We start from the raw sequence: 288,358 nt of genomic DNA on the forward strand, positions 1-288,358 counted from the left end.
CAAAAACATGTTGTGGGTTATGGTTTTGGATCTAAAGTATTGGAATGAATGTTCCTTGGGATAAAGAGGATTCAGCAATTTTTCATTATCTTTAATCTCCCCAAAGCTTTTCTAAGAGAAGAATAACAGCCAGTAGCTAATTAGACATCTGCTTTAAAAAACAATGTTCTTTTTTTTTCTTTCTATAGTATTAATACATGTGAGACGTGCCAGACAGCAGGGCCTGGAGATGGAAGGTTTCTATTTGCAGAACAAATGCAGTCCCATTTACATCTGAGCCAGACTAGGACCGTTGTTTAACCTTCCTTCAGCATGGTCCACGCCATAAGAAACTGAATTCATTTTAGGATGTGGAAGGTTATTCTCCCAGAGATAAAGTGTGGTCTAACAATCCTTTTCAGCAGAGCACCCACAACTCGAGATAGCATATTTGTGTACCCCTGCCTTTATATGCACACACAGAATTCACTTATCAGTGACGTGAGTCTACTATTTCCTGAGCCAGCTAGTCCCTATGCACATTATTTTCTCCTAAACTGTTCCTTTTAAAGAAACTAGCTCTCCTCCTTCCCAGATGAATGCTTTATTTCATGGGCTTGTGGTTATGGAATTGGAAGATTTTGGACCAAAAACTCTGAAATCTCAAAAAGTCTTGCAGATCAATGCACACACCACCAAATTTTAACTGCAGATGCTGCAGAGTCAATATTGCTTCATGGACCAAGCGGTGGATGTCTCATTCAGCACGGCCACCACTGCTGGGAACCTATGGAGCACCAGAAGAATTGATCCTAGATTCAAACCATCCAGGCCTCTGCATTCACAGGCAATATTATATACACCACATTTTTTGAGAATAAACATTGGAGGCCACGCCACCCTAACTCTGCCTATGCTACACATCAAAAGCTTTAAGTGTCTCCAGTCAACCAAACACACACGTATAACTGTTATTGTAAAAGCAAAAAGCCTTACTCTTATTCCTCTCTTTCATCCAAACGTAAGCAGAAATTGGAACATCTTTGTAAATGGCTTTGTCTACTCTATAACAACAGTACAGCTGCTGCCTGCCCCAAGGAGTTTACTATCTAAGGGTGAAATTTGTAATCTAAGGGTGATAGCTACACATCTACATAAGTAATATGTTTTATTTGGGCTCTGCTACAACATAAGAATCTGACTGTAAAAATATGCATGTGCATGTGTGTATATAAGATATACATGTATTTATATAATTAAATTGGGAAATGTGTCTGAAAAACAATTTTATTATTTGCTTGGGTATGGAGAGTGCCACATAACTTCAGGTTCATTAGTATCTCAAAAAAATCATTTGTACCACCTCCAATAAATTGTGAGGTATTCATATTTCTACATGTCAAAGTATTTGATGACTCTATTTCAAGAAGCTGCAATGAAAAAAAGTTAGAGGAATTACTTATGAGACCAAAACTTGAAATAGAAGCTTTAGACCCAGGAGGTGAGACTAATCAAAGCCTGATAATTACCAGCTTGATTCTGCAAAGTCTTAATTGTCCTCAAGTCCATCTGCGGGATCTGCTCAGTATCCTGCAGAACTGTAATCCTCTGGACAACGTGATTACCCAGGAACAGATTTCGCAATCCTTGTTGCTGATTCTGGTGGCACTATTTGTCTAGTAAGGTGGTGGTGTGAATGAACTATTTATCCCTGCTTGTTTTAGATAAGAGAACATCTGAAAGAGACTCAGGCATAATTGCACGTTAAGGTTGTTTGCATGTACCATGGAAACTGCTCTAAAGATCATCTCAAATAGGCAAGCTCATCTTTACAGAAACTGCTCGAAGGTATCTCTCTGCAATTCACATTGTAATTTTCTTTGATCTTTATTTCCTTTTCCTTAGAACGGATTACAAAAGATAGGTATACCTATTTAAATATGCTAAGAAAGATATGACTTGAATGAGAACACTTATCTCTCTAAATGCAACGATTGTGGGACAACACACGGATAACTACTGATTGTGCTATTTTCTCAGTTCTTCAGAATGACTAAAAGTCTGGTCAATGACAAACTATTGAGCTTGACCTTAAAATTTGCCAGATGAAAATGAGAAATTCCCTTACAAATCTTGTTCCACAATATTCTTCAAGTAATGAGAGGCACAGTTTTGTGACAGGAAGGATAAATACAGTTGGATCATTTGCTGTCCTGGGGTCACACATAAGATGAAGTTTGTTTTTAAAATCCTTGCACCAGCTATCTTTAGCTATAAATCTTGAAATTAAAAAAAAAAAAAGAAAAAAGAAAAAAGTAAATCCAGCATTGTATCATAAATTTAGTGGCTGCAAAAGCCTTTCACCAATGACAACCAGTCTTGTTTGTGGAAGTTTCTTTCCAGTATGAATTTTCTTGGCATCAGTTCCCAGCCACTTGGCTGCCCCTGGCAAAGCAGGATTAAATTCTTGTGGCTGATGCTGTGGAGAAAAGCCACCTTTCAAGGGAAAGACTGCGGCAAAATCCTTCCCAGGGCGGCAGTATGGTCACTCCAGCAGAGAAGACGGAGAAGCCACCCATGTTTAGGATTTCTTCAAAGTGGACAACAAAACTGATCAGGATGGAGGAGGGAGAGAGTTAAGTGCTTCTCTGGTCCCTCAAGAGCCAGGAGGGTGAGTGTGGTTACAGCCACTGCCACAACATCTTGAGAGGGTCAGTGGTGTCCAAGAGCAAGCATTGGTTGGTGGTGGTGCCAGCGTGAAAGCTCCATGTTGCATTTCTGTTCTGTTTGAATTTTGTTTAGCAGTTTGTCTGTAAAATGACCTGTGAGGTGAAGGCACAAAGTACTGGCAAATGTGTCTCCAAACCAACATGGAATGAGAGTAAACCTCACTCAAGTCACTGAGATCTATTAGGCCTTACTTAAAGTCCACCGATTTCAATCAGTACCTTGGGACTAATTTCTCCTCTGATCTCCAGCACACCTGAGCTGCCTTGCTGGTTATCAGCCCTCTCTCCCTTGATCATAATTCTCCTGGCTTGTGGGCCAGAGGGAACATTAAGTACCTGAATTTCCAAATTTAATTATAGTGTTTAAATAATGATACAGAGCATTGATTCCCTTTACTTACAGTGGAACAAACCAGCTTTAAGTGTTTAACGCCTCGGGCACTTCCTGTCTCGCTGTTCTTTATTTAATCACCTTCTGTCAATTATAAAATCCCTGAGAGGCTGGTCTGCTTTATACCATTAGTGAAACTGGATACCCCCGGCATTACAGCAGCTTTTATTTAATGTTTTATGTCCTGAAGAGACAGATTTGATTGAAACAAAGTAGATTGCATATTTGAATCTTTATACTTCACAACCACAACTCAGTCAGAAGCTGCTTGGGTACTAGTTTGGCCTGAATTGCCCAGTATGGTTATTACCTCTTTCTGCTGGTCTGGCTCCACAAAAGGACTCCAAGGTGGGGACCCCTGGGTCCTGCTGAGGCCATGGAAACGCTGAGTCCTGGGCTGCTGAACTCACAGATCAGCTAGCCCAGGGCAGACTGAGATCTGCCCACTCTGGGTCGGACTGTGCTTTCCAAGGATCTTCAGTAGACTAAAGCAAAAAACAATCCAGCACTGAATACAACAGCAACATCACAGCACATGGATGCTGTAAAGCTAGGGACCTTCTGGTTTAATGAGGCTAAGCAGGATGTTTGCTACTGCATTCACGTTTTCTCCTAATGCTCTGGTCAGCTGGAATCCACAGGTCCTCATAACATTTCTTCACAGCAACAGCAAATCCACCTCTCCCTCTCTATTCCAAGACCATAGCATTCAACGGCGGGCCACCGGTTAGCTTCTCCTCCCTGTCCCTGCCTTATCCTTGTGTATATTCACTCCTGCTGGTATTCCAATCTTTTTCTGCAGTACCTTTCCCATCATCTCTGTTGGCATCTTGCTGTCTCTCTGACAAGCTCAAACTCCTTTGGCAAATTTACCATCAGGACGAATAATCACTCAAATGCAGGGAGCTAGGGTTGTTGTCCATGTGATCTGAACACAGTCTGGGCCTAATGTCTTCACTTGTTCTTAGCACTGGGTTTTCTTCCTCCCAACAAAATGAAGTCTAAACATTCCTGGTTAGACTGATATATGTTAAAGTGAGAAGGCATTGTTTAGTATTTTTATAAAGATTATGCTTTATTATTTATTTCCATCTTTTCTGGGCTCTCTCAACATTAGACAGATTACAGAAAATACTTAATGGAGTTGTGTTTTTTTCTGTCATATTGTGATGGTAGACTTGGTCCAAGGCCCAGTGGCTCGCTTTGCATAGCTTGTCAACACTACTGCATCTGGGGATATCCAGGGACCCTGCATCATATTTTGCTATGTGAATAGGACACAGCAAATCTTGGCTTGACCCTTCTGCCCCCAAAGTTCAAGGCAAAAGTCTAATTAAAACTGACACAGGAGGATTGTATCTTCTATTTGTATTTACTCTGTGTGCCAGTGCTGCCACTGGAAATTGGGAGGAAAGGGAAGGGTAGGGAGTAGACAGAGGAGGCAGACACATATTTATTTAAGTTTGTTGCCTTCCCTTCTTTGGAGTTAAATTGCAAGGGTTTCTAACCCAAGTTTCCCATAGTGACTTGACCAAATAACTCCCTCCTCATTCTCTGCATCAATTTGTTCAGCTGCTCTCCTGGGGGAGGCTAATTTGGAGCTTCCTTGAACTGATTAAGAACAGCTTTACATTAATAACAGTATCCTCTTGGCAGTTCTTAACACTGATTCACAATGCTGCCGCAGCAGCGGTCCCAGCACCCCATCCGGCACTCACGAGTGGCAGAGCTGCAGGTTCCTACTGCCGAGTGCCGCCAAGAAACGTCCCTTTCCCCGGCGCCCTGGCCTGTCCCACCAGCCCTGCCAGAAGGCAGGTCTCTTCCCTCATCCTTTGCGGTGGCTAAAATGCCAGAGCCAGGCTTACAGAGCCCTGACAGCTCTGTGCAGGGCTTGTTGCACCCATCCTGAGACCTTCTGCCTCATCCTTAATATTCCATCTGCCACCTGTGAGCTTCAGCTGCCATAGAGCTTCACAACCAACCTGATTTGTTCATCCGCTTCCCAGGGAAAGCTTCAGAGAGATTAACTTACTGAAAACATCTCTCCTTTCTGTCCTTACTTCCTCCAAGACCCATTAGCATATTTTCCAGCTCTCTGTGACTAGCAGTGCCTCCCATCACTCAGAGAATACACCATTAAGTTGCAAATTGCCCAAGTTCTTGTTTAGCTTTCCATGCACCTGCCTTCATCATTTTATTTAATCTTTCAGACCTCCGGAAGTTTGCTCTTAGCTGTGATGGTTCTTAATGATTTCCTCTACGCTGCAAGTGCTCTGTGTTCCCCTTGACTCTGCAGGAGGAACCGAGGAACGGCTTGGATGGATTTGTGCCCTCTTTTTTTTACAGAATCACGGAATTGCTGAGATTTGAGGACACCTGTGAGGATTGTCCAGTCCAAACCCACAGCTCAAAGAGGGTCAGAAAGCGCAGATGTTTGCTTTAGCTCTTTTGCTAAACTTTTCTCTCCCCACATTAGGGCAAGGAAATTCCAATCAGATCTAATTGCTCATTTTTTTCTGTTGCAAATGCTTTAGCAGACCCTCTCTGAAATATGTATAGTTATGCCAGTTTGATAGGTCATTTAGCTGCCTGTATCCATTTACCTGAGTTTCTATGTCTATTCATCTAAGCCAACACGTTATTGTAATTACAGCTTATCATCCTAAATCTGGCTTTTTTTGGCCATCACATCTTCATCACAGCTTTGGAATCAGCAATGGGTGTGTAAGTGCTAAAGCCATGTCTAAATTTCATATATGATATTACATTTTATGTGTTAAAAATACTTTCCTATCAATGCAGTATTTTTTTTCCTATTAACCTGAAATCCCATCCTCCTGTTTATTAGATAGTTGCTGGCTTTCACAAGAAAGATTTGGATGCAGTAAAGTGGCTTAAGAGGTGATTTTCTTTATGTAAGTATATTTATTTGCAAAGAGATTTTTAATTCACAAAAATAAGTATTAGTAGAAAGGTGGGGAAAGCCATAATCTCAGCTCATTTTGTAGCCTTATTCACCTCTTCTCTAAGAATCACAACTCTATTTTTTTCTTTTTCAACTATAGCTTCATACTAAGGCAGCAGTTCCTTTTATGTAGTTACTCAGAGAATAAAGTAGGTGTAAAATGTTCCGTTTTCACTTGAGGGCATTTTATATTCACTTACCTCTCAGATGTGAATGGCCATAGCTGGAGCACCATCTGGAGAATCGCCCACGAATGCCCACTCCTGGCACTTCACAGGGCAACCTTCACACGGGAACCGGTGGAGCAGTGCCACGGAGATCCCGAGCTGTGAACAGGCCCGACATCTCCGTGGAACCTTGAATCTTAAGATTAATGAAAGTGGAGTAAAAAAAACAGTTTCCCAAATGGCTTAGGCATGCTCACACCATTTGTAAATGCAATTACTGTAATGGTATGCGCCACTTGGGATATTGTAATTTGCATGAGCAAGTGGTCTATATATAGTTGAAAGAGAGACTGTTTATCATGTGTAATATGAGGCTCAAACTTTACAGCCAAAGACCACAGACCACAGCTAAAAGTTGTAATTATCCTTTTTCTCTGGGTGCATTTGACATCTCTGCCTCACACAGAGCATTTTCTGTTTGGGCAAATGAAAAAATCACAGGGCTGATTTCAAGGGGCAGCCCACAGCGTGTGAGTTAAAGCTGCATACTGCAATTTTTCACAATGTTTTTGCTGGAAATGTCCTCCAAAATACAAAATAATAGAACAACACCAGCCTCATCTATTAGCTTTGAAAAACAGAAGGCAGAGACACAACGACTCAAGACTGGAACATGTTCATACGTGCAATGCCTCTAGAGGAAAATGCACAGAGGACTGTGGGGAATAAAATGAGGTTCAGAAAGATCTGATAGAAGTGGTGGTGGTTGGGAGGAGGGGATAGAGAAATGTTTTGAGGGAACATGCCTTTCCCGCTGGGAAAACTGATTTTTACACCTTCTTCTCATCTCTTTCTTCCCACCTCCGTGCACATCCATACACCCTGGTCTGTTAGATTATATGCCAAGTAAGAATCAGCGTAACAAGTCATTTCCCAGCTCTTTTATCTTGCTTTGTTCCCCTTACATTCAAGGGGTGCTATTAGACAGAGCAGAAGCTTGTACGTGTGGTCACCATACAAACAGAGCTCTCCTTGGCTGGGGGAATTCACTCCTTTGGCTGGTTACACGCAGGGCGAGCAACTGAGAAGCCAGAATGCAAAAGTGGGATTTTATTTTTCATTTTTAAGATCACTTTTTTTTTTTTTTTAACATTACAAAAAGGACGAACTGATTTGTTTCCGAATGCATGATGTTTTTTATTACTGTCGTAATTCAAGTTCATTTTGTGGAGGTTCACAAATTTCACATGCGAATATTTTTATGGCCGGATAGAGCCTCTGGGTTTTGGAGTGTAAATGATGACACGGCTAGCTGGAGTAACAGGCATGGCAACATGAAAACCCAGAATAAAAACAAAAGGCTATGGAGGCTGCATTCATAAAACAAAATGAGACGCTAAACCAAAAGGAAGCATTCTTAGAAGGTGGTTATTTCATTTCTAATGGCATCAGCTCCCACAAAACAGCCAAAAATATAGACAGATATAATCTTTTGCTACATAAGGCTTGTCAAATAATAAATATAAGTACTGCCACCTTCTATGGAATTGTCAGCTTTATTTTAAGGACCTGGAAAGAAAATGTGCTTCTTGGGAAATATTTAAAACAGAAGTAATTTGCTATTGTAGAGAAGCTAGTAATAATTGCTTTTTTTTCTCAATTCTTCAGAGCACCCTGGTGATTCTAGTGAATTTTACTGTAATTCAGTAATAAAAAAATCCCTCAGCTCTGAGAGTTAAAAACCTGAGACAGTCCTTCCAGAGAGGAAAGGGGTTCTGCTGTATGATTTTGACCTGGGTCATTGCAGTATGTCTAAACATAAATTTCAAAAGTAGATCCCAGCTTTTAATTGATCATTTGGTGATGATATAAACCATAATTAATATCTGAATCTAGATCTAATGCTCCTCAAATCCTGAAATGTTCAAAACAGTAGCTGAACAATATCCCATTCGTGCTGCTGTAAATTGTACAGCACAATCAAAAGTATGAACCCCCTTTTTGAACTGCTTTCTTCAATGTCTGTTAGACTGACAAGATTGAAGATGGACATTTGCAGCGACCCCACAGTATTCTGCTATGTTTTTTTCATTTATTATGCTCAGGCCACAGAAAAAGAAACCCTGTAGAGATATTATTGCATTTATCATGAAAAAAAAGGTATCCTTTAGGTTCATTTATGTTCTGCATTAACCCAGATTGTTTGGAATAGATAGGTCTCAGAGAGTGGCCTGCAGATACACAGACACTATGTCTGTTGGATGAAAAGATGCAGTCAGTAGCAGGATCACAGGCCGCTACCTGGGGCTGCAGAGTCACTAGGCTTTGCCTGCTTAACCAGGGAAATTGTCCAACTCATGAAGAGAGAAGAGGGTCTCCCAGGTTGCCAGGGCTGGGCGAAAGCTTTTCCGGTTTAATCCATTAACAGCAAAACTTTGAATTCCTAATAGAATTCTGGTTTTGTTCTGCTCTGCAGAGGTATTTTATTCTGCCCATATCACCATAGCGTCTGAGCACCTTCTAGCAGCGCACTGATGTGACTCGTGTTTGTCACATGTGGCTCACTTTCTCTCTCGCTTTCCAGAGAAGGTCAGCGTGAGAAGCTGTGTTTTGCTTGCATGTTTTTAATGTCTGTTGTGCTTATAAAAAAATATGCAAACTGAAGGAGTCCCCTTTTACGCCTTTATTTGCAAGGCATAGTACACCTCACCATGCACTGGTAGCTGCCTCTGCTATTGTCTTCTACTCATCATCTGGTGATCCCTTGCATAAAGCACACAGTGTCACATTCTGAAAGGTTGAATATTTGGATTATTTTGTCTGCAAAGAGCATCTGAGGCATGGCTATATTTGAATTCCCTGACGATATGGACGTAGAGGATTTGACTGTAAAGGATTTAGCAAGGACAACTGCCAAAGGGTAGCTCTATCAGTGCAAGCCCCTGGTTTAGACTAGCAAAGCCATCACATGTTCCAGGGGAAAATCTGCATTGTCACTAAAAACAAAGACGTGCTTAGTAGGTCACTGAAGTTCATAACTGCTGAACTGAGAGTTCAGATGTCACCAATAATCAAAACATCTTCTTGATCTATTCTGATTATAAGAAATGTCTTTTTCTAATTAAAGTTACTGTCACCTGGTGCTAGCAAAAGTTGTTTTGATAGTGTATTGTCATCTAGGAGTGTCCATGCACTTATTCCACAACTGCAAGCCATCCAGATTCTCATGTCAACAGGTCAAACTTAAAAAGACAGCAGGGCCATCTTGTTCCTAAACTGCAAATACCTACCACTAAAACTGAATGGATAATTAACAGGGTAAAACTTATGTATTTCATATTTAATACAGTAAATAGTTATGATATACGTGCAAGTTAGTTAGCACATACAATATTGTAATAGGAGGAGGAGCTGAATGGGAGGTCTCTACCATCTTTACCTTGCAGCCCCTCTGACATAAACAATTAAAATTGTTAGGCAATTTACATTTAATATTAGGTCTAGATGAACACAAGTCTACCTGAGTTTTAACATCAGATAAGCTGTCCCCTGTGGTTTGTGCCATGTTAGCTGCCCAGCATTGTCCCCAAAGTAGACATCCTGCAAGTAGTCATCCAACTACCACCCTTATTCAAAGTTATTACTTTACATACCAGAGAGTAATAAAGGAATTGTGAAGTGTAGCTGTAATCAACAATAGCGAGACAGATTCCAAGAAGGCTTTTCCCCAGATGTCACACTCCATTTCCATTTCATTTCCCCTCACTTAGTTTGATTGATGCTCCAAGCTAAGGAAAAAAAGCCTTGGTTTTGCTGAGCAGATTTTCTTTCTCAAGCTTAAACATGAAAGGATGCGTAGATTAGGTGGCACAGAGAGCCAACAGGGCTAAATCCAGATGAAGGCTATCAGTATTTAGTGAGAATGAGAAAAACACAAATATCTCCAAATGTGACCATCCATACCACAGTGTATGCAGTCAAAAATATGCAGGAAGCTGGGCTATGTGTGACACCGCTGTAACATGTTGCGGGTATAAATGCTGTATTTTGGGCTCCCTCCTGATCAGGATTTGTGGTACAGCAGTGCTCAGATCCAGAGTTAATCCTGAGAAACCACCCTGCAAACATGGAGAGAGGTGGTTGCCTTGGCGTCGAACCCAAAAGAAGAGGAGGGTGGTAGCAACCACCAAGCATTAACATTTCTCTTCAGACTAGGGACTTAGGTGCCCAAGTCCATCTATCCTAAGGTGCCATTAACTCCATTTGCACTGGACCTCACGTGAAAATAAAACAGCCTATGCTTGTGAAGGTCTTCTCCTCCACTTTCCTGCTGCAGCTTCTTCACTTGAGTTTTCAAGGTGACATCTCCATCTCTTTCTTGATGCACAGCTCCAGCCACTCATCTGATGTGGCCTTTTTTGTCAAATATCCTTCAGGCTTTTAAATCATGGCTGGAGGAGGCAGCAGACCTGCTGCTAACCAAGTGATTAGTGCAAACCTCCAGGGACTGGAAACCTGGGTTCAAGCCTCTCCCTAGCTGAGAAGATTCACTCCCACATTCCTCAAGCTCCTATCATCGCTCCACCACAGTCTCCACACAGCCCTGGCTTGGGTCTAGCTCCAGATGTTTAACACAGGATTGCAGTGCTGCTCAGTGACGTGGCCATCTAGAAGAAGAAAGGGTAGAGCCGAGCCCCGGTGTCTCTTGTGGAGCCCGTTGCATGAGGCTATTGGTGTGATAACAGTGCCAGACACAACTACCCCTTGAAAACAGTGATTCTCCCTTAATGACAGACCTGGCATAGGTACAACAGCTAAATAATGCAGAATAGAGTTGTAATACTGGCTAATTAGGAAAAAAAAACATTAACATACAGGAATCCAATTTACCTTATGTCTTATCTGGTGACTGAAGGGCAAGAAAAGGGTAAATGTGCATTAGATCATAAAAATGATGATAGTTTTCCCTAATAAAATGCATTACTGTCATCAGAACCACTTGATATATTTACAACCAGGGCTCCAACATCCCTTTGCATCTGCTGTGATTTAATTATGGTGGTAGCACCGGTTTTTAATATTGTTTTGAGCTGGTTTAATTTGCCTTCTGTAATTTAGGCAAATTACAGTAGGTGAGAAGAGCTGAAAAAGTAACTTTATTAGCAGAGAGACCTTCTTTAGGTGCAAACTGAATGAAGGTTAAAGAAAAAAATGACAACAACAACAACAACAACAAAAGCTAAATTGTTCAGGAGGAAACTCCTTTCAAATAGCTGCTTTTAAGAGAAAAAGTTAATTTGTTTGACCCTGTGTTAGAATCAATATTTTTATTAGGGCTTTTTTTCTTTTTTCAGTCTCTAGTTCAGTATTTTGTTGACACTATAGTAAATGGACCTTGTTCAATAAATGTTATTTGTGTTTATGGTAATTTAGATCATCCTTCCACAAAGCAAAAAGCTCCTGTTTCTGAAAACTACTATATCCAAGTTGCAGCTCTTCCCCTGATTTAAAAGGAGGCAGTGTCTGTGGAAGATGTTTCTTGTCTCTCTCTCTCTCACTGGTGTAAATGCAAAGTGATTTCATAAAAATATATGAAATTACCCTGGCATAAAATTAATATAAGAGGAGATTTGGGCACATGTTTTTTACGTGGGATCATAGATCCTAAAATATCAAAACTGCCTCTGTTATATTAAGAGCTGCATTCATGTAACTTGGACAAGGACTGGGTCTAATGCACTCTGATTATTCCTTTATCATATTTTCACTGGCAGCACTAGTCTATACTATTGAATAAGTTATTATGCTTTCATTGATTTTTCTTTCTTCAGACATGCCTTTTATACTTGAGAAAATTCCTGTAAGAGAAAGAAAAGTGATGCCATAAAACATGAACCCCAACTTTTTAAAGCAAAAAGTTGTCTGGTAATTCCCATGGAAGGAAAACTTGCAGTGATTTGTTCTTCTACATTTGACACTTAAATAAAGACTGGTGGATATTTTTCAGTAGAGGGTTGCATTTTTTTTTCAGACTGTCATTGTTTTCTCTGCCCTCCTCACAGCAGGAATTGATGATGGCAGCTCTCAGGAGAGACAGATTCAAAACACACTGAAGTCTGTGAAATTTTTTCCATTGACCTCCAAGAGTTTTGGATTACACCAGGCTGAGGCTTGCTTGTACTGCTGGCTTTGCTTTTAGATTTCAACTTGAGGTAGCCCAGTGTGGTTAAAAATGAATAATTCTTCCTTTCACAATGGATATGTTTACTGGGGGACAGAAAACTGAATATGAGCATTATTACTCAAAACCAAGATTAATTTTTTTTTAACTGCATACTACAGCTTGTGTTCTGACAGTCCTTCAGTGACATCCCACACTTCTTTAGACTTGAATGTTCTGAACTTTCTCCTTCTCTCTGTCTTATCTCTGATTTCAGTAGGGTAACATTTACCAGCACCATCCCCTATAAAGAATTGACTTGTTTGGACTAGCAAAATGAAGCGTTGGAGGACTCAGCTCACCCACAAGAAGGTGAGCACCAGGAAGGAAAGGGAGGTGAAGAGCAATACTGCCATAAAAATGAATGGATCGAAAAAAAACAAAAACAAAAAAAATGGTGAAAAACGGCCCCAAAAGAAAGCAATGATGACAACTGTTTTTTTTGTTGCTATAGCTGTGGAGGAACCCAAAGTACAGAGAGGCCAAGCATTCCAGGTTATAGAAGACAGTGCTATAATGTGGTGCAGCTCTGGTGCGAGTGAATGATAGAAGGTACTAAAACAGAGTTTAAAAAAAATCATCAAAATATCTGTGAACATCTATAAGACAATTAAGTGGCAGGTAACTATGGACTTGTATTTGTCATATCACATCAAACCAATCCAATACTCTCCTGTGAATAGCCAAGAGTTCTCGTGGCTGGGAAAGAAGCAGTAAATACCACCTATCCAGACTTTACACAGCTTTTTTTATGCTGTCCTGCACGGCATCCTCAAAAGCTAGGTAGGGAAGCACAGTCCTGAATGAGCCCTTCCAGGGTGGACCACAGAAGAGCTACCCAAACCACATCAAAGCGCAGCTCACTGCTTAACTGGGAGAAAGTATTATGTACTATTACCTGGCTCAGGAGTAGGCTGAACATTACTATTCCCTCCTCTGCACTGTCCTAGAAGAGATTTATGACTCTTCCCACTATTGAGCATTCAAGGTATGCCTCCTTCTCTGCTCCAGAACCCCCTGATCCTGTTGTTCTCTTTGCTTCTGCATTTGCTCCTTTTTCCATGCCCAGGTGCTAAGAGATATTATAAGGCATTTGAGGATAGATTCAAGTGCTTTGGGAGTCACACTCTGGAACTATATTCCCAGATCTTCATTTCAGGGGAACAGGGGAGAATGTCTTCGGGTGTGTCCTGGTTTCCTCATGTCTCAACTGGAACTGTCAATATTTCCTTTGGCAAGGCTGAGGGGGTATTTCTGGTTAGTAAAAGAGGGCTTTTGTCTATACAGATACAGAAAGTAATAGACTTACCTCATCTTTTGCCTCTTCTGTGCATAATATGTGCAGCTCTGGGAGCTCAGATTTACTACAGGACATGACGGAAAGTGGTCAGACCTAATATGCATGGGAAATGGGACTTTGGCCATCTAAGGATACTTTCCCTTCAGTCCCAGCAATAATCCAGGGGTGAATCGCTTTATCCCCTGGATTTTTAACTGCTCCCTTTTCTTCAGTTTGCTTAGTTCTATTGCACTAGAAACCTTTGCTTAGCTGAGGAAAAAAAAATATCTCTGGTCCACTATCAATACCGCTTGCACTGCATGAAATATTATCTCTCTCTCTCTGACCTGGCTTTCTGTCACTCAGAGTATTCATCAGACCCTACAAAATTTCCAGTCACCAGATCGTAGTCAAAGACTCAACCTCATTCATTCCCAGATATTAACAAGCAAACAGAAACTTCAGGCAGTTACAGTTCAGAGCCTCGATCAATTTGGAGACAAAATTCCAAGAATGTTTCAAATCTATCAAAAAAACACAGTATTATTGTTGAAGTTAATATTACAGATAAAGATGTTAATATGTGGATAAGGATAAGCTTTCTGAATTCTGCCCTTCATGCGGTCCATGTAAAAATCTTTGAGACTGGTAGGCTAGAATAGATTAGATATCTTTATTTTTTTCATTCTGCTTTGCTGACATCATGTCATGGTACTCACATCAAAGTTTATATTGTGGAAATAAGTGGATAAGTCTTCCTCAGTTTTATTTTTCAAGTTCTTACTCTGTTTCAGAATGATATTTCACTATAAGATTGTAGAGTCGATTTATTTGCAGGGGGGACTTGAATATAGCTGTTCATAATGGACACACATTATTTACTTTAAACCAGAAAGGCAAACACAGATATGCTATATTTATTCATGAATAAGTCTTTTTTTTAATGATTCAGTGCCTAACCTGAATAAATAATCTTGCATATGTCTTTTGCCTTAAGATAGATGAGCTACTGCACCAATATTAAAGATAGTTAAGAATTACCCTCCACAGTATAAATCATTCAGTTGCTGTGAGGGATGTCACCTTGTATGACAAAAAGGGGAGTGCAGAAAATTAGAAAGGAGATTAATGTCATGTTCTGATGCTCTTGCCCTTAATTCTTTATATAGTTTGCATCTCTACTGCTTGATCTTTCCATACTGAAGGTAAATTGGTTTTATGAAGCATCCAGATGCATGTAATGAAAGATTAGATACAGTAAACATTTAAATTAATCTGTCTACCAAGTGTGTCCAGAATCAATACCAGGATGTAGATTTTTAGCATCTTCAGCCAAATTTCTCACTAATCAGAGGCTTATTTTTTCATTTAATGGAACTGTTCTGAAAGGCAAGTGTCTGCCATCTCATCTGATCACAGCAAATGACCTTCCTCTTTGAAGTTAATTCGAGCTTATTGGGTTTAAATTCGAAATCCTCTCATAACAAAGATCACCGATAAGCACTGAAGTTGCCTGGAAGAGGAGACTGTGGTGTGGCAGGCAGGGACTCACCTTGGCATGTATCAGGATGTGTTCATATGCTCTGCCCATGCTTTGGGTTGGCCAAAACCCCATGACCACATTAGGGTGGCACCAGGCAGAAGGAGGTCGGGTCCAGGCCCACCTTGATGCAGTCACTCAGCTTTTGCTTGAGGACTGGCTCGTATCTCAGACAGGAGCAAGCCATGGACATCAGCAGCCCCAAATGCAGTGCAGCCTTCAGACATGCTCATGTCACTGCTCTGTTCACTTGGCTGGTGTTTGGGAACCCCAGGTGCATATTCTTTTCACAGAATTAAGCAAAATCAAATAGGGTACATTTTCTAATAAGGGTGTAAATTTACACTGAAATAAAAAATGTGAATTAAAGCTCCTCTCATCGAGGCATGTTTATGTGCAGCCTAGATCCCCATGGACTTCTCTCCTTTTGAGATCTCCTGACGTATTGGGAGCAATACACTCCCATTTGTATTGCCACAAAAATTATGGCAAAGAGAAACTTTTTATAGGGCAAACTGTATAGCAATATAGAAGTCCATTATGTGATTGTAACTAATTTCATTAAATTTAACAGGTGGTCTTTAATAATGGGGCTGTAGGGTATTGACTGATCAGCACTCCATAGACTAGGAAGCTCTTCCGTGTGAAGGGCAACCACTGATGGACAGGGACATGCACCCGTGGTGTTCATTACTCCGAGATAGCCACAGTCATGTAAGCTTGGTCGTTTTCTGAATGAAACATAAAACTATGTGTCTATGATTCCCTATCTCAATTGCCAAAGCCAAGGAGGGCCAAGAAGTCTGGATGGTGTTCGGGACTAAAATGCTGTGTCAAAAGAAAACATCTTCTAAGTTTCACCTTTGTAATTACGGATTACCATCTGCCAGATACTGCCCTTGGGAGAGAGCAAGAATCTGTAACATATAGTAAACAGTCCATTTTCCATAATAATTTTGCTTTTTAGTCCTTAGATACATTTAAATTAAAAGAAATTCAGCAAAGTTCATAAGAAACCTATTGAGAAATGAAAGTTTGCAAGTTCCTTCTCAGTTCCTTCATGTTGACCTGGTCTGGTCTGCTGACTAAGTCTGCTTGTAATGGGACATGGTCTGATGTGGCAGCTATTGCCTTGAAAGCTGCTATAAATTGGGAGCTTTTTCAAAATTAGGATACTGTGGCCTTGTCTAACTCAGATCTGCTTGGATCTGTAGTTAAAAATAAATTGGGTCATTAGAATCTGTAGTATGGCTAATGCTAATGAGCTGGTTGTTTAATTACTTAATAAAATAGCTCTAATTACCGGGGGGGGGGGGTTATTATTTTTAAGCAGGATCAGTGAGGCTGCTAATGTTCTCTGTGCTGAATGTCTTCTCATAGTAGGTTTACTAATTATATCATGTCTGGTGACACAACCTTCAAAGTGTTAAAGAGAAGAAAATAAAACCACACTGAAAAGCTATGCCTGATGCTGATTTTCTGAATAGAGACATGTTTTCTACTTTTCTTCCTTATCAGATGGTAAGTAACACCTGAAGACTTTCCAAGCTCAGAAAAGTCATGGAGATGCAAAACAACACATCTGGTCTACTTTTAAATGAGGAGAATGATAAATATCACCTATGAGGGTGAAATATACTTAAAACTGCAGGTCTAAGCCATTAGCTTGTGTCCTTCGAGTTATGACTTACTACCATATCATTTTTTAGAAAAGCAAATAAGTAGAAAAGATGACCATGTTAAAAGACATTAAGAATTACTGATCCCCGAAAGACACCTTTGCAGCTGCCTGGTATCTTTCCAATGAGGTTCACCAATGAGTAAGTAAATCTTCACTACACAGGACAAAGTTTGCAGGCAGAGCCAAGACTGATGAATTATGAGACATGATGAGCCAGACCACTCGCACAGAGTCACCTAGTCCACTTGATAAGTTGGGCCCATGCAGGCACATATATGGAAGCACCTAACACAAACCACACCTTGGGAATAGACTGGGAGACAGCAAGTCACCATGAGCCCCGGTACAATTCTGAGTCAAAAACAACGGACGTTGCACATGGGTGGGTGGGAGATGACTAGTGAATGTTAGCAGAGAGTTAATCTCACCAGCAAACAAGAAATCATCACTAGGAAGTTGGATCTAATACTGGTGTTCACTGCACTGTTATGCCAGAAATCAAATTATTTAATCTAATACTCTAATTTTCCTCTAAAAGTCTATGAATCTGTTAAAATACCTTAGCAAAAGTAATAGAGGGGGGATGAGCTCCTGTGGCTGCAGCTGTGGTATGGGGGGTTGGAGCAGAGAACCTCCTGCTTCTCTTCCGGGAGACTGCCGCAACCCATGATAGCCAGCTCCAGCTTGTGGAGTCCATCCTAGCACGTATGGGCCAGGACACCGGTGCTGAACACACAGAGCCGTGGTTACGATGACAGAACAGAGGTTCTCCAAGGATTATGTTAAAATTTTTGACAAGTTCAGCCCTAACCACTTCTCTACTTTGCTGGTCTCATCTCTAAATGTAGCATCGTTACAGTTGTTAAATGCTCCAGACTTCACAAGCTAAAAATGTGAAGTATAATTAGTGTGTGTCATGCAGAATATTAATGGTTTTACTTATGCCGTATGAGAAGTGTTGGCCACATGTGCCCCATAATGTTTTCAGCCAGAAGGGCACTAGGTGAATGCTAAATATCTCAAGAGCAGAGAGAATGTTAAACATTGACCCTCATTTATGTTTATTAGACCATATGCTTTGCTGTCAGGGAGCACGAAACTTGCATACTCTAGAGCTGAGAGCAACAGTCCCAGCTGCTAACACAGCTCTACAGTGACTCACATGTTATTTTGATGTGGACCAGGTACCAAATGTCAACAAGATCTCCAATACCTTATCAGTGAATTTAACAACTGAACTGTTAGTGAGAGTCTCATTGTTTTCCAAAATGTAGAGTTTGATCCAGAGTGTTTTTTATGTTTATATTAAAAAAAAAATGAAGAGTGGACCAGCTCTTGTTGTAGATCAAGATGCATAATAGAGAATAGCTGCAATATTTTTGTAGTGGTTTTTTTAATACTTTGGAGGCAAGAATGAGAGTTAGGATCAGATCACTGAAGGAATTACACATTTTGAAAAATGCTTTCTGTTCATCACATTTTCTGCATGCAGGATGGATGGATATATATTTTCATTGAAATACAATGTGCAGTGATATATTTCTTCATTTCAGTCAAATGTAGATGTCTAGCCTGACATTATACGTGATTAGATAGCTATTTTTACTGCTCTGGACATACTCTTAATAACACCATTGCTTTCAACCTGTTTCTTAAGCTCTAGAAGGGAAATTGGTATTGTGTTTAATTATTTTCATCAATTCTGAATGAAATAAAACTGCACACACTGGAATTATGTGCATGTTTATTCATAGAAACATACATCCCACTGCTATAGAACAATTGGCGTTTTTTGAAAAATGAAAAACCTTCCTGTTCTGTCCATTATTCATAAATAATAGGCATATCTTTGATGGATGGGGTACACAATAATGTCTTAGTTTTCACAGCAACAGCTTCACTCACTTATCTTTACAGCACAGCTTTTGCTAACAGGAAAGGAAGGGACACCTACTTCCCCCCATGGCCGTTTGCAAGTAACAGCCTCATACTACTTGTCATTTCCATTGCAGTGTGGTTAGCAGATGAACAGATACCGATGGACTACTTCTGGCTTGACACTTGACCATGAAACTTCCCAATTTGCAGGCGTAGCACTTGCAGTATGCAACAGACAGGGCAGAGACTTTTGACTGTTTTTTTCTCCTGCCAGTGGCCTTCAATTATTAAAGTTTGTGACCTGGGAACCTATTGAGTGGGCATATTTGATGGGCAGTGGCCAAGTGCCTATGACCTTTCAATGACCACGAGGCATTTGGCACTTCTGTCCCTGGCGTGACTGAACAACGGCAGCACACTGTGCTAGTGCTGGGTACCCACCTCGAAACCTGAGCTGGAAAGCAGTGCGGATGCAGTCCTCACCATGCGTGGTTCACCTCACCCCCTTCCTTTGCCATATTTGCCTCATACGAACCCTCTGCAAGGGGAGCTGGTCTTTGCATCACCCAGGAGGCTATGTCCAAAGAGAGCTGAATCAGTTGAAGTCAGCCTTAATCATCTTGTTCTTTGGTTGGGTCTTGGAAGTCTCCGAGTCAGATTCTCCTTATCTTGTTACAGAAGTCCCAGAGATGAGCACCAAAATCGACTTCTTCTGGAACAGGATATAACATTTTTATTTCCCTCTGCTAACGCTGACCCCTGTACATGGGTGCCACACACATTGGTCCCTGTCTATCCACTAAGACTAACTGCTAAAGGGGCTTGGTAAAGTGTATCCTATGCTCCTAAGCTTGTTCTACTTGTAGCTCCTTGGTGCCTCCTAGATAACTCTGCTAGGGAGTACCAAAGTCCCTAATTTGTTACACTGATATGTAAGGGGAAAAAAAAGAAAAAAGAAAAAACAGGAAAAAAACCAAAACTAGAGAACAAGACCTTTTCTTTTATTTGAATGTGAAGCTTTTCTGTTAACCAAGTAAAGCTTGTGAACGGACAGGTCCCAAAAATGGAACTCTATGGCCTGGATCCATTTTTTTGACTTTAGGTACCTCATATTTAACTGATTTGTCTCAGGCTAGTTTTGGGGCTCTGTAATCAAAGGTGTTACCTCTCCTAAGACAGCTACCCCTGAAGGGCAGTTTGTCCCCCTAATCATTTTACACTGAAGGTAGCTGACTAGATGCCAATTTTTCAGAGTAAAAGACAGATGAAATGGATTCCACCTTTGGGGCCTGACCCATTGTAAAGCAATCAGAAATGGGCAAATCAATACTATTAAAATTCTTTGAATTTCCAGCCTTAATAAATCTTGGAGGTGAGAGAGGGGAGCTGCATAAGCTTAGAAAGAACATTTCTACCTGAAATTACAACGATTCAAAAATGATGTATTTCATGTAAGCCACCTGTTCTCATGGAGTGGCTTGTTTCCTGCATATTCCTAACAAAAATATTCCAAGTTCCTTGCTCTCCTCAGCACTAAATGCTAAGCTTGATAATGGGTATACTGTTATTCATTTAAAAAGCCTTAAAATAATTCTGATTAACAACTTGCTGTAAGATGAAAGCATATGCGCATTACTTACTCCTAGTCAAGAAATGCAGGGTATATAATTTACAGAAAGGTATATAATTTACAGAAAGAGAGCAACATCTGGCAAGATCCTTGCTGCTGGGAATAGTGGAAACTGCACAAGGTATCCCCATTATCCTATCAGCCTAACTTTGCTAAGCTCGTTTTAATGGAGCACGGAAATGTGACTGCCTATTCAGCCTCTCATTCTGGGAACATATTGTAATTAACTGCCTGAGCAGCTGTATGGTGCTAGGAGAAGGCTTTAAATGATGTGATTCTGTTGATATTACTTGTGCTAAAATGATTTTGAAGATTGGAAAGGAAGAACTGATTGCCTTTTATGGCAGCGTCTAAAGCCTAAATGAGTTCTGACACCCGAAGGAAGAAGAAAAAACCTGCAGTCTTAATATCAGCAGTCTGGGAAATGCATCAGGAAGCCTGATCACCATGACATAACCTTTGCAATTATTTCAGCCCCTCCAGTTATCCTCACATATTTGATCCTCAAATGTTGTTTAATTGATAATGTTAGCACAAACTCGATGTCAAAGGAACAGCTACTCACTGTGTAAGCCAATATCTTCATTATCATGAGGAACAGAGATGCCCCCAATGACTTTTCTCATGAGTAAACAGCAATGGTTCATTGACAACCTGGAAAAGAAGGGCTTGGAGAAACTAGCTTTATTAGATGGGAGAAAACGGAGTTAGTCTGGCAGACAACTAGAGGCTGTAATGCAAGGATGGAGCAACACTTGACTAATAACACATTCAAGGTATTAACAACACAGTTTAAAAGGAGTATGTTCTGTAGGAGGACATTGTAGTTCTTTACAAACCTGATTGCTATCATTGTTTCTAAAAAGCAGACTGAGAGATTAAGACAAATTATGGTATAGAGTCCATCATGGTGAGCAGTGATTACTCTAGCTGTAAGCCAAAAGGCTATTAAAGACATCTGCAGCGTCCTGTTTAAGTCACTTATGTCAGTAAAAGAGGATTTGAACAGAGGAAGCCATCCAGGTTATGCTCTAACCAATAGACTCTCCATCGTGATGGAAATTTCAGGGAAAAGCACTAACAGCAGATCACCCCACAGAAAGGATACTTAGCAAGAAAATATATCTTTGATTTTGCAACATCTTTCTGTCCTCAAAGGCCATCTTTAGCAGTCTGCGCAACTCTCTTCTACCAAAGTCTTCAGGAACACTTTTTAAGTTTTCAAAGTGAGGTTGAATTTAGTTTCGTGAAAAACCTGCATGTGGCCAGGCTTAGGCATACCCTAGGAGGGATGAAGCATGTCCTCCTCATGCTACAGGACGCCTGTCCTCTGCCTGCCCCTTTGGTCTAGTGGAGGCAGGGAGTGTGCGATGGAGATGTCACAGATGCCCTTCCAAATGTGTGACCAAGGGAACTTCAAGAAAGAGAAGAGCAAACTGGTTAAACATTTCATCTGCCTTCAAGGACTTCTGAAGATGGAAGCCTACATCTGTTCTGGTGGGTCTGATGCAAGCTGGAGGTGTCAAGAGGACATGCAGCTCTAAATGTTTCTTCTTTCCAAATGCAGAGCAGGAGTAAACTAAGCTGCTGCTCAGCAGGGCCTATGATATCACAAGCATTTTTGTTTGTTTCTGTCTGTTAAAAAGGACATTCTTGCACCTTACATTTATAGGTAGCCTTCATAACTATGTATCTTAATTAACTTTAGTTTCCCTCCTCAAATGCTTGTTTGCAAAAGTCACTTGACACATCTTGTTTAAGAACATAAGGTCCCTTGTGTAAGGGTATGTGGAACCTGAGAGCACCTGCTTCATTAAGGTAATCTGATCAAAGACCTTTTCAGTGCAAAAGGGATAATTAGTAAAGGGGGAAGCGATAAGCAAAGCACACAGGCACAAACCTGATAGACAAGGGATAACAGAAACAATAGCCAAGACCAAAAGTCTCCAGTCACCTATTGATGGAACCTACAGCAATAACTTTGGAGAGGGCCAACCTGGACTTTGTAACTTATAAGAAGGGGGAAACAAGCCAGAAGGATTTTGGAAATTCAAGGGGTGCCTGTAGGACTATGCAAAATTTACTAAAGAATGTTTGGGGAATGGCACCTGGGGAAACAAAGAGAGGATTAGAGAGGAGGGGGTATGAAAAGGACTGTTTGTATGCAAGCAGTAACTGGTCAGCACATCCAGTCTGACCAAACCCTGCATATGATTGCTGTAGTCTATCCTATCTTCTAATTAAATCCTTTCTTAACTGTCTTTCTGTGTAATCTCACTCTCTGTCCCAGGCGTGAGTGTGGTCAGGTCTAGGGCACAACAACTGGAGAGGCATGGGTGAGTGAATATGGACCAGCAACTGGTCAGGGCCAGGTAGGAGGGTTCCCCATGTCCTGGAGCCCACCAGAGGTTGCAGCCCTTATATCTCTTTTAACACCTTGTGCATACACCATTTCTCACAAGAGAGCTGTGTATTGTTCAAGCCAGAAGACTCTAGGTCTTATTAGCATTATTATTTGCATTTTGGAGAGCACCACTGAGAGCTGAAAACAGTTGTTCTTTTGCTGAAAGAATGGGTTTCCCATGAAGGGTTTCTTCAGAGAAGCTGAGATTGAGAGTGGAAATATGACAGCAGAAAACAAAGGGATATTCTGACATGATTATGGGGGAATATGTATTAAAGCTGTATTAGTACTAAGAACTTAATATCAATGTAAATGTTTGTCTATTCCAGCTGTAGATTTTAAAACAGATTTAGACATATAAATGTCAAATAGTTACAAAGCATTTGTTCTAAGAATATGGATTTTCATTTTTGTACTGTTATGATCAGTATTAATTCTTCATTTGAAGTACATTTGTCTTCATCATTCAGAGTATCCCTTTTCATTAGCACCAGGAATTTAGTCAGAAACATGCTGTATTCATTCCACTGATTATGATCTAAACTACCCTCCTGGGTAAGAAATGCAAAATGTATTTATTCTGCTTTAATTAGACCTCTAGCAAATCCTTAGCAAATAGCAATTTTGAGCAGAAGAGGAGACTGCTATTTCCTTTAGTTTTTCCCTACCACAACAGCAGGATGACAGAAGGAACTAGGATTTAATAGGAAACATTAACCAAAATTTGCCCTTGTAGCATCTAACAGTTCAGCTGCTGTTTCATATTTCTTCCGTGACATCACACACACTTCCAGACTTTAGTATTTGTCCTTGGCCTTCAGGCAGTATACACCATGGTAATGAGACAGACTGTTTTTAAAATATTGTGCTAATACCATCAGGGCTGACACAGCATTGATGTCAGTGGAGGTTAAGGAAAGTGCTGAACTCCTCACCTCCCTTCCTATCACAGGGAGGATGAAAAACACACGCACCCTGATGCTGCCTGGCTGTCGCAAGCTGTTTCCAGCTGCCCACAACCAGCAAGAAGGCTTAAATGGTGGGGAGCACCAGGGCCCCACATCCACAGGGCTCAGGTTTTGAGTGCCGTGATGGATGATTAGAAATGGGGTCTACTGGGTGGAGGGAGTGGGAGTTGGTGAAATCTCCCCCTTGCTGTTTCCCAGGAAACCTAGACCTGGCTATCAAATTAAAAATGCTAATTTTTTTTTCTCCAGGGATACAGGCATATTGCAATATTATTAAGCTGCAACGGACCATCCCACTGGTACTTTAACCTCAGAAGCACAGGTTGACCTCTTGCATGGCTGGCTGGCTGGCCATGGACAGGTTAGAAGAACACCTAGCTTCTCAGCTGTGGTACTCGTCCTAAAAAAAGGACATTATCTGAGGGCTATAGCAGTGACTAAAGCACAAATGAGAGATAAATTCCTTCCCAGGCCTGCCCTTTGCCTGTCCTGGGACTTGTGATGAGTCATTGACCATTATTCTCTTTCTCTTAGATGTTTCATCTATTCAGCACAAGTCTTTCAGGACAGGAGCAGCTTCTTAAATGGATTTGTCTAGCACCAAAAATGACCGAGTTCCCCAAGTGCCACTGCAGTGTGTAAATAGTAACAATGAGGCCAGCTGACTGAAGCATGTGAAAAGCTTGTGCTCTGCATTGTTTGGCCTTTCCAAACTGTGCAAACTTACAAACATCAAAATGAAAGAATCCAAAGGCAAAGAAGGAGGGCATGAGGAGGAGGAGGAAGAGAGGGAAATCACATATGAAAGGCTTATGATAAATCACTTGGCAATTTGTCATCTGGGTTCTTTGAGATAAAAAGCCAATATAAGGAAATCAAGAGCAATTATGTCCCAGCTTATGAAATGTCTTGGGCTATGCTTAAGCCTTCACTTTTGATTCTACATATTTTGCATTTTGTGTGCTTTGTCTCTTCTGTGAATAATGGTTTCTACCATCATTATTAGTTATTATCCTCACTATGGTATTTATTATATTCTTGAAGGTACAAGATATGGCTGAAAAGTGAATGGACTGCAGTTGCAGAAAATATCTGATTTTAAGGAGTTCTTTCATGTGCCTGATGAAGATATAATTGGGATCAGAGGGCTTAAAGCTGAAACTTAAAAATCCAGGCCAGAATGTTTTTTTTTAAAAAAAACAACAGCTGCAGAAATTTCTCACTGAAGCCAAGTGAAATGGCCAAAAACACTCTCTCTGGACTCTTTAGACCAAACTGAGCATGTTTCCCCACAGCCCAATGTCCTTGATGATATTCAAAATAGCAGACTGGAATATTGCTGTCTTGGTGTGGGTTGCACCAAAGGTCAGGCTAACTCATTATAAGGATCCATTTTGGACTTAAAATAAAACACAGGAAAACAAACTCCAAGCCTGGAGAACCTGGGGTCTAAGAAAGCTGTTGGACAAAGTAGGCCTCTTGTAGGAGCTGGGGTGAGGAAAAGTACCTTCCATAGAGTGATGGGGAGGTTGTTCTGTGCATAGGGGTGAGCATGAAACGTTAACATTGAGACAGAAGAAAAGGGGTCCTCCCTGAACAAGAGGAGCACCTGGCTGCCTCTCAGGTATTACTTTACTGTGATAGTACCTGTCCTAGTCCTCTTTGTGGAGCTAAACACTCTGCAAAGAGAGTGGAGGGGAGCTCCCTGCCATATGGAGCTTGCGGGGTAAACGTAAGATGAGAGGCGACAGGCAGATGAGGAAAATACAAAGAAGCCAGCACACACTTGAGCAAGGTGATAGGCCACTAATTTCAGGAGAACAAGGGCCTACACACTGCTCCAACAAAAAACAGGGATTTTAGGGAGGGATTTACAGAAATGATAACAGAATAGTTTCAGAACTGTTTGCAGCATATTCCTGCCTAATGCAAGGGACAGCTTCAATGAAGGCATGGAGGAGCTGATGCTGAGGCCCAACTGTGGACAGGAGGATACAGAAAGTGAGGAAGAAGAGGGCAAAAAATGTAGACTCTGAAAGATTTTTGAGAGAAAACAAGTTGTTTGTGCCGGATATACTGTGAGCCAGTGAACAGCATAAAGACTGGCAAGGGATAATTAATGCTGTGGGCAGCAGTGTTTTGAATGGGTAGGACAGGGGCAAGGTAGCATTTTTCAAGGCCAAAGTATAGCAGTGTTCAGCCAACAGAAATTGAGGCTGACAAGAACCAGTGACAAGGTTTCATTGCAGCCCAGACACAAAGACCTACGAGAAGACGGCCAAGCTATGATGAAGAAGGCCAGTGATATCACCATTATGACCAGGTCGAAAGATGGGGCAGACAAGGGCAGATTTAGGTTCAGATTCAGGCCATAGTGAGACTAACCATCCACAAAAAGGATACAAGAGAAGGGGAAAGATGTTAGCTTGATTTATTGTGGTACAGTCTCCATTTACTGCCCAGCACAGGATTTATTCCCAGAAGAACAGGAAGGGCAGATCTGTTGTTAGCATCTCTTTTTTTGATGGTTTCTAACAGGTACTTCTGGAGTCCTGCAGCCAGCCAGCTGATCCAGCCTCTGCTGGCACTAGGTAAGGCTCATCATAGCAAGCAAGTGCAGTGTTATTGATTTAAAGATGTATGAGTCTCCTGCTAGAAAATCATTGTATTCAATGGCTTCTTCCTTGCATTTAATCATGGGAGTAGGTTTTCCATTATATTCAAACGACATTTTTTTCCTTTTCTAGGAGACAGATGGAAAAGCATGTAACAACTGCATGCAGAGAGGCATTTTTAAGCTAGTTTTCACAATGGAAGCAACCTCTAGCGACAAGAAAGGTCAGCCTGGGCAGGTCCTTTTCATACACGGGTGTGTAGTGCAAAACTTTACAAGCTGCTGAACTCTTATTTCATTATTGGACATGAAAAAATGAGCAAATTTTTGCTCTCTCTTTCTGCAAGGTATATTAGCCTATGCAGAAACCCAGGCTGCCTTCCTCTGACCAGAATCAGATTGTCTTTTCTCTGTTCTTCTAGTCTTGCAAATCTTGAACTCCTAGCTGTTCCCCCAGAGTGGTGGAGTCTGTGTCCTTGGAGCATGATGGCTGGGGATGGGAGAGACGGAGACTCAAAACCGCTCACATCAAGAAAAGTTAGACTCTTGCTTTCTGGGTACTTTGGAGACAGTTCTTGCTCACTGTCATGAGTTTGACTGTCTGAAGTCTGTCAGCACTATAGATACGTTTATGGTAGAGGGTTCCTAGAAGTATAGTACTGCTGACGATGGCTCAGCAGGCTCTGGGATGGAATTGGGTGCCAGTGCCCATATCTGAATGACAAGGGATCTTGAAGGGGACACGGGCACCAACTTGATCTGACTGGGTGGCAGCACAGATGTACAGTGCTTCAATTTATAATGAATAGGGAATTTGGGGGTTGATCAAAGAGACATCTAGATGATGGACAATAAGGCAGTGTTTTGAAACACTGTTCTGGGCTGTTGGTACCCAGATTACACATCAGTGTAAATCCAGTCTTAATTTAGGTGTCTTGAATCTTTCCTTCACTGCAATTAAATGGAAATGAATTGTGTCCTGCAATCCTATAGTAAGGGCTTCAGGGATGCTTTCAACTTAGGACAATATCAAAATACATTTATCATCCACCTGTATTTTCACTGATTTTGTGACTGTGCCTTCCTAACCTGCTACACTGTTTCTGTTAGTCCTGACAGAGAAACATCTGACCTGACAGAAGGGCCCTTGCCTACCTTCTTCGATATTTAGTTTTACTTTTCCAGATTTTGTACTTATTCTAAGTTTGGAAGATAATTTTTTGAATCAGCTCTTTCCCAGGCCATTGTTGTTATTCTCTTGTTTAGGTCTCACTGTAATTTCACCAAAGAACTGCAGACTTGATCAAATCTGTCTGCTCTCCACACTCTGATCCCCCCAAACAGTAATTGGATTGTTGTATAAGTCTAGTGAAAATAGCATTTTCCATTTTCAAGCATCAAAGGTCTTCACAAGTGTTTATTGATTGCAGTCTCTTATGAATCCCCTTTGAAGTGGTAAGGTCTGTTACATCTGTTTGACAATGGATAAACAGCCTTGGGTTCCTGTTTGGTCCCTCATAGAGCTTGAGTGACATGCTAGCATCGATATTTTTATTAAATTCCTTCTTTTGGATGAAAATCTGCTAGGAAACTTCATCCCTCCCTCTGAAGCCAGGATGTGGACTCTATGGTTCACGAGTTTTACACCCCTCAGTGTTCAACGCATTGCAGCTGAGCACAAAGACCCCACAGAACCTGAGACAAAAGTCTGTGGCCTTCCTTCCTTCTGCTCCCCTGTCATGAAGGTGCCAGCAAACTGCTAGGGTGAAGGTTTCCTGGCCCCTGCTGACTCTTGAGCTGTGTCTGGAGATAGTCTGCAGAAGTTGTCAAAGGCCAAAAAATGTACAGGAATGCCTTCTACCAAAGTAAGTCTGGGCGGTCACATCCCTCTGCACTCCTGTGCAGTGGCAGACCATGGAGCTGAGTTCCCACCTTTCCATCTGATCTCCCTCCCCTCTTCTAAATTCATAATTTTGATGTGTCAGATGCCTCTTCAGGAACTTTTGAGTCCAAATGAAACATTTTGGCCTTTATGCAGCTTGAATAATTTGCCAGAATGACTTGAAATGCTTTATTTTGAGTCTTTTCAGCACCAAATCAGGCATGCAGGGCTGAAGGGGACATGCCACTCTCTTCCACCAAGAAGCAGACTCCCTGAATAGAGGTACACACATATCACAGGTGCATTCTGGCATCATTTTTTAATGTGAAATAAACCAAGCTGTTCTAGTTTCCTTCAATAAAATGAACTGCCTGGTTATCCTTCTCTCTACCAGCTTCAGTTTGAGTTACTTTTTCTTAGGCATGGGAAACCAGAATTCCCATGCTATTCCAGATGAAGTCTCAAGACTGTCTTGTATTTCTTTATCTTCTTTAAAAGCACCTTGCCTGGTAATCCTAACCCTGGAAATACATTTGAATAGATAGCCAAGTCTGTCTACTCTATTTTCAGATGAGGAATTCCCAGTCTGCAGCAAAAATTCCTATCATCAAGTCTGTATGACTTGTGTTTCAATCTGAAACACTTCAGCACACTTCCATTGCTGTGGTCAACTAACTCTTCCTGGGTGACATTCCTAGGTTCCTCAGAACTGAAAATGCTTCCTGATTTTTCTCATAAGCAATTTTCTTAAGCATAGCCCTACTTTTTCTGCAGAGGTAGTAAATGCATACTTTTAAATATTAGTTTCCCAAACCAAAGACCTCTTTTCCACTGTGATAATTTAACCCTCATCACAGCCTATTGTATATTTTCTTTTAATTTCATCCCTGTTCACTTCACGGTTCCTTACTAATATTTAGTTTATTCATCTTAAGTAACAATTTCTCACACGAAGAAAAAAATGCATTGTTGATTTATTTAGAGACTGTCATATCTAATCAAAGAAGACTTTCAGATTATCCTGGGGAACTTGTCTTTGACAAAGTCTTGTGGCATGTTAATTTATTTCTCTGTAGCCTATGCTTTCCTTAAAAATTTGTTCTGAAGTATAACTGGAGTCAAACTAATTGGGTTTTAATTGGCCAATTCTTCTTTTTTTCTCCTTCACATGCTTAGATGATTCTACTCCAATCATTTGATTCAACAGTGGGATCAAGAGATATGCAGAGAAACTATGTGGAGGAAAAATACTTACCACAATATCACAGGTCAGTTATTTTTTTATTAGTCCATTGAAATCCACAGGGCTGATGAACATGAGCTTGGGAATTCAGAGTCAGATACTACAGTGCTGTCCTTAAAGGCATGTTTTTCAAAAGATTTGGCAGTTCAGGCTAGGATGATTCAGGAGCCTGTCATCCCCAAACGTCCCTGCCAGGTTACTGATTTGGTGTTGTGCCGATTTCACTGTTCCCAGCAAGTGTAAACCACTATCAATCTCAGTTTACATTAAAACATCAAACTGTAAACTGTGCAGGCTGATGACTCAGATTCACAGTCATCTCTGATTTAGCTGCAACAAATGCAGAGTTTATCTTCTAGGCTGGTAACCTCTCCAGCCACTGCAGCTAAACCCAACGCAAATCAGAGTCTGAATTTCCCTTGGTTTCCCGATTGTCCAGCTATCAAAACTCAGAGTCATGAGAGTCATGCTGCAGACCTCCGCCCTCCACTCCAGAGGTATAAATCTTACGAGGAAAGATGTGATTCAAAACAGTGTGAGTAGATTCCAGCTATTCCAGTTGTCTCATCAAGCAGTCACAATATACTGTTATTAATATTAATGAGGATTTTTATAAGATTATTGTGTTCCAAGGCCTATGAAAGAAATGCATCAAGGAATAGGTTTGTACTGTTCATACTCTCAGGGAAAAAAATGACTATTTATTGTTGCAGGTTTTTTTTTTTTTTTGGTAGCTGTATCAACGACAGACTGAGAGATGCAAGAGTTGTCACGCTAGAATTAGACCGTGGCTCTGGAATGCACCTCTGTAGGAGCAGGGAGCTTCACGCCTGCTGCTGAGTGATGAGATTAGCCCACAGCTGAGCACAGAGGCGAACTGGACATGCAGAGTTTTGAAAATGGTTTGGATTCAGAACGAATAAGGGTCTACTGCAATAGCTGAGGCAGGTGCCACACAACACCTGAGAGGCACAGAGAAAAGGACATGGTGGGACACGCTGGCTGCTTTTGCTGACAAATGAAATGTCCCCAGGAATGTCCCCGCACTGAGATCAGCTGGCACAAATCAGGCTGCCTCCACGCCAGTAACCTGCAATAGTCCCCAAAACAAGGTGGCTGCACACAAACTACCTTTGGGGAATGGTGCCGGGGGCATTCCCGCCCTCAGATTGCACCCAGGCACCATCATGGAGGGCATATGTTGGAACAGGACAAATTCATGTCTGGGAACGGTCTAGTGAAATACCAATGCATGGAGGCACATTATTTTGCGGAGGAATATGCTGGAAATCACTTAGAGAGAAGCAGCCTCAGTATACAGATGGATGGAGATCTGGTACTGAACTGCTGGGGTGGTCGGGCTTTTTAGCATCCAGCCCACAAGACTTAGTTAAAGGAGTTGCCACAAACTGACTGTTCTTCACACAAACGCACACACACACACAGAGCTTACAGAGCATCTGGTCCAGCATGTAAAGGAGGAATCACAGCACCGAGAAGACTAGAAAGCATGGGCTGGTGATGTCTTTGCTCCCTCCTCAGTGCTGCGACATCCAGGCTGGATGGGGCAGCCCCACAACTCCCAGTGCTGGGGGAGGGCACCTGCTGGTGCTGACCGACTTCAAAGGCCAGACAAACTCCCTCCCCCTGAGCCTGAGGCCTGCAAAGCACATCCTGGATGGGTCTATACATCCAGGTCCAAATACCCCGCTGGGCTGGAGCAAAGGCTTTGGAGTGCATGTCCCAAACTCATCTTAGGGCAGCGTATGAAGCCTGCCTGCAGTAGGAAGCCTTCCTGCATCACCATGGCCGTGACATGGACACGCTCACCCTTCCACGCACCAGAACACCAGCACCTGCTATTCCCACCATCTCAACCCACTGACCCAGGGACCCCTCCATAGATGACTACTAGCCTTTCTTATCCCTGGCCTAGCCATAAGAAGTTGCCCAGACTCACATAAGCAGACGGAAGTATTGAGGGGTTTTGGAAACAGAAGTATTAGCACTTGTTCAGAGTATCTTGAGGAATTTTCCATATTCATAAAGAGCAGCGTGGGAGAGAGCCCAGGGGGAGAAGAAGTGGAAAGAAGCAAGACAGGTAGTGAAAATGGATGCAGCAACACTGTGACAACACTGTGATGTCGAAAGATCAGCTTAATAAAGGGAGGCTGTTTTAGGAAGCCTTAAAATATAGATAAGAAACTTGTAGTGGATGCAGATCTGAGTGGTCATATTAAAGCTGTTCTTCCTTCTCCTTCTGGGAAATATCTAGCATATTTTGACTGAATTTCACTCAAAACATGTTGTTTATCCATGGAGCTTCCTTGCATTTGCATTTGTTTGGTCCATTTAATAAATTCCATTTCCCCTGAGAAAAACAAGAGGTAATTGTACATGTGCCATATATGACTCTCCCAAATGGCCTTGCAGGCAGAGATTCCATAATTTCACCTGGTTAAATAAGCCTTTAAATAAGACTTAGCAGGACCTCTGCCATGCACTGTCCTTGTATAAGCCATATACCCAAGAGCAACTTTTATTCAAGGTAACAGGAGAAAGGGAAGATCACTTGGAGTAATTCTCCAGTGCAGGTAGATTTTTAGCAAGAGGCCAAGATATGTATATTTATAGATGCAAGAAACGTATACATGCAGATACATGGTAAATATTTTTTTTGGCTGACAGCAAAAATAAACAATTTCATCTTTCAAGTGACAAATGACTTCTTATTTGGCAGAGTTGATTAAATTTGTTTTGTGGCTGGAAAAAAAAAGTCTTGCACTGCAGTTCACTGATACAGAAACAATTAAAATAGATTGGTTTTGCTGATGCAATTCCAGATATGACATAATTATCCCTTTACAAAATAACATTTGTAAAAGGATAATTGATTTGATTGAGCACAATATTTTGCAGAAACACAAGTGAGTACAACACCTATTTTACCTCTACAGTATTTTCTTAGTCTTTAAAAGTTTAATGCTTAATAGTGACTGTTCTTTCATTTGCTTGGGTTTTTTTTTGTTTTTTGTTTTTTTAATATGTATACCTCTCTCTATGTCTGTGCGTGTGCGTGTGTATATGTATATGTATCCCTCATGGATATATATTTGTATATGAAAATGTCGGGCTTCAGAAAAATACCATATTAACCTGGAGCACTGGGGAGAAAACAATTTGCTTAAATGATACAATGATGGTTTTTTTCAATCTTCTGTTAGCTTTCTTTGCTTCTACAGACTGGCCCAAGGAGTTCATACAACATAAAGCAATTCTCTGATACTTGGATATTAAGTCAAGTAGTAGCAAAGTCCACCGTTCCTTCTGCCTGACGGATGACTAAAGAATAGGACTCTGCACAGTGGCACATTTCCTGTTGACCTTTGCAAGTGCTTTGTCACGCAGAAACGGGATGTAGGTTGGTATTCAAAAGAGTGAGAGATTAAGTGGAATAGTCACAGATAAGGGCCCCAGGTCCAACACAAGAATTTCGAGGTGTGACACAAGAAAAACAGTCAAATTAATTTATGTCATACAGTGTAGAGAACAACCATCTGACAGATAAGGCGATAAACAAGAGTTAGAGATCATGTTAAAATAATGACAGTAAGAGAGGAGATGTAAGTACGTCATTTGGAACAGATCAGTGACATTTAGTTGTCAGGTCAATTAGCTGAAAGAATAATTGATAGAGGGTAGTAACAACTTGGAAAAACTGAGGAGAAGGGCTGGTTTGTGCTTGTCAGTCACTGGGTGATGGAGAGTCATCACCCCCCATGCTGAGCTGTAAGGAAGGCAAAGGTGTTCTTAGGACCTAGGAGATTAGATTTTTCCAGTATACATTTTGAAATACAAATGTCACTGTATCTCAGTGAGTGAAGATGTGGGTACCTGCAATAGAAGGTGGGAGTTTGATGATCCTTCCGGTCTGGTATTCCAGGTAAAGTAAAACAGCACAGCCTGATCCTCCAAAGTACCAAAGCACAGAGACCCATGACTCAGGAAATTGTCCTTATTTGTGACTGACCTGAAAAATATAGAGGAATTAAGCACCTATTTAATTACTGCACTGAATTAGAGTTTTAACAATCATTGTGGCAAATTTAAGGCTAATGTATTTAATTAACAAGAACTAATTTCTGTGATGCAGCATTCTGTTGCTAATAGGAAAAAAAATCACCACAAAGAAAACTGAAAATACAGCATACAATAAATTGAATTTTAAAAGAAAATAATAGCATAAATGCTGCAGTTCTGATTGTATTGTTAAAAGCAGAAAGGTTTTGGTGACTTCACTTTACTAATAAAAACCAGGTTTTTCATTAATCAAATGTGAAACTTAAAGATGGGCAGAGTATATCAGGTTCTGTGTATTTGGTTATTATTCTGGTTTTGAGTTGTATTTATTTTGGGCTATTCCCTGCGTTTAGGCCTGTATTATTAAAATGCATGCCATTTCCGTACTGCTGTGCCGTAGAAAGCCAGTCGCTTCCTAAACATAGAAGAAGGAAGCCTGTTGAGAAGGTGTCAGTCCTCTCGCGGGATCAGAAGTGAATGCAATGCAGGAAGACAGATCTACTTTGATGAGGAGCTGCCCTACTTAAAACTACGCATCCTGGAAATTAAGACAAAAAAAAAAAACAAATTTATTGCCATATTATTGAAGGGCCTGTTCTGGTTGCCTTCTCCTCTCCCTAATACAGCATATAGCCCTCTGCAAGAACTGACTGCAATTTTCTAGTTAGACTGGAACACACTAGCAAAGAAATAGCTCTGACTGGTACCTTAGCACCAGCTTTTTAAAGGTCTGTAAATATCTAGCTGCCATGGAGCTAGACTCATTAGTGCCTTCTGTCATGAGCAACTTACCAAACCAGCAACAAAAAGAAAAAGAAGAGGGAAGAGTTTGGGTGTAATTAAATTAAAGAGGAAGATCATTGTTTCCATTCTCAAAGCACAGATTCTGGTAACCTAAAGAGTTATTAATGGAGCCAGCATGACGATGATCAAAAGAGGAGCTTGAAAGAAGTAAAGATTTTCAATACCGTGCTGTTTTTCATGTCCACGGGCCTAGAGCCAACATAGTTATTTCTTATGAGTAAGTGAAAAGCCAGTTTAAAGCAATGAATCTTTTATGGAGAATATGCTTTCAATTTTGCAGATATAATGAAAACCAGTTTTCATTCAACACTACTTAACAGGTGGGAGCAGAGAACTTGGTTCGGTTTAATTATTGGAACTACTTAGATATTTTTTCATAATGAAGTCATTTAAGTCAGTTCTAACCAGCTATGTGCCAGTAATCTTCAACACTTCATTTCCAGGACTTACTTGAAAAGTTTGATCTATAATTTCCCCGCAGCACTGTGCTCTCTACCAGCTGTACTGGATTGGAGATACACATCCCCTTAATGCTGCCATTTTTCAGTAAAGAAGCCCTAGGAGAGACTAGATAGAGATGGAAAGAAGTGCCAAAAATGTTGTATTTTGATTTAAGTAAATGAAAGGAGTGATGGGAACCTTCTGACTTCCAAGACATGGATACATACTCTCAGAAGAGCAGCTTCCTATGATATTCAATGCAGTCTCAGATCCAGAATAGATCTCCATATATGCAGACTCACTCCAGAAACACCTTTGACATTCAGTCTTGCACAAATCTCAGAGACTCAACAAGTAGTATTTCATAGGAGGCAAGAGAAAAAGAGCTAAGGATGATTGGCAGCTCCTCAGGAAAACTATACTCCTAGAGAAAGTACAGACTACACCTGCGCAGAAGAAAGGTAGGAAGTGTTGTGAGAGTGATCCCTCCACAGAGGAACTGCAGGAGCAGCAAGAAGAAACAAGGTCTATTTTAGTGGTGAAAGGAAGGCCATGGACATTGTCGGTCAGCTTCTCACTGGAGAGGGTGAGAAAATCAAAAGATGGTGAGAAAGTCAAAAGATGGACTTGCCTTTCTTGATAAACACTCTGAGCAATTAACACCAATGAGAAAGAACAGAAGGGAAGGTACGTATAGATGGCCTGCGATTCTACTGCTTAAGCATAGGTAGCTGATGTTATTTCAGATGCCCACCTCACCTCCAGCTGCTGATACAGAAAGATGCAGTACTGACCTCATGCCATGGAAGGCACTCGGATATGCTCTAGCATCCCAAATGGCACTGCATGCCTATGGTTATACAACTCGTTTGAGCCTTTGATATTCTCAATACAGTTGGGTCTTATGACATAAATCTGAGGGTCCTTAAAGAACTACCTGAGTAGTCTCAGAACTGTTGATGGTTAACCGTGAGAACTTGCAAATGCTGGGTGAACTACCAGAAAACTGTGAAAGGTCAAAAGTATTCCCAGTCCTGAGAAGGCGAAGAGGACCTGGGGAAGGTACAGACCATTCATGTTGGCTTAAATCCACAGAGTAGTTCTAGAACAAATCATCAGACCTATCACATGTACGAATCTGGAAAATAGCAAGGAGTTGAATAACAAATACAGATGTACCAAGAATCAAATCATGACCAAACCTTTTTTCATGAGCAAACTTAATTTTCTTCCATAGTTAGATAAAAGTTCATGCAGCAGCAAAGATGCTTTGGATTTCACACGGTTTATTTGGCAAATCCACTGGCACTGAACCTAGATCACTGCATGGACAACACACAGGTACCAGCAAAAGACGGCAACAGCCACAAACATAAATGTAATCTTGCCTCTTCGTGAAGCCCTTGCTCAGCTGGACACCTAGCTGGGCACTTCAGGAAAGACACAGACAAACTGGGGAATGGACAGAGAGTACTGGACTTTTAATTTCAGCACAAACAGTTCAGGGCAGAAATTCTACCTGTAAGATAGCTAAAGATGGGACAGATTGTCTGGAGATCTTCACAAGCAGGTTAGCTCATCGTCTGCCAGGACAGCTTGGCTAATCATGTCTTTGGTGAATCAAATTCACTAAATAGCATGAGACTCTCAGTCACTGACAGATTGCAGTGGACAAAGATGGCAATTAACTGTAACAGCTTCCATAGAAAATGATGATACAAAAATAATCAGGTGAAAGAGCCAGGACAGACGACTCCTGATGGGAAACATTCCTAATTAGGTCTGGTTACAGACCTCCACTGCTTCATGAGGCAGATTGCTTCCCTTGCCAAAAGCATTTGAGAACTACAGTAAATTAAAGCAGAAGTCTCCAAAGTTTAAACCTGGCAATTTACAAAACCATATTTCATATATATCAAGCAATTTTCAAAATCAATGACAACCATCTAAAGCAGAAGAGAGATCATTCTAAAACTTAGTAACAACTGCAATGGATTTATTGGCTCAAAAGCACACTGATACAGAAATAATGTTTGATGTGGGGTAATATATTCTACCATTTTCATTTCTAAGGAAATATATTACTTAAGCTCCAATATCCAAACATGAAAGGACCAAATATGTGATAATTAATGTGGCCCAGAAAAAGCATATATTGAGGCAAATATAGCATTTTGTCTAAGACTGGAAGGGCATATCAGAAGATGCAGTAAATTCTAGGGAAGCAGCTATTAATCCCAACAAATAATAATCCTTTTCTTAAAGAGTATTTTCCACTTTTAAGAAACAGAGACCTACTTCTTTTTCCTTTTTTAAGCTTATATATCAGGAGGAGAAAACATTCAGTATCAACCTCAAGCGAAGTTACAGACACAGCTCTAGAGACTTATTAGTATTAGCAATACTTATTAGTATTAATAAAATAGCATTACTAGGGTAGGCAACATGAAGGCTGTTTTTTACATACTACGTTCATAACTTTCCTCTTGCGATGCAATTACAAACTGACCAGACACTGAATTGTGAAGAGGACCCTCTAGCCCTGCATAAAAATGCAAAGGTTGTAGAGGTCACAAGGACCATTAAAGGCTGTCAAGGGGTAGCCTCAGCAATCTGCCCTTTAGCTGAATGCCATAACGACCATGCCACAGGCCTGCTCTTCGCTCTCTGGTATGGCTCAGCAGCTTTCACTGCGTGGCAAGCAACTTATGCAGAATATCCCACATCCAGGTGGTGAGGATGCAGGTTTGAGTCCTCTCGGTCTGGGAAAGGAATTGAATGGAGGTCTCCTAGGTCGTAGACATGTTATGCAAAAGGTGGTCAGCATCATGCCTACTTAGGTATTATCTCCACGAGAAGACTGGATGTTCTGACCACAGAGCAGACCAACAAGCATAACATGCAACACTGAATCAAGCGCTTATATTCCCTTTGGCTGCCTCCAGGCTGCTCCCACTCAATGTGAAAAAATACTTCATCACCTTGCTTTGCTCCCTGGGGAGGGAGCTGCCCTCTGAGGCTGTATTTTGTGGGCTGTACCAGAGAGCGACCCTGTCGCCAGGCCAATACGCACACGCTACCTCGTGTGCACGCAGCTGGGAGCCACCACTCTCAAGGAGGGCCAGGCCAGTCCCCATCGCACACCGCTTGGCCTGGCTCTGCAGCTGGCTCCACGTGGCTTCCCTGCAGCCCTGAGACAATCATGATTATGCTGCGATTTTTCAGTCAAATGTACATCAAGCGATGGGAGGGCAGTTCTGTGGCTAGCCAGTGTGGTGGTGTCCAGCACGGCATCGAGACATCACCTCCCCCAGTGCACAGCATGAGGGTGTTTGAAGGCGCAAGGCCAGTGGGGGAACAGTTGAGTCCAAACTGGTATAGCAGCTGTACTGACCATCTCAACGGACCTCAAGCAAACTATTCTGAAGGTAACTAATAACTGCAGATGAGAGCAAACTACAGGCAGGTCACGCGGCTAGGAAGGGACCAGAAACCTGGAGTGAAAGCAGAGGCACACCAGATCAGCGATACAGGCACATCCTGAATTGCCCTTCGGAGAAACCTGCTCTGGAATCAGGGACTCCACAACCATGCAACCACATGTGTTTTTTACCCGAGGGACTTGCCCAAGGCAATGTAGGGAGTGCGCAGCAGAGCAGGGACCAGCGCAGTGGAGCACAGACCCTCTGAATTCTCCTTCCAAAATTCCTGTTAAACAAGGCCCTTCCCAATTTTGCTCACGAGTTACTTTCATGTTAATATTCTGCTGCAGCCAGGGGAGGCCAGACAGGACACACAGGGTACTGAGCTGTAGGAGGCAAACCTTTTTAGAAATGCCTGGCAGCAAGTTAGGATAAATCAAAGTTCATTCTCTGTTCTCACCCTCCCAGCAGAGAACGGTGGTGAACACACCAAACAAGACACATAAGACCTTCGAAGTGAAATTTTTAAAACATCACTACACTTTTAGCAGTCCCTGGTGTTATTAATAGCATCAGTACAGATGTCTACTTGCCCAACACTAAAACTGGAGTTTTAATCCCCTATTGATTTAAGCTGAAGTGCAGGACATGCGGCAATTTACGTGATTGATTCTTGTACCTTCAGGGAATCAAGTCATCTGTAAACCAGATTTTTTCTTCCCTTGGCGGTCCCTGCTAGATAAATGTCTCTGTAAGCAAAATATCTTCTTTAAATTAAGGGCAAGAGGTCAAATATACTGCTAGCCAAAGCAGGCTGAAGTCCAAGTGTAAAATCTGACCTGACAAAAACATTTCCTTAAGTTATGAAACTTGATTGAAGAAAAATAATTTTTTTTTTTTTTTTTTAGATCGAGAAATTGTATGATTCTGTACAGAGCTTATGCTTGGGAGCACCCAGACAGTGATATCTATTTATACCTATTGAGAATGTACTTTTTTGCAAAAAAGCATGTTATTGCAAGAGTCCAATTTAGTGTCCAATTCAAATAGCCTGGATGTGGCCTGATTTTCAGGATGTGACATGCATCTGCTCTACTAAAACTACTAGTCTTCACTCAGGTGTAAAATGAAAAGCACGAATATCCCAGTTACTTCACAAAAGGATGACTGGTGACCCGTTTAAAAACCACACACAAATCACCTTAAGAACAAAGGCAGAAGGAGGAGAAAGCTCAGGACGTCTCAGCTGCATGTGCTCATGACAGACGTCTCCTTAAGCATTCTCTTTAAAAGCTTCATGTCAAAGTTTCTCCACTCTGCTTGACAAACAGAGTTTTTGCTACATTCAGCCCAGCAGGGGAAAGTGTGGTAACTTAGAGGAGCGAAACTCCAAAGTATTTCTGGTCCATTTGAAATACCAGCAACCATGACTAGATAATAGAAAACAACGCTCTTTCAGATATTGTCATTACTGTGAATCTAAATGATGCTGTCTCAGGCAGGAACAAAAACATTTGTTTTTTTTCTACATGTGTCTCGCAGGAGCTAAGTGCCTTGGGGGAGGAAAAGAAAGAGGGAGCAATTTGACAAACGCACGTAATTCATATATATGTATGTATTTATTTATATGCTGAATGACATGGCTAAGGAGTTGGGGATATACTCCAGGTAAGCGTTCTGACCTACAGCACTCAAAGTCAAGAGCTAAGTAATTCTTTAATGTATAGCTTTGAATCAGTTTGTGTAAAAATCTAATTTATATTTCCTGTTTTCTTTATTTTGTGGTGACATGCAGGCTGGACACCGCATAGCACGGTGGGAGGGAGTGACCGTGGCTGACACACGTTTCCCTTCATCCTGGGCTGAACAAGGAGGGCCTGGAAGCAATGCTTCTTGTGCATCATGGGTTGAAATAGTTCAGGAGAGCTCATGTTAAGCAGCCTGCTGCCTAAGTGCTACAGAAAGCCTGGGAGCAAAAAGATGGGATATGGACAGAGTCGAATGTGCTGCCACGAGCCGATGGCAGGGATGTCCTAACGTTGCTTAGCACATCTTCACCTGTTCCATCCTTAGCTCATAAAACATGCATTTTTTTTTTAATAGCTTGCTCCTTGCCTCAGATGAGCCACATGATCAGAGACAGGAAGGCAGGTTGGGAAGAGTCATCCTGGAGAATGCTTTCCCTGCTCTGGACCATCTCACAACGCACACGGCTGCTGAATCACAGATTTTCTTTAAAGACATCTGCGGGATAAATAAGTAAAAATACAGCACTTTTGACCTCCTTTTCCCACTGCTGTAAGCCTGCCCGCCTTATACACAGCAACCTTAGCAGCTCTTCAGCCAACACGCCGTTGGCACTCAGGTCCCTGGAGTAGGTCTGAGCGGGTCATTGCTGCCGGCCCTGGGAGGGGAGGGCAGTCTGCCCGCAGCTACGCGACTTTCCGATTCCCAAGGCTGCTATGTTACTGTCCTGCTACCAACATACATCTCAAATTGATGAAGCATGAAGTATTATAGAGGCGCATCTTTGCAAGCTGCATGTGAAGGCTGTTGTGAGGTAAGAGATTTGTTATTATGAGCTTTCTTCCCCTGTCTTTTTTTTATGTATTATTAATGGCAAAGGTAAGATATCCAAGACACCCCTGCGCACAGTATTCTCCCAATAGAGTAAGTTGTAAGGAAATTATTTTTGGAAGACGCTTCTGTAAAACAAGGTAAATGAATTGCCTCTTCACCTTCCTCACAGAGAATGACTTTTACTTATTACACTGTTACAAAGCCCTCTCGTTAAATTTAGCTCATTGGCAAAACTATGGAGAGCAAGAGCTGAGGTCCCCGTCACCAGGTTAGAGAGTGGAGGTGGGTGAACCAGCATTTGGAAACTCCGTGCATTCCCAAAACCACAACGAGTCCTTGGAACGAGCCTGGATATTTAGCTAACTTCCCTTTTTGTCATCTTCCTAAAGAAGTTTTCATTTCCATGCATCTCCATGCAGTCGCATCTCAGCTGGGTCTAATAGTGCCAACATTTTGAAAGGAAAATTGCTTTCAGTTTCTCCCGGTATTTCATGTATAAAGCATCCCTTACAACTTGATGAAGCAGGATTTTTTACCGAGGCCACAGGAAACAGACGGGCCTGCTCTGGCATCATGGACAACAGAGGAGGTGTCTGGTTTTCCTGCCTCCAAACAGGAACCATCCATGATACTTAGCATCACGACCCAGGGACCCCAGACCACACTGGCACAGGACAGTCCTGAGGAAAAGCACTGTGGTATTTCCAGCCTACTTTTGCAGACTGAAAAGGAATGAGATAATTTTAAAATTATTTGAGAAAACAAATGATATCTGGAAGTTTAGCACAGTGAAAACAGTAATGTCTGAGGTTTTTTCCCACAACTGGCTGCAGTGCATGTACGCTACTGCTTGCTTGCCAGTCACAGGTATGTTAAGAAAGGTTTATTATCTACTACCAGGAATAGTTTATAGCATTTATTTAAACAGCTATGAAAGAGCTGTTGGAGGAGCCTGGAGCTCTATTTATGTTATAGGCAGAATCTCAGTAGCTGGAGGATATATTTCCATTCAGTTGTTGGGGAAGATGAAGCTTTTATTTTTCCTTTTAAAATGTGTTTGTACATAATGCTGTTGGAACGTGCCAGACAGGCAATGCCATAAACAAAATTCCTCTAATCATCTGTTCATGGGAGTAGTCTCCAGAGTATTAATAGACCCCCAGTCCTGAAGGACTTCTCCACCCTGGCTTCAAGCACTGGGGGCTGGCAGCAGGAGGGCCACATGGCATCAGCCTGTGCAGCGCGAAGAGGCTTGATGACACTAGGCTGCATAAATCCTCATCACATCTCCCTTTCAGAAATCACCTAATTGGGGCAATTAAGTTCTGAGAGTTGAACGCCTGTTACAGTCTGCTGCAAGAATGGATAGGATTTGAGCGAAGATTAATCTCAGGCTGAGCGCGAGCTGCATGCAAAGACAGCGCAGATGTCTTCTGCTGGGCTCTGGAAGTAACGTGGGTCTCTACATAGTACCCCCAGGGATACAGCCACTGCCACGTGGTCTTTTGTTAACACAGATACTTATATCGCATTCAACCTCACCCAGATTCCTCACAGTCCTTCCTTCAACCAGCGTGAAGTTGATGCCTGCTATGTCGAAGGGAAAGAATTCAGAACCAAATGAATCAACTCCTCCGAATGACTATGTGAATACAAACCTAATCCCAAAGTGTCACATCAAATGATCCATTACAGTCTCTGACGGCGCTGACAAGGCCCATTTTCTCCTCACATTTTGTTACGCTTCTGATGGGCTCAGCTGCCCTGCTGCTGCTATACAATACAACGCAGTAGTTATGTGGAGATGGAAAAAGTAAATTATTTTGTGTGCTGCCGACCAGATAGGACCAGAAACACACTATCAAGGACCAGAAACAAAAGAATGTTCAACAGAAAACCAGGACGCGGTGGAACGCACCCAGTACATCTCCCTCAACCTGCCAGAGGACCAAAACATTCATACCACAAAAAGGCATCCACTACACTACGTCCTAGGAAGCGTATTTATGGAAAGGATAGTTCAGAACATCCATTGTAATGTGCTTTGCCGGTAGCGTGGTTATGAGTCATCTCCACCATTAAAAGTGCACCTCAGACATAAAGGGGGTGGGAAAAAGGACTAGTATTAACCCATCAAGAACGTTTTCAGGCTGTCAAACCAAAGCTGAATGTCTTTGTGAGGGGGAAATAGAAAGAAGGGACTTAAGAGCACTCAAGAAAAACTAAAGGCCAGCAGAAGCGCATCACTAATTCAAAGAAATCCTGCAGTCAGGCTTTGGAAGAGCAGTGGTACAAAGAAATAGGTTATAAATCCTTGATTCCCTTAAAAACACTAACTCCAATCATATCAGTTTGTTATTTACTGCCTACCTACATAGCTGCCTTTTAGTTTGAGCACTCAAGGAGAAATTTCTCTGGACAACAGACCAACAGTGATTAAGCTTTAAAATACAATTCATGACTTCGACCTCGCAATTTCCTATATTTTGTGAGCAGAAAATAGGCATTTCACCTAACATTTAACAAGAGCGCAGACCCAATCTTGCCAGTTTACAGAAGGTGACAAACTTTTCTGCTTTTCAGCAGAAAAAGAGGACTCGTATTGGTAGGGAGAGGGTGGTGGAGATAAATTTTGCCAATATCATTCAAGATTTTATTTATAGGGCTTTGTAGAGGGAGAAAGAAAGACCCAAAGCATTTGCTGGGGGGGGGGGGGGGGAAATACACAGAATCTGTTCAGAGTCCACTAGGTATCAACTCCCACCCTGCAGCTTATTAAACAGAAATAGAAGCAACCAAAACAAGAATGCTCCATCTTCTGCTTGGAAAGAGAAAGGAGAGGGGAGGGAATTGTTATCGCTGTGTTTGCAGCACAGCACTCTGCCGCTGCTTTTTTATACATACTTCCACAAGTGCCCCATCAATAATTCATGCCGCTTCTGAACGACAGGGCAGCCGATGCGTCTTTGTCACATCTCACAACGGCTGAGTGACAGCGGGGCTCTGCCTCCATCGCCGGGCGTCTGCCTGAGAGACGCGCTGCCGTCCTTGCGCTGCCATTCAGTCTCTGACAGCGCGGTGACAAATGCTGACATGCCCCGTCGTTCCCTTCGCCCTCGGATAACAGACAGCCGCCGCGTTTCAGCGCGCGGGCTGGGCTCGTGTCCCCCCAAAGGAAAAAAGCTGTATGTTAATGCTTCGTGCTGATGTATGGGGCTGCTTCTGCCGGTTGTTTTTCCTCTGGTTACATATCTGGATTGACCACGCTTCAAAAAGAGCAGCCTTTAAGTGCTGCTTTGGGACCAGGATCTGGCTTAAGCTGGTACGATAATGGTCTCTCCAGGGGGACGAGGAAAAAGGCTCCCCTCTTCAGCTAAAGAAATGGAGATGACTCCAGATTTTAGGACGGATAATGAAAGACCACAGATGGAAAGAACAGTAACTGCTTCCTCTGTTGTGACAGGGAGGTTTGGGGTCTGCTGAGGGTTCCTGCTGCCCGCGCAGGATAACGCGCGCAGGGTAGGTGAGCACCCTGCTTCTGCGCTGGAGCACCGCAAACTGCTTCGCAGAGGTCTGTGAAAGAAAGCAACCCTGCTTCCCCCCCCAAAAAGGTTTGGAAATGGGTGGATTCGTTCCTGCAGGGCTCAGGGGCTCCCTTCGCATCCTGGCAGCAACCTGCAGCCCTCCCCGCCCACCTGCAGCAGGGGAGCAGGTGCTGGATGCACCCAGAGACAGGCACTCCTTGCCCTTCCCGTGCAATTCCCCTCACCGCCCGGGTCCAAGAAGGGGCTGGCAGCCTTAATGACTTCACCGTTATCCAGCACTTTGATCTCAGATAAATGGATGCAGGTAAGTGCAAAACAAGGATTAAGTCATCGTGGTCAGAGATGCCAATACCGGTCTATCGAATGCACCATGCCCTAGGAGCAGGCTGCAGTGCCCTGACGGGGCATATCCAGCATTCAACCATCACGCACCGGGCAAACGTTCGCTACACGTTGCTATTATCGACACAGGGGACGAAGCCATTACAAGGGCATTTTTTTTCCCCACAGAGACATTCAGCACCACTTCCTTTATCCTTAGCTACGGCAGCATTGTCACCAATTACAATAACTAAAGGAGAACAGCTGGCACTTGTTCGAACAGAGCGTCCTAGCCCAAGTCCCCTGAAGCTGATGGAAAAAGGATCTCCTCTCTTTCGTCAGATTTTGGATCAGGCTTCAAGAGACCTAGTGGTTTAGAAAGAAGGTTTTTTCATTCCTTTGTCACCGCTCCATCTCATGTTTGTGACTAGAAAACATTTTTTCCAAGCTATCCATCCACTGACAGGAGGTTGGGGCAACTCCCACCATTTTTATAAAATGAGAGATGTTAATTAAAAAGCTGCACAGCAGGGCTGGAAGTATTAGAAACTAAAAAAAAAAAGAGAAAGAATAAGGCAGAACAGCAAACAGGAGCAGACTTTTGATGCCCATTGCACATGTTTCTTTTTTCCCCCTATTACAATGCTTTCCTGGCTGCTCCATGCACTTCTCAAAGCTCAATTCGTCTCGCGCACAGACTTCACTGAAAGGTAATAAGCAAACTCCTAGTAAGAGAGTCAATTAACAAGTAATCTTTGACATTTTGAAGCAGCAGCAGCTGCCAAATGGGTTTCTCCTTTACATGGAGTATTCAATGAAACCTATTGCTTGTGTGTTCAAGAATGTGTGTTTACATTACATTTTCCATATTTGTTTCTATATGTCTAGACTGCTCGGTTTTTCAGTCCCGTGGTGGGAAAGTGCTCTGAGTTTGTCCAACTCTTTTGATACTGAAGTTATCAACAAAACTCTGGTTGACCTCAGGGAGTGTCAGACTGATCCAACACTGAGTGAGTCCGAAGATCTGTAATTTGACTTCTGCATCTTATTCATTTGGGGCCCAATTTTCATTTTCATACTTGCAATGCTTTGCCTTATGAACAGCAATATCATGCCTAGATGGCTGCAGCATCTGCTGACGCTACCACCCATCCATTAAGGGTTCCTTCTCTTGCTGCAGGAACAGCTCAGCTGCTCCTGAAGCAAGTGCTGAACCTGGCACACAAAGGATTGGAGATTACCTTGAATTATCAGGATACAAAAGAGAGGTTCAGTAGATGCTTCACACGGCAAGAACCCTGAGGAGAGAGTAGGCAGCTGAGGATTACAAACTCCACAACCTTCCCAAGTTGCCAAAAGCCTAGCTACTGTTCACTAACAGTTTGAGTTATTTTGGTAGAAAATGTCACAGGTGAAGTACTTTACTGGACAATGCAAATACATCAGAATTCAACTTGCAGGTTGGTTGTACGGGGACTATATTTTCTCCGGTGTGTAGAAAGCATCTACTATGAAGGAACCCAAGTTTCAACTGCTACAGCAATATTAAATAGTGGTAAACAAATGATGGTCATTCTCTGTAATTTTATTATCTATCACAAAACAGTATCTATTAATAACATGCATATATCTGAACATAGTAAGCTGCAATAAGCTCCATCTTTTTGTTGCTCACCTCTTCTGCAATCACGTTGAATCCCCACTAGTGACATAATGGCTGAGATTTCATGTTAGCTCACACAGTTATTATCTGCCTTCGAAAGGTTAACAAGGAAGCAGTATTACATGAAGTAAAAATAATGTAAGAAGTAATATAAAAAAAATTAAAGGTGGGCTAGTCTCTAAATCATCTGTAAAGGCTAAAATGTTGTGAATTTGTCCTCTCTACAAAGCTGTGTATTTTCTCTCTCTTGTTTAGCTACATGGAATGAAAGAAAAACTGTCACTGGTACTCAGAAGAAAAGCTACAGGAATGCTGTAATTCTAACTTCTTCTTACTAGAAACAGCCCCACGAGAAACACTTCGGAGAAACAGTCCCAGCTCTGCAAATTGTTCAGTTCATCTGAATGCCATGCAAATATATACATTTGATATGAAGGTTTCGCTCTCTTATCTGTTCTGAGAACCAGGCAGGATAATAGTAATACTCTTGTAAAAGAGGAATTATCATCACTGCGTTAATTGTGGTCACAGAAGAAAGGCCCACAGTCAAATGACCTTTGTGTTGAAAAAAAAAATTGCAACAGAAGTAAAGAATAAATGTGAGCAATCCAGGACCCAAACTCACCAAGAAGTGATTTAATGCAATTTTCTGAGGACTATGTAACCCTGAAGTAGAACAGAATTCAAACCCTTTACTTTTAAGAACGATCTCAACAACATTAAAATAAGTTTGCGCATCATCAGCTCAAAGTAGTTCTTTCCCCTAGAATGTGCTGCCTCCCAATCAGATGAGATGTTTCACACCTAAGGTTCACTAGATGGTCCATTAAATCAAGCTGATAAGGCAGATAAATCCTGCCAAAAACAGATTAAGCAGCAGAGAACATATTGTTGCCAAGGCAGGAATATACACATGGATGAGAATATAGAGAAGCTGTTTTACTCCCAGTGTATGCCATGCTGGCCAAAGCAAGGACACATCACCAGAAATAAATATTCATATGCCGTACATATTGACCAAGAAAGCCATGCTACAAAATGCATGATCCAAACATTGCTGTTGAGACATTTTTTATCTATTTTTTTTACCTTTTTCTTTTTTTAGAGAGTGATCCAGCAGGTAAGAGTTGCCAATCTGTTATGAAGAGCAGATCAACACAAAAAGGTTCCCAATGAAGGAAGAAATTAATTGCACTCGGTGTCACTGGTATACAAGCAGAAAGGTCATCAAGGCTCTGGAGCAGGAACTGAACAGATTGAAGTTTCTATTACACAAGGTTAGATGGAAATGCAGCTTAATTGCTTTTGCAAGCTTGCAAAGAATTAAACTGAATAAATTAGGGTGAATCTCGCTGCAACCCACTACACTAATTGTGTGATAGTAATTAATATGTGGATTAGAAAAATACAGAGTAGTTGGCTTGCATTAAGGCAACTATTTCCTTTCAAAATTTCAGTGACATCATGCACAGATTAGTTAGCACAGAGGACCTCTTCCAATGCTCAAAATTCTTAACATACAGTGAATTAATTTTCCAGGCTTCTTTTTAATATTAAACAACTTTGGTGTAGAATTGAAGTTCTAGTTTTACGTGACAAATTTAAAAATTGTGCAGGAAAACAATGTTCAAATGACTTACAAATGTGCATAATAAATTTCGGGTAGATGTACTTGTTTTGGCTTTTATTTGTGTTTTGCGGTTAAGCAAAAGCCTCAGAGAGCGTTAGATACACATAAATTGTCAAGCTAATTGTTCCTAAATATTCACATTGCTGTAGCACTAACATGCCCCAGTCATGCAATAGGGATCAATTGCTTTATTCAATTTTATAACATCAAATTCTAGAATTAAGAGGTCATCTAGCCTCTCCTCCTGCCTCAAAGGAAGATCAACAGTATTGTCCAGTCTGGTTTTAAAACCCTGTACTGATGGAAACCTTTTCTCATGCAACTTACTTCTGTGCAGAAAACTTTTCTCTCAGAGAGAGGACTGGAGACAAGCTACCTACAACACAGGTCTGAGGTCCGTTCGGGCAACAAGGCCAGGGACACCTAAGATGTAGCTCAGACTGGGACTGGGTTCGCCCAGGCCTGAGCTTAAATGGAGCTCCTGGATCCAGGGATAGAGGGGGTGGGTGGGTGGAGGTCCCAGGAGAGGCTGGTCAGGATGCCTAGCATGTTTGTTCCTAGCCTTTAGTAGGCACAGACGACTATTTCTTCCTCACATGTGTCCCTTTTGAATCATGTCCTATTTCTTTCAGGCTATGTCTCTAAAACATCAACAGCATTTTGCATTTTCACTGTAGCTTCCAGCATACTTCTACAATCTCCTGGTTTTCTATTATGCAGATTTAATAAGCGCATTGCTATGCTACTCAGGATGTAGGCAAGTACAACGATACCCATGGTAGAAAGGGAGAAACCAAGATGCGCTGAGGCTACCATCTCGCAGCCCTAATTGATTTGGGATTCTGCCACTGGTGGAAGCCCAGGCTGTGTTGTTCAAAAACTTTAGAGGGCATGCGAGTACTCCTCACCTCTGAAAGGTCAGCCCTGGACATCCAACCCCATGTAATCTTCAAGATCATCATCCTATGAATTTCCTCTTTAAGATTACTGAAAAATCATCTTTAGTCAACAAAGGAATTAAAATCTTACTTAGGCTGTAGCTACCTGTCACTAATTAAGGAATGATAAGGCTTTGATCTCTATTATTTTTACCCTGCAAAAGACAAAAAAGGATTTCAAGAATAACCCAGAAGGATTGTGACACTATTTGCAGTCAGCAGATATCTTATTACAGACAGCTTTACAAGTTTTGTTCAACTGAATGTAAAAGACAGTTACCTCTTGGGAGAAATGCTGTATTATTAGTTGTGCAGTTCTGCTAGGATGATGTGCATGTCACTGGTGAAAGTTTTTAACTGCCTCCTTCACTGGATTCACTTCTTAGAAGCTAATCTCCTAGGAAAACTAGGAAAACAGAGATCAACATGGGGCAGTCAGCTCAAAACACAGCACAATACTCCAGGCTCTTCGTGGGCCGTTACCAGCCTTGAGGGCTGTTGCAATGCTCTATCTTATGCAAATAAGACTTGACCTTTGGACACCGAGAAACCAGCAGCACAGCTCTCCAGCAAGTCCCGAGCTTCTGTTCTGTGTCTGTTTTCACAGCAGCTTCATCTCATATTCCTGCTATTGCAGGGGACCTCCAGCCACCCTACGTGTCAGGGGTGCGACAACTGCCCAGCTCCCACCTCAGTCCACCAAGGGACTGCGTGCTGACTTACTGGTGACAAACTCCCAAGCTCATTGGCACTGGAGAAATAGTTCTGTTGTTTGTATGCTGCTGCTTTATAATCTCCAGATATGCATAGCTAATGTTGTTTTTAACCACCGTAGCTGCTGCTCTCAATCTGCAAAACCTCCTGAGAAGGAACACAATCCCATTGGTTCTCATTTTCATGATACATACTCCTAGCACATGCAATTACTGCATGCATAATTGCCAGCTCACATAGGCTCAATTATTAGTTTCTAAATCAGGTTTTTAACTAGTCCTCTTAAATCACTGGGAGGGTGATTTAAACAGCTTCGTACCCCCTTGTGGTATCAGCATCAGTGAAACGGTTTGAGTTCGCAGTAAATCATACAATATCCAAGTCTTAGTGCCTTCTGTTTTATAAGCAGTATCTATCGTCTCGGAACAAGTAAAATCCTTTAACATAAAGTGTCTTTTTAAATTTCTGAGTTTCTGGATAAAGCAAGTTGTCTCAAACAATGGTTGAAAAAATGGACCGACCTAAGCATTCAGCACAACAAAAGAGCATCAGGAGATCTGAAAGCATAGCAAAAAGTGGCAAGTATATTCTTTTGAATATGTAACACAGGGATTAACCATGAACGTCCAATTTGGATGGATCTTGGCTCAACTGGGGAATACGCAATTAAATGACAATCTGGCTTTATGTGAAGCTATGATGTAGGATGTTCTGACATCTAGCGTAGAAACCTTATTGATGCCTCACAGCATTTAACACCCTCAAGTCTTTGTGAAACAACTTAAGCGTAAAGTACAGAAGCTAACAGCTAGTGAGCTAGGCTGTGAAAAGAATGAAGAATGTAAACCTAAAGTTTGTAGCTGAAGACAAAAAATAATTTTCATTGCCTTGAGGGATGGGGAAGAGGAAAGAAGTCCTATCAGTTTACATACAGAATCGTATAAATACCACATTTTGCTACTAAACACATCACCGTTGTTAAATGAAGACAGACATACTTCTCTTTTGTAACACTACGAACTTCGGCTTTTAACGAGTATGCCTCCAACATGTGGTTTTGGAAGCTGCGTTACAGCCTGCAATTCCATCTGCTTGTGCGGGGGGATGCTCCCAGCTTCCCCCCCAGCTGGTGCCAGTCACAAGCAGTCTGCGTTCCCGTGCCTCACGCTCCGAAAGGGAGGATGTCAGGGCTTGGAGATAAGGCCTGCTTGAGCACCAGGACCCTGGGAAGCCAAGCCTGCTCTCACTGCTGGGGCAGTGTTGGTCACTGTGGTCTGGACTTGTCTCCTCCTGGTCAGGACTATAGGAGATAACACCTGCGTTCACTGCTGGGGCAGTGTTAATCATTGCAGACAGGAATTAACTCCTTCTCACCCCAGCTATGGGATCTCTCCTTGGGACCACCACTACAAGAGTAAAGCAGGCATTTGCAGTCACTCAAACTCCTTTCTTCAGTGCTGAAGAGTGCTCAAGGCAGCTTGCCTGCCCTTGGGGGTGTTCGGCCACCCTCCACCCCATGACTGTGAGTGCAATTGTCATAACGGCGATGGAGGAGAGTTGAACCCTGCAGCAGCCAAGAGCTAAGGACTGTGACTGCATGAGGAGAACTGCAGCTGGCCTAGCGACTCCACCTCCACCTTCCCCCGAAGGGTATAAATAGGTTGGCCCTTGAGACCATCTGGGGCTCTTGGTGGGTGACAGTGGGGCTGTCAACTTGCGGATCCCCTCAGGACAGGGATGCCCTCCCGCAGTTACTGCCCTGGGATTGAGTGCACGTTGACCTTGTAACTCGTGTAGTAAATTTTGATCTTTGAAACAAGCTGTGGAGTCATGCAGTAAATCCCCTTCTCCCCCTCCTCCCCTCTCTCGCACTGCACAAAATCCACACGGTCCAGGACTGTAAAGATAGTTGGTCGTCCTGGGACAGCTTGCCTTGGGGTTATACTCCTACCTTGACGTCTACTACTATCTACCACTAGAGGATAGATGATAGCTATCTGACAAAATGCAATCATTTTATGTATCTCTGGATGTTCAAAGCTAGTCCCATGTAGCTCCCCATGCCCCAAATAATGCCCCAAAATGTAGCTGATTGCAGAATGGCGTAACGTAAACTGAAAGCAGGCTGCTGTTATTCAGCCGGGATCTTTCCTTGTTGTGCTTCCACTCCCTCTGCAAAGGAAGCATCAGCCACCAGAATCTAAAGGGCTCCACCAGGCTCTCGCTTGTGCAGAATTTGTGCAGAACAGCTGTGTATTGCACTGTCTCCACTCTGCATTGTACGAAGACACTGTGCACATTGTACAAAGATGTAATACAGATGTATATCAGATAAGACTCCTTTCAGTCATGAAGAAGCTTTCTTTCAGTCCGGGTTCCACGCGGGCTTGCCCACATCTGCCTGAAGGCTCTCCTGCAACCTGCCTATGTTTTGTTTATCAAGAGGAAAGACAACACAAGAGTATCTGACTTCTCTCAGCTGCACCAAAGATTTACAGCTTTAAGCCAGCAATTTAGATTTCCTCTACTCTAATTCTCCATTTACAGATATGGAAAACTATATTTAAAAACTCTTATCAGCCTTGCCTACTTAAAGAGTAAGATCTTTGGGGCAAGGATGTTCAGTGCAATTCGTCAGTACTTATCACAAGATCAGCTGGTGACTCCAAATTCTGCTCTAATACAAATGATAAAATAAATAGGAGAACTCACCTATGTTAACTACAGAACACATGATAAATTAATATATTTCATTTTATCAATTCTTGCTAGATTTTGTGTTAAATTCTGTTTCTTGCTGTAATGCTCAGTTTTTAAGGTGATGTTTAAAAAATAAAACAAAGCAAAAAGCAAGGTAAAATTTGCGTATAGTGCCTCCGGCTGAGTGTACAGTATTCTGGATATATTTCACCCTGAGTGCCTGTTTTAAGTATGGCTAAATAAATGTTAAGTTTACTCAAAGGTAACATCTGGCATCTTTAGACAGAAGTCTTTAGACAGATATCTTTAGACAGAAGTCAAATAATATTGCCTGACTCCCTTGTCTTCCTCACTTCAGATATGGCTCTGGAAGGGCCTTGTAGTTAAATACAGCTAAATGCAGCCAAGTGTTATTGTATAGAAAGCTGGAAGTTCTGCTACAGCTTCAGGAAAACTAAAATATGATTCAATAAAATATAATATTAAACTAAAGACTAAAAAGCATAACACGATCACTGTGGCAGTTCCTCTGTTACTTATTTGCTGCTAAAGTACACACAGATTTAAATTTACACCAGGTAGTGATTATTTTTTTTCCACTCTGACCTAGGCAAATTAAAGCACTAAGAATACCATCTATGGCTTGGTCCATGTTTTTTTAAAATCACGCCTTAAAAGAGAGCACTATATGGGCCATATTTCTAATGTAGATGCTATTATGTCAGCAAAAGACCTTTTGCCAGGAGAATTATTCTACAGAGGCAGGTGAGAAAAGAACTTATACTTGATAAGAAATCCATTAAGCAATACCAAATTCTCAAACGTGTTACAGTGATATTCTCAATCTTAGCTACACCTGTGTAAGCAGTTTTATTCTGACAACACCACAACCTCTCCCACAGCTAGCCATACCGGGTTGCTAGCAGCGAAGTCCTCAGACGCTCACCATCACCCATTCCTTCAGGTTGCCCAATAGCTCTGTGAGCAGAGGGCTCAGGTGAAGCCCTCTGATCTGCTCCAAGGAAAGTGGACTGGGTTAAGCTAATGCTCCGATTTACTCAGAGCGGATTAAAAAGCTCTCACCTGAGCTTTTCTCCTGGCAAAGCTGTCAGGTAACCTCTAGCTAGCAGAAGACGGCAGCACCGGAGGACCACGCTGTCTTCAGCAAGCACAGCTATATTCAAGAGTGGACATTTGTCTAGCACTTCAGTAAGTCACTTTGGGATTTTCAAATGTGACCATCTCTGAGCTGTTTTATCACTTTACTAAGCAGTACAGTTATGCCAGCAGAACTTAGAAGTATGTTTTTTAGTAACAATTTCTTGCGCTGTGGTAGTACCCTGGAGTTCAGCACCCTCATGTACTGCAATCAGCCAAACAGAGAAGGAAAGCAGCTCCACACTGGAGGGACTACAACTTCAACAGACAGGGTGTTATGTGCGATTTGTTGTTTAAAGGTTTAAAATGTAACCGCAATAGGTAAAAACAATTTTTTTAAATAGAATTTCACTGTCTAGACTAACTTTGTAGCAAGGGGAGGATGGCTGTTTTTACTGGATAAACTGATTGACCTTTGATCAAGAGGTAAGAGTTACACTCAGAGTTAAAGACAAGGGATAAATCATACAGGCTTTTTTCAGTAAGAGAATTATAATTTACTGGTATTCTTGAGCATCATTCATTTCTCTTACTTCTGTCAAGCCATGAATAAGCACCTGCTGTGATGAAACAACACAAGCCACAAGGTGAAATCAAAAATGATTTTTTTTTCTTGAAAATCAGGTTTGTATTACAAATCCTGAGCTTGCTACATGATGAAAACTGACAATATGTTCATAAAAAAAAGTTTAATTTGTCATCCTCTCTTCCATTCTTTTTCTAGTCTGAAGTTCTTACAATTCCCTTAGGGTTATTTACTTCCCAGTCTGACTCCAGTCTCACTGCTGAAGTGTGCTCTTATTAGCAAGCTGTTCTTTTTATATATATATATATATATATATATATATATATTTTAATTCCAATTCTGGCAGCTTAGATTGGTTGCTCCTAACACAAGACATCTCTGCACTGGATGTTATCTTTCAAAAAAAAAAAAAATCTTAAAAGCCAACTATCTGGTACTTGTGTCATCACCAAAGTTGTAAATCATACGTTCAAAGAAAAGAAGCTATATCACAGAAACTAGCATCACAATAGCAACAAAAACTTTGCCACTGATCTACCTATGTATTTTTCAAATATTCTAAAGATGACTTAAATTTGGGCTCCATGTGGCTGTTTCAAGCATTGTTGTTTCAGTAAAAATTGACATGCTGCTTCATTCCCAACTACATGGTGATTTATTGAGGTGGACCACTTTTTTTGTATCATGGATTCAAACTCTCTAATTTACCCAATTACCATTAGATGATGGAAAAAATTTGACTACAACTAATTGAAGATGGAATTGAACAGGTTATCTAGCACCAAAAGGTCTGTGCTCAATCTTGAATGCCCCAAGTCTGTCCAGCTTTCAGCTACCAGGAAGTATTTTCACTTCGAATGCTAGAGGCAAAATAAATTCTATGAAGGCTAATCAAAAAAGGGGACCATTTCCATAAAAAAAAAAAAAAAAAAAAAAAAAAAAAAAAGATGTTGACTAGCTCTGTGATATTTTGTCCTTTATTCTATTGCTAGCCTATAAATAACATTATGAATGAGGTAGCTCTTACAGTCTGGTTTTTATACATCTTATGAGTGCCTGTAAAATATACTTAAGAGTATTTCATTTAGGGGCAGGACACAAAATGACCCCTTATTTTCCAGAAGATAATATTCTTTGAACTGAAGAAAAAAAAACATGAAAAAGCTTGCTCTATAAATCCCATTAATAGTTTGATTTCTTTCCAAAACACCAAGGACCTTTAGGTCCCTCTGAATTTACCTAGGCTCATAAAGTTATTTCCAGCTTTTCAGAAAAATTTACAGCATTTCAAGAAGTCAGGCAGACCTCTGGGTAATGTTTTGAATATAATTTCCCTCTCCATCCAAATTTAGCAAACAAGGCTGTAAAAAAATATTTTTCATGGAGAATAAAAAGGTCATTTATAGCACTGTTAGAGCTGTATATTTTCTGCATTCAGATTTTACTGGCAACCACTATTCACTTGAAGTCCTGCATTGGACTTTTCATGAAGAATAACTGACATAAGAATAAGAATATATAAGTGACAATCTTGCTCTTATTTAAAATTCCATCAATGTCTTAGGGAGTAAGGTCTGAAAAGTATCCTTGTTAGGTGTGGCCCTGAATATAAAACAGGTCTCATGTCATTTCTCTTCTCCTTTATTGTTATTAAACTCAAAGAAATCTGAGGTCTAAGAGAAATTTTTGAGGTCAGCTGCCCTAATCTTCCTACCAGGATAAGTCTGAAGGCCTGCCTGTATTTTACGCCATGCAATAATGAAGTAACCCAGGCAGAGGAGCTTTTACTATTTTAAGTACTATCTTACAATCTAATAATTCTTCCCAACAGGAAATTAATCCTGATATTTGGCCTAATACTTCCTTTGCTCAAAAACTTCTAATCATTCCAAGCTTTTTTTTAATCACACTAAACTTTTCTCATTCCTCCTCTAGTTGAATCTTTCAAACACTTTTTAACACTATAGACATGGTCACTTGGCATCATCACCTGGGCAAGCTATGTTAACCCAATTTGAGAGAGGGGGGAAAAGTTCAAAGAACATTTTCAGTAATCTTTAGCTCTTACCTGCTTCCTCTCTTGATTTCTGAGGAGCCACAAATATGGATAATAGCTAAAGCTGTAGGCTGATGTGGAACAAGCTGAATTCAGCAGAAGAACACCAGAGTTAAAAAATAGAATAGAATAGAACAGAATACTCCCAATCAGACTGACACTGCAAGGCTAATCCAGTTTCACCAGGCCGTACTAAGTCTATACCTACAGCTCTATTACACAGTACAATAAAGCATACTGCTGCGATCCATGAGCTTGTAAGGTTGCGTGGAATTTTACAAACTTGATCTACAAAGGGATTTTACAGACTTGATCTACAAAGCCAAATTAGGGAGAACTAAGCAACTCTTTAACTCGCCAGTTAAAGGCCCCTACTGAACATAGTGCTATCAGCTGGAATATACTGTCTAGCTGGAGCTACTTACAGACTAGTTGATGTGGCAGCAGCAGTGATTTCTTTCTAGTACTCTTAACTTGAACTTCTTGCTCCAGTGTAACTGAGGACTGGACCTGTACAGCCTTGACGAATATGTATCAGCAGTTCATGGAATTTTATCAATAAGGCAAATCACTCTCATAAGCATCAACATGTTCCATATTCTAAAACCTTTGGCTGAGGTGATCAAACCTGTTGTTGGCACCTCTTTCTGAGAAACTCATTCTGGGATGGCGAGTTTGCACTGGGATCTGCTTCGCACAGGACTGAAGAGAATTATGTTCACATATAAGCAGAACATTTTTATCTATTGGTATATAGCAAGAGACAAACATGTGATGCTTTCTTTTTGCTACCTCAACGACCTTACAGGTATTGATTGTGGAGAACGCAATGGACTTCTGAAACAAAATGTCTTGTTAGGCATATACAACAATGGCTCTGCAATTTGCACTGTTGTTTAAAATACATGGTGCTGCTTTTAATCACTAAAGCCCAATACAGGCAGCTGAGAACAGGGACACATGAAAGATCACTGAACTGATTACTTGGACCTTGTGGAATTATGCTGGGGTGAATATGACCCTGCATATTTATATCATAACATCAAGTTTGATCCTCTCAGGATATGCCAATATGCATCTCTGCCACTGAGTAAACATGAAAGTCTTCTAAGATGAAAAGTTGTCCTCATTTCAAGGAAGGGAAAAAAAAAAAAAAAAAAAAAAGAAAAAGACAAATGCAGCCATGCTGCTATTGATGGAAATGATGTCTCCTAATGACAAGAAAGCTGGAAATGCAAATTGAGAAGCTGCCAAGATGTGTATAGTATAATTTAGTAACCTCATTGTGATCAGATTATAAAAGGGGGGAAAAAATCTGCAGTTTATCATATTATGAGCAAGGAATACATGATTACCTCAAGAAAGTATGTTTTTGTTAATGATGTAGTATCCAAATGAGTTCATATCCTTCTCTGTTTAAATTTTCAGATATAGCTCAAAAACATCTACAAAAAGGCAGGAACTGTAACTAGTGTAAAAAAGAAAAAAAAAATGCACAAAAAACGAAATCACATATACGATGAGTTTCAGCACTATTTCATTCAACTCTACTATACACACTGCAATAACAATCATCATTATTTTCAGCTCAAAAGAATTACAGAATGAAAATTGATACTCTTAAATATTAGCTACATGGTCAGGCCTGGCTTTGTTGTTCTTACAGAAATACAACTCCCCACTTAAGCAAGAAAAGACGAGACTTGTCTTGGAAGACAGACTTGTAGTCTTTTAAGGCACATGATTGGTTGATAGTTCTCCTCCTACCTCCATTAAAGATCGGGTCCAAATTAAAAAAAAAAAAAAAAGGACGCTCTCCCGAAGTTGTCAGTCTTCACTATTCTGTAAGTACTCTTTTATTCCAAGAGTTTGATTTTCAGAAGTGCCAGGTATTTTGAGCTTCCTCACTGGGTGAATTTGCACATCTCCATTGATCTCACTAAGTTTCAACAATTTAGAGCTGCCAAGAAGGCACAAGGAGCTGACGCCAAAAACTAAGTCCTTATTTTGCAACTGAACACAATTCTAGTAGGTTCACTCATATGTCCAATTCTTTGCCCACTAGGATCTCAGAACAGTTCTTTGGAGATCTGAATATCTTGCAATATTATTTCTGTTACCACTTTCTCTACTGTGCTAAAGGTACTTGCTCATTCCCGAGATTCACTTTTTTTTTTTTTTTTTTTTTTTTTTTTTTTTTTTAAAGTTTGTAAACCACACGTCCATCCTGCAAGCTAATTTACTGGAAGGTGAAAGCATTAGTATTTTTATCTAGTAAGACTGAATGGATTAAGTCCCATATATGTCAGGGCTAAGATGCTGTATGTGAACTCAGAACTTTGTAATTTAGAAGACTCCTTAAAAGGAATTTATTAAAAGATTTTTAAAATCTCAAACTTGTAAGCAATGTCACTTCTGTAATCTTGTTTAAAAACATGCCATCAAAAGCATTTATTTCAAGCATATATACTCAAGGAATGTAATTCTTTTTTTACAGCAAGAAAATTGGTCTAATACTGTCATCCCTGTTGCACACATTGCCCACGCTGTGATTTCACACAAGCCAAAATTTGAGGTAAAAGCAGCAAAGCAGAAGTATACAGCCCTTCTCTCCTTTTGTTCCATGTACTTTCTAGATAAGTAATGCAGATTCAGGACAAAGCCCCTGTTAGTCCAGCTTGCTGACTTAAGATGCTACAGTAGTTAGTTAAAAAAAAATACCAGGATGAAGAAATGGTGCTGGGATCCAGACAGACAGACAACACAAATAGCCATAGAAACCAAACCACATCAGGAAGAAAGACAGATCCCACCCTCTTTTCTACTTGGAAAGGAAAAACTACCCTCTTCTGAGATAATAAATTAGAAAGGGATGGAAGAAATTGTGCAACCTCAGTGCCCCAAATCCTCTCCAGTGGCTTTTGTGCTGCAAGGTTCAAATTTGCCCTTTTACATACACAAGCTTTATTCTGTTCCCTAGCACAAGGTCCTTCCAGAATTAGTGTTTCTGCTGATTTCCTGGAGACCAAAAGATGTCAGGTTCAAGCATCACATACTTACCATTCATTAAATAGGACTCTGCTGTCAATAAGATCATTCTGAGCTTCCTTCAGTTTAAATCTTTGCATGATTGTAAAGACCTATCTCACCTCTGTGCTCAACACTTTACCAGAAACCTTTGATGTGTTTTCAGCCTTTCAAATCAGCCCATCAATTACACAAAAAACATATGCATAAGCTCTTCAAGAGCAGTGCTTTCCAGATGTTAGCCTAAGGCTAGGCAACTCCTCAGGTATCAGAGAAAGAGGAAAACTGGAAAACAGTATAGTGCAGTAACTGCTAATAAAAATAACTAGTATGTGGGGAGAAGGTACAATCTTCAGAAACAGGAGCTGTCCTGCCTGAACTGAAAAGGTCATCTAACCCCTCAGAAAAGAGTAATTGGATAAAAGGAGTTGAGCCTACATTGAAAACAATGTGTTGTTAAGGTGGTAACAGAAGCAGAGTTTGTCAAGCAAAAGATTTAATTCTTACCTTTTTGGTGGTTCCAAATCCAGATAAAAGACAACTGGAACAGCGACAGTTTCTCAAAACAAGCACCTGACATAAGCAAAACTTGTTTTTGCCTTTTCTGTAACCTGTTTCTAATAAAAATCTTTGGACATTCACTTGGTAAAGTACAACTGCTTACATTTAAGAGAAAGCATTTATTTCTTCTCAGCGTTAGTCATGTTGTGTATTCTAGAAAGAATATAATAATTATGGAGGTAAGAAATCAGCATGCAGCAGTCAACACAGCTCAAAGTCTTTCCTGACTTGCATCTCATGTGTTTCCAACCACTGCATTTCTAAGCCAAGTTGGGCTGAGAGGCATCTAAAAAGAAAAATGAAACTTAAGAAAGCACTTGAATTGGAAAATATTTCTAAAATAGAAAGAATAATAGCAAATTCATACCAATGTTTTTGCTATAGAATAGGAAACCCATGATAAAACTTGCATATACTTACCTCTTAATTTCTCTATTGAAAAATTCATAAAATTAGGAGAACGACCTGAAAATTCCTTCTTCAAATTAGCAGAAAGGGCAACACTTCTAGTGCTTTCTAACAAAAAGCAAGTCAAGTCTTAAGTTACACTATGCAGGCATTGCCGTGATATACTGGAATTAAAATAAACAAAACAAAACCAAAAACCTTCCTCCAAATACACACACGCCTCTCCATCAAAAGTACTGAGTCTATCTGGAGATAATTGACTTAACTGACTTAAGAATTTGTAAGTGATACATGGCATAATAGTTTTTCCATGCCCCCCCCCATCAGAAAATAATACAATACACTACACCCAATTGATTCAAAAAGGTTTTGCTAATAACATATCCGTAACCACATACAAACATGACGTTCTTCCAAATGTGGTTCAGAAATGAAAATGGACCATGAATATTTCAAATAATTAAAAAAACCCACAACTTCCTTGCAACTGTTTTTTCTTCTCTTTCAGCTAATGGAAAGAGCAATTTTTTGCAAATGAACACTGAATTTTAATCAGTAATTACAAAACAAGTTACTTTTGTAGATTAACCAAGCTGGTACATTTGTGCATCACTTTCTATCATGTAAAACTGTTATTAAAACTATTACGGCTAGTTCTAGTCAATTTTACTATGTATGTAAGAAATCAAATTTGTGACCATATTCAGCCAGTAACAGTAAAAGCCAAAAAGGTTTCATTTCTATAAACCTAATGACACTGGGATTTCTGTGCACTTGCAAGATTAAATCAGAGGAAACACAGCTACATTAAAGCTGAATGATTTTCATTCTGCTTAGATTTTAAAATATTTGTTCATTTCTTTTCCATTAACAAAGGCAAATTCCTTATCACCACAGTTAAGAGAGAAACAATCACTAAATATTTGCACTTCTGCAATTATAAAATTGATAAAACCCAGTAGATTTACAAGAGGTAGATAACAAGCTCACTATACTACATTTGCTTATTCAAAAGCTTTGTTCTGTTTTTCCACCCAGAATGCCCATAAATAAGCTCAAGTCACATAAGGTCCTCCTTGACTTCACTACGCGCCTTCTTTAGCCAGAGATTACTAATTGGAGGAATAATTTCTCAGATTGAAAAATGCAAAGCAGCATTCTTTTCTTAGCCATGAAAAGGAAGCCAACATTAGTGCATTAAAAAGAAATGTGACAATTTTGTTATCAATTAATAACTTTTATAGATCAAATTTAAAAATATTAAATCAGAAACAAATTAAGATTCATGAAGAAAAACTTGGAACTATATACATGCATAATTAAGAATATCTAAACTCTTGTCAATATTTACTTAATTTTTTTGTACAAGTTCTTTCACACAGTCATATATTTACAAACTTTTTAAAACATATTAACATACATATTTTATAGCATTTACACATCATTTGAATATAATTTTTTCTTAAAAACAGAAGAATATTTCAAAGAGTTGACAAATAGATTTGGTTTCATTGTATGGTAGTGGACAGATATTTATTTAGTGTGATTGAGAGTTAGCATTATTCAATTATCTAAATAATAATCATCCTACTAGTACCCAGAATTATCATATATGGCTTTAAATATCTCCCAAAACCAAAGGATCAACTCAGAAGTACAAGCTAGAGTCCACCTGTGGTATATTTCTAATTAAAATCTTGAGCCTTACATATGTGGGTTAGGTCCACAGCTCTGCAAACACATTCTAAGCATATATTCAGAAATAAGAAGTCATGATAATTTTACAAAAAACCCTGTTTCCAGTCAAGTCAAGAATATTTTAAGTATTTATAAGATGGGATGTACTGACTTCTATAGATATTCTGGCTGACCTTTATAGATGTTTTATTATTGTAAGGATAACACGGTTTTGAAGTGACCAACCACATTTTTCAGGATTCATAGGAAGCAAGTGAGAGGTCTTCTTAGAAGAGGAAGAATACTTTTTCCTCAAAATATGAACAGTTTAAAAAAAAAAAAAAAAAAAGTCTGAGGAGGTTGTGTATATAATACGCCTAAGTTACTCATACAATCCAACCAGCCAGATCACTATCCAGTAACAAAATCTTGCTTCACAAATTAATTGAAAAATTGCCAGCATGTTTCCTTTTGACTGTGTTATGAAAAGAAATAGAAGTTTTGGCTTTGACAAATCACGTAACCATCCTCTTTGAATACTGTTCCCTAGAGTTCCTGGACAGATTGTTCCACAGTTTGCTCTTCCACAGGCTGCATAGCTTCCTGTACATAAACTATAAACTCTGAAGCCTCTCCTCCCTGCGTGTAGACAGTCACTGTCTCAATTCCCTCCACTTCATCCGATGAGACTACCAGGTGATGCTGTTCAGACAGCTCCACTGAAGCTTGCTGCAGTGTCTCTTGAATCATCAGAGTGTGATTGGCTGATTGCTCCTCTTCTTTTACCTAAGAAGAAATTGAAGAGGTTATAGAATTTTCACCTTTCAAATAAATAATTGCTATTGTGATGATTAATGCAAATATAGCAGAGAAATTTGAAATAATACTTTTGAAAGAAAACATCAGATTTACACTGCAAAATTAATAGTAAACATTTTTGACCAGTAAGAGTTACTGCTTTTACTATTTTGTAATGTTATACACTGCATCTCAGCTATATGCACAAACAGCTACAAAGCTCCAGGAGCACGACTCTGGAGACATCTTTAATCTCTCAGCAGTCATTCATTCAAAACCACCGTTATCTAAACAAATCTGAAGTCCAAAAATTCCTCTAGTATAACTGAGAATCCATCCCAAACCATCCCCAAAACGACTACAGTCACCATTTTTTTTTGAGCCAAGGGACTGTGCTTAAAAGTAAAAAATTTATTGCAAACATCAGAGGACTTTTATTAGAAAACTGTGAACTGTAAGTATTACTGAAATATATCTCAAAGATCTATTGTTTGTGCGGCAGCAGTTTTTATAGTATTGAAAGGATACTGGCAGGAACAATCGAAAAATGACAATTTTTAATGAACATAGTACCATTCATCAAAAATAACAAAAAGAACAGCACAATTAGGTATCAAAATTAAAAGAGTTCAACTGACTCTGGGAATTATTAAAATTCAGTGTGTATTTAGAATTCAAGAACAAATCTTACTTCCGCTACAGATCCATACAAATTCCTATGCACAGTAATCTTGGCCAATATCAAAACATCAGAAAACTGTAAGTCACATGGAAGAAATGCATTATTGTATTGTTAATACTGGAGAGACTGCATTTCTGAGAAGAGAATGGAAAAATAATTTTTCTGTATGCAAAATATATGCAAAGGCATTTGTTAGATGATTTCTGTACAAAACCACCATGGTCATTAAAGAGGGCTGTTGTATTTGTTGGATCATAAACGTCAACCCACCCACAAGTGCAAATACAATGAAGTAGGCACATAACGAAGATGTACTGTTGCCAATAGTACTTACTGCTGTTTAAGAAGGGAGTGGGAATAGAAGAACTACAGTGAAGTTTCCAAGCATGTGTTTGACTCCTTAGATTAGAGACTAGTAAGGAGATAAAGGAGTTCTATATATTTGTTTACTTACTGCTCTAACTTGATGTTTTTTCTACGCAACCTTCCCCATTGTTTGACACTGACTTTTCCTTTAACTTTTTTTATTCCATGTTAAAAATTTCTGTCAGATTAAGAAGATTTAAGAGAGATGCAACCCCTTAAGACTTCATATCATTTTGCACTTTCACTCAATTCAGGAGGCTATACAAAGCTTTTTCTTCAACAATAACAAGTATGTTCGGCTGTTCAATTATTTAGAGGTCCCTGAGTCAGTATGCTTGTGATATGTTGATGGAAATACATGCGGATTTTATCTAGTGAAAGATTTAACTTCTAAAGAGATTCCTGCCATTTTTGTTGACCTTAACGCAATAGCACAATTGCACCTACTGAGGCTGACTCTGGCTTTGTTACACAGGTTTCAGATTATAGGGATAAAGCTACACAATAGGGATGAAGTCCTTTCCATGTTCCTTTTCTTTTATAATGCATATCTGAATGTTAATCTTAAAAAAATTTTTAAGCAACTCCTGTTGAAGTTCAAGTTCAACATTTTACAAAAAATGGGTAATGTTGGATGACCGTCCTGACGCAATAAAATTTGCAACCACCCTCAAAAACTAATGTCACAAAATATGGGTATCACAAAGATTATCCTTTACTAATGCAAAACTTGGGTCTCTACAGAAAAAGCAAGGAGCTAAGTCATGAAAAGAAACATGACATTCCTAACTTGCCTCTTCCTCTGCCCTCCTTCCTTTTTAAAAAGGAACCCAAGCCCTGCAGAAAGCAATAGGAATTTAGTGAATCCAGACACAGGACTCTCCTTCCACAAGTGCACCCTCTTCGTTCCTGAGGCTAATCGCTCCAACAGCAGATTCGCTATACGATGGAGAGCTCCACACAAAATCCACAAATGGCAATCACAATAGGCAAACAAAAGTCCAGTCATCAGGGGATTCTGATAGGGAGCTGAAGTTAAAAACACAGAGTAAACAAAATCTCACAGCTTGTTAAGTCTGCACATAACTACAGACCCTTGATAATAGAGATCTCCAAACAAATACATAAATAGGCAGGACGGAAATTTGGCCTTTTCATTATGTAATTCACAGTAACTTCTCCTGTGCTAGTGCAGCATACATAATGTTCTGACAACAGGCCTCAGCACCCAAAAATGAAATTTTATAAAAATGGCTACATTTGCTGAGCTGCAAGAATGCATAATACAGTCTGAATATGAGCTTGCACAGTTTCACTTTAGTCACTCTAAATCAAAATGCATAAATAATTTTAAGCATAGTTTTGTGAGTGTACATAAATAATGAATAAAAGAAGATAAATACAGCATGGTTGACACAAAACTGAAATGAAACCAGAATCTCATTCAATTCAATAGCAGCAATCTAATACTTATTCAGTTTTATATGCTTTTGAAATGAAAATGGCCAATAAAGAAAGTTAATTTAACCTCCCTACCTGCCTTTATCGATGTGATTTTATAACCCTTGTCATGCAGAGTAAAGACGACTAATGCCCTTACTCCTGGTGTTTCTAGCTTCTAGCATCTTTTTTGGACAGCTATCTGTAATCCTTTTAGTTTGACAAATCACCACATTAAATTATTTTGGATATTTACATTTCAAGTAAGTTCACTGTTTACATGCTTCAGCTTGGTTCCTATTAGATTGGTCCACAGGGAATAATCTCAAAATGTTAATTTACAACCCTCAAATTGATGAAACAGTGGGACAGCTGCCATGAGAATGAATGAAGTTGCTATCGTGAATTCTTTTTGCTGGCATTTCCAGTCTTTTCAAGACGGGCATCCATGACCTCTTTTCCATTTGAGAGCCAGCTGAAAAGCATCTGGCTGCTTATCCTTGCTTAAAGAGTGGCAGCAAGAATCTGAAGGCCTCCACTGCTGGCGTACTAAACCAACTCAATACCTGCAGAGAGATTCTTTATGGGCTAAATGTGTCTCTCATGAAGGCCAGCAGGAAAAACTTCCCTATGCCTTCATTAATAATTTCATAATTTGTTCTGAATGCAAATAGCCAAGGACTGTCACAACACATGCAAGTGACACACAAAAATGGGTACCTCTTAGAGGTATCTTCCTCTAAGACCAAGCAAGTCTTTTTTATAATCTGAGAGAAATGAATCCTCTCTACTAAGGAAAAATATACTTCTTCCCATTCCCTGAAAGGGGAAAAAAGAAAGTATTTACAATAAACTAGTAAAGCTGCTTTTTCATTCTAGGAATCATTCTGAGAAATAATTAGTATCTTTAATTTCTTTGAAGTTGGCAGGAATCATGAATCGAGATTATACTTAAAACAGCCTTGCTGGGCTTTAGTCAATTACACTGCGGAATCTCTCCTGTGATTTCAGATTGAAAGCTGGCTTTCAGTTTACCATGAAGAAGAAAGGTTAATCACACAGATCTTGCAAGAAGAAGTCAAAATTACACTAGGTTTCAGATGCTCCTATTTACATCAGAGGGCACCGCAGTAAGAGGTGTATTCTTTGCTGTGCATTGCTACAGCTGTCATTTTGAAGGCAGTGGCTGTTGCCACGGTAGGACTTTACCGGAGCTTGAGGAGACCTCAAAATAGAAAGATGGAAGGAAATAAAATAAAAAGTGAAATCAATGAAAGTCCACTATTTTCTTAACCTGGTTAAAGAACTGCTAGTGAAACAGTAGGTGTGCTTACTCTTCAGAGCAAATTATGTACAAGTCCAGGTTAGAAAGCAGGTTACCATGCTTTTCAGTAATAGAGTTAACACTACACTCTGAGGTACAGATATAGAAGGAAGATCATTCTTCTCTGTGATTTCTGAATGGGAGAAAAGGAGGAAGTATTCCGTAGCCAATTAGCTCTCTTAATTGTTAACATCAGTGTAGTGTTTTGGATCAGGGTGTGTATTGTACCAGGTATTCTACATGTACGAAATATTTCATGCCCCCAAAGACTTTGTAATCCCAATATAAAACAAGAGAGAGCAAGCAGATAAAGAAAAAGGAGATGGGGGAGTACAATATAAATGAGACAGGCAGCAGCATCAATACACCAATAACCTCACCACAGATAATTGCTGTCATCATATTTTTGAAGAGTAATTGAGAGAAGACAACGAGGTACAAATTGCTCTTCATTAAAAATCCACATAACTAAGCAAAATGTGGAAGAAGACATTAAGCAAGCTGTTTGAAAAAGTAATGAGCAATTAAATCTTTATGGGCCAAGCAAAGGTAGGAGTCAAAATCTCCAGAACTAATGAGAGATGGGATACTAAGTCAGAACTGAGTAAAAAGCCTTCAAGTGAATACCAGAAGCTTTTGTTTGATGTGGCAAAAAAGAAAGATCAAGCAGACACACTGAAAGACAGCATGATGTCAAGAGGGGCAGACAAGCAATCTTTGAATTGTGTTCGAAGTGAATACAAAAGGGGCAAAACAGCATCTGTAAATGTCGTAAGAAAGAATATCAGAGTAAACATAGCATAAAGTAATGACAGTTTGCACAACTGTTTGAACTACGTGGATGAAATAAAAGACCATATTAAAATCAGCATGCAGAGTAAGTCAGCAGCATTTAGCTACCACTTAAATTGAAGACCCATGAACCCCACCTGAAGATAACATCAACTTTTTAGGCTTGAGTAACAGGAAAAAGAGTTACATCCCATAGGGGCTGAAACAGAAAATGGACAGAGGAGGAAGAACAGTTCTGCAGGAAGAGTGATACAATCTTCTTTAAACATAGTGAGCTTGAAGTGATGGCTCTAGAGCCACAAGAAAATGTAAGAGGATAGATGCAAGGTCTTTCATTAGGACAGGAGAAGATTGTCTAGACCACTGTTACTTAGTATATGAAGTGCTGTATTTGTGATTAAAGCTTTCACATACTAATGTTCTACAAGTAACATGGTAGAAGAATTTGTGTGCAGCACTCACCCAGATATATTGTTCAGAACAATTAGAAACTAAGGAAAGAAAAAGTAAAAAGGAGTTGGGGAGTTGAGGTGGTGAACAAGACCATGGGCATAGATTAGTTGGGCTGTTTTTGGAGAGTTCGTTTTGTTTTGTTAGATCAAAGCCAGAGAATAGGAATTCTCCCCCCCCCCCCCCCCCCCCCCCAAAAAAAAAAAAAAAAAATCGAGGAATCCAAAGTAACTTGAGGCAAAAAGAAAAATTCAGATTTGGGCAAAGGACCCTACACAATTTCTAACTTTCATTTATATAGAGATTTGGTAGAGGTAACACATCCTGCACCCGAGCAAAATAAATGACAGCTGAACAAATTAACAGAAAGGATCCTGCTAACAGAAGACATTTCCTGCTAACAAACACTGGGAATGAAAGAGCGACAGTTCTAACAAAAATTGGAACTGATGTACACAGACTGAAAAGGGGCAACTCTTTTGCTGTTCTGGGCAATACAGTGGGAGATTCAAAAACAAGCATCCAAGGATGCTCACGTTGTGAAACCCAGAAAACGCACCTTGAACCTCTTCTCCCTGGAGAATAATTTACAGACACAACATGTTGAAAGAATATGGGATTCCCCTCTGCTAAAAAGGACAAGGGAAGTCTTCATCTTTGAGGGAAATGTTTCTTGACAGGAACTCAGTATTTAAATCAAGCAAATATTCAACTTGGAATAAACCCCCTCTCCAAGATTAATTACTGTCTCTATTTGATACATATGCTAGCTGAAAGAAATAATTATACATTAAGATAGTTTGTAGTTGATGGTTTTTGAATACAGACCTGCAGACACCACAAACCTTGGCTGTAATACTGGCATGACTACTGGTCCTCCAACCCTGCCTTTATATTCAGTTAGCTAGGAGAACACTCCACCTATATAAGTAACGGAGTGAACAGACTCCACTAACAAAACAAAAAACCCCAACTTTCCTTAGGAGTGGTGGCAAAAGTACATCTATAATAGGACACAAAGAGACACGTCTACTGAAAGTAAAGTGACTTTACATTTCCAGCATCTTGGTTCTCTCTCAGGCGTTTGATGTGCACTATGCTCCTTAGCAGATGCATCTTTTCATAGCCATCACAGAACAGGATTTCTCCCAAATTAGATATCAGAAAAAGTTTAAACTGGAAAATAGCTTGGAATACCGATTCTCAGATAAGAATGAACTAAAGTAATTTCAAGCTCTAGACACAACCTGTGAAAGGCCTCTCATATGTGACACAACCCAACATTTGCTATCAGACACCCTTTTTTTACTGCAGGGACCCAGCAACGATTCTTAGTTACCAGTCACAATCCAAGTTAAATAGGACTATTTTGCAACTTTTGGTTTAGAATTGTAAGCTGACTCCTCATTCAGCCCGAGACTGGCTGCTGCCATGTTGTCAAGACTTTTCTATTATAAAATTATGCAAAGTTTCTGAAGTGAAAATTGGTATTTTTGTCTCAACATGCAAATCAGGAGCTGGGGTTCTCAGACAATCTAATCTTGATTTCAGCTCCACTATGATGCGTAGTGATGATATCACATACATGCAGTAAGACTACATACTACAACTCAGAGCAATAACATAAGAGCAGAACACTGTAAATATGGTAGTGTTTCTATCATCTGACTTGGCAGAAAATAAGTCAAAAAACCACCAACTAATACACTCAGCATCTAGCAATGTACTGAAAAAAGACTCACAGACTAAGATCAAGCTTGTTTCTGCACAGAATAGTTTCATGGTCATGTGAGACACTGCAAGTGCTTCACACAAAATGTCTGGGCACACAGATTAGGGGAACTGCCAAAGGGTGAAGACTGTAGCATTAGCGATGCATCTGGATGCACACACAATTCCAGGTGCCAAGTGTGAAGAGCACTCTTATGGGTGAAAAGTAAAGAGCAGTAGAGTAACGTGGGAAAGTTCCAGGGAGGAAAAGGAAGACAAAGACAGCGACAGCACAATGTAACATTTGCAGCAAAAAATATTTTTAAAACTCTGTGTATTCTAATAATTTCAGATTTAAAAGAAATTTCTTGGTGTAAATATAGAAATATGAAAGCAATTTGCAAGGGCTACCTAAAAGCAGGAATGAGGGGTGAAGGTAAGAACTGATGAAAAAATGAATAATACAGCTTAAAAGAAGAAAAACAACATAACAGCATAAAAATTAGAACACTAAATAAATGTTAAGGAAAAAAATGGAACCAAACTGCTAAGCAAGGACTCAGTGAGGCCATTAGAGAACAAGAATGGAAACTTAGTGGCAGATGATGCTGATATATTGCTGACACCCTGAATGAATTTTTTGTCTCACAATCCACAAGAGAAGCTGAAGGTCACAGAATAGACTGTGGAATAAATTTTCCAGTGGGAAAGTGAAATATGAACATGTCTTAACATCACCTCAAGGTTAACAATTAGGAACTCAGCATAATTAAAAAACTGACAAAGTAGTAGGCACAAATGAGTTATATCTCACGGAAAGCAACTCGCTATTAAAGAAAAAAGAAAAGCTGTCAGTTCTGAGATAGGAGAGGATTACAGTCACGGTAATGTCATGTATGGATTTTTTTTCCCCATCAGATTAAAAACAGGTGTTGCTATAATTCTGAAGCAATCTTCTGCTGTGAAGATAAGAACTGGGAACAGTAACAAAAGCTGTATAATAAATTAATTAGAATTGAGAAAAGATCAACTTATACTGAAAATTAAAACAATATACGTGTAAAGAGAAATTAAAACAAACAAGCAAAAACATCCACAGACCTTCCTTGGTCCTTTAACTACTTCCATAAAGCCCACTAAAGGTAATCAAGAAGCCAGTTAGCTGTCAGTGGGCTTCCACTTTATATTCCCTTGCAAAATCCACAAGTCTGCACACTGAAAAGTGAAAAGGCACCAAGGCTACCGGAAAAAGAAATCAGTAAACACTCCAGTACAAACATGAAACATTTAATAGAGGAACAGTGCTTGCAACATCAAAGTAAGCTATTATCAAAACTCAACATAAATAGAGGTTGCATAAGGTCACTCAGCCTGAGTCTATTTCAATTCTTCATAGACCAATTTTGCTTTTCTGGAACTTTAAGTTAGGGGGGGAAAGGTATTTTATATTAATAGAACTCTAAAGAGGGAAAAAAGAAAAGTAGCAAAGAGATTCTCTAAGAATTCAATATTTCAGTTGATATACGAGTAGTGCTTATAAGAGTTTGATATCAGACCAACAAAAGTGAGAGAGAAAGTTCCCAGGCAAGGAAAAGAAGTGATCAATGCTCAGCAACTTGTAAACTCAAAAGCTAGCAGGAAACATGGATTAAAGGTGAGGGAGAGAAAAAATTTTTAATATAAACACTTGTTTACAAAATGGTACCAACAAATTCAGATGGTCTAACACAAGGAAGATGATAGTACAGATCTAATTGTTGGAGGAGGAAGAATCACTTAAAAATATCTTTTTTAAGTTTAATGATGGAATTTCTCAAATGTAGTTTCTCACTGACAGCTACTAATTCAACACTCACTTTCTATCAGGCTTTTAGTAAAAGAAGGGCCACAAAAATGCATTTTTAAAGGCAGAAGAGTTTTCAATAGTATTGACAGACAGCACAGAGAAACACCAAAGGCTAATTTTCCACTCCACACTTAAATAGGTCATATATATAGCACAGGATACCTGTTGGCAGTGGCTCTGCTGTTAAGGGTGTTTTGAAATCTGCACATAAAGCAGGACTGAAATCTCTCTGCTCTTTATTGATTCCATTTACTTTCCAAATTTGGCTGTTACTTTTCATAAAAAAAGAACCCTTATATGTTTTTTAATCAAAATATCTGGTAATTATTGCAAAGGAGCATTTCAAAATGCATTTTCTTGAATTTTTGCCTCCTCTCCCTGACTTTTGGGAGGTATGGTTAGGAATTACTCAAACATTGTCTTCACAGATGATGGACTCCCCACTCCTATGGCATTCCTATGAATTTAATATCCACAATATTATAGAAAAAGATTAAACTCAAAAGTTAGTCCTAGCATTCATAAAAATCAGAATTTTGGTTCATTTAAATAAAAGGAGTTACCAAAACTCTTCAGGAATTTAAGACTTTTCATGCACTTCCCTGACCTATCAACCATGCCAAGCACAGAGACCTGGAGGAATCACACTAGTCAGAATAGGAAAGGGGATAAAGCAGGGAGGTATGGTGAAATAGGCAGAACCTGGAAAATGCAGTGGGGAGAAATGGAGAATGGTAGCAGGAAAGTTAGCAGAAACCTGTGAGGAAGAAATACCGAGCAGGAGGCTGGCAATAACAGCCATCTCAAATTTAAAATGATTTCCCTTTAACTGCTTTAACTTTTTTGTATCTTGGCATTCTTAATTTTTGAAGTGCTTTACTAATATCATACATTGCAAATATTCTCGTCAAAATCCTATGCAGACTTCAAGAAAAATATACACAAATTAAAGTTATTTCTACCAGTATCTCACAAGGTTTGTCTCATTTTAGAAGGAATTATATTGCCTACCACAAATTATGTCACTTAATTCTTTCTTTATCAGTGAAAAGTCTGAAATTACCAAGTCATCTTATTCATGCTTTTTGAATACTGACCTGTATCTCTGGTCTTTGAGAATTTCCATGGTAATAACAAAACAGATCTTTTCAACCAATTGCAATTCACTTTAGCTTTTCTTTATTTAGCCTACTCCAAATGTGAGTGGCCACACTGACTACCAACTCACACAAACAATTGCTGTAAGGAGCACCTGCAACAGTCTTAGAGCTGCTACATGCCTGCACATTGCTTGTCTTGCATCCCTCATAAGAAAGGCAGAGTGAGCTGAAGCTGAATAAAAGTCTCAGTTGTCCCCAGCATACAATGACTTTAGGACCCTGCAAGTCTGCCTCATATTAAGCACCTGACAGTGTTACAAGGATGGTGGTTCATCTTTGGATACGGACATACAGCACTACGGTTGCTGTGCATGCACCTCACAGCTCTGCACAAGACAAAAGGACCTTTCAGACTGTTCTGTTTGCAGATGGATGCTGTGCCAAGGAACTTCTGTCTCTTTTAGATGATAATGAAATTAGGTGCTCAACCATAATGCAGCTATGCTGGTCTAAAAAAACTGAAAATGTCTTGGAAAAGCCGTGTTTTCAAACATATATGCATATATACACATACATACATGCACGCACATACATACATATTCCTTCCTATTTTTATGTATAAATATGTGTGTATATATATATATGTATACATATATCTATGCATACTCATATATAACTGTATACATGTATAAACACACATGCATGTGTGTGCACACATACATACACACACCAAGTAGTCAAAAATTAGGTTTGGAAAAATTCTATACGTGTCTTTCTTGCATGGTCATTAAAAACTTATCCCTTGTAGAACACTATACATTTCATAACAAATACATGAGAACAAAATACAATTCTTTTAGAAAAGTAAAGATCTCTTACCTGCTTTACTACTGTTACAGTTCCAGGTGCCATGGTAACTACAGAAGCAACTGCAGTGGCATCATGAGTTTCTGCACCCAACTCAATGATTTGCTGCAGGATATTCACAGCTGTTGGGTCAAGTCTTTCACCTTACCAGAAAGACAATAAGCATAAGACCGTTAGAATAGAACACATATAAGAAATGGTGTGTGAATCTAAGTGCTAGAGAAACTCTTTCCCCTCCTGCCTTCATCCTCATTCACAGAACCGTCTATAAATTTCCAACAGCTCAATAACATGACACTTTAATAACAGGTCCATGGCAGAAAGCATTCACAGATGAAATTTTCCTGAAGAAGGCATGCATCAGCAAGTGAAACCACACTGCTCATTTTTATGCCTATTGGAAAGAGAGCTAAAAGAATATATTGACTAAACAAACAACAGGTACAACTCATAACAGTAAGTGTAAATTAGGAAGCTCCAAGATTTTACAAATCCAAATGTGTACTTGCCAGAAGCTCAATTTAAACAGAACCTGAACTCTATAGTATAAGCAGGACAGTTACATAGTATATTACGTGTCTGTGTTTACCATCTGTCTGGCCATCTGTAATTCCCCTCAACCTAAAACAAATCCTTTTATCACTGATGTGACAAAGAAAAAATTAATTGCTTGAGAGAGATCATGCTCATCACTTTCTAATTATAGCAGCAGAATATTTGCCACATTTTTTTTTGTAATCCTCTTGATGTGTATAGCCCTGGCAAAGGAAAAGTAAATTTACAAAAAAACACATAGCCATACTCTCACACTCCTCCAGTAGTGTGAAAAGGAAAGATTCTGAGGCCAGCCAGGCACTGGAGAATATTTGCTGTATTTTTTTTTCTAAATCTACCTTCAGACAAGATATCACTGCTTTTCCTATCTACCCAGAGGAAGGTGTCAGAGAAGTATCCTGAACTTGCATATACTAAAGAAAGTTATTTCACTTTGCAAATTAGAGCCTCATGCTTAATATCGAAATTATGTACAGCATATTGCCTGATCGTGCTTATTTTAACTGAAATATATAAAAGTTTAAGAAACGTTCTCAAGAGGTTTTCTTCATTCAGAATTCCAACTGATCGGAAGTTAAATAATATACAGAAATTGTCACTAACCTCCTTAATTACAACATGCTTGAAAATTCAATTTAAAAATGGGAGGTTCTGAAATATATATATATATATATTAACTATACGGATCAAAAACAATGGCAAAATGCATTTATTTTTATATATAAAAATATACACACACATAAATATGTTTATATAGAAAAGCTCAAACATAAATACTCTACTCTCTGATGTTTTAACACTCTTAGAAACCTGAATATTTTTTCTTTTCTTCCAGACGTTCTTATTTCCCACTTAGCAAACATTATTTAATGCCTCTCTTGTTCTTGGTCAGTGTGATACTGACTGACTGACTTTCTGTTTGGTGTATCATTAGAATTATCCTTGTTAGTATTGTCTTAGGAATACAGTAAATGAGCTATTCCACTGTATCACTTCTGCAGGCAGGTTGACTCAAACAGAAAGAAAAATAGCTGGAGAATTGCTATTAGATACACACCAGCTACTCTGCCAAGACAGCTGATTTCACAATATATTTAATAATACGTACAAAGAATACCACCCATCTAATAATAAAGTCCAAAACAGTGTGTGATAAATATTAATGTTGTTAGGATATAGAAATTCATATGCAATGGCCATTTCTCATTATTTATTTTCAAAGAAAAATATAAACCTCCAGAAGTAAGCTCTGGATAACAAATCTCAACATGTTTATAGTTTCACAGCAGATCATATATTGCATACTGTACTCAAAAGAATTAGAAATTTATGAAAAGATGATGTTGCTTCTGTTTCAACCTCGACCTTCAAAAAAAGGTAACTTACCATTCTCAGAAGTATATCTAAGGTTCTGTAATGCAGCTACTGCAGCCTGAGTGCCCTGAACATCTTCCCCAGCCTCTGTGATATGGAGATACTGAGTGGATGATTCTTCAGAAACTTCAGCAGTTAACTTAAAAACAAAACCCAGGCAACATATTGATAATCTCCTTTCACTGTAGCAAATTAGAGACCAATTAAAGTTCTGAGTTTAAAGGAATAAATTTTGTATGACATATATTCTAATAAGAGTTACAGAAATAACGGGTGAAACAGAATTCAAAATGAGCATTTCTATTGATTTCATTGGAGTTGTGGTATCATCACATAGGTTTATACTCCTAGATTCTACTTCAAGAGTTGTTTTAAAAGGCTACATTACCTTGACTTCATTTTTGCCAAGCAGTTATTTCGTAACTAACCAACTTCTATTGTAGCAGGGTCAAACAAAGACCTTCTGGGCAAAAGTAATTTATAATGCTAACCCTTGCAGATCTGGTAAAATGCGCCTGAAGTTTGAAAATGGCATCTTGTTTTGGAAAAAAATATCTTCCATAGCTGTGCTTTTTCAAGACAAGCTGTCAACATGTATTCCTGCTTTGACGGGTCCTTTTATTTATTTAGTTAGTTAGTTATTTTATTTATAGCCATGTCCACAGCAGAGACATTCCTATCCTCTTATTTTATCAGGCCTGGGACAGAGGCAAGAGTGGACAGAAAACAGTTTGTGAAGTGCATGTGGACACCAGATTTTGAAGCATTACCTTTTAAAATATTTGCCCTTCCTTCTTTAAATAACTCTCCATAATGTACTTAGTCTGATCGCTTCCAAGGATTTCACACCATATCAGGAGATACTCAAAAACTGTTGAACAAGAACTGCAGGACGACTCTTCCAAATCATGCATTAGGGCTATGCCTAGGGCTAGAAACACCTGAAATTTAGCAGAGTAAGTCTCAAACTGGGGGGGGTCAGTCAACTGCAGTTGACTTCTGGCTTTTTGCTCTCATTGGAAACCAATAACGGCCCACTCAGGCAGTTGAAAAGATTCATCAATAAGCCTGCCAACTGTTCTTTTTTTTAATATAAGTTTCTAGATAGTTTTGTGGTTTTGCAACAGCTTCTGCACCTACAGCCAGCTCACTTACGTAACAGTAACAGTTTTCATTTTAAAACAAATTTCTACCCACACAAGCAGAGAAGTTTGAAAGGATAAGACCCCTCAAGGTAGCTTCCCCACTCCACCCTAAACTGAGAAACTTCATGTTGTTATTTTTATTTTATAACCCAGTTTCTTTGGTCTAACAATTTTTTTTAGGACTGATCTGAATCAGTGATACTGTGACTGCTACATACTTAGGACTTGAGCTGGAAACAGAGAACAAATGACAGGAAAGTTACTCTGTATAATACTACCATATTTTAACCGGTCAGTTCAGTTTTCTAGATTTAAGGCTAGAGCCCTAAAATGCAGCAAACTAAGCACTTACAACCTTGTTAATCCTGTCAGATATTAAAGCAGTCAAGCTTAACCATCATAGCACTGTATGCATTCAAAATGGACATAAAAGAGATCACACGTCCTCCTAATCTTATAAAAAGTCCAGAACATATTTTTGAATACTTCTTATTCTACATCCTTCATTTTCTCTCTAGAAATTTAGAAAAACTTAGTGTCAAAGCCATGGCAGTTTTGTTTTACCTCCCACTTTGTTTCCCCATCGTGTTCCATTAGCTTCAGACCATGCTTGTTCTTAAGATGTCTGTTGAACTCCCATTTTGTACCATACACAAAACTGCAAACAGGACACTTAATGCCACCTAAAAGGAAACACAAATAAGCTAAGTTATTTTTATATAAATTCTTTTTCAAGGCAATAAGTCCTTAATTTGACCACATTTCTATCAAACCACACAATTATAATTCAAAATGCTTTGCCTTCTCCAAATACCCAACACTAAAAACGCAGAAAAACAACCGTAATTGAACTCCTCCGATGTCTAAAAGACAATTTTGGATGATGGTAATAGAAGAAGTCAGGAACAACTTTATGTTTGGGAAAGTATAGCAATCCCACCTCCCTGCTGGCATGCCTCCCTGCGCTGGATGCAAAGTTGCAGAAATGCTATTCCCATCTTTCCCTCCCCCTACGCATCTCTCCTTGGGGAACCCTCAGTGAGGGATGTGTAGAGGGAGGGAAAGAAACAGCAGGAATAGACAAGTGTCTGCATTAGCCTCAGCCACTGCCTCATTTCTGTAATTAGGTCCACATAAGAAGTTTTGTCTCTGTGGAGCTGGATGTTAAGGGAGAGACACAGGACAAACTGCACAGTAGGGAATAAGAAGGCATCTTGGGCTTGCTCTGCTGACAAAAGCCATTCTGCAAGTGGCTTGCCTGTTAGAGAGGGAAACATTTCTCCAAGGAATAACATTATACTAAGTCTGACCAGCTCCCACAGCCTGTTTCTTTGCTGGGTTACAAAAATTACTGGAAACGCAGGAGATCCTTCAGCTTGTGCAGAACCATTCCCACAGTCATGATTCTGGCTGAAATCAAGCTAAGCACGGCAATGGAGACTAGTCACAGTTTTAGAGTGACATTCCTTTCAAGTTTGGGTGTATCTGTGAACAATGTTTTGCTTCAGGCTCACCATAAACAAAGCCTAGCACATGTATTCAATAACGATAAACTAATGCTTTTCTCCTCTAAATACTCCTTACTTCAAATCACAAAGAGTTCCCAAGAGACTATGTTTAATGTCTCTCCTGTTATTTATCATTGCAGCTTCAAATATAAATTGGATGTATACTCCAAAATTCTACAAGACTGAGGCCTTTGGCAAGCTAAAGATTTAAATATTTGTTTTCTGTTGCCTTATAGGGCCCTGGTATGTTGGCCTTTGCCACACAGTGCAAGACCATAGTGCACTGTACTTATTTTCTTAAGTGCTTATAAAAACTACTGAGATCTCAACTGCTTATAAACAATACTGAGATCTTAATATTTAATGTGCACAATAAGGGCACACTTTAATAATTTTTTTAAAATATATCTCCTTTAAGACAGCTATTGTCTCTTTCTCAACTTTCAAACGTTGTTAATTTTTCTGACAAATTATCAAGGCAAGCCAGGGGGAGTTAGTAATGTAATGCCATATTCATCCAACTATCTTTGTTTTTGAGAGCTTCTATCACTCACTTTAACATACAAAATTGTAAACCTAAGTTTTCTTTCAATCTACAGAATGATACATAGCATGAATTTGGCACAATATTTACTGTCTGAGTTCGCAGCACTGAGCATAATGAAATCATACGTTTCCAATTTTCTACACTAGATTAAACAGCTTTTACTTTTTGCTGTGAAAGTCATTTGGTCAAATGTCAGATCTCAGTTACATGTAATTATGCAAATAAGTATTTATCTTTTTTTCTTTTCTCCCAGTGACTAAAGCAGAATGGAAATAATCTGCATGTGACAAATCATTACATTAGGTGACCGGAACTCACTATAACTAATGTGTTAAAGGAGGGCCTTATGTCACCAGATGGCTGTCTACCTATTATTGTGGCAAACGATGACTCTTGCCCATCATGTTCAAGCGCTTCAAACCTACTCTCATAAGCTGGTTATAGGCCAAGTTGTGACTGCACATAGTGTTTCATGAATGGAGTGATTAGAGAAAGCATTCAGTTCTACAGTAATGGAGACCTACCATATGGCATTCTACAGGTAGAAAGAAATTAAACTTTTTATTTTGATAAAACAGGATAATTACACTCAGTCACTAGGCTTTTTCACTGACACTTATTACTGCTCTAAGATTCTCCCCCTTCCTCGCCCCACTTTGCTCTCAATCTATTATAAACCTTCACCGAACATCACTATTACAACAGATGCTCAACACAGTCTCTATACAAAGCTGAAATAGTTTCCTTATTAATGGGCTTAATATGACAGCAGAATACCTTGGTCAGATTAGGACAAGGATATTATATGCTACAGAAAATGAAATGAAATATTCATTCCACACCAATCTTCAGTATTAGAACAAAAAAGCGTAAGACAGAAGACCTTTCCATATTACTTTGATATTGAAAGTATTATAACAATACCCCAGATTAATTAAAGCTGCAACTTGTGTCATTGTGACTTTAATTAAAGAATAACAAATGGAAGCACAGAATTAAACTGATAACATAAAACTCTGGGTCAGTGAATTCATATCAAAGCTCAGGAAAATTAATTCCTACTCAATTCATTAAATAAATGGGTAACATACAGAGAAGGTCGATAACCTTCTCCAAGCTTGCTTACTTTTAATATCAAACTGCCATATACAATAAAATGATGTATACAAATAATACATAGTTCTATAACTTTTTTTCATCATGGCATCAATCTGGGCTCTCCAAGTCTCATTTATTGGCTTAACATCTCAGTAAGACAACTATTATCTTACACTAAAGTAAAGCATGCGATGATAATAGTCTAACATAGCATAGAGGCCCCAAAGCAGGTATGCATTGTACAAGTTGCTGCATGAACACAAATATAAAAGCCCTCTTCCAGAGAGTGCAGAAATACCTAAACAAAACAATGGATGTTAGGGAAAATTAACACAGAGAAAAGAAACAATTTATTAAAAAAATTAGATGTGACTTGCCCAGCACCACAAGGCAAATTGAGCTAAAAAAGGAAGCTATCAAATGAGCAAGAAGACTGGGTCTCACAAACAAACAAACAAGCAAACAAAAATCAAATTGTAGGGTAATGCATACATGATACTCTTGTCCCCTGTGAAGATTACATTGCATTCTCATTGCATTTATTTTCCTTTATTACTTTAAAATACTAATGAATAAATGTCATATCACAGAGTTCTATAAAAAAGGATTGTTTTTTTTGATTATGGCTGATCGAAATTTCTAAGATAAGCCCATAAATGAAATACTGCTGTCCATCTCTGACCAATGCAGTTGCTCAAACTAGTATGCTATCTTTCCTATTCTATAAGCACTTCTAGGAATCTTGAGTCTATTAGTTTATACTCATATACCATAAATATTTCCAGTCAAGGTATTTGCAATGTCCATAATGCAGCCATAAGCGGGTAGGGAGAGCAGAGAAAAAACATGAGCAAGTGTGAGGCAACTCATCTTCAGCTCAGTGGACAAGTAAGAACAAGCAATATATAATAGGACAAAAAGTATAGGCACATTCTATTAGACTTTAACCTTTGTTATCTTCCCTTCTCTTTTTCCCAAACCCTTTCATTTGCTGGTCATCTCCCCCTTTCATACTTGTCTGTGGTCCTTTAATTTTGAAGGACTTGTTTAATAACAGCTCTGAAGAATTTTCTTCCCTCATACAAATGCATGAGTAATTTTTAAAAATTGCTTTCAAATCTATGAATATGGTAAATTGAAACTTCATAGAGGCTAGTCAGGCAGCAAGTTGCAGCTGCTGACCCAACCAGCTCACAAAGGTACATCCTGCCATCCTTGCTGTCCTGCATAATATGTCCACACTGATCTGTTTGTGCTGTGACCCAGACACACACTATCTTATGATACCAAATTCAGCAATATTTCTATTTACTTCAATAGCACTCATGTTTAGCAACTCCAGATGTAAATTGCAATTAATTTAGTCTCCCACAAGGAATACCGTTTTCCCCAGGCAGGAAAAACTGGCCTGCCTGTAGTATGATAGAAAATCTGCAGGCCCCCCATTTTTGATTTGAGCCAACGTGTGATATTGCACATGATGGGTCACAGAGCATGGACTTGGAGCTGTCAAACTAAGCTGCACTTGGGAAAAGTGCACCTTCTAACATGGCTTTCTTCATGACAGGGTCCTGCTCCCAAGCCTCTTCATTGCTCTAAAATCCCACACAGCACATGAATATCTGGAAAGCTGGCACAACGCTGCAGTGCAAGCACCTGGTATATAAATGCTGTGTAAGGAGGCGAGGAGAAAGAAGGACGTGAGGTCAGGGATGAAAGCATGTCTATCACAGTTAAAATGGAAAGGTTGTTCTCTTTAATCTCACTACAATATCTTCAGCCTAAGACTATTCATCTCGCATTCTGAAAAACTTGTTTGTTTGTTTCAGTGGAAAAGAATTATTTTCAGAAGTGCAGTTTTCTGGCCCCCCAAGGAGAGGGAGACCTAAATGCCCTATGCTTAATATTATTTATTTAAAACACTACCAATATGATCCTTAATTTCACATCAAGAAAATTCAATCTCAGGAACTTAGCCTTAAGAGCATCTATGGAGAATAAAATGCTTGCAGCACTCAGATATTCTGTAAATTAAACAAAGTTCCCCATGCTGCAGAGCTCTGCCTTCACGAACACCACTGCAGGACATTGACCTGTGAGTATAGCCCAGGTAAATATTACCTCTTGGAAACAATTGTGGTTTCTCTGACAGCCTTCACTATCTATAAAAACAGTTATAAAATCCTACTATATGTGCCTGTTCAGAAATTTGTAGACAAAGATCTACTATTTTTTAAACTATTTCTGATTTCTTTTGACAAAAGGAAATCAAGAAATGTCACATTAAAAATAACACAGGCTGAAAGTTTTATCCTTAATGCAGCTGTGCTTCTCTCCACTATAGTGCAAGTTTAAAGGGGGAGTCTCAGCTTTTAATTTGAATGTCTTTCTCTGTGTCAGAATTTCAGTATTATTTTAACATGTATTATTGCCTTTGATAGATAAAGGCTTTTATTAGATGAATAATTTGAAAATGCTCTTTAGAAATAATGTCATTTTAGAAGAATTATGCTCTGTTCATTATCTATTATCATAGCATTATTCTGCTCTCTATTCTTCTGTAAAAAAAAAAAAAAAAAGTCTAAAGATCCCAAAAGACGTTAAAAAAGACCTGTAGTTTCTATTCAAAAATAGGGAAAACACCTTCTAAAATTATCAGAAATGATGCAAGAAACTCAGCTTTACCAACCAGTAAAACACTTTCAACCCAAACAATCTAATATGCAATCTGGCTTTCTCCTCTTCTTCCACACTTCTGCCCACACTAGGCAGTAGAACTGCATGTGCTGTGTGCTTCCTGAATCTCTAATTACATTTTATGCTCAGCAAGGTATTGCACAGTCAGTTGTTTGCTTTGATTCATCTGCCCAGCATACAACAGCAAAACTTCTTTTGGGAAACAGACAACTTGCACGTGTCTCCTTTGCTAGCATCCAGACACTGAGCTGCCCTGCAAGGAATGAGTTACAGTCTGTGATACCTACATGAAGGAGAAATCTCAGAAACTAAGCAACTAGTAGCATCAACCATCTTTTCAGAAGGATATAGAACTTCAGTTAGGATGAAATTTATAAACAAAAACAATAGCAGCCAGGAATATAACTTTTTTGCTACTATATAAATTTGTTGAAAACTATTACAATCTAATTTTCGCTTTCCTTTGCCATCCCGTTGGCTCTTTATTTAATCTTGAATTTTGGATGCTTCCTGAGAACCTTGCTGCCTTTGTCTCCAGGTGTTTTTAGCAGGATTATCTTGTTACCTTAGGCCTCTGTGCTGAAATCGGCACATCAACTGATTAAAGTAGCACAGACTATTTTAGATCAAAAATGCAGAGCTGATCCTTCAGTCAAGTCTATGCATCATTTTTATCCACCTATTTGCAGCAAGAAGAAGAGGCCGTTTACATCGTCTTTTGAAAAGCTGTGCACCTGGTTCCAATCTTTATAAAGGAAGGTAGTAAGACGTCTGATGCTTGGCTCCTATGGAGAAGCACCAAGCACTGGGAACTTCAGTGCAGTCTATGTGCCTGAAAACCTCCACAGAATGCTTTGACTAATATATACCTAAACATGTAATTAGGCTATTCTTAAATTTATTACCAGAGACATTCAGAACTTTACTGCTTACTCCTAGACCCAAAGAGGCATTCACAATATGCATCCAAAATTCCAGAATATAAAACCTACAATATTTTTACTTGTAACTGATTCTATCTGTAATTTTTTTTTTACCTCCTTTGTCTAGTGGGGGAATAATTTGGTGTCATTTACTGTTCAGTCTCTTTCCTGTTTGTTCAACCTTACAAAACTGTCATAGAAATTGAACAGTAAATCATACATTTTGAGAGAGACTGATCCTTTATTTATGAAAAGAGACAAGCGAGGGAAAATGATAAATGTATATAACTTAATGGATGGTATAGGCAAGGTCAGTCAAAACTTCAGTTCACCCGCCCTTATAAATCCAAGAACAAAGATGCTGAATGATATGTAAAAGGTGGCCATTTCAGAACTATTAAAAAGAAACAGTGATTTTTCACATAGCATCCAATAAACTTAGGAAAGCATATGTCACAAAATTTCACCTTTACATCAAGTCTGCTTCAGAGAGAGAGAAAAAAAAAAGTTCTATATGGTGGAAATATACCTTGTTGGATAAGTGCTTCTGCTGCAGGTTCCCCAGAACCTACATTTACATACTCTTCATTAGGATGCTTTCTGTTGTAATGCCTCTTCAGGGAACCAGATATATTGCAGGAATAATGGCAATGCGCACAACGGAAAGGCTGGAAACAAAAAGGAGAACATTAGAACATAATATAGATGTCCTGGCTCCCTCCAGAAACAAATCTAAGTCACAACAGTTTGATCCACAGAAACTATACTCATTCCTGGTTTACACATCTTCTAAGGAGACCTTCCAAAATGCTATATAAATGGAAGCTATATCTAAAACTTACCCAGAAGTTGGTACTTTTTAGTATGTGTAAGACACCAAGTATTTTCAAGATAACAAAATTGCTACCTACTTTTCACAATTGCATGAGCTGTATGTTTTCAGAACTGATGATCACAGGTCTGACCATGCAAAAGGCTTTTTACTACAAGTAAATTTACTACAAGTAAATGATCTGGTTCTCAGCTGCTATATGCTAAGCAACTTTGGTCTTGAAAGGGGGAGTTAAAATCAGTGCAGGCACAATATGACAGTACAGCCAATCTAATTTAATAGATACCTCCAACTGACAGGATTGATCTCTTCCCTTCCCTCTTCAACATATTCCCAACTGCTTCCCTTTCACTGGCACTTCCATTCATCCTACCACTTGGTGACCTAGTTTTGGGAACCGACCTCGCAAAAAGGTAACCCTACAAAGTACAGTGATTCATTTTTTGCTGGTTTAGTTCCTGGAAATGGTTCAATAAGCACCAGTTCCAATGCAAGAGAAGGCTGTGAAACATGTCTGCAGCTCAGAGAAAGGGAACACCTTTTCAGCAGTAGATCAACATAGCAAACACACTCAAAAGGCAAATTCCTACAAGAGATAATAGTAGAATTTTTATTAAAAATTATTTTACACCATACATTTCCCATCAACTGATAGGGACAGAAACTACCAAAGAAAAAAATTTACAAGCTTTAGTACCTAGAGATAGCCTTCGAGAATAACCCTTTGACTGAGGTATGTAACAGGTATGTAAAGCCAGACAGAAGCATTAGGGTCCTGAAATGGAATGCAGACGTTGATGGAAGTCCTTGAGGAGAAGTACCTCAGAATCGGATGCAAAATGCCCCCCCACACATTGGTACAGGAGCGTTTATGAATCAGCCGGACTTAAAGCAGGGAAATGTCTCCAGTCAGGGTCCATTGACTGGAACCTGCCCCTCAAGCTGTTTCTCATGACCTTCTTTCAGGCTCCAAGCAGCGAAAATAAGGCAGACAAATGGTATTCAGGTTGCCATAACCTTACAGTTCAGAGAATGCCCTAACATTCAGCTATTCTATTTTTCAAAAAGGAATACTCTCCTTTTCTCTAGCTGAAACTGTCATTTCGAAGAAAATAATACGGAATTCTTTCGGGCACTGTGCTGTGTTCTTGTGCCACTCTCATCACATTTTCATGTAGTATACACTGTCTGCCTTCAGATAGCAGGATTGCAAATTGGGGGGAGGACACATATCGATTGGGGTTTTTTTAGTCAGACTTTGTACAGTTAATGGCACAATACCTATAGCTCTGTGCAAACAGAATGCCTGAGCACTATGATAATGCACAGAATAAACAAGAAGAAGAATATACCCATTACTCTTGCAGCTTCACCACTGTGTGCAAAGTTAAAAACCTTGTTGAAGAAGGGCTGTTTTATGTCCCTGTTGACTGTTTTGAGCACAGTGTATGATAGTGGTGCAAAAGCAGCTTTATTACACTACCGCTGCCTTCAGTGCAAACTTGGATGGACCTGAGCTAGTATAAACAGCAGTGGGAGGGCTGTCCCACACTCATTGTCAAACCGCCTTCTCTGTATATGCCTGTGTTCCCCTCCTTATTCATCAGGACATAAAGCCAGTCTGACATCAGAGTAACTTACTATGGAAACATATTCAAACGAATCTATAAACACGAATTTCATTATATCAGAGACTGTAACAAGGTCAGAACTGTCTGACAAGCATGTGCTGACTGCTTATAGATCAATGTCAATATAAAGTCTAGTACAGCCGCATAGAAGTTAAGAATGCAATATCAAAAGTAACTTTTAACATTGTTTCCCTTACAGTTATTTGAAATTTGCAGTCAGTTTTTTTTTTCCTGATTTTTAAAAGGCTTTTTGTTCTCCACATGCTGACTAGAAAGATCCACAAAAACAGCAGAAGAAACAGACTACAAGCAGATGGATGCTGGTAGACACTTGGATTATACTACTGTGTAACCAATGATGCCCCTGAAACAGAAGCATAAATGAATATGGATGACAATTTGAAAATTTTTTGTGAAGACAGAACAACACCTTGGCCCTTGGATACTTTACAGTTACAGAAATCTTTAAACATGCTTGTAGCAACAATAGATACATAATATTAAGAAAAAAATGTTAAAAATTTGAATGACAATATTCTTTACAATGCAAATTATCCAAATGTATCCTACAATCATAACACTGCCCAGTACTGATATTGCAATAAATGAGTCAGAAAGACTCAGCACTAGAATTTGGTACTAGTTAAAAAGAACATGCACACATCACTGATTTTCATGCTATTCTGCAAGCAAGTACAATGCTTCTAAGTATGGAGGAATGAATGAATGAATGAATGATAGATACATCTGAGTGGAACTCCTTTTTTATTTGAAATGTCAATCCTGATGTTCTTGAAAATATATTAAATGATAATGTCAATTAGAAATGCTCTTCTCAAAAGAGACTTTAAAGACACAGAAAAAGCAAAGAAAGGTTCAACATAAATATACATTGTTTAAGCTATTCAAAAAAAGCTTACTGAAGACATGTAAAAACAGCACTTCCACAACCTGACAAGCATCAGTGAACAGTAAGTATATACCAAAACAAGTTAATCTTTAACCTTTATATCAATGCAGGTTTTATTTTAACCTGTCCCTCCTCTGTCATATTCAGCTTCTTCTGAATTGCTTCTAAACTACTTAGTCTCCACCGCCTTTCAGCTTCTTGTACTATGATCCAATAGTCTTCCTAACCCTTAATTCAGTTCATCTCTGGTTATCCATACCTATTCTGCTACTTCCTACATCTTTCTATATCTGCCTGTCTTTCCAACCACGCCATCTTTTGTCTTACCTTCTGCTTCACTTATTTCTCCTTCAAATCTACGTGAGTGCTACATATGTAGTATATAGGAGACAAGGCACTACTAACAAACTGGTTTTGAACTCCCTTTGACTCCTGACTGGCCTATTTCAGTGTTTGGCAGCTCTCTTAACAACGCATTGAACTTTTATGCAGGCTGAAACAGAGGACTGAACAGAGGTGCTGGGTCAACAGTTCTACAGACAAGTAAACACCACCACCACCACAACCTATCCTGAGGTCGGAACCAGCTCTTTTGCAAAAACTGTATTCTAAGTCCTCTTGTCCCATTAGCCATTACAAGATAAAAATAATATATTTCCATTTACAAAAAATCCTGTAAAAAGATACAACTCCAATAGAAAACTATAAAATCAGGAAAAAAAATATTGTTCAAAATGTCTCATCTGTCTAGAAGACTTGCTTAATTTTCTTTTTATATGTCTGTCTTCCAAAATTTAAACTGTAAATCAAAAGAGTGTCTTCCTTTCTGCTTTAGGGAGCTACATAGCATTGCTTCTTATTACGAATGGTTAAAATGTACTCTTTACAGAAGCAAAATAATTTGTTAGATAATGAAAGATGTTGCACACAAAAAATAGTATGATATCCTCAGCAAGAAATACGTTCATTGCCAAGATAAAGGGTTACATTTTCTATACATACAAAATATTGAATTCTTACGGAATAGAAAACAGTAACATTTCTATTTCCTGAATATAACATTTCACAGTTCATTACATCAAGAACTATCATGCTGAGAACCAATGTGGGATTTAGGAATAAAACCAAACTACAGTTTATTAATATAAAGACTATCTCTAAGCTAAACACTTCACAGAAACATTAACAAGCTTCAAAACTCTTTCCAAGACCCATTTTAGATAATCAGAATGTTTTAGAATTTATTCTCTCCAATTTTCTTCAACTATAAATGAATTCATCTACAGCACATTAGACTGGCAAAGTCTCACAGAAAATTAAGGTGGGAAATCAACAATGATGTATGGGATTCAATTTGTTACTTCCATAAGACACTTCGAAATACTTATTAGGTTAGTTTTCTCAAGGACTGACTGTCAAACAGCACACTAGTATTTGTCTTATATTGCAAAATATATATATCTTTTTAGGCAAGTAAAGATACTAAATATAAATTGTCCATGAACAATTCCAGTTCATGAAAATAATTCTAGTATATTGCTGTTCTATGATGTGCTATCTCAAAGTTTGAATGTAAATTCAAAATTCTCTAAATATTACAACATTAAGATCTAATTACCACCAAAAAGGAAAATTTCCCAGTTTTTAAACTGTTATCTCAAGTTTAATGTATTTCTAAATGCGTTGTCATTAATTATGATATATTTGCTCTCTTACCTTGAAAGAGACATGTTGTTCCATATGACGTAAGAGCTGTGGTTTTTGGGCAGCTGTATAATCACACACTGTACATTTAAACTGCTTTCCTGAAACGGGAATAAAAAATGGATTTTTTTTTCTATTTAAGTTCAGAAAACTACTTAGATTTCTTCATAAAGATTTCCAAAAGGGTAAGAATGAACAGTGAACAACTGAACTGTGAGTTAGGCATCTGCTCTGCGAAATTCTGTTAAATAGAGCTAAGAGGAGTAAAGAAGAAAAAAGGGTTTCAACTGTCATCTTTAAATTACAAGCATTAATTAGCAGAGATACTCCTGCAATAATCACTTGAGGAAGAAGAAATAGAATTATCATAGTATAGCCTAAACGGAAGATTGATCTCAATTAAGATCAATGATTTACAGCTGCATGCAGAGTTATTTTGCTATTCGTAAAGCACATTTGTAAATCCTTAAACGATAGATGTTTGGTCATGTTCACATGTGTTCAACCTAATCCTGTCCCAAGCACCTAATTGTTATGGTTCAAATACATTTAACTTTTCTTTAAGTTTATTTATTTCTGGTTGGGTATGACATATTATTCTTACGACTAGATTTGTTTATATATCTAGCTTTACTCTTCCAACAAGGACTCAAATTACCCTCAATGAGATTTCTACATAGGCTTAATCCTGAATGCATGGAGAAATAAACTATGTTATAAAATAAAATAAAATTTGCACGGCAAATAATACAGAGGCCTTGTGTTCCAATATTTTATTTCTGCTTACATAGTTTGGAAAACTATATACACACTTTGTTCCATCAAGAGCAGACTGAATGACAACTGTTTGGCATGTTCCTTATGAATTTTTGTCCTTTCTCACCTAAATCTCTGGAGTAGCCCTACACAGGGCTTTCTCTTTGGTAGCTGGCTTCTACCAAAGAGAAAGGATATTGGCCAAGATTTGTCTCGCCTGTTCTCATAGGGTGCTAATTTGTATTCCTGTATTTTAAGTGGGCACAAATTCTTCTCAAAATGTATGGAGTTAAAGTAACTGTGCAACTTTTATCCCTCTGAATAAGGAGATGCAAAAAATTATATAGTGGACAGCACGAGGGGTGAAGACAATGGACACATGCTTGCATTAACACTGTGTCTTCAGATATCAAGAAGTCACTGAAAGATTTGAGACAGACCATGTTTGTCAAGCACTTTGCAGAGTGAAAGCCTGAGTCACAATGAGGTCTTCTATACAGTGTAACACAATAAAGAGAGTAAATGCAATTTATCTGTAGTGTTTTGTGAAAACGATCTTAAAACTATGAGAAAAATATTACTCTGCAGTTCAGGAGTGTTCTCCAAAGAAAAGGTGCTACTTTAAGTTTTACAAACAAGACAACAGTATTATGTTGCATTCATTGTATACTTGAAGCTTCTTTATGTGTCTACGAGCCTCCTAGTCAAACCTGAACACTGCAGGTCCTATCCATCCAGCCTGAAAGGGCAACGGCACAAGCGAACAGTTATTGGAATTTCACCTAATGAGAGGTGAAGCTCAGAACATTCAGCCTAGAATTAAAGTCAACATTTTTAACAGAGGGGATGATTAATGACAAAGAAAATTTACTTAGAAATCAAATGGATCCCCTTTAATTCAAGCCTGCTCAGCCTTTCTACAACGCAGCAAAAATTTGATGCACAATTATTAGATTAAGTTACGGCTTGTATTCTGCAAGAGATTGGATTCTGTGATCATAAGAGTCTGCTTTTGGCCCTGAAATCATTAGTCTGAGTCCTTCTTAAAGTGAAGCAAGATGGTCAGATTTTGTCACGATGTATTTCAGAATTCTCTAACAGGACTGAATTACCTGACATGCGTTTTATATTGAGCATGAAAGCTCCCATGAAACACAGTTAAGGAAGATCTTGAGACAGGTTTTTTAGTATCTAATTAAAATAATGAAAACCAGCTTCTCTGATTTATTTCTAATCATAAACAGTAGTAAGACTAGACTACTGAATTGTTTTCTGTCACATCACTGTTGAGAGGAATAAAGCAGACAGAAAACTACTTTATATTCCACCAGTTAAACTGACCTTGCAGGGCTGATATTTGAACAAAAACTGCCTAGATTCGTAAGTCAGGAAGACAAGACTCAGAAACAGCTGAAGCATCTCTTAAATTCATTTATTTGTGAAATTACTGAAGAATACCAGAAGTAGGCTAGCAAGAACTTCTAAAGTGCTGTCACTATAGAAATAGACACTGGGCAAAGAGAAACAGTCACCTTTCAAAAGGCTGCAAGTCCCTTGACAAATCATACAGTACATTTCTGGTGACAAATGTGATCTTATTTTCTACAAGCGTTTGAAATATATGAAGAGTCTACTGAGGTAGACCTAGTGAGGAAAACGGCTGAAGATTCCATAGATGGTGAAATCCTGCTCGCAATGAAGCAAAACAAATTTTCCAGAGGTGCGGGATATTTCCTGGAACACTTTCAAAAGTGCAAAGAGCAGGACAACAGAACATGAGTTTTAGATCAATCAACAAGGGAGGTGCATTAGTCAGGAAGCTGCAGTCACTTCACATATTACAGATGACGATGACAAACTGAAGCCAAATAGAAAAGGTTCCTGGTAATAACATTGCCTCTAGAGTCAAGGCTTCAACCTTGCAAATGTTAAAAGAGGAATATTTAAAATCCGCTCCACACCTCTGATCTAGACAAGGCTAACTCCTGCAGTACTATACTGCTATTCTTAAAAGTGCCAAATTTTCAAAGCAGCCTCGGTTGAACTGCACTAATTACTTACACACATACCTATTTTGTTGAAGAAACAGCACTCACTCATAGGGGAAAAAAATTGCCAAATTGAATTATTTGGACATGCTGGCTCGTGGAAACAAGAAAAAGTAAGTTTTGAAATGAAACCCTACGAGGGGATTTTTTAGGGCACCATAGAAGGACATCATTTTTTCTATACAATTTGACTATGCTCCAAATTCAAATTTAATTCAAAGACCAAAAAAAAAAAAAAAAAACCACTAACAAAAAAAGTCGAACGAGGAATCAGCTGAGCATTTGATAAAGGAAATCATGAATTTCCTGAATGCATAATTTAGATGGATACGTAACATTGCTTGTTATTGACCAAGTTATTTCAAAATATTGAAAAGCACTTTTTGAATAAGGAATGATTTACTGACTCTTGTTAATTTGGCAGTAACTGTATGCTTTCTAAAATATATTTCATATCTATTAAAAATGAACAAATCCTCCACTAATAATAAATATATATAAAAACAAATAAATAAATAAGTATCACTGAAACAAACCCTTCACTTTAAGTAAATTCTAAAGATGTGACAGACAGCATATGCTTTGTGTGAAAGGATAGTGCTAATGAACAGGCAAAAATTTTACAAAAAAAGAATTTAAGTGAAATGATCAGCAAAGAGTGGAATTAGGTTTCACAAGGTTACATCAGTAACAAACAGATGAAGCTACAAAGTCGTAATGAAGGTCAGTAAACTCATCCTGCTAAATCATTTACCCTAATTTGATGTACCCCAAATTTGGAAATAAAAGACACTATTGTTTTACTTTTTTCTGGTTTTGCATGTCCTGTTATCACCATGGAAATACCTGAATCACTAAGTAAAGCAAATGCAATGACAGAAGATGTGTTTCAGTGGCAAAATCAAAGGCTACCCTCCATGAGGAGCCCAGAGGCACGACAACGGGCAGAGGACCCCCATCACCTAATCAGAGCAAAGTGAGCACCCTTGCTTGGCGATTCCCCGGGCTACCGCCGGGAGCCGACCACGCAGCCATTGCTAATAACCGGCCACAGGCTTCCTACCGAGGCTGCAGACCTCAGCACCGAGGCTTCGCAGGCTTGCTTTGTCTCAGTTTTTCCTGATCTGCCTGCAGCGTTGTTTCACTTAGCTTCAGCTGTAGCAGTGATTTCTCTAGGTGACCAGGTGGCTAGGGCTAGTTTGTATTACTTTTGTTTATCTTTGAATGGTACAATCATGTTTATGACTCTAACATTACGACGTAGTATAGAAAAATACAGGCCTGGTGCGACAGCAGAGGCCTTGAGAAGCGGAGACACTTAACATGCAGTGCAGAGGAGTACAGGCATGGGATGATAAGAGATGGGGCACAGGCTTGGCCCTGGAGACTCCACGGCTATAAACAACTCATACATGGCCAGTTAAAGAAACACAGACTTGAAGCTGGACAAAACTGGTTTTAGCGGTAACAAAGAGGACAAAGAAATAGAATCCAACATATGTAAAAGGCACCATGTACTGTGCAGTAAAATCAGATGTAATGTGGAGCTGCAGACCACTGAAGAAAGAGCAAGGTGTAAAAGGGTGTTAACATATTAAAAGGACCCCAAGTAGATCCTAGAATGAGGAAGGAAAAATCAACCATGGGGTGTTGAGGGGAGGGACTAAAGGCAGGTGAAGGGAAAAGGATCAAGATGGTTTGGAGAGGATTAAGCATGGGAAAATAGAGGGGAAAAGGGCATAAAAGGGACTGGCTGCATGTAACCAGGTTGCTGTCAGTGCTTGTTTGGCCATGCCCCGCGCCTCATCAGCACAGTCTGTTCTGTCCTCATTAAACTCCATTTCCAGCTGTTCTTCTAGGTGAAGGGGCTCTCCATTCTGTGTGCACGCATGTGTATGGAGACCTGAGTGCCAGCAACTGGAGTAGGGGCAAAGGGTCATAGCAGCCCATGTGCCCGAGCTGCCAGCAACTGGAGACTGGACTGTGTGCATACTGCGTGGGTGTACATGCAGGTAAGTACAATTTGATAGCAAACTCCAAGCTGTACTAGCCAGCAAGCGAGATAATAGGTTTGGGAGCCAGGTATTGGAGAGGCCGTAAACCTGGGTCAGATACTGGAGTCTGAGGGTTGGCTATTGGGAAGGCCGTACCAGACTGGTGAGTGTGGGTGTGGGTGTGTATTATTTTATACACCATGCATCTATGTGCATGGTGCAGGTGTGTCTATCGAGAATACCCTCTCAGCCTTGCCAATGACGGGACGTGAGGAGACAGAGCTGCAGCAGCCTTGCCTCTGTTGGGCTACTGGATTTGGCAGCTTCAAAAATACTCTCACAGAAGAAAGTAGTAAGAGACTGATCAAAGAACCATACTGATTTTCATATTCCCATTGAGATCAACTGTTCTCTGTAAGAATATACAGGGATATAAAGCCAACCCAAAATTTCAGAAAAATCAAGTCTTCCAGAGACAGCTGTCTTCCACAGAAATTAATTCTGCAGTTTTCAGTTATTACACAAAGAGAAGTGACTTTTGTGAATAAACAAAATTTATAAATAGTGTTGGTGTTCAAAGGAGAGTTGCTCATTATGTCCTACCGTACACACAATATTTACTGATCTAACACAAACTCAGATTCAACAAACATGCCCTTACCATCAGCAGTATGAAGGAGTTTATGGCTCTTCAAGGTGCCTTTTGATTTGAACTTTTTCCCACACATATCACAAAGGTGTGTTTTCTCAGTGCTGTGACGATTCATATGGGCTTTCAAGTTACTCTTGCTGCGAGTGGCATACTCACAAAGAGAACATTTGAAGGGCTTGACACCTAAAAAGAAAAAAAAAAAACAGAATGAACAAACTATACATTTTGATGACGGGGTGGATATTCACTTGAAGTTGTGTGAGCAACACAAGCAACAAGGTCAAAAATTTCAATTTGGATGTTTACATTTAAGAAACTTAATCTATATCTTCTAAGTAAATGATACTGAGCTCTTGACAGCATCATTTAACTTACTAAGACAATTGGGGCCTTGCTTTTGGAATTACAATACTTCTCTAGTGAACTCAGGTACTGAATTTAACCAAGCAAATACTCATATTCTGGTCTTGATATGTCCTTTATTCGTTTAAAAATAGAATCCAGTCTGCATAAATTAGTATGTAACCGGTATACAAACCAGCTATCTGTACTGCAATAAAGAATGTGGAAACTTATTTTATGAGGACTGGTTTGTGAGGTATTTAATATGTAAGCACAAGTTAAGTGTGCAAAGCTGTGATTTAATATTAATTAGCATCAATTTTGCTAATGGATCACTCAGCAGTACACATTTTTTTCTTGATAGAGCATGAGCTCTTATGATTTCATTTCCTTCAAACCAGCCAAAGCACGTCATAAAGTGAGAGAGGGAAACTATCTGAGCTAGCAGAAGGCCTACAAGAACAAAATAAACCCCTTGAAGAAAAGTTGAATAAATCTAAACTGGCAAAGTACTGCAACACTTTGTGCCATGGGGCTCTGGCAGTTTTAGGCTGATATTCACAGCCTTGAAAGTAGATTTACAAGCAGGAGGAATTATAGCCTACTTTAAGTAGACTGTAACTGTTATTTTGGAATCAACTTCTATTCATCTCACTGTCTCCTGCTAGTTAGATTAGGTGGGTACCAAGCATAACAAACTGTTTCTATAAAATACACAAGCAATTGTTCTAAGGCTACAATTTAGCATTATCAAAGTTCCTCAAAGGATTAAATACTACTGGCGAAGACAACTGCTACAGTATAAAGGCAGGTAAGCTCATAGTTAAGGTTTTGAAAGCAATCTACAGTAGCAGTATAAACGTCTGAAGTATCTGCACCAGCACAAACACTTTGGAACCACACTGTCAGTTTGAGAGTACCAAAGCCCATTATCTCTTTTATGCAGAGAAATGGATAAAGGATCCAGAATCATGCTCAAAGGCCAGAAACAATCTGACCCATAGATTATTAACTGATTAAAAACCATAACAGCTGTCTTCTGCCTCTTATAAAAGCAACAAGTTGGGTAGACATAAAATTTTATTGGGCATCATTTTCAGTCTGAGAGATTTTTAACCTGTGTGTTGCTACACTCCTGGAATTAATCTCTAGAAAGTCAAATACATGATCGACATCATCGTCAGGATTTTTCAGAACTGCTTATCTCCATTTCAGCTATCCATCCTGCTTAGTGTGATTTAATTAAAATACATACATAAGTTACCAATAGGCAACAAGGATTTCAATTGTTTTATTGATAGATTTTTACACCAAATATTTTCAGAGAAATATGGAAGAAGTAGCAGTTATTTATGAGGAGTTACAGCAAGTTACTGGTTTCAAGTGACTCAGTATGAATTTAATTCACTTGCTACTCACATTCATTATATAGTACTTTCAGGATGTTAGTGAATGACTTTTTGGAAAAAAAAAAAGGACTCAGAAGCTAATTAATTTCTACTTAATGCTTAAACTGTTTACTCATGCTGCAAACATGTAGTTCCATATATGATCCATTAAACTAATTCATTAATCTCAACTGTAGCTTAAATTTTAAGTTTTTGATTCAGGTATAGCAATAAATTTGAACTCCTTTTCATGCCAGTGAAACTTGTGTGGAATATGAGACTGATTATATGGATGAAAAGTTAAAACCAGAGCTTTACCTTCATGAGCCCAGATATGACGCTGAAGGTCTGATCCATTCTTCATGAAATAAAAATCACAATAAGGACATTTCACAGCTCGTTTTCCAATAAGTCCTTTCAGCTGAACTCTTCTGCCAAGAATCTCAGAAATAGTACTCATTGAAACCTCTGAGGGAAAAGTAAAATGTAATAAAAAACAGAAAGACATAAGGGAATTTGGTCTAGGTTATATAACTAATATCGAAGAGCTAGATTCTGATTCATTTCTCATTTTAAAAAAGTTTACTCCCCTCCTGATACTCAAATAATACCTGAACAAAGAGCACAGCACTATTAATTCAGGATCTTTTGCTTTAGGGCTTTTCAGATGTTCCTTCCTTTCTCTACTCATCTGGGTACTCAGTGTCCCTGCCTGTTAGAGGAATGGTGGGGGAAATCAAATCCTAGGTGTGCCACTGGTTTAGAAATCATTTTCTGACTACAAACTTTCTCAAGAAACTACTACAGAAATCATTTTCTTCAATATTTTTATAAGACTTTATTCAAGATTCCATGTGAGAATTCCAGCGATGTCAAGGATCTGAAGACTTTATTCCCTTCCATCACAGCTATGATCATCAGGATGCCTGATGCCTGTTCAGGATCTTTGAAGGAAAACAAAAACAAAAAAAACAAAACAAACCCAAAACAAAATATAAAACAAAAACAAAACAAAACACTCAGAATAACTTGGATTGGAAGAGACCTGTAGAGGTCATCTGTCCAACCCCTGCTCCATGCAGGGCCAATTCTTAACTGATATCCAATAATTAAGTTAGGCTGTTCAGGATCATATCCAATCCTGTTTTGAATGTATCCCAGGATGGAGATTCCACAAGCCCTCCTGGCCCATTCCACTGTTTGACCGCCTTCACTGCAAAAATTATTTTCCTAATATCTAAGCAGAATCTCCTTGCTGCATCATGTCCCTTGTCTCTTGTCCCTTCACTCTACAGTTCCAAGAAGAGCCTGGCTCTGTCTTATCTCTACTCTCCCATTAGGTAGTTGAAGATAGCAGTAAGATTGCTCCCTCAGACTTCTCTTCTTAAAGCTAAGCACACTTACCTTTAATTTTCTCCTCCAGTTCATGTAATATTTCAGATATCACAGCAAAAACAAGAACCATTACAGACAAAGGTCTGAAACCTCACTTCCTTTCCATGCCTTAGATGCTTGATCTATAACTGCAGGCTGGTATACCTGCTTAGTAGGAATCTTTGAAAGTTGATTCCTCTAATGTCTCAGGACTATTAACAAATGTCGTATCAAATCAGACTAAATCAGTATGACTAAGTGTCACACTAAATCCTTTTCAGTGGACAAAAAGGCAGAAAAATCTGGGAGTGGGGACCAGAATCCAAAGCTAGATTTAGTTTGAAATACTACTCTACCAAAGTTTATATGATATTTTTGTCCCACTGACTTCATGGGGTCAGAATTTAACCCCTATGAAAAACTAGAAAAGAAGGGAGTTTTGTTTAATATCATATTTTCTACTCGATGAACAGAAATGGAAGACAAGAGAGAGAGGGCACGCAGAATGACATTAAAAAAGGAAGGCGAGGGAAGCTCCAGGAATCTCATTTTAATGATAAATATGAAGTGGTCTCAGTTTAAATTAATTTTTGATATGTCCTTTTAAAATTCAATTCCTTCTAACATTATACTTTCTTCCCTTTCATTTTTATTCTTCTCCATTTGTAATTTTAAAAACAACTGCATTCATTCCACTGCAGTACTTGATAGTTTATACCACCAGGACCACCAGACTCCTTCCATTTATTTAGCTTGTAATTAAATATGTTGTAAGAATAAAGGATTTTCTTCTGATTACAAAGAGAGGGTGCATAGGCAAAAAGAGCTCTGCGTGAATTCTCCTCTATATATTGGAAGTGTTTTTGCATAACTACTGCATAGGCATATCTTAGATGTAATATTTCTTTAGTATCATGGAAATACATCCAATAAATCTGATATTTTGTTGTTAAGTTCTATTTGCCTACGATATATGAATTAAAAATGAGGACATAAAACAATTGGCTGTGTAGATTTTTTTTTTTAACCTTACTTCTTTTATAACCCGGTATTTAAGAGAACCTATTTTCCTGGATCAAAAAATTTATGCTATACAGCTGTAAAAACAACTGTTCAAACAAGTGTTTGGTTGAAAATACAATACGTGTGCATATTGATACACCTTTTTTTTCAGAGGAAGCTAATATATTTAAATAATTTGTACAATATTTCAATACACATTTTATCCTCATTCATATTTCACCCTTTTTATATTGTTACTTCTTCAGAGAAGGAAGATGTCTAAAAATTACTTTTAGAAGGATTCAGATACCCACTCAATTGTCCAAGAGCATTTAAATGGATGTATTCAGCATGGCAGGGCTCCAGAGTTGACTGGTATCTCTGGACCCCAGGCACAGCTCTTGGGCTTAAATTTCTATGCTTGCTGGGTGACATACCTCCTGACTACAATATAGCACAGCAGCCTTTCCACATCACAAACTGTTGCATGAGACACGTCCCCTGATGTAGGACAAGCCCTCCACCAACCACACTGTTGTAGAGTGGTCTGCAAATAAAGAGGTTTGGAAAGGAGAGAGACAAAGTGGGAGCTGGTCTGAGCTCAAGGTGAAGAAAATTGTTTAAGACATGGGTCTAGCACTATCTAGTGGCAGAAGCAGGATAAGGGACTGTTCTACCTATCATATTTTATTTCAGACAAAGACCATAGCAGTTGAGACATTTTAATTGGATTTTTCCTTCCCCAAATGTAGATAGAGCATGGCCAGTATTTTCCTGTTTAATATTAAATTATGTCAAGTGATAAGTATCACTGTAGAAAGAGCTAATAAAAATGTTAGTCAATGCAGTCAGCTTTCCATTATCCACAGTAACAGTGGGCATGTCTATCCAAGCACTCCTATCCTATCTTAAATCAGTCCCCACACTAGTCACTTTGGTACTTTGGCACTGAGCTCCCAAGATTTGAGAAAGTCCTGTTTACTCAGGCACAGCACACTGATTTAGTGCATTGATGTTGTGCTGTGCTTGAACTGATAAATCAGTGCACTAGAAAGCAAGGTATAAACAGAGTCTGAATGAGACTGCGGGGGTTAGCTTGGATCCAGCTAGGCTTGTCAGCTTCAGCTTAATCCTGACCATACTAGGTCACAGCTGGTTCCAGCAAGAGCCCTGGATCTGGAGAGGTTTATTAGCTTTGACTCCACAACACGTGCAAGTGGCTAAACAGACTGCAGTCTTTGGCTGGCCCTGGTTGTAAAGCCCAGCCACACCCTAACCAAGCACACACCAAGTCAGCTCAGGGACCTCTGCGATTTACGTAGATTAATCTACAACCATGCTGAACTACTCGCAGACAAAATAATGTGCAATCAACTCATTTTTCTTAGTTTATATATGGCCAATGGGAGTTTTGATTACTCTCTTGAGATGTCTCATGTGCTGGTATAGGATGCCTCTGTGCCTAATTCCAGACTTCCCAATGCTTAATTTGAATTCACCTAAGTCCTCTTTTGGATGGAAAAGAAGTGCTTTTCCAGATGACGACAGAGTGCTTCACATAATTACATACTCCACAGCACACAAGTTGGAACCATAACTTTTTTCCACTCTAAATTCTAACAATCTGCAAACCTAATAAAATTCTAACCTAAGCCAGTTACATTAGACATACAACTTCTCTCCTTCTTCGGAACACAATCACATTGCATTGCTCACTCTAAACCCTTCTTCCTCTATGGCAATAGACTGAGAAATTTTCCTTTGATTTTTTTCTTACCAGGGTGATTTGTCTTGATGTGCGATTTTATAAGTCTATCTTCAGAAAATGACTTCTCACACACAGGACAGGAATAACTCTTTTTGTCCTAAGAGAAAGAAAGAAAGAAAGAGATTATGTTATCAATCCACCGGTGTAATCACTACAATCATTATGCACTTAATAATACATGGTTCTCAACACAGTTATAATTGAAGGTTCTGTTTTTAAGCAAAAAATTAAGACATTTATAAAGAAATAAACCAACGACCAATATGAAAGTACTCTAAACACTTCATTAATCCTGATTAATGTAGAGCTCCAAATTACAGCACACATGACAAAATGCACAACAAATGTAAGCATTATCTTCTACCTGACTCTTCAGAGAATCAAGAGTTGAAAGACTAAGTCAAGTAACTTAAGTTATCTGATAGTAGTTCACTTCATAAATCCACCCTCCTAAAATATAAGGTCAGATCTCACTATTCTGAAGACATCTACCAGTAGGTGTATTTATAATACAACTTAATGGTCTGAAATGGAACAGAAGAATTAGTAATGATAGATATCAGTACAAAATCAGTGTCTATATTTTTAAAATGTTTGATAAATATTCAGCATTTTACATATTAGCAGTACTGTTCCACTATTTTGATTTTACAACTTTCAGACTTCTCCAGCTTATAGCAGTGTCACGGATATTAAAGCAAGATTTAACACCACCAGACAAGTTAAACTAGAGATCTTTGATGCACTTTCTTTCTACATGCAATTTTAGTGTAATTGCTATTGTGATTTTAGTGTTGTTACAGACGTACCTAACTCCACGTAAAAAAATGTAGGACAGCTCTCCATTTACTGGAAAATTGCCCAATTTAAAATATTATTTGCTGCTTATTATCTAACTTAAAAGGGTTTCTCCTTCCAGAAGCACATGCTGATGCAACAGACTAGATGTCTAAACAAATAATGAGTGGATCATCTAATCACCTCTGCACTGAGTGGATAATCAAAACAACGGACATAGCAAAGAAAACCAAGCTAGTTTTGAATGAGGTAGATAACCAGGTACATACCTGGTGGGAGATATGTATCAACCAAACCACCAGGAGATGACTGTAAAAAGGCAAGCTGAAGCTACAAAACAGGTATTTCACTCATTATTTTAGGAAGAGAGAAAACTGTCAAGAGCACAGAAGGAAGATTATTGTATCAAAAAGAGACTGACATCTGAGTTATGAAAGAGAAATTGGGAGGTAATAGGACATTAAAGATGCTGGATTCTCTACCAGTCTCTGACCTGAGACCAAAGAGCAACTCTGAGTAGCACGGAAATGGGACAAGGAGATTATATGTGGTAGTTGAATGACTATAAATGGACATATGTCTTAACAGAAAAGAAAAATTATACAATTATCATGGGAAACAGGTTTTGGAACATCAGCTATTTGAATACCATAAAGGTATTTGCATTCAGTATCATGTATCTCCAAGACAGAAATCCATACACTGAAGCGCCTGCAAGGTGAAATTTTGAAGTAAGAAGTGTTTGAGCTGGGAGACCTACAACACCTGGGTTGCACAGTTCTCTTGCTGTGTATGGGTAACAGCTTCATAACCTGCAGCTGGGAATCATGAAGCAAAGAGAGTCTGCTCAGACCAGCAGAGCTTTAGGAGCACATGAGCTAACACCAGATTCCTAAGGGCAGCCTAGCTAGCGTCCAACAACAGGAGTTCTGTTGGGATCACACGTTGTGCTCCAGTTAAGCATGGAGATCCACTGATCTAGCTACTATACCAAATTTTATGAAAAAAATGCTCTGGTAGGTAAGTCTAAATGTCTCTGCTAAGTGCTTGAAACCAGGACTACAAGAATTTTGAATACTGGAAAAACAGAAGTAGCTCTGGAACTCATGGGTTGAAGTAACAGTCAATTTAAACTTCATGACAGTAGGAAATGACATATGTGATATGAAGCTCTTGTGCAGTTCATATGGCAACGGCATGACAAGAATTCTGCCTGAGCTGTGAGAAAGTCATTTGCTGCAATGACAGCAACTACACCAGGGACTGGGGAATGGCGGCTTCTAGAGGATTAACTTCTTCAGTAGAGTAACTAGAGTATCTTGCTAAGGTCAAGATGACACAGTCACCATTTTGAGCCCTGATAATCTCAGGTGAAGAAGGAATAATAAAGAATACCAGCTGGTGTTGAGCAAGAGATCTTCAAGAAGGGTGACAAAACACTCAAAAAAGAGCTACCAATTTGGGGAATTTGGGTCTCTCAAAAGATATAACCCATTATCTCTAAATCTGATAGTGATGGTTTTGAACTTCTGAATAATAATCAGTAGATTACATCTAATAAAATTTGACAGTAATGTTTGCACCTTTTTAAATGTTGGATTCAAGTAGCACATTTGTAGTTTGAAGAGAATAAGAACAGTATAAATATAGTTATCATTTACGGGCTGTTTAGGGGCCTTGTGAAATCTGTTGGCAGATCTTAGACTATTCCTCAAATAGGACTACACAAGTGGTTTGAAAAATTATACTATATGCAAAATACAGTACAATTTTAATTTACACCTGGATGTTGCTAGTCTTTTCTCTTCATACACTGTATTTCTCAAAGTGCCTGGAACAGTAAGACAAATACACCTTGCTATTTCATAAAGTTAAATATGAAAAAAATCCACTTCACAAACACTGCTTTAAGTAAAATAAGATTCATGACAACTTTAAATTCTTGCTATTGCTTTTTGGGAAGGTGAGGCCAATGCCTGAGAGAAAATTCAAGATTATCAGTAAATGCATCGAGAGCTGTAGAACTAACATGACCGTACAGTCACCAAAATCACATTTTTCCACGTCTAAGGTAAGATTTTTTTAAAAACGAAAATAATCCAAAGAGCTTTCTTCCAGCAGTTAGAAAGTTATCTCTACCAAGATCTATGGTACATGATCTTCAAAAGGGGTATTCTTTGTAGTAGCAAACAGATTGCACTTCTGAGCACAGAGCACCTTCAAAGCCCATCTGTCAACCTCTGTTCTCCTACTGAGTGCATCCAGCTGAGGCCGAGCCTCTTGCAGTTGCTTGTCCAGGTCAGTGTCACAGACTTTTGGAGCTTATATTATTAGTTTCAAATGCCTAAGAATATTTCTGCCACTGCCCTGGAAGCTTGCTACGGTGCTAGTCCTTCAGAGTAACCCCATTGCTCTCAAAACCAGTCTTTAAGAATTCCTCTGTTGCAAATTAAGTATTTCAGAGCACTACAAGGTCACAGCACAGAGTCCCAAAAAGAGTCTCCCCCACCATAGCTCTGGCTCTTCTGAGTGCCCTTGTCCTAGACAGTGGCAGAGACACTTTGAAAGACTTAGACTGACACTTTAATAATACCTCCATCATGCTCTCAGCATCCAGCTTTTCCTCTGGTAACAGTGTAAGTAATTTATCCTATTTATCCTGTGCCTTACCAGAGTGCCCACGTGCCTGACTTTTAAATGCCTTTGAGGGTGTTTTTTTGAAGGACACAAACAGAAGCAAAGTATCATGAGACAGATCTACCTTTGTTAGAGAGCAGCTGCATAATCCAACCAGCTACTTCAATTTCAGTCACACCCACACTTCCTGAAAATTGCTTAATCCCCTTATTAGCCAACTCGGGAAAATAAAAGAAGCTTAAAGATAAAATAATTCTAAAAAAAAGTTAGTCTTGTGACTGAAAGAACAGTTTACATTCCATACGCAAGGATGGAATTAGGTTCATAAATGTTCTTAAACCCTCTGCAGTGAGTAGTCTATTTATCACAGAATTTCTGTTTCCTTATGCTATGCTTCATTACAAAGCAAGACCATTTAAATGGGAATCACAATGCCTTTCTCTTTAGATAAGTGAATTAAAATTGTGCTAAGAAAGCACCAACTGTATTGCAATACCTGCATTATATTGTAGCAAATTTTGTTTCTCTGAGGCACCTGTTTCAAGATAATTCAATAAGTAGGCGTACCAGTACACAGTCATGAAAAGAAAAATGAGAAGCCTCCGGATACATCTCTCTCAAAACAACAGATCACTATGAAGTTAATTTAATGAATCAAACAGGACCAAACATGATGTACCCTACAAAACATCAAAAATGTTAGCAGGCTATTATACTGCACTCATCGATAAAGAGGCACTCTGGCGATACAAATACCTATAAGTATATGCAGGAAAGTATATGATTATGATATATGTATATATATCACTATATCATTATATATTCATGATCACTATATGTATCACTATAAATTCATGATCTATATGGAAATTCTGCCACTAATTTCAAAATGGACTGTGTGAACTCTTGAACTGCTTTGTTACCAATTTCATTAATAGTATAAATTAAGACTTGCAACAATCCCTGGCCGTAACAAAAATTATTCTGGCCCAAATTAGACAAATATTATGTAAACAATATATTCTGCTCCTTTTAGTAGTAGTGATAGTATTTCACGAGCAGAAAATAAAACAAAGCTCTACTAAATATTGGTGTTCATTGCCAGGTGTGAATGTTTCTGGCCCGCTCTGGGTCTCCCAACTGGGTTGCTGGTGGAGTAGTCAGGCCAAATGGACTATACTGGTTTACAGATTTTCTTTGTTCCACTAATATTCCTGATACTTAAATAGCCTTTGCGAAATGAAGGTCAACAGAATATTTTCCTGATGCTCAGACACATTGCACCAGTGAAGGTAACTTTAAAGAAAATGAACTAGGAAAAGAGACATGTGGCATCATTTCCTTCCCATATTTCAATATTTGTCTGTTATAAATTTTCCAATATGCTTTCATACACACACACACATATGTATATATGTGTATACACACACCCTCACATATTTTACGCACATATATAAAACAAGATTTTACAGAAGCTTTTACATGAAATTTGGTAACACATCTCTATTTTTATACAAGCAATAACTTACATATATGTCAAAGCACCAAAACAAAGAATAAAAAAGCTAAACAAAACGGAAGGAAAAACAGAACATCATACAGAAATTAATGATCAAAGAAAGAGATAAATTATAGAAAATGTCTAAGCTGGCATGACAGTAATTTTTACAAGGGACCAAGTCAAAATACTACAAAAAGTAACTTGGTACTTAAAACATTCCAGCAAAACTACTTTCTTCTTACTTAGTTCCCTTCCCACTGTTTTCTCTCTTGTATTTCAATCACTGTATTTTGACAGTCTGAGATCGTAACATTTTGTATTCTTCTTATTTCCAGAGCTGACACAATGTGTTTTCCTCCTTATCAAAGAATAATTACAACCAATAACAAGAGATAAAACTTGCCGTAGGCCTGCAAGTAGCAAAAATTTCCAAGCATCTGTCAATGCATTGCAACATATCAAACAGACTTCCTGCAATTACAGCTCTAGGTCTTCTCTAAAAGGAAGCTGTGGTGAGACATACAGTTACAGCCCCTCTTGTATTAAGGACTAAGCTAAACTAAACTCTTTCACACCTGCCCTTGTCTAAGAGTATTTCTAGCAAAAGTTCCCATAACGCTATTAATAATAATTTGATTGTGTACAAGATGATTAGTAATTACGCAGAGAAATACGGAGCCAGAGCCTGCTACTGCAGCTAATAAAAATCAACAGAAATGTTAATACTAACACTAATGGGAACAGAATCAGGCTCCTGAGTTGCATTTCTGAGGTGCGAGAAAGCCGGAACTGTTCACCATAGTCATCCTGGTGCTCACATCATGATTTTCAAAAAAGATCCCTGAATTAAGCTGATGTCACACAGTGCTACTGATACACAATTTTGTTACACTGATCTGATTTACCCAGGAAGTGGTGGGGCACACTTGTGAAGGAAAGCTGCAGAAGAATTTATAAATGGTTAGAGACAGTTTTATTAAGCCTGTCAAGCGGCAGAAATCACAGCGTACAGAATGATAAGCACCTGCACACAGCACTGTTTAAGCACTTTTCCTGAGATGACCACTCAGTAAAAATGAGTCGCTAGCTGACATTTATTACAGAAGCATTAACCAAGAACAAAAGCCATTTTCCAACTGAGTGCCCTAATTGCTGGACCACAGGCTTTTTTGGTTAATTCTTTCCCTCCCAGTACCTTGCGTTCTTGCACGGTGGCCTAGCTCCAGAGGAAAAGGTACCACGGCAAGACCAGCAACAGGCTCATAACAAACACTCTTCTGGCAGGGGAAGTGAGCAATCAGAGCTCAAGTACCTTGCTTCCTATTAAACACTCTAACTACTCTGTTACACGAAAGGTCAGTGGCATAGTGAAATTTCTAAGCATCTTTCCAAAGGCAAGAATCATTTGCATTCATAAACACATGAACAGGGGCCTGAAAGCAAGCGGCGGTGCTGCATCTGAACTTCGTTTCAGAGAGGTGCTTATCTTGGAATATAGATCATGTATACAGGTTTAAACGAATTTCAGACACACACCTCTCTTTGACATTTCTCTGCTCAGCATGCTGACCTGACCATTGCACCTAACATCAGCATCGTTTAGTTTCACCACTGGTCCCTACTTGTTAACACTAGTTTATTCATCGCTATAAATTATGGTACTTAACTCCTTTTTTGAATCTGGTCCTTAAAAATATCTGCAGATTTGCATCATCATTCTTCTGCTTTGGTTCACTTTTCTAAAGTCACTATAAACTGTCCACCCCTTTCCTTAGGTATTATGACATTGAAGTAGTTCACAAATATTTCATGGCTGAACTTCCATGGAGCTCCACAAATGCCAAAAATCCTGAAAAAAGCCACTACACAAGCCTTGGAAGTAAAAGTCAGTCACAGAGAATTAGAAAAGACATAAAAAAATCTGGTCTTAAATCAAACTGAGCCTCAGCTCCCAGATTTCAAAAATAAAAATCCTGTATTATGAAGAAGTGTAGCAAACATGGTGGCAATAGGCAGCACATACACATTGCCCCCCACCATCCCCTAGGAAATGAGTAATCCCAAATTCAGTGCACAATTTGGATAGTGCATAGAGAATAAGATGGGAGGCCATACACTGAGGGATGGGTATTAAAAACAATGGAAAGCTGCTTTTCAATGGGCAGCACTCATCCTGTACACCAAATAAGGCAAGGATCCAGTTGAAAAGCAGAAAGCAACAACATCATAGAAGACTGCAACATGCATTTGTTCAATGAACTGAACTCAGATCTTGATACTACCTCTGAGGAAGCAGTAATTCTACCAAATATTGATTTTTCAAACTAAAATTAACATTAAAATAGCTTTCCCTATTTAAGCATACATAGTTTGTTAAATACCGTATTTTGGAAGGAGTGTCCTATTTACTAAAGGTATGTGTTAAGTACTGTAAATATATCAAGCATTTGACATAAAGGCCAAGATGAAAACTTGCAAAGTTTAGTTGCTAAGTAAATTCTAATACATTATTTTTTCAATCCATTTAAATGCTCAAATTATGTTTGAGAGTAAGCATCAGCAAGCTTAATTCTGAAAGATTTTGCTGTCACATTGTTTTTAAATACAAAATGCCTTTTCTCAGTTCTAATTAGTATCAAGAAAATGGGTCTCCTGGTGGAAGCTACTGGACATTCACCACCCTTGAAAAAGAGGTATTTATGCATGCACATAAGATGCCCAATTGTAGGCTTTGTTTTAAAGTTGTCTCAGATATCATTTAAACAGATTTTTGCAATACAATGTACATCATAAACTTAATAAATTTGAAAGCAAGCTAAAGAAATTTCTATTATGTGAGCCTTCTGTACATTTCATAATAAATTCAGATTCATTTAAAACGTCCATGATATTGGGTGGGGAGCCAACACTTCCTTTTTGTGTCACCTGCTGTTTCTTTAAAAGCTGTCCTGCAGTTACAGAAAGCTAGTACTTAAAAAGGGGTAGGAGGTGAAGCGTTCTGTTCTGTTCCAAATCCTTTTAAAGTAACTTTAACTGTAGGAAATATTGGCCAAGAGCCTACTCTCAGCTTCAAGAAAAAAGACCTGAAAACACTAGGCACCGTATGTTTAACGGCTCTTCAAAGTGTCAACGCTGAAACTGTCCACATCTGGGGAAAAAATTAATACAGATCTTTAATTCAAACAACACACCTCACTAGTAAAAGGGAGTGTAACATCAATACTTATCACAGTACTTCAGGTGAGTTCACAGGTTGCTTTCTCATGTGATTAGGAGTGTGTCATATGTTCTACATGCTGAGGGCGCAGAGAATTTATTCACAAGACAACACTAGTGACACTATAACGTTGCGTGAAGAATGAAGAAAGGCTGCATGGATATCTCCTTGCTTTTAAAGGACAGAAGAGTGCTATTAAACAACTGGTAGTCTTTTTTCCTTTGCTGGAACAAAAGTGAAAAATAGATTCAAAAGAAGGGTGAATACCTCTGGAGGTAGTTTAATGACACAACTGTTGTGTAACCTATTAAAAATAAAAATTGCAAGGACATAATTCATGCCAATTTTCTGGCATTATCAGTCAAGAAAGTTTAATTACAAATACCATGCTTACCAAGCATTTCATGAAATCCTAAACTGCGCTTTATTCAATACATGCATCTCAGACAAAATCATGTGAAGTAATACAGAATCACAGAACAGTGGAGGGTGAAGGGATCTATGGAGATCATCTACTTCAACCCCCCTGCTCAAGCAGGGTCACCTACAGCATGTTGCCCAGCACCGTGTCCAGATAGCTTCTGAATATCTCAAGGATGGAGACCCCACAACCTCTCTGCGCAACCTGTTCCAGTGCTCTGTCACCCTTGCAGTAAAGTTTTTCCTTATGTTCAGACAAAACTTCCCATGTTTCAGTTTGTGCCCACTGCCTCTCATCCTATCGCTGGGCACAACTAAAAAGAGTCTGGCCCCATCCTCCTTACAGCCTCCCTGCAGCTATTTAAATGCACTGATAAGATCCTCCGTCAGTCTTCTCTTGGCTGAACAGTCCCAGCTCTCTCAGCCTTTCTTCATAAGAGAGATGCTCCAGTCCCAAATCATCTTTGGGGCCCTTCGCTGGACTCGGTCCAGTAGCTCCCTATCTTTCTTATACAGGGGAGCTCAGCACTGGACACAGCACTCCAGATGCAGTCTCACCAGGGCTGAGTAGAGGAAAAGGATCACCTCCCTCAACCTGCTGGCAATGCTCTGCCTAATGCACCCCAAGATACCATTAGCTTTCTTGGCCACAAGGGCATATTGCTGGCTCATGATTAACTTGGTGTCCACCAGGACTCCCAGGTCCCTCTCCACAGAGTTGCTTTCCAGTAGATCAACCCCCAGCCTGTCCTGGTGCATGGGGTTATTCCTCCCTAGGTGCAGGACCCTGCATGTGCCTTTGTCGAACTTCCTGAGGTTCCCCTCTGCCCATATCTCCAGCCTGCCAAGGTCCCTCTGAATGGCAGCACAGCCCTCTGGTGTCTCAGCCACTCCTCCCAGTTTTGCATCGTCAGCAAACTTGCTGAGGGTGCACTCTGTCCCTTCATCCAGGTCACTGAGGAGTAAGTTGAACAGGACTGGACTCAGTACGGACCTCTGGGGTGCACCACTAGTTACTGGTCTCCAACTAGACGTTGTGCCACTGATCACAACCCTCTGAGCTCTGCCATTCATCTCCACCTAAGCATTCCAGGGGGCCTTCTGGAAAGAAGACAGTCAGAAGCAGACTAAATTCACTATTCCCAGGCCAGCATGCTATTGCCAACCATCCTTGTTTCTAGAGGTCACTTTGGAACTGGAAGGAACTTAACTGCGTTCATGCGCTGTTTGAGTGTATGCCCATTAAAGCCTTTCTGGGTAAACGCAACAAGTCTAGCATGACCCAGGTCAATTATGGCATGCAAGCAGAAAGGATGCTGTTAAATGGTAGGAAAAAAGTCCATGGTACACTCTTCTGGAGAAAGCTTAACCTACCTGGCCCAGCCATGCAAAATAATAAACAACAACAAAAACAAAACAGTAATAAACAACAACAAAAACACCAAAAAGCTAGGCAACACTGACGTAAAGAGAAGAATCGCTTTTTCTTAATCACACAAGACAAGCATATAAGAAATTTCAGTTTTAAAAACATGCATCGGACTCTTCTCTGCTAAGGACATCAACAATAAAGAACTCCTTAGTCACTTATGAAATATTTCTCATTCCAGACACCACAATGTATTTTAAAAACATACTTTTGGAATAAATGCAAGCCAGGTTGACGCAGGAAACAATTTCATCTAAAGATTATTCAGCAGTAGCACAGAGCAGTGTCTTGCAGAAAGAGGGCTTCCAGTCAAGGATATAGCCCCTTACACAGTGACAAAGAAAACATGTTAGAGCATGTTGAAGAAGTAGACCAGATCTCGTTTTGACATGAGAAGCAACTGAGATGGGCATTCAATTATTCAGTTAATTAAGAGACAAGCAAATTTTCATCTCACCACAATCATCTCTTTATGAAGGAAGGGAATTCAGCTCCAAGGAAGTAAAGCAACGATAGTACCAGGCCCCATTGTATTCTCTCAAGACCCAAAGAGTTTGAAAACATTGGGAAAACTAAAGGAAAAAAATGAGTGCAGACGTACCCTAACAGAAACTCCTATGAGTTATCCTGCACAGAAGTATGCAGAGAGCACTCACAAAAAAGACTTACTGTGTTCTTATCAATTACGAAAAGTTCAAACAGAAGCCTCATAATGCTGACTGAAAGATGCACAATTTTGATGCACCACATCCTAGACTATGGCTATGGTAATGTGATTCATTTAGCGACACTGTCACAAATCACAGCAGTATCTCAGAAAACCAAGACCATATGCATGAACTGCATTATTATTCTAGCCAACTGCATTTGAAAGAAACCATCTATGTCTCCAAATATTACCGTATGACTCCAAACATTATGGTGATGACACTAAATTTAGATATATATACTATTTTGTTTATTACTTACCAGCTCAGTGTGAACTTTAAGGTGTGCCTGGAGCTTGTATTTGTCTGGAGTAGAGTAGTCACAGTGTTCTGTGGGACATTTCAGCAAAATATTACTGTGTTTCTGAATGACATGACGCTTAAGGCAGTTTTTGGTGATTGATGAATAATTGCACTGGGAGCAGTAATACAAATGTTCTCGAGTGTGTGTACGAACATGCATGTCATAATGCACTTGGTACCAAAACAACTTGCCTAAAAATAAAATCAGAAATGAAAACAAGTAAATTCTAAAGATCTGTTTGAAAACGGACACAATGAAAATTACAATACATATCCAGTTTTCTTTTAGGGCAAATCACAGTCTTTGAGTCCTGTCCCTTTTGTGTTTAATGAAAACTTGTCCTAAAGACCCTTCACTAATGAAAATATGTTTAGGGGAAAAGAAAACAAAAAACAAAAAAACACTTTTGTCTAAAAAGACACTTTTTGTCTAAAAAGACTGTGTCATGTGTCCTGAAACAGCCTGATAGCACCTTTAATACTGGATGTATCACAAATTTGTTCCTAATAAAGAAGTCCTTTAAAGCTGTTCTCCTATACAAAGCATATGAATGCAACTGTACACTAAAAGAGATTACCAGAAATCTTTTTTTTTGTCACTTCCTTTCTTGTCATTTCCTCCTAAAAGCTGTTCTGACATAAGAGCACCAAAAAGAAAAAGTGAATAGAAATTAATCTAACATATAAATATAATGCTATGATGTTTTAAAAATTAACATTTTTTTCAAACTTTGATTCTGGTCTCTTTTCAAGAATGAAGACTGGAAGATAAATCCAAAATTGTTCCTCTTCAAGTTATGCATGCACAAAAAGTTTCAGTTAGAACAAATGGAAAAGGTGTATTCTTTCTTTTTTTCTAAATTAAAAAAAAATAAAATCAGAACAGTTTTGATCTGACACTATACAGTGAAGTTTTCCATCTCTCAGAAACTGGCTCAAAATAAGTCACAAAACCATGCCAGTATACATACGTAATGCACAGAATGTATATTATTTATACATCCTTATATGCTATATAAAAAAGTCAGACTCTTAATTTCATACGTAGCTGATATGAAGCTTAAACACTGAAAGCATGGACTGGCAAATGCTGAACATGGATGCTTATGTCTGTTCTGCTTGGTCTCAGTGAAAATTATGAGCTGGCAGGGGGAGGCAGGCTGACAGAAAGAAGCTGATTTTCTCTGTTTATCAGAACATTTAATCAAATTTCACATCAACAGAGAATTCACTCTCACAAAGCTTTGCTTTGTTATATTCTCCTAGTACTTTCTTCAGGGGATTTGAATTCATTTCATACTGTTTATACAGCCCAAAGTAAATCTAGTTGGACCCCAGAATCCATCCTGAGCTACAAGTTTACTACTACAAGTATATATAACTGTATCAAAAACTATAAACCAGAATATGAAAAAGATAGGCCACTATATAGCTTTTTTTTTTTTTAAATAATTCTATTGCTCCTTACCACAATATTCACATTCCAAGTCTCCATAAACCTTTCTTATCCTCTCACATAACTCTGTGTTCATTTGTCTCTTCTGCAAGCTGTCCAAGATCTGCATAAAGGCAACAGCTCCACTCCGATTATCTGTTGTAACTGCATTAGAAGAGTCTGCTTGTGAACTGCTGGCTGCATTAGAATCTGGTGCTGGCAAAGGATTAGGGACTTCTGTTGAATTTTGATTTGATGGTTTATTTGTTTCTGATTCATTAGAAGAAACAGAATGATTTTTCTCTTCAGATGGGTTCTCAGTCATTGTGTTGTTCTGATTTTGATTTAAACTTTTGTCTTCTGACAACAAAATTTGGATTTCCTCACCCTGAATATTTACAGAACTGCAATGATTAACAACTTCTTCATTTCCAGGAGAAACTTTTAACTCATCAGGAGCAGAGGTACCATTTTTCATCATAAAGCAATCTGATGCTACACAGGATTGAATATTTGGGGCTGCTATGTCTGTTGATGCCTGACACAGTGGCTCTGCTACATTCTCCACCAAAGGATTTTCAAATTCTAAGGAAGGGGCTGTATTGACTTTTAAGTCACCATTATGCTGACCATTATAGTTTACCTCTGCAGCCTTTGATTCACCTTTACAAGCAGATGGTTTGGGTATGTTAATAGCATCAGTAGTCATGATATTCAATTCATCTGCACTTTGTGCTAGCTGTTCACCAAGTGCTTCTGGCTGGATATCACCTCCTGGCTCAAGCAGGCAGAAACTCTGATTGATAGAGCTGTTAAAAACAGAAGTTTCCGGCAAATCCGTGTGCACATCTTTGATGTGAGCACGGAGTCTTACAGAACTAACAAATTTCTTCAGGCAGACAGAACACACATATACAAAAGGGTGTTTTCGAACATGAAGCTCAAGAGCTTGATATTTAGTGGCTCCATGACCACAGAGCTCACATGCAAAGGGCCTTTCATCACCATGAACCAGCATATGACGGTCTCGATCCAGTTCATTTTTGAATTTGCGTTCACAAATATGGCAGTCATAAAGAAGCTGTCTTTTGCCCTCTCGTGTCATCAAGCGAAGCTCGTCAAAAACATCTTTCACTTTTTTGTCTTGAAGGTCATGTGTTTCCTTGATATGCTTGATTAAATTTTTAACATCTGAGTACTTTTTTTTGCAGAAGCGACAATGCTGCTTAATTTTCTTGTGAACTCTTTCAATGTGGACTTTGAGATGGCCTTTGCTGAGACAAGTGAATGTACAATCATCACAGCTGAACTTCTCCCCTGTATGTTTCCGCATGTGAACATTTAGGTTGGCTTTAATTGCACTGGCATAATTACAGTATGAACACTTGTAAGGCTTTTCATTTGTATGAATCCTCAAGTGTGCTTGGAGGGAGTGTTTAAATTTGAATACCTTGTTACAGTATTCACATGTAAAAATCTTCAGCTGAGTTGGACCTAACCTAAAAAGAAACCAAACCAGTTATATTTACAATATTGATACCAAGTATAGCAGAAGTCACCTAGATGCTTATAATGGACATAAATGTTTATCTTTATTTATTTTAAAAAGATGTTCATCAGAGGCTTTTTAAACTCAACAACTGATGCATGGATTATTTTGGGCTGTTTCTTTAATTAAAAAAATAGGAGAGTATTTCACTTCCATGAAAATGGATAGGGAAACATTTCATTCATATTCTGTATTACCATGAATATAAGTATTTCAAAATTACCTGCTTGATTTCATTGCCTGTTCATATGGGGTTTGCTGAATGGCATATTCTTGATACCCTCTTCGTTGTGATGGGTCTTGAACTGTTGTCTCTGGAGTTGTGGGTTCACTTTCTTGGGGAGTAGCCTCAACTGGGACAATTTTTGTGGCTCCTAGAAGAAAGACCGAAAAAAGTTCATTAAAAGTGACATATTAAAATGTATGTTGTCTATAATATATAAGCATAAACAAAATATTAACTCTGCAATCATTAGCCCAGCTATTTTATTTTCTGTTGTTAAATTCACCTGCACAAAATGACAGATACACTTCTGTCAGACATACAGTACCTACACTGCAGATCTGCTTAAATAACATAAGACTGCTAGCTTTGTGGATTACTAAAGCTGCTTGATGCCTACTGTTATAAGATCCCATTTTCAATTACTTGTATCTTAAAAAAAAAATTAACATTTCAAAATGAAATTTTAATTTTTCTGTTTCTGCCTCAAACAGCACCTTCTGAAAAACCTCAGCCAAGCTGTTGAGTAAGTTCCACAAATAAGGCTGGGAAAAAAAATACTCTGCTTAGTCTACATTTAGAAGTCTGGAAATCTTTTCCTTGAACAAATGTTTTACTTCCTATACTTTAGAGCATGCTGCCATCATCTCCTCAGAACAAACACGAAGAAGCATGGAGTAAAGGCACTCTACTGAATGCAGAAAGATCATATTCTATCCCACGGAAATCTCATGTTAATTGAGGCAAAAAAAAAGCACATTTGGAGATGTGATAACCAGATGGGTGTTCTTTATCTTCTGAACACTTGGCAAGCAACATTCAAGTCTGATCTGCAGAAATGCCAGGCATCCACAGTTACCACTGAAGCTAATGAAAATTCATATAAATGTTAATTTAAACTGAAAAACCTTGAAAATCTTAAGTATTTCAAAGCAAGCATCTAACATTGATTCATCTCCCTCCTTTTTAATTTCTTAGTCCATCTGTAACTCATCTAGCCATGTGCTAAATGGAAATGCCATTATCTTCATAAGTTAAATATATATATTTATTATTTATATATATATTTATAATTATTTATTTATAATTATTATTTATAAATATATATTCATGAATATATATATTATTTAAATATTATATATATATATAACTTGTGAAATCTTCATATCCTATTAAGAAATAGTATGGAAAAACTCTGAAGGCAACAGAAATTTTGCTTTCAGAGCTGATACTGAGCAAAGGGTAGTAAATGAGGGACCATATACTGTGTAACAAACAGAAAACAAGATATTGAACATGTGGTAACAGATGAGCATTCATCCATCCTAGAGAGAAATATTACAAGACCTGTAATTAAAGACTGTTCTACAACATACCGGGTACTAACCAGCAAGTAACATTGCACATGAAAACATCTTTGAGTTAAACAATGAAGTTAACAACTTCAGATAAAACTGAGTTCAGTAAGTTTCTCCTTATTTTCTTTTTCTTGGGGATTAGTATTTGATCCCTTTTCAATTCATCTGATTAAAAGCTCAGAAAAAAAAAAGTGGTAGAACATACTTTCTTGACAGAAGGATTTTACAATAAGAATCAAAGAAACATGAGAAAAAGACATAAATGAGAGTCTAGAAAGCACAAGACAGTCAAAGTATTTTGTTTTTCAATAGATTCTCACCATTTTATTCATATATAGTTATTTATAAAATGAAACGATGCATGAACCTTTCCTTTTACAAAAGGATGAACTTAAGATCATTATTGTTCCATTCAAACAGCAGGTTTTTGAAGATATTTACAAAATATAAGCACTATTAGCATGAAGCCTGTGAAAGAACAATTTGTAATGGCCACAACACTACACCACAGAGAGCACACAGTCCAAAGAAAACTGGTTGGCCAGCACATCATCAAATCCATTGGAAAAGCATCCCTAAAAGTTTTTAGCCTACAGAAACTAGCAAGAGAAACAGGACAAAAAGGTAGGTAGAGTATGTGGGAAAATCAGCAGATGAAATGGAGAGTAACCAACAACGTATGTGAAGTACTTAGGGGCATCAAGTCGAGGAGGAGAGTGGCACAGAGATGACATGGGAGAAAGATGGAAATCCTGTGGGTCCTTCAGAGTGATTTAAAGTGACAAATGGAATATTTTGAGAAGATGTGCATTGGGTATAAAGGTATTTGATGTTTTTTGTATCACATGGGACATCAGACAACTCTGTAACAAAACAGACTATGTTAGTTCTGTTGCTCACGGAACTGGCTGGGCGTAAAAATGACCTTTTCAATAACTGCTTTTTAATAATGCTATCATTACCATATTAAATATTTTGAGAGTTAATCAGAACTGCACTTCCAAATTTTCAGATGAAATGTTACCAGGGCATTTTAACTTCTGGTCTTCTTACTACTACCCCTCTCCTCTGCCCCAGAAGGCCAGGTTGTTCAGTGGAACTCTTATCTCCCAAATTGCACTGTAGTTGCCCAGTGAGATGGGGCCTCATCATTACAGTACAGAAGATGTGGTTCAATCAGTGGGCTGAGCACAAAGAAGAGAACGTTATCAGCATCATTACTGAGAATCATTACTAGATACCAGAGCAGTGTTTCCACACTTAAACATTTTAAAAAATAGAAGCAAAGCCTTCCTTATTTATAACCACTCAGCTAAAAGCAAACAGATCTTGAACTGATATACAGGCATGGCTACCTCTCTCAAGCTTCCCATTTCCTGAATACAAGACAAAGATCCTCATTAAATGCTCTGAACCTCCTCCATGCCTTTCTGCCTTTCAGGATGTTTGAGGACTTCCCAAACAGTCCACTGAATTCCTTAACAGTCTTCTGTACCTGTGTAAAATCTGTCCCATCTAATTTAGGTGCTTAACATAAGTATTGCCTTACCGGTATTTTAGATGCCTGGAGTGGAAGGAACACTAGAGGTTACCCTAGTACTGCTACAACCTAAATTCCCTATGCAATCAATAGAGAGACAAACATGTCTAAAAACCTAAAGAGAAAGGTCCTGTTCTTCTAACATACAGATCATGTATTTGCCTGCAGTAGGCAATCCAGTCCACCCATGTTAGATGGTTACTTCCTACCCTGGGAAGATAGGGAAGCATTAAGAAACACTGCCTCCCTCCACTGTCTGAGAACGGGCTCCTAATTGACTGGCAGACACAGTAATCACTGCTGTATCACAATCTAATGACTAAAACATTTGCCCAGGAAATAAAAAAAAATAATAATTAAAAAAAAAAAAAAGGTTTTTATGCTCTACACAACCTAATAGGTAGTAAATCCACCTGCCCCACATCCCAGGAGAATGTCCTCAATATATCTGTCTCTAAAAGCAGACAGTAGCAGATGCCTACGGAAAAGTGTAAGAACAAGATAAACAGATATTAAGTCTCATTTTCCATTAAAACCATCATAGCCCAATAAGACAGACAAAAGTTTGCCTGACTGTCTCCCTAGAAAATCACTGCAAGAAGTTAGAGTATACACATACTAAGGGGAAAAATAAAAAACACTCCCCACAAAACTCCCTTCTCTAGCTGAGTTACCTCTTTATTTTAAACTCAGAATGGACTTTATTTTATTAGACTTTGTCTTTTGCTTTCTTCTCTTCAGTCAAAATTATCAGCTCCAAGGAAATCTGATTTAAGGGTAACAAGATTTGAGCTCCTCTTGATATTCTGGGAGAGCAGCTTCTGCAGGTATGTATCACCCAATGTGCTTCATCTCTGTCTCAAACTCAGCAAAGGCCTCTAATCTCTTATTACCTATCCCTCAGAAAAGTCATTTGGCCACCACTACAGAACTCTCCAAAAACAAAACTCATCAACAGTCAGAAAACTAAATAGAATGGAAGGAATTATTAGGAAAAGATCAGAAACGAGGAGACATCATTAGTCCAGCATCCAAATTTCATGAACCGCCTGCAACTTAGACAGTACAGATGAAAGGTTATACAAAAAGAACTAAAAAAGGGTAACAAAAATAAAAACAGAAGTATTTCCCTTGGAAAAGGGACAAACAAGCTCAGGGACCTTCAGCTTGGAAAAGAGATGACTGAAAGAAGAATATGACGAAGACAAGCGTGAATGACAGAAGAGTGTGAATAATCATTCCCTATCTCATAAACCATGAACAAGGAACAGTTCAAAGAAACAAGCAGGCAGAAGGCTTAGAAAGAAACAGAAAAATGTACATTTTCACCCAGTGTATAATTAAATTATGGAACAATTACTGCAGGATGTTACAGAGACTGAAAATATAAATGCATTCAGGAAGGGATTAGACAAATTAATAGATAGGTACTAAATAAAGTGATCCAGATGCAACTACCAGCTCAATAGTTGTCAGAAGCTGGGAAGCTTTATGTAATAAGTTTCCATTTCTTCCACACAGAGATGCTGCTAGCTACCTTTGGGGACAATTGATCTGGCTAAATTGACCTATAAGTTACAGCTGTGTTACTCACTTTAAGATTTAAAAAACCTTCTTGATTTAGGGCTTGGTCTGTGTAGATGCAATAATTTAAGGGTATGAACTGAGTATCTATTTCTTATCATCTCTTTTTGAATGCATTTATTTTTTCAGCTTCTACAATATCTTGTGTGATGTGCTCCAAACGTATGTGACCCTTGCCAAGACAATTCTGAAATTGAAACCAACAGAAACTAAGCCTACCATAACCCCTTCCTGTGCAAACCTGATCTTCTCGTCTCCAAAAATCTTACACAGCAACAGCAATAAAAACTTTAAATTTTCTTTCAGCTTACTTCACTATGAGGTAAAACATATTTAAAATAAAGAAAAAGAGAAGCACAGATCTGGATATGGTGGGATGAAGATCACGGCCTCTTTCAACATAACTGGTCATTAGATTGGCTTAGCTAAACCAAACCACGTCCTACTAGAGAGACCATGGTAATACAAATACTGGCTCACATTCTGAGGTGAGAGCTTAAATTCTCTTAACCTTGCTTACAGTGCAGTACCACAGCTGCTTTAAATCAACAAGTTAGCTTCTATTCTGTAGCCCTCCTCCCAGATACATGTTCTTGATACCTTGGTACCAGCACAAGGGTTTATGCAGATGCAGATCAGAGAAGGGATTGGGCTAAGGTCTAAACCATTTCTCTTCTTTCTCTTCTAAGGTCTAAATCATTTTCTGATGTGATTTACCCCACAAATGCACAAATATGTATGATGGTCCAAGGGACTGGAATCTGTGGCCAGAGACTGCAGAGAGAGGACAGTACTGCCCCGTGACAGCAGTCTGTAGTTCAGTGGGCTTAGAGACCTAAGTCACTGACTCAGCTGCTTTAAAAGGGGGCAGCCACAATCCTCCTGCTCTCCCCAGCAAGACCCGTGCTGTCACCACTTTCCCTCTTCCCACCACTGTCTGTGGCCCCAGTGTGAAATAGTTCATTAAACAAAACTTGTAGAAAGAAAAAAAATCATTTCCCTGATAGAGAAAATGAATATATGTATGTATGCGTTTATTTTAACAGTTTTTGCCTTTCAATCAGCTTATCTCTAGGTGAGACAAGTACCAGTGCTGGTGCTAGGAAGGGGAAAGGGAACTGGGAAGTAGAAGAGACAAACATGAAAGCTCCTTCGGAAACAGCCTGGTATTAAATACCTTTGGATATCACAAACCATAACAACAGGTCTGTGAGATACAGAAAGAGTCACCTTGTACAGAAGGGACAGTTATCAGTTTAATAAGAAGAGTTTTGTCGTCACTTAGGTTCAAAATATTAAGCAATACAACATTCTTCTGCTCCTTTCCTGCTTCCCAAAATCTGCATGGGAGGAGGATGCAAGCGTTTGTAAGCTTACCGCACAACGTGGAGGAGGAGGAGAAGGCAGTTGCCTTTTACGGATCTCCTCAGCAGAAACTGAGCAGAGCAAAACCTGCACAGCCTTATGTTAAGAATTCACAGGAGAAACGAATACAAATACTTTAGAAAACAAGTTTCTAATAAGCCAAAGATTTGTAGACTTGGTAAAGAGAAAAAATAATTAGCATCATGTTATTAGGTACTTTAAGCTATTTTTGTATTTTTTGAGCTCCACCAAAAGCCAACCATTTCCCATCTTCTCAAGAGCACAGGACAAATCTCCTAGCAAATACACACAAGATGAATTTTTAAAATATTACAGGACAAGACAACAAATTAAATGTTAAAAGTAGAATCTCTCCTAAATCATACTGATTGGGTGTGAATAAGAAAAGTCATTTTTAGAAGCCTTCATAACACCAGAGATTTTAAATATAGAAAATAAAATATATTAAAAAAAAAAAAGAAGATTGAGTATCTGGCACTGAGTTTACCTATTAGTCCTTAAAAGCAGGTTACGAACAAAAGTGTCTGTCATTCAAAGACAAGTATTTTTAGATGCAGACATAATTGTACTTATTCACTTCCACTCTTAACTGAGATGTTAACAACAAATTGTACTCCCTTTAAGCAGATACAAGGAATAGGTATTCATGAGGACAACACTCTCTCTTTTTAAGGGCTTATGGTCTCTCCAGCTATGTCTAAAGGTACTTCAATGACTGCAGAAAAAAGCTGCTACCACTTTTATTTAAACTGTACTTTTTCTGTGGGCTGAAGCAAGCTTTCAAATTTCTAAAGCTGTAAATATATTACTTTTCATGTGCCCCCACCAAAACTTTCTAGGAAAGGAAGGTGGGGTGAAACCAATCTTGTCCGACTCTGCTTTCTGAGAAGCAAGAAACTACCTGATCTGTTTGTTCAAAAGGATTTTGAAGAAATCGATTTAGTCATCATCTGCGGCACACACGATGTAAAGCAGTCTCCCAAACCTAAGTAATGCATGGTGAAATTACAGCAAAGAGTTAGTATAATACTCTTGAAAGCACCTTGCATAAAAGAAAGGAAGCACTGTCTGAGTATGATTAGTTCCTTATACTGCAGATAAAATCCAACAAATTCTAAAGGCTTCTCTATTTTTCTAATTGATAGAATGCTTATATGCCACCTTCAGCAATATTTTATTGCATTATATACTAAAAGTGATATTTATACACATGTTTAAGTCTAGATAACAGGTGGCTATGGAATGCTAAAGCTTGCAGAAAGATAATAAATTGAAGGAGGTTACAGTAAAATACGAATCTGCAGCTACGTTTGAAGGCCATCTCATTTACTTGATTGAGGATTACTATTCTTAACTTGAAATTACCAACTAGAATACATATAAAAAGTCATTGCTGTTAAAGACAGCTAAAATTATTATTAATAATAACTAATAAGAATTACTTATTTATTTTATGAAAGCCTTTTGGTATGTAACACATATTTTCCACAAATATTTTTGAAGTTGGAGCAGGTTGTTTTAACGTTTCAAGTCACTTAAAAAGCATATATATATAAAGAAATTGTTGTTGTCTGAAGAAAAGCATTTACTAGATAGTAATTAAGGCAGCAGTTATCTCTTCTTTTCTTCGTTTCCTCTCCCTCATTACACACTTACTATATTTTCTTCACTATCTGTATTTAGTATTATTTTGCTCATCTCTAGGCTGGTTTCTTAAGAAAATAAGACTGTCTGCTGTATCTTTCCCTCTTGAAAACCATTCTGCTCTTTGACAGAAAGGTAGAGATCTGAAAGAAAAAAAAAAAATAAATCTTACAGCTTTCCTAAGATTTCTAAGATTAAGATGCACCTGGAGGGAGAAGACCTAAATTACAGCCCTACTGAAATCCCTGAGGAAGGGCAAACGTACAAGCCTGTCAATTAGTATCCATATAAGCCCCTTAACCAGCCACCATATTTTGTCTTTTGCCCAAAGAAGTGGAGGCTACTGGAGGGCTGCTCAGGTATGGTAGCGCAATGGGAGCAGAATGGGAGGAGAAGCTGAATGTAGTGGGAAAGGGGCAAAAGAGTCGGGAGACACAGCAGGGAAAACGAGTGTTTTGCAACAGCTAGGAAAGAGTCCGGAGTCACAGTCATACAAGAGAAATGAGCATGCAGTTAGCAAGATGAAGCACCACAGGACACAAATCGCTTTGATGTCAAATTTCAGTAGTTCCAATACAGCTCACAAGTAACAGTAAAAATTTTCTTTTCCACTTCTTCCCTCTCCCACCTTCCCCCATATTTACACTACCGCAAGGGCAACTTTTTAACAGCTCAGGATTTAAAGTTCAAAATCTTACATTGTTTCTCAAACAATGAATTTGAGATTGTCTTTTACTTCCCTTCTAAGCACGCAGGATATATGTAGTTCAGTTCATCCAGCTTCCTCCACTACCTTCACAAGTAGGAATGCATTATAAAAAATGAAGTCCAAGTATACCACAGATCTCAATATCAAAAGATATCGAAGAACAACACAGTAAACCCAGGCAGCTTCCAACCCACAACAATAAAACTATAAATACAGTCTAGTCAGTCTGCAATTTGCAAAGAAAACAACTATTCAGAAATGCTAGCAATAACGAAGAAGAGAATGGTAAAGGCTATAAAGCTGAAAAAGATACAAGATACCATTAAAAAGGGATTTTTGTCAGCCAGGTACGAGACTATTTCATATAAACAGGCCAGTACAGGCCTAGTTTTAAAAAAAATAGCTTGAAATTATCCCAAAGTCCTTTGACGAAAAGGCACAAGAGAATTAATAAAAGAAGAATTTTTTGATTATTACACAGAAACTTTATTTGATTTCCAAAAATATATTTTATACATTAGCTTGTATGGCCAAGAATTCTCCATCAAACTACCATCTTAGGAGTTTGATAGAGAATTGCAATACTACTATACTACTCTACAAACTGTACTAAGCTGTTTGTGTTTTCATAACCAGATTTATAGTTATGCTAATGATAAACATAAATCAAGATCTGAAATAAACAATGGTATTAGGGTGGAAAAATACTTTCCTATTCCTTGGTCACTGATATTTTCAGTTTCTTCTTTAAAACCACTCACAGACTAAATATAACTGATGTTAATGCAGATAAATACACCCAGGTCCACAGTCCTTTCCAAGCCTTTGTCACACCTATGAAGAAATGTAATGGTAGCTCTAAAATGATGCATAGTTGCCAGCTGCAGAGATTATATATAAAGATGATCAAATTAGACTAAGTATTTTATTTTTCAGATAATAAATGTCCTAAGCAGTTGTCAGTCTCAGAATAGTGACACTTTCAATAGTGTCAACATAAACAAAACCCAATTTCCTTATATAATGGATGATTCTGATTACCTGGAATAGCTTCATGGGCTGTCAAAACCACACTTATAATAGGATTTTTAGCTCCTGAAACCTGTTCAGCCTCCTTAGTTGATAGAGTTTTCTCTGCTTTCTGAACTCTGGGCCTCTTTGGAGGTTTTTCTCGCTCATCTTCCTTCCTGTCAAGGTCAACGTCAGAATCATTACCTAAAGAGCAAACATCAGAAAGAATATAACTATGTACAAAATAAATGCAGGTAACACAGCTGCTAATAGTATAGAAAGAATTAGGAGACAATTAATACTCTATAGAAAGAACTACCTGTTGTCAAAAAAAATAGTGCTGCATGAGTCCCTAAAGGAAACTATTTTTTTTCCTCTCATTCACAGGACCAGTATGACACTCATACAAATACAGAAAATACATGAAATACAGAAATTTAAAAAATAAAATATTGGCTTCTCAGAAACGCTTATGTTCCTAAATTATTCTTAAAAACCCATGGAAGCTTTGTACAATTTCTCATGATTTCATCATTCATGAACAAATTATTTTTCTCCTTTCCATAAGTAACTGTTCTAATGACCTTAGGATTATTTCTCCAAGTAGCTGATTCATTATCCATCTTATTTAATAGAACGTCCTCACACAGCCTCTCTGGATTACTGTTTTTTCCCCACTGTTTTTGTGAATCAATAGCCAAAAATGTTTTTTTTTTTTAGTGTTGATTCAAGAAAAATTAAAATTCAAAAGAGTTTTGTGTTTCAGTCCAACTCTTTACATATAATACTGCCTTTTGAAGCCCTGAGCTTCTAAATCACCCCCTATCTTTGCTTCTCATAATATCTTCATCCTCTTAAAGGAGACATCTTGTGGTATCACAGACACAGGACCTGGTAACTAGAAAGCAACAACATTCATCTGAAACAAGAAATGAATAATCAGTAATCAGCTAAGTTGTTCCTTGAAGCTATTTTTTCCTTAAAGCAAATGAGGAATTCATTACTGATATTCTAAAAATAACTTAATAGAAAAAGAGCAGAAGGAGAATAAAAACTCAGAGGGTTGCAAGCTTATACCAAAGAATTTCTTTAGATTAGATTAAGGGGTAGAAAATGCAGGCTAGAAAAAACTCTTTAAGCAAATAAAGGCATTATGCAAATGTTCCAGAGGTAATGAGTAAAGAAAGGAAAAATTGATTTAAAGAAGAAATTTATAAATGAACCAAATTAATTTTAGAATTGTTCTGAATCTGAAGCAGCTGACAGTCTCCACAGTAAGTCATTTAATGTATATTCATGAAGTGCTGTAGCTGTTTTACTGAGATAGGGAAACAATATATAAATATAAAATAGCAATAGCAAAGCTTCAGTGTGTCAGGAGTTGTTTATGAAATGAAAATAGCAAAAGTAGTGGCAAGATATGCTACACGTAAAAGGCTGTATTTTAATTTCAGTAATATTTTGTTAATATTTAGCTGAGAGTCAAACAAGTCTGTCTTGCATGATCTTACCTTAATGCAATGACAGTTTAAAGAGAGCTGATAGTCCCTTAAAAAAAAAAAAAATGATGGGCACAAGCACAAACTAGTAGCATAGTTTGGCCAGCACATGTAACAAGCACTTAGCTAGATCACAAGCCAAGATTCACAACACTAGACTCAAAAACAAAAAGGAAATTAAGTGTGTAGGAGCTACGTCAGATTTCTTAGGACTGGAATACATAAGAAGAGAGCAAACATATAGTGGTAAGCTCAGAGGGACCAAGGTACAAAGTAAGGGACGCAAGGGACAACAAAAACCATTCTCTAATACAGTTACATTAGTAGTAAAAGAAAGACGAAGGAAAGTGTTAGGTCTCTATTCATTAGAGAATAAAAGCTATCAAAGCAGAAAAGAGTAAAGTGCTCAAATACTTTTAGCGGAGATTGATGCAAAAAAGACACCTTGTGCAATCAGACAGTCAACACGTTTACAACTACCCAAAAAAGGATAATGTAGCAAAAGCAAAAGAAATGACAGGCCAGACAACAAGCATGTTAGATATTTTCAAATTGGCCAAGTGTAAGTTTATTCTAAGATAGTCAGAACTGCTTTACATGATCCCAGGGAAACAGAAGTGTGCTTTTTTTACTGAGGGTGGGATTTGAAAGCTACAAACCAATCAGCTCACTATGAATTCCTGAAAATAGTAAAATTATATTAAGTTTATCTTTCCTCTATGCCAGATCTGTCAATGGGAAATAGGATTTCACCACATTCTGTACTAGAGATTCAGACACCCTTTATCACATAAGTATATCCAGTACAATTTTTCCTTTTATTGGACATCTAATCTCTTTTAAGGTGCATCTTCAATCTGGGACAGCCAAACCTGTACCTGTACAATGAGATGGAGAAACATAAAGTTCAGGTGGAGATGTAATCCATAAGGGCAGTACAAATAGATACCGGGGGAAGAATTACATCAACCAAATTGCTGCCTGTCCTTGCTGAGTACTCTCAGAAAGAGGAAAGAAATGTATGTAATTGGCATCTTACTCATGAGTAATATGTAGTCAACAAGAAACCCAGGACCATGCCAGACTTGGGACAAAAAGTACATCATTTGCTGACAGAGTCCAAGGTGAAGGAACCATCCAGAGATCAACTCCCAATCAAATAAAAAGGCTCTGAAAAGCTTGAATATCACAAGTGACCTTTTCACCTGATGTCAGAATCTGCTGAGGTTTTCAAGTCTTCAGGGATTTCCCTTGATCAGATGGCAAATGTAGTAGTTTCAAAGGCTGACTGCTTCCTGACAGAGAAGAGCACCTGTGTACTTTTCCTGTTATTTAATAGATTCTGATGGTGCGATTTATTAGCATGCTAACGTTATGTGACTATCTAATACATGGGTGAATGCTCAGCATGCATTCCTTAAAGCCTGTATCTCCAAGATCCTGACATGCAAATGAGTCTTCTCTGAGAAGCATCTAAACTGTGTCCCGTCATATTCCAAATGACTTTTCTGTAGGCAAGAAAGGAGATGTCTTCAACAGCAGATCTTGAATGAAGATTAAAAAAAAATTAACTCACTTTCACTCAGATGCAGATCTAACCAGGCTCAAGCCATACCTTCTGGAATCATACGTGGTGTATGGCATAACCTGACGTAATTAGACATGTCTTCAACAAAAAAGAACAGGACAAATTTCTAGATTCACCAGGAAGTCTTGAGTGCTTCAAATGATTTTTAGGAAGGCAGATCTTAACAGCCACTGAATCCAGAGCGGCTTCAACAAACTTCAGTGGCATGCAGCAGTGTGGGGGAGAATCTATCCAGGTGACGTTGAAGTGAACCTATCCTTAGAATAACATTTCTGAATGAGTAAGGTGAAGGAAATTTCTAGTAAGCTTTTGGCAGAAGAAGCACATCTTACAGCATAGCTTGTCAACTCTTGCATAGCTTACCATGCAATGGGTAGTCTTTACACAACCCTCCAGCTGCCACAGACTGCATTCAAGAAAGCACCAAGGTCACTGCCTGAGCACATTCTGGTACTGCACTACAAAGCCCAGCCAGGCTCAATGCTGAAAGCCTCCAAACCGCTGCCTTTGAGTTTTTTATTTCATTCAGCTTTCTTGGAATTGCCGGCGCTGAACACCACAAGATGTGGGGCATTTATAAACTTAATCAAGATTCAACAATTTCTTCTGTCAAGGTAGCTTCACAGAACATCCATTTTGAGGCAGATGGGATTTCTCTGAGATCTCTCAATGTCGATGCTCCTCTACAATGAGTACTGGATTCATGATCTATTCAGCTGTCTGTCTTTTCTTAACAGAGTATTTCAAGAAGAAGGACTCCTTATGATGCTGGATCTACCAGGGATTCAAGATTTCAGGATTTATTAAGAAATCAAAGCTTTTCCCTGACATCCTTTTCAGATCTTCCAAGTCTGAAAACCAAGACTATTTATGATTAGAGTATCATCTTTTGAGTAGCACCTGGGGAAAGCCAGATTAGATGATGTTATTAGAAATGAGGTGTAGATTTGATGTCTGATGATTTAGCCAGAAAAGACATGAGAAGGAAATAAAAAAGGGGGAAGGCTAAAGTGGACAGGAAACATAATGGAGTGGGGAACCCAAACAAACAAGAACCAAATCTGAGGGCTGAGGCTATCAAGAGTGTTTCTCAAATCACTAAAAAAGGAAAAGAAGCTTCAACTCATCCAGATAGTTGAGAAGAACTGACAATATGCTCTAACCCCTGCATGACATATTTTGGCATAATAATGGATTTAAATGTGTGCATGCCCCAAGGATATTTACAGCTGGAGAAGGTTTGGGGCTAAAATGCTTCATACTGTGGTGTCCACCTTCAGTAAACATATAAACACACAGTGCAACTCAACTCTTTCCAAAATTTACATTTTGCATCAGAAAAAATATTTTCAATGTACAAGTCAGCTTGTCTACTGCTTTTCCTTTAACTTAAGGCATCATGATACAGAAATACATTTACAAATGACTGTTAATGACTTAATACTAATCCACTTGCAACACTGTTGACAACAGCTTTGTTACTTAAAATGCCTAGAATGAGGAATGACCACCTAGTGAACTGAATTTAAACACAGTAAGCAAACCTTCTTCCTCTGGAATTACATTAGCAATGACTTTGCCCCCAGCTTTCAGTTTTTAGTTTATAGTAAATTTTGCTCTGCTTTGAAAGTTTCATTACAGCTTCTCCTTGCTTTTCAATGCCTATTAAAATTTTCTTCAGTTTCATTACTTCTATTCTTTGATATATTCCTCTCCTCAGTTGCCTTTTACTCTGTAGACTTCTATGATTTTGGAAAATATTACTGCTTTATAGGTATATAGAGTCTCATTATCTCCCCATTAAGCTCCATAATACTGTTGTAATTTACTGATTGATATTGAGATCAAATATTTCTAACATCAACATTTCACTGGAATATTTCAAAGGGATATGCCAATTTAAACAAATATCCCCTTCTACCAGAAACTGCTGTGTGGCATTATTTTTTGGCAGGAAGAACAGGCATTAGGGGAAATAAACAATATAATTTTCTGCATTTCTCATATGAAATAATATCTACTAGTTTACTATCAACAACAAATGCACCTGCACAAATTTCACAGCAGGATTTGACCACTAACGTAAGAAAGCCTTCTGATAAAGAATCAGAATACATAAAGAAAGTAAGCTGCCTGTTAAAGTGTGTTCCCCTGAGGCTGCTTTACTTAGTGTTAAACAACAAGGAATTATTTGGGCTGCTCATACTACTTCCGTTCAGTTGACAGTGAGATAGCCACAGTTTTAGAAAGAAAATTCCACAGATTTGAAATATCTGTGAACAGAAATATTTTAACTAAGTTGTCTTTTGCATGTTTAGGTAACAGAAATCCAGAACTATATGATGAAAGGAAAGGCATCATTACGACAACAGAATTACTTAGTTTGCTTGCGAGCACAGACTGAATTTACAGGAATATGAACAAAATCCAGGCACCACCCTGCTCCTAAATTGTCTTTTTTAACCATCAGAAAAGGTAGTTCAATGAGAGAATAAGTGGTTAAACTTGAAAGGCACAATTATTGTATAGCCTTTTCTTTCTTAGCTTGTAACTCTATTAAGATTTGAATATTGTAATTTATTAAAAAATAGAAAAGGAATAAAAGGGCCAATGATGGAGCTGAGTTTGTTACTGACCTACACTAATGAATAACTACTATTACCAGAGTAATAGGCTAACAAATGTTTCATGCTTTTTCTTTCCTGACGCACCTCTATCAAATTGGTTTGCTAGTTCCTTCAATTCAACCACGGGGAAAAGCACTGGAAAAGAAAAAGCCTGTTATTATTAATGTTATCTATGACTTCCTGTCTTAACAACAGAATTTCAAAAATGTTACTAAAAAAGTCATTTTAAGATAACATACGCAATTGCAGTATTGAAGTATTTATTAAAATGTCACTCTATTTCATACATGCAGAAACCTAGTATCCAGACACTAAACACTAAATATAAAGATCATGGCTATGTGAGAATAATTTTTGCTCTACACAACAAACACAAAGTTTATGTGCTCCAGAAAAAGACTGAATCTCAACTTCCACCTTCTCAGGATGAGCTGAGAATGCTCAGTAACTAACAGAACTAGACCCGGTATTTGCAAAGGTGCTAGGAAGTCGCCGAGTGCTATGCAAATTCCATTACCCGAAGAAAAGATCACATACTGGCCAAGAACACAGCGGTCAAGCCAAATTCTATTGAGTCTCTCTGCTCCTGTGCTCCTTACTCCTAATTGCAATTCCTAATTATTTAAATGGACTTACTGTCTTTAATAAACTTTGCAGTTGCTTAGTATCCTATGATATCAGGAACTATAAGGTGGAAAATGATCTTAAGATTCGTAAAATGGATTTCACTGGATTTTTCAGATACTGCCAGTTTTGAGGCTGCAAAGAAACTTCCTGTATTCTTCCAAGTCCAGCTCTGCTCATAAAAAAGATCAACCTTCAATTGAAGAAGCTAGAATCAGTTCTGTCCCTTTCAATATACCAGCAGTATTGCATATTTGCACCTCAACCAAAAGAAAGAATCTCCTGATACTTAAACTTTAAAAAGTTATTTACTAATCCAATGCATTTTGATGGGACTAGCCCCATCCCTCCCCTTTTTGAGAGGAACAGGCATCCTCCAATAGAGATTTGTTGATAAGGAGCTGGGGCTGCACTCATGGCCAGTATATTTTGCTACAGCCTGTGGGTAAGCCAAAAAGGACTTGTAGAAAACAACAAACCAGTATAAACCCCACTGAATCACAGGGGAAACAAAAACTTAACTCTCAATGACAACTGTTTTCTTTCCAAACTCTCTCTAGACATTAAAAAAAACCAAAACTTTGAACAAGAAGGTGTGTTTTAGGAAAGGGTGAAGGGGGATACAAAAGTACATTTTAAGGAGAAACAAGAGTTTCAACTTCAATCACGGGGAGCAAACCGCCTCTTCATAACATAGGGCTGCCTGAGCAGTAATTTAGTCTTCTTCCTGGAAAAAACTACTTGGCTGTCACCATTGTGGTTTACAAAGTCAAAAATGTGGTTTTGTCTTTCCCAGCTAGGACAATTAACCTGAAACTGTTCTTATCGTATTACAAAGGAATCTCCACCAACGGCTGAAGTTGATTTAGGAGCACATGGAACACACGCACCCTAGACCAGCTAAGCAAAGTTTCTCTAAATGATAAGAGTCTTTGCTGGCTCATAAACAGCTTGCTTTAGATATCTCACCTCCCTCCCCTCCCTTGCTAAGCAGTCAGTTTGAACAGCTGGCTCTTCAAACCAAGAGACTAATAAACCGACCTTCTTTATCTAGCAATAGGCATTTTAAATCCAAGTTGTGCTCGTGCAAGTAACACAATGCAGCGCCTAATGCATTTAAGAAATGTTCCTGTTGGTGTCAATGACGAAAGCTGCCGTCAACTCTGAATGAATCAGTACTGCCAGTGTCCTGTCAAGCTAAAATCTTCACCTGTCCCATGGCTCTGAGGCCCTAACTGAGCATACTGCCTTCTGCATTCATAACTGGAAGTACTCCCCAGCACATTTTACAGACCCAGCTATACCTCCCTAATGTTTTTCAATGACTCTTAATTCGAATTATTATTATTATATTTCTATAAGATGCTGGCATTCCATAGCAGCAAGAGAGTAGTTTGAAATGAAATTTAAACTGGCCAAAATGAACATATGCAATTCTTTTCTCCTGCAAAGACACTGACTTGTAAAAAGAGCCCATTTAAATAAGAATTGAGTTGATGACAAAAATATTTTAAATTAAGGATGAAAGTGCTATCTTTAAAAGTAATGCAGGCTTCTAAATCACTCTGAACCTCTTGAAAAGGTCTAAAATACATATCTGGAATGTCTGCATTAAAATCTGAATAGCACAACAACCATTAGAAGTTAATTTTTACAGGTCAGAAGCACTCTCAAAGTCTGTTATGCTGTTCCAGTGGAGAGGCAGTAACATTCAGAGGAAGGATAGTGACTTCTTAAACTGCTTGAATATAATTGCTTATTTTCTCATTAAGAAAGTTGTGCTGTTTCATTTAAACGTCTTTTAAATCATGAATTTGCACTGGTGAAAGCTCTTCTATATTGACACAAAGCTGATGTGAAATATGGTGTCGTAAATTCAAAGTTAAAGAGATTTTTGATATTTTTTAGGTCAGCGTTGTTCAATCCACAGAACCGAATACGGCCTGTGTTCTGCTGCAATCTGTCTTCCACCCAAACCCCCATTTCCCAGCTACCAAATATCCTCTCTTGCATCTGCCAGAGATTCAGGTATGCTGCAGCATGGGAAAGAGATATGAGTTAAAATAGTTATCTGCTGTCTATCCCTCAAAACAAGCCAGCGCAGAGGCAGCGACCAGGGAACCGATTCAAGCCAGGAACAGCCCAAATCCCCCATCCCACTCCAGTGGCATGGGCACTAGCAGCTCCATTTCTGGCTGGGAGCAGGCACAGTGGAGCCGCATGGCTGTGCACACTGCTGCTCAACCAGGCTCCTCTCAGGACACAAAGGCAGGGTGGCAGCACCAGCCAGACCCAACCCATTAGCCAAAAAATTCAATGTGGTTTAACCAAATAAAAACACAAATAAGTATACACACAGCTCTGCTTAAAATCACAGCAACTTTCTTAGGCAGATAAGCCCTCTATTAAAAAACAGTAGCGTCTACTGAGTGTGTATATGTGGGATTTGTAAGCACAGTGGACATACTTTTTTAATTCCGTGCAAGAAAGACACCTTTGTTCTGTTGTTGTCATAGCAAATAAGCCCATAAGGTGAAGGCAGTCAATATGCATCGAAGGACTAAATTAGCTGCACAGAGGTTGTCAATAACTAGTAAGGCTTCATGACTCCTGACATCGAGGGAGAACCATCAGTGAGAACCTGTGATCCCCAAGAGCTCAATGCGGATCACGGATTACAGAAGCAAAGAATGGTAGAGGCGGATTACATCCATCAACGATTTCTCTGACCAATACATACTGCTGTTTCAATAGTGTATTTTATCTGTGTATTTATTAGTGTATTTACAGTATTTTATCTATTGTAATTTTAAACCTCCAATATGATAAGGATTTCAACACTTCCCTTCGGGTTGAATAAAAAAGAGCAATACATTTTATTATCTGGAAACTTTCTGCTGATATTTAACTTCCATTTTCAGCTCATTACACTTATTATGTTTTTCTTAATAAAGAATATCAGATTGAAATGTACATCTCAATATTTTTAAGTTTAGCATAAAATCTCTGAATCTTATTATAACTCTAAATCATATTATAGCAAGTGTTTATTGATACAAAAATATTTTGATTATATATTTCAATGCACCATTCACATTTTCAGTTATACCCTACACTCATCCTTCTTTTGACTGAAAATTGTCCTTATTTTCATGTGAAATGACTGTCATTTCATAGTACAATAGTTTTGTAACACTTAAAAAAGCAGTAAAGCAATTGAAAAAAACAGCAATAATAATCTGGAACATTTGAGTGCATGTAGATTTTTTTTTTTTAGTTTTCATTTTTATTATTGAAGATGCTTTCTAATTTAAGTCTCAATTAAAGGTGAGACAATTTAGTGAAGATATAGTTGTGGAAACAATACCTTTGAATTTCTCATTCTCTGTGTACGTACAAATGTTCTCAGACAGCACTATTACCTGGGGAAGGGGTTATTTAGGGTTTTTCTTTTTGTTTGGGTTTATATAAAGCCACTACCTTTTAAAAAGGCACACTTTATAATTAATCTTGCTCAAAAATAAATCATACTCAACTCTCATTAAGCTAATACATGCACATTATTATTGCCAAATCTATGCAGGATTTTGTTTTGTTTTTGTATAGAGACATGTGTCGTATATGCACAAATGAAAACATACTTCATTTAATAATCAGATGTCCATATAATGCTAAACTCTGGACGACATGAGAAACACGAGAAAACAGTCAAAAACTAATGAAAAGCAATTTCAAGTTGGAAAGGCAAAAGCTTAAACAATGCATGAAGGTGGGAAAACCTAGCTAGTATATATTAAGTTGGAGGTCAAAGACTACGGGAGAAGAATTTAGCCAAAGTGCTTTATGATTTTTAGCTATCTACTCTGAACCACTGTGTCAGAAATTCTAAAGGTTATATCACAACTCTGAAAGGTTCAAAGAGCCTTACCAAAATTCTGTATCTAATTCTAAAAACTTCAGCAACAGAGAGATCTGATCAAATTAAAAGTTTCAGTACTCTTATTTCACATAAACCAAAATATGTATAATTTCAAAAAGTCTGCATCTCATGGCTAGTTCACTGTAGAAAAATGTTGGCATTAAGTCTACTCATGCAGGTGAAATATTTGTTAAGCGCACACATACACGCATGCAAAATGGCTGGTGAAATACGCTATGTGCGGAGACAGCTACACCACTAGCTTTGTATGGTACATTTAGATGTTAGATCTCAATATCAATCAGTAAATTCTAAATCATGAACCTTATGCAAGAGTTTAATACAGAATTATTGTTCCCCATTCAGAGTTCATATTCCTAATATGAATTCCGCATTCATATTCAGAGTTACAGAATAAGGAGGCACTCAATGAAATAAGCAGAAAGCAGGTTTAAGAAACAAGTGTAATAACACTCTGGAATTCATTAACAAAAAACAGAGTGAAAATCAGAAATACAGACAGCTTTGTAACCTACTTAATTAGTCTAACAGCCTCCAGTTGCCAACAATCTGGGTGCAACCTCTAGTTCAGGGACTTTGTCAGCACTGCTGTGCCAGCTAAGAATCTGGACAATACTCTCACAGATTTTTTTTTTTAATTATGATCAGGCCCACAATTAAACTGCAAGAAGAGGTTTTTTTGGTTGGTTGGTTTTTAATAGCGACATTTACAACTTCATCATTTGTTTGTCCATTATCACTTTAGACTTTTTTGTTCGCTTTTTTTAAGGGTCACATATCATCCTCTTCATGAAATTTATGCCTGATAATAGCATAACTCCAAGAGTTCAAACTCTAAAGAACATTTTTTTGAGCTGCTAATGCAACACAAGTATGACAAACAATGTTGGACATAGCCTCATACTGTTCTTGTCCACTCATCAGAATGTTCTGAGCTACCAACTGCAATCACGTTTTCTGTAAGGATAATAAGAATAGGCACTCTTCTTTTATATATGAATTAATAAATTGAAAAGTTATACCAAAGTATATGGTGCTTCGTATGCTGAAGCCAGAAGTGAAGAAGTTTTCTAGTGATGAGACAGTAATCAGTAGATGACTGAAGACAGAATTTTCTAGATATACTGCAAGGAAGAATTATTCCTTCAAAATAAAAAACAGTCCCCAATATCTTTACAGTTCGAAGCCAAAATAGGAAGCTTTGGGCTGGAGACATTCAAGGTGCATTAGTCACCAATAACATGAAGCCCTCATCATTCGCTGCTTAGAAATGCCTTTGATTGAGTGATTGGTTTGCTTTCCCCAGAAAATAAATGAAAATTGCTCCATTCATCTAAAAATTGGGGATTTATTTTTTCTCTTTTTAAAGAAGAAAAAGACTAGGCAGTTTAACTTGGAAAGTCTGCCAATGTGTCATGTAGGAAAATAGCTCTAGATAAGATTTAGCAGCTCTAACGAGCTAACAGGTCAAGAATAGCTAATTTGAACTTATACTCTAACCTCTGAGATTTTACTTTAAAAGGCCACTTAGAAAAGTTGTTTAGCTCTGCATCTCACAGAGTACAACAGACTCATACTAGTTGTGTACCATAAGGGTAGAGTGGACACAGAAGAGTAATAAAAAACCAGAGAGAAAAGTCAATGGCAAATTTTGATCAATAAACAGAACCAACAGGATATCACACAAAGCAATTATGGCGAAAGCAAAAAACTAAATTTAACAAAAACACAAAACTCAGATCAAGTTAGATAACTCAGATAAATGTACTGCTTTCTATGTGACATTCACCACCCTGGGGCAAAGTTATATGCATGTTCACTACATTCTTTTTAAGCTTTTGAGAGGCTGAAAGCAAAATTTAAACAGAAAACTCTTGACACTCCAAAAACAATCTTGCATATGAACCTTTGTAAAATAGAAGAGGCACATTTGGCATTGTTTTTTAATGTAGTAAAACAAGCCACCCAGAGAAGCAATCTTTAAATTTAAAAGCAAATGAACAGCAACAAAAAATCCTCTGATTATATGAAAAACATGGAGATACTTTGAAGTTGCTTCTTAAGAAAAGGATACTGCCTGTTGTAGTGGTAGACCTTAGAGCAGTTTTCAATATCCAGCTGCCTGCTTGTTTCTATATCCAACCCTACCGCTGTGACAGATGAAAAAAAAGTCTGTATCCCAGTCCTCAAAAATACAAAAGAGGATCCCCATTTTTATTCCAATTAAAAAATAAACTAAATATTTTGAATCATACTGGAGTCTGGAGTCTAGCAAAAGAATGAGACAGAATTCAAATTTCCTAAGTCACCTGCTAGAAACGAAACAGGATCATCCTTCCTCCCCTACATAAGATACTCATCTATGCGGCCAAATCGTTTCTCACTCAAAAAATATAATCCTCTTTTTGAGGAAAAAAACAGTTTCTTGTGCAAAGGAATCATTTCAGTGAGTTTAACATGCCTATTAGTATGATAAATATTTTGACCTTTCTGAAAGAAAAATTTCAATACCTAGCTTTCTTCTCAGTTTTGCTCTCCACCTGTTCCATTAGTCCCTGATGATTCTAGACTTCACTGACACAATAAATAGCCACTCTGGCTTGACAAAATACCTAGCTGTCCTTTTACATAGATTCATCAAAATGAATGTCAAAAGAAACATAAAATTCCATTTAAAATTAACATTAGGTATTACAAGCTGTCACCAATCAGAAAACAATCAGAATGGAAACAAACTGGTCTGCAACATACTTCATACATTTTCATTCGCTATTTTCTTACCTCCATCTCCTTCTTCCTCTCCTTCATTTAAAACAATAATGCAGATGTGCTTCCTCAGCTGACGCGTGTTAGAGAACTTGCGACTGCATTTCCTGCATTCCAAACTGCCCGGTGAAACTTCAGCCGGTTCCGGTCCTTCCTCCGACCCAGGCTGAGCTTCCTCGCTTGGAGCAGAATTACAGTTCTCTGCCACTTCTTCATCCACACAAAACTTCTTAGTAGATCCTTTTGGTCTGCCCCTTTTTCTCTTCACTACAAGAAGCTCTAGGAAAGAAAGTTGAAAACAAGCTATATAATGAAATTTCACAGGATTATTGTGATAATCAGCTAGTATCCATACAGCTCTTTGAAAAGCAGAGATATTAAATGAAGTTTGAAAGCCTCTATACTTGAAGCCAAAAAAAAAAGGTTAGCTTCACACAAACTTATTTTTAAGTGATGACATTTGGCATTTCTCCTAGCTGCAAAGCAAAGCAATCACATTTGTGTTATTGAGATCAGTAGATGTCAAAGTACTACAAACTTACAGAAATTAAAATGAAAGCATTCTTTCAGATTACCATATGATTTTATCAGCGTATGCAGTCTGGAAAGGTGCTTGGCTGTGTTCTCTGACGCTCCACAAAAATATTATTTTAATTTAAATCACTCAGAGGAGTGGTTTAAGCATTTGAGATGTGTTCAGAAAGAGAAAAGCAGTTTATTTTCTAAAACAAAAAAGTTTGTTGTCTTTTTAATTAATCGAACAATTACTCTCATATAATACTCAAGATTCTTTATTTGTAGCACTTTCTAACCAGAAGTGGCTAAGGTAAAAAACTGTTGGAAACAAAGAAATTTCCTAAAGTCACACAAATAAAAATTCCCTAATGATTATTCCAAAGAATTAAAATCAGAAGTCATCCATAGTACTTAGTAAATACCATATAAGTTCAGTTTCTATAGAGGAAACATGGATAACCCAGTGAGATGTAGCAGATCATAATGGAAACACAGAAAACAGAAAAAACTTCAGACGTCTGCTCCTCAAATTTCTCTCGTCACTACTCCAGCTATTTCAAAAGCCATTTTGCTATTATCCTGTCACAGATTTAACTGTCTAAGATTGACTAAATCAATTAAATCCATGGGATACTTTTAGTCAAGAACACTAGATACTCAGAGGGAAGGGGGCAGTTTTCCAGATGGTGATCAGGTACTTTTAGCAGATTTCTTCTTAGCTACCAGTTACTCCTATTTTCTAGTTTTATAAAAATGCAAAAAATCAGTCTGTATCTTTCTTCTTAGATCTGGGGGGGAGGCGTGTGTGTGTGTGCATCCATGTGTGTGTGCATGTGTTTTAATACTTTATACTGTACTTCGTGAGGAATTTTCAGATTGTTAATGTATATATTTTTCATTTCAAAAGTTAAAATTACTGTGAAGCTGTTCGTCCGCAAGAAGAAACTGACAGCTCCCCAAAAGCAAAGCATGCTTGCTTTTGAAGGACCTTTTTGAGTCAGAACATCTGGTGAAATATTAGATCTACTCTGTCCATCAGCAGAAAGATACAGTGCTCTTCACAGAGAGAAAAATTAGCATGCACCCAAATGCACTTGCCTGATGCTATACAGAAAAACAGGACAGAGTCAGGCTTCTTCAACTTTTACGCCTGGATTAATTCCATGTAATGTTAGACATCTAAACTGTGAAATTAGTCACTATTTGTCCTCTATGTTCAGTGGACAGCAAAAATACTCTCCAGCAGGCAATTCAGACCACATAAGATCTGAATCATCTCTGGATCCTAGAGTGGCTAAGCTCCCAGATTAAGGCCTTTAGTCATGCACAGTGAATTCCAGCTTTGAGAATTAAAAGAAAAAAAATAAAAGAATTTGATACAGTCACTGCAATTGCAAGAACCATAGTTTAATGTACATCAAGCTGTGCTAAATGAAACAGAACAGGTATGAAACACAGCCTATGGTCTTTGTAGTATCATGGAGGAAAAATAAAGGACTAGCTCTTAGCAAATATTAAAATTTTTCTAAGAACTATGCTTTTAATGCCCAGGAGTAAAACCAGTGTAAATGACACTCATGTTTCAGCTTGTGATAGTCATAGCAAAGAGCTCCCTTAAAGTTTTCTTACCCCAAAAGATTTCTAAATCTTGAGACTTGTGCACAGAAAAATAAAACTTTCTGCTCAGAATTTCACACTTTTACTGGTTCCCCAGCACCACCACACACACACACACCACAGATGGGAGAGTTATGAACTACATCTTCTGGACTAAAAGAAAGAGAAAGGCCCAGTAGTTAAGCAATTGTTGCAGGTCCAAATGCGTGAAGATATCCTGAGCCTTATTCAAGCTGAAATGGACTTGCAGTATTACACCTAAATTGTCCCTTCTAATGAGAAACTTGTATTTTTATTGCTCTTATTGTAGAAACTTTCACCAAAACCAAAGCATATTAAGAACTAAGGTGACTGCCTAAAGCTGTTTATCAAGTATTCATTAAGCCAACAGCCTACGTTCTGTCTGATAGACTGAGACTGACAACATAAAGCTCCCAAATTACATTAAAGGAGAGAATATTAAAAATAATTCAGAATGATTTTCAAATACATGTGCCAAAAAACCTAACTAAATTGGTTGACTTAGAGCATATGGAAAAATAAATGACCTCAAACAATCTTAAGGGAAGAGGATGCAAAAGAACAGGAGGTGGTGGCAGCATCATATTCAAAATCTGTTCAACACTTCCCTTAAGCATTCCAAACAAACAAAAACCCACATACACAGACCACAGCTTTGTGATAATCATCTCATTCATACCACAGGAAAGAGAAACTATTCTATCTTGTTATAGTCCTGACTGAGCACCTGTCTACTTAAATATAAGGTAGTAAGGAAAACACTAAAAGCCACCTTATAATTAAAAAAAAACAAACAAACAAAAAAAAAGCAACCTTTTCAAATTACTGTTTGCAACCCTTCACCAACACTGTTCTGAATTTCTATGCTGCTGCATTCAGGTAAAAATATTTTTGCTACTAAATAATCAGCCAAAAAGAGACAGATGATTTCAGTGCCCTCAAAAACTCTTTTTGCTACCTTTATTTTGATACACATCAGTTGCAGCAATCAGTATTTAGTGCCTTGACTGAAAAAAGTAACATCATTAAAAACAAACAAACAAAAAAAAATTATCTTCATGTCAGCCTACAAAAAAATCCTAGGTGACTACTGTGTCAAACATATTATGAGGAATACAAATGTGAATACTGCTCAAGCTACTATAGAATAATTAAATCCCAAGAGTTGAAGTGTGAATATAAACACGCTATGCACTGTGTATGAGATTCTTTTGCAATGCAATCATCATCAGATTGCCCAACATATTCTCCAAAAAGAAGTGAAACAGAATCAGGTGAAAAAGGTGTCTCTCTTCTTGATCATTTTAATGTAAACTTAACAAAAGACAAAACAGTACTTTAAAACAGAAATGCAGACAAAATCCCATATGCAAGTGAAATGTGGGAACTGCTCCTTTTGCAGGTTCCTTCTGTGGCCTACAGAATTGCAGCTGTTATCACTCCGACTTCTTTTGGGGTGGCAAAAAATACAAAGACTGTGTAAATTTAAACCTTCTTGTAAATGAGCCTAGAAGCAGAACAATTTGCAACAGTTCTCAGACATTTAACAGGGCTTCCTGGCAAGTGCTAGGTAGCAACATACACTGGGGAGGAGGACTCATATGGGCAACTATCACCAGAACTTCTGAGGCTTATGGCAGTCATTTTATTTCCTTCCTCCTTTTTTTAATTTTTTAACTCCTCCTCCTCTTTCCAGAACTAAACTATATCCCAGGACTATTTCCAGGACTAAACATATCCCACGGCCATAAGTGCCAGCTGGCTCTGTCCAGCAGCCAGCCACTCACACCACACTGTGCTAACCACAGTTCCACACACCACCTAAGATTAACAGGACACACTAATTGAACAGCACGCTCTCTTTTGTTCATCTTTTAGCACATAACCAAGCCAATCAGAAACATTACCCCTTGCTAGAAAAACATCTGCTTAACTGTTAATGATAAAGTAGTATAACAGGAAAAACAAACACACATAAACCCAAGCACCTATTTCAAGCATGCTTAGTCAGAAATTCAAGTTTTAAATTGGTCATTAAAAAGATTTAAAAAGTAAGATCCTGGCATTTCTTAATATTCCCGCAAGAACATCTCAGTTGTCCCTGGAGATTTTTATGCTTATTGCAGATTCATTGAAATCAATCTTTATGTTGACTTTACTGGGTGCACAATGGGAATATTCAGGGAAGAAAATCTGTGCTATACTATATAATTAGGTCATCAAAGACATCTAAAAAAAATAAAAGACACTTCAAAAAGAATAATGAAATAAATTATGTAAGACTATTTTTGTGCTGCTTCTTCTTAGGAATTGCTCATGTAAATTTCTCAAAATCAGTCCATTTAATAATCAATTATCTGAAAAATGTTCAGAACGTGTGTAGCACAGAACATCTCCATTTATGAGGCCTTCATGTTATTATACGGAAGAATTGTATTTAATTATTCACTTGAACCTTATCTATCAAAAAAAAAAATCTATTGAGGTGTGTTTGGGTGAGGTACTTGTTTGGGATCATGCCACATAAAAACAGAGGTCCACAACCCAAGCTCCAGAGTACTAAGCCTGATTAGCATTTTTTAAAGTTTATTTTATTCAACTTTGTTTTAAACAGTAAATGTGAATTTAAGTAACAATGACTTTATTGTTGAGTGTTTTAACACTTCACAGATTCAACTGATGCATATGCTGGCATTTCAGCACTGTGGATTTCACTGGACTTCATGATCCTCAGTACAACGTTTGTGTGGTTTGCCTCAAACTTAACCGAAATTGGTTCACCAAAGATCAGCCTTAGGAGACCAGGGCTTTGCAAAGCTACTTTGTTTTGTACAGGGAAACCCAACAAATGGATGAAGACTATGCGTTTTTAAATGTATCTGAGATTGTTCTCTCTTTACTTTTTCCTACTCCTCAAACTTAACTCCATTACGTGTATAATTCAGGTTACATATTTACAAAAAAGCCTTTCAGTGAACCATGTTAATGTAGTCATAGGGTAAATAGCTCTGATTTAGGAAGAGTAGGTGATATAAGAGATTCCTATCATTCAGTTGTCTCTTTTTCCCCAAACCTGTATAAACAAATAGCTCTGCAAAGTCATTACACTGTTAGCTATAGCATCACTCAAACAAAAATAGTTTGTTGGAAGTCACAAAGCACTTGAGCAAGTATTAATTGAAGCACCCTAACTAAATTTCAATAGCTAGATGCATTATGCAATATAAATCCCTCCTCAAATATCAGCATAAAAGCTCTTCTTTTATTTAATCATATCAATTACAGCACTTCATGGCTGTATTCAGAATTTGCTGTGCAAGCTGTCATACAAAAATATGCAAATAAATCTCATCCACAGCCTTATACCATTACTGTTATTTGTGTATCATGGGAAGTGGAAACACCTCTTAGCCCCAGATCAAAATGCATGCCCTAGTTGCATCTCAAGTCAAGACGAAGCCAAGGCATACATCACCTTTTTATGTGACCTTAAGGAGTCAACCTTCCAGGAGAAAATTCCAGTACTTAAACTGTAACTTTCTTCCAGGTCTCAATCAATAGATCAGGCCTGAAGATTGTGCTGCAGAGAGCACATATTCCATAATGCAGATATAGCCTATGATAACAAATAACACAGTAGTTGGTGAAAAAACACCTAATGAAACATATACAATTTTTATTTGGTTAACTCTATAATCCATCTGGGAATATTATGAATAAATAAAGTTTGGGCCATCCATGCTGTCCCTCAAAACATTAACAATATGATTAAGTGGAAGCAAAATAGCAAAAAGTTTGGAGAAGCACTTTGAAAGAGATGGAGCTCAGTAAGAAAAGTTACAAAAAGAAATCCTATGTAAAAGTAGAGTATGAGTGGCTACTCTAAACCAGTAAATACCTGTCATTTTCCTAGTCAAAGAAGCTGCACTCCAGCTCTGGACAAAACGTGATCTATACGACAGCAACATGTATGACAGTAATACCTGTCCAGTACCCTTGGGTCTACTTGATTAAAAAATTCTAGTGTCATCCGATCAAAATGGTTAGGACAAATTAAGCCTAAACATATCATGACATAACTATTGAAAAGTGGCATAATGAAATAAAATTCAGCAAAGAGCACTGACAATAAAATAACATTACAGTAATAAATACATATTACCTGCTTAGCATTTTACAACTTCACAGTACTTTTAAAATTATTAATTTATCACTCAGGCAGAACGCACAACTCCACTAAGCACTCAACATTCATTCATCTAAAACAGCTTTGGAATAACTGTAGTGCTACACTTGGAATAGAAACTATGCTTTCAAAGGACACAAAACACATTAATTTACCAGCCAACAAGTACTGAAAAGAAGTTGTAATTTCTAGACTGTCATTCATCAATCACTTCTGCATTTGGTGACCATACTGAATCACTACAAAAAAGCACAGAAGGGTCCACTGAGAAAAAAATTGTTTAATAAAAACTAGATAAGTTTTATCTGCAGATTCCAAAACAGGAGGGGAATGTAATGCCTTGAAAGAGGATCTCTTCAAATCCCTATATTCAACTATGAAATATCCTAATTTTTAAATACAATATGGGAAAGAATTCAATAGGACCTCAGAACAAATTACTCTCTTCTCAAATCAGTCTGTATGACAGAAAAAGAGAAATATCATAGTTACATACTGTAAGTTGAACTCTATGTTGAAAGTAATTTACCTAAATATTCTTAGCCACAGCAGACGGCAGAGTTGGATTACATAATCTGAAACAGGTGATGCAATATGATCAGGTCAGATGACGCAAAATATTCATCAAGAATAAAGAAGAAGAAAACTAAAAATATGATGTTATATTTTACATAATTAGATTTGAAAATTTATTTTCTTAAAGCTACATAGGTCTAGTTTCTGCTGCCTCAGATAGTTACAGGAATTACATACTATTCTGATAAATGTAAAATGTAATTTTGTAAATGTAAGCTTGGCAACATACAATACAGAAAGGGCAGATAGTCCCTGCCACAAATGCAAAAGCAGTTTACAAAACTGCCTCATCACTAAAAGGAGCAAGAATATGTTACAAAGTACCAGCTTTACTATGCTCAGAAATACAGCTGAGTGAAGGGCTACCTGGAAACAAAGATTTAAGAAAGGAAGATGGATTCTGCATGAGGTACTCATACTGTACAATTAAAGTAAAATTGGATAGACAAGCATTTTGAAAATTGATGACATTCTGATATTTATTCACTCTCTTCTGATACACTGTTAATTATAGGCATTGTGTGAAATATTAATTATCTGGTAAAATTTTCTCCTCACCAATCATCTGAGGAAATAGCAGATATAGTTTAATACTGCATGACCATTATTACAGTATCTTCCTGTATTGATGAAAATTACCGAATTACTGTCAGTAAGTAAATGAAAGTAGTAAGTAAATGAATGAATACACCATATGCATATGTTAACAGTAAGAAAAGTATTCTTTCAAGTATGACATTAGTTGTTGTTGTTGTTGTTTTAATTATAAACACACACTTGGGGAAATCCAGTAATCATAACAATTGGGTACTTGCAAAATCATGGTAGTTGTGTTAAATAAGAGGTTTGCCAACAATATAAAACCATTGCTCAATAAGAGTCTAAAGGAAGATGTAATTATGAAGTCTGAATTATTCTGAACCCCTCCCTAATATTACAAGAAGTTTCAATCAGAATCAGTTAAAAATGGTAATCAATGTAACTTCTTCCACTGCTGAGTGAAATTGTTCTGTATAACTAATTCAATCTTTGACTGTCAGACTGCTTTACTTATTAGCACCAATAAAAAAGCAAAATTATAAACTATGAATCATGCCATCTCTTTTTCAAAATAGAATTATTAATATTATCTAAAACATAACAAGCAAAGAGTTAGACAACTCAAAGCATGCCACTATCCTAAGCTTCAAGACCCACATCCCCTCTCCACCCCCAGCCCTGGTGCACCAGCTGTTTGTCATGGAAAATTTAATTGTTCAGCACTTGTTCCATTTTGTGTTCCGAAATTGTTCCATTTTTAATCACAGACCTTCAAATTAAAGCATTATTAAGCAGATTTTGCTATACCTGACATTTAAAAATCAATGAACCAATGTAGTCATCCCCTGCCACATGCTGAGTTTATCCAAGTCCATCCTCCAATCTACTTTGCACTAAATGAAATTCAAGTGGGCAGTGTACAGTGACCATTATACGAAAAAGCTATGTAAATCATTCTGTATACAGTGTAGAATCATCATATCACAGATTTCATTAAAAAACAAATGACTGATGGAAAATTACATTCTTCCCAATTTATGAAAGTACCTTCTCCGTTTTTGTTTAAATCTGTGGGTGCTGTTAGTGGTTGGAGTGGAATAATGATGTCATCCACATTAGTCCCTTCTTCTTTATGCTTCTCAGAGACGTGAGACAATAATTCTGATTGATTTGGTGAAAATAAGTTACAAAGCTTACACATGAAGATGGAACTGACCCCTGAAAAATAAATTTAAAGACAGGAGTTAATACTTTCAAATTTTAGTGGCTTATTTAAAATAACACTAGTTATTGAGATCTTATTTCTGTTAACACAAATCAGACAATAACTAGCTTAAACAAAGAATGTTACACCATTAAATGAATGCATTCATAGTAAATCACAGAATTAAATTGTTTAAGAAACGATCTACCCAGATCTTCACAGGGCAAGAAATTCCTCCTTACTCAAATCTTCCTAGAAATAATAAGACTTAAAAGGAAGCAGGATAAACAAAAACCTATGGACCTCACTGCTCTTTCTTACACATATTTACCCTTCTTGCCTACGTTACCAAAACAAGTATAATTCTGTAAGAACTTAACAAATTTTTCGACCTGTGAAAGTTCTGTCAAAAAAAAAAAGTTAGGAAGAATTAAATACCATAATAAGTAAAAAGGAATTTTCTCCTTTACTATCTTAACGTTTTTTAGGAAAAAAAAAAATATATATATATATATAAAACCCACATCTTTTGATAGGTCATTTTTACCTTAACACATTACCAATAGCATACAGTGCAGTAAAAAAGCTAAAATATTAACTGAATGCTTTCAGGAGTAATTATCTACAGATGTGGCTCTACAATAATGAAAGAGCAGGGAGGAAGGCTGCAATGTTGTAAGCCACAAAATGTGGTATCATATGACAGTCACACATACGCAATCATGTCATCTCACTTTCTCCTGCCCACTCACTTCGAAGCTGTATCAACACAATTTTTTTTTCTTCTTTTAACCAAGTTTTTTTTTTTTTTTTTTTGGCAGGGGGGAGGAGAGAGGTGTCAGGCCTTACCTTGTGCCATCTACATGGAAAAAACAGGCAGGAATAGGACGAAAATTTAAGGAAGGAGGGAGGAGAAGATTTGCTCTCAAAACATGTCCAATTGGCCCTAGAGGTATACTTAACATTTGACATAAAGAGAAACACCAAGTATTTCATACTTTCTTTGACTTAAAGCTCCTATGAAAAATTTGTGTTGATTCCCAAAACAAAACCTCAAAAAAATCCAAAAGACAAAAAATTTGAAGCAATAGCAAATGAAGGATTACATTAAAATCATTAAAATTCTTCTTGTCCAGTGTTTTAAACTGGAATTTAACAGATTTTTTTTTTTGATAAAATTTTGTCTCCTTTATTCACAGAAAGTAGACAAGTACTACGAAAGCAAAAGCAAAGCCACAAAAGAGTAAAGGACAAAAGAGAAGGGTTAATGCACATTGCAAGTTAATAACTGAGAAAAATCAAGCTAAAAAAAAATACTCCTAAACTTTTGGAAAAGAGTTAATTCAGGGGACTTTTTTTGTGCTTTATAATGTGTGTACTTTGTTTCAATGTTTTGATTTTTCAATAGTCCTTGCTCCCTGCTGTGTCCAGTGAAATCTAACAACCAGGAGCCAATTTTAACAGTATGCTAGTTCCTCAACTACACACATAACCTATGGCCCAGAGATCTGCTTCAGGTCTTCCTTTCCCTCAGGCCCCCTAAGGAAAATCAGGGGCATACACTAACGGACATCAGCATGGAACAACCGATACTATTTGGAGCACACATCAAAGCACCTCTTAGTCAGGTAAATACAGAAATGAAGCAATATTCTATGAGATTTGGGGTGACTTATAGGAAGAGGGAAGCTGTATTTTCAGACACCCTTTTTTCAAAACAATCACTACCCCTGTTCAACATTCTTCCCTTCCTTTCATGAAACACTAATGATACGGTTTATCCCACGCTAGAAAAATGAATCCTTATGGAGTTCTGGATATTAAAACAGTAAAGCTGGCTCTCTTTTACAGTTATGTGCACCTGAAACTGTAACAAAAATCCTCATTTCTAATAAAACTACCTCAAAACTAAAAAGCATAGTATGTCTTAAAATATCTCTGAAAAACACCTCGAATATTGTTTCTGTTTCTACAGTACATCTCAAATGTGCTGTGTATTATGTATACAAGCAGTTATGTAAAATGTATAATGCACTCAATGTATTCTTCTAAGATCAGTGGGGTTCCTTCTCAGGCATTCATCTGCCTTGAGCACACAAACGTTTTCATTCTAATGGCAGTATGTATATAATGGAAAAGTCCCTTTGAATCAGTTCTGCTACAGCTCCTTAGTATTATTCTTTCATTTTTAAAAAAGTTATAAGACCCATTACTGAAAGAGTGAGAACTGTTCTGTCTAAATATATACGCATATTTAAGATTCACAACACAAAAGTAAAGAAGAAAAAAATTATGAACATTTATCAAAAAGTTTAACAATAAACACACAAATTCTGCTGTTTGAGTGACCCTTCTATTTTGAGGTTTTATTATCTGCCATCATCACCACTTCCTAACTTGCTACTTTTTTTCCCCTAAAAGTTCAGGCTCACTGCCTTGTGTCTCCTATCTCCTCCTCCAACAGTTTTAATCTGTACTCACACAGCACCTTATTTCCCACTGCTCCCAGTTAGGGCTTGGTGAGGGGTGGAAGAGCAGGAAGAATGCCCAAAAGACTGGTGGTTTAAAGTACCTGATAATACAAACACATGCTTAAGGTTTTTACACAAAGTTAAAAAAAAAAAAAAAGAGAGAGACAGAGAGAGAGAGAGAAAAAAAAGAAAAACCACCATGGGAAACACTCAAACAGAAGTAAAGCTGGAACAAAATCGGAAGTGAATAAAACCGGTGGCAGAGAACAGTATGAGTGAAGGCACAAAAACCATCAGGAGAAGCAAGCAGAAGACACATATGCTTTACTTAGAAGTGAGATGGAAAACCAAGTAGAGGTAAACTCAAAGAAATGAGTTTAGGAAGAATGACTGGAAGACAAAGTCAGAAGCCAAAGAGCAGAGGATAACCTGTGCTGACCATGGGCCTAAACAACCAGATCAGGAGTAAGCAAATGATAACTGATTAACAGTTGCTAAATAGGTGGTGTAGCAATAGAGCAATGAATTATAGTCAATTAAGTGTAAAAATCAAATAAGCAATAAGTCAATTAACTACACAGGGAATCAATGATTAAGTGGTGGATAATTAATTATGTAGGAAATCAACAGAGCAATTAATTAGACAGCAATTAAATATGCAGAGAATGAAAGGAATAGTAATCAAGTATGCAGGTAAACAAACAACATGAATTTCAGCCAAAAACAACCTGGAACTCACTACTTTCTAAATATTCTTTGTGTCCGTTCATTACCTCCAGTTTGCCCATATAAATTATGCTAAGCGTATGCTTAGATATATATTGCTAGTTTCTTTTTTTAAACAAAAAATTGGCAGATCAGGCTATAACATAAATGAAGTCATTTCAATGCTTTTTTCTCACTTCTTCCAAAGAGTTCAAAGTACTTCTTAATTAGTCAAAAATATTTTCTTTTTACTGATCAAGAATTCAGCAAAGGGAAACAAAAAACTGGCTTACTCAAGGTCAAGTAGCTAGTTACAGACTAGGAAGCGGGCTCCCTTATTAAGAATCCCCCCCACAAAATACGAGATATCGTCTGCCTTGTTTCCACTCAGAGCTGCGGGGGGGGGGGGGGGGGGGCGGGGGAGAGGAGAAGCACTCAAATTAGAAAAATCTATGAAACAAAATTATTAAGGGAAACAATTAATGTAATATTGTCATACATTCCAAAGTTAACTTTAACAAGTCATAAGTTTTCATTTAGCATAAAAGACAGCCTGTGTTTTTTGGTTTTGTTTTGTTTTTTGAAAGTAAGTATTTCCATGAGAAACACAGAACCAGGGGAAAAAAAAAAGGGAGCTGATCCATCTGCATTTATGTGTCATATACACTCTTCTAAACTACTATTTCAGCACACTTTTTAACATAGGCAGTATTTTAAAACTTCTATAGTAGCCTTTGCAGTTCTGTAACAGTTAAAAACAACTAGAACTCCATAATGAAATGCAGAAAGTTAACCTGACATCTATCGGCCTGAGGAATAATGCAGTTGATAGTACAGATACTTATTCACCTGCTCAATGTTCCTAACATGCACAGTAATAAATTCCAGAACATGAATAACAACTTACTACAGTCTAAACTTACTAGACAGGTTTGGGAAGCGGAAAAACAAGCAAACCAACCAACTCTGCTGGCTCATCACCAACAAATCCTTACTACAAAGAACTTTCTGCAATTAAAAACCTTATACTTCATTCTCGGGATAGGGAACATTTTTTTTTTCTCGAGTTTGATTTTTTGGTGACAATTAGGTATTTGTGACCATATAACAGACAATTAGACATTTTTCATTTTTTCTCCTTCACCATTAGCATTATGTTTTACAGATTTCCTCCCACCTGCAGCACCCTTTTAATATATTTTTATTCACAGTTTTGTAGCTCTTTTGTCTCTCGAGTTATACAAGCCTTTGCTTCCAATTCTTTTGTTTGATTCCTATCATGCATTTTTTTAATCATTTCCTTTCTTTCTCCAGTGTCTTTCATACTCTGTATCAGACACTCTCTTCCTTCTCCCTGTTCCTCACTACGCGTTTCCAAGCTTTCAACACAACTACTCATATTAACTTACACTTCCATTTCCAGGCCACATTTTTCCTGCAACTAAAATAACTTTGCTTCTCTCTGTTGAGGCCTCATTTGAGCCCAACAGTATTCATTCTTAACTTAAAATCTTAACAAAGGTGGCTTCTAGTGTTCACAGAATTTAGACAGGTCAGATCTAAAGCTACCATGCTGTCTTCATCTGAGGAAAGGAATGCCTGAATCTCGCTTACAATAGAATTCCATAGGACAGTGTTTGGTAGTCAGTCAGTATATGCATAATGAAGAAATAAAATGTATCTTTATTTCCAGGGTTAATACCTAGTTACACCACAAAAAAAAACTAACCATCTCTTCTCTAGTAATGTTTATAGCTAGGTAATTTTCCTCCTATAAAGATACAACTTTAGCCACTGATCATCATTTTTTACTCCAGCTAGATCTCCATATATTCAGCCACACATCTGGTTCCTCATACCCTTGACCCTGGTTTCCCTTTTCTTCTCTCTTCCTAGCTTCCTGTGCATGAGAAAAGCAAGGTTTATAAAGAAAGGTCTTATTTTGTTACTCTTAGTTTCTTTACTGAACCTGCGAGAAATACTAGAAAAAACGCATACATGTCTTCAGCTCAGAATCACTTCCCCAGGTCTATTCTTCTTCTCCCAGTTCCACAGCACTGGCTCCTCCCAGTGCCTGGCTGCATTTCCAGTTTGTCACAGGTCACTTAACTCCCCGCTCTAGTTCAGCCAGCAGCTCAGCGAGAGCTGATAGAGCCCTGCAGCTGGGAGAACCTGCAGCCCAGGCTCTCCATTGCTTGGGCTGGCGCACAGGTCCACAGGACCCCTCTCACTTACTCCTTGCCACTCAGGTTTTCAAACTCTGGAGTAAGTCACGTCCTAGCACACAGCACTCGTTGCATAATTCAGATAGGTGAAATGAAGTGCCTTTTTTTCTTTTTTTTCTTTTTTTTTCTTTTTTAGGTTCTCTATATGAAAACTCTTAAACACAACTGTAGGAAGGTTCCTCTCTCCTTCTGATGGGCATCCAAGAGTACATCCAGGAAATAAAACAGAATATAATGAGCCAAGAATGAGATGAAAAACATCATTCTTTTAAATAAGATTTTAGTCAGTAATACTCTTTATCAATATTTTTATCACTATATTGTTTCTGATCTTTCTCCAACAAGTATTACTGCCTCAGTCTGTGCTATTCTCGAATCTCCAAGACCATACCTATAAAAACGGTTAAGCTTGTGGACCAAGCGAAAACACATCCTACAGCCCAACCTAAATATATCTCAGCAGTGGACGATACTCAAGAGATAACTGACTGCCTAAAATCCAGCACTCATTTCAAAATATTCCTGAAACAATTGCTTTTTATCATAAAAAATAACCTCCCAATATCTCCAGTGTAACAGTATCTACAACCAGTTAACACAAATGTTACAATAAAACAATCAGAAACAAATTGTAGCTTCAACTACCAGCAAAGCACAGCACTATATGGCTGGCCAACAAGCTTACTTGTCAAAGAAGGAAGTATATTGCTTCTGTACTCCCAGGGCTCTTCACTATCTTGCCACTACTCTCCCTCATTCTTTATGTTCCATCTTGAAATCTGCATTTATCTGATCACAGCACTGTTAACCACAAGCTGTCTTTATTCATAGTTAAGCTCTCCATTAAAAGAGGAAACATGACACTAATACATCAACAAGAGAATTACTGAGAAAATAAAAGCATTCTTGTTCAAAGTCTCAAATGCAGTAACAAACAATGCTTTCTGTTATATAAGGAGGTGGGCACAATTCTTCTAATAAAGGTATGTTTTTTATTAAAGAACTCTTCTTGCACAAATGCTGAGGAGGTAAGAAGTAAAATTGTCCAAGAACAACAAACAGCACATGACTGCACAAGACTTGTTTCTTTGGGAGCTTCTTTAGACAGAGGAAGAATTACTCAGCTTTGGGGACAAAAAATAATATGAGAACAGCATGCAACAAGACAACAATTTTGGTTAAATACAGGCAGAATTATTTCTGAGTAAAAAAAAAAAAATGTGTTTGAACTGCACATGAGAATAAGCACATACAATACAATGAATTAGGATATCCTATCATAATGTCACATACATTAACAATATTGTTCTTAAACATCAGATCTTATTCTTCTGTGCATGTTAGAGACTATTTTTTCATATTCAATGCTATTTCAAATAAACTAAATTTTCAAAGATATGTTATCACATATCTCTGATTTTTCTTGTTTCATTGAAGGGACACTGTTGCCAGAATGGTCATTTTTTTTCATTAAATCTACTTTAATCTGTTTCTTAAAGAAGTCATTTTATGTAGATACAGATACAGTGAAATGCATGACTACACATTCTTAATATTTTCAGGCAATCAGTACTATTTCATAATCTCAGTAAAATATAAATAACTATCAATGGCATTTTTATATCTTCCAAACAAGGAATTTCAAATAAATCTAAGTTTCGATTACATACTCTTTAATCTCAAAAGAATACATTTAGCTAAAGATTTATTTGCCAGACCTCCTCTTCTACCTCATAACATTTCAGTTATCATTTTAATAAACCTGTTGGTATAAACTAATTTTATTTTTCTTAATTTGATAAAGAAAAAAATACATATATTTGTTTCCTAACAACTGTTTTCTCCATTTTGCTTCATCAAGAAATTACTGTGCAGGATTATGGCATATCTGCACTACACAATCAAAAGTACTATCCTAAGAATTTAAAAACACATATACAAAAGTCTCATTACTTGATACCATTAGAGCAGCAGAATGCCAAGAACTCCTTCTGTTAACAGCTCACTGCAACTAGGTTCATCAGTGTTTCGCAACCCTGACAAGCAACTCCACTAAAAGCAGCAGGCCAGAGACCTTTCTATTTTGGGGCTTCCCTCACTGCTAGGAGAATGAATCTGAACTAGTGTTAACAATTATTATTTTTTGTTTAATTCATCAGCATAGGATGATGGCTGCTGAGACAGAAAACAGCAACACAGAGTGCATTCAAACTAAGGAAAAAAAAACCACTCAATCCATGTCTGCTTTCACTTCTTGCTGCTAACTAATGTCCAGACAATTTAGTTAGCCATTAGCTTTATCTCACAGACTTTTTTTTCATTTTAACAGAAGAGATAAAGTCACAGAAATGTTGATATAGGATGCATTCCTGTAAAAATTAAATGATATTAAAATCAGTATGGGTTTATGGAAAACAGACCTCATCATATATATTCAATATTTTCTAACAAGACCAAAAGTTTAGTTTACAAGGTAAACTACATCTGTGGAGATTCTTAGGTTTTATGGGGAGGTGTATGATTTAAGACTAAAATACACTGAAGCTTGTGAATATTTCTGAATAAGAAATAAATAGCATTAAAAAAAAATATGTAATACAATTATTCTGTGACAGAAAACAAAACTGGGGCAAAAAAAGTACTGTTTCAGCTACTACTAACCACTTGGGGCATGAACTCACAACAGGGCTGTGGTGAGCAGAACTAAACTGATAGTTTGATATATACCTAAAGGAACACTGTAAGTTGAGAAAAAACATAGAGGATAAATGGACTTCATCTAAATGAAAATATAAAAAAAGATCATGGAAAAGATTTTTAAGTTAAAGACTGAAGGGTAGCTGATGAGAACAAAAGACCACAAAGATCAAAGTGCCTCACCTTGCAGTGGTAAAATCGTGAAGACTATTTTCAAACAAACACTAAGAACAGAACTTTAACAGGAAACAGAGGACAGTTGGAATAAATTGTTGGTTTTGTTTTCCATTTCTTTGCAGTTGCTTTAAATGAAGCAACTACATGCTTCTACGCTAATGCAGGAAGCTAATTCTAGAGCAGAACCAGAACGCCCAGCTGTGGACATGGATATGGATATAAGGTATTTTTCAGAAACTAGGTTGAAGGCCTAACACCGGCAGCACACTACAACATCAGAATATAAAGTACACGAGAAAGAAAGGCTGCACTGCTTGTGAAGTGGTGCTGTCTGTTAAAGGAAGCTGAGAATCAAATCTGATTGTCAGGCTACTTCAACAAGTAACAACAACTCTAAGGACTAAAATTCTAGCATTATATAGAAAAGTGCATTGTTAGGACTGCATTATCAACTGCTTGACCACTACGGTAAGAGTGACTGTGATACATGGAAGGAGATAAAAGAGGTTAGAAAGACAGAAGCAATAATATTAGTAGGCTTCAGTTACCCTTACGCAGATTGGTTAAATGTCAGGTCAGGACAGGAGGCTAAGATTAAATGTTTAGACACCATTAATGACTGCTTCACTGAGCAACTCATCAGGGAAACCACATGAGGAGAAACAGTTCCTGACTTTATCTAGAGTAAAATACAGGACCTCATTCAAAATGATACTACTAGAGAATTACTCTGTAACCATGATTAAAGAAGTACTCAGAAATCATTCACCAGAGCAATAAAAAGTCAAATGTTTGTGTTTAACTTCAGCAATGTGAGCTGAATAAATATTAAAAGCATCTTAAAAAGAGAGGTGGGGTGGGGGCTAAAAACATTCCAAAAAGAGCTGAATCTTTGAAAGCAGCAGGAAGACAAAAAGCATATTTGATGCTAATCAATAAAGAAGATTTTAGAAAGGCTGGGGGGGGGGGGGGAGGCAGAGCTAAATAGCTAAGAAAGAAAGCTTTGTAGAAGAAAACATCTTCCTAAAAGTTAAAGTTCTTCCAAATAAGAAAAATAGAAAAGATTGTAAATTGTGACAAATTAAGTGCCAAAACACCAAAACACAGTGAGGCCAGTCAACACAGATATTTTTAGGAATTTGGGGGGGGGAAAAAAAACAAACAAAAAAAGAAAGAAATCTAGGGTGTTTTTTTAAACCACCTCAACAGTACAAGGCCTGCCTGTGTACTCAAAAGTGATCTAGGTATGAAAGGAAAGAGAAGAAGAATCAAAGAATCTGTTAGGCAAATTCTCGAAACTCTTAAGTAGGAAGACACTACCCAGGGCTCAACAAGCCCATAAGCCGCAACTCATCCAAGGCCCAGCAGAGTATTCCAGTCAAACACCACTACACGCTTGCCCCGTTCTTACGCTTTTCCATAGACATCCATTACGACTCAGTGAGAGACAGGATGCATCAAACTGTCTCCTTCATAAGGGATGATTAGCTGATCACAGTAGTATGTTTAGCCTTAAAAATTCATTAAATCATATTTTATCCTGTGACATTCTAGTACTTACACTGTACACTAATAGCAGAAACGCTCCATCTTCCAACCTTGTAAACGCGTCACAAAATTACCATCCAGAACACGGAATTCTCAACATTTAGATGTTCTTCAAGTCACAACTACAGAACCATACCTCACAGATTTGAACACAGCTCAGCTGCTATAGCATTCAAATACTGTATTTCACCAACGTAACACAGTACCTCTGAAAAATCTCCAAATACTTGATGTAAAGACATCATTATCTCCAATGCAATGGGAGAAAAAATGAGTAGTAAAGGTCTAGAGTTGCTACTTCTGGTAGTTGTATCAGTTTTAGCAGATTAATTTGAGTTACTGAAAGAGTGAGTAGTCCGAGTTGCACTGACTTCCTTTAGAGCTGTCTAAGACACTATTGGCAGCCAGACCTGCCTCAAACCACACGATGAACCAGCAGTCCCAGCAGGAAAAGGGCAAAAGCCTCTTACCTCTCTGTTTTTAGGCTGAAACATGTCCCCATACTCACAGCATCACCATATGCGTTCTTTTTAACTAGTACGCCTGTTACTAGATTTGTCAAAAAACAATGAATCTTACTAGAATTAGAAATTACTGAAGTTTAACTAATGAAGGCAGATGAAATATATATATACACACACAAAAATATATTTTTACACATACTAGCTGTAAAACTACTCCTTGCAGTAGTTACATAGAGTTCCGCAAAAGAAGACACCGCCTACATGCATTTACATTGCCCAGAATATAAAAAAAAAGTCAGAATCGGTTTAAAAAGGATGTGCTAGTAACTAGTTTAGACAATCACAAAGCTTTCTCCCTAAATGATTTCAAATGAAACACATGACAAAATAAGGAAATTAAGTAATCTGTGGCAGTTCAGAATAATCAATTCACCTCAACGAACTATAACAGGGTCACTTTTTAGCATAAGATGGTTAATTACTATTACTGCAGTATTGTTTCATGAACTTCCATTACTACAACTATATACTACTACATCAAAAAACACATTAGCATATAAATATCAACAATATAAACAAGATGGCCTTTTCAACGTCAGAAAACAATGTGTTAATATATACTCTGTAGCAATACGGTATGTTTACAAGACACTAAGTCTTTTATATGTTGCAAGAGAGTCCTCTTGTGGCTAAACACAGCACTGCAGAAGTCAGCAAAAATGCAATACTGTAGTATCACGTCCTAAATTATACTGCAGGAGGCACTGAAAACATTTGGACCCTCGCAAAGAATAAGGAAAAACTATGTAATGGGTTATCAGCTCCAGGATGCACTGGTTAAAATGCTCTGAATCTCATTTTTCAGAAGAGCATGTAACAGAAACGCTTCTCAAGTCAGACACAGTGCTCAACAGTTGCGACATCCAACGCATTGACCACACAGGAAACTTCTGCGTTCAACTACTCTTAGCACATTATTTTTATTAAAACCAACGTGCTTATGTAAACTAGGATTTTTTTCTTTGATTCTTAGAAAGGGAACTTTACATTCTCTGATTCCATTTTAGACGAGAAATTAAGTAGCTGTGGTATTTTACAACAGTACTTACATAACACCTGCTAGATATGCTACTATTGAGATAAAAGCCATTTTCCCGATAAGGCTGCTCTCTCGTGGGTATGAAACCCTGCTGGAGCAGTAAATTATAAAGTAAACACGCCACAGTATAGCTGGGCACAACTCGGGACCCCCGATTCCGATTAAAAATTCACCGAAGAATTCAATTCCGCGCTGCCGACGACGGCGAGAGCGTTTTAAGCACAACGACCGCGTTGGATCAACACCAGCCCCCCCGCAACGGCCCGCCCGCGGGGAACTACTTCGCACGCGGAAGGAGCGTGACGACACGCGCCCGCCGGAACTACTTCCCCCTCCCTCCCCTCCCGTCGCCCCTTGTCCTCCCGCGAGCGGATCCCTGCGCGCGCTCCCCCCCTCCCCCCACCGCCCGCCGTTTCCAGCCGGCCCCGCGCCACCCCGCTCACCTGCAGCCGCAGCCTCCATAGCCGCGGCGGCGGAAGCGGCGCGGGGGGAAGACTGAGACAAAGCCAAACGTTGAGGCTTTTTTTTTTTCCGAAAAAAAAAGAGCAAAATCACTTTCGCGCCAGCGGGCCGGGTCTCACGCGTGCCGCACCGAGGCCCCGCGGCCTTCCCCCTTTTAAAAAAAAAAATATATATATAATTTTAATAATTAGGGTGACGGGGGTAAGGCTAGCCGGTCGACGGATTATGGCGAATCTGCCGCGTCCGACACGGCGGCTTCTTCCTCAGCGACGTCGCGCAGAGAGCGCGAGGGCAGGGGAGGGGGGGAGAGGGCGGGGCGCGAGGGCAGGGAGGGGGCGCACAGCACCGCCCAACGGCTGATCCGCGGCCGTTGGGCGGCGCCTGCGCACCACGTCCTCTTCCCCCCCTTCCCACCCCCCACGCTTCCAACCGCCGCCGCGCCGCAGCATCCCGCGCGGTGCTCGGCCCCGGCGAGGTAGAGCGGGGAGGGCAGATGCTCCTTCCCGCCGAGCGGGAAGGAAGGCGGCAGGAAGGAGCTCACTGAGGCCCTAGGGGGGAAAGGACTGAGCTCCCATGGATAGAGATAGCCCTTTGGTACCTAAGCCGTTTTAATTCACCGTGAACGGCTTCAGAAGTGTGTATCTTGACCGAATCAGGCGCGTCTGCACTAAGAGGACGGCTTTGCCGTAGCGATAGCCATACAGACCCCGGAGGTGCCAAGCGGCAAAACACATCACGGTCATCATAGCAAGTCATTATATCTTCTGAGATATGTTTTAAATCCTTCAGGAAACAGAGAGGAAGGGGAAGGCAACGGCACAGTGAGTGACCTGTCTCCCCCCAGCCTAGAAGATCACATGCTTAAGAGTTACCAATTTACTTCCAAAGCAGTGAAAGAACAGTAATATAAAAAACATGTTTGACAGAACTGGAAACTCATTGATTGCTAATACATGTCTCAAAATACTACAAGATATTTAGGTAAAGTTTAGAGAAAATAATTTCCACGATATTAACAAGGCTAAAAATAAACATGGAAGATGCGGATTTCACACAGTTATTCAGCCCGGTGTCTATGACCATCCCCGTTTTAGAAGTTTCTTTTCCTAGCCACTGAGTGCAGTTCAGAGGTTTTATATTTGCCTTGGAGAGCCATATTTATGAATGGTTTGGTGAATCACATACCGTAATTTTTGGATTCAACTCCAAGCTAGGAATTCAAGCATTAAATTATTTTTAGCTTGTTATTCTTAATACGAGCCTGAACACAGATACTTTTCATGACACAATTCAACTAGTTATATTACAATATTCATAAACACCCACTTCTGCCTCATGTCCTTCTGTTTTCTTGCTTTTTCATTTTGTTTCCACACTAACAATTACTGAATATCAGTTTTATCACTTTCACTCTTAGTCATCATAAGTGTTATACGCATTTAATATTAATGAATTTAGTACAGAATTCTACAGTTTCTGTCACCATAGTTAATTTCAGAACAAATGACTGCATGGAAATTGTATTATCTTTCCTACACAGTAATGGTATTAAATTATCTATTTGAATTGTTTGTCATACTGCAAGTGAATATATTCAATTAAGTATAAAGAGCAAAACTCGTGAAAACAAGAATTCATTTCAGTATTAACTACAGTAATATACCTAAATAATTTCTTGTCATAAGAGCAATGATGGGTACATATTTCATTTACTAAGAAGTCACTTTAAAAATATTTTTTAAACATCACAGCTTATATTCTATCATGGAGAACAGAATTCAGTTGCAGGCAAATGCCACAAAATCTATATACTTCTTAGTTCAACAAAGTAGCTTTTGATGAGCATTTTGACACACAAAATGGTAGACCATTCCTCCTCCCAGCATCTAGAAAACAACTATCTGATGCAAAATGCACAGCTCCTAAAAAGCGCCCCCAGAGCCTCAAATCGGATTCACAGTTCTGGGATTGAGTCATCTCTGCCATCCACTTGAGCATTTCGTGATCACTTCTACTATATTCCACCGTAATATTAACAAGTCTTGGTTGTAAGGGCAATGTTAGTGCTCTTTGTGCTTGGTAGCACCCTCCCTACAACCACATCTCAAATGTGCTAGGGACAGGGTTTGCAATTTTACTGTCCCTCTTGTATTCTCTTTTTCTAACCTTCTCTGCTGGATATTTGAAGAATTAAGAACTTTATCCAAATACACAGCTTTAAAATTTTACCCCCTTCTTCATTATGTAACAGTTTGTCCTGGCAGCAATATCCCTCACATATAAGGGGTCATTTAAGCAAATGCCCTTAGACTGGGTGCAAAATATGGCAGAGGACAAACTACAACTCTGAGCCAGAAGGAAGAAGAGTTCCAATTATATAAGTCACCGGGACCTATGGGAACCATGACAGGCCAGCAACAGTCAAAGATGCAGCAGGGGTGGAGGTGCAGAGATTTGTAACAGAACATTAAGATTGGTATGAATGGAAGCGTAAGAGTGTGTGTGTGTGTGTCAGCAGCAGAAGGAACCAAAGAATGGCATGTGATGCTGGCATCTATATCAGCAGGTCATTAATCCCACAGCACAACTACATGTTGTTTCTGAAGACACCCAGATGAAGAAAACCAATGGAAACAACACCCAAAAGAGACAAAAGGGAGTAAATCAGTGTTGCCAAATGACTCACAGGGGTAAGACAAGATGAACAGGTAAAAAATCAAGATCACCATCAACTCCTAAAACAGTACAAAAAGCGCATCCAAACAACAGCAAGTTTGCCAATCAAGGAAAACCCAGGAGGCATGATGATGACTCAGTGGCCTGTGTCCCTCGCCCTCCATGTCACCACAGGTAATTCAGGTCAGACTACCTCAATAAACATCTAGGTGCTAATGAGTATGAAAGGACAAGCACGAGGAACGCGAGGAAGTAAATCAGTTTTATGCAAAACAAAGTCACTTCTCCTGTTCAGCCTCACATTGTCCTTTGTTGCATTGCTTGCAACATTAAACAGTCTTACACTGAGCTTTGCTACATTAGTTGCTACAGGTGCAGATATGAAAGGACAGAGTAGGGAACATTCTTACCTGATGAGAAGCAATAATAATGATTCTGCCTTTGTTCTTTAGCTTGCTGCCTTGATTAACCATCCTCACCTTCTGGACTCCCAGTTTATCTTTTTTTTACTTCTGCAGTAATCTTCATCCTTATTTTGGCACTGAAAGAACATCTCTGGTTCTTGAGTCATTGAGCCTCACTACAGCAACTATGGTGGATTTTTCCACCAAGAAAAGTTCTTGTCCTAAATCCTTCACATATTTAGAGCCACTGGTTGGGCATCAACACTATAAAAGGTTTGTCACTTAAGTTCTTTGTACAATCACAACCCCATGTAAAAGGCAACATTAACAGAAGCTTTAAAAAAAAAAAAAAACTAAAGATGAAAGGGAAGGGAAAAATCAGAGCTAGAATCTCTGAGTTTTGGTGTCAGGCCTAGTCAAAGTGGTCTGGAAGCTATGACTGTCGGAGGTCGGGGGAAAAGAAAAAAGATATCAGTGCTGGGGTCTCTGAATAATGGTGCTTGGCCAGATTAAAGCATACAAAATCTTTGCAACTCCCAACCACAATTTCCTTAGCTTTAACAAAAATACCCCCAAGTTCTTCCAGAAATTCCAATATCTACCATCTTATTAAAAAAACACAATTTGTCACTAGAATGAGTTCAGATCCACCACACACGACAGCTGATCCCAACAGTATAATAAGCATCGATTGTAGATGCCCCCTCCAAACAGACAACAGAAGATGCCAAGAGGCAAATGAGTTTCAGCGGCATCTTCTGAAAACAGAAGAGTAATGGTATTTACGAATCCTGAATCAAGCTCCTCAAGGCACTGTCATCTCTACACACTCACTCCTTCTCTCACCTTGTGAAGGAAGCCAATCCTGTTCTGTTTATTCAACTCATCTCATTCTGTCCTAGTTTCCTTATTTACTAAACTCTGTGCACTCCTTCCTAGTCTCCCCTGCCTAACTCCTTGTCTGAGCTCTTCTGCCCACCCTCCAGTGCTCAGTTCCTGCTCACATCAATGCCTGTCAAATACAGCTACCAATCCCTCCCTTCAGTCCACTCAGTGATTCCTTGCTATAGCCTCCATATCTAGCCAGTACCAGTTGATTTCCCCTTCTGTTTCCCTTAAACAACTCTCCCAAAAATCAAAAAAAAAAAATTAAAAATCAAAAATCAAAAAATAATTTAAAAAAACAAAAAAATAAAACAATGAAGTGCTACAGAATGTGAAGTTCACGTACACAGCAAGTTAAGTACTGCACAGGGCTTCAGCCTGCTTCTGGACCTGCAATTTATGGAGTGCAGATGCCTTCACTGAGAGCACAGCAGATATCGACTCCTCCCTCTCCCAGGTACATGGCTTGGCTTTATTCACAGGATACAGGAAAAGCATTTTACTGGAAAAGTGTTCCCACATATGTAAAACCATAATGCAGCTTGCTTTGGTGTTCAGCAGAGCAGACCCACAGAACTAAAGATTTGACTTCAATAAAAAGTTAGAATTAATATTGCCTTGCACAGGTTTTGCTTCCATTCCTTTCTGCAAGTAAGCTATTTCTGGGAATCATTTACACCACAATCATATATTGCCTTCATGCAGTATTTCTGACTCATTTAGCATTATTGATGGACCTGACCTGGATATGAATTAGGGCTACATAGAAAGGTGGGTTGTTTGTAAAGCAAGACTTCTGCCTCACTTGTTGCAAAAGCTGCAAACTACTGAGAAGAAAGTGTGACATTTTTTGAAAGGGAGTGATAATTCTCCTGAAAAAAAAAATCTATCCACACTTTCCTCAGTTTCTTTATGATATAGAAACCTGTGTCATGATGAAATTATTAGAATCTGTACTTAAAAATATATAATTACTTTAAAAACCTCTCATCCTAGATGTCTTAAATTGAGAATTTGGGGAAGCTTTTCACCTTATACTTCAATGCTTCATTTTCCTTTCTTTCCCCAAGCACTTTGTGAAAATAAACACCCTTCCCCCACCCCCAAATCTTGTGCTTCTTTCGGAGCTTTCCTGCCTTAAGTGCAAATCATTAACCTTGCAGAAAGTGAGATCTTTTATATAATTGAACATTAGTCAGTTAATTATTCACAGCACATTTTATCTTCTCAATATAATACTGTTTAATCTTAAGAGTACTGATCAAAACATTTTTGGCTTACATCATTTTCTTATCTATTCATTAGTTTTTGCTCTGTTCAAAGAAAATCACTAGTTTCTGGTTCTAGCATATTTTGGGGTTACAAAATTATAGGACCACATACATCCCAAAGCGGCATTAAGTCGAAATTAACCAGTTCTTCCTGGGTTTGGTAAAGTCTTTCCATTAAGGGAAAATTCTAGCTAGAGTTAGTTACAGCTAGATGTATTTGACAGTGCCCCTTAATGTCCTCTCTGAGAGTTCATCTTGAAGAGGCACATTCTCAAACTATTTTATGTATGTAATTTAGGGTGTATAAGGTATATAATTTAATGTTAAAAAAAACTGTGAAAAAAGATGGATTCCTCCAAAGAAAAACTCAAACTGTATGGTAAGCAACAAAAATAAAAGTTAGTTGTTCACAGTGAATAACTTCTTTACCCTTCACCCTTTCGTGAACAGTACTGCCCTTTATCCCTGTGCCATCAGTTTGATCATCTGCTGTGTTGCTCAAGTGAGTCCACCACTACACAGGTTTAAAAGGAATTTTCAAAGAGGTTCAGCACTTGCTTGACTTTCACTTTTATTTTCCAACTAATCAGAAAGGGAAAACAACTCAAGCTGATGATGCATATTTTTGGAAGCCCCATCTGAAAATTTAAAGGAAATAGCACTGGGAAATTATAGGAGATTTTTTTTGCAACTAGTTCTATACTTAGAAAAAAGTTTTTATTGTTTTGTTGTAAATGCCTATTTTTCTCCATAGTATCTATTTAGAGTAACTGTACATAATTTCATTTTTATGGGCTATGTTTAATGTGGAGTTCTGTATTTAGTACTGTATAATTGCTGTTTTCTTGTTACAGAACATTAACTTTATGCTTCCAATAACATCTTTATAATGGAAATGCTAATAAAAATGTGGCACTGCAAGCTGCACATTTACAAAGCTCTCCAGAGCTTAATATAAGGCTTATCATAATTCTTGCCATCTCAGGATTGTATAGTCTAGTGACATCGGTTATGCTGAACTGTTAATTTAAAAATTATCTCCTGTAGGCCTGAAAGGCAACAATCATAAATAACTTCAGAAAAAAAAAATACATACTGCAAATGCTTCTAACAAACAGATTCTAGTTTTCTCAGCATAGCAATATAATCACTGCAGGCTTTAGAAATACTCCGTATTAATCACATTTCTGCTTCCAGGTTTGTACTATTTAATGCTATTACAAATGTACAGCCCGTTTTTCTTTTGGTAGGTGAAGTTAGACTATCTGGAGACAGCAGCAGAGCTGGAACACTGGGCAGATTTAAACATTATTTTCCTTGTTCTTCTATGCCTTTTTTTTTTGGGGGGGGGGGGGGGGGGAGGGGCATCTTACATAGGCTCCTATGGAACTAGCAGTGCTATGGAAAAAAAGGAGCTGGAAAGTGTTATTATGTGCTTGGGTATGTCTGCTCTTTCAGTTCAGTACAAAGCAAACACCACACAGCTGGACAGCAATATAAATGTATGTGAAAAAAAAAAGCTTTATCACAAGCTTTTTAAGCAATAGCATTATCAAAATGGAAGCTTATTTATATGTGTGATAATGTACACAAAACAAAGCAACATGCAAATAGCACCCTGATCTCATTCTCTTCACCATTAATGTAATTTTGGGAAAGAATAAATGTAAATGTGTATGTCAAATGGAGAAAATAAATTCATACTACAAAAGAGCATGTTCTGAACACCAGATGATGAGGATGAGATGGAAAAAGGCAGAAGGACAGGTGTAGAAGACAGACATCTTTGTTATCATATTCCCACTGGGTAAGTTGCCACAGTTCTGACTGAATGGTGACCTATTTATAGGATAACAGTGCAAACAGAAAAAACAGCACCAATCATGCTGCTTTTTTGATCTATTAACTCTGAAATAGGAGTTTGTGACCTTGACATACCCAAACTGCAAACTATACCAATCTGACAGCTCATACACAATTTGTAGTAGGATTTTGATTTGTCATTGCACTATACATTTGGCTTCAGGAGATCACGGTTCTAGTCTTGATCCTTGTCAATCTTCTGCAAGATGAACAGGTTAAGTGCTCCATACCTTAGTTTTCTCCTGGGAAAGCAAGAACCACCACCACTACCTACCTAAATGGTTTTTGTTCCTCCGAAGAAACAATACATACATATATTTATATATTACACAATTACCTACATTGCCTTCCACATACAGTTTATTTGTGCTAATAAAATGCATGCCTCAGACTTCATGTACCTGTGGGGTTTTGTTTGTTTTTATTTTAAATAAGCTTAAATAAGGAGTGGTATATTCTCATCTACCCATCAAGCTCAATGGTTAAGGCAACCAGGAGTTTGCTCAGAACTCTACTGCCTTACTGTTAAAAAAGTTTCAAAATTACAAGAAACAGTATGCATACATAACTATTTCCCTAGAACTCACACCCAGAAAGGAAGAAAGCAATATAATAGAGATCCCCTTATAAGCAAGGGAGAAGTAGTTTGTTTCCTGTTTGTTGAAAGCTATCCTTTTCTGGTAAAACAAAATACACAGTTATAAATGAGAGGCAATATTCTACAAATTATAAACATTGATGGATGTCTTTCAAGTGCATTCAACTGAATGTTTTTCGTCTAAGACGACTGTGTCTGATATAAAAATCACCATGGAATTCAGGCAGCCTGCAAGTGCAACATTAATTATCTCAGTCTTTTATTTCTAATTTTTGCATGAAATGATAATTAGATAAAGAATTTCCCATTCATGGAGATTGGAAATTGAGCTCTGGCACCTCTCAGGTGAGGACTGAGCTCACAGGCAAGCGTAAACCCATTTTCACCAGCAGTTTAAGCCAAGATGCTGGATTTAGCTGAAGCAACTCAGGCATTGGCACGCCTCCCTCTGCTGACTCTGTGTGGATAACTATGCTAATATATTGAAAAAAGTCTGCGGCTAGATTCTTCACAGCTGATCGGTCAACAGCTTCTACAGGTCTTCAGAAGCATCTAGACTTTCCACTGACTACAGAATGAAATTCGTGGGACTACTGTGACTATCTAAACAATATTTTGAAGATGTCTAATTATGAAAGAAGGTAAAAAAAACTGTTCATTTACCATTGCCCCCAAAATCACAAATATTGGTCATCTTTGTAATACTCCAGCTACTAAGATTTAATGATGACACCACAAGTAAGCATAAGAGAAGACCACTTCATTTCTCTAAACTCTGACTAGAGCTGACAGAAGCTCCAGTTAAACTCCTTAAATGGTGTAGGCCATTTGAGTTTCCTTCCTTCCTTATTACTCCATCAGTTGAAGCTGGAAATTTCAGGCTTCATTCTATGCTGTCTCAAAACCCAGCAATTATTATGTTCTACCTGAGATTTTTTTTTTTTTTTAAGCCAAGCTAGCAGTGTTTTCCTGGTCCAAAAATGATCCCCCTGCCCCCCCCCCCCCCAACACAAATTAAAAACTTTCAACAGGTTTTTAACTCCAGTGCTCCAATGAGATAATTTCTCAAATTGGAGAGTAAAAGAAATTAAGTTTTGTTGTTTGCATACGTGCATGTTTCTCTTATTTGTGGAGTGGTGTTCTTCAAATCATTTTCTATTTTATTTTGACAATGACTAAAAATGGATCTTTAAAGGTTTAGTTATATTTTTTCTGCCTCACTTCTTTCAGTGAAAGAGCAGTACAGTTGCATAATTTGTGAAGCACAGTCCCTAAAAACCATCTGCTCAGTCTACTTTCATTAGTCCATAACATCAAGGATTTTTTTCGCTTTGTTTGGTAACACCGACACTATTGCTTAAATATCTAATAAAAAATAAATGGGTTCAGCTTTCATGTTTTTACTGGGATGCTGTAAGTGGTAATAAACTAGTCATGCTGTCATATCTTAGCTATCGATTTTACAAAATTGTTTATAATTCAATCCACTTATGTACTGTATTATGTGTACATTTCAAATGTCTTGTAAGATTGTTTACATCTGCACATACTTAGTTTCACCAGTTATATTCTGAACTGTAACTAAAGCATGACTAACCTCATCTATATTAACGAAAGCTAGAAAAAAAAATTCCTTTGAAATCGGTGAAGTCCTCCAGGTGTAACGAAATTTAATGGAATCAGAATCTTCAGGCACAATAATTGCCGACTAAAGAGCATTAAATCAATCTGTAATAATATTCTGCAGTAAAAGCAACCATCAGCTCTAAATAATAGGTATGAGCTATCACTGAGAACTAGGTATGGGAAGCTATTATTTTAGACCTTACCTATATTTCTACCAGAAATGTTGCAGTTCAAACAAGAATTCAGGAAAGTTCAGTACTGTAGGATTTCCAAATCCTATCTAGATTTCTACCTACCATACTTTCCAATACTTTGAGGTTCTCTGCAGAAAGGCCATACCTGCAAAGCCTTCGATACTGAAACTGATTTATCAGCAAGAGGTCAGAGCTTGGCACAGTGCAAACCTCCACATAGTCACTGTTACACAGAAATATGCCCTTCAGTCCTCTGACTCCCGAGAGTCAAGAAAAGCTTTTCATGCCCATCTCTTGGACAGCTCAGTTAGTACTCTCTTATCCATGAGGCAGTGTCTGTCATCTGCCATCTTTGGGAAGGCTTGAAATCTAGTCAAATTCCACCCCCCCCCCCCCCATCCCCCTGAAAATGCTCACATCTAACAGCTATCAGAGTGGCAGTGAAGGCCTGCAGCCCTTCCTGTCCCGTCCTCTCCCCCTCACACACCCACATTCTTAGGCTCTCCAAACACACTTCCTTCCCCCAACAATCAATTTTGTGAGTCTGGAGATTCCCCTCTTTCCTCCATCTACAAACCCACATGGATCCCTGGACAACGTTTCTCACCTACCTCTCAAAACATATGTAACACCCTAGAGATTCTCCTTTTCCTCTGCTCCTGGAGCAGAGCAGCACCATTAGTAGTCCACAAGAGAGAGACATCACTATGGAGTCCGCAGGAGGTATTGTCCTCCTTCACCAAGGCCTGCATGGATGAAGACGAAGCTCCTGACTAAACTCAGACATAAAAAGGAGCATACAAGAAGTGGAAGCAGGAACAGCTGACCCAGGAAGAATACAGACTGTCTGAGCATGCAGGGATGGGTTCTGAAAGCTAAAGCCACCTGGAGTTGAAACTGGCCAGGGATGTGAAAGGCAACAAGAAAGGCTTCAACAAGCACACAAGCACCAAAAGGAAGGCTAGGGAAAATGTGGGCCTGCTGCTAAATGGGGTAGGGGCCTTGGTGATAAAGGACAAAACAGGCAGAGGTACCCAATGCCTTCTTTGCCTCAATCTTTACTGATAAGACCAGCCCTTAGGAATCCCAAACCCCTGAGACCAGAGCAGTGAAGACTTATTCTCAGTAGATTAGGATCAGAGAATACTTAAACTGGACAAAAATATTCATGGGCCCTGAGGGGATGCATCCGCAGCTGCTGAGGGAAGCTGGCTGACATCACCAAGAAGCCACTCGCAATTATCTTTGAAAGCTCATGACAATTGGGAGAGGCTCCTGAAGACTGGAAGAAAGCAAGTCTCCTCCTCCCCCTTCTTGAAGATCGGGAGTGATGAGGAGAATCTGAGGAACTACAGGCCAGTTAGCCTCACTTTGATCACTTGAGAGCAGTGGATTTTGTTTACCTTGACTTTGATAAGGCTTAAGACAGGGGAATCTTATCGATGTTTATAAATATCTGAAGGGAGGGTGTAAAGAGGATGGGGCCAGACTTCTCTCACTGGGAACCAGTGAGAGGATGAGAGTGCACACCAGTGAGAGGACAAGAGGCAATAGGCACAAACGGAAACACAGAAAATTTCATCAGAAGGGTTTTTTTTAAAAAAAAAAAAAGAAAAGAAAAAAAAAAAGAAACAAACAACTGTGAGGATGTCTGAACACTGGAACGGGTTGCCCAAAGAGGTTGTAGAGTCTCCATCCTTGGAGATACTCAAAACTCAGCTGGACATGGTCCTGAGCAATCTGCTTTAGCTGGCCCTGCTTCAGCAGAGAGGTTGGGTCACCTTGTCTCCAGAGGTCCCTTCCAACACCAAGTATTCTGTGATTCTGTATCAGAGAACAATAGCATTGATTTGGACATCTTCCTCACTCCCTCCACATCGAGGAATGCGGAAGACCAGGACCATGGACAAACACAGCTAAAGAGCACAACAAATGACACCCTGATGGTGGGACAGGGGGTCAGAAGGTGTCTGAATGGCACAGTTAGAAGGAGGGCAAGAAACAGACCACAGCAAAGTAGGAATTTAATAAGTCTGTGTCATTAAATAACTGAACATTTCAGATGTATTATAGCTGTCCCTGAGTTCTTTTTCAGAGCATGCAAAAACAGTCACCCCTGAGTTTTTGAGAACAGTTTGCTTCAGCAATACCTTCAAGTAGCCCAGCAGGTGGGCTCCTTCTGCCTTAGAGTCCTCTCATACTGCCCTAGCAAAACCACCCTTTCACCGCCAGGCACCAGAATACAGCTCTGCCACTTCCAGGCATGCAACACATACCCTCAGTTTCATGCCATAAGAACATTCCTCCAATGGACTACAGCACAGCCCTCACTATATCAGACACTTCCTTCAGAGAAAGGAGGGAACATGCACACAATTATTTGACTTATGACATGGGCACTACATGGCTAATGAGGGAGACCCAAAGTCGCATGTTTATGTACTGTGGATGCAGCTAGTCAGCCCTGGGAAGCATGGGTGCAACCACGTGGTGGTTGTGGGAAAAGAACCAGGGCAAGGAATCACACCCTGAAACAGATGCACTTATTAGTATAGATGTAGCCTGTATATTGGACAGGTTAAAGTCTTAAGCCACACCTCATTTATGGGAGGAAGTTTCCTATCCTATCCCCAAACCAAGAAGCAGAACTCCTAGCCTCATATAATAGTTCATAGATGCACAGAATATACTTGCCTGCTTTTAAAATTTATTTTACAAGTTAGTTATTTAAAAAAAAAGAGGTATGAAGTTTAATGAACTGAAATGCTTCTACATCAAAAGGGGCTATTTTATCAAGATATTACAGACTTCGTTGTACACCCCACAATACTTACTACTACTAAAGCTGAAGAAGCAATAGTAAGTTAGCCTTATCAGTAAAACCTTAAAATAAAAGTTAACTATAGCTTCACTTTTCTTACAATTACTAAATATACAGTCTTTATGATACAATATCTTAACTCTACACTAAGTGGCCAAAATGAATAGAAATAAAAAGCTTAAGATCCATATGGAAATTACTTCTTCTATTCTACACACAACAGATTTTCTATTCTTTAAAAGAAAGTAAAGCTGAAAGACTATACAAGAAACTTCAGTCTTATCATATAATGCCTTCTAAGATTATTTAAATACTTATTGCCTGCCACCAAGCATGTGAAATGGCTGTACAAAGCTTCTGTTCCCTGAAATCATTGATTAAAATAGCAACTTGTAAATGCAGTGGAGAAACGCAAAAGGGTTCAGAAAGAAGCAACAAATTTAGAATACTGAAAAGTTTGTGCTGCACTGAAAGCCTACAGAGGACAGGTCTAATTAGTTTATCTAGAAGCAGCACATAATCATAACTCAGAGCATATACATGGAAAAGAATCATCACAAACTTAACTTAGTGAAATCCAACGGGAGGAAGCTGGAGCTTAAGTAGATGTAAACATATTTACTAGTGAGAGATATCATCACAGCTGTTAGGAGAATTCCTGCATAATCAGAAAGAATATAAATAGACAAATAAAAAGGCCCTAAGCTCACCAAGTTTACAATAAAGCATTAAAAAGGCAACATCCTTATAAACACATGAGAGTAAAACGGTATACCACTCAGCATGATAGGCAGCTGTCTCAGCACAACAAGTATCTAACCCTGATGAGGCAAAAACAAAACAAAACAAAAAACTTAATCAGATCTGACAACAAGAAAGAGTTTTAATGAAGGTTTCCCAGGGTAATGGGTTCATTTTTAACAGATGTTCATAAGGAGTCACTCCAAACAGCAGCTGTGCTCAGGACAGTGGCAGTAAATACATGACACTATACAGATGGGCTGCTTGTGTATGTTATCATATCATGATTTACTAGGAAATAAATACGGGGCTCCAATTTGGGCATGAAGTTCATTTTTTGCATTTTTTCCAATAACTTTATTTAAAAGAAATGGGCAAACAGTTTACCACTTTCCTCTTTCATGTATATATTTTTATTAATCTACTTTTATTATCTTTCAGTAAAATTGGATCCCATTTTTTGTTCAGAAAATTTTCAGTTTATAGTACGGTCATAAATATGACTTCTTAGATATCTTGAAGAAATGAAGCGACTTATATTCCATTTTACTATAAAGAGACATATTTGTTCTCCCCAACCCTGTGTTTAAGTATTACTAACTAATGAAAGTTTAGCTGGCTAAACAAACTTCAAGATTAGAATTAGCAAGGCAGCAGTTTAAATTGTCACTACAAAGAACTTAAAATCCTGATAAAACATTGAAGTGTTCTTGTAACCTTAAGAATAAATTAAAGAGCAAGTTTCTCTGCATTCCAGTACTTACCAGTGAGGTGTTAACTAGGTCAGTGCCATAGTACACCTCATGCATTTAAAACCAAGAGTGGTAACATGGTATTCTGAATACTTCCTTTTGCTTAAAATTTTGTTCTTCTCTCTCTGATAAAAGTCACAAGAACACTACACACAGCCAAAGGGTCAAATTGTATCTTATGCTATTTTCATGTAGCACAGTGCCTTTGGGAAATACTATTTTAAAAACTACCTATGCACCTAATTCCCATATAATTCTTAGGAATTCTCAGGAATCTTTTAGACCTTCACAGAAGCATTCTCTGAATTAGAGAATTTGGTGGATCAGATGCCTTCCTCATGGACACTATCATTTTTAAGACTTGTCAACCTGACATCATTTCATACCTAAGAAAATGCCTTCTCATGAATGCACTAAAAGATACAAAACATTCCTAGTTGCAAGTAAACCTGATATGCAAATTCCTTAAAATGCAAAACAATGAGATATTCCCTACTCCATGCAATTAAAGTTCAGAGCTAAAAACAGTCCCTATTCAAAACGGTGACAAATCACATACATGTTCCTGGTACTAGATTAAAGCAAAGGGAGCCTGAACTTACTCAACTCTTAGAGGCATTCCTACAACAACCCTTGTTAGGCCACAGCAAATCTTCAGAACTGCTGTTAGATGCACCTGTCAGACTGATTGCATTTAACTCTCAAGCAAAGTTACCTCCCATATAACAAACGAAAAGAAGAGAGAGATCCTCATGAACATTTCTGGACTTAGTCTTCATGTTAAAACATTCTTGTCCACTGAGAAGTTCCTTTTTCTGTTTACTGTCTATAAATAAGGGTTGTGTACTTTGGAAACTTTGGCAAAAAAAAGGTTCTTCATACCTCTGTCTTTTTTAAACTTCCAGGATTCCCTCCTCCTTTTCTGTTCCTGTATTTTCAAACTAAGACCAAACACGTTATGCCTGATTTTGCCTTACAAACACTTGCTTCCCCATTCCTTTTCCTTCAGAAGAATTCTTCCTTTATTTCTGAGAAGAGACTAGTAGGAGCAAAAAGCAATTAAAGGAACTCTACAATTCCTTTCTCTGAAAGGAACTAAGTAGACTGCTCTAGGATTTCTGAATTTGTACAAAGCCCTAAATTTAATTTTGTGAGTGGATTAAAAAAAAGACAAAAAAGCCTTAAGCATCAACACTACATCCCCAGAATAAAAAAGTTTGTCATAAACGTATTTTTTCCATTTGCTTTAAGTGCCTTTAAAAAACACCAGTCTAGGAATTCCCAAAACATTTGTCCCTAACAACAGAAATGTCAAATTGTTCTTAATCCTGGGGGCACTTGGTTGGAATGTAAAATTGTTCAGCAAGTGAAGTTACTTTCTTACCTAAATACGAAAATGGTTCTCAGAAGTGGAAGTTTCTCTTCCATACTGCAATTTGAATGCAAACATGTCTTTAAAATACAACATGGAAAATAAAAAAATCCACAAGCATACAGGTAAGCATTCTCCAAGTGAATGACATGCTGTTGCCTCTGCTGAAAAGGTAATAGTTATTGACAGGCTTTGTTACATGCAGAAGCTTCCCTCCAGGTAGGATGAGAGTTGTGAAGGTAGCGATAACCGGAACAAGTTAAACGGGTGCCAGGGACTAATGACACTATCATTCCACTGCAAGTCAAAAACTAAACAATTCACATCTCCATGAACTTAATGCCAAGCAGCAGAATATCACACAGACTTTGAAGAATTCCATGTATAGTAGCAAGCGAAAAACATATATTCTAGTTACCAAGTAGTTCAGAAACCCTGCTTGCATATGTAGCTGTTCCTGATTAACTCCACATGGGAACAAAAATATCTTGTTTCCATTTAGCTTAGAACACTCTCACTTGTTCTAGCATAAATACATATGAAATTAATCTGGAGCCATTTTTGTACCTGAAATTTGATATAAAACAGGATGCAGAATAAGGGAAAATACTCTTATCGTAATGTCATCCACTTATTCTCTGGCAGCACATATTGCACATCCTGTGGTATTTACATAATGAGAATGGAAAAGAAAGTTCATCCAGCAAAATTCAGTAAAATCAAAGATGTCTCTGCATTTTAATGCAGAAAAATTAGAAGAAAACTGAAAGTTCAATCCTGGTCTCCCTGGAGTTTAAATTGGCTTCAACAGCACTGTTTAGATACATAATTTATTAGCAAGTATAAACTCTACTCAGGCACAAGTCCCTTTCTAGGCAACAGAAATTTTCTCCTGTTACTAAAGCTATGGAGCAAGTACATCAACCCAGCTAAAACATCTTCTGATTACTCCTTGATTTGAGTCATAAACAAATTATTTCATTCTTAAGTTAAAGCGTATTAACATGGGCCAAAATTAGTACAAAAACTTTGGCATCTTTTATGCAATTCTGACAGTTTAAGGATCAACCACTAACTCCTAAATTACAGTCTCACAATATAGCTGCAACGGCAAACAGTCCAGTATGAAACCAGAGCGACACTCAAGGCAGGGCTTTTGTAAGTAGTATAATTGCCACTGTTAAAAACTACTCAGTTAAGTAGTTGACTGAATCTCAAATCCAATTACACAAGTGTCCTCTGAACTGAAACCGGTGCTCTCTATGCAACCTCCTCTGAAAGCTCAGCTTTGAATTTTAGAGTTTCTCCTCCCCTTCGCTAGGTTTCTCATTTGGAAGTAATTTTTCCATTAAAAAAGTCTCCATACATTTGACGATGCCAGCGTTTTTGTTTTTTTGGTTAAATCAACAAACAGAAGAGGAAGTAGCAGTAAATTATACAAAGCAGAAAACTTCAATTCTCTCAAGAACAGGTTACTTCAGTTAAGATAGCCATTCCTTTTTTTTTTTTTTTTGAAGAAAGATTATGAAGTGACTTTTTGTGTTTGTACCTCAGCAATACCTGCAGCTTTCACTTCACTGTCTCGAAGCAGAACCCAACAGCTGTTCTCTCGGCCTCTAGCACTGACAACATACCACGCTCACTAGTACAGCCTCAAGACACCTGTATTACTTTTTTTCTTTCCTCCTCACTAAGATCCCTCCTTCTGATATGATCCAGTTTGTTTCTTGTTTTCCTGCCTATGATCTTCAACCCCAGCTCTTCTGAGAGATTATAGTTTATGCAAGAAAGAGGTGTCGGGGGAAATGCTTCTTTGTTTAATAGCAAAAGCTATTAAAGTGTTTCATAAACACTTTCGTCAGGACTACTCTAAATTCACATCTCCTAGTTGACAGAACTGGACCAGTAAGACCCTTGGTGGGTGATACAATTAAGAAGTGCCTAGTTAGAAAAACGGAGCAACTAATAAAGTGGAAATACTTGGCATATGCCATGTTTCCATTGCCGATAGCAGGAAGGAAGCAAGCAGCCCACAACAGTCATAGCAAAAGATTTAACAGTATAGACAAGGCATCGGATGTAGTCTGCACAAAAGATCTGATCACATTTCATGAATTCTCACTTAACTAACACACCTGTTGACTATCAATGCTGGCATTAAAGTTAGAGATACTTGCTGGTTTACAAGTTCCTTAGATTGTGCAGAACATCTCCAAAAAGATCAAGATACTAAAATTTCTACTAATTCATAGTTTGTCAGTTCAACTACCTTACTAAAATTTGGAGATATGTGTTTTTTAAGAAGTATTACTTAAGCTATACATTTTATCATACATATTTTCAGCATGTTTTTCATAACCTTAAATGAACAGAGTTCAGTTCACATAGCATCTTTCATCCCTGCCACCTCCCTTTTTTCCTGTTACAGAAAGATAAGGCTTGTGTAAAGTTTCAAAAAATAACTTTTCACTTTATTAAAATGGAAGATTTCTGAGACAGATAAAGCCGTATCACTTACAGGAAATTATTTCTCTACGAAGAAAGAGATATTATCAGACAACAAATGACCCGCACTGACATAAACCAAGCTTTCTTCATTCTGCATATAGACCATGCATCATGTCTTGGTTCAACTTTCTTCTTTTTAAAGGAACACACTTCAGTGCTCTCATTCTCTTAACAGAGAAAAAACAAACCTACAGAGAGTGTTACTGAACTGGCTGAACAGACTTTGAAGTTAAGACTTATTGCCCATACTCAACCACTACAGAAGCATGTGGATAGTCTGAGTGGTTTCAACAATGTCCTTACTTACCATACACACAGAACCGCTATAAGGTGTGAACTAAGCTGGTTAAAACTGGCATAACTTGTTAAGAGAGTATACTAAATTACCCAAAGAACAAGCTTAGTGAATACCACAACAGACAAGAAAAATGGAAGTCAAGGTACTTTTATTTAAGTAAGTGTCCAGGGTTTTAATCATAAAGAAAAGGTAAAACCAGGAGACATTAAACAAGAGCAAATGCATGTTTTCAGAACCACACTGAAAAACACATTAAATGTTCCTGTATATTTTCCAAAAATAATTCAGTTTTTGACTAATGTTGTGACTCACCTTTGTCGTAATAACTACGCAAAACTTCCAGACGATCTTATAAATCATACATTCTGTATCCTTCTCCCAGCTACTTATCCAACTTTGTTTTATGCTGTCACTGGCGCCACAGGATTATGACTTATCTGTTTAAAAAGCACCAACACAATGGAAGAGGAATGAACTACATGACGTAAAACAGAGTTTCAAATTCGGCAGTGTTATTTTATGTTTAGAATCTTTAAGCACATCTCAAAGGCTAGAAGTTTGTCTTGCTTTGCTTTACTGAAAACTAGAAAAAACAAACATTAGCCAATAAATATGGCTGAGGAAAAAAGCAATAGCAGAATTAGTTTAGTTTATTTAATTCTCAACAAGAGATATTCAGAGGAAGTAAAACAAGTTAGCAGTGGACACTTTTAAAACAGCAGTATGTGCAGCCAAGCACATGCAAGGATACAGGCATGCACAATACCCATTCTCCTCAAATTCTCACCAAAAAACACCACACGCACACACAGCTTGGCTTACCTTTACAAATTTCATCTTAGGATAACAGATCCTGACACACCTCAGTGAGTAGGCTGTCTCCTTTAGGAGGAACCAAACTATCTGGAATTGTTTGACAAGAGCATTTTTATAACTTATTCTGATGTCTGCTTATGCAAGGAGTAGCTAAACAGAAACTTTCAACCCTGGAGCCTAATAATGGTACTTTTCTGGATCAGGACTTTGTAAATTGTTAAAACATTATCCAGGCTTGTTTACCTCAAGTCCAGTCCACAGTGATTAAAGTTTCTCTCAAGTGTGCAATAAAATATACACTATGCCAAGAATCTTTTTTCAGGCTTGAAGTCTTACCACTGTAAAATCCAAACTACTGCATGCCCCAAATAGTTACTTGAAATATATTTAAGTTTCAATAGGATCTTTCGTGTTACCATTTTTAACAGATTTTACTCCTCTGATTTTTAAACATCCTATCAAAAAGAGCCACATCTGTTCTTTGTATAATAAAAAGCCAACAAGTCTCCAGAGTTTTAGATACATATTTATGCTTCTGCAATACAAACTTTAGATGTCAAATGCATTTAAAACAAACCTGCTAGCATGCCAAAGTATACATCCACATCTGATTGGCTCCTGTTGTTTACCTGCTATTCACACTATCAACTACTTCCAGATAAAAAGTGTGCTCATTGAAAGGACGAGTCTTTTCAACTTTTTGTTAGCAGTAATCTTGACTTGAGGATTCCTTTTTTTTTTTAAATCACTGTGCTGCCCCTTGGCTGCACTAGCGTGACTCTTTGTGGTGCCACACAACACACCAAGCAAGGAAACTGATCCAGATTACTGAGAAAGAACAGCAAATGCATTTCACTGCATTCTCCAGGATGTAATGTAAAGATGTGCTGTTTACATCCACCTTTCTAGAACTTGAGGAAGAGTAGAAAAACGTTAGTGAAATAGTTCAAGAGCGTGCATCAACATTACCACGTAATGCAAGACAGCAAAGCTGCAACATGTTATGGCTACCACGTTCGCTATACTTCTGCTGTCCTGTTGTATTGTCCAGCACTTCCAAGAACATGGTAATCCTCACTGGGGTGATTCCTCAAAACAGGAAGAGGCACACTACCAACTTAAAGTTAAGTTCTCTTGGACATCACTAGGGATGTCACAGAGCATCTAACTATTGGAAATTGAATAACAACAACTAAAAAAAAAGCAGATACTGTTCTGGACATAAGCTTTTCTCTTATCACGTGATCTCTTCTATACAGGATTTGCACATCCCTAATGCTTCCGTAGTTTGCCATAAATGGAAAATTCATGGAGGTTTGCCCTGATTACACAGATACATTTAATAAAAATATGACAGTAGGAAAAAAAAATTTTTTTGTATATATACACACAGTAAATACCTGAGCATACTGTAGTGTTCTCACAGTGGAATTCTACGTGAATACAGGATTTCTGATCTATTTTCCTGCATGCAATTGCTTGCAGTAGCATATATTGCCTAAAATCTGACCACAAGAGCTTCTGTAGATTAAAAATACTTCTTCAGTTTGAAAGAAAGAAAAAGAACAGAAATTTTAACTATAGACGAAGGTGTTTACTTATGTCAAGTAAAATAAAAAGACTTCGTAAGAGTCATAATGTGTTTCCTGTTCTTACAAGCAGAAAGTGTTACGTCTTAGTGTCAAAACCTTTCCAATATCCAGAGATACAAAGTTTTCAAATGACAGTCCAAGAAAGCAGGCTATGCTTCACAATGATTCCCATATCCCTCATTCTTTAAGCTAAAGAAAAGTTATTTTTTAAGTTCTCTTTAAACAGTTAAACCCAGCACTTAATATTCTTCGAGTGTTGACGCTGCATTCATTTAATAACACATCCATCAGTACAAGGGATGGGATTCCAGGAGGTATGACATGATGTAAAGAATTACATAGAAAACTGAAGACATTTGTCTCCTTCTTCCGCTACCTAGATTTTCCCCAACAAAATAGGACATTTCTCATTCTGTTAGCTGTAAGGGCAAAAAAAATACTTAAATCTGAATAGTTTTATTAATTTTTTTTCCAATTTTTCTTCCTTTTGCATTACCCAACGTATCTATTTAGCAATGAAAAAATAGGTAACAAAGCAATAAATCACTGCTACACTGAGAACTGAACATTCACTATTAGATTCTAGATATTTCCCTATCATCAATGTATCCTGAATGAGATAAGGACACCAGGAGCTACTTTTCAAGACAAAGGTACATTATTACAATTTATTGGAAGATTATGAAAATACAGATTTCAGCAGTTAAAGACTGCTTTACAATAAACATGGATGTTTGTACATGGTCAATATAAATTGTAACTCAAGCATTAAGGCATTTATAAAAATACAAACTGCTTCCACAGAAAGAAGAATATTTACATTAAGTTTGTTTGAATACTATTGAAAAAAATATATATATAGTATTCCAGTCTTGCCAATAGGTCACTTGATCATTCAGGAAAGCTGCCTTTCCAAGTCAGTTGAAGTAAACATCCACCCCCCAGCCCTACCACTTGTTATAGCTGAGTGTAGGATGTTTACAGGAACTAAAAGTTAGCTTAACAATATAAATACAGCATTGGCTTTCAAGATATCCACAAATGAATCTGCACAAACATACTTCAATACACTGTGAGCTACAACATGCACAATTCATAAAGCACACATGACAGGATTATTAAGCCTTACTGACATTACGAAGGTGTTTAACATTTAAACTTATAATTATCAGAACGCATTAATATATACATACAGACCTAGATAGTGGCTGCAAGGTACAAGAAGGAAAAAAAGAAGAGTTTCTTGCAGCCCGTAGACATCAGCAATCTGTTGCACTTCCTACCAGGACTCTTTTAGAAGGTATGTACTCAGAGCATCAAAGTCTCAGATTCGAATCATTTTTAAAACTGAGACTGAAAATCAAGATATACATAGAACATCAATACGGTGGTACAAACTCAGTAATAATCTGCAAAGGTGTCCAGCTGTTTGTGCAAGAACACACACTTGTGGTATCAAACACTTAAATAAAAAGGTGTCTTCACATGCTAGAGTTTTACAGCTTTTGCTGCTACACCTAAATGAACTCCCATTTGTGTTGCATTTTCTTAGTTTAATTCCCTTACCTCTTTCCTCTAGAGCTCTTTGAGGTACTTTTCCTATTACTTCACAATTTTAAGAATATATCCAATTTAGCTCCTAGAGCCATGAACAGACAGGAACTCTCAGTAGTCTGGGGGAAAAGAAAGAATACCTGCACGAACTCAGGCAGGGAAGAGGCAGACCCTCTCCTTCTCAAGGTCTTGCCAGAACAGGTGTTTGCAGATTGACTGGGGAGAGGGGAGCCACAGACACAGCTTAATTCATGCTTGGGGACAAGCCCTCCAGATGTATAACAGTTGCTCACTATACAAAGAAAAACATCAGCTCAAGTACTTCTGCTGAATGCAGCTGCAAGTTCACAGCAAGGGGAGACAGTGTAGGCCAGTCTAAAGCCACTAAGGATTTCAAGGTATTGCTTTCCAGCTGTCATAAAAACCACACCGAGGAAAACCACATGCAACTAAACCAGATCTCCAAGTACTAGGTTTCACAGACAGTCCACTTAGCAACTACAGACTACAACTACATCCCACACTACCTTCCACCTCCTGTAACTGTATACTGCACCTCCATATATAGTACACAGAAGTCATCCGGAGTTACTAGTTACATGTCCCAGTTTCACTGCTGGCCACCAACCTGCCTTTCACTCTGACTCTCCCCCCACTTTGAATTCAATGCACTGTGAAACATTAGAAATGGATCTATGGCTCCTTAGAGAATAAGCAAGTCACACAACCCTGTGTTAATAATACAGGGTAGCCTGCTTCGTTGATCACCTGGCTGATGTGTGAGATCTGCCTCTTCCATACCTAAACCTTGCTGCTATGGCTGTGGTCCTGCGCTGCCTCCTTCTGCAACAGTCACTTCAGCCCTTCCTCCCCACTGACAGAATTGTACAGCTAGCACATCAAATGCCAGCAGTCCCTTCCCGGTACTGCAGCTTACCTTTAATCATTACATAAATATGCATTTGGTCGATAAAAGACTCCACTTCCTTCAATTGCAAACAGCAGTGTTTCAGACATGCTAAGATCTTCAATATGTTGTGTGTACAGAAAGCAGATCTTTTTATTTCAAAACACTTTGCAAAAATAAAACAAAACACAAACAAAAATGCAGGGTAGGTTTTTATTTATTTTTGGTAGTTACAAGCCACTTAAATTTGTTTTCAAACATTGCATAGCTGGGTTTGAGTACATATATTAGATGCTAGTACAATAAAATGTACACATACAAATAAAACTCCATAAGCCTGGACTGATAAACTGCCCATGAACTAAGCTTAGAGAAAACAGCAAAGTAACCTGACATGTCGAGAGGCTAAGATGACACTGACCAAAAAGACTGTTAGATTAATTCTGAGATAACATACTTACTTTGATCATTCAAACAAGAATGTTAACAGAGAACACATCCTTTCTTGTAAGTCCAAATACTGTATAGAACTATGAAATGATAAACATTTACATCAAAGAAAATCTGGAAAGTGATTACCAGCACTACTTGTTCTTTTCAAAAATATCAATGTATACATGCTACTTCAAAGCTTTATTTTAACATACCTACATAAAATTATAAAGCTGAACAGATCATATTTTAAAAAATGATTTTAACTGAGATAATGCATTAAATTTGCAAGTTGTTTCAGAGACAAGTCTCTGTAGAGGTGTTGTAAGTAAACTGGATCAATATGCAAGTTCAGTACCTCCTATTACCACACACATTTGTATTTCACACCAGACAGAACACCCAAGTAACAGAAACAGAATAATGAATGTCACAGGACTGGTTCACATTAGGTCATTCATTGCCCGTTTGAATATTATTGCCTTTCCAATGCTTGTTAGTCTACATTTCCCAGGACTTAGAAATCCCAGCAGCTTTCATTCTGATGAATCAGAAAGAAAAATCTTTCACTTTTCCAGGTATCTATATCTTTGAGAATCTTTTTCTTTCACAAAATCACTACAGCTAAGTAGATCAAGTAATAACCAGGCTTACTATAATGTCAAAGAAATTGAACATGAAGCTTTTCTTTTAAGTGTCAGGGAATAAAAAAGAATTAATGTTCTGGGAGGGGGAGGAATGGAGAGCTAAAATATTTCAAGAATACCTTCTGCCCAAAGAACAGCAGAAGTTACTCACCTAGCCCATTCCCTCCCTCCCTCCCTCCCGCCCCCCCCCCCCCCCCCCCCCCCGTGCCCTGTCCCCTCTAAAAATAAAGGGCTGCAGACAGAGAGAAGAAAAAAATCCCAGACAAAACTCTAGGAAATAGTATTCCCAGACCTTACTTCCTAGATCCTATTCCCAGAGTAGGGGAAAGTGTTGAAGCTGTTTTGCAGATAGCTATTCTTGCTGAAATGATTCCTCTAGGTTATTTTGCAATTTAATTAGTGAGTATGAATGCCACAAAGAAGTACTTTCAAAAGCTGTTGTTTACACAAAAAAACCCAAACGTTTTTAGTGCCATGGTGGGTGTAACACAAACAAAAAGACCATACCACAAACAAATGTACAGGTTATGTATTGTCACTACAAAATAAAACAAAAAAAACCCCACATCTCTGATTTTTTTTCCTTTAGCCTTTGTTTTGGCCTTGGGTTATATCCAGCTTACAAACAATTAGGAGCACCACCCACTCATAAGAGATCCAGAACATGGAATTTCAGAAAGAACACCACAAAGCTAAACACATCAGATAAGGTGTCTGCTAAGTATCGGAGAGCATTTATCATCACTTTTCCTAAATGTCAGAAACAGAAGTTGTTAAAAAAGAACTCATAAAGCAACTCTGGTTTCTGGATAACTATACAATAAATTAAACACTACTTGCCATTACACTGCAACAAACCATAATTCTGTAGCTCATACCACAGAGCAGCAGAGAACTTAATCTTGAGTGATACATATGCAATAGCTGTGTATCTCTCATAACAGACTAGATTTCAAGAAATCACACTCACACTATTAACAATACTCAGGTTCACTCATTTTAAGTCAATTCAGTTGTGTCTATATAAACTGCATTAGATATATGTATGTGACAGCTTTTCCTTCCCATGTTGTCCAAGAATAGCCAGGTGCAGCAAACATCTGACTGAAAGCTAGAACTGCTCTTACAGCTTCCAGTCGGGGATGTTTACAGCAACAGACTACTACACATCGTTGCCTCTGTGTAACAGTACAAAGCGGTCAGTTACCTTCAGCAGGGGGAAATGAGAGAAGGGGAAAGAAAGAAAAAAAAAAAGAGGAGATTTAAGACATGCTCCCATAACATCCCAACCAGCTACTGTTCAGTTTATTCTGAAGAAAATCTTATTCACACATTCACAAATAAGTAGTTTCAGACCAAGTATCTAAATGCAGCACATCCACATACAAGTACCCAACTTTTAATACACATTTTCAGACCTCTATGGGTGCAAATATGCATGCTTTTAAAAGAGCTCCCTAAAGTTTTTTTCTGTATACCCTCATTCCCAGAGCTCTAAAAATAAATGGACTTCCACTTTGAATATCCATTCTACTTATCCTTTTAAAAGTATTTATATGTCTAAATAAAGCTATATTCAAAATTAAAAAAAAGAGAAAAGCAAAACAAGCCATGAAAATGTTAGAAAAATAAATTTTATAGGAGTCTGAAGACATTTGTTTTCAATGTCAGAATTATACTTGGTCAGTTCAGGCTCTACTACAGTCAAACAAATAAAAACCTTACCTATGGGAAAAGCATTAAGGGGGAGGGATGGGATGGGGAGGAAAAGCACTATTGGCCTCAGGAGGAACCATTTACTGAACATCTTCAACAATAAATTAGTACTGAAACTCCCACAAGACTGTATTCTGTTCTGCAATAATTTCCTTTCAGTTGAGAGCCTTTAAAAAGAGTATTTAAAATTAGTATTTACAAGACAATACAAAAAGTAGAGAAGAATTTAATTTAAACCAAAGTCATTCATTAAATACATCACACAATTAGGTGTTGCTTATTCTCTAAAGCTTTGATTCTGCAGTGGCCTGCACAGAAATAATCCAAATATCTAATCAAAATCCAAAAGGACTTAAGTGGTGCTCTTGTTGACACAAAAAGGGCCCCCCTTCACTGTGATGGACATGGAAGATAGTTACAGAACTGAAAACAGATTCATATATTCTCATTTAGCATCTATTCTTTCAGAATACAAAAAGTTTTATAAGTATTCTACTGCCAGATTATATGTAGACTATATCAATCTAACATCGTTTGTTTGGGGGTTTCTGTTTAAGCTTCCGCACCAACTGATAAAAATGTGAATTACCACACAGTTTAAGACTAAAAAAACATTACATATTCAGGATTTCTCAGTTACAGAAACCCAGTCACATCTTGTTTGCAAATAGAGGTTCCTTCTGAAACAGGAAAACTCGTTAGTAGTAAGTGACTAATTGTTACAAGAGTACACCAAGATTAACGAGGAAGCTGCATGCAGTCACTATGGATACCATGCTGACCTTCGTTATTTTTGAGAATAAACAGTTAAAAAGCAAGTGGTCATTTGCAACTAAGGCCTCCTCAGACTGTTCCAAAAATGAAAATTCCTATTTTAAATTGGATCGAAATGGGTTATTTCATGCAGAGGTAGGCACATGGTATTTGACTAATTAGGCTGCTGAGCATTAAGTTGCAATGAACCATTATACTGCTGTCCTTTAACACTTACTTCTTAAGGAATAATGAAGGTTACTACAATGTCATCTACCGGAGGAGAACAAACTCCCCCCAGACGCCTTTTGTTTTCCACACACAAATCATCACTAAATAGCCAATATACATGACAATGAAGTCTCTCCCTACTTATCAAACTCGATGTCAACTATTAATACTTGCACAACATGTTACAAAGCGATCTTAGCCCTAATAAGGGGTTGGAATTCTCAGTCATCCAAACATGGTGTTAAAAAGAAAGTGGATATAGTACAGATTATTTTGTACAGTGGCATGCTTGAAAGTTACAACTTCTATAAAGACAATCAAAAAAAATTGAAACTGAATACTTGGATATCTTCTTCAGCTATCCTCCTGAACACGTGGTTTATGTTTGTTTTAAAATGAGTAGATGGCATACTCCAGCTTTCATTAAAGGCACTGTTATCACTTTGGTAATGCTCATTTGGCAACATGCTAAAAATAAGTAGAAATTATTCCAACATCATCACAAACTGAAGAATACTAACTGCTACCTTCTTAACTCCATGAACTGTTTTTGTTAAGAACAGCAATAAAGGTAGCATTCTTTGAAGTCTGAAATCCTCTAACTCTGTAACTATGCAAAAACAAACAAAACAGCTTACCAAGTCTTTCAAGACAACATACAGACTGATGCAAATCTGCAGGACTACATTAAGTCCCTCCGATATCGGAAATATACTCATTTGTCACATTCCAACAAGCAATGTTGGATCGCTTGCCTAGGAACTGTTCCTGAATTGTCAGTACTCTGGAAGAATTAAAAGGTTTTAAAAAATAATAAAAATAAAAGGGGATACCACTATGATATCTGAAGTTTACGCTCTTTAACAATTTCCAAACTAGAGCCATGTAGACCAAAATGGAACTGTACTACAAATTTTGCAAACAAATGAGAATTTTATCACTCACACTGAACTCTGACTGTACCTTGTATTACCACTTTAAGTGAAGAGAGTTCAACAAGACAGGGGAAGGAGGAGATGGAAGAGGGTGAGGAGGCAGAAGCAGAGGGCAGCCAGAGAAAGATTCTTCATTTTCTTCTCCACACATTTTAACACAAAATCTTCATTTCATCACCAGCATGACAGAAATAATTAACTGTAAAAGAAGTCTATTTGTGTGTGCGTGCTCATACATTGCGTTTTGCAGTCAAGGTCTTGTCAATCAAAGCAGTTTAACAGATGCTTGATGCAAGCAAAAAATCAAGTGACTAGTAGTGTTGCTAAGACAGAAGACAGATGTTCATTATTGCTCCGATTATTACGTTATGCTTATTGGCCAGAACAGAACTGAGAATTAAATATTAAATTCAAGAAATAAAAAAAGATTCCTAAACTGCATATGGGTTAAAAAAATATTAGGAAGATTTTCGCAATGGAAACCAACAGCTAGTATTTACCAATTCTTTAATAGTAAAGAATTGAATTTTAAAACTCTGTAGTACAGTATGGTTAAAGACTAATGCTAAGGCTACATCAGTTGACATGTTTTTATTTTCTTCTCCCTTCCCATCAGAAGCTCTTCCCTCATCCAAAGTATGAGATTAAGTCAAAAAAAAAAAAAGCCAAGCATTTATGCTTTTAATAAATTCTTTCCATTTTTACCTTGCGGTAATGTAATTCCATCAAAGTATTGAAACAGAAACCCATTCCTCTGATATTACAGATTTTAATCGGAAGCCCCCCTCTTTCCGCCTTCTTTGTGTGCACACACACATGCGCGTATGGGGGAGGGAGGACAACAACTTTCTGCCAAACAGTTTTTTTCTAGAATAAGTACTTAATGAAATTAATCTAGCTTTCTGAAGTACCAAGTCAGGAAACTAGCTATTTTTATACATTTTAACTGGTCTTATGGTTCATGAATATTTTTATTCCATCTTTGTAGGGATCACAAGGAAGAAATAATCTATTTGCCCTGGGTCAAACAATGTGTCCAAATCAGCATCATGTTTTTAGACCTCCAGCCTGGGATGTCCACCAGCTTCACATCATCTGCAATGGTACTTAGGTCATACAGGTATGTGTGTTACCACACTGAATATTGATTTTATGTTCTAGTATAGATAAGGCTCTGATCTTGTCACCAGCCAAGAAGTTTACTGCAGCACTAAAAATTAGCACTGCATGATTAACTGTGGTGGAGAAGTGGTAAGAGTACATCAGTAGTTTTAAAACTGCATCTCCTGTTTATTCTCAGGGAACCATACGCTCTGTTTCTTATGATCACTTATATATACACTAGTATAGAGTACAATTACCAATTGTACAAGAGGTGGAAAAATTGGTTTAGAATTCAAGGCCCAATTGAAAAAAGACTGAAACTAAATATTACCAGTTGTAAAGAAAAAAAGTAGAAGAGTCTGATATTTTAAGAACACACGGGAAAGTATGAATAATAGGATGTTATCTATATAGTGGAGACAGAATTTAAGGACAGTTAAGTGAGGGCAGAAGCCAAACACCATATATAGATCACTTCAGAAAAACAAACATAACTAAGAATTTTTTTGTAAAGTAATATTCTCATCTGACAAAAGGAGAAACTAAAGATGAACTGCAGAAAACAAGGATGATGGTGTGAGCAAAAAGAAATTTCAGATCCTGGTTCAAAAGAGCCTCCACCCAACTGCCCTGCATCTCAGACTCCACACAAGCTTAGAATAAGTCTATAAATTTAGTCTCCTGTGACTAAAAGCAGATGAGGAAGGAAAAAAGAGAAATAGTCTTAAACACTCCCTCCTTGATTCAGTCTGTTTCAGATAAAGGGGTAACAGGAAAAAGTAATCAACCCATAACTGTAGCAGAGAGAGTTCTTACACAACAACAAGCTGAACTACAGACACACATACGCAGCATCCGAGACAGAAAATTGGCTTCATCCATTATACTCATTTCTTACAGTCAACCCAAAAATGCACAAAAGAGCAGCAAATATACAGATTTTTCCTTTCATTCTCCATAGCCCATGTAAACTCACATGGGCATTCACCTGCAATTCACATAATCTCAAAAATATAACAGGAGGATCTTGAATACATAGAAAGCTAGGAACAGGCAGGGAGAGTGGAAAGGGGGCATGTGAAGGCAGGAAAGAGACATGAAGTTTTGATTAAATAAGCACTTTAGACCACAGGGACTATATGCAGAAATTGTATATAGAACCAAGTTGCACATCTGCAACAGAGCTTGTGCTCTGAAAAAAATTTTCTACAGAACAGAAAAATAGCATTTGCATTTCGAGTTCTTACCTCCCTACTATTCCAATATACTTTCCTGCTAAAGTTTTAGTGCTGTGAACTGTAAATAAAACAAATAAGAAAAAACAGGAACAAAAACAGCATTACGAGTACCTTTCAAGTTGGTTTCCACTTTTGTACAGCTTGACTTGAAACGAACAGATCCAATAAAGCAGAAATGCAGCCAGAGCTCCTGTGTATTGACAGCAGTCAGTCAGTACATGCTTCAGAAAAGTAGAGTCTGAAGATTTCATTTCTGACTTGAGTGAGCACAGATTTAACAGCGAGACATGAAAAATCACAGCAGTAGCAGATCAGAATCATAGCTTAGAACAATAGCGCTAAGCCTATACTTAAGAGAAACTAAATAATTCCAACTAATTATGAAACACAGAATCCAGGAGTAACTAAGAGTGAAAGGGACCTCTGAAGGTCATCTAATATAACCTTCCAGCTCAAAATAAGAGCTAAATTTGTAACAAAATGGGGTTGCTCAGGTTCTTGTCCACTCAAGTTCTGAGCATCTCTAAGAATGGAGGTTTCACAACTTCTCTGAGCAACCTGATCCAGTGTCTGACCACCCATACTGTGAAGAACTTTCTTCTTGCATCTAACTGGAATTTCCCTTGTAGCAAGTTGTGTCTGTTCCCTCTCAACTTTTTGCTGCACATCTCCAAAAGTTAGCTGGCTTCATCTTCTCTATGGCTACCTAACAGGCAACTGAAGACAGCAACTAGACACCCCCACACACACACCTTAGTCTTCTCAGGTTGAACAACACAGCTCAGCCTGAAGAAACCATGTATTTATTTATGGAATACTATTTTGACTCTCCAGTAGGTAGTCTAACATATCCAAGAAGTTACCCGACCAAATTAAGTCTTTACTTCAGGTAACCTGGGAGGTTCTGCAGTACCCAATGATCAAAACAGTCACATCAGGGGGTGGGAAGTGGCTGATTCAAGATCATTTTGCTTTAAACATGGACTAAAACATCCATCTATCACACTAAGAAATCATCATAATGATTTACCCTCAAAAAAACCTTAACTAATAGGTTAACCTGCAATGCAAGCAGGCATATTAGCATTCTTATCTATTTGTCATTCCCCCCCCCCGCCCAAACAGAGGACAAACCTTCACTTATGTGAATACTTTTGCTGGTTTGGACACACCCAGTTTATAGCACTATACTATATATAGCATCGCACACTGCAGTTTTTGCTTTTTCATTTTTTTTCCCCAAAAACTTTTCTAAAAGGATACCTATGTCACACTGCACCAACCGTAAGAGAAAGGTGAAGAGCTGGGAATATAAATTTAGAAAAACCATGAATCATAAGAACTTGTTAGGCCATATTTCACAAAGATTCAGTCCCTTCCTGGTTTTATCAAGAAACTTTGATTATATAACCTCACTGAGTTTAAAATATAACTCAAAAATATTGTTGATTCTTCTAAAGTTTATAGTTTCAGCTATTCACCTCTCTCATGGTCCCTTTTACAGTAAAGGAATGTTGCCTCATTCCTGGTGAAGAGCTACAATGAAGGAAGATTGTTTAATCTGGGGTGGATTCCTGGAGAGACTTAAATAAGAACCACTAAAACAAGTCACTTTAAATACAATACAGCTACCTCTCCACATGACATATCTCCATTTCATCCTGAAGAGTCTTTCATTTCTCGACTTGTACCCACAGTTTGCCTCTTCTTCTTTGGTAACCAACATTTCTGGTCCAGGACAAACATATACATAGAAAATGAGCTCTTTCTTTTAAAGTCATCTTTGAGTGACCATCTGCATCTTATACTCAATCTGCAAATTAAAAAGAAAGTTCACACTACTAAATATGCAACAGTTCATCTGATCACCTCTTTTAAAGAATGTAGAACATAGGGTTGTTTTCTGCCCTCCTGCTTCTAAAACTTGACAACAAATAAAAACATAAAGGATATACTTAATGGACGCATTTTGCAGTAGGATCAAGAGCTCCATCAGTAAAAAGCTAACCTGCATATGAATCTTTCAAACCTTAATATTTCCAGTAGAAAAAGTTTCCTAAACTGTTTAAGGGGTCTGTCTCTACCAACTCAAATATGACTAAGTGTAAATGGACAAACTTCCCCTGAAAGATCAAGACTAGGAAAGCTACATAAATACATTATTTGTTAGTGTTTTTTTGTTTTTCCTTTTTTTGAATGGGCATCCACAGAGCTGGCTGCAGCAAACTCAAAAACAATGACACCTTTAGGACATGCCTCCTTCTTCAGTTAATGGCATTTCACTAACATTTGTTATTATAATTCTCTAGTGATACCAACTGCCAAAAATTGTTCCATGTAACACTGATGAATACCACCAGTATTACAATCAACAGGTGTAGAGTTGAAGTATAAAGTTGAGAACTGCACAGAGCATGTTTATACTACAAAATCCCTTAGCTTACCTTTCCCGAATGAGGACACATTTGGATGGTCTGTTAATGTTAGCAGTCTGAGTTAGGTCTAGACCATTCTACTACACTGCTGGAAGAAGCTGGTGAGGAAACATGCAACGAGTTGGGCCAGGCCACCAAGAGATCTAGAAGGAACACAACACAAATATTCTTGTTCAGAGGACTACCCTTAAAACATATTCCAATTCTTGAAAATTAGTTACAGATGTGACAAGTTCTGGCATTCCGACATTCAAACTCAGAAACTACAACCCGAGATTGTTATTGTAGCCTGTAGACTGCAGTCAAACTGCAGCGTTGCAACATATAGCAGGGGAAGTACATGAAGTACAGTTCAACTCCTCCATTGCAATTAAATCCTGAAGGTTATCAGACCAAGAAACCATCTGTATAACAGTAGCAGTCCTAACCTTGCTCCAAGCAAAGTATACATGGTTTTCAAATTACTTCAAAGAAAATAGGTTTAACCCAGTAGGTACGTAAGTCATGAACATCAGATAAGCACGCGGCATTCGGTTTTACAAAGCAACTTTGTCCTTATGCATAAGTTCATAAAAATGTTAATTATTTGCTTTGCAACAATACCCAAGAGGCCAATTCTTTTAAGTACACACATACAGCCTCCTTCCCCAAAGAAAACAGTCCACACAAGAACAGCATGAAATCACGGCCTCTGTCTGAGCATCAACCAATTCACAAACAAAACAAAAACACACATAAAACAAAACTTTAACCACTCACAGAGCTATTGACTCCACTTAAAATGTAGATGTGAACGAGTCCTTTCCAGGAAGTGAGCTTTCAGAGTTTAGTGACAGTAGCCGGAAAGACACATAATATGCTGGCATACAAAGTGGATTTTCCAAACACTTCTCCATATTCTCAAATCAATCTTACATAAGATCTGACATACTTAGAAAATTATTACTTTCACAGGCTTTCTCACTTACACATTTACTCTAGAATCAAGCCACCACCTCCCTAAATAATGTCAACTATAAAAAGAAATTTAAAAAAATACTTCTGACATACTAACAGTCTACTTGATGCATTTCCAGTCATACTTCCCTTACTTGCAACAAAGTAACATTTGCCATTTAGCCACTGGACTACAATAGGAAGGAATGGCAATTATATAGCCACAGCTTATTTTGGAAAAGAGAGAAGTGAGCTTTTTCTAAATAAATAATTTTTTTCTTAAATAATGAAAAGACAATCTTTGATTTTTTTTTTTTAAAGACTTTTGTCTACCAGCTACCTAAAACATTACTCTTTTACTGTACTGTTGACAGAATTATCAGTGTCATCTACACAAAAATGTCATGACATTTAGGGAAGGTTCCTGACAAGCGGAAGGCAAAAAAGGGATGTTCAGCTTAACGTCGGTATCTGAAAGAAGTACAAAACACCCTAATTGGAATTAATTTCCAAATATATGGACGGGAAGATAATCACAAACAGTTAACACAAGATTTATCAATGACAGACAAAGTTCATGTGATGCAAGCTATTTTGAAGCTTAAATGGTGCATGTGACACACTTTGACTTTAGTACTGCTTTCGATAGTCTCTCACCACAGTCTCACCTGGAAGCTGAGAAAGCAGGAGCTCGACTAACAGAAGGAAAGGTGAGCTGAGAACTTGGCTGGATTGCTAGCTCTCAGGGTCGTAAGCAAAGGCTTTATGTCCACCTGCCAGCTGGCAAGGGTGGGGGGGACTCCAGGGCCAACAATGAGGTCCAAACACACTCATCAGCACCCAGGATGATGACCTGGAGTGCACACTCAGCAGAATGCCAAATGATAATGCAGTGGAGGGAGGAGGGAAGAAGAGGGAGGTTGACACAGTGAATGACAGCAAGAAAGACCCTGAGAAACCTGAGCACGGGGCCAAAAGAAACCTCCCTGGGTTTAATAAGGACAAGCACAAAGTTCTGCAACCAGGGTGGAATAACCCCGCGCATCAGCACAGGCGGGGAATCGCTGCAAAAGCCCTACTGCAAAGGACCCAGACACAGGAAGAAACCTGCTTAAACAGGAGCCAACGCCTCACTGCGGGCAAGGCAGACCGCATGCGGCACTGCGGCAGGAGCAGGGCAGCCGGCAGGTCACAGCAACTTATCCCCTCACGCTCACAAACACAGCCCCACACCCAGCACCAGCAAGGCCACTCTGCAAATACTGCACCCACTGCCGAGACCCCCACGGCAAGCAGGATGCAGAGGAACTAGGCAGGGTCCAGCACAGCACTGCCATGCTGACCATGGGCCTAAAGGACAGCACCCATGGGTAGAGCTGAAGGCACACTGGCCTGTTTCGCCTGGCAAAGAGAAGGCTAACGACCACCCTCACAGCTCTCTACATCTACCAGGAGGGGAGCAACAAGGACAGCAGAGCCAGACACCTTCTCAACAGGGGCAGAAGGAGGAACTGAGAAGGAGCAACAGCCGCAGAACACAGCCTGGAAGGTTCACGCTGGACATGATGAAGAACGTTTTCACTAGGAACGTGGTGGGGCACAGAAACAGGCTTCCCTTCCCACAGAGGGGCTGTAGATTCTCTGTCCTTGGGGGTTTTCAAGACTTGGTCAGACAAAGCTACAGCTGAGCCCATCAAGTGCTAGTTACAGCCCTGCTTTGAACAAGCGGTTGGACCAGAGACCTCCAGTGGTCCCTTCCAACCAGCATTCTTGCAATTGTATGACCTAACCGCTGTGATATGCTTCACGTAACTGGGACCTTCACCCTCAGACACGATGCTGAATTGAATCATCTTTGGAAAAAGAATTATCCGTGGATGACATCAGCACAGCCTTTCCTATAAATAGCCAAGTGTTATCATCAATCTACACTACTTTTTAAGCATCTCAAATAGTCACAGTATATAGTCCCAAAAGTTCTGAATATTTAATATATCTATATTATGTATATAATACATTTAATGGCAAGACTATTTTAATCTACAAGTTTCAAATACATTAAAAAATAAAGAGTAAATACAAGTTGCATACCTAAGCCTACTAAATTGAATAAGCTGCCAAACACTATCCCAAGATCATCTTTGATGATTACTCAAAACTCCTCCACAAAAGCTTCAGGATAATTATTTTATGCCAGTATTTTTTAATATAAATGTTGTATTACGCCAAGCAACAAATATCGAAGATATTTTCAGTTAGCTTGAGGAAGCTACCCTAAACTTAAAAAAAATGCAATACTGTCTCCCACAAGACAATTTTGAACAAGAAATTTAAAGGAAATTAAACAATAGTACTTTCTCAAACAATATACACAGAAGTTCTATATTTAAGGACAGACTACAAAGTTCAGGTCTGTTTTCCCTAGTAAATCTCAATTTTGTTTCCTCCTGGTATTAAATATCACTTTTCAAGCTATAAAAAACCTAAGTATAGAAACTAAATACAGAACTAAATATAATATAGTATGACCTACCAAACTGTTCATGTATTACCACACGAGTGCAGAACTTAGCTGATAACGAGAATTAAGCCATTTACAATAAGCAAGTAGTTTGGCCTTAGGAGTAGGAAAACTGGTTCCTACTACTTACTCACAGGACCACAATCATTAAGGAACAACTCAATGCAATACAGAAAAACAGCTTGCTGAAGGGGGTACCTAGTTCTCCACATTCATATGACATTACAGTTCCATTCTTCGGAGGCATTTGGTACAGTACACTGAATTTTCCTATGCTGTCACCGAGTTTCAAAATTAGGATGAAATGTACTCAGTCTAATCAACAGGCTAGGGCCTAAGAAGAACTCTCATAGAAATACAAGTTTTGGCAACGGCAGAAACAGATCCCGGCCTTCCAGCTCTGAGGCAAACATGAAACAGTAGAAAGTTATTAACAGAAAGGGGAGGCTGACAGCTTGTATTACAGTTTCAAATATCATAAGCAACTACATTTTAGGAAAGGCTCAGCCTTATTTAGTCAATCTATATTCAGTGCCTTCTGAAACTGACTGCAGACTGGGACCCCTCAAAGTTTAAAATAGATATGCCAAATTCCTGGATCCCAAGCCAGTATCAACATGGTATCAGTGCTGGGCTTCTCAGTTCTACACATGCACAGAAGCTAAGACGCTTCGGCATGAGCTGAACTGGTTTCTTTAGACGACTGTCTGACATCAGTCAGAGGAGACAGAGACAATCTAATAGCTTCTTCTTGCACCTTCCTACTCTTTTCCTTGCACTGATTCTGGTGTTTGTCACACGTTTTGGTGAGCCAACGTACGCACCTGAAAAAAGGCTATGCCCACGTTACTGGGCGGTACAGTGCAACGGGAGTAGATCTGCAGAACAAAACAATTAGTGCTAAAGATACAATATGCAAACTACATGAACTCCAGAAGGTCTTAATCCAGAACTAGCTCTAGGCCTATCTATGGTCTAAATGCCCCTAGTCTGAATGCATGAGGCAAAAGCAGAAGCACATTTACCAATTGTTTAATCCAAAAGGAATCCACTTTGTATACTCCACAAGACAAACTGCAGAACAATAATTGAAGAGCATAAGAATACTTGTGTCGAAACTGCATTCCTGATCCAAATTAAAACGTGGATGTAGTTCCCTAAATGACCTTTCAACTGTTGGGCAAGTTGAATCACTTCAGTGATATGTCCAATGAGCTCCGAAAGTAAAGGAAATTGAAGAGAAGGATTTAAGGTAGGAACTCCTTTCTTTCATTAGATCAGCAATACAAATTGAAATAATACCCCAGTGCAGGGTTTCATTATGCAGGAAACTATTAATATGGTTTAAGGCATTATGGAAACAGGAGATCTGCAAAACCCTCCTCCATCTATTTCCCCCCCCCCCCCATACACTGATAGCATTCACCTTAAGCCAACTCATGTATTTATATAACTACATAAGCTGACTGAACTCATGAAAACAGCAGAAGAGTAACCCAAGGAAATAATTTTCCCGCAAGATGCACTTTGTTTTCAAACAGAAGGTAATCTGCTAGCTTTGGGGGTTAGCAGTATGAGAGAAGTACAGTACATAAAAATCTTCAAAATAGTATTTATGCAGCTGGTTTTCTGAAGCAGCTGGAAAAGTTACAGGTCCCTTCTGGGGCTCATATAAACGCTGACAACATCAAGGGAGGGGAAAAAACAGAACAACAACAACAAAAAGAAAACAAACAAAAAGCCACCACAAATGAAACCTGGCTCTCCAGACACTATCCAATCAGAGCCACTTTTATGATTTGGAGAGCCCTTCTCCAAGCAGGATTTCCAAAAATTTCACAGTATTTACTACAAGTTATTTCAAAGTATTGTCTCAAACAGTGAAAACTAGTTAAGATTAATCTTTTTACCCCCTTTGCTCTTCATATGAAAACCACACACAAAATGTCCATTTCTTAGGAAAAAACTAAGGTAGGCAGCAAACAATGTTGCTATTCAGCCTATTGAGACAGGCATTCTGGAGATGATAATGCAAAGTTATTCCAGAGTTAATCCTCAAGTAGTTTTTATTAGCTGAACTTGAAGTCACAGAACCTGAACATCTCAAATATACACATGTCCACAAAAAAAAAGAGTAACATATGAATACAAAAATTGCACTTGAGTTCCTGGTCACACTTCTAATACAAATTGACCGTGTAATAGGAACATTACTTAGCGTAACTTAAGGTGGTCATGGTGCAACAGTTGGAGATATGAAAAGAATACTAAAAGAATACTCACAGCCACATGCACTACAGAGATTACTGGTGCAATTTCAGGATGGTCGAAGTTGATCACAGTAAGAGCATGGTAGCAGAGGAGCAGTTTCAGTCCCTCTCTTCCCCCCTCTGTTGTATTAGTTTTATAATTTCATGATGCAAGTTGGTTAGACCAATCACCATATCTAGCTGCAAACTACTCCTGGAAAAGAAAAAAAAGGAAAAAAACAATTAATTTTCTGCTGTAGCAGAAAACTAAATATTGGATCTGACAGAACAGCAGGACCATCTTTAGCGCTGACAGTAAGAAGGAAATGTATAGGGCAGGACTGCCCAATTTGGTGACAGTACAGTGTTCGATCAGCATAGGCAAATTGTGAAACCACAATACAAACCCCTCCCTCCACACCCTAGAAAGATAATGATACTTAAGACCTCTTGTACCAATATTTTGAGTGGAGAACTAGTGATATAAGTGTACCATATATCTTACTTACGGAGACACAATAACTACCACAGTGGAAGAGAAATAAAATATAGGAAAGGTGCTAAACACTTTAAAAAAAAGGTTAAAGGTAATAATTTTAAAAGCTATTTAGATGTAGCTTCAATGCTTCCAATGCTTTGCAACACAAAACTGACATTTAAAAGAACCAATAGAAAAACACTAAGTTGCCTTTCACTCTCTGTATGAAAGCCCACCCCAATTACAAGTCTCTGAAAACTCTTTTGATAGTTGTTTGTGAACATGGAACTGCCTCCACAGAACTCTATGCCAAACACAGTGAGCAGACTCCAACTTCATGGAAATCAACTGAGCAGAACTTATACAGCAATTGCTTTTTCAAATTGCTAGAGGGGCTATTTTCCTGCCAAACACCTTTAACAAAAAGTTGGAAATCTGTCTTATGCTACCAATGCTCCACCTGCTGGTATGCACACAGTACAGATGAGTCAGGAAAGCATCTTTACCATAACAGAGACACACAAATAAAAAAAGGCAAAAATAAAGTTTCTGAATATAGAGCACCATCTAAAACACTTAAGGCAAAAAACTCTTCAAGAACTTGGGAATGTAATCTATTTCTGAATACCAATATTCTTGAAAAATATTTGTGAAACCCACTAACGAAGGATGTGGCTTACTCCTCTTTTAGTAGCTGGCCAACTATTAACACATTAACATTAGTTATGGTCAAGGGTAGAGGTTTGTGGAAGAGTTTGAGAGATGCAAACCAAGTCCAGAAGTGGAGCCTAAAAGTCCCACACAAGAATATTATTAAGTTTGGAGTTTCTACATAATAAATTTGATTTTTAAAAGATTTTAAAGTGAACTTTCCTAGAGCACAAAATAAAATTTCATTAAAAAGCAAGTATCTACCCAACACAAGTGAACCACAAAAACAAAAAAGAGAGAAACAATGCTGCCATACCACCTCATTTCAGCACCTTTATAGATGAAAATAATAATGTAATTACAAAACAAACAAAAAATAAGAAAAAAACTTTGGTTCCTCATAGGAATCCTGCCTTACTCTGTTCAGGCTAGATGATGTTGACTGAAAAAGGTTTGAAGAGCAAGAATGCTGCAGTACATAAGTCTTATTTCACCTGTTGAAAAATCTGAAGGGTGTATTTATTCAGCTTTCTACAAGGAATCTGTTAATCATCTGCTTCAAGCACTTTTTTTTTTTTTTAATATACCAAAGAAACCAATATAGGTAACTGAAATAAAATCTTTCAAGGTGTTTGGAGACTGACTCAACTTGTCAATTAGCTACTTCCCCCAACTTCTTCTACAGTGTGTTTATATGCAAGTGCAGGACAAGTTACTGAAAGCACTTACTATAGATATCTGCTACTTTTATTCTTCTGAATGTTTAACTGCAACTTCTCAGCTGGTTTTGCAAGAAGGCTGTACCTCAAGCAGAAGCTAGTGGAAATCATATTAGCTAAACAGAAATGTAATCAGAACATCAAGGACATCCCCCAAGAAGTCATTCATTTTTCAAAATCATTTCAGGTGGAGCTTGTGATCTTCCTTTCAATATGAAATATAAAAATGTAATTGGTACCAAAATAACAAGCATCAGCCATAGAAGTTATTGAGCAGAAATGAGGTGTTTTGGTTAAAAAGTTAATTAGAAGTTAACCTGCACAATAGGGGTAGACTTCAGGAAATTTCACAAATACAGACTTCCAGTCAATGTAAAGAAATAAACTTAAGCACACAGACAAGCTGCCTGTCTTTCCACAGACTCAGAAATTAATTGCATTAGGCTCCACTTAAATGCAAGGAGAAGGTCACACAAAGAAGGGGAAAGGAAAAGAAAAAAGTTGGAAGAATGAAGTTAAACTACTGCTGTCCCATCACTGTTATTGTAAAGAGGGGTTTTGCTCATCTTAAAGTCAGCATGTTAATGCCTGATGAATAAACTAGGAATATCATGTTAATGAATGCACGATCACAGTAACTTAGCAAGAGCATGTGATGAGTTGGCAATATTTGCCATGAAACAAGCTTTCCACATGCAAAAAAATTTCACATTTTCTTAAATTCCAACTTAATAATTTGAGTACTATTTAAAAGTAGAATTCTTCAAACTAATTATACTCTCCAACTTAAAACAATAGTTTAAAAGATAGAAAATGTCACAGAATTACCAATAACCTGTACAACACAGTGCTTCAGTCTCTAATGATCTGAAACTCCTATCTGTGCAAATATTAACAAGACAGCTAAAACACCTTTTTGCTTCTACAGGGAGAAGGAAAGGCTGAAGCAGGCCACCACACAGTTCAAATTAACAGCATATTATAAACTAAACAAAAAAGGTGAATACAATTTTTATTTCAAAGTATTTGACTTATAAAAACATTCTCCTTTTCCACTTAAAAGCTATATAAAAAAACACAGACCTTGTTATGAATTAATGATTAACAGTCTTCAAAAACTGTAGCAAAGACCTGGTTTTATTTGGATGCCTGGTACCGTTACGTGAAATGTAAAAGTAAGACTATGCATAACAGCTCAAGCTGTGTAAATAATGGTCTTATTTTTAATATAGAGATAAGCAAGAATTAAAGTCAGATATTATTAACTATAATGATAAGGAACTTCACACTGAAATTAGTGGTGTGTAAAAAACAGCAAGAAACAGTCCAGCAGTGCTTCCTGATATTATAATAAGCAATTTCATATTAACATACAAAAACACAACTTCAATCAGTTTGTTAGAAACAAGGAATGTTTAAGTACATGTATTCATCTTTCTTTCCTGAGATTTTACTGCTGCTGGTTAATATTTGGCATAAACTGCCTTTTAACTGAACAACCAGCTTTGCAGTTCCCAAGCCAAGTAGTACGTTTATCAAGACAAGTCAATTAGTCACCACATTCAAAATGAAAAAAATCATTGTAAAATTTTGATTACGCTTTTGAACTCAATGCATTGGTACAGAGTAGAATTAAATGAGAAATACAGGGTCAGATAACCATGACTAAGCACACAGTATCTGAGGATATCAACTATATTTGTTTCACAATTAGTCATATCAAAAAACATTGTATCAGATTTGACAACCCATTTTAGAAATTAGATATAAATTAAAAAATAGAGGAGAGGGAAAAGTGTTGAAATAAACAGGTGCATATTTTAAATAAAATATCACAAGTTTCCCTGTTAGAAGAATCTGTCTTTCCTCACAGCAGATTCGAGTTTTGAACATGACTAGCTCTATTGAGGGCTGCAGCTTTTTCTCCTGCTGTAAAGCCTACAGATAGAGTATACCGCTCTTCATAAAGCTCAAGGAGTCACCTTAAGTTTCCTTGATATTTCCCTAAAGTACTCTTGATATATTCAGAATGGATGAGGGACAGGTTGCAAAAGAATAAAGAAGAACTAGCTTCCCTGATACCAGATCATTCCCTATGTTCCAGTGACCTGAATCCACCTGAAAGTGCCTGATCCTGTCAGCAGACAGGTTAGTTTTCCCACGGTGCAGGGCTGTGTTAAAATGAAGGTGTCCTTGACCTAGAAAGGGTTCAGAGAGCTAGGCTCACAGAGCCACCATCAGGAAACACATTCCTGAAATAAACTGTATTCGTCTCACCTGCATAACACACATACCTGCCTGAAACGCTAATACTGAAACTGAGCTGGCTTTAATTTTTCTTGTCTTAACCTAATTTAACTGGAAAAAAAAAAAAGACCAAAAAACAACACAGTCATCCTTCCAGAAACTAATGCAACACTGAGGTAAAAAGTTTTACTGCTTCCATTTCCTGAACAATAATTTAAAATAAGTAGAATCCCAATCGAAGTAGACTAAGGGCAATGATGAGAGAGAACATTTACACACACAGTCACTATACATTCAGATCATTTAGTAACAAGGCTTATCAGCAGTGATGACACTACATCACACATGGTCTCTATAGAGAGCTAGAAACATGCTGGGAAAATTAGACGTTAACAAAACACATTATATGAAACATATGAGTATACAGTAAAAATATACATGTAAAAATAATGATGCATATCAGATATGGAGCAGTCAGCCAGCAGACTAATAGGGATAAAAAAAGCAGCCTTTAAACACAAAGGTGCCCAGCCTGGAAGAACCATGAACATCATGCAATTTCTGCACCCCAGCCACAACATTAGTAAGGATAAGAAAAGAAGAACACAGGAATGAAGTTGAGATGGAAACTCATAGCAACTCATCAACAGTCAAAGATATAAAGCATGCCACCATAACTTTAAATACCTAGCCAAAGCTAACATTGATGACAGACTATTACTATGAGCATTGACTCCCCAGGTCCAACAGCTGAGATGCATCTTAGAAATTCTAGGTAAGGGCAGCTAAACAGCTAGAGAGGTCATCATCTGCTTAAATTTAAACCAGAAGCAAGTTTTCAATATGTTCTACTTTCAACTTTTTGCTTCCAATTCATATCTCACTGAATAACTAACTATTTTACCATTATGTCTGGTTGGTGCTGAGGATATGAGAAAAGGAGACAGTCTGGTGAAGGTTTAAAAAGAAAAACAACACACCTCTGTGCCAGCAGCCCTGAGCAATCTGCACCCTGGGATATACGGTACAGGCTTAGGCTCACACGCTAAGGAGCATTTTCTGCCAAGCTGCAAAGGGTCAGCAGGGCATCTTCTGTTGCCAAGCATCAGCTTCAGGAAAGAGTAGTTTCCAGAAGGTATGAATTTGAGCCTTTTCTGTAAGGTTATCAACAGTACACGACATTCCTCACAGCTCTCCCACAACTGTGGACTCGCACATAAAAATATTCATCTAGTGCATTAAACAATCTGAATGATCAACTGAGTAGTTGTATTAAAAAAAAAGGGAAAGTGCTCGGTCTTCAGGAACACTTTAAACATCACAGCAATGATGACTCTGCATTGGATTGAACTGTGCTATATCTGCAGAGAGGAAAAAGAATGAAGTGAATGGATGAAGAAAGTCCTCAGAGGGTCATCTGGCATTTTGATTTATTATACCAACGTTAAGCCTCTAATGTTCAATTCTCTACATCGTTCTTACTCAGCAAAAGATCCATTTCAGGCTTATTTTACCTCTATATTCTGTATATAGAAATGCCAAAGTAAGGTCTTACGAATTCCACTAATACCACTTAGAATTCTAACACAGTGTTGATTCAGTGTGAAACACAAGAATTAAACAGTCCTTTAGTATTTTAGCTTCCTCATTCCCACAGGATTCAATATGCCCTAAGACATGAAACAATCTTCTCTAGGGCATTTCTTGTGAATATTTTAATCTTTTTTCCTTTATCTTCACTTCTGCAGAAATGTAGACCTAGTTCCCTCAACCTTTTCATACAGTAAAAACTCTTTACTGGTATTATTCAGGCTGAGGCATTTTGAGAAGACTGTATACAAAGAGCAAGCTGATACTACTAACATTTAACTTTGAGCACAGAAAACTCATCCGTATCAAATAAATTTTAAGCTGCCAGGTCGGTTGTGCTTCTCCTCATTAAGTGCCAGCTCAGACAAAGCAAGCCCTCTTTAGGAGCAGTAGGGCATTCTCCAATTAGACCAGTTCACTACTGCTGTAACTTATGGAACACCCTAAAAAAAGAAAAAAACCACAGAAACATTTTGAAACAGAAATACAAAAGAAAAGGCGGAGATTACTATTGTTTACAAAATCATCCATCATGCTGATCAATAGACTCTCAATACACTCTCCTCCATCTGCAGGCCTTTACTATTACTTAATTGAAATTGCAGCCTTTTTGAAGCAGGAACTAGAGGGGAAGGAGGAGGAGGTTTTTTGGTATAACACCTAGCACAACGCTAAGGATTAAGAGACCAATTATTCATCACTATAACTAGTCCTTTGTTCTTCTTTACCTCCACCATTCCAATAGTGCATGCAAAACAAACTGGAAAAGATCACGGATCTAGGCAATGAACAGTCAGGCTAGACAGCTACTCAAAAGTTTAAGATAGCTAAATAAAACAGAAATTATATATGCAAAATATCACAAATGCACGTCTTACTACCTCCACACAGTTTCAAAAACATCTTTTGTCACACAGCATAACTGTACTATCCAGGCACTAGGATTAAAGAACATTTCAATATTATTCCATGTTATGTATGCCAAAGGTAAATATGAATAAACTTGCATATGAAGTCTATAAACTGAACAGCTTTTAAAGGTTTTTCAGGCCAGACAGAACTCTAGGTCAAAGTTTCTGCAGCTATCCTGAAGCTCACTACCATCCCAGAAGCTCTCCCTGACAACGGCAGGCACATTTACACTCTTATGTGTGTTTCCAGATACAAGATTTTTTTTACCTTTCTGTTCTACAGATTACATTAAAAAAAAAGAGAGAGGGAGAGAAAATCCCTATCACACTGTCTGTCTAAAACAAAATGCAATCGGTGTGCAAGCAGCATACTCACAGTCTAGTCAGCTTGTTCTCAATCTGATTATTCACCTGTTTTGTACTGACTGCCATCTGCCCACTCCTCCTCCTTTCTGTCTCTGACAGAGACTCTGTGCCATCTCATAAGCATTTTTTTTTAGCACCTTACTGCACACTTCTTCCAGGTCACTGACATACACAGTGAATAAACTTAATTGCAAGATTGCTCCCTGGGGCTCCATAGTCCTGCCATTTCAAATTGACTCCACTTGGAGAGAATGGTTTTCTACATAATTTAAAATATATTTATATACACACACAACCAATTTCAAAACTATATATAAAAATGTATATGTGTATAATTTATAACAGTAGATTCAAGAACAAGTCTACCACCACTCACATTTAGTTTCTGCTATATTTCTATATTTACTAGTGATTAGTACTCTTATATAAGAGTAAGAATGCATGTATTATTTTAGGAAAACAATCTACTAATTAATAGAACTTTGACAGTTGTCTCCGTTAATGCTATGACAGTTGTAGCCAAATCTTACCACGTGTTGAAAAGGACACAGATATTAATTACGTATTTCCAATCTGGCCTCTTTATTAGTATCAGAAATGTTCATTTCCTAAGTTGTACATGACAGTTGCTTAAAGCTCCATCTGGCTTTTTTGATTTACACCAGGAACTTCCGCGCTAGGAGTACATGAATATATTAACTGCACTGATATTTTTGCTCCCCTCAAAAAAAAGAACATTAAAGCCTTTAACAGAAAATTTAAGTGGGAATAGAACTGTAAGTGTCTATAAGCATTTGGAACTTTAGGAAGTATCACTGTAAGATTCCATGCTTATTTACTTTTTTTAATGTAGAAAATCAAATCCAAAAGAGCCTTCACTTTACTTTATCTGCCACTGACCTTTAGACCTGACACCCACTGCATCCTGTGGGAAACTTTTTCCAAGAGTCAACTTTCTCATAAATATTTTAGCAGATTTAAGCATCCAGACAACATTTGATTTACCTAGGCCTACAAAACAAAAAGGCTATTGAACAAAAACAATGTATATGTAGACTTCTATATGCACATAAATATCTATTAAAAAATGAAATATAGTGCCATAGTATCTTGAGTTTACCATATGAAGGTGTTTTTGAAACAGTTTTTAAAAAGTTCACTGTTACAGGTGCTACAAGTCTATGCTAAAAAGCATATGTCTGCATCATTGTCCATCTTTCTGCATATAGTTTGAAAACACATTTGCATATTCTCCAAAAATAGTGAAGTACTGGGGGGGAAAAAAAAGGCCTGTGCATTTTATATGCTAAGAACAACAGTGACACTGAATCCTACTAATAAAAATTCAAGTCCCTCTTAGATGCTTTACCAGTAAATTTCCTTAAACTCCACAAGAACTGCTCACTTACAAGAATGTGTCTAGCTTTAAAGTGTTAAAGCACTGCACCTGTTCCTTTTCAGATAGCCAGTCTTCTTGTCAAGTCTTACATACTCCCCTTGCTTCTCCATCACAGAGAGAAATTGTTCCATGTAGTATGGAACAGATCACATACAGAAAATTATACCATTTTTTTTTTCCTAAGAATTTCCACAGGCCTTTCATATTTGCACTGCTATCCAGGTGTGCTTCTCCAAGTCAGCTCTTCCCTTTTGTATACAGTTCCCCTGTAGAGCTATACATCTTCTGGAGTTACATCAGCTGCGAGTACAAGTAAACTTTTCAGCTGTTCAACACAACTCCCCCATAGAAGCCATGGAGCCAGACAAGGACAACTGAGTTCACTAAGAGAGGTAAGCAGGAATCCGGCTCTGTAATACCACTAGAGCACTAACAGAAAATACAAGAGTACTAAAAAAAAGTGGTTTTGCTTAAGTGAACCATTAGACGCTGTTCAAGATGCCCGATTTACTTTGAATTGAACTATAAACATTACATTACTGCAGGATTTTACACCAGAAAGTTTTAGCTAGATTTAGGAAACAAGAAAAATAGAAGGAATGTTTGTTTTTAAAAGCTTATAATAGAGGGTTTGCCTCAATGTCACCCATCAAGTGACAGCACCTTCATTATGCATGACCAAATGCTAACCTCATGAACAAGGTTACAGCATCAGTCTATCTGAAGGCACAATTCCTTTCTGAGGCCTTGTAACAAGGGCGGCACAAGTAATAGAATATAAAAGCCTCTATTTTCCTATCCTAATTTTACTGGAGCTTCTACTGAAACCATAATCCTTTAGTTTATATGGCTGTTTTATCACTAGCTATCAAAACCACACTTGTGGTCCATCGATGTATGATACAGAACGAGACTTTCTCCCGGTAACTCCTCTCTCTCACACGATTATCTCTATCTGCAGTACTTCACAGTGGTTACAGTGCCCATTACCAAGCGGAGCAGGAGGACTAGCTGTGTTTCACTCCAAGTTATTCCTTGGATGTCACACAGGAGGACGGTATTATACTCCTGGCATAGATATCTTCAGAATGTTTGTGAGAAATTTGCATGTAGAAATTTGAGACAACAAGCAGCCAGTAGCACTCAAAAAAATCTACAGTAAGATAATGCCAATGAATTTTCATGCATGAGAACAGCAGGACAGGATGTACAGTGCAAGCTTACATAAGACACAAGGCACTGCTGGGAACCAACAGAAGTGAATAGCATAAATGGCTCAGAAAAATGCTGATGTCACTTGTATACATTTGGGTAAAACTGGCTTTCCATATGCCAAGTTTCTCTAATCCTAAACCTGGTCTTTCTAACAGCTGTTCATTGAACCTTACGATTTGTTCTGTTTTACTGAGACCTTGAAAAGAATAAAAAAAACCCTTCAAGTGTTCCCTATTAATATTAAGATGCTAGATAAAGAAATAAATCCAAAAAGCATCTGGATTTATTGTAACACTTACAAGCAAGAATCTAAACAACAACAAAAAAGTGTTATGGAGGAGTGAAAAAGCAAGTAATCAGGTACACACATACCTATCCCTAATTCCTACAGAAAAGAGGGGAAAAAAAAAAAAATATATATATATATATACACACATATATATGGAGAGAGAGAGTTCAAGCTCAACTTATCTGTGCTAAAATGTGACCTCTACAGCACTACTAAGGTCGATGAGACTTAGTAGTTACTCAGTAAGTCCTGCTTGCATAAATTAAAGATGCCTAAGGGTAGCTATGAAACTACTTGATTTTTTTTCCAGGGCACCTACATATTATGAATTAACACTGAATTACCATTTTTCCAGACAACTCCTTCCAGTTTTGCTGTTTATATAACAAAAAAAAAAAAACAGAACAGCAGTGTTGTAATTACCTTTCTCTCAACAAATAACAGCATTCCTGTTTAATTTTAAAACCGATAATGGAGGTTTCATACTGACTAGAACATACAAACTTGAAGATACTTTAGAAATGGCTAAGATATCAGTCAATTCTTTATCCTTCCACAACAGGAGCCAAAAAAAGAAGGAAAAGTAATCTAACTGGCCAAGCTAGTATAAAGCAAAATTGGAAAGAAGGAAAGCTTAGCTCACCTGGGTCAGTATTCATGGCAGCAGCAACCTCCAACTCTGTACTTGGTTGCACTCACCTGTTACAATAGTGACTGCACAAATATTTAGAGCAGTATGTGAACCACTTGCAGGTATTTCACAGTTCAGTGTATCTGTGTAGAAGTTTTTATCTATGGCCTACTTAGGGCATTTGACTTTCTGTAAAGAGCATCACAGAAGGTGAGAGGGTAAATACTGCTCCCAAAACTGAAGTTCATTTTTCATTACACATGTAATGAACTTATTGTCACTGCTGTTAGTATTTTCTTGCAAATAACTGAATGCTATCTCCAAGCACTTCTGTAATGCAACTACTCAACCCTGGCAGGTACAACTAAATGGTATCAAAGTAAATTACATATCAACTCCAGAAGTAATTTCTTCAATCAAATATATCAAAATATTTCTCTTCCTGTTCTCTACCAAAGCACCAGATCTAACATCACAGAACTCAGAGATGCCAATTATCAGAGATACAGCTGCATTAGAAGTTCACTAGAAGTCCACTTTGCAGTGGAAGAGGACACCAGCTTTGCTATAGGTGAACAGAAGAAAGGAAAAAAAAAAGAAAGAAAAAAGAAAAGCACAAACTATTTTCACTGTGGAATTCCAGCTCTTTAAAAAAGCGTATTAGAGCACACTTTACATAAAAACACAAACTATAAGGATACAGTGTACATAATGCAATATCACAAGTTACAAAACACCTTTTTAAACAAGTGTCCTATTTCCGTCCAAGGTTAACTACTATAGGCAAATACTACCAGCAGAACAGAGTCCTGGCGGCAGCATCTACGCTATTATAGGGGGAATAACATAACTATCTACCTGCTGTTACTACAGCAAATAGGCATCTCAAAGTCTTCAGTGTATTTATTCACATGGTACGTTTTTTCGAAAGTACTACAGTCTCCGATCTACAGGCAAACGGAGAACTGATCCGGAAAGACCGATCCAAGGTCACACAGCGAGTCTGGGGCAAAGCGAGAACTTCACCTGGGCTTGCCTTGGCGCCGACTAGTCCTTTCCAGGAACGAGTCGTTCTGCCCCTCTAAATCACTCCCTGGGCGTGAACAGACAAGAGGCTGCCCCTGACACTGCACAGCAGCCTCCCTCCGGGGTTTAAACAAAAAAAAAAAGAAAGAAAATCACGCCCGAGGGCCCTGCTCTCCACGACCACCGCCCGGGCTGCCGCGGGAAGCGGGACATGCACGACCAGGCGGCCTGGCTCGGTGCTGACCCAGCTCCCGCACCGGAGCAAGCCCGGCCGCTGGAGAGCGGCGCCCCGCCGCGCCGCAGTCCGCGGGGCGAGACGGCGACACCGCTCCCGAGCCACGCGAGCCGAGGCGGCCGCGCCGGAGGAGCCCTCGGCGCCCGCGGCCACAGCGCGGCCCCCCGCGGGCGGCGGCCGCGCCGCAGGCCCCTGGGCCGCCCCGCAGCGCCGGGGGGCGCCGCTCCGCGGGCTCGGCGCCGCCGGGGCAACGGCGGCAACTTTCCCCGGGGCAGCGGCGCTGTGAGGGGGGGCGGGGAGCCGCCCGCCCGCCCGCCTCCCCCAACGGCCGCCGTGTGGGGGCCGCCGCTGCCTCCCTCCCCCCTCCCCAGCCCGCCGGGCCCCGCTGGAGGCCGCGGCCGCCGCTCAGTACCTGTGAGGGGGGCGGGCGGCTCCCCCCCTCCTGCCGCCGCCGCCGCTGCCTCCCTCCCCCCGACCCGGCCCGGCCCGGCCCGGCCCGGCGGCGGCGTCCCGGCTGCGCGTCGCTGCGGCCGCGTCTCCTCCTCGCCTTTAGTTTGACCTTTTCCGTGTCTCCGCTCCCTGTCCCCGACACACTTTGACGTCACTCCCATGGCAACCAATCCCCGCCCCCTTCCAGCTCGCGCGCGCCCTCCTCCTCCTCCTTCTCCCCCCCCACCCCCGCCCCTCACGGCTCCCGCCCCTCTCGCCGCACGCACGCACGCACGCACTGCCGCCAGGGCGGCCGGGGAGGGAGGGGCGGGACCGGCGCCCTGGCGGCCAATGAGCGCGCGCCTGGGCGCCTCCCCCCGCCCCTCACGCGGCGCGCGGCCCAGCGTGCAAGGTGCAAGGTGCGCGGGGGGCGCGCATGCAAGGTGTGCGTGGTGCACAGTGCGTGGTGCACAGCGTGCATGGGGTGCGCGGTATGCATGGGGTGCGCGGGGTGCAGGGTGTGCATGGTACAGAGCGTGCGTGGTGCACGGTGCATGGTGCCAGAGTATGCGTGGGGTGCACAGTGTGCGCTATATGCATGGGGTGCGCGGTATGCAGGGTGTGCATGGTACAGAGCGTGCGTGGTGCCCGGTGCATGGTGCCAGAGTATGCGTGGGGTGCACAGTGTGCGCTATATGCATGGGGTGCGCGGTATGCAGGGTGTGCATGGTACAGAGCGTGCGTGGTGCACGGTGCATGGTGCCAGAGTATGCGTGGGGTGCACAGTGTGCGCTATATGCATGGGGTGCACAGTATGCACTGTGTGCATGGTGTGCATGGTGCACAGTGCAGTGGTGTGCACAGTGCATGGAGCACAGTGTGCATGGTGCACAGTGTGCACTGTATGCATGGTGTGCGCGGGGTGCATGGTGTGCATGGTACAGAGCGTGCGTGGTGTGCACAGTGTATGGAGCACAGTGTGCATGGTGCACAGTGTGCGCTGTATGCATGGTGTGCACGGTGCATGGTGCACAGTGTGCATGGCATGCATGCTGTGTATGGTGCGCAGTTTGCGCTGTATGCATGGTGTGCAGAGTGCGTGGTGTGCACACTGCGTGTGGTATGTGTGGTGTGCATGGTGCACAGTGTGCACTGAATGCATAGTGTGCACGGTGCATGTTGTGCACAGCGTGTGTGGTATGCATGGAGTGCAAAGTATGCCTTGTGCTCCATGTGCACAGTGCTTAGTGCACAGCGTGTGCAGTGCGTATGGTGCACAATGTGCGTGGGGTGCATGTGTGTGTACATGCATGCTGTACACAGTGTGCGTAGTGCAGTGTGCATAGTGTGCCTGGTGCGCGGTGTGCAGAGTACACATGTACATGATGTGCATGGTGCATGAAGGGCATAGTGCATGCACTGTGGCTGCCACGAGCATGCAGCTCCCCCCTTCACCATGCAAGCCTTAAAAATATATATGTGGCATGTATGCCACAGATGTGGGAGGCGGAGGCCCAAAGTGTGCAGGAGAGCATGTGTCTGTCAGAGGGGGAGAGAGAAAGCTGCTGTGCTGGAGAGGTTGCAGTGGGAGCAGGGCAGGAGGGATGTGGAGCAGCAGAAGTTCTGCACATGGCTGCAGCAGAGCCGAGGGCAGAGCGGGGTAAAAGCCTCTAATCCCTCAGTGCAAAGATAAGGGAGAAAGAGGGGAGGACGTGCTCCTCCACACTCCTCAGGGGAGTGAACCCTTTCCCTCTGTCCAGAAGGACATCTCTACTATAGCTACAAAATGAGAGTTCCCAACATTTTCGAATTGGAAATACTCATATTCTCATCGAGAGGGGCAGAGAGGGGTTTTTAAAGGGTAGAGAGCTGTTTCTCGCAGGATCTCGGTATTAATGGCAGATTAAAAACCCTCCTTTCACTGACAATAAAGTATTTTGCGACAGCACCTCGTACCGAAGAGGAGATATTTATGTCATTGTGGCAAAGTTGTGTCTCGCTGTGCGCAAATTGCCGCTAGCCGAGCTCTTGGGAAACGTGAAGAGCAAAGCGCTTAGTGCTGGATTTTAACACAGCGTCCGCCCGGTTTGGGCACTTCTGAGCTGAACGGCTCAAAGCCTTTTAATCCCGAAGGCCAGAAAAGCAGCGATATGCGCGCGGCTGTGTAATTGGACCTGTCTGTTTTACATGTTCCCGAGGGTTTATTATAGGCAGCTTTCGAGTTAAGTGGGCCGGGACGTTTGCCGCTCTCGTCCCCGGTTTCCAAACCGGCGCGGAGCCCGTGCCGTGTGCCCGACGCATCTCAGGGATGCTACGGTTTTCTTAATGACGGACCCAACGGATCAGCGTTTTTCTTTCAGGTTATTCGTTGGTCGGAAAGGTAAGTGGTGCTGAAGCGGCGCTTGCTGGTTTTGCAGCTCTTTTGTAGGTCAGGAAACAGCGGATCTCCAAGTCACATCATCCCGCTCGCGATCCGGCGTGTTTCCATGTCACTGTCAGCTCTGCCTCGGCTTCATCTACCCAGATGGTATCTCACAAGATGCCAGACATGAATATTTCATGTAGTTTAGAAACTGTTTTTCCTCGCTCTTCGATGGTAAAATGTGTTGATTTAGGACTTTTCACATCTTGAGATGCTTTCTGGCGCGGCGCCATAATTCCGGCCAAAGAAAGCTGAACATTGTTGTCATCTCGTAGCGTGGGAAGCCTTGAATGCTTTGGACCACTGGAAAAATAGAGCCGAAATTTTCCGTTAAGAGAGGAAAAAAAAGGCAGATGGCAATCTTCCAGTTTGGCTGCAGTTAGGTTATATTTTCTGGACATAATATGCAAAGTCAGAGGCATTAGATCAATGCAATTTTTGATCCATTGAATCGGCAGCCAGCTAGTCTCTCTGTCAGTGAACACTTTGTTTTAATTCAAAGTTGGTCTTACTTCAGTTTAGGCCATTTCTAACAGTATTTCCTTCAGTCACTGTGTCCCGCAGTATAAATCCATTGAACAGCAACCTTCCTTTATCATTTTTCACTCAGACTTTGCTTTCGCTCTTGTTTGGAGACATCAGTGTTTTCTTTTATCAAAGTCTGCGTTGCTCTTGGTGGATAATCAATACGAAGTTGCAAGTGTTGCACTAAAAATCTGAAGCTGTTGTAAAACTGGCTTATTTGGTTTCTTCGGCCGCATGTGAAAATTCTCCTTTTAGGGGTAAGGCTTCTCACGGACGATCCAGCTCCGGACCTGGACACAGAGCTGCGTTCGGTTGCCCACACGGAGACCTTCAGGGCCACTTAGGATGTCCTAGAGAGCTCTGCCTGACCTCCGGATCCCGCTTCAGGGGGTCACTGGTCTGCTACAGAGCCTGTGTCCTTTCTGCCAGTCCCACAAATGCATCTCACATACCCTTCTGACCCATCTCCAGTGACACTTGGCACTTACAGATCATGTTCCTCTGAGCTAGATTCCCATCAGAGTCAATGGGGATCCAGTCTGGAGCCTGGCTGACCAGCTGACCAGACCCTAAGTGTCCATTTTATACTGACCCACCGTGCTTTTCTGAGCGACTTTTCAGAGCAGGACCTGCCTTGCCTGCAGCGAGCACGCGAGCACCGCCTGGACACGGCACAGCCGCACGCAGTCACGCACCGAAGGACTGGGGACCAGGGACTTTCCCTTCGGCTAGGAGGCTGTCACCACGAAGAGGAAGATAATCCCCAGGAAAAAAGGACCCTCCTTCCGAACCCAGTTTCGTTGCCTTTTTTGTCCCCCCACGCGTTTTGCAATCTCCTGAGGTCTTTGCCAGCCCATTCACAGAAACGAGCTGTTCCAGCCCCGCGGAGTCACACTTTATATCACTGTGCACATGCCCTTGTTTAATTTATGTTTCCATCATACGATACTCTTGTTAAGTACGCACTTCACGCAGAGTCTGTTGGGTATAGATCCCTGTGTAATATCAATTTTTGTGTAATTAATATCAAACCCTCTTCAGGAAGATGTGGGAGGCGAGTGGTGAATGGGAGAAGAGCCGGGAGTTGCAACCAGAGATCCGGGATGATCGGGAAGATCAAGCACGTGGCAGCACAGGGCAAGACAGGAAACCTGAGGGGGAAGAGTGGGATGGCTGGGAGAGCACCTGGATAAAGAGAAGGGCTAATAACAGATGGGCTGCTGAAGAGGCCATGTCAGAAGGTGCTGGAGAAAAATAGAGGATAAAGCACAGTAGAAAGCATTGGTCCCGACCCCGATGGCCTAGGGTATCTCCCCAGGTTACCAGGGAGAGCAAGAGGAGGCAAGAGAGGGGGCTGAGCGGGTCTGTGGGTGCAGAGGGATGGACAAGGTGGAAGAGGAGATTTAGGTTGGAAGTGGGCAGGGACAGCTGTGAGGGGGACGAAGGTGAGCCAGGAGAAGGAGGAGCGGTGGGGAGACTAACGAGAAGGTCGTGAACGCAAATGAAGCCATTTGGGCCGTGGTTCCTAAAGCAACGTAAGTAACAGCAAAAGTCCATCCCAGTGGTAAAAACAGCACGGGTGGGATCGGGCATCTCTGCTCTCCAGTACAGCAGTGCTGTAGGGCCACAGGAACCGCCTTGCGTGACTGAGCCCCATCGCCTGCCCTTACAAGCAGCCACATGGTCTGGTTCATAACCTGACAAGCTCTGTCAGAAAAAAAAATGCCCCCCCCAAACACACACAATGCCACCGCTGCTTTTAGGAAGCCTCAGGACATCTCCAGTTGGATGGCAAGAAACCCTCCAGACTGATTGTTTTCTGAGCAGATTTCTACAACTTATTATTATACCAGAACTGTCTTTTTGCTTAAATAGTTCTCCCTGCCCCGTGCTTCCCTCCTTGATGTATTTATAGAAAGCAGTTGTGTTCCCTTGCCGCCACTCTTCTGCCAGGCTAAGGAAGAGTCATTATGAAACAGGACATTATCAGATGGGCTCTCCAGTCCCATGCTCCTTCAGAAAGCTCTTCCTTTCACCTGCTCTGCACTGAATTCATCTTCTGAACCCGGTCAGTTGGCTCCTGCGTAGTTTGGACCTGCTGCCCGTGTCTGAGAGCAGCCCCCAAAAGCTGGAGATGCTGCCAGTGAGCTGCTCGGCACCACCTGGCCTCTGCGGGGGCTCCCGAGGCGGCTCCAGCGTTTGCGGGGACGTTGCTTAGCTATAACCTTGCAGTAAGGAGCGTCCCCTGCCATGTGCCTCTGGTCTCCCCCATTTCCCTGCAGCTGCTTTTCTGAAAATCAGAGGAAAAAAAAGTTCAAAATAAAGACGATGTGATTCCTCCAGGTCATCGTTCCTCCCGATTTCACAAACTTCCTTTTTACTGATGATGGCAGGAAGGCTTTGTGGATGAGAAAGTTTAATCTGGTACCTGCCTGTTTTTCTAGATCACTATTTTTGCCACTCTAAAATAAGGATGTTTTTGCCGTTCTCTCATCACGCAGTATGCCCCCGTTTACTTAATAAATTTACTGAAATCATCTTGTAAACACAATGTGAAGTACCTGCTCTATTCCAGAATAGAGAGGTTCTTTGGTCCTTTAGACTTGAGTTCATCACATGCTCCATTTTGGCTCTGCTTCAGAGACAGCGATTTTCATGTTCATCTGATCGTGCCCACTAGTCTTCCTGCTTTTGCTTGGTTATTCAGTCAACCTTCTTCTTAGCCTGGGAAAGGTGGGCATTTAGTTTTGGGCCAAATCTAGATTATCTTTTACCTCCATCTCACTCTTACTGCATAGGTAACCTGCTTCTTGTTTTCTCATTCCCTTTTAATGTGTGATTCTTATGGTCCGATTTCCTTTTCAAGTTGCAATTCTTCTTGTCCACCACTTTTTTCTAGTGCTAGCACATTCTCTGCTTATTCTAAGTATCCCTTTTGAAGTAACTGTTCCTTCGAGTATATCTGAAGCTTTGCTCTGCAATTTCTCCCCTTGCTTTATGGAAAATTCCATATAGAATTTTTTTTAAAATCTCTTCCTTGCGTTTTGGAGCTCTGCAGTTCAGCTGAGTTTCTGCTCCACTTCCTTTAATGTCTCAGTCTTTTTTATTTTTAGTTTTCAAACTGAGATTCCAACCAGCCAGCTTTCTCTTATTTATCCTATTATTGAATTTAAATCAAAACAGTTATTGTTATAGTCCAAGATTATCTCTACTTCTTACATAATGTTCTCACGTTTACATATCCTGCTTAATAAAATGTCATTATTCTTCTTAGTTCAGCTTCTGTCTGATGATAAAATCTGTTAGCTAGGAATACCTATGCACTATAATTATTAGTAAACGTTGTTCCCTGAGTTACATTTGGGAAATCAGGTCTTCTGTAATGACCTACTAGTATCTTTAAAGAAGTACAAAGCATGTTTTCCAAATCTGGCCTTAGAGATTTACAACCAGAACCCTAATGGTATCTCAACAGAACTTTTTTCATAATCCTTCTCTAAAGAGATTTTGAATCAAAATGATTCTATTTTACACATTATCATTATTTTTTTATGATCTGATGTACACAATACTACCACCTCTATCTTTATTGCTGTTTTTCCTCAAAAAGACTTAACCATCAAGCTCTTTATTCCAAACATGGATGTTATTTCACAGTGATTGCTTTTGTCCATAGAAAGCCCATTTCAGTTTCTGCACTGTGCATTCGCTCTTTTGTTCCTTGTTCCTGTAGTGTACAAACATTTCGGTTGTTTCTCTCTACCTTCATGCAGTGTCCTACCTGAATTATATGGAGTCCTTCCTGAACAACCTTCCTGACTTATTTTCTTGGTATTTTCTTTTTTTGGTCCAGTTCCCTGTCTATTTCTCCTCTTTTTCATGTTGTATTCCCAGTTTATCTTTCCTTACCTATTAAAACTAGGCCACCAAATTTTTTTTTCTACAGCTCTTATAACGACAGACTCATGGAGGTGCTGGTTGGAAAGGACCACTGGAGGTCTCTGGTCCAACCGCTTGTTCAAAGCAGGGCTGTAACTAGCACTTGATGGGCTCAGCTGTAGCTTTGTCTGACCAAGTCTTGAAAACCCGCAAGGACAGAGAATCTACAGCCCCTTTGCGGGAAGGGAAGCCTGTTTCTGTGCCCCACCACGTTCCTAGTGAAAACGTTCTTCATCGCATCCAGCGTGAACCCTCCAGGCTGTGTTCTGTGGCTGTTGCTCCTTCTCAGTTCCTCCTTCTGCCCCCGCTGAGAAGGTGTCTGGCTCTGCTGTCCTTGTTACTCCCCTCCTGGTAGATGTAGAGAGCTGTGAGGGTGGTCGCTAGCCTTCTCTTTGCCAGGCGAAACAGGCCAGTGTGCCTTCAGCTCTACCCATGGGTGCTGTCCTTTAGGCCCATGGTCAGCATGGCAGTGCTGTGCTGGACCCTGCCTGGTTCCTCTGCTTCCAGGTGAGACTGCAGTGGGAAACTGTCAAAAGCAGTATTAAAGTCCAAATATGTCACATGTGCTGTTCTCACCTCATCCATGTCCCCTGTCATTTTACTGAAGAGGCGAAGAAGTTGATCTGACATGATCTGCCCTTGATGAGTCTCTGTTGACTGTTCTGCAAGTGGAGAGAATACAGAAGCAAATTTACTTAGAAAATCTGTAATATTAATGTCTTTCACCCAGAACATCCAATTTTCTGTATTTTAAAAATTGATTGTTCTAATTTGTCTTATAATAAAAAGAAACTCTTCATATTCCACTGTATTTTTGTGGTTTAATGTGCTTACTTTGAAGAGAATTTGCAGATGGACGCACGTTAAGGTTTTTCCGCCACTCTAGTCTCATCACAGCGTATCAAACCTGTAATCAGATTTTGCCCTTGTATTAACTTCTCCCTCCTGCTACACATGCTGAAAAAAGTTTTCTAGGGATTGTTTAAGTCTCTACTACTTCTGACTCTCCTTCACAATGTAGTCATTTGTTTCACTGAAAACTGGAAAAAAGTATTCTTTTTGGATTTAGTCTGTAATTAGATTATCTTCAGTTACTGCTCCATTCTCTCTGCTGAATAGACTTGCTTTTTCCCTACCCTCCTTTTAATTATAAGGCTAAAAATCTTTACTGTGATATACCTTTTGTCTTTGCTGTGCTAACCTTTCCCTCTAATCTTGCCTTAGATTAGAACAACATCTGTGTACACAACGGTAGCCATGGTGCCCATCATTCTTTTTAATGAATGAACCACTACCAACCTTCAGTATTCCTCAACAGATCACCATGCACCACTATTACCTGAAAATTAACTGCAGACATTATGGGAAGCAGTGCTTAATGCAGCTCCAGAGACTGGCTGTGAACTACTACAGCCAGCTCTACCCCACCCCAGATTTCTTTTGCAAGAACCTCAGGTGCTGAGGACAACCCGGGTGGAGTGAGGAGGAGTGATCCAGCCCCAGCAGTCCTGAAGGGGTGTGCGTATGCTCCGTTTTACTGCGAGCGTCCTGTCAAAACCCCGCTGACGTCAGTGTAGCAATTATAGAAAGATTTTTGGCGTCAGCCATTTCCCCAAAGTCTCCTTCTTTGGTAGGAAGTGGATAATGTTCTTTCTTTTATATATTTGATTAGTTATTTTAGATCTCTGAAAGCGTTTTCTCTCTCTCTCTCTCGCTCTCTCTTTTTTTTTTTTTTACAGTGGTCAGTGAGGAAACATCTACAGAATAAACTAAACAACATCAGGAGCCGTTATCTGGCCCGGAGGCTGGCTGGCGTGGTTGGCTGCATCTGTATTTTTAAAGTTTTAGCATCCAAATCAGGATGGCCTCATCCATGCTGGGACTGGTTCGAGGCCTGTGCTAGTTCCTGAATTGTGTATGGGAATTGTCTGGGAAAATGCTATCTGGCCAAGATAAAACCGTAACTCTCCTAGCAGTGTACCAGTAGGGAGGATCAGTGCCAGTGCCCAGGAATATTCCCAGCTCTGTTTCATTCATCTGTGTGGGTGTAACCTGCATGACAGCTCAGATGATTTATGCCATGATAAATTAGGTCTTTAAAACACAGGGGAAGGGAGGACCCGGAGAACTATAAATCAAACAGCGCGGCTCTGATACTTGGAGAGATACTGAAACAAATTATGCGGTCATCAGCCTGTGAGTCCCGGGAGGATGAAAAGGCTGGAAGAAACAGCCAACGTGGATTTGTTAAGAACAAAGCGTATCACACCAATCCAGCTTAATTCTTTAACCAAGCGGATAAAGGCAAAACAGTTTTGTCTTGGCTGTAGTAAAACCCTTGGCATATCCCTGTGAGATGTCCTCACGGATGAACTAAGAAAACTGGTCTAGGTGAGCAGTTCTTAACCCAAACGATAGACCACATCAGCAAGGAGCCAGCGACAGCAGACAAAGTCCAAAGCGCTCCCGTCCCTGGGGATGGGGATGGGGATGGGGACGGGGTTCGCTGAGGAGGCCAGAGGAAACCTCCGCCAGCCGAAGGAAGGCATGAGCTGAAAAGCCTGGGAAGCCCTCCTTCCGAGCAAGTTGCTACGAGGTTCAGAGCACAGCCACCTGGAAAAGTCATGCTCAAAGAGTACTTTTTTATTAATTTTTTTTTCCACCACTAAGGACCCTTGGTGCTGACAGGTCTGTTCCTCTTCCAGAAATATTGGATGCTCTCGCTGCCAGCCTTGGTGGTGAGGTAGAGCACTTATACAATTTGCAGAAGATAGCGTTCTGGGAAGTGTTGCAAGTGTTTTGGAAGATAGGATCAGAATTCAAACAATTGTGATTACTTGGCGAAATAGCCTGTAATCGATAAAGTAAAATTCAATGTTGGCGAGTGCAGAGTACTCCACTTCTGAAGGAAAAATGAAATGCAAAAAACGAATATGCTGAATATCTGTCTATGCGGCAATATGCTAAAAAAATAATGCAGGGATGTACTAGACCAGAGATTGAGTATAAACCAGGAGATAAGATGCTGTTCAGCCATTCTTGTACATATGTCACATATAAGAGATAAATGGTTATTATTCCACTGTATTTAGCAGTGGCAAGACCTTTCAGAAATACATGTCCTGTTTTGGGCACGCATACTTTAAGAAGTAGCGTGTGTGTGTGTGTGTGTGTGTGTGTGTGTGTCTATGTATGTAGGAGAGAGCTCAGTGAGAGCGGCAGGAGCGATAAGAGATTTAGACAGCATGACCTACCAAGAAAGGGCAACGGAAGCAGACTTGTTTGGTTTAGAAAAGAGAACATCAAATGGGGACATGGAAACAGGCTTCAAATAGATAAAAGTGTCACAAAGAGGATGCTCACCAGTTGTCCTCCATGCTAGGGACATGACCAAGAGGAGTTTGTTGTACATTAAGAGCAACTTTGCTTAGACATTAGGAAAGACTTACCAGTTGAGGAGAAACACTTCCAATGGGTACAAATGAAAGGTGACTTTGGTTTTTTGATCTCTGTTCTCTACTCCTGTCCTTTAGGATGTTCTTAAACTCTCCACTGAATTCTCATTAATGACGTTTCTTAAGTGCAAATTGGTACTATTATAAATTAAATATAAATAAATTAAATTTGATATTATAAATTAAATTACAAATATTTTCCGTTTTTTTTTTCCTTTATGCTCAGTTTGGCCACTCCCACGAGGGGGGATAAATTGCTGCTGTGTGGTTGAGTTCAGCCTCTGTTTTGCCTCAGTATCACACACCAGCATCAGGGTAACAACCTTATCTTCCCACGGGCGTCCAGTGTATGCCGTACCCATGCCTCCCACATGCTTCCTGCCTTCCCTTATCGCCACATTCACACTCTGGAAACCGGCCAGATCCACCGTCGTGGGCCAAGGGGATCAGGCAGGGCTAAGGACAGAGAAAACAGCGTGATTTCTCTGCAGTCCCACAGTCTCAGGTAGGAAACACCAGGTCAGCAACAGTTTCGTGGACTAGGGCTCGCAGAGACAAGGCAACCTGGCCAGGTAGCACTGGTGGCTGGGCAAGAAACAGCAGAGCTCAAGGACAGATGTAGCCTATATCATTTCTCCAGCCTAAAGAAAAGCCAGTAAGAAATGAATGCACAATCTCTCCCTGATTTTACCCCCTGCTGGCAGATGCTTTATATTTTCAGGCTTTGCTTGCTATTACTTTTTTTTTTATCATCTGTCATCAAATGAGTACAAAGAACATACAACAACACAAAAGCAATCAAAACCATATCCAGAAGAAAGGGCTGCAATTTCTTCCTTCAAGATCTTCCTCTTCAAGATCTCCCAACTCCTCCACTCTCCTACTCTGATTAGCAGCTCTCCCCCACATCTGAAACTACATTAATTTGCTAGCGCAGTCATCTTGGGCATGATAAGTTCTGAAGCTGTGGTTTTAAAGCCAAGGAAAATCATACCAACACATGCCAAAGATGACAGGACTAGTCATAACAAACTTTGCTGTTTTCTGTACGGCCCCAGGCTGCACCTTCTCATGCTTGTTTCCTCGGTGTTTTGCTGGAGAGTAGAAATGTGGCTGTGGTCAACCAGCATGAGGCATCCTTGCCCCTTGCATCGTGCTTGCTCCTCGCACTGGCCAAGGGTTGCTTGAGGCACATGAGCCTCCCAACCTGAGCTTTCCCTAGGCCTGAAGAGCAGGGAATATGATTTTGCAAGTAATACGTGGCATCTTACAGTTGGTTTCAGGCTTTGCCTCGGCTGTCCGCATCCAAACCTGTTGCGGAGTCACAGTGTGTCATGCACTTTTTGGGAAGTGGTGTGCGCACCGCTGCCGATTCATGGATACTCAGGACAGATGCAGGCACGGATAGATGCGTCACACTTGCAGGTTTCACAGATACGCACTCATTACACCGCAGACTGAAAGCCCAACCAGCATGAGCTCAAGCTGTACAACTCTTGCTCACTACAACACACCCCAGACTTGTCTTGCTTAAAAAGCTTACAAAAATCATTTTACCTGTGTTTTTCCTGCTACCATTTACTGGATGTGGAATATTTGGATTGCACTGTACTCTTCTTTGTAGCCAAGTTGCTTTGTACATTTTACCTTCTTAACAAATGGAAGTTCTCTTTAGGAGCAGAAAGGAAGAAACTGTATTTGCACGTCTTTGCAGAAATTACTCAAAAGCTCTGTGAGTTGTCTTAAGCTTTGTCTAATTCAGAAACTAAGAGGAGGCCCTTATGCCTGCTCCGGAATTATGACATTTTGAGTTCTAGGATTTTTCTTTTTAATTTTAATTTTTTGAAATACAGCAGATGTGTGTCTTATTGAAAAATTCCCTTGTGGGAATGCCCACAATGGAGTAGCCAGTGCAAGAAGCTGTGCTGAAGCCTGGAGGTGCCAGGGATGCTCATGCCATGGGAGTAATGGCTTGGAGGATTCAGAAAAGGGTGGTTGCTGAGCTTGACCACCCAGCACACGAACTGGGATGAGGTGCCCGGCTTGGCGACAGGTAGTTTTCTCTCTGAGCATTTGTCAGCACAAGCTCATTAATCAGTTTTAAATAAATGCAATTAATTAAATTAAATTAAATTGAATTAAATATAGCATCTAGCCCGAATCCTGCAAAGTGCTAAGTACCTCCATCACTTCTTCAGTGAAGCTGGAGATGCAGGTGGTCTGTCCTTTTGAGGATTTGCTGCTACTCTGTGAAGAGACAGAAAGAAACCATAAAAGGCTGTAAAAAGCCGATGGCTTTTTTTGAAGAACATCTGACCTCATGAAAGGAAAGTTATGGTCTCTCTTCCCTTTGTTACCAGTGTTGTAAAACTGGTATTTAAATAATAGTTTCCCTCTGACAATTCAGGGAAATATAAAAATTAAAATCACCCAGATAAAAGCACCAACATTGTCTAGTAACCTCCTCCCCATCTTAGGGGGGAGGTCCCCATCCTCCCCAAACAAACCAAAACCAAAAACTAAGAAAAAAAAAAGAAAGGGTTGCTAGCTCATTGATGTAACACTAAAAAAGGCAGGCCTACGAAGAACTTTCTTGTTATTTTCAGTACCACTCGGTACGTCATTTTTGTGGAGCACTATGTTCTGATGGTGCCCTGCTGGTGCGGGAACAATAACCATCTATCAGCACTGCCATTATAAACCTCCCCTTTACAACCTGGATGTGCACATTTGCTCTTGCTGGGTGTTTTTGTTAATATAAAAATCCAACTTACTTTTATAACAACTTGACAATTTTTAAAATAGAAAAATATAAAAGGTTTCAGAAAGCAAAATAGAAAGCCAGTTTTTTTTAAAAAAAGAGAAGAATCCACAAATGACAGCATTATTAATTATTTTTAGCAGCAGTAGCAGTCGTTTTACTTGTACTGCAGTAGTGCCCATATATGCCATCCTGTTAGGTACTGCACAAACACTTGAATTTTTTTAATGGATTTAATGCTGTTGGGAAGTGTCGGGCTGAAAACCTTATGCTTATGCATCCTTATTGATTACTTATTTGTCTTTGGTAGTGCCCTAGTATCTGCCTGAGAATTGGCTTCTGTTGTGCTGGATATTATGCATGTACTTAATTGTCTCAGTTGTGAAAAGCACTTTAACACATGCTTATCTTTAAAAGGCAGCTGAAACACTTTGGAAAGGAACATATTTGCAGAGATCAGGGCTCATCGCACAAAGCATATAAAGCATATATGTCACGCAAAACAACACGGCAGAAGCACAGTGGAGATATCTGAGCAGATACGCTGCTGGGTTCACATGGCGCTGGAGACATGAGCTCTCGGCTCCGGTTCTGCAAGCAGCTTAGCCATGTCAGGCCAAAACTGCCCCCACTACTCTGCAGGTACTCCATGGAGATGGTTAACTCAGGTGGACCTCCAAGCTGGTAAGACCATGCAGCTGCTAGCCCCCAACTCGGACAGGACCAGAGCGTATTTTTTCCTAAGCTCTGTCTTGTGCAGGGAGGATATATCCCTTCAGCCTAAGGCTAAATTCCTATATAATGCAGCATTTGGGGTGGACTCTTATACCAGTGCAAAGTCCCCATGGAGATTACAGCCTGTGCACTGCTTGATGAAGGAGCAGATGTTATACAGGGGACTCCAAAAAGGCAGGGAGGAAAGGACGTTTTGTTCTCCATTTTATATTTATTACTTATATTATTTTATTGGGTGCTGGCACCCGACGGAGTAGGTGGCTTGCCCAGGGTCACAGAGGATCACAGGACACAAACACGACTGGATTGCAGGATCACACACACAGCTGTGTCTGTGGCACACACAGCTGATCCTGGGCACCTTCACCTGTAGCCTCACGCCTTGCACAGGATCCGACCTGAACAGAATCCCCCGTGAAGATGGACGGCTTAATACAGTCTAATTGCTGCTTTCTGCTCTCCACTAAACTTGTCAGCAGAGTGAACCTATGATGTAGTCGAGAATAAAAGCAAACAAAGCAGTTTAGACACTTCTAATTTTAGTAATATAGAGTTTCTCCCCTTCCAACTACTCAGCCTTGAGCAGAAAGCTCACAAACTTACTTTATGTTTTACATAAGTTTTCTTAGATTCACCATGACGTCTCAGGCTGTATCAGCCCACACGTGTACTAACTCTTCAGGGGGATGCAGCATGTCCAGATGTAGGATATTGCACTTTTTTTTTCCTGAGGGGCTTTTATAGATTCAGATTTAAACCTCCCTGTCTCACGATGCATTGTGCTGCCTCCAAAGACCAAGTGAGCAGTAACTTTCATTAAAAAAAAATCATAAATATATTTTACTACTTGGACTTAGTGCAAATGCACAACTTACTCGTTGACTCGATAGATGTAATTGCTCTCAAGGAGCCTTTATGCTCTATTGTTTCAATTATAAGTGAATTACGTAGTCCCCAAGTACTTACTCTGCTTTCAAGGAGAGTGAAAAGATCAGATCAAAGAAGGAAATTGGAGAAAAAGGACATCATTTCACTGCAACTCTTCACCTTCTGAGTGGGGAAGGGAAACACATCAAGAACAGTCCAAGACATTTGTGAATGACATATTTTATCCGTCTGAAACCGTTATGAGCCTTAAAGTGTATACATTCAGATGCTGAGAGTAGGAGGCAAAAATCAAATGCACGATACACATGGAAAAAACAAAGCTCGTAAAGGATGAGGCAAGAAATAGAATTAAATTATCTTCCTTCCTGTGATAAGAGACTGGACAAAGAGAAAAGTTTAAAAAAAAAAACAACAAGGATTAGGGCTGGGTCTCGGAAAAATTGAATCTGTTTTGAAGGACAGCCTACCTTTTTTCCTAAGTAGGCTTCTGTGAGCTGTAACTTCCAGTATATCGTGGCAGCCATCAGAAATCATGGCATTCTTCAAGAAAGTTTAGCAAATGCTAAAATCAGGCAGGAGAAGCACAGAAAGGCACACTCATGATATTACTTTGAAAAATAAGCCCTTCGGATAATAGCCTTCCCAAGACAAAGGCCAACATATGACAATGCTTTGGTGACAACTTTGGATGGGCATATTATAAATAAAAGAGACTGAAAATAGTATACAATGACAGAACAAAGCTCAGGAAATAACACAAATGATAAGCAAAGATATTCTGCATATTTCCTCTGTGAAGTATGTGAGGAGGAAGGATATTGTAAGAGTTCAAAACATACACATAAAAATTTCGGTGCTTTAACAATCAAGAATAATTAATTTATTAATTTATAAGCTGGAATGTGAAAGGTTAGAATTCACCACTGGGATTTTGGATCAAAAGACCGTCACCCGTTTAATTTTCTAGGAAAGGATTGACAGCTTTGTTCCAGTGCACCAGCTCCTCTGAAAAAGGATGCAGTGGGATTAAAAAGATAATGTCAGTGGAAATGCTGATCACGTGAAGCAGAATGGTGTGCAGTACTGTTCACCGCCCACGGCCACAGCCACCAAGCAGAGGACAATTTATACGGTAGTCTGGGGTGTTGAGGAAAGCAGATCCATAGCTCCTTGGAGGGGAGTGAACTGTTTGTTGTCCTGTCTGCTGGTGACTGGTTTGGAGGGTCATCTGTGTCTGGGTGCTTAAATTGTAGACATTGTTCCTGAGGAGATTCCTGGCGGAGGTTTTCTCTGCCCGGAGTGAGGACCAGGGAGGAGACGATGCAGAGGCAGCTGGAGAAAAAAATGGGGTCCAGAGGGGGTTTCAGGAACGAGGGAAGCAGAAGGGTCTGCACAGGCAACTCAGAGTTTGCAGAATCCTGCTGAACAAAAGAGCCGCTAGCTGTGTTGGACAAGCTACACACACATTTGGTCCAGTTGAAGAGACAAGCCAGAGAAATGGAATTGAAGAAGAGATTTGATGCCTGAGATGTTGAAGAAGGAATATTGAACAGCAAGGAAGTAAAGTTTGCCCTACTAGAAGAGAGGAAGAGACAACCTCAACCCAAACCAGGCACCAAGACCTAGAGAAAGAGGAGGTGATTCTTCCTGTTTTTGAGGGGATTAATATGCTCAGCCCTGGGTTCGCTTCCAGAAGGCTTCATGACCAGGTTTCTCGTTCCCAAGATGAGTGCTGTGAGTGCTGGTCTGTGCTGTAGTAGGGTGTCCTGTGAAGAACTTGCTCCCTAACCCTCCACTGATGCTGTAATACTGTACAGCAAGGACTCAGGAAGAGTTAGACCAGCAAGTGTGTTTGCCTCTGTGTTACTGCACAAAGGATATAGGCCAGCAGCATATCAGCACCTGCTTCTCAGGAAAGTTGAAGTAAAACATGTGCTATATGTCTTCTGAGAGCACCTACTGGGGTGGTTCTTGAGGAAAGCCAAGCAGAGGAGATCCTGCTTTTTGAAGCCTGTCCTCCTCAGCCATGCTGATACTAAGGAAGCTTTTTTGCGTGTTCAGAAGCATCCTGGGGGACTGAAAAGTCAGGAAGCAAGGCCCAGAGAGTTCAGGCATCTTCAACATTTGGTTGGCACTGAGCAGGACTATTCAGAACAAAACACTGGATTTTAGGCAAGGCCAAGTTTAGGCTCAAGATGGGTAGAAGGACGTGCATTGCACAGCTTCTTCCCATGGTCTGGAGCTGCTGCTGCCAAGGATGTGCGTGCAGTTAAAGCTCCTTCCCTCAAACTTTGCCCCTGATTTTTGGTGGCCATGTTCGGCTGAAGACCCGCTGTAGGCATGTGCATCCTCAGTTGCCTTCCAGCCCTGCGTGGCTGCTAACCAGCCCTTCCCCAAAGACTCCACTTCTGCCTCCCTTCGCCTCCGCTTAGAGGCAATGCATCAGCTTTGGGGCTTCAGCTACATTTAATAGCCAAATGGGCGAGGGACCACTCTGGCAAGTGGTGTTAAACACTCTCTCCCTCTCAAAGCAGGTCACTGCGTCCAGACCACCAGCTGGAAACCATCTGGGGATGGCCTGTACTATCACCCAAACTGTGCCTGCGAGTTTCCTGGGGAAGTGCTAGCTGGTGCAAGCCCAGGGTCTGCGAAGGGCTGTGCTAACACAGAACAACGTGCCTGTATTTTCTTACCCAAGTGAAGTAAAATGCAGAAGCCAAACTGCTGTTTGGCTCTGTCCCCCACAGAGGTAGTTTTCTTCAGTGATAAACCATCTCATGTGGAGACGTTGTTCTGCTTTTGGCCAGTAATCATTAGAAACAGCGTGCCTTCAGTAAACCCAAACATTAGCAACAAGAAGTCCTGAGATCTGCTCACTTTTGGTTTTTTGATAGAAGAGCTTTCAGTGTTTGAAATGGCATTCTGGTGCTGGCTATCTGTGGAAAAAGGCCTCATTTAAATACTCAGTAGCATCCCGGAATGATTGTTGTAGCTTCCACCAATGTGTGTACAAATAAGGGGTCACTTGACTAAATGAATAAACTGGTGTCGAAATCTGTCACAGTACTGTCAGCTAGGACTGATTGCATTGGGCTTATCTGTAAACACGTTTGAATGCTGCCCTTGTGTGATGTTGAGTGAAAGGTGTCATGCAAAATGCAAATGATTAAGCACAGTCAATTATTTCTTTTCGCTTTTCTGGCCCTCCTGCTAAAAACAGTAAATCTGATTAAAATGATGCAGAAGTAAAAGAAACCTTCTCTCTAAAAGGCAATAGGTATCTATCAAGATTCCACAAAAGAAGACTAGATGTGGTTGACTGAAGATGAATGTCGTACGAATGCTTGAACACATCTATTTTTAGATATAACATATTTGATATTTTTTGTTAGACTGCTAGCCTAGGTAAACATATTATGTTTCCAGCACTAGCTATTGTTTCAAAGGAAAGGGATGCCCTATAAAAAGTTTATCAAGGCTACATTTGCAGGATCCAAGGGAGAATATTTCCTCTTTGTTCATGCCGATGGCCTATGTATAATCAAATGCTAATCTCTTAAGAGCCATTTTCTGGCACCCCGACTCACACCGATTAAGCCCTGATTTCATGAATGAGTCCCCTGCAAGCGGTTGTGGAGGCAAAATGTGTACACATGTGCAATTCAGCAGTCACTCGGAGCCAGTAAACCTGAACGGAGAGACCTTCACTCAGAGCCAGAGCTCCAACTGGTCGTCCCCAGGTAATACAAGTTTCTGCACAGCACAACAGCTGGGAGGAAACAACCCATTTCAGAGCCTTTTAGTAGTACAGTTCCCTACATCTTATTTTGTTGGCTAAATAAAATCATCATGATTAACAGACACTCTTAAAACACCAGACAGGACTTTCGGTGGTTGTAATCAGTTCAATGAAATGAATGAGTAATGTCCAGCTGACCTCAGAGGTGCCCCTCCTAGGGGAAGCTCTCTGTGGATCAAGTCACCTCGCTGCCAGAGGTTTTATTATTTCTGACTTTATTCATTTCCGAGGTTGTTGGGTCACTGTCTGTCTGGGACTTTCTCATGCATAATGGCTAACTTGGAGCATCTTTGCACCATGCTGCGATTTAAAGATGGTATTACTCCTTCAGAGTTACAAGGTCATATAGCCCTGAGGTTACATTTGGTGAAACCAATGCTGCTTGCTGCCATCAGCACCTAGAACTCTGAGATTTTCCTTTGACCATGTCTGGCTCTTTATATACCCATAAATCCCCAGGGACTTTGTGATTAGTGCAGTATACCTTTTTTGTTGTTGTTGTTGTTGAACAAAATGCCAGCAGATGACACTTATTTTTCTCTGGGTCTGTGCAGGAATTTAGCAGCACTACATAGAGATCAGAGTTTGATTCTTTTCTTTTTTTGGTTTTGCTGTTAAGTATTATTTTAATTCCATTCTTTATTATCCATGGGACCAGAAACGATGGAGAATGGAGGTGATGTATCTAAACCACACAAAGTGCTAAAATTCAGATTCAGTGAGTAATGGAGTACAGGACTTTGCTATATCAGCTATACCCTGTCTAACAAACTCACTCAATGTGCATGGCCATCATCTTATTTGTAGCATTTTATGGTAAAACTAACTTTGGGAGTTATCTGGGACAGGTACACCATTTTCTCTAATCTATGTAAGGAAATCTATGCCTGCCTGTCTTCTGCGGGCCAGTGTTTGCTATACACGATCAAGACAGGGCCTTTGGCTTGACTTCTGATTCATGTGACATGCCTCAACAGTGTTTTTTCATAGTTTTTCATTTGCCACATCTCTGGGTCGTTTCTTACATTGCTTAGGCTTTCTTCATGATTCATGATCTTTCGTAAACTTTCATTCGTCCATGATCTTTCTTTATCCTTTCAAAAATCATCAAAAACAATTTTGGAAACTCTGTTCTGTTTCCTTTACAGATAACCTCATTTAAAACCGCAGAGTCCCTGCTGATATCGAAAATGGGCTGGGAACTTGTTGTCCTCCTATAGCCTTAACTGCATGCATAGGATCTTCAGCGGTTACTCTAGTAATTAAAGTCCATATCTCGTGTGTGTCTGGAGCGTGCCCGTATGCTCCCATCCCCTTCCTCCCCGTTGGCATAGCCATACTCTAGTTCTGGACTCTCTTCCATGCAGGTTTTGCCACAATCTGAACACCCAGTCTGCGATGCCCGTGAAGAGACACGGGAGACACTCGTGCCAAGAGAAAGAGCAGTGCTTCCTAAATTAAGATATTCCTGTTTTCTTAAGGGTAGCAGACTTCAGGCATAGCCCTTCCCAGCACATTTCCTGGTGACTTGGCTAGGTATTTCTCTTCTCCATCTGCCACATATGGATTCTGTTTCAGGTGTTCAATAGCTCCGAATAGAGCGTTCTCCATGAGCTTGCCAGGCCAGTCGCTTTTCGAGCCCGTGTCAACTTCCATTTGAGCACTGCGGACTGCGTTCGGTGGCGAGGTGACTAGGTGTCAGGTGCTGCCGCGTGGCACCTGGCCCGTACGCAGAACAGGAGAGCCCTTCCCAGGCCCCTGCGCCAGCACACCCCCAAATGTGTCCCGTCTCTGTGATGGGATGAGACTTGGGCGCAGAACATCCTCCCACCCCTCTGTCCCTCCTGCGTTCAGGAGGAAACCTGGACGTGTGGGCCAGAGGGACACTAAGAAGACCCACAATTGCACAGCTGAGGGCTGGAGCTGCAGCTTGTGCTACAAATTGCCTCCCCGCCACACAGCCAGCATCAGTTTGTGGACCTTTCGGAAACTCCTGGCACGCAGGCTGATTCCTGTGCAGCAGTGACAAGCCATTCCTTCCCTCTGAGGTGTTGCTGTAAGCCTGTAACACACTGCAAGACAGGTAAGAGGTGATACAGGAGTTACAGAAACTCCCATCTGAGTCTGAACAGCTCCAGCCACCTTCCCTTAAATAAGTAGCCCATAACACCCAGGACTAATTCGCGGTGTGTGTGCGTGTGTGTGTGGGGGGGTTATTCTCAGACACCCAAATACTTCCTGGAATAAGTATGTAGACACAAAACAGTATAGATGAATTTCAGATAACTACTGGGGTATGTGCAAGCTATGCAAGCGAATAAAAGCAGATCCAAGCCAGCATGTAAAGGAATAATCAGATACAGAATAATAGAATTTGAAATAATTCTATATAAAATGGCATGAGAGTGACAGTTGGGCTTTACAGTCAGCATACCTTGAAACAGTTGTTCAGAGTGATTTTGGACAAAGAAAAGGGATTTGAATAAAGATCACTTCTATCCAACACTGTAGTAATTTCCCTTTCTATCATTTTCTAGAGTTTTCAATAAAATATAACATTAAATTGTCTGGATCACTAGATCTCTTAATGGTGGTTTGTTCTTTGATAAGCCACTGGGCTGTGCTATTACTCTACATTTTAGGCTTTCATTTCTCATGTACCAGCTTCCAACACATTATTCAGAATGACTGTTGCTAGTGGCAGACCTAAATTATACAGTATCATAAGAAGCTGGTCAATAATTAATGTTACAATAGCAAATAATGAGCTGAATTTTAGCTCAGCTGTAATTTTTGTTTTCTTTGTGTACCTGTAAAAACATATGGTAAACCAATTTCTCCTGGATCAAAATAGTTTTCAGGCTCATTACAAGTACCTAGTGATGCAGATTGCTTATAATTGAATGCTGCAGTCCGGCTACTAGCTTCTTTGCAACCAGATGCTCTGTTCTTCATAGGTAAATGGAATATTCAATCCAAACTAAAAAAAAAAAAAAAAAAAAGGAGGCTTAGCTTCAGTGCATATTTTTGTCCATTTTTTTACAAAGTTGTCTCTTGCAAGTGATCTCAATCAGAGAGCATCTGGGTTCATCTTTTTATTGCGTGGGCCTGGTTTTTAACGGTGTTACTCCAGACAAGTATGCAGCAGTCAATGTACTAAAATATTAATAATATCTTATCCAGAGCAAAAAGATCAAGCAAGTAGAAGTAACCCACTCCTCTCCGACAGCCCACTTAGTGCTTTGATGTTCAAGGCTGCACTGTGTATTGTCTTCTTCCTTTTTTCCCTTGGTGATCAGCCTACAGTGCAAGGTGATGAAGATCCTTGCTATGTTCACTGGGCTTTAACTTCTGTCAGCGACTCAGTCCCAGGCTTTGTTCCATGAGGAAATATGGGCAAATCTATGCATCAGTAAGTATGATTTACTTACCAACAAACCTCCTTCTCCCCTTCCTCAACTAATACACAATTTAAAAATGCTTATGATGTCTTCTTATTATGCCCATGTAATGCACCAAATCTGCTTGACTGGCAGCATTAAATCATGAAATAAACATCATGTTCTTAAAACACAACCTGGAGGAACATAACGCCTCTGGTATTATTTTTCAGTGCAGTTTATTTTGTGGCAAGACTACTAATTGTGGACCGAGATCCCATCACTCAACCTACCGTAAAATACAAAACCAGATAGTAATGGCCAAGTTCTTACAATCTAAGTAGTTTACTTGGGCAATTTGTGTTGTGATTAGTTTATTTACTATAGGGTCTTCAAATCAAGAAATTCAACAGGTTAGGCATTATCTTAGATGAGGTCCTGGATAGGACAGGCTCTGGTGGTCTCTGCAGTATGTGGTGTGGCCTCAGTCCAGACCAGGCTGGACAGGAGTTCACCCCAGTTGACAGCCTCTTAAGAGATGGAGGAGTCCTTGGCCAAGGAACGCACTATCCTAGGTGATAGGATACCTATTCTCTACCGAGTCTGATTTGAGGGATGACTGAGGAATGGTCACGAAAACTTGTTTTTTTTTGCAAACTTGGGGTTTTTGCTGGCCAAGCTGCAGAGGCACTTTACGTTCCAACACTGACAATCTATTATCTCTTAAGAACATTACACTTGCTGTAATACCTTGCAAATTGCATTAATTTTAATGCACAGCTTGATCTCTAATTAGTTAACAAGTCTCTCCTGAGCCAGCTATGACAATGATTACTAATTTTTAGCAGCATATTTATAGATCTGGTCACTAAGATAAATGTAGTTTCTCATCTTTTCACTGCTGTCTAGAGCATGTAATTATTTCAGAGGTTCTAGGGACATGGCTGGAAATAACTTTGTAACTGTATTATTAATAATAAAATAACTATTAAAATAATTTTTAAAGAATAATGAATTTACCTTTTTTTCATTAGCAGTATTTATTTACTGTTTACATTATACAGGGTTTAGACAGTGTAATATGATATTCAGAGCTTTATTTATAGTCATTTTCACATCCTGGTTTCCTAGGACTGTAATAATTGGACTGCAAATATATCTTTTAGAGGCAAATAAACAGCTGTTTTCACTGTGCTTTTGACTCTTTCTTGAATCATATATTTCTACTGATTTTTATATAAGCTTGATTTTAATGTTTGGTGCCAAAAGTGGCTGGGAAAAACAGGGGTTTGATGTCTTTTGAAAATACTTGTTTCAATATGCCTTTGGAGCAGCCTGGTTCAGGTCAGTTTATAGAGCTGCTCTGCAGAGTCACATCTCCCCGTCTGAAATAGGCTTTAGTGTCCTCTGCACGCAGACATTAGCTTTCACACTCTAACAACATTTCTACAGGGTCGCTTGCACTTGCTGAGGATGTTGTCCCCAGGGCGGTGGCCCTGGGAAGCATTTCACCTCAGCGAGCGAGGGTAAAGCTGCTTATTCTCAGCCTCCGTCTTTCTTCCAGAAGACGAAAGAGCTTGATTTCCTGCTTTTAATCCTTTCTTCACGCTTTCCTGAAAATAAATTAGACATTTCCATGCCACAAGTCCTCCCACCCCGCCGTCCTCTCGCCTGCCCTGTCACCACGGCTCTTCCTCGCCGTCCCGGTGCACTGTGGGCACACTGCTGTTGCAGGTCCAGATGTGGCCTGGCCTTGCAGAACAGCTGTTCCCTCTGCCTGTGCCATTCAGTGGCATCTCAAATATCTAGGCAAATCGACAGATTCCAGCTGATATACTGATTTCCTCACTACGAGCACCCCGGACAGTGGTGTAGCAGAAGGTGATGAAACATACTTCTCCCTCTTTGAAACAGATGTCATGGAGACCCGGAGAGGTATGGCAGCGACGGGCAAGAAAAGTTTCCAAGCCCTTTATCAAGCCACCCGGTCAGGTGCGCGCTACTTAGCTTGCAGCTTTTATTCCCAGCGAGTGCTTTTCGATGTCCTTGCCCAACAACTGCAAACTTCTCATCTCTCAACCTAGCCCCCTCCTCATGAAACTGTAATTCTGACTCGGAAACAAACTTGAATAACTCTCATCAACGGAGACCACGTTAGCGCATTCTGTGAAGAATACACTGCGTGAGTCAGGCAGAACCACAAAAGCCAGGGGTTTGCAGGAGGACCGAGTACGGGCATAGATGTTGGATGCTTAAAGGAGGATGTCACTGTCAGAGATTCTCCACTTTAAAGTGCAGTTATCATCTGGAAAGTGTAAAAGTGACATCCTGGTATGCCACATTTATTCCTCCTCCACAATTTCTATTCCATATTCACTCAGTCTTCAAGTCAATACCATGTTTTTTCCCTCTAACTGCCAGCACAGCTAGCTCAGCCTGTTACCTGAGATTCAAGCTGTGTTCTTTCTGCTTATTAAAACATTGCCAACTGCAAAGCTTCTGGAATCAGACAGTAACTGGCAATACTGTGGGAGATGCAGGAGAGCTGAATACGACATGGCTAGCACATCTCTAGCTACAGAAAGGAGACAAAAAAAGTGGTCATTAAACTCAGCACATATGCCTCAGGAAGCCCGCAGAGAACACATATTTACGGCACATAGGTGCCATTTTTATGCATTTACTATTCTGACTACCCCCACGTTTCACGATGGAGCAGCTAAATAGGGAGCCAGAGAGCCCCTTACTCAGGTCCCAGCTGTGCCAGATTTCCAAAAGATTCATTATAGAGGAAACAGGTGAAAAAACTTGTAGCCAGGATTTATTTACTATTGACTCACTCTGTCATTCCCAGACTGCAGCACCTTCTGCAGCATGTAAACCTGGCCAAGGTGCTCTTGCTCCTTCCTGTTTTATGTATGTTTTTTTTGCTGTGATAGTTTAAACAATATCTTTATGAAAGGATTAAGATTCCTGAGTACAAAGAGGAAATGAATAATGATGGCTGAAGCAAAGCTCCAAGTAGTTCAGAATTTGTGCAGGGTTCAGGGCAGCATCCGGAGGTCCACATGCTTATCTGGCGCTTACCCAAAGTATATGCACTTCTAGAGCCTGAAAATGCACGCAGGAGAGCTCACAGGAGCAGGCTGTGAGATGCCTGTGCTGCCAGTCCTGTCTGGAAACACAGAAGGCTTGACTCTGCACTGCTTTACACCTCGTGTAACCGCTTACCCCTGCAAGGCTGGAAAGCAAAGAGGGTGCAAAATGCTAGAGGATTACAGCATTTCAGACCCCCCCTTCACACGAATGCACGGAAATGGATAACAAACAGTTCAGAGCTGCTCAGTTTGGTTCTGTTCCCAGCAGCTTTGCTGCTGCCTAAAAGCACTTGCTTTCCTCAAGGGCAATATGGCTCCTGATGTCAGCATATGAGTTGCCTTAGACACTTTCTTGATTTAAATAAAAAGTATATAGTAGTGGAGATCCTACTGTGACCTTAATTTCTCCCAGCTGAAGGCTGCACAGCTAACAGGCCCACTGCCTGGAAAAATGATCATCTGGTGGTGGTAAATAATCAGGTGCTAACATTTTGGGAATCGCCAGCAGTAAGGTCAGAATTTACATTTAGGAAATTCTGGGCCTGACCATCCTCCTCGCTAGCTCGCTGACTCTCAGCTCTCTAGTCGTGGCAACATGCAAGCTGACGGTACCAGCCACTTGTTGGGGTGGCCGTATTTGGTCCAAATTCAAAAGAAAGTTGACATGGCTTAACCAGTTGCCACACATCCGCTGATTTGCAGTAACCCTCCACGTGCCTGCTCTGCGCCTATGCAATGGAAAGGCAATGCAGCCCATCCTAGGTCTCCTTAAGTGATGTTTTAATTAGCTTGCATTTGCATTTTTTACAAGTGGAGAGTACAAATACAGATGGCTACTGCGGCTCAGGCCGTCTGTGGTAACCTCAGCTCTGCACCCCCTGCTTGTTCACGGTGAAATTAGTGTAGCTGCTCACGGGCCACCTGCTTTGCTGACCCTGGGAGCCACAGCTCAAGCGCTTCGTGTGGCCCAGCAGCTCAGAGGAGGCATGTGCCTTCGGAGAGCTGGGGAGCGGTGGGGGAGCTTCCTCGGGGTCCCACCATTCCCACAGGGAAGGGGAGCAGGCAGGACGTGAAGCTTCAAACTGGTCACAAAATTTTGTCTTGAGCTAGGTATAACTCCCAGGGTGCTGGGTACATATTCATCTGATTCTGGCATGGCTTTTGCTAACAAAGTCGGTACTAGATAAGATTTGCTGTCATTGCTGGAGTCAAACCTTCGCTGCTGGGTAGGGATCCCCTTCTCCTCGGACTTTTCTGGGGAGATGGGAGTTAAAGCTTGTGAGCTTTTGAAGAAAAAAGTGATTTTAAGTTGATTTATTGTTGTCAAACTCTGTAACGAGAACCGGCCCATTTCCCAGCCGCACCTGTTGCCAGCAGCAGGGCTCCTCCTGGGCATGAAGCTTCCTCTTCAGCTTCCTCGCAGCATGTCACCCCACCGGCTGCTAATGGCAAAACCTCAGGCCTCTTACTAAGTGGCTTCCAGTGGCACTTGCAAGGAGTAAGCCAAACAAACCCTATCTATTTTGGTGGATATTTATTTATGTTCCATATTTAGCAGTGATAAAGAGATGGTTTCAACCTTTCCACATACACACTTTTGATCCCAAACCTACCGAGGCAACAGGAGCCTTTTCACTGAGAGCGTTCAAAGAGCGCTGGATCAGACCCTTGCTGTATAATGATGCACCTTATTACCATAATTCCTCCTCCTTCTCTACTCCCTACTCACTGCATTTTTGCCTTTCTTGTTTTAAGAACATGCATACATTTAGACCATAAGCTCTTCAGGGCAAGGGATTGTATGCCACTTATCCATATTTTGACTTGGTTAGTATCTTCTAGGACGCAATAAAAATGCAATTTAATGAAACAGCCAGTGTCCCTTGCAAGGAAATCTTTCCAGACAGAGTCATGGTTATTGGTAAGAAAAGTGGAGAGGAAGAAGCCTTTAAATTACATCTGTATAGTACATAAACTTACACTCTTCAGGGCAGGAAAAATGAAGTAACTTCCTATTTTTAGTCCTCCCTTGCAGCAGTCTTCCTAGCCAGGATATGCACTTTAACTCTCTTGAGCATATCTTAAAATCTCTGCCCAGATGATAGCTGAGCTCTGTTGCATTTCTCTCACCTTGGAGGCTGTTGTGTCCCATCAGCAGACTCTTCCAGATCGACCAGCTCCTCAGGTGCAAGGGGTCACCTTTCAGTATCTCTTGGAAGCTCCCTGTGTCCATTTTTGGGAACATGCTCCAATCTTTCACTCTGATTCCCATTCTCCTTTTGGGTCACACCTTTGCAATTGGATGGAGCAACTTCGTTAACTGATCGCAAAGCTTTGTTAAGAGACAAAACTGCTTTTCCTCCCATAAGACCAGAGCACCTACCCTGCCTTTCCCACTAAGCAAAAAGCATTAAACAAAAGAAAATGGCAAAAGAGCATTACAGAAGCCCCATCACTGCCTCTCCCCCTACTCATTTCCCCCCAGCTACATGAAGGACAACAGAGCAGTATCATTCTATACTAGAAAAACTGAAAAACGTGGATTAGCTTCTCTGTGATCAAAATAGTCACCCTGGGATTACAAATGGCCAGTGGAGGTAAGATTTTGAGGACACCCTGGCACCTTAACTTGGAGGTTGATCCAGGACATTTGGTGCACGCAATAGGTGCCTTTTTGTACAGGTCTTTCCTTATTACATTACTTTTCTCGTATCTCAATAGAAAATATAGCTAAAGGGCAACACAGTGGTGAGACCCCGGGTTACACCCAGACACAACACAGTTTGGCCCAGGAGGGATGTCAGCTAGCAGGTGGGTTACAGCACTCAACAGCTTTGGCCTGCTTCTGGGCAGAGCACCCCCCTCATGATTACTTCGATCTGTGTGCTACACACCCGCTGTGCTCCAGCCTGGAAAGCCCCCAGGACTCCCAGAGACTCTCTTCGTATAAGATTTGGGAAGTCTGCATAAGGATAACAAATGGGCAGGCTGTTTTGTTCTTCCTGCTAGCATACAGGTCAAAAATTGCTTTCTTACATGAGTGAGCACTGGTGTAGAACTGGAACACAGTGTCCAGGGGACAACTGTTCCCTCCGATCGAGTTGCAGGGTTTCCAAAGGCGGCAGATTCAGGCTTCACACCACACTGAGTTGGGTGGTGTGATTCAGCACACAGGAGGTCAAGAAGTGTTTGTTTGCTAAATGAGTCGGGAAAGAAGATGGTGAATGGAAAAATAATTACAGGGCTCAATAATGCATCTCATAGGTCAAAAGCAAAAAGCGCAGAAGTAAAGAAGCAAATACAAGCAAACAGACGGACGAGGCTGGAGATTGCAGTAGCCTTCTGCTGTGGCCTGCAGCAGAATTAGCCTTCTGGGGATTGCTGTAAGTGCTGTGTGCAAGCTGAAGTCCTGATAGTGCTCAGTGAGCTCTTTGTGGGGTGTAATACGAGCACCGAAGCAGGCCAGGCACCAGAACCCAGGCCTCCTGTTGCTAAAGGCTTCACAATATAAAGACTCAAACAAAGGATCAAGTAGAATAAGACGACAATGGCAAGATGCTGACACCTCCCTTAGCTGCTAAGTCCATCATGTATGCCTTAGATGTCCATCCCACCTGACAGGACATGGTATCAGTGCCAGACATTCCTACTGAGGTCTTCTTACCTCTGTATAACTACACATTAAGAGAGCTAATCCACATCCAAGGGCTGCTGTTCTGAAACCGAGCCACTGGAAGGCAGCACGCCTTGCTGGGTACCGCCTTTGCAAAACGGTAAATTATACTAATACTGAGCATGTGGTTATGATAATGTTGAAGACTGAAGAGGAGTCTCCCTTTTCCATCCCTGCCATTTCAGGTGCTTTAGGAAGACAGAGAAATTCAGTTTGAATGCTTCAGCTTCACAGGATAGAAAAGCCCAACCTCCCTCCCCAACACCAGTTGCAGGATGATGACAGGATCAGTTATGCTGAAACTGCTTGAGTGAGTGCTGATTTTAGACCCAGATGTGGGCTATGCATGTCATTGCCTGCAAAATAGGACCAGTGAGATAGAAAGAGATGGAGCAGATCGACCACTAGTTTAACTAGTGTTGCTTCACTGCAGTCAAGGCTCTGGCCCTCTGATGAACAAAGTTACTTGAAAATCAGAAGTCTTTATTTATGTATTTTTTATTCTCTATGTTGTGCACTCCTATATAAAAGGTTTCTGTCTTGCTGTGAAGGGAATGAGAAGATTAATTTGTTAAGTCAAATATTCATGACTCCTAGTGAAGGGAGAGGAAATCACTTGAAGATCATTTATAACGGGCAAGCGGCCGAGGTTTCTCCGGAAAAAGGTGTAAGTGCAAATCTGTGACACAAAGGATTTCTGGCAAGAGACGAGTTATCTGCTGTCCTCCCTGTCACACACCTGGAATTAAGATTGCTGACAGGTAACAATCCTGTCCCACGATGGCTCATTTTCCATTGATTTCAGCGGCTGCCATTACAAATATGGGCTCAGATTATCCAAAGAAGATTCCAGCTCATCCTTATAATGGCTGTGATAAGGTATCGTGATATAATATGAGATTATAGGACCTCACTGCCCTCCTGGGGAAAACCAGCCAACTTTGCAAAGTCAAAAGTGCTGCACTGATCAGCACCAGTGCAACAGCTGGCTTAAGAATGCCTCACGGAGGGATTTTGCATTCGGTTTAAACTAGGAAGGTAAACTAATTACGTGAATGGATGTTTCCAGCTGCGGCAATATCAACTATTTGAATGCATTTAGCCAACGAACTATTAAGTACAGTATATCTCCAGCATCACAGGAGACAATAACTTCTCTTCGGTGACAGCTAATCATTGCTACCGCGGCTCTGCCCGTTCAGTCCCCTTAGGTGGAGTTACACCCACTCATAATCAAGCCATTCATACTCAGTCATGCATACAGCCATCTCCAAATACACACATTCCCACTAATTACCACTTCTGCTCTCTCAGGCTGCAGTTTGGAGGAAGCTTCAATGCTGTAGCAGATCTCGGCAGCCCAAGAAGCCTGCCTTGTGCTCCTTCTCCTTTAGCGTGGCGCTTCCTCGCTTTAACCTGTGCAGAAGCACAGTCATTCGTCTGGTGCAGAGAGCAACTGCGTCTTTGCAAACACTTCTCTCCATAACATCAGCTATCGTCTCCAGCATTTTTGCATAAGGTTGGTTTACAAGCTTTAAAAAGATGTTGCTGGTAGGGTGTGGATTTTCAGAGGCGTCGAAGCATCTTATGAAAGCAATTTGTATCTGGAGATAGACAGCTTTCCAAGATTCACCTTAAATTCATAGGCAGTACTTTGGGTTGGCCTGGCAGATCTGCTCTGGCTCGGGGCTGGCTCCGCTCAAAGCCACCTGGATGCTTCCATGTCCCAGCTCTCCGGGTTTCCAGATGGCTCTTAGCTCGTACCAGTGCCTGCACTGGCTCTTCCAGGGTGAAGATGCTGCCAGGGTGAAGAAGAGCAAGGCTGCTGTGACAGTATTTTACCAATACTATTTGTTCTATCTGGCTCAGGAGGCAGAAAAGATGAAGAACTATATGGGCAGCTCTCTTCATCCCCTTCCACAGTCCATGGCCCAAACCCTCTTTTTTTCCCTGAGGCATTTTCTTAACTTGCCATCTTTTATTTTAGGCCAGAGTGAAGTTTTTGTGCAGGAGCAGCCGTCCTGTCTCTGATGAGTAGCTGCAGGATCTGTTCTCAGTGTATCTCTCTTTAGGCCTTGAAGTTGTTACCTGTGATTCCCAAAGCTTGTTGGTGATGAAGGCAACAACGTCCCAGATGTGCCAGTAAAATGCTTTTTTTTTTTTTCAAAGTTACTCTTAGGTGTTTCTCTTCAAATCTGCAGTGATCCGGGCTTTTCCTTGGGCTTGTCTATAAAGGGACAATCAGGAAAGTTGATTTAAATTAACTAAAGGCAAGAGTTTAAAGTGAATTATCTAAATTGCATTAAAACGCCTGTTTCAGAATTAAAGTGGCCTTAATATGACTTAGCCTTACAAGAGAAGTAAACTAAATCAAATCAAAGCCACTTTAATTCTAACAGTTCCCACAAAGGGGTTTAATTAATGCAGTTTAACTAATCCGTTTAAAAATTTGGATCAACTTTTCTGAATAGCTTCACATAAACAAGCTCTTACAACTGTTCTTCACTGAAATGGTTTAGCTTGGTTAGATTTTCTTCCCAAGCTTAATCTGTGCAAGACTTTGGTGGAAGTGTTACTCTAAATTCTCGCACTTGGGTAACGATGTCAGTTAGAAAAGTCATGCGTATGAGTCCAGACTGGCTTAGCTTTTCATAATCCCCACCAGTTGCTAGCTAATGTATTTTCCGAGGGTAAGATGAAAAAAGGACCATCTCATGAGCTGAAAGAAAGGAAAAAAAATATAATTGTGTGCAACCCCACTTCTCTCCTTTGGTTAGCTCAGAGGTTATGTGTTGGTAAGTAGCTGGTACAATTTGCGTTGTGCCCTAGCGGGTCCTTATACTGTAGGCAGGCAGGCTGTGATCAGGCTGTGATTTATTTCAGGTGGGATAAGAATTACATTAGCACAAAATTCATTTGCTTGAGTGAGGCTTAAAATGGGATAAATTAGGGCATATAGTGTTTTTTTATTTTATTTATTTATATATTTTCTTCCTTCTTCTCCCCCACAGGCCTTACACTTAGCAGTGTCAGTTCTGGTTGGGGTCACAGCAAAGGATGTGGCTTCCAAATGAAGATAATTCCAAAAAACATTGTCCAGAAAAAAAAAAAAAAACCCAGAGAAGACTATTTCAGCCAAAAGAGACATTTAGTCAAAATCAAGTAATCAAGTATATCTCATCAGTGTGCACATCAGTCCGGCCCATTAAATATTATATCCTTTAATTTCCTCTGCCTCTATGGACAATTCCCTTTGTTGCTGAAATGCTTGAAGAAGGCAGTACAGATTTTTTTTTTTTTTTTTTTTTTTGAATGAATGAGGTATTTGACTTTCTAAATTAGCTGAAAGTCCTTCAGCGCCCGTGCGGGGGCTCTCTGAGGCACCTTGCGCTCCTCTGGCTGCTCATCCTCCTCCCCTGTGCTGCCTTGCCCTGTCCGCTGAAGTGCAGACTTTCCCCAGGAATTGTCCCCTTTTCCCAACAACTTGCCATCCTGAAACAGCATTTCCTCACCCCCTTTTTTTTGTGTGTGGGGAATAACCTGGCTATCCTGAAAAACTCTTCTCACTGCACTGATCTCCAGGTCGCATGTCCTGCCCCTTCTCTCTTGGTCCTCCTAGGTGAAGGTCCCAGCCCTTGGCACCTTAGCTCATAGAGCATCGGGCAGTGGCAGTTAGCAGAGCTCTCATTTCTCACCTCGCTCATTAGCAAGCGATATCTTGCTGTATCTTTGTGCAAAAGCCCCACCAAAATAACTCAGGCAACCACTGCGCTCCAGCGGCACCGCACACGAATAAAATATTCCCCGTGAAAGAAGTGTCGGCATCACCTCCGCTGGATCAAAAGTCACGTTGGGGAGCATATCAAAGCCTGAAAATCCTCTTGCGTAAAAAATAATAAAAAAAAAAAGGCAAACGCCCGAAGCTGCTCTAACCATCTTCAAACGAGCCGGGACTTTGCACAGAGCGAGCTGCTGCGCAGCCGTCATGCATCAAGGGGTAACACAGTTTCTAGCCAAACTTCTTCAGCTGTCGCTACCTTCTCCCTCTGTTGTTTTCAAACTGTGCCAAGAGTAACTTTAGGGGGAAATAATGCCATTGCTCACCGTGCTGGAAATCTTGCTTGATTTAGGAATGCGGATCCTGTCAGGTACAGTTTCCTTCACGGCAGCAGAAACAGGAGTTGTCCTGTCCCAGTCAGAGATGAAATGCTGCTCTGGGAACTGCATGAGGGACATATTTTCGGAGCAGATTTTGCAGGTGTGGGGAACAGCTGGCTCCAGGGATGGGTAATGGGGTACGCCGGCCTCCAGCTCGACATCATTAGCTCGATTGCCACCCAGGCTGGAGGGACCTGCAAGTCTTTCGGACCAACAGAGCTTGTTATTTATTCACAGTAGCACCTGCCACACAGAAGATGCTTTCCAAGCTCTTAAGAAGCATTGCTTTTTTGTTTGTTTGTTTGTTTGCTGAAGAGTTTGCAGCCCAAGAGACAAGTTGCACTTCAGGCATCTTTGAAACAATTTTACCGTGGAACTGATTTGATTCGCTGTATGTGACAAAGCGCTGAAGGCTGTTAGGTCCCCGGTGGGGTTGCAGATGGCCTTGGCAAAGCTGGGTTACCTTCAGGAAGTCGCTTGGCGGAGGAGCCGTGGGACAGATTTAGGGGATGGAGAAGTGGCTGTGGGTTGCCCGTTGGGTTCCCCCCGGGTTGCCCAGCTGTGCCCCTGCCACCACCGCACCGTGACAGCGGGTATCTGCGCACGGAGGTGGCTGCACGTGAGCAGAGATGACCCCAGGGACCTGACAGCTCCCTTCCACCGAGCATCATGCAGGGGTTGGTACTTCTGGGCTCTGTCGCTCTTCGATCGAGTTGGCCTTGCTGTCTTCGTGCCGTGACAGGCACTGCATATTTCTGTTATATGCAATTGTCTCTTCTTCCTTTTCCTTAAGATCATGAGAGCTTGTCCTCCTGCAGCAGCCAGGTGGCCTCTCTGGGCACGTGAGACCCAGCCTTTCTCCTGGAGGCTCTGCCCTCGTGGAAGGAAACCTGGAGGGCTGTGGGTGAAGCGGGGTCAGCTTGTAACATGTAACGGCAGCTGGTGACCAGCTTGGGTAAAATAAATGAATTCTGCTGTTCTGTCATTTTCTCCTTCAATTTTTATGTAGGAGGATGATTTCTGGGAAAAGCTATTGGATCCTGACACACGCTTACTCCAGATGCTGTGCTTACAGAGCACAGTGCCTGTGCGGGACTGCTCTAGCGCTTGGACAAAAAGTGTCTTGTGCCACCCAATAAAAATAATAATAAAAAAACCCATAAGGTGTTTCCTTGCGCTACATATCACTGCACTCACAGAGACTGAGAAAGAGAAGCGCTAACGAACTCGTGCCAGTTACGGTGGAAGGTTGCATTCCCCAGTCCCGCACATCTGGCGTCCCCACTAAATCTTGTTCTTCAGCCACTGAGGCAGTTTGGAGCGTTCTGCGCTGAGGAAATCTCATTGTTTCCAGTTGTGGGACTGTGAAAAAGCTAAATATAATGTTTCGACAAATTTGATTTTTTTTTTTTTGTTGCTGTGGGGAGGGAGAAAAAGTGTTTGTCACTGACGCTGCATATGATTAACATCGGTGCATAATCTCCTTGGTCACGTAGGTGCCTCCATTACTATGCGATTTATTATTTCGGTCCACTCCTATAGTCCTCTGCACCTTCAAAAATCTGGCCGGCTGTTTCTCCCACCTTTGCAAGGACAAGTACACAGAGTCACTTATGCACTTTTGAAATGGGAATGCAGTGTGTTTTTTCACAGTCTATCTTCCATCCTGCAGGGCTCCATTTCTTTGCACCTGCTGGTTTCCCCCTCCTTTCTGTGCATGGCTAGTTTTGGTATCTATCCCCATTGACCCGTGCTGAAAGCTATGCTCTCTTTTGCATCATTTTATTTCCCTCCACGTAAACACATATGTTGTAGTCTGATTTCTTATTATCATTTTACATTTCTCATCCATTTGTATCATGTTTGCAACATCTTATGTCTGCAGTATCAAGCCACTTCTGTTGTTATAATACCTGAGACCCTCTGAAATACTTCTTGACCTTGAAATCTAGCTTTTTGCATGGATCTGCCTTTGTTTTGCAATAGTTTTCCTTTAAAAAGCAAACCAAGCTGATAGTGGTAACGTTCAGTTTGACAGATCTCATATGAAGAAATGTGGATTTTTACAACATGAGTGAATAATGGAAACAGCATGTCTGATAATCGAACTACAGATATCCTATCTCCTACACGACATTACTAGTCAGCAAGCAAAGCCAGACAGATGACGAGAGAGTCACAATATTGGAAAGCCTAATTTTAAATTTCAGCCTCTGAAGTCTAAATTCTATTTTGGATTATTTATGGGATCTTATTATGTGATTTGCAGATATACAAGCTATTGCCAGTTATTCATGAAAACCAGACTTCCACTTCATCCATTTTTGGCTGAATGGTGGTATCTGAATTTCGTTCTTTGTTATGTGTTATTTCTCTGTATAAAAAAAGAAATGTTCCAGCAGTTCAATCACAAACTAAGAACAGTGTCAAATAGTCCTGTCTTGAATAAAACAAATATGAGAATTTCCCAAACAGGCCAATATTTGTCCAGAAATATTTAGTAAGTTCTTTAAAAAGCGCTAAAAATTTGAGTGTGCACGCATGCATGTGGAAGTAATTTATGAACACAAGCACACTTATTAAAAATATTTTCGGTGAATAATCTTAGTGGATTCCTAAAAAACCCTCCTTAGGGATGCCTGTGGAGAGAAAAAAGTTCATTATTGAATACAAATGAGGGGGGCAAGCAAAGACTCATGTTTATATAATCAAAAATTGTTACTGCCTGGTTACAGGGCCTAGGTACTGTTGGAAAAATCTTGACAGTGTCTTTACATTGATCTCATTAGGGCTGTGCAATGTTTTTTTTTTTTTTGTCAGCCTAAAAGAAAATGTATTATTTTTTTCTATATGTTCAAAAACATTCATTGAGACTTAAATGGGATTTTTTTTTCAATCTGAAACAGATCATTTTATTTAGAGGCATCTTAAAAAAAAAGGGAAATCTGGGTCCATAAAAATGAGGTGATGGAAGAAGAGGAAAGTGGAAGTGATCCGAGACCTGCATTCAGATCTCTCCTCTACTTGATCACAGAAATGTAAAACGAGTCCAAAGTGTAGATTACAAAGTAAAAGATGGAAGTCAGCTCACTTTGGTAAGTGGCCTCGTTACCCGATGAGCATCATCCTCCGGCCTTTCTTCCAAAAAAAGGTGTTGTCAACAGCTGAGCTGCAGAAAGCTCCACTCAAGAAGATCCTGCAGTTCCTCGTGGGGGACTCCTCTGGGAGCAGAAAAAGCAGCTATGGAGCCCTGTTTTGAACAAGATAGAGATGCCAGGCAAAGGAAGGAGAGAGTGTAAATGCTCCCACAACAACTTCCATTAATTTTGCATGGAGTAGGGAGGTAAGAGTCAAAATACTTAGGAAATCTGAAATAAAATGTCACTGCTGCAGGTGAAACTAGCTCAGCTTTTGGCTCATTTTGAGTCACTGAATTCAACCCAAATTTCCAACTGCTTTTGCATCAAATTGAAACTGTCTTAAAATGCATGTCCAGATGCAAACCTAGCAGGTCTCTTCCATTCCTGATCTCTTTCGTTCCATTGTGTGGTTACATTTTGCTGTTCCATGCTCTATTCTTGCACAATCCCCATTAGCATTTTTTCCATTGACCTGTAAAGAAAGAGAGGATAAAGACGGAGGCCCATCCAGACACCCGCTGTAATCCACCACCAAGCCAGGGTTTTTTGTGTGTAGCCTAGCCAAGTAGCTGGTTGCCATTATCCTGTGAGCCTCGGCTGGATCCCATCCATTCCTAGCAGGCTGGACAGCGCAAAAGCAAAAGGGTTGGATGCTGGTTGGCTTGTGACTAATGCACAGACAGGTGGGAGAGGAGGGGTAGTATTTCCTTCCAGTGCTCTAAGCCACCATGGAACTGGGAAGCCAGTCCTTGCACTGCGCTGCGCGAGTGCCACAGGCACGCTGGAGCTCGGTGGCACAACAGCTGGCGGCCGGCAGCTGGTCTGCGGCAGCATCTGCTACGCTTCGGGAGAGGAGGTGTGGGAATCAGCACAAGCCACCTGGAAGGGCTGTGCTCATTTCTCCCTCCCGTGCTACCGTTCAAGCGTTGTCCCCATGCCCCTCGGTGGTGGCCCGTCACCCTCCCGGTAGGTGTTCAGCGGCCGTCTCTTCCCACATCTGTTTCCACAGTGCAAAAAATGCTGTGGGGGAGCAGCACGGCCTCTGAAGTTTGGCCTCTGCAGAGCAGCAGGGTGGGTGTTAAATCCCGTGAGGAACTCTGTTTTCGTTTCCCTTCACTTCCCTCAGATCTGGAGAACTCTGAATAATGAATGCGGCGTTTACAGGCTGGCTGAATTAAACAGCGTTTAGCTTAATTAGTGGGCTAGTTATTCAGGGAAGGAATCCACGTGTACATTAGGTATGCTGTTCAAAGTGTGGTTCGGGAGAACGTATGCAAAGACTTGGCCGCAGACAGCAAGCCAAGCGCAGGCATCCACATGCCCCTTTTGGACAACCTGACATGCCACAGTTAGACAGATCCTGTCCCTATTCTTACACAGATCACAAAGGTGGTTTTTTACAGCGCCTTTTGTTGGCAATCAATAGCTTCCTGCTTTGTCCCAAGTTAAGATTTATTATTTGAATTACAATATCACTTAAGCATCCTGCATTGGCCAAGCTGGGAGTTACCTAGAACACAAAGATGACCTCAAAGTCAACTTATAAGGTTAAGCTGAATTTTCCTCTTTTTGGTGTGTATTAAGAAAACAAGGCTAAGGCAGTTTCTTAATCTTACAGCTGAGCAGTTGTGACCTTTTAGGCATGGCAGATTGACAGGAACAGGACATTTCCATTTCCTGCATGAGCTTGAATGGGAAGCGAAACCCCAAATCCCTATTGCCAAACTTATATCTAGATTTTTCCTTGTATATGACAGGAGATTAAAAGGAGACCTGGATCTCATTTCCTATTATTTGAGTATGTGGCAAGGCCTGAAGTAAGTTATATTTCTTTTTCCTGCACCTTACTTTCCATGACAATAAATGGCACATGATTTTGGAAGCTGTAGGATTTTTAAATAGCTACAGATAAGGGAAGTCTTAAGCAGCTCACATGTAAGCTTTCAGGGAGGCAGGGGTGCTACTTCTCTCTGTGAAGCATCAGTGCACTGGGATCTTGAACCAGGACTAAACACCAGAGTGTTTGAAATAATAGTACGTGTTCACAGCTTTCAGCTCTCCTTTTTGCTCCAAGGATTTGGCTCTTTTTCTAAGCATTGTAAGTGCTCTTTTTTTTCTGCTGAAGCTCTTGTGCCTTTTGATTTTCAATAATGGCTTTGTACTAGGTTTCGGTGTTTTAGCCAATCTGCTGTTTTTTGCCTTGGAGGGCAGTTTTTGGTCCCTGGCATATGCTTAAATTTTCTAAGATACTGAAGAATCTAAAGCTCACGAGAGCAACCCTACTGACACTGGCGGGAACGCTCAAGTGCCCAAGTAATACATAGATTTAAGAGCCTTGTTGAACTGGGTTTAAATCTGGAGGAATGTTACGGAAATAGGCCAAGTTGTCTAGATTTATACTGGGTGTTTGGAAGTAGAATCGGGACTTAATCTTAATTTATTTTACTGGAAGCACCTCTAAGACCTTAATAGATAGGTGCCCTGTTGTGTAAGTGTAGTTAATGAGGATGATTTGAGACTTCCTATATACTGTACTTTTGATGGTTTACTGTAAGATATTGCAGTTGTAGCAGAAATCGCAGAAAGCACCATGTCCCCGTGGTACATTATGTGCAGCACTTCCCAGTGGCAGTAAATGTTCTGGCTTAATCAAAAAGATCACATTTCTTTCTATTACTACCTGCCTGGAGAAGCTAGAATAACTTTTGGCCAAGGAATACATTAGTTTAAATCTTAAATTTCAAAACTAAATTACACAAGGACTTGCAGATGTAATTCATATGTCCCCCATTACTTCCAATCTCTTTCCTTTTCTCCTGCTAACTTAAATTTGTGTGAGAATTGTTGTGCTGGCTGGAGGCTCAGCATGGGCAGGCCCGGCGCTCACGTGTCCCCCGTGCGCTGTGACTTTGCTCCTCAGCCTCAGCACACCTCGGCTGCCTCGCTGGTCACCCCCTCCCATTGGAAGTCATTTAGCTAAACTGCTCCTAGCGAATCATTTGCTCAACTGAAGTCACTCTTCTGCTTGCAAATTATCCTCCCACGGCCATAGCTCTCATTTTTAAATCACTGTGTTCCACTAGCAATGCTCATACAGCGATTTCTATGAGCGTATGTTGGCCTACGAGTGCTTCATACCCTGATCGCTGCAGGTGCTTCTTTCGGCAGTCTTCTGTCTACCCCCGTGGTCTGTGAGCTGCCCACTTTGGTGAAATGGGGATAATGCTAGTTACCATCCACCGCACAGAGCTGTCATGAAGATTCATTAAGTGATATTTGCAAAGTGTAAAACATTATTCATGCTAGGTGCTGTGCTCTATCAATAACAAATGGGATAAACATTAGGTAGGCAAAACAGTTTAATGTTTAAAGCACAGTCTTTGGAATTACAATGTTGGTGGCCTATTCCAGCTCCATTAATGGCTTGCTGCTTGTCCCTGGATGAGACACTTTCTCTTTCCTGCTACTCCTCTCCTTCCAACTTTTATATAATATATTTATTTAGCTGCGAACTCTTCTGGGAAGCAACGCTCTGATTAGGTGCTTGCTGAATGGCTGGTACAACAGGGTCCTGAGCATTCATGAGACCCTAAAGACTTTGGACAGAAGATTTCAGCCCAGTTTAAAGCCAGAGATGAAAAGTAGGAGCAGCTCTTCGACAAGCCACCTTTAGTTTTATTTCAGCTCTAAACTTTCCTGTTACTCTCGATTCCCAGTATTGCACCTGCTGTAATACAGATAGGCCAAGGGCTGTTCTAGGGTGTCACTGATGGCAGCTCAGTGGCTACATCACAGCTCTAGGGGACCTTTGGCTCAAAATAATGATAACTGTATGAAATCAAATGGCCTGAGACAGAGTAGGAAGGTGAGGACCAGCTATTTAAGCATCCCTTCCACCCTTAAACTCTATGAATTAGTGAATATAAAACCAAACGTGCATTTCTGTAGCTTTAACAATAAGCATTTTTACCCTTTAAGAGAAATCTTTTGTTCATTTTTCTTCCTGGTCGATGCATTTTTCCTAATCCTGGAGCTCAGGAATACAGATTTATAGTGGAGTTCCTGCTCCTTTTGTATCATATCAAAATGTTGATATGAAAAATTGCTACAGACATACCCTAGAACAATTTCTCAGCTAGAATAGCAGACATGGCTGCATTCAAATCAAGGGAGAAGCATCAATTCCAACTAAGAGATCAGCTGGCTCTTACAGTTTATGTGATGTACAGCTGTAAATCTTGGGAGCTGCCACATCTTTAGAGGAACCTCCTATTTCTCTGTAAAAATTTCTCTGTTCACTCATTTAATCATGCAAAAAACTTCTGTTGTCCTGGAAGTACATCTTAGTCTGGTGTTCATTTACTTGACTGTGATCCGGTGGAATACTCAACACAATTATCTTTTATAAATAACATCCAAAGCGCTTTTATGGCAATATTCCTTGAAGAATCACAACACAGAGTACACTTTGTCCCCATATTCTTGGTACTGGCTTCTGACTCAACTGTAATGTGCATATTTTGAGATGGAGGATTTTTTTTGCAGTACTTAATGTTCGGAGAGAGTTTAATCAAGAAACATGAGTAATTGGCATTAACATTCACTTCTGAGCAAGAGAACAGCTTTGATAGCATCTATCCTCATTAGACTTTTCACTCCAAACACTGTTCATTACAGTGAGCGCTCTTTGTATTGGCTTATGCTTTGTAAATACAGCACAGATTCTGCTCGGCACAGGAATATGTCTTGAACAAACGTTCTGTGGTTACACAAAAGTAAAAGGTTTTAACTGTTGAAATGAAACAAGTGGAGTACAGCAGGTGCTTTGAGAAAATTTCCAAGCACACTGCAACACAACAACAACCTGCAACGGCAGGGCACAAGATTTAGTTACTGGCTGCCTAATTGTAATGAGTAGGACTGATTTCGTTCATATACAGAAATGAATCCTGGGAGAGTCTGGTGGTAGCAGCTTCAATCAGTGAGGCTTGATGAAAGTTTATTGGGGTGCACTTACAGACCCCAGATTACTTAATGCGCAAGAGAGAGAGCTAGACAGGTCAAGGTATTTCTCACCTCTGCCTGCTTATGTAAAAGTCCTAAACAGCAAATGGATATCTATCCCCAAGGTGACTGTATCAGCGTGTCTGAAGTACGCTCCCTGCCCCTCTAATGCCAGAGTTAGCACGAGAGAGACATTTAAGCTCCTTACAATCTCTGTTTACTTTTTTTAATGCATCTTAACTGGAGATGTATGAATAAGCACTTCCTCCATTCACTGTGGAAAAGAATCACACAGAGTAATGTTGGTTTTCAGCTAGCTTATAAAATAACAATACGAATATTGTGTTACTGTAATATGTAAAACGGCCCTAGGGCAGAAGATAGGAAGTGTGTTCTCTGTCAATTCACCCCTTTACTCCCTGATTGAATTTGCACCCAAATCAAGTAGTTCGAAGTCTCAATTTGTTTAATGAGTTGACTTAACACATAGATCATTTTCTCTTTTAGCAATTACCCTGAAAATGTGAGGCGGCAGGAGCCCTGATTTTCATATCTACCAATACAAACAGACTGGGGATCTTGTTCTAGTGTATTAAAATACTTAATGATATCACAGTTTTAAAGCATTTCTCAGGTACTAAGTAATTGGGCCTCACATCAGTTGAGGTAATGCTATCCATGGTCGTGCTGAGTGAAGGAAAGAAATAGTCAATCGCTTATGCCACTGTTTGAGGATAATGTGCCAGGGCGAGAACTTCTGGATCCCAGCCACACATTGCGAGTGCCTGGCCTGAGTTTTACACATTGCCATGCTCTGTAGGGTGATCTGCAATAGCCAAATCATTTCAAAGAACTTAAGCTTCTTTGCCTTGTCCTTCGCTTCCTGGGGGTGGTCTAGCCTAGAACCAGAAAACCTTTGGGACCGCTGGTGGTTTAGGTACCATCAGCTGATAAAAGCTGTCCTAGGAGCACTTTACTGATGAATCTCATATGACTAGACCACATGAAATTTGCCTAGTTAGGCTCTTCATTCTGCAGACAGCAACGTACTCAAAGCAACAGTGCTTTGCTTGGCATTGGTCAAGGTGTTCTCTTACTAAACTGAATGTGAATTTTACCATGATCAAGAACACAGTAGCTGAGTGCCCTTGACCTGTCATCTCCCAGTCACCTCTCCCCAGACATAAAATCTCTGTTCTTTCCAGTCTTACGTTCTTCAGACCTGGAGACCAGGGAAAAGGGTCTCAGGTGGAATCAGACTACCAGTCTGTGTGGCTGGGCTCTAGGCTGCTCTGGGAGCCTGCCTCAGCATCGTGAGTGCTCAAAACAGCTCTGAGCCCTGCTACTTGCTTATTTATCTTCTGTCCCCAGCTCCTTCCCATCCCAGCAGTTGCCATGAGGCATTTGTGGGACAACACCTGTAGTAAGTCCATGCCTGAACAGACCATCCCATTTTCCTATTGCCAAGCAGCAGAAGCGGTGAAGGCGTGACAGCCCACATGAGACACATCTGACTTATGAGATGTCAGTGGCCACAATGTCCTTTCCCCCCATGCTGCAAACATTGCTTTCCTTCTTGGAGTTCTTCATAATAACAGCAACAAAACTTGTGTCTGCCCAGCCACATAACTTTCGTTTCCCATTGCCTTTTTCCTGCCTTTTTGCTCACTTCTAAGCTTTATTTTCTTCTTTATCACAGATCCAGCAGCTAGAGTTGCTGCTCCCCTTCAGAATTGTGCACCACCCCACAGCCGTTACGAGGGAGATTGTGTGCGATGTCTTGTGAATCCCCATCCAAATGCGACTCAGGGTAACTAGCCTGTGGGGCTATACCCCAAGACTGTAGCTGCGATTCTTGTAGAGGATGGAGGCGGAAATTTGTAGAGGGGATAGAAAGTGAGGGAGTCTGAGCACGAAGAGGAGGATGATACAGCCCTGGCAGACCAGAGTGAAGAATAAGCTCAAGGAAAGGAGAATGGAGGGAGAGGACGAAGACATACGAGTGTAAATTTGGGCAGGGAAGAGCTACACATCACCTTAAGGACAGAATTAAAGATGTGGATATGATAAAAGAGTTAGGGACTGTTAGTAAATAGATATGCAGTCTAAACAGTAATGGATAAGGGATTTTAGCTGCAGCACTTTGAATGTTATGGAGAGGAGTAAAGCAGGAGGCAGAGAGCTTGCAGTGATCCAGCTGGCCAGAAGTGGCTTTGCCCCAGCTGTTCAGACCTCATCGGAACAAGGTGGCACGTTCATGTGAACAGGTTTTCTTGGGAGGCTCGTAAGGACTTGCTGGCTGGAAATAGCACAAAGACAAGTTCACACACTGCCTTTTTGCCACTGCTGGCTTCACCCCTTGCTGGAAACTGGGAGCAAAACAAAAAAAAAAAGGTATTTTTCCTCCTCTAACAGTTATCAGCTGCTGAAAGACAGAGTGAGAATTCTGCCTGAGAGGAAAGGAGGCCAGAAAACATCAACACAGTTAATGACGATCTTCATGTTCAAAGTGGATTTTGTTTCTGTTAACCTCATGTATCTTACACGTCACAGGCTGAAGTTAGGCACCTTCATTCACAATAAGGAGCCTGAATAAATTATGTGATTCTTCAGAGGTTCAGAGTGATGGCTTTCCCACAGAAGCAGTGGAAATATCAGGTACTGAACATCTTCCAAAATAAGGCTTTAGCTAGCTGCTTAAACACTTGTGTCGCTTTTTATGATCCCAGCATCCTTGTCTGATGCCCCATCCTGAGAAGCCTTAGACCTTTCAGCTTGGTTTGCTAGCAGAGGAAAAAATCAGTGACCCAAGTCTGATAAATTCCAAGCATATTGTCACTATATGTGGAACAAATCTGGCTCAAAAACAGAGTGATGGTTTTTCCTATGCTGACAGGAATAGCCTTAAGAAAAAAAAAGCCTTAAGAAAAAAAAATCTCTGTTTATTCATAGAGCTCGTTGTTAACAGACAGAGCAGCTAAGTGTATCTGGTATAGCCAAAACTAACTATGATACAGCATGTCTTTCCAAGACTAAACAGTGGCTTATGCTAAGAAAACTAGTCTTGAAGATTATGTGAAGCTATACTGTCTGCTGATTCCTTCCCTGAGTGTATCATGGTAGATATCTAGCTCTAAGCAGCCAGCTCTAAAAACGTCAGCATAGTCTTTTTATGTTGATTATCTCCATTTTGGCTAAAAGAACCAAATGTACTGAGGGAGAGCTGGAGAAATATTGCATACCAGCGTGATAACCTTGTGTGACAGTATAGTCATGATAAATATGCCATACATCTAGAAGTTCAGTCTGATACATAGCCTGGACCAAAGGGTTCTCTCACAGCGTGATGATCTATTGTGTTGCCCAGCCAACTGGGGTGGCATTAAAATGAATTACACCAGTCTCTTGGTTGTGAAATTGTCTAGTCCATTATTTTTTAAGTACAGATTTCTTAAAGGGCAGAGGGAACCTTGGAGAGCGAGAATGAATTGGAAACAAACTGTAACCATGACATTCTGCCCTCTTTCCTCTCTTGCCATTTTTGGCAATTAAGTCATTATTTCCTCCTTTCCATCAAGGATCTCTGGGTTTGAAACAGGGTTTTCAGTCTTCTACTTTTGTTCTGACTTGCAAAAAGGGAAGAAACGGGTTGTTTATCCTTCCATTCCTGCATGGCTATCTCTGTGCTTACTTTTGCTTCTTATACATCCTCTTCTTATGTCTCCTCAGATAGTTCTTTTAAAGCAGATACATGAGAATGATCAATGGGTAGCCCTGGCTAAATTCTTAGTATTGCACAACCCCTCCAAGATGGCATAGACGACCAAGTGTTATATTGTTCAAAGAATCTCTCTGTCCACACCTTTCCGCTTGTGTGTAATAATCACATTTTTACATGTTCTTGTTCATTCAGCTGACTCCTGTGTAAAAAGTTCTCCAGGTTGTTCAATCCATTCTCAGGCTACTAGATAGGGTAATTTTGTTTTATTTCTTGGTAGGATACAATTTCATTTTAAATAGCCTACTGACTGAATTGCACATTTCCAATTGTATAGGTGCCAGAAGTTTTGTAAGTGTTTCTGTTGTGGCAAAAAAACTTTTCAGCATCATCTTAAACCTGTAGTATGTGTTCTCTGATCATTGCTAGCGCTTTTGTCATATCAAGTAGGAGGATCCCAAAACACACTTGCTGATATTGGGTTATCTAAGGCATCCAGTAAGCCAGTACAATTTTCATTCAGCATAGTATCTAACTTTGCAAACCATGATGTTTCCCACCCAGACCACACACGGTCAGGTGATGAGCAGTAGAGTGCGAGTTCAGTGATTTACAGCATTATTTGATTGCCATCTGCCTCCTCATTTTCCCGTTACTCCCATTTGGAAACTGAGCTCATCCAGGCACTAACTTTGCCTTTTGATTTCTCTGCCCTACAGAAAAGTGTGCAATGGTATGATAGCCAGGTAGACCAGATGCCAGCAGTGGGTTAATCACCCTCAATCTTAGACGTGCTGAACTGCTTAGTGACCTGTTGATTCTAAAGGTGGAGGAGACTTGCTTATATTTCACCTGGATTTGCACACAGTTGGTTTAGATGTGCTAATCATATATCCAGGAAAGTGGTCATGCTAACACGACTTTGATTTGTGTGAAGTCCTTGTGACTACAGTCCTAATTTTGGATTGTGCTATGTCACCTGCAGAAATAAAACTTTTTATATGATCATAGTTTGGTTGCTTATTTCAATACATGCTAAAACACTGATGTAAAGATCCTTTTTTGATAGCTGCCTCCACCACTTACTCTGTTTCTCACATGGTTTTATGAAAACTTTTCAGTGTACAATCCCTCTGGAGTGATGATCAGTTTGTGTAATTTAATAATTGCAGATAATTAGATACTTTATTTTTTTCCATTGTCATCAACAGCTGCCAATTTATCTCCAAGAACAGAGTCTCTGTCCATACTCTTCCAAAGCCCTCTTGGAACTGCTTAGTGATGTTAAGCGCTTAAACAGCAGGGACTTTCTGGGAACAGTCCCACCTGCTCTGGTATTAGAAGATACTTAGCAAACGGTAATAATTAATTTGATTAAGATCAGATGCTAATACTATTTGTAAAGATGATGCTGTATGGTCACTGGCTTACTGTTCTTTGGCTCTGAAGAATCCTTCCCGGATTTTTGGAGTCCCATGACATACATGTGCTAGCAGCAAAGCACAATAAATGGTTGGAGTATTCAGACCTTTGTCATTCGACCAAAATATTTTATCTGCTAAATTGTCAGATGTGCCAAGACCAGCAGTTTTATCATTCTTGAAAGAATTTATTCCCCAAATGACTGACTCAAAGCGATCAATCTTCTGAAATTCTTGTCATTACTGAGTAACTTGCACTGTTTTGATTACTTTCAAAAAATGGTCTATACTGATAGTATAAGTCAATATTTATTGAGTCACTAGTGGGATTCTGGGTAATTTGTGGTGCTTTTCTGCTATTGTGGATCATGCCTATACATTCTACTGAGCCGCTACTTACATCTTCTGTCAGTTCAAAAAAGATTGTCTTCACTAGATATATGACTTTGCTGGTCAAGAAAATCTAGTTTTTATTTCCTATATCCACCAATTTGTACAGTTTGCACCTGAACTGTGGAATTCGCCGCCACAGGATGACATGGATACTAAAGGTTTCTGAGGTTTAAGAAGTCATTAGACAGATTCATGGGATCTATTGCAACATCTTCTCTCTGTCCAGCAATGAAGTTGATGACAAATGCCTGATCAAGGCTATTGTCCTTATTTCTGTTGGCCATGGCTGAAGGCAATTTGGATCATGGACTAGATTCAAAGCATGCACGTGCCCATACTTCTACCATTTTCACCCATTGAGACTTCTGTTGACATTTCATCTGAAATAGTATCTGTCGAGATTGCTGGCAATGACTTATATTTTACTACAATCAAAACTTTTTGTAAAACTGACCTTTCTGACTGATGGTTTATAGACAGAAGCAACAGATCTGCCACTAACATGTCTAGCTAGACTCTTGATGTTCACTATCAGCAGTGGATGTTGCAGTGACAACGGGATCATGCTTAACTATTTTGCTCTATTTTGCTCATACGGTTTTTCTCTAGTCAGGTTCATTCTTGGTGTCCTGGCGATAGCTGTTGTTTATCCCCTTATGCTCTGCTTGTAGACAAAGCACCTGGCACTAACGCTTAGCACACAGTTGGCTGATGATTTCTTGTTTGACAGCTGAGGGCCCTTCGACATTTGCAGATATTATTGTCAGTGCTGGTTCTGATGAGGGGCCTTTTATAAATAACTGACAGCTTGCACATCTAGGCACATAGTTTTGATATTGGATGTTTGGCAGGATTTGTGGATTCATAGAATCTGACAGGGATGGCAATGTAAGCACTTCTGCTGGGGTCCTGTTATATGAAAATCTATGAAAAAATACTCAATTTTCATTTTCTGTTCTCTGCATGACTGCTTACAGGTAACTCCAGAGTGAGAAAAGGGGCACAGTTATCATTTTTTTCTTGTTTCTGCATCAGAAAGCTTTAAAATATTCTGGTTGATATTCTGTACATTTGAAATCCCAGAAAGTCTTGTGTTCTTTGTATGTAATGAAGGAAGAACTAGTATAGTCTAAAGATGCTACCGAAATAGATGCGAGACCCTGGAAATAGATTTTTAACCAAGTTTTAATTGTGTTTTATTTTGTTAACTGTCTGAGAATACAGCTCTTGTGTGATTAAGTCAATAGGCCATTATTTTGGATTTGTAAATACCCCACTCTAGTCCTCCCGGGAGTTCTCCAGCATGGTTATGAGTCGGATTCACAAGCTCTGTTTCCACAACAAATGTTTCTTATCTTTTCCTCATCAAGAAGCAAGAGAGTGAACAAAAACACATTTCATCTACCAGTTTCACAAACAACTCCCCACAGTTCTGGGAACACCAAAGGAAAGATCCTTCTAGAGATGCAGAGGTTGAAACCATGCATCGTGCTTACCTGGATAGCTGCATGGTTTCTCGATTAATTACATACATACACAGAGACCAGCCAGAGTCTGTACCTCTCCGTCAGGAACTCCTCAGCACATTTTTGATGTTCCTCCTGCCTTTGGAGGAAGGAACAGCTTTCTGCAATGTGTCACTTGCTGCTGAAGATTGCTGGGTGCTGAAGGCCCCAATGAAGGTTGAGGGCCCTATTAGGTCACGTGGCTCCAGCTTCAGTGCTGATACTTTGAGAAATGAGTTTTACGCTAGAAGAGAAACCCTCTTCTCCTTCTCTCCACATTAATATATTTAGTTTAAAGAGGTTTGCTTTTATAAAAAGGGTCCGTTAGGAACTATGACCAAGATCCAAGCAACAGAGCAGCCTACATAACCAGCATAAATGAGCAGACATCCATTGGAATAGGACAGCATGTGCAAATGCAGCCAGACCATAATGTGGCTGAGAAGGATTGAAGAGAAACTGAGGCAATATAGAATGATATAAGAGTATAAGCCTCTACACAGGCTATCCTTTGAAATCCTCACATCCCCATTTCTAGAATTATTCACGCTTTTCTACTTCGAGTTTCCAGGCTCACCAATTGCCAGATTATCTGATTTAGCAGCAAAGCATAGTTTTTTTGTTTGTTTGTTTGTTTGTTTTTAATAAGCAGCCTTCAAGGATTAAAAGAAAAATAAATAAATAAAAAACAGTGCTTACCAGCCCCAATCAGAGAGCAATGCTCTTACCGTGTGGCAAGTTGTTCAAATCTATAACAAGAAAATGAGCCCCTGCCATAAGCAGCTGGGAGACAACAGGTAGATATTAAAGGAGAATGGCTGGTTGGAGGGCAGGAATACAAGATGCAAAAATAAAAATGGGATGCTTTCTTTTTTAAAATAAACCTGAGACAAAGTCTTTTCAGGAGAATAGCACTACCCCAGTAAAGCCAAACAAAGAATCGCAGTGCTTAGTCCTGGAAGAGGAGAGAAGAGATGCATAAAACAAATCCCTGACATTCACAGCAAACAGGAAATTGCAGTAAATTCCTGGCTATGAGCCTAAGACGATGCCATCAAAAACTCTGATGACATTTGATGCAGTAAATGAGACTGGAAGGTAGATCCAGAGTCAACATTTGCCCTGGGGCTCCTGACAGCTAGATGTAAACTGATGGCCGTCAGGATCCTATACCAGTGGAAGGACATGTCTCACGACATGCTGAAATCCAATTATCACCAGATAAATTGAGTTGTAAGAAATTAGCATTTGTGTGTGCAGTCCTTTGAACTGACAGAGCAGACGCCCTGTAAGGGAAGAGGAATGGGAGTTGGTGGGGGTGTTTCTGGGCAGGCAGGCGCTCAGTCTTTGGGAAATGAGACCTATCTGTTTCCTTACAGAGCTAAAGAGCTTGGCATCAAAAGCAAACAACGGTCTAGTGATTATGGAGAGACCTGAATATGAAAGGAGATGTTTGGTGTGATGTGAGCGAAAGCTATAGAAAGAAATTGCCATGCCTTGCCCATAGCCCATATTAGGGGTCGTTAGACTGATTAGAAGGGGAATGTGTATGTGTGTGTGCGTGCATATGTCCAAAATACACACAGTGATGATGAAATCATTGAGGAAACTACTACTGAAGGAGAGGTTTCTATTCCTCTAGAGCCAAAGTGATTTCCCAGTGATGACTAAATAGGAGATAACCAGGAGAGGATACAAAAGATAAGAACATCGAGCATGTGGTGGGTGCAGTAATGTCTGTATAAGAGAGATAAGCTTTTAAATTTGGTGATGAAAAAACAAAATGGTCCTGTTTCAAAACTGAGCTTCTGTAAGAGCTGTAAATTAGAATAACAGACAACTGTGCCATTTCTCTTGCAGAGCAGGTACTTACAGTTGTCTCCTCTCCCAAATATCTGGATTTCATTTCTGGTCCACAAAATACATACTTAATGTTTGCTTTTGCAAAACTTTCCAATATTGTTCCAAGGCTTTGTTAAACTGGGATTTATTGGTAGTGCAACATAAGGAAATTTTCAAAGCTCGCTTATTTTTTGGAGTAATTGTTTATGGGTAAGAGTTTCTGAAATGCCAAGTGTCATCGTTTTTGTGTCTGTGTCTGTACACGAGCCACAAATTCAGAGTCAGATTTTGATCCTGTATATATTTTATATATAAATATATATATATATATATATACTTATACATTTTTATGGTTTACATTTACATTTACACCATGTGAAGACCTGTTCCTATATCTGGTGACTGCTGTATTTAAACAAATGGTTTTGGAACCAAAGGAAACAAACACAACCTCTATTTTTCCTTTTGCTGTTCTCTTATAAATTCAGAGAAAAATATGCTGAGTTCAGAAGGAGCTGCCTCTTATTAAAACTAGTGAGTGTAACAGAGCAGCCTTTACCAGTAGGAATATAGAATAGCAAGCTAAAATTACCCAAACTCATTTACTGTTCAAGCTAGGATTTAAAAGTCCTGAAAATCTTATTTATGTAATTTTTATTTCCCTTTAACCCCTTGGCAATAGCTGGTAGGACTCCTGCCATAAGCACTAATGAATTTTGCATTGAATTCTGACTCTTGGCATTTAGGGCTTAATAAAATCTTCTTTTCCTTTATCTGGAAGATTCCTTTTCTGCTAATTGGTGTCAACATCAATCAAGATCAGAGGTGCAACAACACTAGTTTAAAGGCCTTTTGCTCATCTGCTTTATACCCCAAGTAATATGGAGCTGTAGGCAGCTTACACATAAAAGTGGCAATAAATGTCCTTTCACTCTAAAATGCACAAAAATCTCAGAAACTTTGAAAAATAGTGTTGTTGCAACAAATTAAAAGCTGCTTCCAGAGGCCTGTCAGTTACCTAAGTGACACTTTGAGAGCATGGAGCTGTGCTAAATCTTTTGTGCAGCTCTAGAAAAGCTTCCTCCAGACCTTCAATGCAGCGGACTACACTGGGGAGCATTTCTTTAGAGGAAGCTTCCCGGGAAGGTGAGGGATGGGTGACAGCTCCATGTGCTTGCACATCCAGTATCACTTGTGATAGGTATGTTCAGGGCAATTTATGTTGTGCAAACATGATAATCATTAAGACCTGTGCTTGCCCAGGGGCAAGGGCAAGAGCTTGATGTATGCTTCTAGCTGCAGCTGATGGTCACCTCTTGCTTCTGTGCAAGGTAAGTGCCTTTGCTTCTTTGTAAGGCTGGAGCTCCTGGGTCCTGCTGATTCTGGAGTTTGCCTAGGTCAGCAGCAATATTCAGGCAATCAGCAGCTCCTGCTGCGTCCCTGCAGAGGCTGTTTCTTGCTGCACTTGGCATCTTACATTTTGGTGAGGTCATGGCTCCTGAGCGAAGCAGCTCCCTTCGTTCCTGCAGGAATTCAGAGAGGGGAGCTGCAGCCTGCCAAAATCAGTTGTTGGGTTGCAGAATACAGCTTTTTGTCTAGACAAGCCATGAGAGAACAATGTTCAAGATAAAAACATGACACCATAGAGCTACCCACTGCCCCCCAGAGAGCTCTGATCACTACCCTCCTTCCTGTCCTGCAACAAGCAACACAGAACAAGGATCAACTGTAGCCCCTACAGCACCGAGGGGTAGATGTTTGTGTGCACAACAGCAAGCCAAGGACTGGAGGACTGGCCTGGGAGAGACGATTTGTAAGGAGTGGCTTTTAGTAATGACCAAACTTGCTACTGTGTGCCTGTCCAATGGCTCATGGGAAGGGAATGATGGCTTCAGACCGTCTGTGTGTGCCCAGATCACCTTTATCTTCAGCAGATGAACTGCAGAGCAATCTCAGCAAAGCAGCAAAGGGTAAAAAAATGATGCCTCTCACGTGCAGAAAGTGCTCCTCTTGGTCTTTGGGGTTGAACAGTGGAGGGATGTGTCTGCTGACTCTTCTCCTGTGTGCAGAGAAGACTTCATAACCTGGGCCCTCCAGAACCTGCACTGCGTGATGCACCTTCCTGACCAGGAAGGCTTTGTCACCACTGTGAGAGCAGGCAGCTCTCAGTGGACTGCGTTTCAAAGGATGTGGCAACCCCAGCTGGGGAATCCTCATCTCCACCAATCTCGGTGCAGAAACCTGCAGTGAAGAGTTGAGGTGGTCTGTTGAGATCCTGTGCCTCAGTAAGACCAACAGAAGGCATCATCTATGATGAGGCTTACTCTGTCCTCCATATGTGTGGCTTAGTAAAATGTAAATGGAGAAAATAATTTTCGTTTCACGCTCCAAACCAAGGCCAGAGGGAGGAAAAGCACACAGGGAAAAGCTGATCTATTTGGACCCAGTTACTTTCTTCAAAGCAGGGGTAAATGACATGCAGGATCTTCCCTTCCCCTCCTGTGGCTGAGATGGGGAAAAGGATTCTCATTCATGCAAGCACCGTGAGACTGAAGTCGATGCTGACAAAGGCACTAGGGATGGCAAACAGCAAATCGCCAGTCTCCCATGGTACAGTGAGTTCCCATTGCAGCTCACGCTGCTGCTTGCCTCACAGAGCTGCAGCGTTAGGGTAGCTCAAATCTTGCTACCCAATGAAGCTTAAAACTCAACACTGAGTTGAGTCCAACACTCAAGAGCTACATGATACTTCAGTGGCTTCCCTAGGTGCAACAGTCAATGGATGAAAACAGAAGGAAAAGACAAATATGTACATGACTACAGTCCCCTGGCTATCTGCTAAGAACTACATTTTTTCCTCCCACATTTAACTCAAAGAATAATTGTCAAATGAGTAAAAATCTTCTATCAAATGCACTGGAATCCACAGCCTGAGAAAACTGCTATGATCAGGTCACTCTGAGAGAGGATGGAGATTTCACTGAGGATCTAATTAATCATCTCAGGTTGATCACTTTTATCAAGCTAGACTTAATCTGAGTCTTTACTGGGCTGGGTTTTTGAGAAGCATTTCAGAATTTCAGGATTTGTAGTGACACCCCCCCAAGTGTCCAGTGACTCTTCCTCTCAGCTGGTGTAGAGGTGACCAGTTCTGCAATTTCTCCTGTGTTTTGAAGAGAGGTCTTAGCAGTCTGTTACATTATTCCTAGCGACAACCCTCTGACAAAATGGAGATCTGATGAAGTAGGCCTTCTTGCCTGCGATGAGGTGGTGATTCACTGCCCCAGTGCCTACGTTGTTGACAATACCCCATTTAGCTCCTTCATTATTAGGCTCAGTGGTGGGAGAAAGTGCAGCGTTGGATGCTGCCGAAACCAGTCTAACCTGTGAGTAAGCAGAGGATTTCATCCTCATGGGCTGCCAACCTGGTACCTTTCTCCAGAAAAATGTTTTTCTGGTGCTAGTTCATTACACGGAGCAAGACGACTGTACCTCTAGTCAATAGACCAAGGGCAAATCTTTTGGTGTCCCTTAGGCTATTGTGCATTTTGAGTAATAGCTGCCTGGGGAGCAAGTTAATGCCAAGAGCGGGCATTGTTTGCTGTAACTCACATGAATAGCTATGAACAGAAAGGCTGAATGTTGCGATGACAACACATCAATAAGCAAAGCCACTTTCTCCACCTTTTGACATGAATTACCTGTCTTGGATACTGCACTATAATCAGCACTTGCATCGCTAGGAGCAAAATAAAGGCCAGTTTGACCTTCTGGAGCAATAGGATCTGTTTTCCTGGACTGATGAGAGAGTCATTAGCCTGGAAAGTTACTCGGGCTGTCAGTAATCTGCTCAGTGTGTGATACACCGCCGTGGGGGAGCCACACCTTAGTGTTTAATCTATAGGTTATGTGGAATAAGTTCTTCAGGGATGGCTAGCATAAGCATGGCTGCAAGGACCATGACTGAGGAACGCACAGGACCAAGCTGCACAATGGGAACAGGAGACCTCTGTGCAGATTTAAAAGTGAACCCTTTGGGCTGCAGGGCTGGGGTAAACCAGTGGCTTAGGGAAGAATTGGAGTCACGGAGCCGGGATTGCAGACATCTGGAGCCCGGGTTGCAAACATGCCTCCTGACCATCCTGGCTGCATGCACGCCTGGTACTTGCTGGACCCGCTGCGAGGAAGTGGCTATGACAGTGGTGGGACTGCTTTTGTAGCAGAGGGCACTCGTATTGCTAGGCAAGCCAAAGCAGGCTGTTTTGCCTCCCCTCCAAATTCTAGACAGATCAGCACAGTCCTTAGTGCTGGCCATAGCTATTTCCCTCTTCATTTCACACATATTTCAAACAAACAGGGATGCCAAAAGTATGCAATTTATTACAACGCACAATGCCGGTAATTTTGCAGGATCTGAGGCCGGCTGAGCAATACGCTGCTGACCTTAAATTGCTCATTCCCCTTTGCTATTAAGTAAAAGAATAAATCAATAGAGTAATTCCTTTTTCTCCCCATACCTCCTCTCCCTCCCCTTTTTTTAAAGCCAGACATAAGTCCTTTTTATTTAGCCATGACAATGCAACTAACAAGAAGAAAATCTTAGTACCATACCAATATGTTTAGTTTCTTTTATAGTGTTAATTAGATGTCAAAGGTATGCTTAGTGCCTCTGACACAGGCATGATGGTAGCGCAGGAAGCTCACAAAATCCCATTGTCAAATGCATTTGTTTATTAAAAACAGGGGTTTTTTGCTGCAAAGAACTGAACCTCTCCTTTAAAAAGCACACTAACACAGGGGATTGCCTGATGCCGTGGCATGCTGTTGTCCGATAATCATGGAGTTACCTGCTGCTACCTCCTGTGTGAACAGCGTGTGCAGTCGGTGCACAGCCCTGCTGCTCGAGGAGCTGGGAGACATGTAAAACCATTTTAATCTTCTGTAGTTCTTGCATGAGGCTCTTGACTGGCAGGGTACTAGAACAAAATGGGGAAAGCTTTTCTTAATATGTGCAAAATATGAACGGGGCACTCCTGTTGCTTTTGAATGTGTTCTTCAGTAAGTGCAGCTTAATTTACATTAGGAGGTAGCTCAGAGGAACTAGTGCTTTCTTTCCTTTATACACAGGCAGCAGCTGAGTGGGCCAGGCTGAATTACAGTGCACCTCCAGTGCTGCAAAAAGGTGGACTGGCAGGCAGGGATAGCGGCAAAACACCATATCACGCACGCCTGGAGTCTCCTGTGACCTAATAAATATAATATCCTACATATACATGTATAGACGTGTATACATATATATCTACGCATATATTTTTTAACTACATCATCACCACGTTGTCTGCCAAGAGCGTACCGAGCAACATGTGCAACGTGGGACCCCTAAAGTGCGTTTCCCTCCCTCTCAGAGAGTTGTCTAAGGCTCGTGTGGTGGGAAGAGGCTGTCCCACTTGCTGTGCACAGCACCTAAGGTAAAGGGAAGCAGCAGGCAGCTTATCTGAGCTATCCATCTGGGAGCAGAAATAGGATTTTTTTTTCTACCAGCACAGAAAACTGTTATAATACTAAGAAATATCTCGCAAGGAATTAAATTATAAATGTATATGCTGGCCTGCGGGCACGTCAGTTTGTATCACAGAGCATCCAGAGCCATTCACATTTGTGCTGTTGGGCAGGGAAGACCAGTTAAAGTGCTCTGCGGCAGATGAACTGTTAATATCCGAGGCACCCTTTAATAGAAAGAGGGCACTATATCAGTTTATTGCAATGCAATGAAATATGAACTGGAGCAAGAAAAGAAAAGAAAAAGAAAAGAAAAGAATAGTTTCCTTTCAGTGAACAATCACATTTTGGAGTATTTTCTTCCTGGTAGTGGAAATTTAATAAGGCAACTGGAAGTCATCAGGAAATAATGAAGTATTTGTGGACTTGAGAAGAAGGTTTTTGGCTAATTTAGGAAATCTGAATATCATTCTCATCTCTGCCTCGGAGATCCCAAGTCACAGAGGGCAGCCCTGACTCGGTTGCTCGCTGTCAGTAATACAGGCCGATTTCCTTTCTCAGACTTCATCTTCCTCATGATTCGGGCTTCAGGGCTAGTTGGGCCTGTGATTTGACTCGATAAGGCAGTACCTCGGATTTTACAAGCCTGTTATTCTGAAAGATGGGCAATCAGCATTAAAAATGTCAGGATATATGCCAGCAGACCAGCCTTGTGAAGCACAGAGCCACATGGCCAGTTGTCCTTGATATATAGGAGAAGTATTTGGATAGTGAGTTATAACTGCTGATTATTATAAAGCATTACCAGGGAGAACATTTTCTGTCACATCATCGTTCTACATGGTCTTTTGCAGAAATTAATTTTACAGAACCAACTCCAGCATTTTACTTTTTTTAAATTTATCTGCCATTAATCCTCTGAAGTTCCCCCCCAACTCCTCTCTCCTGTATTTTTTCCCCCACTTCTACTATTAGAGTGAAAAACAAGAAGCCATTCATTTTTTCCCCTGGTTTAAGACTTGTCATCCTGTGCTTTATAATTTAGAATAGGTCTTGCGAGGAAAGGAAGCCACCAGGAAAACAGACTTGCTCTCTGTTGGGTTTGACAGCGGGATAGACAGGTGTCATCTCATGATGACATTCAAAGGTGGACGAGCCTCAAGAGTGAGGGAGTTCGGTCTGGAGCAATCAGTGTCAACCCTGATGAAGATTGTTTTTGTCAACTTTATTTATTCCTCTGAGGGATCATTTTATAATGGCAGGAAGGCAGTAATTTAAAAGGTTGCATGTGGCAGGGAATTGCTGAATTTTTCATTTTTTACGGAAAGCAAACTCTCCATATCAGGCCAAATGTGGCTGATGTACAACATCTCTCTCTTCACTCCCCTGCTCTGGGACCCTGAAACACAAAAGGAACGCTATGGCCTCTTCGGTTAATCTGCAGGGATGGACAATTAGCATCTTCCCCTTTCATTTAAGGGAGATGCTTCACCCCTGGGACTTTCCCAGACACTCTCTAATTGGCCATTTTTCAGAGCTTTGAGTTTAATAAGGAACAGCAAGCTGCATTTTGCAGCCAGCCTTAGCCAAAAGGCACTGGATTTTATTGTAGCATGGATCTCAAAAATGCTGAAATAAAGACTTGTGCTGGGGATTTGCAATGCCTGCTGCCATTTAAATGCAAATGCATGTACGCAGCTCTTTTCCAGCCACCAGTCATTTGATCTGCCCTGACTTTTGTCTCTGCTTTAAATACTTGAGTTTCCTTCTGAGCATTTCCTCCAAAAAAAGAAAAAAAGAAAAAAAGTATCTTGTACCTCTAAAGTCAAGATCTGCTGTGCAGCTCAGCATCTCTAAAACTGTGATTCATTCAGGCTGGTACCTTGCCACACGGCCCTGAGGTCGCCAGTGCTGCTAGGGCCAAGAGACAAGTGTAGGGGAAATGTACTGGCCAGGAGATATCAAATCGGGTTGCCACAGCAGGAGCCCTCCTTTTATTTATCTATTTTTTCCTCCTCTCTCTCTCTCGAAACTCTTCAATGTGTTTTAATGTTAAAACTGGACACATCTCAATGTATCCCTGTGGAGTTATTCTACCAAAATCATCCCGAATCCAATAAAATTAGCTGGCCCTTTTGATGTTTGACTGCTCACTCCTGCAGCAGGTCTGGGCGTGCAACCTCAGACTCCTGTAAAGACATCTGTGGAGCATTTCCAGTAGCGCTGATATCTATCATCTGCCTGCTGGGTTCCCCCTTCTGCTCGCTAACGTACCCTTTACTTTAAAAAGGGATATTTAACAGGGTTTGCTTGGTTTATTTCTACTTCAATGTCGCATTGATTTACCTTGTGTCTTAGAAAAACCCCTTAGCCAAAAATATTTTGAGCTTACGGAGATCTGTTCAGCAATGGACCTCACTTCCTAGGCAAAAAGATTGATACTATTTTCTGAAATAGGAAGCATTTCGAATTTACCAAAGAGGGAAACTGGTTTCTGTATCAACAGGAGGAAACCCCAGAAATTCTAATATTTAGTCTTCTGTTTTAACTACATTGCTCACCTCTGATCATCACTCCAAAAACAAATGGAGAAGGACAACATACTCTGGTTACTTTTTATGACTGCAGACCCAGGCACAGCTGGGAGGAACAGCAACCTCAGAGCTCCTTAGGATTAAGTTAACATGCAAAATGGGCTTATGTGCTTTGCTTTACAAACCACACACCATTTCTGCGCTCTGGAGTCAGGGCTGGTAGAATACCAGGACAAACCCTCAGCTCTTGCAGGAATATTTATACCTCCATTTAATTTCCACATCAGGCTTGAATGTTATTCATGAAGATTAAATACAGGAGTCAGAAGACAATAAAGTTTCTCAGCCAAATTAACATTGTCTATCAGAAAGAACAGACTCTAACAGCAGCCACAATAACCATAGGCCTATATCAGTTTTCCATTGAGTAGCAGGCACTTTTCCAATTTTCTAATACATACTATTGCCTTGGCAAAGAGTAAGTGGGATCTAGTGCCAGGACACTTGTATCTGGAGCATACTTTGACTCCTTGCTGTATTTGCAGAAATACCAGGTACACATCATTAATCACAAAGCCTATCCTATTCTTGAATTATTTAATACAATATTGGAGGAGTTCTGAATTATTTAAAGCAATATGCAAGAGGTTCTCTGCGATATACATGCAGAGATTATTAAGAACCTTGCTAAACAGATTTAAATTGCCAGAACCCAATATTAGTTCTCCATGTTCCACAGCCCTAATTCAAAGAAGAAAAGAAACAGCAAACTCCTGTCCAACAGCTTCTTGATTTCCCTTAAAATTTACTGCAACTGTTTTAAATAAGTGAATTAATTTTAATCTATCTCATTAGAAGCTGCTCAAAGCATGGTAAGCAAAAAGAAAAGTCCTCATGAGCTGTAATTTGGTACTTGAGGAGAATGGAAAAGACAGGGTGTCTATTGGATCCTCCTGAATCTGTCAACCGGGGATGAAAATAACATGGAAACAAGTTGCCTTCCAAAGTGCTTTACTCTTTCTTTTTTTCTGGGGAGACCAGGAACACAAGAAAAACTTTTGCAATAAATTTAGGGTCATTTTTCTTGTAGCTCCATTGACACTGGGGGAAAAAAAACACACAAAACAAAAAACCCACCTTCTTTGGGTCTATATGAGAATTTCATTCATCTGCTCAGTGGTGCCCAGGATGTCCAGTCCACTGCCAAACTGCTCTGCCATGGGCAGTATGCTCTTCGGCTTTAATGATCAGTCTCGTGAGCATTTTCCATGGAGCTTTACTTTAGGGAGCCTACTGTATCCCTATAAAGTTACTACTTTTGCTCTACATGCAGATTCTTTCAGATTCTTTCTCAAACATTCTCTCTGTTGTGCTCTTGCAGTGCACAACACCGTTCAGACTACTAAATTACAGACATGAGGGATGATAGACCCTCATCAGCACCCTCTTCCCATAACCAGGCCTGAGATTCAGCTGCCCGTGAGTCTTTAAACTAGATGAAGTTGGAGAGGGAACTCAGACTACCCTGACTGCATGTCAGTGACCAGGGTAATGGCAGGGAAGATAGGTGAGTGTACTTAGGGTGATGGGATCCAGCCACGCAGGTTTCTTCAAACTTGTCTTCCTGACCAAGCACAAGGGCTAAAACTCTCTACTGAATCTTTCCCTCCCACTCACCAGGGAGAAGCTGAGGTTTTCCTCCAGTCACAGGATTGCAGGTACTGAAGCTTTACATGCAAGTGTGTGTACTCATGCTTTAAGCGGGCCTGAAAGGGGAGACCCAGATCAAGGAGTCATTTTCAATACATTTTTTCTTCTCCCTCTGTTTTAAAGTAATTGAAGTAATTTTTAAAGTAATTAATCTCTGGAATTCTCTGGTCTGTTGTCCCTGAAAAGTACATAACGTTTTCTCAATGGTTAACCCTAAAATATTGCAGTTAAGTGGTGAGGAAGAGTAGAAGAAGGATTACCAGCATGTATTTTTTAGCTAAGTAATCACGATGGAAGCATTCACCTTTCCACTCACTTCAATATGGCCGTGAACTTATTAGACAGCCAACTGTAGCGTACCAGGATAATATATGATGGTGAATCATCTTAGTTTATCCTTTCAGCTGGCTCTGTAAGTTTGCAAAGGTTTAAAATGCATTTGATTTTCACCTCATTTAGCCTTGATTTAGAGGTATGGGAGAAAATAAGTGGATGCTACATTTCTCTGTCTCCGCGTATGGAATAAAGCACATCATATGCTGTTGCTGATGTTTCTGTGCTAGTATATGCAATGGAGGTATGACTTCATGTGTGTGTAAGGGACAAAGAGGCAAAGACACAGATCTATGCCTGAGCAGAAGGCAGGCACAAAGCAGTTTAGATTTTTGCTGCTCTGTGTCTAGCCGTTTAGGTGCTGGGACTGTGCGCTGCATCCAGAGGTCCTGCCAAAGCCAGCTCTGAACTCCTCTCTCTGCTCATTCCAGCACCACACCAGTACATGCAGAGCACGAAGAGGCTGGAGAGGATCGCAGATGAGAAAACATCATATTGAAGTCTCTTGGGAACTTGAATTTCTACACCTGGAAAACTGAACAAATTACTCAGGAATAGAGGGATGAGTGTTTGGTGCTTCCACTGGTTTCAAACATTCCCATTTTTGGTCCTTTCTCTGACAATATCCTACAGAATTGGTTGCTTTCCTTCCCTATTCCTGTCCTCCAAGTTTTGCTGGCACTGGCCCTGTACACTCTCCAGCTACTCATTCAACTCCACCCTCTGCTTACTTCATACATATCCAAAATTACATCATGAAAGTCAACCAACCAGTGCCTTATCTGTAGTGAAGCCAATAGAGTCATACCAAAGATATGGTCAGCCTGTGTTTCTGTTATCCACTGGACTTTCTTTCCTTTTGTCAGTTTTCCCCTTCTATCTTTAATTTAAACAATTTTTACACAATTTTAAAAACAGATGTCAGGTTCAACAGTCATCACTTTATGCCTTGACTGTTGAAAAAGAGTTTTATGAATTTTTATGAATATATTATTTTTATTTCATGGACACCGATTCTCATCACTTTATTCCTTTGAAACCAGTTTTGCATTTGTAGAACTTAAGAGCTGTGCCCTTAATATTAACATCCTTATAAAGATTTTCAATCAGTCACTTATGTTAATCCAGAGACCACAATATCCACCATAAAATTGTTTTAAGGCCTGCATGGACTTTCAAAGAGAAACATAGTGCAAAATATTTTTAACTCATGTTTTTTCTCAAACACTGGTTAATTTAAATTGCCTGCTCCTTTGAAATACATGTTTTTGTTTTCTTATATAACATTAGTTTTCCTGCTGTGCATTCTTTGAGGTACACAAAAATAATAATATGAGATAGAGATATCCATCTTCTTGAGCCATTATCATGCTTCTTCAAGGTTTCTTGGAATTGCTTTTGGTGCTGTAAGGATTAGAAGGCTCTCAGTTCCTCTAACAGTGGCTTTCATTTAATTTAGGCACAGCTACTACTGTTTATTAAATGCATACAGTAAGATGGCATCATCACAAAGAAGTAAATGGCCGCCCAGCTCTAATTGCCACTGCAAATTTCACATTCTACTTCCTGCCGCAGTCCTGGGTCTGTTATCTTTTACAGCATTTCTTTCTCTGCTAAGTGAAACATTTAGGGTAAAATTCTGACATCCTTAGTCACATCTTGCAATAACTTCTTCTTCCATGGAAATCAATAAGACTACTCAAAGGATGAAGAGTTACATACTATGTTTGAGGTAGGCAGAATCCGATCCTTCAAAATTTATCTGCATTTCTTTCCTTTTGGATCTGCTCAACGAAGCTGTATTAGAGCACCCATAAACCAGCACTCCTCTCCTGCCCACAAAAAAACACTGTTGTTACCAGGAGAGCAGAATTCAAAACAAAACTGTATCATCCCCTATAAAGTAAAAGATGGAGAAAGAGAACAGGAAACAATTACAAAGAGCCACTAATTTAGTTATCAACAATTTGCAAAATCCATATGAAGCAATTGCTTTGTTGAAAAGCAAGGAAGGAAATTGTATTACACTCATTTCCAGAGTGCCATTCAAAATGAGAAAATTGTTTGGGGTGGGAAGTCTGACAAAGTTATGATGACCTGCAGCTTTTATTTGATTCTTTATTAATAGAAAAAGCATCTTAGGATAAATATTGAAACAGATGCATTTACCTGTCTAAGCTCAGAAGCTGCTATTATGGTTTTGTTCAGAGCAAATGTGCTGAGAAACAAGACTGCACATTGTACCTATCCATATTGGTGCTGCTGATGTTCCTCAAGGACCTGTCTTTGACTTTTACAACTTCTTTCTCTGCTCTCATGCCTGAATGATTTTCTCCAGCAAATCACAGTACTTCCTCTACAAGATGTCGTATCCTGCATCCATCCAACTTCGCAGACCCTCAAGTCCCGGGAGACCAGAAATACATAGACAAACAGCAGATTTCCCATGTGGCACAGTATGTGTTAACAGGAGTTATAGGGATATTTCATCCTTCTGCTCTCTTCACAGCTGAGCTGTGAGAATGAAGAAAGTGATTCAGAGACCGGAGCAGACGCGAGATGAGACCGCCCATGTTGGGGAACCAGGCAATCCTGCTGGCTTGGAGACATGCTCAAACAGTTAATCCCTGGCTCTGATAGGTGCCACACGGGCAATGGTGCAGCCCATAGAAGAGGGGTTTACTCTGGGGTGCAACCCAAGAGTTTAGGAACCCCAGGTGCACCGCGGCTGGAGTCACCACGCTGTGGGTTATTGCAGCCCTCCAATGACCCCGTGAGTGCTGAGCGAAACTAGTCAGCAAAGGAGAAGTGACACCGCGGACTCACACTGTAAGCATCTGTGTACTGTGAAATTTTGCATTGGGTTATCTGTAGAACGTGTGTACTGTTATCTGTTGACCATCCTCTTGATCATCCTGTTGGTACGCATACTATTATTGACTGAGACCATCTATTCTATTGTGTAACCATGGTCTGGCATTGATTGATCGGATAATGAACTAAGTCCGGGAAGAATAAAAGCAAGTAAGCCACATACCTCTGGTGTGGACTCAGACTCACCATCAGCTGGCCTGACAACCCACCCATCAGCAGGGACGCCGCTGATGACAACTGCCAGGGAGAATCTGGATTGTCAGCACGCTCGAGGTGGTGAGAATAAAACCTGGGGAAAACTATGCCGGAGCGGTGGCCCGTAAGGACAAGGAAAGGGTGAGAGCAGTCATTGTACCTTGCATCTGTAGCTTAACCATAGAGCTCTGATATGTGTATTCTATTTTTAATTCTTTACTATACTTTTTAGCTTTGTTATATTTAACAAATGATGCTCTCTCGAGTTCAGTGCAGCTACCCCGGAATCTAAAAGAATTCCAGATGCCCCAGGTGCCCAGATCTAGTGGCACGTCACAGGCTCTCCTCAGGACTTTTTTTTACTGGGGACATGACACATTATTAATGCAGAGGAATAAAACTTCCAAGCCTGAGCAGATGACTTGGCACAGCATTGCATGCTGTGCTCAGTTTTGCAGTTTGGTCATGACAGATAGAAAACCTGCTGTGGGCCTTGTGTATACTCCTTTGACAGGATGGACAGGAATGTACTGAATACTCAGAAACACATCCCATTTAGCCATGTCTCCTAACCTTACTCAGGATAGGTCTGCAGAATAGAACTGGAGGAGCGCCGATCTCTTCTGGTCAAGCTGATTGACCTGATAAGCTCATACTCCCCACTTATCTGTCTGCTCTGCTCAGTGGTCTCATCTTAGCACTTGGATTTAGAAGGTTTTGGTTTGTGCTTATAAAGCCTCTGATGTCTAATGTGGGTTTGGTCAATGACTGTCTGCTAAGCCTGGTTATAATACAAATAAATAATAATGAGCAATGAGGAGGCTGCTGAAGCCAAGAGAGCTGATGAAGCTGGAGGGTTTTTTGTTTAGGCATTGACACCAGGAAGGTAAGGATTTGCATCCAGTTGCTGTCACAGACTTCCAGAAGTAGAGTTTGGCTTCTATGTGGCAGAATCCTGGGGATCAAATTAAGCCCAGTGACTAATTATGATAATGAATCTGCCCCCAAATCCCATGGGAAAATTTTACTCATTTGCTGTCCCTGTGCCTCAGTTTCTCATAGGGAAAGCAAGAACAGTGAAACTTCCCTTTTCCAGTTCTTCTTCTTTTTTTTTTTTCGCCAGTAAGTAAGTGTGTTGGGGAAGGGCTTTGTTCAGCACTGAAGACAGTAGTGACCTGGGCTGGGATACAGTGTTTAGATGAGGTTGTAATGATAGTCACGAAAACAGATTTTATTTTGAGGTTCTTGATTTTGTCCTGCTATAAATTTAATATAGGCAAGCTAGATTATGATAGTGGTGCTTCTGGTTTCCTTTATTAGTTAGGTTCCAGAAATGCAGAATCATGATAAGGAGAAAGTTAAAAAATAACAGGCTAATTGAACTCTGAAATTGTGTTGACTAGGACTTGTTTCAAGTCTTGAGCAAAGGTTTTTCGGTACTTATTTTACTCGGACCAATTCATCCAACCCTTTCTGGAAAACTTATTACTTTGTGTCATTCAGCATAAGAGCACAGCAGTGTTTTTCATGATCTCTATAATAATCAGTGTTTTTGCTAGTTTATCTTGTCTTTCACATAGCAACGATGTGCATTCCCATGGTGCCAGATGTTTACACCCCCAAGTAGGTGACATGTAGTAGAAAAGGATGTCATTTTGATGACTGTGTTTATAGCACATTCCTACCAGTGCTCATTCGAGCATCTGGGATGACAGAAGTAAATAATGCTTAGTGCTCCTATAGCATAGTGCATGTTCAAAATGAAATTTAGTAGTAGTAGATTTAGAGATCTCTGAACCAGTGAACATGTGCTGAAGGGAGAAAGCTAACTGTTGACTGTGATAAAACCATGGCAAGTCAAGAAGTGCTCTCTGGGGAGTAACTCTTTTTCATTTAGTATGAGGAGCGTTACAAAAATAATTAAAAATTGCTTCCATGAATAGGTAGAACAAAATGCACAAATGGACTCTAGGGAAATTATTGTTGGGTAAAAGTAGTTGTTCAGTTTTTCACTACAGACCAAACAATCTCTAGTTTTCGTAGTTATCTACATTAGATATCTTCAGTGAAAACTCATAGGGTTATTTTACTTACCAGTGAGAGCTAAGATATTTGCAATCTGTTCTGATATGACAGTGCAGTCAAGATACTACAGAGAGGTGGAGGACATCATTTTCTGCTCTTCTTTGTATTTCAGAGATATCCCTCAGTCTGGACATGCCTTGGTGTAAAGACTATACTTATAAGATGAGGTCTTATGTTGTAATTTTGAGTATTTGAATTTATAAGTATCCTCCACCACCTAAAATGAACAAAGAAAAAAATATACCATTGATACTATGATTGTTTAAAAGCTTTAGTACTCTGCAAAAATAAAGAACGAATCACATATTGCTTTCCCTAGCTCCGTTGTCCTGGCACGGGATGCCGGCTGCCAAACCCTCACTGCTAACACTACAAGATGTAAAACTCATAGAGAGGAGTGAGTTGTAAACCGGTGGAACCAAACATAAAACTCTGAATTTTGGAACAGAAGGGAAGAAAAGATAAATATTAAAAGTCATTCCAATAATAGCAATACAAAATGTATCTGATGATTTCCAGATTATTTTTAGAAAGAGATGCATTGCTGCAGCATGCGACTGAAATATCACCCAGTGAGACTCCAGCATAATTAAGGAATGCTTAATCAATACTTACCTAAAGAGATTAAGCTCAGGAGAAACAATTAATTGAAGTTAAGTGAACTTTGACAGCTCATATTAAACTAAGGTTCTAATTAACAAAACATTGTGCATCCTCTAAATGGAGGGACGTGGGGGCTTCAGGTGCTAAGGATGGGGTGGGCTCTTCTTATTCTACAGACTTCTACATGATGAAGAGTCACTGGTAGGAATTTCATTTTGAAGTTTTGAAAGGAGAAACTGATTTTTCTTCTGCATGTCCAATACATTATTGGGCAACTTAATCTAAGATCTGGTACTGAAAATGCTTGTCTGGAGAAACAAATACTGGAGACATTCTGTGTGAAATGAGGGTTATGTAATTTGGCATTAAATAAGAGAAATCAGCTGTGCACGGGTCTGTGGGACTTCATCATAAGCAGATAAATGAGCCAATCTAGGTTTATAAAATACACATTTTTCTACAAGTTTGTTTTTTGCCTGGATTACTCTCCCAGTCAGTTTTGCAGCCTGGCCCCATGTGCTCTGGGCTCATATAATGTAGGACCAAGCAGCCAGATGAGGTGTGGTGGAAGTGCCTTAAGATCATATCATCCCCAAACCCCTGTTGGACAGTGCCTTAGCCTTTTGTATCACTAAGGACTTTGGCTCTGCAGCTCTGGAGCCTGCTCTCCACTGACAGCTCTCTACCCTTTCCCCAGGCTGCTGGGGCAGTGTTTCCCAGAGTCTATGGGGCAGTATTTTTTCCATCCTTGTTCTCATGCTGCTGTTCTCGTGCTGTTGTTCTCACGACCTCGCCCTTGAAAACCCTGACAATACTGTTATGGCAGGTTGTCATGCTAAATGATTGCTAGCAGTGTAAGAATCACTCCTTCTTCCCACCCTTTTCCTACCTTGTGGTTGCAGCTTTTGAGGTGGTTTTGTGGTTGTAGCTTTGTGGTTGTAGCACTGGAGGACTCAATAATACACCTGAGCAACCAAGCAGCTGGCAGCACCTATCCCAATCCAAGCATGCTCCAGTCAGCACCAACAATTTCGTAAGCAAGAATAACCAAAGGGGAGTCTGAGCAGGTCCTGATGAAAACCGTACAGTTACCATGGGAAAAGCGTTACAGGGGGACAGCCTCACTAGAGAGGAGACCAGGGGAGGACACTTTTCTGGGACCCCCAGTCACTTCTCTTCCCAGCTAGTCACTGTGGAGAGCTTTCCTTTTCCATTTTTTCTCTCTCTCTTGCTCACTCTCCTCTTTTATTTTTATATTGCCCCAAAAGTAACTTTCACTCTTAGGCTTGATGCAGACATCAGCTACGGACTCTGCTGATAAATCTTTGTGCACATCAACTTGTCTCAACATCTTTCATGCCCACCTTACTCATGAAACCACAGACTCAGGGAACTGGTCTGGTCTGCATGAAAGATTTGAGCTGGGAGGCAAAGCTGGTGGAGGGGAGGAGGGGAGTGTAGGGAACAAAGCAGCTTTAAATTGACACTGTTCTCTCTTGGCTCTTAGATACTTCCGAAACTGAAAGAGCAGTAGTGCTATTTAAAGTAGCCAAGCTATGTCTCCTCAGACCAGGCTGATGGTGAGTTTTGGGCCCTGGACCCGTCTCCTTCATCAGTCCAAACTGCACGCCTTTTGCTAACCCATTTCTTTGCTACCGAAACGCATCAGGGAGCAGTCACACGAGCAGCTGATCAGGCAGAGGAGATGTGTGGAGGCTGGCACCTCTCCGTTGGGCCTGAGTTGCAGATAGTCGTCTCTTATACCTGCCTAGCCCCCAAAAGATGTGTGTCTAGGGCCTTGAAGGATACCCTGACACCAAGGACCACCATCTCCTGCAAGTGGAGCAGCACAACAGCATTATACAGCAGCACTGCACCAGGGTAACATAACACAGGGCTGTCCCCTAGCAGCATAAAGGGATGTGAGTGGGGTTATAGCCTGGCCTCTGCCCCAACTCACCTAAGGGGATTTTCCCTTTAAAAAGCAGGACCTTTCTTTGCTGTTTTTAAAGGCGCAGGATAATGGCATAAGTCTGAGAAGATTAAAAAAGAAGAAAAAAAGAGAGAAGATTGGCTAACGGGTTAATTGCTCTGTTAATTGCTCTGCCTCTGGTGCTGCAGTCCCTGAGGAGAAAGGGCCTAAGGGTTATCCCAGCCCATGCTCGTTCCCCTAAATGATGAGCAATTATCTCAGGAGCAGCGGCAGCCAAGTGTGGATGTCACAAACTAGCTCTACCTGAAATGATGGATGGGCCCAAAGTCCAACTTCATCCCTGGAATTAACACTCAAATTAGGAGCTGACAAACCCTGATTTGCATGGATTGGGCCTGACTTTGCCATGGCCCGAGCTGCAAGGCCTACCACACCGAAGACTGAGCTCCTGAGCCCAACTGCTGCTGGGGCCCATCTGAAAACCCTTGTCAAATATTCACTGGTCTGGGCATCTTCTTGATGAGGTTGTGCTGGTCTGTTTGCCCATAGGAACTTTCATATTGAAATTATATCTAAGAAAAAAAAAATAAAAACACATGTGCAAGGGATGAAGTGACTTGTCCATGGTCACACAGTCAGGTGATAGCAGGGCGAGGAAGCACACGATGGGCATGCTGCCTCTCTGTTAAGTGTGCCCAGCCAGGCGTATGATGTGTAAAGTGACTGTCGGTGAGTTTTCCTGAGCAACTATATAAATGTGCATTATTGCTATGCTCCTACCTGCCATATTTCCTCTTCTTTATTCACCAACTGGTGGGAGCTGTCCCTGGCTCATCAATTAAACCCAGGAGTGATGATTTCCAAAGGTACTGCTTCTTAGTGAAAGAAATTCATCCTTAGGCTAAAGGACAAAGAACAAGGCCTAAGTGTTATTTAAATGGCTCATAAAGCATGTGCTGGCTCTTTAGCCAGAGTGAAAATCACCCTTTGCTAACACAGGAAATATCCTGCTATTTCCCTGCCTTCCCCATTCTTTTCATGATGATGAATCTCTTTCTTTCTTCCTCCCCATTATTTCTGTAAATGAGAATATGCTGTAACATTGCTGAGGTTGGGCTAATTAAATCAGCTCTTTCTTATCTCATTGATCTGCATTTTAAAGCTGAGCTGATTAAGGAGGGGAGACTATATTTGATTAGAAATATGTTTTTGCTGGTTAGTTACATCAAAGTGTAGATTACAGGAGCATAGAGGAGCTGAACTCACATGGCTGCTGTTCCTTCTGGTTGTTAAAAGGAAGGAAAAATAATGTTAAATAAAAAACAAACCTTAGGATGCACGTTTAATCCATATTTTTTCGCAGCAAATGGAAACACCTTTTGTTTCTCTTCTGGAAAAAATGTCATGAAAGATATGTGAAACTATGATATAGAGAAAACATTTCCATAGGCTGCACAAGGCTGCTCTGGACAGTGCCTTATCTGACATCAGGCAGAAAGCACACTAAAATAGCAATTGCTTCCTGCTTTATGGGCAGTGTCGACACTGCCATTCATCACGGGGGCTGAGCCCTTACCTGGGCTGGCAGCCAGAGCAAAGGCTCGGAACAGGGCACCCGGCTGGCCCAGCTCGCTCAACCGCTGCACAGCTCTTGTGGCATTTCTAACTAGCCTAGATGTATGTATTATTAAAGAAAACATTAGGACTGGTGTAATTCACAGCTGGCAAAAGCCCAGAGCTTGACTCCTTGACGAAATCCTTTGTTAAGGTGCAAGGCGAACTTTTTTGATAGCTTCAAGGACGCCTTATCCTCAGCTCAGAGAGGGCTTCTCAGAGTAGGGAAAAGGACAGAGAGAAAGCGTCCAGCTTCATTTCTCTTCCTCTTTGAATTTGCCAGGAAGACTCAGTGCTCTTTGTACCATGAATTGCAAGATGTCAAGGAAACTACGTCTCATGTCATGTCTTGCAGCCACCACATGACTACAGAAGTAGCCCTTAATTGGCTTTCAGTAGGGTTGAGATTGAACCAGTGACTTTGGGAACAACCAGCACTATTCTCTTTGACAGTGTCTTGAGTCACCTGGACCCGCTTTTATGTGGAATAAAAGAGACAGCCTCTTATTGCCTAATCCAAACTCAGAAAGTTACCTTCCCATGTGCAGAAGGACTATGCCTGTTCTTGCATCACACTGTTGGACAGTCCTAGAAGATGAGGAAGAGCCTCTTAGGCTCTCTTTCTCCTCCAGAAGATCATCCAGGTGAGCCTTTAGTTTTAGTTCTCTGGGTGACAGTGATGAGATTCCTCCTCCTTGCCATCCTTGTATCCATACATTATCATACACACTGCTTAGTTATTCTTCTTCACCATTTGATCTCAGACTCCCCTCACAGTCCTGACCTGAACTAAAGCAGTAACCGCCAGAAGCCATCTCTGCAGCCAGCATCCTGATGATGGTGTTGTGACTCATTTTGTCAATGGCTTAAACAGCTTCTTTGGAAGACCTTGCTGAAAGCTGGAATTGGGATAGGTGCTTTCATCTCCTGGCTCTGAGGTCAAGCAATCAGCATAGCAGTTACAGACAGCAGAGAGAATCCCATAGATCTGGTGTGTTCATTTGGAAAGGCTGAGTAGCTGTGATAAGAGTGGAAGAAGACAGAACAGAGTTTTACCCCTGGAGTGATGCTATGCAATACAAATCTTTATTAATAAATTAAAGAAGTAGGTAGGAAGGTAGAAATAAGGCACAGACCACACTGTTATATGCTGTCCATAGAAGACCAACTCTGTGCACTTTTCTGAAGGCCAAAATCATTTGCAGGAATGAGTTTCTCTCTCTCTCTATCCCCCTGTAGTGCTATTTCACTTGAAATGTTGATGTGAGGGGATTGCAGATATGCAAAGGTGTAGGAAGTCTGGCAATTTTTTAGCTTTCTACTCAAGGGCAGCAATAGTGAGGATGGCAGGCCAATTGCAGAAAGACGTTTATTAGAAATGACACCCTAGATATCGAGAACTGAGTGTGCAGAAACTGAGGTATCCTCAGATTCAGATCTAGCCCTGCAAATATGATCAAAAGACACTGAAAAACAATCTGTGCCTAAGCTTTAACCACCAAACAAAATATACAGTGAGAAGGGTCAGCTCATCTGGCACAGGATTTCTGAGAGATCTGCTCTGGAAAGCAACAAACCTAAATGTTACCCATTCATACCTTAACATCTTTTGTTTGCGTTGCAAGTGAACTGTTGTAAGGGCTCATTTATTTACCATGAAAAAATACAGAAATTTATCCTTAAATGAGAATTAGAGGGACTGCCTGCAAGAGATTAATCACAGTATGCCAAGATCAGATTTGATGAGCACGAGATGCATGTAGGAATTATTTTCCTATTGCAGTGGATGAATTTCTCTGTATTACTGCTCAGAGAGATAATAGCAGCTCTAGTGGCATTATTACTGAAATGTATGAAATTTCCCTTGAACCAGAAGAGTCCTTCAAGGAATGGGGAACATGATGAAGGTGATTCCAAAACTAATGAATGTCCTTCCAGAAGATTGTAATTGCTGTCAGCAGTAGCTGAAGTTAGAAGGGATTGAGTGTGTCCCTCAGAGAGGTGGATTTCATGTACCTTGCTTTGTTTTTCATATATCAGGCAACGGGTGTTGCAAAGAAAGTAGTCAGAATGCTGACTTCAGAATTTACCCTCAAATGTGCCTTTCCTTTCTCAGTGTAGAATGAGCAAGACTTTGCATTTCTGGCTGACTAGATAGGCACCCCCTCACTGGAGAGGCATCAATTAAAATATTTATTAACATGTCAATTAATCTTTGAAGCCAATATCTAATCACTTTGCTGAGCTTTCCTTGTTGGATGTCAATTCCACAAGGCTCACATGTTTAATTTATAAGTAAACAATTATTCACTTTTATTAACTATATGACAGCAGAATTGATCCCATTTCATATCCCCGGAAGTTTCTCTTTAATAGATGAATGCATCAGCCTACAATGACTGCCTTCATTAAACCAAAATTAAATACTTATTTATGATACCTAATTCGTATGTCTTACCGACCGGGAGGAGGTTAACGTCTAGCCCAAAGCAGTCCAACAGTGTCCTGGCAGGCTTGTAGCTAATGTTTCATTTTAAAGACCTGTTTCAAGAGCATTCCTACTTTCTTACATTCGTTTCTTTTGGGAGAGGTAGGAGATACCTTTTTAAGAGACACTGCAAATGGTGAAAATAATAGTGTCTGAGTAATACTGGGGGTGGGGTTGACAGTATTTATTGAGGAGGCATTTGAGTGAAACTGTGCTGCCAAGTTTGCATTTTTTTATTACAGTGATTAATGGAAATAGTTGTCTCCTGAATTCAATGTTGTTATTTTACCTAGGTTTCTAAAAGTCAGCTCAACAGGAACTACATATACACGTTCATGTAGAAGCGGGGAGGCTGCTAGCTGATTCCTCCCCTTAAATGTGTCTGGCTGTGTGAATGTGTGACATTTCTAAGGATCTCATTCTCTGAAGAGGATTTTGGCTGGGATTTCTTCGGGAAAAAGGCCTACTTAGGATTACTGTCCGTGATTTCTGGGCCTGTGGCTATGCTTTGCTGAGGGTTCAGGCACTAGACCCAATCCAGAGGTCATGAAGTCAAAGTTTCTTGACTAATGAGTGATGGATGACCCACTCACTCAGATTTCAAGAGAAGCAAAGAACATGAGAAAAAAGGAGTTCTGTTACTGTTTTCATTAGTTGGGGATGACCAGAAAATAAGTATTTTAATCTGAGGAATGGAGCTTTGAGCAGGAGATTGGACTAGGTAATCTCCAAAGCTCCCTTCCAACCTGTACTTTACTATGATTCTTTAATCTAGTTTGAGAAAGATTTTTTTTCTTTTCATAAGAAGGTGAATAAGTAAAACCGGATAGCCTGTCATAATCTGGTAAGGGCTATTTTGGATAGAAGACGCGAAGGCAGAACTGAAGATTTGAACCTGAGTTTTCCATGTCCCAGGTTAACTTCTGAACCAGGTCATTGTTTTTCTTATCCCCAAATCCCCAAAGCCATCTTTCCACAAAAATATCTAGAATTGACAAAAGAACAGTTTCAAGTAATAATAAGATAATTGAAAAAAAAATCCTACAAAGGTGTTATAGTCATGTTCCATAGAATATTTTTTCTCTGCTGCATCTAGAGGAGAGTTCAAAGGGATATTCCTTCCAAGAATTTTACTATTCATCAAATTATGAATTTCTTTAAAAATGTCCAGCAAGTTGTAACAAAGTGGCCAAACCTATGTCTCTTTGTCTATGCAATGTGGAATATATGCCCCAAGTCTCCTCTGCATCTAGCTGCTACCCAGACACAGTCTGGGAAACCCTCTACTTATTGACTCTATTGAGCCCAAAACTGTATACAGAATAGAGCTCATCAGCAGTAATTTCTGTATTTGAAGGCAGGTAACTTGCAGAAGTGCAGGACTGAACATTGCAGATTTCTGCCCTCTCAGATCCCTTTCTCAGAGTCTCAGTTCAATCATCCTTGTGCAATGAAATAGGATAATTGTGTCTTTGACAAGCACGATGCATTGAGAAGTCCCCTGGAGAGTAGCAATTGCCACCCAAAATCTGAGGTGAGTTTTTAAGATCATATTACGCATCATGAGCACTTCAGAGTGACCTTGGAGACAAAGACTTCAGGCCACGCATGCTTGGATAGACATATCCATGTGCCTACCCATCTATGTCTCCAGCAAATTTCTTCTAGGCGAATGAATTGATCTTTATGAACGAGATGTCAGTCAGAAACTTAGGAAATGGAGGCAATACTTCACTGGTTTGAAAAGACTCACTGATAGGGCTGAACCACCTTGAAAGTGTTTGTAATCAATAGGGCATTATCACACACACTAGGGCTATGTTAAATCTTTTTGATCATAGCAAAGTGCGAGTACCATTGGCTGTCACACTGTGAATGGCAAGAACCTGAGCACTCAGCAACTGCCCGCATCATCCTAATTACCTCCCAGATGTCCAAGAGGGAAGGGCTCACACCCCACAGGAAAATGAAGCATTGTAATGCATGCTGCTGCCCTGTTTCTGAGGCCATTTTCCGTTGAAGGCCAACACAAGTTTGCTTCCACTTACTTCCCATGCCTGTGCATGCGCTGGCTTCTACCTTTGCCTTTAATAAACCACTTTTTGGGAGAGCTTTTCATGTCTGAGTGAACTGATTGAGATGCAGAAAGCAAACAGTGGTTAGATCAGAAAAAAGCTCAGAAGCTTTTTGAGGGCAAGTAAAGAACAAACTCCATGGCAGTAGGCATAGAAGAAAATGTTGTACATGATCCTCTAATCTGAAGTCCCTCAAGACTGTTCATCTCAAGGACGATATCTGTAAGGAATAGCTAATAATGGCTAATGGTTATGAGACTGTGTAGCTTCCAATTTGGTTGTGTAACATATTGGATTGTCAAAACAATTCCAGATGAGACTGAATACCTAAGATCTCTCATTGCAACAGGAGATGATGCCTTTCTATTTAGCCAATCTTCCTCAAAGGGCTGTGTGAGGATAAACGATCGCTACTATTATTTTTAAAGCATATAGTCTCATTATTATCAATCCTTCCTTAATTGAAATATCACACGTTTGACATTTTCTGAGATAATCTACAGCACAACAATTTGTGACTGTTTTAACAATTTAAAAAACTCAAATTGCAAAAATCAGCGGCTACTGCATAGCCAGATAAAATAAGCAATAAAGACAGAATGAAAACATTTAAATGGCAAGCATAGCACACTGGAAAAACATTGTGGGAATAAGACAAAAGCCTTCTGGCTCCTGCGAGTGATATCAGATCTTTAAATCCTAATGCTGATACTCAGACTAAAAGGGCAAAGACCCTTGAAAGCGTAGATCATGCCTTGCACCCGTGTGTCCAGCAAGTTCTTGTCCTGCATTTTCCAAATGTAGTAAAGCCAATAAGGGACAGAAGCTGACAAGACTGGAGCACCCGGTTTTCAAAGACCAAATATTTAATGTGCAGTTGGAAACCTGTGTGTGGATTTAAGCCTGGGCTGGTAGTCTAGTAATTGCTCTGGTTGTTGTGTTTGCCCAGAAAGAGGTCAGTCCAAGGTTTGTATTAGGCTCTGAAGTCAATTAGAGTAGCATCAGAGCAGATTTTTGTTTATCTTTGTGGTGATAAAAGAGTATTTTTTGTTTTTCCAGCCTGTAGGGCTATCTAGAGTGTGACAAGGGATGTTACTTAAAAACAGCCTGAGGCCTTTGAGAGAACAAAGGCTGACTGATTAGGCTTAGCTTGTCATTTTCTGATGAATTCTTTGGAACAAAATGTAATCCAGGCATGTGGTTAATGCTAGTTTTGAAGGACACAATGGGAGAGCGTGTGGAAAGTTAGCATTTTATTAGGGTCACAGATTCAAAAACAGGAGACTGGAAATCAGCTGGAAAAGTGGGTAGAGTTTAGAAATAATACAAATAACATAAAATACAGCCACAGTTACTTTGGTTTCGGGAAGTCATCTCTCTATGTACAGTAAAGAAAAATCCTGCTTCACCTGCTTTAGCAAGTAGTAAATGGGGTGGGAAACACCTTTTGTGTTCTATGAAAATCTGAGATTCCAGCAATCGATCTTCAGTAAGACCAACCTGATAATTTGCAAAATTTCACACAAAAATTACAGAGGAAAACCCTGTCAAAATACCACTTCCCTCCTATAGGAAGCCTAGGTTCAAATACCAGCTTTATCTTCAGGAAAGGGACTGGGCTTCCCTGGAAAATCATCCCTGGGTCAGAGCAATTTCTCCTACCATACCTTCTCAAATGCTTCAGTGAAACCTGCTTGTTGCCATCACAGTCTTCTGTTTCTGACTCATTACTGTTTTCCAATGGAATACAGTTTTGGTTCTTGCCTGTGTTAAGTCTGAGGAGGCTAAAAGAGGGTAATGGTGATGCCTCAGCAGCCCTCATGAGGGTACTGCCAGAGAGACTTACGAATCAGGGATTAACTGATGTCCACTGATCGCACAGAAGTGGCAGATATGATCAGTTCAGAGGAGGATCAAAATATCATACAGGGACACTGAGATGATCGTAAGCTCTGGAGAAGCAGCTGTGGTATGAAATTCAGCAGTTCAAAATGCAAAGTCACACGTGTAGGGGCGAGAAGTTCAATAATGGCTGGGGACACGACTTGGCAGTGATGAAGAATGAGAAAGAGGTAGATGTAGCAACTGATTGCAGGAAAATTAGGGGTCAAAATGTAAGTCTGTGATATATCAGGGAAGATATTTTCATGGAGGAGGGTGAACAGTTTAACACCCTTGTACTACACACTGTGAAAACTCATCTGGAATACTGACTACCAAGCTACTTATGCTTTTGCAAAAATTATAAACTGGGCCAGATTCAGTGAAAGACTCTTACCTTAGAAAATAAGGGTAGCCATAAAGAATCAGACTAAAGTCATCTGCAGTGCAGTGTCCTATTTCTGATAATGACCAACAATAAAAGCTTAAGGAAGAGTGTAAGATGGGATAAGCATGTATAATAGCTCCCCAAAATGCTGTGTCTTCAGCACATTTCAATTTAAAGACTTCCCACACAAGGAGTGGTATCTTTGTATTTAATATCTTTGGATGACTTTTTCCTCTACTGGATTCCCCCCCCCCCCCCATTTTTTTGCCCACTTTGATTGCAATTTGCTTTCTGAACTGATGTGAATTTTCAGCACCCCAGCTATGACAGGGAGTTCCGTGGTTACGGGGTGCGGGAAGAGCCATCGCTTTGTGCTTGTGTAGGAATTGAGCCTTGTTATTTCCTTTAATGTCCCTAGTTCTTGTTCTTAAGGAGACAAGGAATCCTTTCTCCCTAACAGCGATCTGGGAAACAGAAGAGCCTCTCTCCACAGACCAAGAGCTTGGCTTTTTTTTTGAAAGTACATTTAAGGATGAGAGAACATGATTGCTGTCTGTAATATGGTGGGGCACACACATCAGTGAAGAGGAAGAGTGGTTTTAGCTGAAGAAAAAAATTGGCCAAAGAACAACAACAACAAAATTAGAAGAAAGCTTTTAGCCATGAGAGTAGTGAGACTCCAGGATAGTCTTCCAATTGGAGTCACAGGTCCTTGTAGCCTGGGAGGCCAATTGCTTTAGGTATCTTAAACTTGCAGAGATGGAAATGGCTTGGCCAACATCATTTCAGCTCGCCTTTGAGTCCCTGGTCTGAACAACTGTGACTGATTTCTAACAGGGTCAGGTGTGGCCTCCTACTCAAGTCTGCAGAGGTGCTTGAATGAATGATCCAGATGCTTTCATCATTCAGACACTTCTGCCTTTTGGGAGGTTGGGGGAAGCCTGACTGGTATAAAGACTGAGCATACGATTAACTCATGAACAAATCATACTACATGATGGTAGAAGACCCCACTTGATGAGGCAGGAAGACTGTCCCCATTCCCTGCTCTATTTTGGGGAATGAAAAAGTACTTTCAAGTACCCACTCAATTCTTGTCACTGCAGGACTGTAACTTAACATGGTATTTCTCCCCACAATGCTTTATTCCCTCTAGCTTTAAAACCTCTTCTGATGGAGCTCTGTTTCAACACTTCCCCCAGAAGACTCTGCTCTCCTGTCTAATAAATTTCAGTTAGGAAGCTCTCTCTGATGCTGTGTCACTCACAGCTACTTAAGGACGGATAAGCAGCTGGCTTCAGACGTCAGAGATGGAGGGTACTTAGGTACATAGGAATAGTCCAGAAAGTAGTGAGATGAAGGACTACTGCAAATATCAACATCACAGTTACCTTTGCTCACCTTATATAGCAGGGATCTAGCAAGAAATAAGAAGGTGTGAATTTCAGCACTTATGAAAATGCCAGATTAACAGCCTTAAATAGTAAAGTCTTCTGCCTCTCCACAAAACAAATAAAGCATGACACCCACTGTGAAAGTTAGCTCAGAAATATGTGTCAAACACAGGGCTGAAGATGATGAATAAGGAGTTGAAATGGGGAAGTGGTCTTTTGTCCTCTGACCTACAGAAATTCAATTAGAATTACCAATTTATTGCACAATCACCATTTGAGGAGCATCACATGAAAACATTTCCTTGTTATTGATGTAGGCTCATTTTAAAATAGCAATGCAAGATTTCCTTTCCCATTACCAGTTAGCAAAATCATGCTGTCCCCTGTCAGTGGCTTTAAAAACAATGTCATAGAAGATGATTTGGGCTGAGACGTGGTCTATAAAATATTTATTATAATGAGATATATGGGTTTCAGCCACTTAGTGCATCTTGCAGTAGCTGCTAGATGGGTTAAAGACCAAATTACTCAATCCTAATGGCATACACAGTTCTTGCACAATATTTTTATTGCTAATTACTTGGTGGCATTATGTTCTCATTAAATAAGACCAATATGGACATGTTTTTTTGGGCTGGTGGCTTGGACCTCTCCAGTGTAGCCTTTTACCTTGTCAGTGGAGGTGAATCGCTGGTAAAAGTAAGCTCCAAACTGCAGCTGGTGTGTTTAATTACCCTTGAAAAATGGAAAGGTCAAAGTAGGACAGGACTGACAAAGTCAGTTGAGTCTCTGGACTGAGTCCAAATTTCAGTCCTAATTGTCATCCTCTTTTTTTTTCTTCTTCTTCTTTTGGAAGAGTCTACCCTTAAGTGTAATTGTAAAAGACAAAGACATTCATACTGCATATTTATTTACTCCTTCCTTCCTCTTTCTTTCTTTCTCTCCTTCCTTCCTTCTCTCTTTCTCTGTCTCTCTTTCTTTCTTTCTCTCCTTCTCTTTCTTTCCTTCTTTCTCTTTCTTTCTTTCCTTTTTTCTCTTTCTTTCCTTCTTTCTTTCTTTCTCTTTCTTTCTCTCTTTCTCTTTCTCTCTTTCTTTCATTCTTAGTTTTTCTCTTCCTTCTTTCTTCCCTCCCTTCCTCTCTCCCTCCCTCCCTTCCTTCATTTATTTCTCTCCCTTCCTTCCCTTTTTTGCTCTCTTTGCTCTCTTTCTTTTCCTCTTTCTCACTTTTTATTTCTCTCTCTCTTTCTTTCTGCCTTGTGAGAGCTCAGAACATTTCTATCTTCCAACAACCAGTCTCACTGTCCTGGTGCCACAGGGGCTGGGGGCTCCCGGGGCCAGTGTCGGGTGGCTTTCGGTGGGGCAGGGCTGGACCTCACCACCAGGGCCCATCCCACTGTCCCAAGGGAGCAGGATGCTGGGGCAGCCCCAGCCCCGGCATCGGGCATCACCATGGGGATGGGGATGGGGATGGGGATGGGATGGGGCCCAGCTCACCAGCACCCACGGCCCGGCACAGGCAGGGCTGCCGTCCCTGCGGGGACATGTATTCACGGCACAGAAATTGTACATAAACATGCATATGTGCGCTTTTTACATCATAACACTGTGCCTGGGCACAGCTTATGCATGAGTATACACACACGGATAGACATACTGGTTAAATCAATTAAAAGTTCTCCGTACAAAGCTCAGGTTTTGCTGATCGTTAATCACAGAAGTCTGATATCTTCTTATCTCAAGTCAAAGATCCTCAGTCTCCTTTAAAGCAATCAATACACTGGGATCATTTCACCAAGTCCGTGGGTTTTTATTCCAAGGGTCTGACGGGATGACAGTTATATCATTCTGACCCATGTAAGAGGTTTGCAGTAACGTGTGCGTGTGTGTAAGACTGCTTGTATTATATCTATAATTCATTCGGAGCTCCATCTCTTGGGGGAGCAGAGGGATTCACGGCAGCTGTTTGACAACCCACAGTAACAATAGAGAGTAAAGGGACCTACAATTCAACCAAAACATCATGTAAAGATTGAGCTCGCTGAGCCAGGGAGTCTGGACTAACATTCATACAACTGTGGGAAGCACTGGGATATTTTTAATGACTATAAGATGCTTGACTTTATGGCTCAGCCCAAAATACAATAGCCTTAATAACATGTTGTGGTGATAGTATTTTTACAGCTACAAAGTTTTAAGGATATACAAAAGGTGGAGCTGGTGTAGAGAAGTAATACCATTTATAAGACCAACAGAGATAAAAAAGCAGACAAGCTTTCAGGCACAAAGACCTTTCTCCAGCTCTCAGAAAGAAATAGATGTGCAGCTAAGTAGGGGAAGGTGTAATTGCTCTGAGTTAAACATTATCACGCTAATTGTAAAAAAAAAAGATGGCTAATCAAGGTGAGCTCCTATGGGACAGAGACGGATGGATTATGACCGCCCATGAAACCATGTGGGGCAGCAGGATGGGGTTTGTGTGGAAAATTGCAGTGTTGAGCCATGTTCAGTGAGCAAATGCAAAGGTGCAGTTCTAGCTAAGCCATCCCTGACATGCTGCCCCAATTGCTCTTTCCTAAGTCTGCATCCCCTCATTGCCACAAATGCAGCCCTTTGTGAGAAGATGTTATTTCTTTTTTTTTCCTTTTTTTTTTTTAATACAGATTATTTCAGCATTTCAGTTTACGAGCAGAGGGCAGAAAATACCATCCTTAAGTTGCAAGGTATTGTGAAATTTCTACATGGAGTGGGGATTGCTGCAGCTATGGATACAGTCAACAAATCATTCAATTTTTTTCTGTTGTCAGCAGCATTGGAACTCACTCAAGGGAGCTAGGAAATCAATTGTTCTGAGGCTTGACTCTTCCAAATGAAATGAATAATAATAAAAAAAAAGATTGCAAGGATAAACTTAGAAGGACCATTTCAAGACTATCTGCCCTCTCCCCTTAATCAAGACTGGCAAACATTCCTTAAAAATGACACAGGTTTTTGAGTGATAAATATTTAGAATAGACAGAAAAAGCTTCAGGGAAATTTTCTTAGTATTCTGTCATGAAAAAAAAAAAGAAATTTCATTGGAAAGTGGTGACAAAGGCCAGAGATGATTTAATAAAATGGAAAGGTCTGAGAAGCCAACTTCCCAGTGAAATTTTTTAAAAATATAACTAAGATAGTCAATCTTATTGAGCCTTTGTGGAGCTATAAACAGAGAAAACTGCTGTTACTATCCATATGCCCCTTTTTGCTTGTAAAATTGTCACTACTAAAACAAAACAAAACAAAACCCTACAAAGTGTCAGACCATGAAGATGACAGGGAACCCAAACTAGCAAAGTTTTATGTACCAGACTTCATATGAAGTATATATGGTCCACTGAGTGTAATTAAATGGTGGATTCTTTTCTCCAATATCCAATAAATCAGGGCTGGCTCTCTTCCTGAAAGACACACTGATGCAACGATGCCCAGTTCCCTGCTGTGTGGGCCAGTATCCTCTCTGCTTCATGGCTGGGTGTATGCACACAGTATAGTGTGCCTGTGATATACACTGATCCAGCACAGCCTGAACATGTGAGCGGTAGGTGCACCATTTTTTGGGGACACGTGGGCCCACACCAGCCAGGCACCTCTCTCCATGCTCCCTGCCTCGATCTCAGGAAATTACAGAACAGAGGGGGTTCAGGAAGATGCTGCTCCCTTCCAGAGCTGTCTATACAGAAAAGGACATGCAGAAAAGGACCGGTGGTCCTGGTGGATGGTGAGTCGAATGCGGCTCAGCTGTGTGCCTTTGCAGCCAAGACCAGCTGCATAGTGGGCTGTATAAGCAAGAGTGTAGCCAGTAGGCCCAGGGGAAGAATCGTGCTCTTCTATTTGGCACTTATGAAACGGCATTGGGAGTCCAGTTTGGGCCTTCCCAGGTACAAGGAAGGCACTGACACACTAGTGAGTCTAGGGGAGGGGCACCGTGCTGGTCAGAGGGCTGGAGCACAGGGCATAGAAGGAGATGCTGAGAGAACTGGGTTTGTTCAGCCTGAGGAAGAGAAGGCTGAAGGGAGATCTTACTGCTGCCTGTAAGTGCCTAATGGGAAGGTGTATAGAGGAGACACGGTCAGACTCTTCTCAGAGGTGCACAGCAACAGGACAAAAGGAAACAAACACTATTTGTAAAACAGAAAATTCTGACTCAAC

The 288,358-nt window shown here is 39.8% G+C and overlaps 1 protein-coding gene and 1 long non-coding RNA gene across 8 annotated transcripts; one reads left to right on the forward strand and one right to left on the reverse strand.

Moving 5' to 3' along the window:
• Window positions 1-61,360: 61,360 nt before the first annotated feature.
• Window positions 61,361-206,905, reverse strand: ZFAT (zinc finger and AT-hook domain containing). 7 transcript variants are annotated; one of them, XM_064507894.1, is made up of 21 exons: window positions 206,692-206,905; window positions 194,557-194,736; window positions 188,826-188,959; window positions 188,014-188,194; window positions 186,493-186,571; window positions 174,769-174,893; window positions 144,443-144,613; window positions 135,955-136,218; window positions 122,926-123,099; window positions 113,664-113,814; window positions 111,925-113,390; window positions 110,416-110,648; window positions 99,454-99,541; window positions 95,619-95,768; window positions 93,580-93,753; window positions 88,133-88,221; window positions 83,573-83,711; window positions 76,835-76,953; window positions 75,138-75,264; window positions 73,209-73,339; window positions 61,361-62,607 (listed from the first exon to the last, which is right to left on the reverse strand). In XM_064507894.1, exons 7-21 carry the CDS (start codon window positions 144,594-144,596, stop codon window positions 62,368-62,370), a joined length of 3,699 nt encoding a protein of 1,232 aa, XP_064363964.1. In that variant the 5' UTR covers window positions 144,597-144,613; window positions 174,769-174,893; window positions 186,493-186,571; window positions 188,014-188,194; window positions 188,826-188,959; window positions 194,557-194,736; window positions 206,692-206,905; the 3' UTR covers window positions 61,361-62,367. The 7 variants fall into 7 exon arrangements, with proteins under 7 accessions (XP_064363964.1, XP_064363963.1, XP_064363966.1 ...); XM_064507893.1 differs by lacking the exon at window positions 174,769-174,893; XM_064507896.1 differs by lacking the exons at window positions 174,769-174,893; window positions 186,493-186,571; window positions 188,014-188,194; window positions 188,826-188,959.
• Window positions 206,906-207,108: 203 nt separating this feature from the next.
• LOC112991255 (uncharacterized) lies at window positions 207,109-210,616 on the forward strand. Its single transcript, XR_003261254.2, has 2 exons — window positions 207,109-209,088; window positions 209,911-210,616. It is a non-coding gene; the product is annotated as an uncharacterized LOC112991255 (long non-coding RNA).
• Window positions 210,617-288,358: the final 77,742 nt, after the last annotated feature.

Source organism: Dromaius novaehollandiae, chromosome 2 (assembly GCF_036370855.1).
Source record: "Dromaius novaehollandiae isolate bDroNov1 chromosome 2, bDroNov1.hap1, whole genome shotgun sequence".
Lineage (NCBI taxonomy): Eukaryota > Metazoa > Chordata > Aves > Casuariiformes > Dromaiidae > Dromaius > Dromaius novaehollandiae.

Coding starts and splice junctions, on each gene's coding strand:
- ZFAT (XM_064507893.1), bottom strand. Junction 99,542..110,415: donor TTAAAGTTCACACTGAGCTG/GTAAGTAATAAA, acceptor TCTTTCTCTTAG/GACAAAAAGAGTTATTCCTG. Junction 95,769..99,453: donor CATCAAGACAAATCACCCTG/GTAAGAAAAAAA, acceptor CTTTTCCCTCAG/AGGTTTCAATGAGTACTATT.